The 265,032-nt window shown below is 43.8% G+C and overlaps 1 protein-coding gene across 6 annotated transcripts; it reads right to left on the bottom strand.

The window, feature by feature from the left end:
* Nucleotides 1-58,929: 58,929 nt before the first annotated feature.
* Nucleotides 58,930-240,201, bottom strand: NBDY (negative regulator of P-body association). Of its 6 annotated transcripts, XR_010406138.1 has the most exons (5): nt 239,872-240,196; nt 238,008-238,126; nt 230,203-230,380; nt 222,356-222,541; nt 171,653-220,746 (listed from the first exon to the last, which is right to left on the bottom strand). XR_010406138.1 is itself a non-coding variant. In XM_064574129.1 (4 exons), exon 1 carries the CDS (start codon nt 240,105-240,107, stop codon nt 239,901-239,903), a length of 207 nt encoding a protein of 68 aa, XP_064430199.1. In that variant the 5' UTR covers nt 240,108-240,201; the 3' UTR covers nt 220,756-222,541; nt 230,203-230,380; nt 238,008-238,126; nt 239,872-239,900. The 6 variants fall into 6 exon arrangements, 2 of the variants coding, with proteins under 2 accessions (XP_045734750.1, XP_064430199.1); XR_008506338.1 differs by lacking the exon at nt 171,653-220,746 and having other exon boundaries at nt 220,756-222,541; nt 227,843-230,380; XR_008506340.1 differs by lacking the exon at nt 171,653-220,746 and having other exon boundaries at nt 220,756-222,541; nt 230,217-230,380.
* Between the last annotated feature and the right edge of the window lie 24,831 nt (nt 240,202-265,032).

Genomic DNA, 265,032 nt, shown 5'->3' with positions numbered 1-265,032 from the left:
ATAAGACAGGGAAGTCCACTCTCACCATTACTATTTCACAGACTACTAGAAGTTTTAGTCTCAGCAATCAGTCAACAAAAAGAAATAAAAGGCATCCAAATAAGGAAGGAAAATGTCAAACTTTCACTATTTGCAGACAACATGATGATCTATTTAGGAAACCCGAAACACTCCACCAAAAAATTGCTATAACTAATACATGAATTTGGCAAAGTTGCAGGATATACAATGAATGTACAGAAATCTTTTGCATTTTTATACACTAATAATGAAGCAACAGAAAGAGAAATCAAGGACTCCACCCCATTTACAGTTGCACCAAAAACAATTAGATACTTAGGAATAAACCTAACCAAAGATATAAAAAATCTGCACTCCAAAAACTATAGAACTCTTATGAAAGAAATTGAACAAGACATAAAGAAATGGAAAAACTTTCCATGCCCATGGATTAGAAGAACATTGTTAAAATGCCTATATTACCCAAAGCAATCTACACTTTTAATGCAATCCCTATAAAAAGAGCAACAGCATTATTCACAGAGCTAGCACAAACAATCCCAAAATTTTTATGGAACCACAAAAGACACCGAATAGCCAAAGCAATCCTGAAAAAGAAAAGCAAAGCTAGAGGCATCACGATTCTGGACTGTAAGATATACTACAAAGCTACAGTCATCAAGACAGTATGGCACTGGCACAAAAACAGAAACATAGATCAATGGAACAGAATAGAAAGCCCAGAAATGGACCCATAATTATAGGGCCAACTAATCTTTAACAAAGCAGGAAAGAATATCCAATGGATAAAAGATAGTCTTTCAACAAATGGTGTTAGGAAAACTAGACAGAAACATGCAGAAGAATGAAACTGGACCACTTTCTTACACAATATACAAAAATAAATTCAAAATAGATGAAAGACCTAAATGTGAGATAGGAAACCATCAAAATCTGAGAGGAGAACACAGGCAGCAACCTCTTAGACCTTGGCTGTCACAACTTCCTAGTAGACATGTCTCTGGAGGCAAAGGAAACAAAAGCAAAAATGAGCTATTGGGACTTCATAATATAAAAAGCTTCTGCACAGCAAAGGAAACAATCAACAAAACTAAAAGGCAGTCTATGGGATGGAGAAAATATTTGCAAATGGCATATCTGATAAAGGGTTAGTATCCAAAATCTATAAAGGACTTATCAAATGCAACATCCAAAACACAAGGCAGTTATGAAATGGGCAGAAGATATGAATAGACATTTTTCCAAAGAAGACATAGAGTTGACTATGAGGCAAATGAAAAGATGCTCAGCTTCACTTATTATTTAGGGAAATACAAATCAAAACTACAGTGAGATACCACCTCACACCTGTCAGAATGGCTAAAATGAAAAACACAGGAAACAATAGATGTTGGCAAGGATATTGAGAAAGGTGAATCCTCTTACACTCTTGGTGGGAATGCAAACTTGTGAAGCCACCCTGGAAGATAGTATGGAGGCTCCTCAAAAAGTTAAAAATAGAACTATTCTCTGATCCAGCAATTGCACTACTAGGTATTTATCCAAAGGATACAAAAATACTGATTTGAAGGGGTACATATACCCTGATGTTCAGAGCAGCATTAACAATAGCTTAACTGTGGAAAGAGCCCAAATGTCCCTCGACTGGTGAATGGATAAAGACATGGTGTATATATACACAGTGGATATTATTCAGCCGTCAAAGACAATGAAATCTTGACATTTGCAATGACATGGATAGAGCTACACTGTATTATGCTAAGCGAAATAATTCAGTCAGAGAAAGACAAACCATCCGATTTCACTCACATATGGAATTTAAGAAACAAAACAGATGAACATATGAGATTGGAAAAAATGAGAGAGGGAAGCAAACCATAAGAGAACTTTAAAGATAGAAAACAAACTGAGGGCTGATGGAGGGAGGTAGGTGGGGCATGGGCTAATGGGTGATGGATGATGGGTATTAAGGAAGGCACTTGTTATGATGAGCACTGCATGTTATATGTAAGTGATGACTCCTTAAATTCCCCTGAAACTGGTATTATGCTATATGTTAACTAACAAGAATTTAAATAAAAATTTGAAAAAAATAAAATAAAATAATGGGCAGAAAACATGAACGGACACCTCTCTGAAGAAGACATACGAATGGTTAACAGACACATGAAAAAAATGTTCAACATCATTAGCCATCAGGGAAATTAAAATCAAAACCACATTGAAATACCACCTTACACCAGTTAGAATAGCAAGAATTAACAAAACAGGAAACAACAAATGTTGGCGAGGATGTGGAGAAAGGGAAACCTTCTTACACTCTTGGTGGGAATGCAGGTTGGTACAGCCACTTTGGAAAACAATATGGAGATTCTTCAAAAATTTAAAAATAGAGCTACACTATGACCCAGCAATTGCACTACTGGGTATTTACCCCAAAGATACAGATGTGGTGAAAAGAAGGGGCACATGCACCCCAATGTTCATAGCAGCAATTTCCACAATAGCCAAATGGTGGAAGGAGCTGAGATGCCCTTTAACAGAAGAATGGATAAAGAAGATGTGGTCCATATATACAATGGAATATTACTCAGCCATCAGAAAGGATGAATACCCACCATTTGCATGGACATGGATGGAACTGGAGGGGATTATCCTAAGTGAAATAAGTCAAGAAGAGAAAAACAATTATCATATGGTTTCACATATTTGTGGATCATAAGGAATAGCATGAAGGACATTAGGAGAAGGAAGGGGAAAATGAAGGGAAGGAAATCGGAGAGGGAGACAAACCATGAGAGACTATGTACTCCAGGAATCAAACTGAGGGTTTCAGAGGGGAGAGGGGTGGGGGGGTGGGTTAGCCCCGTGATGGGTATTAAGGAAGGCATGTATTGCAATGAGCCCTGGGTGTAATACACAAACAATGAATCATGGAACACTACATCAAAAACTAATGAAGTACTGTATGGTGACTAACATAACATAAGAAAGAAAGAAAGAAAGAAAGAAAGAAAGAAAGAAAGAAAGAAAGAAAGAAAGAAAATTGGAAAAAATAAAATAAAATATTAAAAAAAAAAAGCCAACTGTGGAAAGCAGCACAGCAACAATGCTGATTCCCTAACATGCTTACACTGGCCATGTACCCCCCCCAACACACACCACTTTGATCTGGCAGGATCTTCCTTCTAAGTGAAGTTTGCCTCACTCCAAGCACAGTGGGGTCCTCTCCCAATCCAGCACAAACCCCTGACCAAACCACATCTTCCAACCAGAGAGTTCTACAGGATCTCAGTTCTGGTGAAAGTGGTGTCAGGACTCACAAGCAGGTTTCACAAGGAGAGCAGAGGACAGCTAGTTAAAACTGACCACATTCAGTCAGAGACCAAACAATGCCCAAAGCAGGCAAAAAGAGCCTATGGAGATGACTGGCCTGAAGGATAGAGTAGCCGAAAAAGAACAGCAGAGTGTGAGCAACACACACTGGAGACACTCCTGGAAGCACCACAATCTGGGCACTACATTACCTCTTCTTCATAAGGCCATTACTTTCAGAACAGGAGACATAACTGCATTTTTTAACACAGAGAAGAAGGCAGAGACTTAGACAAAATGAAAAGATAAAAAAAAAATGGTCCAGATGAAAGAACAAGGTAAGTTAATGGCAAGAGATGAAAGTGAAACAAATATAAGTAACATTCCTGACAGGGAATGTAAAGCAACAATCATGAAGATATGCCCTGGGCTTGAGAAAAGAATAGATAAAATCAGTGAGAACCTTACCAGAGATATACAAGATTTAAAAAAGAATAAATCATAGATGAAGAGGACAATAAACAAGATCCGAAACAAACTTGATGCAAAGAACAGTTAATCTGCAAATGGGCATAAAAATAAAGCTAAAGTAGCAATAAATATATCAGAAAAATTAACCTATAAAACAATGCCTGTAATAAGAGATAAAGAAGCGCACTATAAAATCATAAAGGGGACAATCCAACAAAAAGATCTAAGAATTGTAAATATTTATGGACTAAACGTGGACCAAATAAATGGCATAAAAATAAAGCTAAAGTAGCAATAAATATATCAGAAAAATTAACCTATAAAACAATGCCTGTAATAAGAGATAAAGAAGTGCACTATAAAATCATAAAGGGGACAATCCAACAAAAAGATCTAAGAATTGTAAATATTTATGGACTAAACATGGACCAAAAAATGGCATAAAAATAAAGCTAAAGTAGCAATAAATATATCAGAAAAATTAACCTATAAAACAATGCCTGTAATAAGAGATAAAGAAGTGCACTATAAAATCATAAAGGGGACAATCCAACAAAAAGATCTAAGAATTGTAAATATTTATGGACTAAACATGGACCAAATATTTATGGACTAAACAGCACCCAAATATATGAAACAATTAATAACAAACATAAAGGAACTCATTGTTAATAAAACAAAAATAGTAGGGGAAGTTAACACCACACTTACATCAATGGACAGATCATCTAAACAGAAATGAACAAGGAAACAATGGCTTTGAATGACACACTGGACCAGATGGACGTCACATATGTATACATAATATTCCATCCTAAAGCAGAAGAAAAAACATTATTTTTAAGTGCACATGGGACATTCTCCAGAATAGATCACACACTAGGTCAAAAATCAGGCCTCAACAAGTACAGAATGATTGAGATCATATCATACATATTTTATGACCACAATGTTATGAAACTTGAAGTAAACCACAATAAAAAAAATCTTGGAAAAACCGAAAATACATGGAGGTTAAACAGCATGTTACTAAACAGTGAATGTGTCAACCAGGAAATCAAAGAAGAAATAATTTTAAAAACCACATGGAAACAAATGATAATAAAAACACAATTGTCCAAAATTTTGGGATGCAGCAAAGAGTTCTTAAGAAAGTATATAGCAAAAAAGGTTAACCTCAAGAAGGAAGAAAATCTCAAAGAAAAAACCTAATCTTACACCTAAAGGAGCTAGAAAAGAAAAACAAATGAAGCCTAAAGCTGGCAGAAAGAAGGAAATAATAAAGATTAGAGCATAAATAAACGATGCAGAAACTAAGAAAACCATACAACAGATCAACAAAACCAGGAACTACTTCTTTGAAAAAATAAATAAAATTGAAAACCTACTAGTGAGATATACCAAAAAGATAAATAACCCAAATTAATAAAATCACAAATAAGAGAGAGGTCATATCAACCAACACCACAGAAATAAAAACAAATGTAATAGAGTATGCTAAAAAAAACTATATGCATACAAATTGGACAACCTGGAAGAAATGTATGAATTCCAAGAAACATAAAAATTACCAAAAATGAAACAGGAAAAAATAGAAAACTTGAAGAGACCAATAACCACCAAAGACATTCAATCAGTAATCAAAAATCTCCCAAAAACAGAAGATCAGGGCCAGATGGCTTCACAGGTGAATTCTCCAAAATACTTAAACTACAGTTAACTCCTATAATTGTCAAACTAGTCCCAAAAAATACAAAAGGAAGGAAAAGTACAAATGCATTCTATGAGGACAGCATTACCCTGATACTAAAACCAGATAAAGAATTCAGTAAGAAAGAAAACTACATGCCAATACCCTTGATGAACATGGATTCAAAAATTCTTGACTAAATACTGACAAACCAAATCGAACATTACATTAATCATTCAACACAATTAAATGGGTTTATTCCTGGGATGCCAGAGTGGTTCAATATTGGCAAACTGAAAATCATGATATACCACACCTATGAAAGATAGGATAGGAACCATATGATCATTTCAATAGATGCAAAAAAAAGCAATTGACAAAAACAAACATCCATTTATGATAAAAATCCTCCAAAAAATTAGAGATAAAGAGAACATACATAAACATAATAAAGGACATATATGAAAAACCCACAGTTAAGACATCCTCAAAGGGGAAAAACTGAGAGCTTTTCCTCTATGTTCAAGAAGACAGGGATGTCCACTGCCAAAACTCTTATTAAACATAGTGTTGGAAGTACTAGCCATAGCAATCACACAACACAAAGAAATAAATGGCATCCAAATCAACAAGAAAGAATTCTACCTTTCATGTTTGCAGATGACAGGATACTCTATATAGAAAACCCTAAAAACTCCACCAAAAAAAATCTAAATGAATTCAGTAATGTTTCATGATAAGAATATCAATGTACAGATGGGAGAGCAAGATGGCAGAGGAGTAGGAGAACTAAATTTCCTCTGGTCCCATGAATTCAGCTAGATAGGGATCAAAACATTCTGAACACCTATGTTCTCAATAGGAGATCAAAGAAAAGAATAGCAGCAACTCTCTGAACATAAAAGCGACCACTTTCTGGAAGGTAGGACGTATGGAGAAGTGAATCCAAGGTAATATTCAGGAAGATAGACGGCAGGGGAGGGGGCCTCCGTCAGCAGCTACCGGCAAGTGATAGAGCAGTGGAACACAAAATTGGAACATTTAGAAGTCTGCTCCACTGAGGGACATTGCTCCAGTGACTAAGCGGGGGGTGAAACCCTCACTGGGACAGTGTGGTCTCAGGACTCTTGGGGTCACAGAAAGACGGGGTGTGCCTGAGTGCGGCAGAGCTCCCAGGTATCAGAGCATGGAAGCTGGCTGGAGAGACAGAGACGAGGAGTGGGCTCTCAGCTCGGGGTTGCCTTAAACTGTGATCCACGGCACAGTTGGGACACTGCTCTTCCAACAGGGACCCAACAAGTGGCAGATCCAGGGAGACTGCCCTTCCTCCCCCAGGAGGAGCAGTGCGTGCTGACTCTGCTTGGTTTGGAGACTCCAAATGGGGTTGTGTACCAGAGATAGAAACACTCGGTAACAGGCCAGGTGAGCACAGAGTGCGGCCAGAGACCAGGGAGACAGGAGTGATTGACTGCTTTTCTCTGGGGGCTCACTGAGGAGTACGGCCCCGAGTTCTCGGCTCCTTTGGGGCAGAGATTGGGAGGCTGCCATTTTCACTCTCCTCCTCCAAAGCTGTACGGAAAGCTTACAGGGAACAAAAGCTCCCTAGAGCAAACCCGAACAAATTCATTAGCCCAGCGCAGGCAAGGGTGGGGCAATTTCGCCTCCAGCAAAGACATTTGAGAATCACTGCAACAAGCCCCTCCCCCAGAAGATCAGCAAGAACAGCCAGCCAAGACCAAGTTTACCAATCAATGAGAACGGCAGAACTCCAGCACTAAGGGAATACTGCACATAGAATTTGTGGCTTTTTTCCCATGATCCTTTAGTCTTTCAATGTTCATTTTTTAACTTTCTTTTTCTTTTTTCCTTTTTCAGCCAACCTTTTTTAAAAAATCTTTTTTATTTTTCTTTTATAGAGTCATATGCTATCCCTTCATAGTAGTTAATCTTATTTTTGATATATATATATATACATTGCTCTCTCTTTAAAACTTTGGGACACAGTTTCTTCTAACAGACCAAAATATACCCTAAATCTCTAGTGTATGGCTTTGTCCTAGTCTCCTCCCAGATCACATTCTCTCCCCTTTTTTTTTAAATCCTCTTTTTCTTTTTTCAACCAACTACTTATCTTATCAATTTCTTTTATAAAATCTTTTATAATTTTCATCTTTACAATCATATTCCATCCCTTCATCATATTTATTCTTAATTTGTACATATATAAGTTTTACTTTCTTTAAAATTTTGGGAGGCACTTTGTTCTAACAAACCAAAATACGCCCAAAATCTAGTGTGTGGCACTGATCTATGCACCAGCCTGATCATATTTGATCATATTCTGGTTTGTTTGTTTGTTTTTATCTTTTTCTTTTTCTTTTTTCTCTCTTTCCTTTTCTTTTCCCCCGGTTTCAGGTCTCTTCTGATTTGTTTAGTGTATAATTTTCTGGGGTCATTGTTACTCAGCATTTTGTGCTGTCATTCATCTATTTTCCTCTGGACAAAATGACAAGATGGAAAAAATCACCTCAAAAAAAAAAAAAAGAAAAGAACAAGAGGCAGTACCGACTGCCAGGGATCTAATCAATATGGACATTAGTAAGATGTCGGAACTAGGGTTCAGAATGATGATTTTAAAGATACTAGCTGGGCTTGAAAAAAGCATGGAAGATATTAGAGAAACATTTTCTGGAGATATAAAAGAACTAAAATTGTCAAATCAAACAGGCTATTAATGAGGTGCAATAAAAAATGGAAGCTATAACTGCTAGGATAAATGAGGCAGAAGAGGGAATTAGCGATATATAAGACCAAATGATGGAAAATAAAGAAGCTGAGAAAAAGAGAGATAAACAACTACTGGAACACGAGGTCAGAATTTGAGAGATAAGTTATATCATAAGATGAAACAATATTAGAATAATTGGGATCCCAGAAGAAGGAGAGAGAGGGGCAGAAGGTATATTGGAGCAAATTATAGCGAGAACTTCCCTAATTTGGGGAAGGAAACAGGCAACAAAATCCAGGAGGCACAGAAACCCTGTCAACATCAATAAAAATAGGTCAACACCCTAACATCTACTAGTAAAACTTACAAGTCTCAGAGACAAAGAGTAAATCCTGAAAGAAGCTCGGGAGAAGAGATCTGTAACCTACAATGGTAGAAACATTAGATTGGCAACAGACCTATCCACAGAGACCTGGCAGGCCAGAAAGGACTGGCATGATATATTCTGAGCACTAAATGAGAAAAATATGCAGTCAAGAATACTATATCCAGCTAGGCTGTCATTGAAAATTGAAGGAGAGATAAAAACCTCCCAGGACAAACAAGAACTAAAGGAATTTGCAAACACAAAACCAGCCCGAAAAGAAATACTGAAAGGGGTCCCTTAAGCAAAGAGAGAGCCTAAAAGTAACATAGACCAGAAAGGAACACAAACAATATACAGTAACAGTCACCTTACAGGCAATACAATGACACTAAATTCCTATCTTTCAATAGTTACCCTGAATGTAAATGGGCTAAATGCCCCAATCAAAAGACACAGGCTATCAGATTGGATAAAAAACAAGACCCATCCATATGCTGTCTACAAGAGACTTATTTTAGAACCAAAGACACCCCCAGTTTGAAAGTGAGGAGGTAGAAAACCATTTACCATGCTATTGGAAACCAAAAAAAAAGCTGGAGTGGCAATCCTTATATCAGACAAATTAGATTTTAAACCACAGACTATAATAAGAGATGAGGAAGGACACCATATCCTCCTTAAAGGGTCGATCTAACAGTTGTAAATATCTATGCCCCTAACACGGGAGCAGCCAATCATATAAGCCAATTAATAACAAAAGCAAAGAAACACACTGACAAGAATACAATAATAGTGGGGGATTTTAACAACCCCTCACTGAAATGGACAGATCATCTAAGCAAAAGATCAACAAGTAAATAAAGACTTCAAATGGACTTCACAGATCTATTCAGAACATTCCTTCCCAAAGCAACAGAATACACATTCTTCTCTACTGCCCATGGAACATTCTCCAGAATAGATCACATCCTAGGTCACAAATCAGGTCTCAACCAGTACCAAAAGATTGGGATCATTCCCAGCATATTTTCAGACCACAATGCTTTGAAACTACAACTCAATCACAAGAGGAAAGTTATTAAGAACCCAAATACATGGAGGCTAAAAAGCATCCTACTAAAGAATGAATGGGTCAACCAGGAAATTAAAGAAGAATTTTAAAAATTCATGGAAAGAAATGAAAATGAAAACACAACTATTCAAAATCTTTGGGATGCAGCAAAGGCAGTCCTAAGAGGAAAAGATATAGCAATACAAGTCTTTTGCAAGAAACAAGAAAGGTCTCAAATACACAACCTAACCCTACACCTAAAGGAGCTGGAGAAAGAACAGCAAATAAAGCCTAAACCCAGCAGGAGAAGAGAAATAATAAAGACCAGAGAAGAAATCAATGAAATAGAAACCAAAAGAACAGTAGAACAGATCAACGAAACTAGGAGCTGGTTCTTTGAAAGAATTAACAAGACTGATAAACCCCTGGCCAGACTTATCAAAAGGAAAAGAGAAAGGACCCAAATAAATAAAATCATGAATGAAAGAGGAGAGATCACAACCAACACCAAAGAAATACAAACAAATATAAGAACGTATTATGAGCAACTCTATGCCAGCAAATTAGATAATCTGGAAGAAATGGATGTGTTCCTAGAGATATATCAACCACCAAAACTGAACCAGGAAGAAATAGAAAACCTGAACAGACCTATAACCACTAAAGAAATTGAAGCAGTCATCAAAAATCTCCCAACAAACAAAAGCCCAGGGCCAGATGGCTTCCCACCGGAATTCTACCAAACATTTCAAGAAGAATTAATACCTATTCTTCTGAAACTGTTCCAAAAAATAGAAATGGACTATGAGGCCACCATTACCTTGATCCCCAAACCAGAGAAAGACCCCATCAAAGGATGGGACCAATATCCTTGATGAACATGGATGCAAAAATTCTCACCAAAATACTAGCCAATAGGATCCAACGGTACATTAAAAAGATTATTCACCACGACCAAGTGGGATTTATCCCTGGGCTGCAAGGTTGGTTCACCATCCGCAAATCAATCAATGTGATACAATACATTGATAGAAGAAAGAACAAGAAACATATGATCCTCTCAATAGATGCAGAAAAAGCATTTAACAAAGTCCACCATCCCTTCCTGATCAAAACTCTTCAGAGTATAGGCATAGAAGTTACATACCTCAATATCATAAAAGCCATCTATGAAAAACCCATAGCGAATATCATTCTCAATGGGGAAAAACTGAGAGCTTTCCCCCTAAGGTCAGGAACACAGCAGGGATGTCCACTATCACCACTGCTATTCAACATAGTATTAGAAGTCCTAGCCACAGCAATCAGACAACAAAAAGAAATAAAAGGCATCTGAATTGGCAAAGAAGATGTCAAACTCTCACTGTTTGCAGATGATATGATATGAGGAAAACCCAACAACAAAACTACTAGAACAACTCCACAACAAAACTACTAGAACTCATACAGGAATTCAGTAAAGTGGCAGGATATAAAATCAATGCACAGAAATCAGTGGCATTCCTATACAGCAACAACAAGACAGAAGAAAGAGAAATTAAGGAGTCAACACCATTAAAATTGCACCCAAAACCATAGGATACCTAGGAATAAATCTAACCAAAGAGGCAAAGGATCTGTACTCAGAGAAACTATAAAACACTCATGAAAGAAATTGAGGAAGACACAGAGAAATGGAAAAATGTTCCATGCTCATGGATTGGAAGAACAAATATTGTGAAGATGTCAATGCTACCTAGAGCAATCTACACATTCGATGCAATCCCTATCAAAATACCATCCACTTTTTTCAAAGAAATGGAACAAATAATCCTAAAATTTTATGGAACCAGAAAAGACGTCGAATAGCCAGAGGAATGTTGAAAACAAAAAGCAAACCTGGTGTCATCACAATTCTGGATTCAAGCCCTATTACAAAGCTGTCATCATCAAAACAGTATGGTACTGGCACAAAAACAGACAGATAGACCAATGGAACAGAACAGAGAGCCCAGAAATGGACCCTCAACTCTATGGTCAACTCAACATCGACAAAGCAGGAAAGAATGTCCAATGGAAAAAAGACAGTCTCTTCAACAAATGGTGTTGGGGAAATTGGACAGCTACCTTCAGAAGAATGATACTGGACCATTTCCTTACACCACACACAAAAATAGGCTCAAAATGGTTGAAAGACCTCAATGTGAGACAGGAGTCCATCAACATCCTAAAGGAGAACACAAGCAACAACCTCTTCGACCTCAGCTGCAGCAACTTCTTCCTAGAAACATCGCCAAAGGCAAGGGAAGGAAGGGCAAAAATGAACTATTGGGACCTCATCAAGATAAAAACCTTTTGCATAGCAAAAGGAACAGTCAACAAAACCAAAAGACAACTGACAGAATGGGAGAAGACATTTCCAAATGACATATCAGATAAAACGCTACTATCCAAAATCTATAAAGAGCTTATTAAACATAATACCCAAAGAACAAATGATCCAATCAAGAAATGGGCAGAAGACATGAACAGACATTTTTCCAAAGAAGACATCCAAATGGCCAACAGACACATGAAAAAGTGCTCAACATCACTCATCATCAGGGAAATCCAAATCAAAACCTCAATGAGATACCACCTCACACCAGTCAGAATGGCTAAAATTAACAAGTCAGGAGATGACAGATGTTGGCGGGGATGCAGAGAACGGGGAGCCTTCCTACACTGTTGGTGGGAATGCAAGCTGGTGCAGCCACTCTGGAAATGAGTATGGAGGTTCCTCAAAAAGTTGAAACTAGAGCTACTATATGACCCAGCAATTACAGTACTGGGTATTTACCCCAAAGATACAAATGTAGGGATCCAAAGCAGTACGTGTACCCTGATGTTTATAGGAGCAATGTCCACAATAGCCAAACTATGGAAAGAGCCAAGATGTCCATCAACAGATGAATGGATAAAGAAGATGTGGTATATATACACAATGGAATATTATGCTGCCATCAAAAGGAATGAAACCTTGCCATTTGCAAAGATGTGGATGGAACTGGAGGGTATTATCCTGAGCGAAATAAGTCAATCAGAGAAAGACATGTATCATATGATCTCACTGATATGAGAAATTCTTAAGCTCAGGAAACAAACTGAGGGTTGCTGGAGTGGTGGGGGTTGGGAGGGATGGGTTAGCTGGGTGATAGACATTGGGGAGGGTATGTGCTAGGTGAGTAATGTGAATTGTGTAAGACTGTTGAATCATATACCTGTACCTCTGAAACTAGTACATTATATGTTAAAAAAAGAAGAAGAAGATAGCAGGAAGGGAAAATTGAAGGGGTGGAAATGGCTGGGGGAGATGAACCATGAGAGACTATGGACTCTGTGAAACAAACAGGGTTTTAGAGGGGAGGGGGAGGGGGGATTGGTTAGCCCCGTGATGGGTATTAAGGATGGCACATACTGCATGGAGCACTGGGTGTTATATGAAAACAATGGATCATGGATCACCACATCAAAAACTAATGATGTATTGTATGGTGAGTAACATAACATAATAAAATAAAAAAAAATAGAAAACTCAGAAATGAACCAACAACTAATCTGCAAAAAAAACATTAAAAATATCCAAGGGGAAAATGAGTCTCCTCAACAAATGGTTTAGGTAAAAGTGGAGAGACATGCAAAACAATAAAACCAATCCACTTTCTTACACCCCTAAAGAATAAATTCAAAATGGATTAAAGACCTATATGTGAGACCTGAAAGCATAAGTCTGAGAAGCGAACACAGACAGTAACATCTTTAACATCAGCCATAGCAACTTATTTCTAAATATGTCTCCTGAGGCAAGGGGAAAAAAGCAAAAATAAACTATTAGGACATCATCAAAATATAAATCTTCTGCACAGTGAAGGAAAAAATCAACAAAACTACAATGCAACCTATGGAATAGAAGAAGATATTTGCAAATGACGTATCCTGATAAAGGGTTAGTATCCAAAATATATAAAGAACTTATAAAACTCAACACCCAAAAAAATAAACCAGTTAAAAAATGGGCAGAGGACATGAATATACATTTTTCCAAAGACATTCAGATGGCTAACAGACACATGAAAAGATGCTCAACAGCACTCATCATCTGGAAAATACAAATCAAAACTGCAATGAGATATCATCTCATACCAGTCAGAATGGCTAAAATCAGCAAAACAAGAAAAAACAGGTTAAAAAAATAAAAAGGAACAACAAGTGTTGGCAAACAAGTGGAGAAGGGGGAAACCTGCAGTGTTGGTGGGAATGCAAACAGATGCAGTCATTCTGGAAAGAGTGTGGAGATTCCTCAGAAAGTTAAAAATAGAACTACCATGCAAGCTAGCAATTCCACTCCTAGGTAATTACACAAAGAATACAACAATATTAATTTGCAGGGATACATGCACTCCAATGTTAATATCATAATTATCTACAATACCCAAATTATGGAAAGAGCCCAAATGTCTATTGACTGATGAATGGATAAAAAGATGCAGTATATATACACAATGAAATATTACTCAGCCATAAAAAAGAATAAAATCTTGCCATTTGCAATGACATGGATAGACTTAGTACTATGTTAAGTGAAGTAAGTCAGTCAGAGAAAGACAAATACCATATTATTTCACTCATGTGGAATTTAAGAAATAAAACATAAGATCATAGGGCTAAAAAAGAGATAGGCAAAAAAAGAAACAGCCTCCTAAGTATAGAGAACAAACACATGGTTCCCAGAGGGGAGATGGATGAACAGATGGGTTAAATAATTGATGGGCATTACAGAGTGCACTAGTTTTGATGAGCATCAGGTCTTTTTTTTTTGTCAAAGATTTTATTTATTTATTTGACAGAGAGAGAGATAGCGAGAGCAGGAACACAAGCAGGGGGCGTGGGAGAGGGAGAAGCAGGCTTCCCGCCGAGCAGGGAGCCCGATATGGGACTTGATCCCAGGACCCTGGGATCATGACCTGAGCTGAAGGCAGACACTTAACGACTGAGCCACCCAGGCGCCCAAGCATCAGGTGTTTTATGTAAGTGTTGAATCACTAAATTGTACAACTGAAACTAATATTACATTCTATGTTAACTAAGTGAAATTTAAATAAAATTAAAAATAAGGGAAACAAAAGCAAAAATGAATTATCGGGACTTGAACAAGTTTAAAATCTTCTTTGTAAGACTCTTATAGCAAACCTTGTCCAAAGCATCAGAAGCCTTACTAATCAACTCCTAAAGGAAAATCTTGTTGGAATAGAAAGTATTTATAACAAGGGACATGAGTTCGAAATTTTTGCCTGGAAGGCAAGTCTCCACCTCCTCCAGTTCATGGTGCACTTCCTTGGACATCTTAAAAGAGAAGAGATGAAGCATTACAGACCACAGTGGGCATGGACTGTTTCCAGTTCAAACTCCCCAACAAGGCTGCATGGGGGTGACTCAAGCTGTATGTCTTCTTTGAAAAAATGTCTATTCCTGTCTCTGACTACTTTTTAATTGGACTGTTTTTAGGGTATTGACTTTTATGTTCTTTATATTTTTTGATGCTAACACTTTATTGAATATGTCACTTGCAAATATATTCTCCAGTAGGTTGCCTTCTAGTTTTGTTGATTTTTTTCCTTCACTGTGCAGAAGTTTTTTATTTTGATATAGTGACAAAAGTTTATTTTTGCTTTTGTTTCCCTTGCCTCAGGAGACATATCTAGTAAGAAGTTACTATGGCTCATGTCAAAGATGTTACTGCCTGTGTTCTTTTCTAGGATTTTTATGCTTTCAGGTCTCACATTTAAGTGTTTGATCCATTTTGAATTTATTTTAGTGTTTGGTGTAAGAAAGTGGTCCAGTTTCATTCTTTTGCATAAGTGCTGTCCAGTTTCCCCAACATTTGTTAAAGAGACTGTCTTATTTTTCCACTGGATATTCTTTCCTGCTTTGTCAAACATTAGTTGACCGTAGAGTTGTGGGTTCATTTCTGGGTATTCGATTCTGTTGCATTGATCTATGTGCTATTATTGTGCCAGTACCATACTGTTTTGATTACAATAGCTTTGTAATATAACTTGATCTTCAGAAGTGTAATGCCTCTAGCTTTTCTTTCCTTTGTCATGATTGCTTTGGCTTTTCAGGGTCTCTTGTGGTTCCATACAAATTTTAGAATTGTTTGTTCTAGCTCTGTGAAAAGTGCTGTTGGTATTTTCTTAGGGATTGCATTAAATGTGTAGGTTGCTGTGGGTAGTATTGACATTATAACAATATTTTTTCTCCCAATCCATGAGCATGGAATGTCTTCTCATTTATTTGTTTCAGCTCAACTCCTTTCATCAGTGTTTTCTAGTTTTCAGAGTACAGGTCCTTCACCCCTTTGGTTATGTTTATTCCTAGATATCTTATGCATTTTGGTGCAATTACAAATGACTGACTTCTTTTTCTGCTGCTTGTGTATGTAAATGCAACATAGTGGGGCGCTTGGGTGTCTCAGTCGTTAAGCATCTGCCTTTGGCTCAGATCATGATCGCAGGGTCTTGGGATTGAGCCTTGCATCAGGCTCCCTGTTCAGCGGGGAGCCTGCTTCTCCCTCTCCCACTCTCCCTGCTTGTGTTCCTTCTCTCGCTGTGTCGCTCTCTGTCAAATAAATAAAATATTTAAAAAAATAAATAAAATAAATGCAACAGATCTTTGTATGTCGATTTTGAAACTTGTGACTTAACTGAATTTGTTTATCAGTTCTAGCAGATGTTTTGTATTCTTTCAGGTCTTGCATATATAGTATCATATCATCTGCAAATAGTGAAAGTTTTACTTCTTTATCAATTCAGGTGCCTTTTATTGCTTTGTGTTGGCTGATTGCTGTGGCTAGCACTTCCAGTACTATGATAAATAACACTGGTGAGAGTGCCCCTCCCTGTCTTGTTCCTGACTGTAGGGACATTAAAGATTATGTAAGCTGTGGGCTTTTCATAGATGGCCTTTATGATGTCGAGGTATATTCCCTCTAAACTTACTCTGTCGAGGGTTTTACCATGGATGGAAGTTGTATTTTGTCAAATGCTTTTTCTACATCTATTGAAATGATCATATAGTTCTTATGCTTTATTTTATTAATGTGATGTATCACATTGACAGAATTGTGAATATTTAACCACATTTTCAACCCAGGAATAAATCCCACTTGCTCATGATGAATGATTTATTTAAGTGTACTTTTGAGTTCATTTTGCTAGTATTTGTTGAGGATCTTTACATCTATATTTATCAGAGATATTGTCTTGTAATTCTCTTATTTTGTGGTCTCTTTATCTGGTTTTGGAATCAGGATAATGCTGTACTCTTGGAATGAAATTGTAAATTTTCTTTCCTATTGTATTTTCTGGAATAATTTGAGAAGAATAGGTAATAAATCACCTTAAATGTTAGGTAGAATTAGCCTGTGAAGCCACCAGGTCCTGGACTTTCATTTGTTGTTTGGAGTTTTTTGTTTTTTTTTTTTTTTATTACAAATTCAAGTTCCTTGCTGGTTATTGGCCTACTCAAGTTTTCTATTTCATCCTGTTTCAGTTCTGGTAGTTTATGTTTCTAGGAATGTATCCATTTCTTCCAGGTTTTCCAATTTGTTGGCATATAATTTTCATAATATTCTCATACACGTCGTATTTCTGTGGTGTTGTTATTTCTCCTCTTTCATTTGTGATTTTACTTATTTGGGTTCTTTCTCTTTTCTTTCTGATAAGTCTGCATAGAAGGTTATCAAATTTATCAATTTTTTCAAAGAACCAGCTCCTGGTTTAATACATCTGTTCTATTGTTTTTTGTTTGTTTGTTTCTGCTCTAACCTTTTTTGTTTCCTTCTTTCTTCAGGCTTTAGACATGGTTTGTTTTTCTTTTATTGTTCATTTGGGTGTAAGGCTAGGTTCTTTATTTGAGGTTTTTCATGCTTCTTATGATAGGTCTGTATGCTACATACTTCCCTCGTAAAAATGATGTTGCTAGTGGGGCAGGGTGGTTCAGTCAGTTAAGTGTCCTATTCTTCATTTCAGCTCCGGTCATGATGTCTGAGTCGTGAGATCAAGCTCTGAGTCGTGCTCCCCACTCAGCAGGGAGTCTGCTTGAGATTCTGTCCCTGTTCCCTTCTCCCCAATCACACTCTCTCCCACTTGCACTCTCTCTCTCTAAAATATATAAGTAAATATTTTAAAGATTTTTCTGCATCCCATAGATTGTGGACCATTGGTATTCATTTCAACTTGTTTCCATGTGTTCTTAAACTTCTTTTGTTATTATTTTTTAAATTTTAAAATATTATTTTATTACACAGCTTTATTCCTTAGATACTTTCTGAGTACTTAACATTTCAAAAAGGCAAACCACTGTTAGGGCCATTTCTCCAAGAAAAACTGCAAATACGGGAAAAAAAATTTTAAAGAGGTGTGGTGGATTTAACCTATCATTATAAAAAACATCACCTGGGGATCAAGAGAATAAGAGTTTATCGACAACCAAACCCCACCTGGATTTACCAACAAATCAATACTCCAGGTTCTGGAAGGAAACCTATTTTTTTTAATGTTCAATTAGCCAACACATAGTTCATCATTACTTTTAATGTAGTGTTCAATGTTTCGTTAGTTGTGTATAACACCAGTGCTATTCACAACACATGCACTCCTTAATAGCCATCACCCGGTTACCCCATCCCCACACCCTCTTCCCTCTGTAACCCTCAGTTTGGTTCAAGGACTTCAGAGTCACTCATGGTTTGTCTCCCTCTCTGACTTCTTCCCATTCTGTTTTCCCTCCCTTCCCTTATTGTCCTCTGTGCTATTCATTATATTCCACATGTGAGTAAAACCATATGATAATTGTTTTTATCAGATTGACTTCACTTAGCATCATCCCCTCCAGTTCCATCCATGTCGATGCAAATGGTAGGTATTAGTCCATTCTGATGGCTGAGTAATATTCCATTGTGTATATGAACTACATCTTCTTTATCCATTCATCTGTTGAAGGGCATCTAAGCTCCTTCCACAGTTTGACTATTGTGGACATGGCTGCTATGAACATTGGGGTGCATACGGCCCTTCTTTTTACTACATCTGTATCATTGGGGTAAATACTTAATACTGCCATTTCTGGGTCATAGGGTAGCTCTATTTTTAACATCAAGGAACCTCCATAATGTTTTCCAGAGTGGCTGTATCAACTTGAATTCCCACCAAAAGTGGAAGAGGGTTCCCCTTGTCTGACATCTGTGCCAACATTCGTGGTTTCCTGTCTTGTTAATTTGTGCCATTCTAACTGGTGTAAGGTGGTATCTCATTGTGGTTTTGATTTGTATTTCCCTGATGGCTAGTGATGTTGAACATTTTTTCAAGCATCTGTTGGCCATTTGTAGGCATCTTTGGAGAAGTGACTCTTCATGTCTTCTGACCATTTCTTGACTGGATTATTTGTTTTTTGGGTGTTGAATTTGAGTTCTTTATACATCTTGGATATGAGCCCTTCACCTGTAATTTCATTTGAAAATATCTTCTCCCATTCCGTGAGTTTCCTCTTAGTTTAGTTGACTGTTTCCTTTGCTGTAAATAAGATTTTTATCTTGATGAAGCCCAAAAGTTCACTTCACTTTTGTTTACCTTGCCTTTGGAGATGGGTCTTGAAAGAAACTGCTCTGGCCAATGTAGAAAAGGCTACTGCTTATGTTCTTCTCTAGGATTTTGATGGATTCCTGTCTCATATTGAGGTCTTTCATCCATTTTGAGTTTATCTTTGTGTATGGTGTAAGAGAATGTTTGAGTTTCATTCTTCTGCATATAGCTGTCAAAATTTCCCAGCACCATTTATTGAAGAGAATGTATTTTTCCATTGGATATTCTTTCTGACTTTGTCAAAGATTAGTTGGCCATAGAGTAAAGGGTCCATTTCTGGGCCCTCTATTCTATTCGACTGATCTATGTGACTGTTTTTGTACCAGTACCATGCTGTTTGCCCAACACAGCTTTGTAATGTAGCTTGAAGTCAGCCATCATGATGCTCACAGCTTTGGTTTTCATTTTCAACATTCCTATTGTGATTAGGGGTCTTTTCTGGTTCCATACAAATTTTAGAATTGTTTGTTCCAGTTCTGTAAAAAATGTCTATGGTATTTTGAAAGGGATGGCATTGAATGTATAGATTGCTCTGGGCAACATAGACATTTTAACAATGTTTATTCTTCCAGTCCTTGAGCATGGAATATTTTTCCATCTCTTTGTTTCTTTCTCAGTTTCTTTCATAAGTGTTCTGTAGTTTTTCGAGTTTAGATCCCTTACTTCTTTGCTTAGGTGTTTTTCTAAGTATCTTAATGGTTGTTGATGCTATTGTAAATGGAATCAATTGCTTAATATCACATTCTCCAGTCAAATTGTTAATGCATAGGAATGCAACTGATTTCTGTGAATTGATTTAATATCCTGCCAGGTTGCTGAATTGCCATATAAGTTCTAGTAATTTGGGGGTGGAGTCTTTTGTGTTTTCCACATAAAGCATCATGTCATCTTCGAAGAGAGAGAGTTTACTTAATTTTTTGGCATACAGTTCCTGGTAATAATTTCAAATAATTGTTTCTATTTCCAAAGTGTTAATCATGATCTGTCACCTTCCATTCATGATTTTATTACTTTGAGTCCTTTTCCCGGCCCCCCTCTTTTTTTTTTTTAATAAGCCTGGCCAGTGGTTTTCCACATAAAGTATCATGTCATTGATGAAGACAGAGTGTCAATCTGAATGTCTTTTAATTCTTTTTCGTTTTTATTACTGAGCCTAGGACTTCTAGTACTATGTTAAACAATAACACTGAGGATCCAGAAAAAGATGGTGCAGAAGTAGGGGAACCTATTCCAACCGGTTCCCTGAATTGATCTGGATATCCACCAGACCACTCTGAACACCCATGAAATCAGCCTGAGATGTAAGAAGATAAATCTGGATCTCTACAAACAGAATATCGCCAGCAGTTGGTTTCAAGGTATGAAGCAGGGAGCCCTGATTCCACAGGCAGATATCTGAAGATAAACAGAACAGGAAGGGAGCCTTCAGGATCCTGCACTGCCTGAGCACAATGGCCTCCCATGCTGGGGACCAGGCACAGATGCACAGACCAGTAGCAGTGGGGAAAGGAATTTAGGGCAGCCACCCAGACTGAAACATGGAGTGGCAAGGCCTCTTGGGACCTGGGGGTCTCTGGTGGTTTTATAAGCACAAAGGGCAGAGACATGCCTAACCCTGGAAGTGAGGGCTGGGAGTGCAGCTGAGAGGCAACACAACCCAGGACGATGCAGTTTTAGCAACACAGACAGAAAAGGAGATGTATGGCCTGGAGAGCTCACTAAAGAACAGACTTCAATCTTTCTGTTCTGAGGCAGAAGGTTGGAAAAGGTCTCTTCTGTTCTGACTCTCAGAAGAGACATGGAAAGCCTCCAGGGAAAGCTGCCAGAGAAAAAAAGTTCCCAAAAACCGGTTCTCATGGAACCCATTGCCCCCACAGGGGGCAGGGCAAATCTACCCAAACTGGGTTCCTGAGTAACAGCAGGGGAGGCCACTCAGCCTGAAGACAGGCTGGGTGAACAAGAGACCAGTAACCACAAGGTCCCTAAAAAACAGGTGCATCTTGCTTGGGTTGTGGTCAAAAATTTGGACTCTGTACATTGCCTCAACCACCCCTCGACAGAATGACTAAGATGAGGAAACCCCAAAATAGGAAAGAATCAGAGACTGTGACTTCTGCCACAGATTTACAAATGGATACAGATATAACCAAGATGTTGGAAATGGAATTCAAGGTAACAGTTATGAAGATGATAGATAGAATGGAGAAATTGATTAATGGAAACATAGAGTCTCTAAAGACAGAAATGAAAGCTGAAATGGCAGAACTAAAAAATGCTATCAATGAGAACCACCCTAATCTAGATAGTATAGCAGCTAGGGTAAAGGAAGCAGAAGAAAGAATTAGCGATCTAGAAGATAAATTGATAGAAAAAAAGAAAAAAGAGGAGACCTGGAACAAACAGCTTAAAATCCATGAAAACAGAATGAGAGAAATAAGAGATGCAATGAAAAGTTCCAATGTCACAATTATTCGGATCCCTGAGTAGGTAGAGAGGGAAAGAGAGGAATAGAAGATATGTTTGAGAAAATCATAGCTGAGAACTTCCGTAATCTGGGGAATGAAACAAACATTCGTGTCCTAGAGGCAGAGAGGACACTTCCCAAGATCAAGGAGAACAGACAAATGCCCTGGCATGTAATAGTAAAACTCAAAAATCTTAGAACCAATGAAACCATCTTAAGGGCAGTTAGGGGGAAGACATTCCTTATGTTCTCCCAGCCTGTCTTCTTGGCGAGTGGCCTGCCCTGCTGTAACTCGGGGAACATCAGAGGAATATCAGAATAACGTCAGACCTATCCACAACACCTAGCAAGCCAGAAAGGCCTGGCAAGACATATTCAGGGTACTAAATGAGAAGAATATGCAGCCAAGAATACTTTATCTGGAAAGGGGGTCATTTAGAATGGATGGAGAGATACAGAGCTTCCAGGACCAGCAGAAACTGAAAGAATATGTGACCACTAAGCCAGCCCTGCAAGAAACTTAAGGTGGGTTCTATGAAAGGAGAAAGACCCCAAGAGTGATATTGAACAGAAATTTACATAGACAATCTACAAAAGCAAGGAATTCGCAGGCAATATAATGACAATAAATTCGTATTTTTCAAAAATCACTCTCAACATAAATGGCCTAAATGCTCCCACAAAACAGCACAGGGTTGCAGATTTGATAAAAAGAAAGAACGCATCCATATGCTGTCTACAAGAGACGCATTTTGAAAATAAAGATAGATCCGGACTGAAAATGAAGGGATGCAGAACCATCTTTCATGTCAAAGGACTTCAAATAAAGCTGAGATAGCAATTCTCATATCAGACAAATTAGATTTTAAGCAAAAGACTGTATGTAGAGACACAGAAGGACACTATGTCATTCTGAAATTGTCAATCCAAACAGAAGATCTAACAATTGTAAATATCTACACCCCCAACATGAAAGCAGCCAACTACAAAAGCCAACTGTTCACCAAAATAAAGAGTTATATTGATACTAATACGTTAATTGTAGGAGACCTCAATACTCCACTCTGACCAATAGACACATCATCTAGGCAGAAAATCAACAAAGAAACAAGAGCATTGAATGATACACTGGACCAGATGGACCTCATAGATATGTATAGAACATTCCACCCTAAAACAACAGAATACTCATTCTTCTCGAGCGCACATGGAACTTTCTCCAGAATAGACCACATACTGGTCACAAATCAGGTCTCAACCGATACCAAAAGATTGAGATTATTCCCTACATATTCTCAGACCATAATGCTTTGAAACTGGAACTCAATTAAAAGAAAAAACTTGGAAGAAACTGAAAAACTTCAAAGCTAAAGAACAGTCTACATAAGAATGTGTGGGTCAAAAAGGAAATTGAAAAAAAAATGAAACAATTCATGGAAATCAATGAGAAGAAAAATATATCAGTCCCAAACGTATGGGATACATAAAACGTGGTCCTAAGGGGGAAATACAACCCATTCAAACATCAGAAAAAAAAAATAGAAAAATCACGAATACACCAACTAACTCTACACCATAAAGAACTGGAGAAAAAGCAACAAAAGATGTCTAAGCCATGCATTAGAAGAGAAATAATTAAGATTAGAGCAGAGATCAATGAATTAGAAACCAGAAATACAGTAGATCACATCAACGAAACTAGAAGCTGCTTCTTTGAAAGAATTAATAAGATCGATAAACCACTGGCCAAGCTTATCCAAAACAAAAGAGCAAGGACCAAAATTAATAAAATGATGCATGAAAGGGGAGAAATCACGACTAACACTAAGGAAAAGGAAACAATTATTAGAAATTATTATCAACAACTCCAAGCCAATAAATTAAGCAACCTAGAAGAAATGGATACCTTCGTGGAAACCTATAAACTCCTAAGATTGAAACAGGAAGAAATTGACAACCTAAATAGGCCAATAACCAGTAAGGAGATTGAAGCAGGGATCTAAAACCTCCCAAAAAACGAGATTCTCTGGAAGCTGTTTCAAAAAATAGAAGCAGGAGGAATCCTTACATACTCATTCTATGAGGTCTGCATTACCTTGGTCCCCAAACCAGGCAAAGAAGCCATCGAAAAGGAGAATTTCAGACCAACATCCTTGATGAATATGGATTCCAAAACTCTCACCAAAATCCTAGCTAATAGGATCCCACAATACATTAAAAGGATCATCCACAAAGACCAAGTGGGATTTATCCCAGGGATGCAAGGGTCGCTCAACATTCACAAATCAATCAATGTGATAGAACACATTATTAAGAGGAGATAGAAGAACCATATGATCCTTTCAATATATGCAGAAAAAGCATTTGACAAAATACAGCATTCTTTCCTCATTAAAACTCTTCAGAGTATACGGAAAGAAAGAACATTCCTCAAGTTCATAAAATCCATCCATGAACAGCCCACAGAGAATATCATTCTGAATGGGGAAAAGGTGAGAGCCTTTACCTTAAGATCAGGAACACGACAAGGATGACCATTCTCACAACTATTGTTCAACATAGTACTGAAAGTCCTAGCAACAGCAACTAGACAAAAAAAAGACATAAATGGTAATCATATTGGCAAAGAAAAGGTCAAACTCTCTCTCTTCACAGATGACATGATCCTTTAAGTGGAAAACACAAAAGACTCCATCCCCAAATTACTAGAACTCATCCAGCAATTCAGTAATGTGGCAGAATACAAAATCAATGCACAGAAATCAGTTGCTTTCTTATACACTAACAACGCACCTGTAAAAAGAGAAATTAGAGAAACGATTCCATTTACAATAGCACCAAAAACCATAAGATACCTCAGAATAAACCTAACCAAAGAGGTAAAGGATCTATGTTCTAGGAACTACAGAACACTCATGAAAGAAACTGAAGAAGACACAAAAAGATGGAAAAATATTCCATGCTCATGGGTCAGAAGAATAAACATTGTAAAAATGTCTATGCTGCCTAGAGCAATCTATACCTTCAATGCCATCTGGATCAAAATACCATTGGCATTTTTCAACGTGTTGGAACAAATAATCCTAAAATTCGTATGGAATCAGAAAAGAACCTGAATCACCAAGGAAATGTTGAAAAAGAAAAACAAAGGTGGATGGACTTGAAAAAAGCATGGAAGTTATTAGAGAAACCCGCTCTGGAGAAATAAAAGAACTAAAATCTAACCAAGTTGAAATAAAAAAGGCTATTAATTAGGTGCAATAAAAAATGGGGGCTCTAGGCTGGGGGAAAGATGGCGGAGGACTAGCAGACCCTATTTCAGCTGGTCCCCGGAATTGAGCTGGATATCTACAAGACACTCTGAGCACCCACAAAACCAGCCTAAGATGTAAGAAGATCTGGATCTCTACAAACAGAATATCGCAGGCAGTTAGTTTTGAGGTACGAAGCTGGGAGTCATGATACTGCGGGCAGATATCGGAGGACAAATGGCAGTGAGAGGGTGCCTGGCCAAGGGGATCCTACACCGCTGGTGAGTGACACCCTCCTGCGCTGCAAATGGCCAAAGACTCGCAAACCGGTAGAGTCCGGGAAAGGACTCTAGGGCAGACCCCGGGGTGGAAACCCAGAGCGGCGAGGTCGTGCACACACGTGAACTGGGAGCGGGCAGCGCTTTGAGAAGCACAAAGGGCAGAGACGTACCCCCGACCTGGAAGCAGGACTGGGAGCTCTGCGGAGGGGCACACAACCCAGGACACTGCAGTTTATAGCAGGAGGGACAGAAAGGGAGACAGTGTGGCCTGGAGGGCTCACTGAAGAGCAGACTGTGATCTCTCTGAGGCAGAGGGTTGGAAATGGTCTCTTCTGCTCTGACACACAGAAGAGAAGCAGAAAGCCACCAGGGAAATGTGCCAGAGAACAAAAGCAACAAAAACTGATTCCCACTGAGCCCATCCCCCACCACAGGGACGCAGGGCAACTCCGCCCAAACAGGGTTCCGTTAGTAACAGCGTGGCAGGCTCCTCCCCAGAAGACAGGCTGGGAAAACAAGACGCCAGCAACCCTAAGGTCCCAAGAAAACAGGTGCATCTTGCTTGGGTTCTGGTCAATAATTTGGACTCTATACATTCCCTCAAACACCCATCCACAGAATGACTAGGAGGAGGAGCCCCCAAAACAGAAAAGACTCAGAGATTAGGACTTATGCTGCAGATTTACAAATGGATGCAGATATAAACAAGATGTCAGAGATGGAATTCAGACTAGCAATTGTGAAGACAATGGCTAGAATGGAGAAATCAATTAATGGCAGCATAGACTATCTAAGTGCAGAAATAAAAGGTGAATTGCCAGAACTTAAAAACACTATCAATGAGATCCCATCCAAACTAGATAATCTAACAACTTGGGTAACTGAGACAGAACAGAGAATAAGCGACCTGGAAGACAATATAATAGATAAAAAGGGAAAAGAGGAGGTCCGGGAAAAACAATTCAGAATCCACAAAGATAGAATCAGAGAAATAAGTGACACCATGAAGCATTCCAATGTCAGAATAATTGGAATCCCTGAGGGAGTGGAGAGAGAGAGGGGACTAGAAGATGTAGTTGAGCAAATCGTAGGTGAGAATTTCCCTAATCTGGGGAATGAAACAAACATTCGAGTCCTAGAGGCAGAGAGGACCCCTCCTAAGATCAAGGAAAACAGGCCAACAACCCAGCATGTAATAGTAAAACTTGCAAATCTTAGAACCAAGGAAACCATCTTAAGGGCAGTTAGGGGGAAAAGATTCCTTACATACAGAGGGAAGAATATCAGAATAAGGTCAGACCTATCCACAGAGACCTGGCAAACCAGAAAGGCCTGGCAAGACATATTCAGGGAACTAAAAGAGAAGAACATGCAGCCAAGAATACTTTATCTGGCAAGGGTTTCACTTAGAATGGAAGGAGAGTGCAGAGCTTCCACGACCAGCAGAAGTTGAAAGAATATGAGACCACTAAGGCAGGCCGGCAAGAAATATTAAGAGGGGTTATATAAAAGGAGAAAGACCCCAAGAGTGATCTACAACAGAAATTTACAGGGACAATCTATAAAAACAACATCTTCACAGGCAACATGATGACAATTAATTCATATCCTTCAATAATCACTCTCAACGTGAATGGCCTAAATGCACCCATAAAACGGCACAGGGTTGCATATTGGATAAAAAGACAGAACCCTTCCATATGCTGTCTAAAAGAGACTCATTTTGAACCTAAAGATACATCCAGACTGAAAATGGACAGATGGAGATCCATCTCCCATGCCAGCGGACCTCAAAAGAAAGCTAGGGTAGCAATTCTTATGTAAGACAAATTAGATTTTGAACTAAAGTCTATACTAGGAGACACAGAAGGATACTAGATCACTCTTAAAAGGTCTATCCAACAAGAAGATCTAACAATTCTAAAAATCTATGCCCCCAACATGGGAGCAGCCATCTTTATAAGCCAACTGTTAACCAAAATAAAGACTCATATTGATAACAACACATTAATTGTACGAGACCTCAATACTCTGCTCTCAGCAATGGACAGATCATCTAAACAGAAAATCAACAAGGAAACAAGAGCTTTGAATGATACATTGGACCAGATGGACCTCATAGATATTAACAGAACTTACCACCCTAAAAAAACAGAATACTCATTCTTCTCGAGCGCACATGGAACTTTCTCCAGAATAGACCATATACTGGGTCACAAATCAGGTCTCAACTGATACCAAAAGATTGAGATTATTCCCTGCATATTCTCAGACCACAATGCTCTAAAACTGGAACTCAATCACAAGAAAAAATTGGGCAGAAATTCAAACACTTGGAAGCTAAAGACCACTCGCTCAAGAATCTTTGTGTCAACCAGGAAATCAAAGAAGAACTTAAACAATTCATGCAAATCAATGAGAATGAAAACAAACCGGTCCAAAACCTATGGGATACTGCAAAGGTGGTCCTAAGGGGGATATACATGGCCATCCAAGCCTCACTCAAAAAAACAGAAAAATCCCGAATTCACCAACTAACTCTACACCTTAAAGAACTAGAGAAAAATCAACAAACGACGCCTAAGCCATGCATTAGAAGAGAGATTATTAAGATTAGAGCAGATATCAATGAATTAGAAACCAGAAACACAGTAGATCAGATCAACGAAACTAGAAATTGGTTCTTTGAAAGAATTAATAAGATTGATAAACCACTGGCCAGACTTATCCAAAAGAAGAGAGAAAGGACCCAAATTAATAAAACAATGAATGAAAGGGGAGAGATCACGACTAACACCAAGGAAATATAAACAATTATTACAAATTATTATCAACAACTATATGCCAATAAACTGAGCAATCTGGATGAAATGGAGGCCTTCCTGGAAACCTATAAGCTGCCAAGACTGAAACAGGAAGAAATGGACAACCTGAATAGGCCAATAAGCAGTAATGAGATTGAAGCACTGATCCAAAACCTCCCAAAAAACAAGAGTCCAGGGCCTGATGGATTCCCTGGGGAATACTACCAAACATTCAAAGAAGAAATAATACCTATTCTACCGAAGCTGTTTCAAAAAATAGAAACAGAGGGAAAACTTCCAAACTCATTCTATGAGGCCAACATTACCTTAATCCCTAAACCAGGCAAAGACCCCATCAAAAAGGAGAATTTCAGACCGATATCCCTGATGAGTATGGATTCCAAAATCCTAAACAAAATCCTAGCTAATGGGATCCAACAATACATTCAAAGGATCATCCACCACGACCAAGTGGGATTTATCCCCGGGATTCAAAGGTGGTTCAACATTTGCAAATCAATCAATGTGATAGACCACATTAATAAGAGGAGGGAGAAGAACCATATGGTCCTCTCAGTTGATGCAGAAAAAGCATTTGACAAAATACAACATCCTTTCCGGATTCAAACTCTCCAGAGTATAGGGATAGAGGGAACATTCGTCAACCTCATAAAATCCATCTATGAAAAACCGACACTGAATATCATCCTCAATGGGGAAAAGCTGAGAGCCTTTCCCTTAAGATCAGGAACACGTCAAAGGTGCCCACTCTCACCGCTGTTGTTCAACATAGTACTAGAAGTCCTAGCAACAGCAATGAGACAACGAAAAGAAATAAAAGGTATTCAAATTGGCAAAGAAGAAGTCAAACTCTCTCTTTTCGCAGACGACATGATACTTTATGTGGAAAACACAAAAGACTCCAACCCCAAATTACTAGAACTCATCCAGCAATTCAGTAATGTGGCAGAATACAAAATCAATGCACAGAAATCAGTTGCTTTCTTATACACTAACAACGCAACTCTAGAAAGAGAAATTAAAGAAACTATTCCATTTACAATAGCACCAAAAACCATAAGATACCTCGGAATAAACCTAACCAAAGAGGTAAAGGATCTATACTCTAGGAACTACAGAACACTCATGAAAGAAATGGAAGAAGACACAAAAAGATGGAACAATATTCCATGCTCATGGACCGGAAGAATAAACTTTGTTAAAATGTCTATGCTACCCAGATCAATCTATACCTTCAATGCCATCCTGATCAAAATTCCAATGACATTTTTCAAAGTGCTGGAACCAACGATCCTAAAATTTGTATGGAATCAGAAAAGACCCAGCATCACCAAGGAGATGTTGAAAAAGAAAAACAAGGCTGGGGGCATCACGTTGCCTGATTTCAAGCTATATTACAAAGCAGTGATCACCAAGACAGCATGGTACTGGCACAAAAACAGACCTACAGACCAATGGAACAGAATAGAGAACCCAGATATGGACCCTCAACTCTATGGTCAAATAATCTTTGACAATGCGGGATAAACCATGCAATGGAAAAAAGAAAGTCTCTTCAATAAATGGTGCTGGGGAAATTGGACAGCCACATGCAGAAGAATGCAACTCGACCATTCTCTAACACCATTCACAAAGATAAACTCAAAATGGATGAAAGACCTCAATGTGAGACAGGAATCCATCCAAATCCTAGAGGAGAACATAGGCACTAACCTCTTTGACATCGGCCACAGCAACTTCTTTCAAGATACATCTCCAAAAGCTAGTGAAACAAAAGCAAAAATGAACTTTTGGGACTTCATCCAAATCAAAAGCTTCTGCACAGCAAAGGAAACAGTCAACAAAACAAAGAGGCAACCCACAGAATGGGAGAAGATATTTGCAAATGACACTACAGATAAAGGGCTGGTATCCAAGATCTATAAAGAACTTCTGAATTCGAACACCCAAAAAACAAATAATCAAGTCAAAGAGTGGGCAGAAGAGATGAACAGACACTTCTCTGAAGAAGACATACAAATGCTAACAGACAAATGAAAAAATGTTCATCATCATTAGCCATCAGGGAAATCCAAATCAAAACCACACTGAGATACGACCTTACACCAGTTAGAATGGCAAAAATGGACAGGGAAAGAAACAACAAATGTTGGAGAGGTTGTGGAGGAAGGGGAACCCTCTTACACTCTTGGTGGGAATGCAAGTTGGTACAGCCTCTTTGGAAAACAGTGTGGAGGTTCCTCAAAAATTTAAAAATCGAGCTATCCTATGACCCAGCAATTGCACTACTGTGTATTTAACACCAAAGATACAAATGTAGGGATCCGAAGGAGTACGTGCACCCCAATGTTTATAGCAGCAATGTCCACTATAGCCAAACTGTGGAAAGAGCCAAGATGTCCATCGACAGATGAATGGATAAAGAAGATGTGGTATGTATACACAATGGAATATTATGCAGCCATCAAAATGAATGAAATCTTGCCATTTGCAACGATGTGGATGGTAACTGGAGGGTATTATGCTGAGTGAAATAAGTCAATCAGAGAAAGACATGTATCAAATGACCTCATTGATATGAGGAATTCTTAATGTCAGGAAACAAACTGAGGGTTGCTGGAGTGGTGGGGGGTGGGAGGGATGGGGTGGCTCAGTGATAGACATTGGGCAGGGTATGTGCTATGGTGAGCGCTGTGAAGTGTGCAAGACTGTTGAATCACATATCTGTACCTCTGAAGCAAATAATACATTATATGTTAAAAAAAAAAAAAGAAGAAGAAGAAGATAACAGAAGGGGAAGAATGAAGGGGGGAAAATCGGAGGGGGAGATGAACCATGAGAGACTATGGACTCTGAAAAACAAACTGAGGGTTCTAGAGGGGAGGGGTGTGGGGCAATGGGTTAGCCCGATGATGGGTATTAAAGAGGGCATGTTCTGCATGGAGCACTGGGTGTTATATGCAAATAATAAATCTTGGAACACTACATCAAAAGCTAATGATGTAATGTATGGTGATTAACATAACATAAAAAAAAAAGCTAGGGGCATCACGTTGTCCGATTTCATGCTATATTACAAAGCCGTGATCACCAAGATAACATGGTACTACCACAGAAGCAGACATATAGACCAATGGAACAGAATAGAAAACCCAGATATGGACCCTCAACTCTATGGTCAAATAATCTTCGACAAAGCAGGAAAAAATATGCCATGGAAAAAAGACAGTCTCTTCAATAAATGGTGTGGGAAAATTGGACAGCCACATGCAGAAGAATGAAACTCGACCATTCTCTAACACCATACACAAAGATAAACTCAAAATGGACGAACGACCTCAATGTGAGACAGGAATCCATCCAAATCCTAGAGGAGATCATAGGCAGTAACCTCTTGGACATCAGCCACAGCAACTTCTTTCAAAAAACGTCTCCAAAAGCTAGTGAAACAAAAGCAAAAATGAACTTTTGGGACTTCATCATGACCAAAAGCTTCTGCACAGCAAAGGAAGCAGTCACCAAAACTAAGAGGCAACACACGGAATGGGAGAAGATATTTGCAAATGACACTACAGATAAAGGGCTGATATCCAAGATCTATAAAGAACTTCTCAAACTCAACACCCAAAAAACATATCATCAAGTCAAAAAATGGGTAGAAAACATGAACAGACACTTCTCTGAAGAAGACATACAAATGGCTAACAGACACATGAAAAATGTTCATTATCATTAGCCATCAGGGAAATTCAAATCAAAACCACATTGAGATACCACCTTACATCAATTAGAATGGCAAAAATGGACAAGGAAATAAACAGCAAATGTTGGAGAGGTTGTGGAGAAAGGGGAACCCTCTTACACTGTTGGTGAGAATGCAAGTTGGTACAGCCACTTTGGAAAACAGTGTGGAGGTGCTTCAAAAAAAATTAAAAATAGAGCTACCCTATGACCCAGCAATCACATTCCTGGATATTTACCCCTAAGACACAGATGTAGTGAAAAGAAGGGCCATATGCACCCCAATGTTCATAGCAGCAATGTCCACAATAGCCAAACTGCTGAGCTGCCCTTCAACAGACAAATGGATAAAGAAGATGTGGTCCATATATACAATGGAATATTACTCAGCCATCAGAAAGGATGAATACCCGACTTTTACATCAACATGGATGGGCCTATAGGAGATTATGCTAAATGAAATAAGTCAAGCAGAGAAAATCAATTATCATATGGTTTCACCTATTTGTGGAGCATAAGGAATAGCATGGAGGACATTAGGAGAAGGAAGGGAAAAATGAAGGGGGGGGGGAATCGGAGGGGGAGATGAGCCATGAGAGACTATGAACTCTGAGAAATTGTGGGTTTTAGGGGGGAGGGAGGTGGGTGGATGGGTTAGCCTGCTGATGGGTATTAAGGAGGGCATGTATTGTATGGAGCACTGGTTGTTATACACAATGAATCATAGATCACTACATCAAAAACTAATGATGTAGTGTATGGTGACTAACATAACATAATAAAAAAATAAAAAGAAATAAAAAAGAAAAAGAAAACAATCCAACAAACACAGAAATACCCTAAATTCTAATTCAAAAAAAGGAAAAAACAATACAGCCTGGTCCTATTTCTAACTGATTTGAAGGGACACTTTGAAGCACTGTATGATCATTCGATTTGATGTATGGGGAGTGCTGCCTGTACTGCTCTTCTAGGGGAGAGGTCTGCTGCACTGGCTGAGAGTCAATCCCTTCCCAGTAAAAATGTACTTGCCAAGCACAGGGGTGCGGGGTTTGATGTAACTGGCTCCCACCTCTACTGGGGCCTGCTGTGTTGCTCACTGAAATTGTCTGTTTGTGGTGAGGGTAAAATGGCAACACCCCACTCTCTCATCCCTGGAGAGTGTATCTCACACTACCCGCTGTTCAGGAAGCCCTCACAGAGAACAACGGCCATGAGTATGCCCAGTGCCACAACTTTCCTGCATTTTATCTTTGGTGTGGGTGGCTTGGATTCAAACCTCCAAATCTTAAAGGCAGGGGCACTGTGCAGATCTGCTCCCTTCTTTGTATTTGAGCCTTGCTGTGCTCTTACTAGTGCCTTTGTCCCAAAAAACAGTCCCATGCATGCACAGTGCATGGCATCTATGGTGTGCCACCTGGAAAAGCAACGACCAGGTTATCCACCCTCTGCTGATGCCTCTGCTCCCTGCTGATGAAAGGTCATTTTCTAGTACCTGCAGGGTCTTTTGTCTTTGGAGAGTCAATATACCCTCTAACATGTACTCCATGGAAACAATCTCTCCCTTTGTGACCCAGGAGATCCCTACACCACTTTGTGTGCTCTCCTTCTCCCCAGGAGTGCACGCCGTAGTTCCACTCTGGCAAAAGTTGTGCACTTCCAAAACTTCAGAGATTGAGCTCCACATGCTTTTTGCAAAAAACTGCTACACTCAGTTCCTCTGGCTCTCCAGTCTGTGGTCTGGAGAGGTTTTCTTCTAGTGCAAACCTGACGCTTCATTTTCTTAACCCCTCTCTCTTTCTCTCCCTTTCCTACTCCACTGGAAAGAGTTCCCTCCCTCCATGGCATGCCAGTTTCTTTTCTTGTAGTCTGTACTACCTAACCATCTCTGAATGTCTCAGCTTTGCCAGTCTCTGGGTGGGAAGAAACTAAAACTGGTTCTTGCAATGGCCAGAAAAACTGGGGAAGCTGTTACTCATTCCATTCTCCCTTTTCCCATTAGAAGAATTCCTTTTACCTGGTATGTTCTTTCTTGGTGATGAGCAATGCTGACTTGTGAAATAGGATGTCCAGGAAAACTGAAGGTGTTCCTCCTTTTTTTATGGTCATTCTCAAGTTTTTTAATCCCACTCTGTTGATGAATTTTCTTAAGTGGAATCTAGTGCTCTCTGGAGGTAGTTTTCTTCATAAATAGCTGTTTAATTACTGATCTTCACAAGCAGATAAAGGCAAAGGTCTCTTAAATGGCCATCACAGTGACATCCTGGGCGTAGTACAATTATGAATGTTTATGCACAGACACAAATATGTTTAGCTTCTCTATATTATATAAAACATGATGAAATAAGTATAAAAACTTATCTTTAGTTCAGTAATTAGTGTTTCAGTAGTTTATCTGACGTAGAAATAATCCAACACTGAATGAATATGATTTCCTTAACGTAGCATAACTAAGGTTGGAAATGAGCAAAAAGATTTTGGAAATAATATGTATTTATTTATTTGTTTGTTTGTTTCATTGTCTTTTTAAGATTTTATTTATTTTTTAAATTTTATTATGTTATGTTAGTCAATATACAATACATCATTAGTTTTTGATGTGGTGATTCATGATCCATTGTTTTCATATCACACACAGTGCTCCATGCAGTAGGTACCCTCCTTAATAACCATCACTGGGCTAACCAATCCACACCCGCCTCCCCTCTAAAACCCTGTTTGTTTCTCAGAGTCCATGGTCCCTCATGGTTCATCTCTCCCTCTGGATTCCCCCCCCCTTCATTTTTCCCTTCCTTCTCCTAATGTCCTCCATGCTATTCCTTATGTTCCACAAATAAGTGAAACCATATGATAATTGACTTTCTCTACTTGACTTATTTCACTTAGCATAATCTCCTATAGGCCCATCCATGTTGAGGTAAAACTTGGGTATTCATCCTTTCTGATGGATGAATATATATGGACTACATCTTCTTTATCTTTATCTTCTTTATCCATTCGTCTGTTGAAGGGTAGTTCGGCTCTTTCCAAAGTTTGGCTATTCCAGAGACTTCTGCTATGAACATTGGGGTGCATATGGCCCTTCTTTTCACTACATCTGTGTCTTAGGGGTAAATAGCCAGAAGTACAATTGCTAGGTCATAGGACAACTCCATTTTCAAATTTTTGACGAAACTCCACACTGTTTTCCAAAGTGGCTGTACCAACTTGCATTCTCACCAACAGTGTAAGAGGGTTCCCCTTTCTCCAAAACCTCTCCGACATTTGTTGTTTCTTGCCCTGTCCATTTTTGCCATTCTAAGTGATGTAAGGTGGTATCTCAATGTGGTTTTAATTTGAACTTCCCTGATAGCTAATGATGATGAACATTTTTTCATGTGTCTGTTAGCCATTTGTATGTCTTCTTCAGAGAAGTGTCTTTTCATATCTTCTGCCCACTTTTTGACTTGATTATTTGTTTTTTGGGTGTTGGGTTTGAGAAGTTCTTTATAGATCTTGGATACCAGCCCTTTATCTGTAGTGTCATTTGCAAATATCTTCTCCCATTCTGTCGGTTGCCTCTATGTTTTGTTTTATCAAAAAGCTCCCCCAAAACAAGAGTCCTGGGTATGATGGATTCCCTGGGGAATTCTGGGGAGGTTTTTGATCACAAAGGAAAGGAAAGGAAACAGTCAACAAAACATAGAGGCAACCCACAGGAAAAAGCAGAAACTTTTTATATTGATGAAGTCTGAAAAGTTCATTTTTGCTTTTGTTTCACTAGCTTTTGGAGATGTATCTTGAAAGAAGTTGCTGTGGGCTATGTCAAAGAGGTTACTGCCTATGTTCTCCTCTGGGACTTTGATGGATTCCTGTCTCACATTGAGGTCTTTCATCTACTCTGAGTTTATCTTTGTGAATGGTGTTAGAGAATGGTCGAGTTTTATTCTTCTGCATGTGGCTGTCCAGTTTGCCCAGCACCATTTATTGAAGAGACTTTTTTCCATTGCATATTTTTGTCAAAGATTATTTGACCATTGAGTTAAGGGTCCATATATGGGTTCTCTATTCTGTTCCATTGTCTGTTTTTGTGCCAGTACCGTGCTGTCCTGCTGATCACAGCTTTGTAATATAGCTTGAAATCAGGCAACGTGATGCCTCCAGCTTTGTTTTTCTTTTTCCATTTCCTAGGCAATTCGGGGTCTTTTCTGATTCTATACAAATTTTAGGATTGTTTGTTCCAGCACTTTGAAAAATGTCATTAGAATTTTGATTGGGATGGCATTGAAGGTATAGATTGCTCTGGGTAGCATAGACATTTTAACAAAGTTTATTCTTCCGATCCATGAGCATGGAATATTGTTCCATCTTTTTGTGTCTTCTTCCATTTATTTCATGACTGTTCTCCAGTTCCTAGAGTATAGATCCTTTACCTCTTTGGTTAAGTTTATTCCGAGGTATCTTATGGTTTTTGGTGCTATTGTAAATGGAATCGTTTCTCTAATTTCTCTTTCTACAGTTGCGTTGTTAGTGTATAAGAAACAAATGATATCTGTTCATTGATTTTGTATCCTGCCACATTACCGAATTGTTGTATGAGTTCTAGTAATTTGGGGGTAGAGTCTTTTGGGTTTTGCACATAAAGTGTCATGTCTTTTGCAGACAAAGAGAGACTTTGATTTCTTCTTTTCCAATTTGAATACATTTATTTCTTTTTGTTGTCTGATTGCTGCTGCTAGAACTTTTAGTACTATGTTGAACAATAGTGGAGAGAGTGGGGGTCCTTGACGTGTTCTTGATCTTAAGGGAAAGGCTCTCAGCTTTTCCCCATTGAAGATGATACTTGCTGTGGGTTTTTCATAGATGGCTTTTATGAACTTGAGGAATGTTCCCTCAATCCCTATACTCTGAAGAGTTTTAATCAGGAAAGGATGCTGTATTTTGTCAAATGCTTTTTCTGCATCAATTGAGAGGACCATATGATTCTTCTCTCTCCTCTTATTAATGTGTTCTATCACATTGATTGATTTGCAAATGTTGAACCACCCTTGCATCCTGGGGTTAAATCCCACTTGGTCACGGTGGATGATCCTTTGAATGTATAGTTGGAACCTATTAGCTATGATTTTGTTGAGAATTTTGGAATCCATATCATCAGAGATACTGGTCTCAAATTCTCCTTTTTGATGAGGTCTTTGCCTGGTTTGGGGATTAAGGTAATGCTAGACTCATAGAATGAGTCTGGAAGCTTTCCTTCTGTTTCTCATTTTGAAACAGCTTCAGGAAAATAGGTATTATTTCTTCCTTGAATGTTTGGTAGAATTCCCCAGGGAATCCATCAGACCCAGGACTCTTGTTTTGGGGGAGGTTTTTGGTCACTTCTTCAATCTTGTTACTGGTTATTGGCCTATTCAGGTTGTCAATTTCTTCCTGTTTCAGTCTTGGCAGCTTATAGGTTTCCAAGAAGGCCTCAATTTCATTCAGATTACTCAATTTCTTGCCATATCATTGTTGATAATAATTTCTATATTTGTTTCTATTCCTTTGTGTTAGTCGTAATCTCTCCCGTTTCATTCATAATTTTATTAATTTGGGTCCTTTCACTTTCCTTTCAGATAAGTCTGGCCAGTGGTTTATCGATATTATTAATTCTATCAAAGAACCAACTTCTAGTTTTGTTGATCTGATCTACTGTTTCTGGTTTCTAATTCATTGATTTCTGCTCTAATTTTAATTATTTCTCTTCTAATGCATGGCTTAGGCAACGTTTGTTGCTTTTAATCTAGTTCTTTAAGGCGTAGAGTTAGTCGGTGAATTCGGAATTTTTCTATTTTTTTGAGTGAGGCTTGGATGGCTATGTATTTCCCCCTAATACCGCCTTTGCAGTATCCCATAGGTTTTGGACCGATGTGTTTTCTTCTCATTGATTTCCATGAATTGTTTAAGTTCTATTTGATATCCTGTTTGACCCAAACATTCTTGAGCAGAGTGGTCTTTAGCTTCCAAGTGTTTGAATTTCTGCCATTTTTTTCTTGTGATTGAGTTCTAGGTTTAAAGCATTGTGTTCTGAGAATATGAAGGAAATAATCTCATTCTTTTGGTATCGGATGACACTTGATTTGTGACCCAGTATGTGGTCTATTCTGGAAAAAGTTCCGTGTGCACTCAAGAAGAATAAGTATTCTGTTGTTTTAGGGTGGAATGTTCTGTATATATCTGTGATGTTCATATGGTCTAGTGTATCATTCAAATCTCTTGTTTCCTTGTTGATTTTCTGCTTAGATGATCTGTCCATTACTGAAAGTGGAGTATTGAGGTCTCCTACAATTAACGTATTGTTATCAATATGACTCTTTATTTTGGTTAACAGTTGGCTTATGTAGATGGCTGCTCCCATGTTGGGGGCATACATATTTACAGTTGTTAGATCTTCTTGTTGGATAGACCTTTAAGAATGATATAGTGTTCTTCTGTGTCTCTAATTACAGACTTTAGTTTAAAATCTAATTTGTCTGATATAAGAACTGCTAACCCAGTTTTCTTTTGAGGTCTGCTGGCATGGAGGATGGATCTCCATCCCTTCACTTTCAGTATGGATATATCTTTAGATTCAAAGTGAGTCTCTTGTAGGAAGCATATAGATGGGTCCTCTCTTTTTATCCAATCTGCAACCCTGTGCCATTTTATGGGAGTGTTTAGGCCATTCACGTTGAGAGTGATTATTGAAAGATATGAATTAATAGTCATCATGTTGCCTGTGAAGATGTTGTTTTTATAGATTATCCCTGTAAATTTCTGTTGTATATCACTCTTGGGGTCTTTCTCCTTTTATAGAACCCCCCTCAATATTTCTTGCAGGGCCGGCTTAGTGGTCACATATTCTTTCAGTATCTGCCAGTCATAGAAGCTCTGTATCTCTCCATCCATTCTAAATGACAGCCTTGCTGGATAAAGTATTCTTGGCTGCATGTTCTTCTCATTTAGTACCCTGAATATGTCTTGCCAGGCCTTTCTGGCTTGCCAGGTCTCTGTGGATAGGTCTGACGTGATTCTGATGTTCCTCCCTCTGTACATAAGGAATCTCTTCCCCCTAACTGCCCTTAAGATGGTTTCCTTGGTTCTAAGATTTGCCAGTTTTACTATTACATGCCGGGGTGTTGGCCTATTTTCCGTTATCTTGGGAGGGTCCTCTCTGCCTCTAGGACTCGAATGTTTGTTTCATTCCCCAGATTAGGGAAGTTCTCAGCTATGATTTGCTCAACTACATCTTCTAGTCCTCTCTCTCTTTCCACTCCCTCTGGGATTCCAATTATTCTGACATTGGAAAGCTTCATGGTGTCACTTGTTTCTCTGATTCTATTTTCATGGATTCTGAGTTGTTTTTCCCTGGCCTCCTCTTTTCCCTTTTATCTATTATATTGTCTTCCAGGTCGCTTATTCTCTCTTCTGCCTCACTTACCCTAGCTCCGCGTTTCTGCCCCGGGGGCTGCCCTAAAGTCCTTTCCCCGCCACTACTGGTCTGTGAGTCTGTGCCCCATCCCCAGCGTGGGAGGCTGTTGCTCACCGGTGGTGTAGGATCCCCATGGACAGGCTCCCTCCCGCTGCCATTTATCTCTGATATCTGCAGGCAGAATCACAGCTCCCTGCTTAGTACCTTGAAACCAACCGTCTGCGATATTCTGTTTGTAGAGATCCAGATCTTCTTAAGTCTCAGGCTGATTTTGTGGGTGCTCAGAGTGGTCTGGTAGATATCCAGCTCAATTACAGAGACCAGTTGAAATAGGGTCCCCTACTTCTCCGCCATCTTTCCTTCCCCCAGAAACAATATTTAGACAGACGTATTATAATACCAATCAGCTAGCCCATCATCTCATTATGTTTTCTATTTTATTTTATTTTATTTATTTATTTTCTCAGAGAAAGAAAGCAGAAGCAGAGGGAGTGTTAAGTAGAGGAAGAAGGTGGATCCCTGCTAAGCAAGGATCCCGATGTGGGACTTGATCCCAGGATACTGGGATCATGACCTGAGCCGAAGGCAGATGCTTAACTGACTGAAACACCCAGGCATGCCTCTGTTTTCTATTTTAAACCTGATGTTGCTGGGAAACTGGGGTAGAACAAAAATGTATGCTGACATTATAGGTAATGCTCATAATTCAGAGGACAGGTTGTTTTTATTAAAGGAACAATATTAAACGAATATTATTTACCAACAATTTCACAACTCATGTTCACTTGAAAAGCATTTGTGTATTTCCTATATTTTTTAGTGTTTTAAGAATATTTAATTTATTTGAGTTTACATTTACCTCTAAATCAATTTATATGTTTATGGATTAATTTCATTGAATTTTCTTTTAATTTATTTTAAATTTCATTTTATTTTATTGTTATGATAGTCACCATACAATACATCATTAGTTTTTTATGTAGTGATCCATGATTCATTGTTTTCGTATAACACCCAATGCTCCATGCAGTATGTGCCCTCCTCAGTACCCATCACTGGGCTAACCCCTCCCCCCACATCCCTCCCCTCTAAAACCCTGTTTGTTTCTCAAAGTCCATAGTCTCTCATGATTCATCTCTCCCTCTGATTTCCCCCCTTCATTTTTCCCTTCCTTCTCCTAATGTCCCCCATGCTATTCCTTATGTTCCACAAATAAGTGAAACCATATAATAATTGACTAACCCTGCTTGACTTATTTCACTTAGCATAATATCATCCAGTCCCATCCATGTTGATGTAAAACTTGGGTATTCATCCTTTCTGATGGCTGAGTAATATATGGACCACATAAACATTGTATATATGGACCACATCTTCATTAACCATTCATCTGTTGAAGGGCATCTTGGCTCTTTCCACAATTAGGCTATTGTGGACATTGCTGCTATGAACATTGGGGTGCATATGGCCGTTCTTTTCACTACATCTGTGTATTTGGGGTAAATGCCCGGTGGTACAATTCCTGGGTCATTGGGTAGCTCTATTTTTAATTTTTTGGATTAACAGTGGATAACAGGAACCTCCACACTGTTTTCAAAAGTGGTTGTACCAACTTGCACTCCCATCAACAGTGTAAGACGGTTCCCCTTTCTCCAAAACCTCTCTAACATTTACTCTTTCTTCCTTTGTCCATTTTTGCCATTGTAACTGGTGTAAGATGGTATCTCAGTGTGGTTTGGATTTGAATTTCCCTGATGGTTAATGATGATGAACATTTTTTCATGTGTCTGTTGGCCATTCCTATGTCTTCTTTGGTGAAGTGTCTGTTCATGACTTCTGCCCATTTTTTGATGAATTATTTGTTTTTTGGGTGTAGAGTTTTAGAAATTTTTTATAGATCTTGTATATCAGCCCTTTATCTGTAGTGCCATTTCCAAATATCTTCTCCCATTCCATGGGTTGCCTCCTTCTTTTGCTGACTGTTTCCTTTGCTCTGCAGAAGCTTTTTATCTTGATGAAATTCCAAAAGTTCATTTTTGGTTTTGTTTCACTAGCTTTTGGACACATATCTTGAAAGAAGTTGCTGTGGCCAATGTCAAAGAAGGTACTGCCTACGTTCTCCTCTAGGATTTTGATGGACTCCTTTCTCACATTGAGATCTTTGCTCCATTTTGAGTTTCTCTTTGTGTATGGCATTAGAGAATGGTCGAGTTTCATTCTTCTGCATTTAGCAGTCCAATATTCACAGCACCATTTATTGAACAGACTGACTTTTTTCCATGGTATATTTTTTCCTGCTTTGTTGAAGATTATTTGACCATAGAGTTCAGGGTCCATATCTGGGCTCTCTATTCTGTTCCATTGGTCTGTATGTCTGTTTTTGTGCCATTACCATGCTGTCTTGGTGATCACAGCTTTGTAATGTAGCTTGGAATCGGGAAACGTGATGCCCCCAGCTTTGTTTATCATTTCAACATTTCCTTGGCGATTCGGAGTCTTTCTGATTCCATACAAATTTTAGGATTGTTTCTTCCAGCACTTTGAAAAATGTCATTGGAATTTTGATCGGGATGGCATTGAAGGTATAGATTGCTCTGGGTAGCATAGACATTTTAACAATGTTTATTCTTCTGATCCAGGAGCATGGAATATTTTTCCATCTTTTTGTGTCTTCTTCAATTTCTTTCATGAGTGTTCTATAGTTCACAGAGTATAGATCCTTTACCTCTTAGGTTACGTTTATTCCAAGGTATCTTATCATTTTTGGTGCTATTGTAAATGGAATTGTTTCTCTAATTTCTCTTTCTACAGTTGCATTGTTAGTGTATAAGAAAGCAACTGATTTCTGTGCATTGATTTTGTATCCTGCCACATTACTGAATTGCTGTATGACTTCTAGTAATTTGGGGGTGGAGTCTTTTGGGTTTTCCACATAAAGTATCACGTCGTCCGCAAAAAGACAGTGTTTGACTTCTTCTTTGCCAATTTGATTACTTTTTTTCTTTTTGTTGGCTGATTGCCTTTGGTAGAACTTCTAGTATTATGTTGAACAATAGTGGCAAGAGTGGGCATCCTTGACGTGTTCCTGATCCCTGTAAGGAAAACGCTCTCAGCTTTTCCCGATTGAGGATGATATTTACTGTGGGTTTTCCATAGATATATTTTATGAACTTGAAGAATGTTCCCTCTATCCCTATACTTAGAAGAGTTTTAATAAGGAAAGGATGCTGTATTTTGCCAAATGCTTTTTCTGCATCAATTGAGAGAACCATATGATTCTTCTCTCTCCTATTATTAATGTGTTCTATCACATTGATTGATTTGCAAATGTTGAACCACCCTTGCATCCCAGGGATAAATCCCACTTGGTTGTGATGGATGACCTTTTCAATGTATGGCTGGATCCTATTAGCTATGATTTTGTTGAGAATTTTGGAATCCATATTCATCAGGGATATCGGTCTGAAATTCTCCTTTTTGCTTGGTTTGGGGATTAAGGTAATGCTGGCCTCATAGAATGAGTTTGGAAGTTTTCCTTCTGTTTCTATTTTTTGAAACAGCTTCAGTAGAATATTTCCTCTTTGAAAGTTTGGTAGAATTCCCCAGGGAATCCATTAGGCCCTGGACTCTTGTTTTGGGGGAGGTTTTTGATCACTGCTTCAATTTCATTACTGGTTATTAGCCTATTCAGGTTGTCAATTTCTTCCTGTTTCAGTTTTGGGACTTTATAGGTTTCCAGGAAGGCCTCCATTTCATCCAGATTGCTCAGTTTCTTAGCATATTGTTGCTGATAATAATTTCTAATATTTGTTTCTATTTCCTTGGTGTTAGTTGTGATCTCTCCCCTTTCATTCATAATTTTATTCATTTGCATCCTTTCTCTTTTCTTTTGGAGAAGTCTGGCCAGTGGTTTATTGATCTTATTAATTCTTTCAAAGGACCAACTTCTAGTTTCATTGATCTGATCTACTGTGTTTCTGGTTTCTAATTCATTGATCTCTGCTTTAATCTTAATTATTTCTCTTCTAATGCATACCTTAGGCACCATTTATTGCTTTTTCTCTAGTTCTTTAAAATGTGGAGTTAGTTGGTGAATTTGGGAATTTTCTGGGTTTTTTGAGTGAGGCTTGGATGGTGATATATTTCCCCCTTAGGACTGCCTTTGCAGTATCCCATAGGTTTTGGACCAATGTGTTTTCCTTCTCATTGGTTTCCATGAATTGTTTAAGTTTTATTTCATTTCCTGGTTGACCCAAACTTTCTTGAGCAGAGTCGTCTTTATTTTCCAAGTGTTTGAATTTCTTCCAAATTTTTTCTTGTGATTGAGTTCCAGTTTTAAAGCATTGTGGTCTGAGAATATGCAGGAAATAATCTCAATATTTTCATGTCAGTTGAGCCCTGATTTATGACCCAGTATGTGGTCTCTTCTGGAGAAAGTTCGAGGAGAATGGGTATTCTGTTGTTTTAGGGTGAAATGTCCTGTATATATCTATGAGGTCCATCTGGTCCAGTGTGTCATTCAAAGCTCTTGTTTCTTTGTTGATTTTCTGCTTAGGTGATCTGTCTATTGCTGAGAGTGGAGTATTGAGGTCTCCTACAATTAACGTATTGTTATCAATATGACTCTTATTTTGGTGAACAGTTGGCTTATGTAGATGGCTGCTCCCATGAGGGGGCAGAGATATTTACAATTTTTAGATCTTCTTGTTGGATAGACCCTTTAAGAATGATATAGTGTCCTTCTGTGTCTCTACAGTCTTTAGTTTAAAATCTAATTTGTCTGATATAAGAATTCCTTCCCTAGCTTTCTTTTGAGTTCTGCTGACATGGAAGATGGACCTCCATCCCTTCACTTTCAGTCTGGATGTATCTTTAGGTTCAAAATGAGTCTCTTGTAGACAGCATATGGATGGGTCCTGTCTTTTTATGCAATCTGCAACCCTGTGCCATTTTATGGGAGCGTTTAGGCCATTCACATTGAGAGTGATTATTGAAAGATATGAATTAATTGTCATCATGTTGTCTGTGAAGACCTTGCTTTTATAGTTTGTCTATGTAAATTTATTTTCTATTTCACTCTTGGTGTCTTTCTCCTTTTATAGAATCCCCCTTAATATTTCTTGCAAGGCCAGCTTAGTGGTCACATATTCTTTCAGTTTCTGCTGTTCTTGGAAGCTTTGCATTTCTCCATCCATTCTAAATGACAGCCTTGCCAGATAAAGTATCCTTGGCGGCATGTTCTTCTCGTTTAGTACCCTCAATATGTATCGCCAGCCCTTTCTGGCTTGCCAGGTCTCTGTGGATAGGTCTGGCTTTACTCTGATGTTCCTCCCTCTGTACATAAGGAATCTCTTCCAGTTGACTGCCCTTAAGAAGGTTTCCTTGGTTCTAAGATTTGCGAGTTTTACTATTATATGCTGCGGCATTGGCATGTTTTTCTTGATCGTGGGAAGGGTCCTCTCTGCCTCTAGGATATGAATGTTTGTTTCATTCCCCAGATTATGGACGTTCTCAACTATGATTTGCTCAAATATATCTTCTAGTCCTCTCTCTCCAACCCCTCAGGGATCCCAATAATTCTGACGTTGGAACGTTTAATTGCATCACTCATGTCTCTGATTCTGTTTTCATTGATTTTGAGTTGTTTCTCCCTGGCCCCAATTTTTTCTTTCTTTCTATCAGTTCGTCTTCTAGATCACGAATCTGTTCTTCCGCCTCTCTTACCCTAGCTGTTAGGTTATCTGGAATAGATTGGATCTCATTAATCGCATTTTTAAATTCTTACACTTCAGCTCTCATTTCTACCCTTAGAGACTCTATGTTGCCATTAATCGATTTCTCCATTCTAGCTATTGTCTTCACAATTGCTAGCTTGAATTCCATTTCCAACATCTTGGTTATATCTGTATCCATTTGTAAATCTGTGGCAGAAGTCACAGTCTCTGAGTCTTTCTTATTTTGGGGGTTCCTCCTAGTCATTCTGTTCAGGGGTGATTGAGGGAATGTACAGAGTCCAAATTATTGACCACAACCCAAGCAGGATGCACCTGCTTTATAGGGGCCTTAGGTTGCTGGCTTCTTGTTCTCCCAGCCTGTCTTCTGGAGTAGGGGCTTACCGTGCTATTACTCAGGCAACCCTCTTTGGGCAGAGTTGCCCTGCCCACTGTTTGGGAGAGGGAATGTGTTCAGTGAATCCTGGTTTTGGGGGGCCTTTGTTCTCTGGCGGCTTTCCCTGGTGGCTTTCTGTCTCTTCTGAGAGTCAGAGCAGAAGAGATCATTTCTAACCCTCTGCCTCAGAGCAGAGAGATCACAGTCTGTTCTTCAGTGAGTTCTCCAGTCCACACTATCTACATTTCTGTCTGTGCTGCTATAAACTGCAATGTCCTGGGTTGTGCACCCCTTTGCTTTGTTCCCAACCCTTGCCTCCAGGTCAGAGCACATCTCTGCCCTTTGTGCTTCTAAAACCACCGGCTGCCCCCAGTTTGCTCACGTGGCCCCACTGCTCTGGTTTCTGTCAGGGGGCTGCCCTAAAGTCCTTTCCCCATCTCTATCTGTCTGTGAGTCTGTTCCCAGTCACCAGCATGGGATGGTTTTGTGCTCCTGTCTTATTTAACCTTCTCAGCACCAGCCCTTATGGAAGCCCCCTCCCCCTTCTCCTTATCTTCAGATACGTGCCCGAAGAATCATAGCTCCCTGCTTCATACCTCAAAACCAACCGCCTGCTATATTCTGTTTGTAGAGATCCAGATCTATCTTCTTACATCTCAGGCTGATTTCATAGGTGTTCAGAGTGGTATGGTCGATATCCAGCTCAATTCCAGGGACAAGTTGGAGTTGGGTCCCCTACTCCTCTGCCATCTTTTTCTGAAAAACTATTTTTTTTACTTTAACTTCAATTAGCCAGGAGTACCTGGGTGGCTCAGTCAGTTAGGTGTCTGCCTTCGGCTCAGGTCATGATCCTGGGGTCCTGTGATCAAGCCCTGAACTAGGCTCCCTGCACCGTAGGGAGTCTGCTTCTCCCTATTCCTCTGCCCTTCCCCCTCTGCTCATGCTCTGTCTCTCACTCTCTCTTTTGAATAAATAAATAAAATCTTTCAAAAATAAATTCAATTAGCCAACATATCATTAGTTTCAAATGTAGAGTTCAAAAATCCTTCAGTTGCATATAGCACCCAGTGCTCAAGCCTCTACACAGCAAAGGAAACAGTCAACAAAGCTAAAAGGCAACCTACGGAATGGGAGAAAATATTTGCAAATGACACATCAGATAAAAAGCTAGTACCCAAGATCTGTAAAGAACTTAACAAACTCAACACCCAATAAAACAAAGAATCCAGTCAATAAATGTGCAGAAGACATGAACAGACATTTCTCCAAAGAATACATATACATGGCCAACAGACACATGAAAAAATGCTCATCACTTGCCATCAGGGAAATATAAATCAAAACCATAATGAGATACCAGTCAGAATGGCTAAACATAAGAAGACAGGAAACAACAAATATTGGTGCGTATGTAGAGAAAGTGGAGTCCTCTTCCACTGTTGGTGGGAATACAAGCTAGTTAAGCCACTCTGGAAAATGGTATGGAGGTTCCTCAAGAAGTTAAAAATAGAGCGACCTTATGACCCAGCAATTGTACTACTAGGTATTTACCCTAAAGATACAAATTTAGTGATCCAAAGGGGCAGTTTTACCCCAATATTTATAGAAGCAATGTCCACAATATCCAAAGTGTGGAAAAAGCTGAGATGTCCATCCGCAGATGAATGGATTAAGATGATGTGGTATATATATATATATACAGTGGAATATTACTCAGCCATCAGAAAGGATGAAGAAGGGCACGTATTACATGGAGCACTGGGTGTTATACGCAAACAATGAATCATGGAACACTACATCAAAAACTAATGATGTAACATAACATAAAATATTATAAAAAATATTCAGTCTGTTTCTAATTAGCCCTTGCATTTTCTTTTTTAGTCACAAGTAGTCGCTTTTGATGAACACTTGGTTCCTTGAGGGGCACCCATAGGTTATGGAGCCTAAAGTTTAAGTGACTGTAGGGACCAGAGGCGCTGGAGTGGGAAGGGAAAAGTCTGGCAGGGACATCCAGAGAGGGTAGGAATTTGAAGAGGGAACATAGCAAAGGATTAAAGGGGTTGATAGGAAGATTAAAGGTGGTAAAGAGAGAGAGGAGTGGAAGCAATGGAAAAGTAGAGATTTTTAGAGGATTCAGTTTGGGGAGATTGCATGGTTTCCAAAGAGGCTACAAAGTTGAAAATTATCATCAGCAAATGTATACAAACAAGAAGTGGGTAGGCAGTATTGGTAAAACATATAATGAGCAGGGGTTCGTGAAAGGGGCTTCAATCAACTTAGAAGTTCCCAATGGAAAATCAGGACCAGATAAAGAGTAAAAATGCTTTCACAGAGAGCCAGAAAACATTCCACACCAGGAGTGAGGTGGTGAACTCCGCTAAAAACAAGGACCTAGGAGAAAAACCTTCCAGCTCAGGAATAAGGTAATAAACACCAATCAAAATGAAGAGCCAAAAGAAAAACTTCAGCCTCCAGAGTCAAGGACTAATCCCCAGTCAAGACCAAGAGCCAGGAAGAATGACTTCCACCCCCAGATTTCTATAAGTAATCACAAAGGAACTCATAAAAAGGGGACATAAAATACATTATATACCTAAAATGAGGAGATGAGAGGAGAAAAAATGGGTTCAAAGTTGAACAACCATTAACTTCATATAGAGTGCTATATGCAGAAGAGATTATACACAAACCTAATGATTACCATATATCAAAACCAACTAATAAACATGCAAAGAATAAAAAGAAAGTAATCCAAATATATCACTAAAGAAAATCAGCAAAACATGAGAGACAGACAAGAAAGGATCAGACAAAATCTCCAAAAACGACCACAAAACAAGTGGTAAAATGGCAATAAATACATATCTATCAATAAGTACTTTGAAAAAAATTACTTTGAATGTAAATGAACTGCATGCTCCAATCAAAACACATATGGTGATGAAATGGATTTAAAAAAAGGCCCATTTATTTGCTGCCTCAGTTTAGACCTAAAGTCACCTGTAGATTGATAGTGATGAGATGGACAAACATAACATGTAAATGGAATTCAAAAGAAAGTCAGAAAAGAAATATTTATATTGGGCAAAACTTAAAACAAAAACTGTAAGAGACAAATGAGGACACTATATAACAATAAAGGGGACAATCCAACAAAAAGATATAACAACTGCAAATAGTTATGCAACCGACATAGGAGTACCCAAATACATAAAACAGTTAATTATAAACATAAAGAAACTAATCAATAATTCTATAATAATAGGAGGGGATTTTAACACCCTACTTAACATCAATGGACACTTCATCTAAGCAAAACATCAACAAGGAAACAATGGCTTTGAATGACACACTGGACAAGATGGATTTAACAGATACATTCAGACCAATCCATCCTAAAACAGCAGAATACACATCCTTTTCAAGTGCACACAGAACATTCTCCAGAATAGAGGTTACACATTAACCCAAAAAACAAACATCAACAAGTTCAAGATTGAAATCATATCATGCTTATTTTCTGAACACAATGCTATGAAACTATACGTCAACCACAAGAAACAATTTGGAAAGACCACAAATACATGGAGGTTAAATAACATGCTACTAAACAATGAATGGGTCAGACAGGAAATCAAAGAAGAAATTTTAAAAGTATATGGAATACCTTTCAGAATGGCTAAAATCGACATCACAGAAACAGCAGGTGTTGGCGAGAATGTGGAGAAAAAGAAACACATGTAACCTCCTGGTGGGAATGCAAACTGGTACAACCACTGTGGAAACCAGTATGGAGGTCCCTCAAAAAGTTAAAAATAGAACTACCTTAAAATCAAGCAATTGCACTACTGGGTATTTACCCAAAGACTACAAGAACACTAATTCAAAAGGATAAATGTACCCTTATGTTTATAGCAGCATTATTTACAATAGTCAAGATACAGAAGCAGCCCAAGTGTCCATCAATTGATGAATGGATAAAGAAGATGTGAGATTTTATATATATATAATTCAGAAATAAAAATAAACAATGAAATCTTGTTGTCTGCAAGAACATGGATGGAGCTAGAGTATAATGCTAAGTGAAAGAAGTGAGCAAGAGAAAGACAAATACCATATGATTTCACTCATATGTGGAATTTAAGAAACAAAACAAGCAAACAAAGTGAAAATAATAAGAGAGAGACAAAGGAAGAAACAGACTATGCATTATAGAGAACAAACTGATGGTTACCAGAGAGGAGGTGGGTGGGGGATTCAGTCATATAGGTGATGGGGATAAAAGAGTGCACTTGTCTTAATGAGGACAAGGTGATGTACAAAGTGCTGAATTACCATATTGTACAACTGAAACCAATATTACACTGTATGTTAACTAACTGAAATTAAAATTAAAAACAACAATAACAACAAAGTAAGTGGAACCAAATGAAAATGAAAACACAATTATCAAAAACCTCTATGATGCAGCAAAAACACATCTAAGAGGGAAGTTTATAGCAATACAGGCCTAAATCAAAAAGCAAGAAAAATCTCAAAACAAACAAACAAACAAAAAAACCTACCATTAAACCTAAAGGATCTAAAAAGGGACAACAAGCAAAACCTAAAACCTGCAGAAGGAAAGAAATAATAAAGATTAGAGTAGAAATAAATGATATAGAAACCAAAAAAAAACCAAACAAAAACAGATTAAAAGAGCTCAGTGGAACCAGGAGCTGGTTCTTTAAAACACACACACACACACACACACAACAAAATTGATAAACCAACACACACTAAAATTGATAAACCTTTAGGCACACATACCAAGAAAAAAAGAGAAAGGGCTCAAATAAATAAAATCACAAATGAGAGAGGAGAAATAACAACCAACACCACAGAAATACAAATAACTATAAGAATATTATGAAAAACTGTATGCCAACAAATTGGACAACTTGGAAGAAATAGATAAATTCCTAGAAACATATAACCTACCAAAACTGAAACAGGAAGAAATAGAAAATTTGAACAGACTGATAACTAGCAAGAAAATTGAGTCAGTAATCAAAAAACTCCCAACAAATAAAAGTCCAGGACCAGATGTCTTCACAGGTGAATTTTACCAAGCATTCAAAGAAGAGTTACTACTTATTCTTCTCAAACTATTCCAAAGACTAGAAAAGGAAAGAAATCTTCCAAATTCACTCTATGAGGTCAGCATTATCCCGATACCAAAATGGAATAAAGACAGTACTAAAAAAGAAAACTACAGGCCAGTATCACTGATGAATATAGATGCAAAAGTTCTTAATAAAATAGTAGCAAACAAACTCAACAATACATTAAAAAATCATTCAACACAATCAAATGGGTTTTATTCCTGGGTTGCCAGTGTTGTTCAATATTCACAAATCAATCAACATCATACATCATATCAATAAAAGAAAGGATAAGAACCATATGATCATTTGAATACATGCCGAAAAAAAGCATTTGACAAAGTACAACATCCATTCGTGATAAAAAGCCTTCCACAAAGTAGGTTTAGAAGGAACATACCTCAAAACAATAAAGACCATATCTGAAAAACCCAAAACTCACAACATCCTCAGTGGGGAAAAACTGAGGTTTCCTCTAAGGTCAGGAAGAAGACAAGGAAGTCTACTTTCACCACTTTTATTCAACATAGTACTGGAAGTCCCAGTCATAGAAATCAGCAACAAAAAAGAAATAAAAGGCACCCAAATCAGTAAGGAAGAAGTAAAACATTACTGATTGCAAATGACATGACTCAATATATAGAAAACCCAAAAGACTCCACCAAAAAACTGCTAGATATTATAAACAAATTCAGCATAGTTGCAGGATACAAAATCAATGTACAGAAATCTGTTGCATAGACACATGAAAAAGTGCTCAACATCGCTCGGCATCAGGGAAAACCAAATCAAAACCTCAATGAGATAGCACCTCACAGCAGTCAGAATGGCTAAAATTAACAAGTCAGGAAACAACACATGTTGCCGAGGATGTGGAGAAGGGGAACCCTCCTACACTGCTGGTGGGAATGCAAGCTGGTACAGCCACTCTGGAGAACAGTGTGGAGGTTCCTCAAAAAGTTGAAAATAGAGCTACCCTACAACGCAGCAATCATACTACTGGGTATTTACCGCAAAGATACAAAGGTACGTGCACCCCGGTGTTTATAGCAGCAATGTCCACAATGGCCAGACCATGGAAAGAGCCAAGATGTCCATCAACAGATGAATGGATAAGGTAGATATGGTATATATATACAATGGAATATTATGCAGCCATCAAAAAACCCCGAAATCTTTCCATTTGCAATGACATGGATGGAGCTGGAGGGTATTATGCTAAGCAAACTAAGTCAATCAGAGAAAGACATGTATCATATGATCTCACTGATATGAGGAATTCTTAATCTCAGGAAACAAACTGAGGGTTGCTGGAGTGGTGGGGGGTGGGAGGGATGGGGTGGCTGGGTGGTAGACATTGGGCAGGGTATGTGCTATGGTGAGCGCTGTAAATTGTGTAAGACTGATGAATCACAGACCTGTACCTCTGAAACAAATAATACATTATATGTTAAAAAAAGAAGAAGAAGATAGCAGGAGGTGAAGAATGAAGGGGGGGAAATCAGAAGGGGAGACAAACCATGAGAGACTATGGACTCTGAGAAAGAAACTGAGAATTCTAGAGGGGAGGGGTGTGAGGGGATAGGTTAGCCTGGTGATGGGTATTAAAGAGGGCACATATTGAATGGAGCACTGGGTGTTATACACAATGAATCATGGAACACTACATCAAAAACTAATGATGTAATGTATGGTGATTAACATAACATAATAAAATTAATTTTAAAAATCTGTTGCATTTCTATTTATCACTAATGAAGCCATAGAAAGAGAGATTAAGGAAACAATATGGGAAATTTAAGAAACAAACTAGCAAAGGAAAATAAGAGAAAAACTAAGAAACAGACTCATAACTATAGGGAGCAAACTGATGGACACCAGAAGGGAGATGAGTGGGATAATGGGTGACAAAGGTGATGAGGATTAAAGAATACAATTATCATAATGAACCCTGAGTAATGTATAGAATTGTCCAATCACATATTGTACACCTGAAACTAATAAAACACTATGTTAACCATACCAGTATTAAAATTAAAAACTTAATAAAATACTCTTCTTTGAATATCTTATTTAAAAATTAAAAATTTTTTTGGATGGAGTAGGACCCATCTGGTAGAATGTGCCATTCAAAGCTACTGTATCTTTGTTATTTTCCTATCTGGATGATTTTTTTTTTTAATTATGTTAGTCACCATACAGTACATCATTAGTTTTTGATGCAGTGTTCCATGATTCATTGTTTGTGTATGACACTCAGAGCTCCATGCAATACGTGCACTCATAAATACCCATCACAAGGCTAACACATCCCCCCACCCCCCTCCCCTCTAAAACCTTGAGTTTGTTTCCTGGAGTCCATTGTCTCTCATGGTTCACCTCCCCCTCCAATTTCCCACCCTTCATTTTTCCCTTCCTTCTCCTAATGTCCTCCATGCTATTCCTTATGTTCCACAAATAAGTGAAACCATATGATAATTGACTCTCTGCTTGACTTATTTCACTTTGCATAATCTCCACCAGTTCCATCCATGTTGATGCAAAAGTTGGGTATTCATCCTTTCAGATGGCTGAGTAATATTCCATTGAATATATGGACCACATCTGCTTTATCCATTCATCTGTTGAAGGGCATCTTGGCTCTTTCCACACTTTGACTATTGTGGACATTGCTGCTATGAACATTGGGGTGCATATGGCCCTTCTTTTCCCTACATCTGTATCTTTGGACTAATGCCCAGTAGTGGAATTGCTGGGTCATAGAGTAGCTCTACTTTTAACTTTTTGAGGCACCTCCAAACTGTTTCCCAAAGTGGCTGTATCAACTTGCATTCCCACCAACAGTGTAAGAGGGTTCCCCTTTCTCCACAACCTCTCCAATGTTTGTGTTTCTTGCCTTGTCAATTTTTGCCATTCTAACTAGTATAAGGTGGTATCTCAATGTGAAGGGATGGAGAACCATTTTTCATGCCAATGGATTTCAAAAGAAAGCTGGGGTAGCAATTCTCATACAAGACAAATTAGATTTTAAGCTAAAGACTGTAGTTATAGATACAGAAGGACACTATACCATGCTTAAAGTGTCTATCCAACAAGAGGATCTAACAACTGTAAATATCTATGCCCCCAACATGGGATCAGCCAACTACATAAGCCAACTGTTAACCAAAATAAAGAGACATATTAATAATAATATGTTAATAGTAGGAGACTATTAACAGGAAAATCATCTAAGCAGAGAATCAACAAAGAAACAAGAGCTTTGAATGACACACTGGACCAGATGGACCTCATAGATATATACAGAACATTCCACCCTAAAACAACAGAATACTCATTCTTCTCAAGCACACATGGAACTTTCTCCAGAATAAACCACATACTGGGTAACAAATCAGGTCTCAACCAATACCAAAAGATTGAGATTATTCCCTGCATATTCTCAGACCACAGTGCTTTGAAACTGGAACACAAACACAAGAAAAAATTTGGAAGAAATTCAAACACTTGGAAGCTAAAGACCATTCTGCTTAAGAATGTTTGGGTCAACCAGGAAATCAAAGAACTTAAACAATTCATGGAAACCAAAGAGAAGGAAAACACATTGGTCCAAAACCTATGGGATGCTGTAAAGGCGGTCCTAAGGGGGAAATACATAGCCATCCAAGCCTCACTCAAAAAAAAAAAAAGAAAAATCCCCAATTCACCAACTAATTTTACACCTTAAAGAACTGGAGGAAAACAACAAATGATGCCTAAGCCATGCATTAAAAGAGAACAAATTAAGATTAGAACAGAGATCAATGAACTAGAAACCAGAAATACAGTATAGCAGATCAATGAAGCTAGAAGCTCATTCTTTGAAAGAATTAATAAGATTGATAAACCACTAGCCAGACTTATCCAAAAGAAAAGAGAAAGGATGCAAATTAATAAAATTATGAATGAAAGGGGAGAGATCACAATTAATACCAAGGAAATAGAAACAATTATTGGAAATTATTATCAACAACTATATGCCAATAAATTGAGCAACCTGGAAGAAATGGATGCCTTCCTGGATACTTATAAACTACCAAGACTGAAACAGGAAGAATTTGACAACCTGAATAGACCAATAACCAGTAACAACATTGAAGCAGTAATCAAAAACCTCCAAAAAACAAAGGTCTAGGACCTGTTGGATTCCCTGGGGAATTCTACCAAACATTCAAAGCAGAAATAATACCTATTCTACTGAAGCTGTTTCAAAAAATAGAAACAGAATGAAAACTTCCAGACTCATCCTATGAGGCAAGCATTATCTTGATCCCCAAACCAGGTAAAGACCCCATCAAAAAGGAGAATTTCAGACGATTATCCTTGAAGAAAATGGATTCCAAAATTCTCAACAAAATCCTAGCTAATAGGATCCAACAGTACATTAAACGGGTCATCCACCACAGCCAAGTGGGATTTATCCCCAGGATGCAAGGGTGTTTCAACATTCACATATCAATCAAGGGTGTTTCAACATTCACATACACATTAATAAGAGGAGAGAGAACCATAAGGTCCTCTCAATTGATGCAGAAAAAGCATTTGACAAAATACAGCATCCATTCCTCATTAAAACTCTTCAGAGTGTAGGGATAGAGGGAACATTCCTCAAGTTCATAAAAACCATCTATGAAAAGCCCACAGTGAATATCCTCCTCAATGGGGAAAAGCTGAGAGCCTTTCCCTTAAGATCAGGAACACGACAAGGATGCCCACTCTCGCCACTATTGTTCAACATAGTACTAGAAATCCTAGCAACAGCAATCAGATAACAAAAAGAAATAAAAGGTATTCAGATTGGCAAAGAAGAAGTCAAACTCTCTCTCTTCACAGATGACATGATACTTTATGTGGAAAACCCAAATGACTCTATCTCTAAATTACTAGAACTCATCCAGCAATTCAGTAATGTGGCAGGATACAAAATCGATGCACAGAAACCAGTTGCTTTCCTATACACTAATAATGTAATTGTAGAAAGAGAAATTAGGGAATTGATTCCATTTAGAATAGCACCAAAAACCATAAGACATCTTGGAATAAACCTAACCAAAGAGATGAAGTATATATTTTCGTATCTGGATGATCTATCCATTGATATGTTTGGTGTCTTCATCTGTTTCTATTGGTGTCAAAGTTCCATACTCTTCCTGTATTACTATAGATGTTTTTTTTTCCTTTTTATGTTAATAGTTGCTTTATGTATTTGGGTGCTCCCATGTCGGGTACATAAATATCTTCTTGTTTGACTATTGTGATTATCATTATGTAGTGTCTTTCTTTGTTTCTTGTTACAGTATTTGTTTTAAAGTCTATTTTTTCCAGTATTGCTATCCTTTCACTTCCATTTGCATGATAAATGATTTTCTTATTATCATTTTGATTTCAGCCATCATGTGTCCATCATGAATCAGTTGAAGCCAGGATATAGATGGGTCTTGGTTTATTATCCATTCAATCACCATATGTGTTTTAATTGAAGCATTTCATCCATATACATTCAAAGTAATTATTGATAGGGATGCACTTACTGCCATTTTGTTTCTTGTTTTATGGCTTTTTTTTTTTTTTTTTAGTTCTCTGTTCTTTCCTTCCCTTTTCATGTGGTTTTATGGTTTTTATAGTGATATGCTTGACTTCCATCTCCTTTATTTTTTGACAAGTTTTTGATTTGTAGTTACCATTAGGCTTATATATAGCATTCTATGCATATAGTAATCTATATTAAATTGATGGCCACTTAAGTTTGAACTATTTTAAATGTACTAATTTTTTAACACTGTCCCCTACATTTTATGCATGTTTTCTTTTTAACATCTTTATACTGTGAATGCCTTAACAGATTTTTATAGATATAATTTTACCAATGTTGTGCCTTTTTTTTTTTTTTAACTTCTACTTAACAATTTTCCTTTCCACTCAGAATCTTCTTTAACATTTGGTAAGGCTGGTTTAGTGGTGATGAGTTCCTTTTACTTTGTCTAGGAATTTTTTTTTTTTCTTTCTCCTTCTGTTCTGAATGATAGCCTTGCTGGATAGAGTACTCTGGTTGCCATTTTTGTTTTTGTTTTTTCTTTCAGCACTTTTACTATATCATGCCACTTTCTTCTGGCCTGCAAAGTTTCTGCTGAACAATCCACTGATACCCCTATGGGGTTTCCCTTGTACTTAACTGTTTTCTTTTGCTCCTTTTAAAATTCTCTCTTTATTACTACTTTTTGCCATTTTAAATATTGTCTTGGCGTGGACATCCTTGAGCAATTTTGTTGGGGGGGTCTCAGTTCTTCTTGGATTTGGATGTTTGTTTTCTTCAAATAAATTTTATGCCCCCTTTTCTCTCTTCTGGGATTGCTATAATGTGAATGTTACACTTTATTATGTCACCAAGTCCCCTTAATCTATTTTCTTTTTTATTTTTTTCTTTCTCTTGTTCAGCTTGTTTTTCATTACTCTGTTCTCCAAGCCACTCACCTGTTCTTCTGCTTCCTCTTGTCTACTATTTATTCCTTCTGGTATAAATTTTGGTTATTGAGATCTTAATTTCTGGTTGGTTCTTTTTTATGTTTTCTACCTCTTTGTTGAGTGTCTCACTGAGGTCCTCTATTCTTTTCTCAAGTCCAGTGAATATCTTTGTGACCATTACTTTAAATTCTCTGTCAGGCATATTACTTATTTCAGGGTTTTTGGGGTTCTTTTTGTTGTTGTTTGTTTGTTTTAGCTCTCCTGCTTTGATTTTATCTTGTTTTCCATTTGGGACATATTCCTCTATCTCCTCATTTTGTCTCTCTTCATCTGTTTCTCTATGGCAGAATTTCAGCTATGTCTCCTGCTCTTGATAGTAATGGCCTTATCAAGAAGAGGTCCTGTAGTGTTCTGCAGTGCAATGTCCCCTGTTCATGAGAACCTGGTACTTCAGGGGTGTCTCTCTTGTGCATTGTGTGTGCCCTACTATTGTAGCTAAGCCTCATTTGCCTTCAGTCCAGCCATCTGCAATGCCGTTCTTGGCCTATCATAGGCAGGGTTTTTTTCTGTGTTGTTAGTGGGCCAGTCTAAGGCAGCTTTGGGCTTGTTAGGTTAGACGTGGTGTTTGCCAGAGCTGTAGTGGCACCCAACTACAGATGCTCTCCTTGTGTTGTCTTTTGAGAAGGTTTCATTGGTGGGTGGGGCCTGGAGTCAGAACATATGTTTGCCCTATCCTAATGGTTGGGGATGCAGTCAAACCATTGTGTGGGGTTTCCTTCCCCACTCCTTGGGTCAGGAGTCACTTTAGGGTGGTTCTTGCCCTGTTGGGGCTCCTTGCACATGCCATGTTTGTGGTGCCACTTTGATGGTCTCTTGTCAAGAGTATGTTGGATAAGTTGGGTCTTCAAGAGAATATTGGGCAGGGCGCATGGTGCCATTAAGGTCCATGCAGGTCCACTGTAGGTGGAAACTTGCAGCCACCCTGGAAAATACCTTCTGGGGCTGGGCTGGAGGGGACAGATCTGCAGAAGAGCATGGGGGCATGGTACACTCTTAGCAAGCTAGGTGAAGAGTGTCTGCTCTGCCCTGGTCTGTGTATCTAGGCTGGAGGATGAGGAAGAGAAATGGTGCTCGCCAGCTCTTTTGTTCTTAGATGTCTAAGATCCCTACTCTTCCAGCATACACTCTGAGATTAGTAAACAAATCTCCCTCTCATATACCCCAGGTATTTTTGAAATTGCTGCTTCTATGCTGTATCTCAGCAGAAATGTTGTGCTGTCCCATTAAGGGCAGCAACTCAGTTTCCTATCACTTCCTGGCTCTACAAGAGCCAAGCTGGCTGATTTTTAAAGTTCCAGGTATTCCGTCCCACTGATAGTAAGAACTTGTGAGGTTATGTCACTCTGGTTTTCAAAGCCAAATGTTATAAGGATTCGTCTTCCTAGTGATGGTTCTTCATGCCTTGTGTGGGGTCTGCTCCTCTCCCCTCTCCACGCTTGAATCCTCCCTCCCTCCTTCAGACAGTCCCATGGGCCAATTTGTCTCCCAACTACATCTCCATCCTTACTCCATTTTTCGATGTGACCTCATTACATTAAGCTGTGGAGAGTCTGTTCTTCCAGTGTTTGGGTCATTTTCTGCATTATTTATACTGATGTGGATGTTTTCTAGCTGTATCCATGGGATGGGGTAAGCCTATGATCCTCCTACTCCACCATCTTCCCTGGAAGTTCTAACTTTCATAAATGCTTTCAACTGAGACACCCTATTTTTTAATATAGAGCATTTTAGAAGTAAAGTGGAATATTACAAAAAGCAAGGACATCAATCATTTTGACCAGGAAAACAGTTAATATGTAGAAGAATAAGAAGTACCATAGAATAGATAGATAGAATAGAAATAGTAAAGTGAGGAAAATGTACTGGGAATTTAATTCTTTTTCAGATTTTACCCTTTATATCCCCCACACACTTCCCTGATATTTTCACACTACAAAAAATGAGTAGATGGTCATCTGTAGGGGGAAAAAAGTCATATTTTGACAACAATTTTAGTAATATTTTATATTTGGTGTTATTACAAAACATTTACTAAAAACTCACAATTTACTAAATAGTAGTCATATAGAACTAACAGAGCAATGAGAGACAAAATTTATTGGGACCTTAATGGATTTATAGGAATTCAAATTTACACAGCAAGGACTGAGTGTCACAAAAGATAGCATTGATTGGCTGCTGCAGCACCATCTCACAGGGGTCATTTGCCTTGGTGAGTTCACTAGAATCCAGGCCATGGCCTTCAATCTTAGATGTCTACAGCCTGATCTTGGTTATGTCCCAGAATTCATCCAAATTCAGAAGGTGAAATTATGCTGATTATATCATAAGACTGAAAGATATAAACACAGAAGGAGAATTTATTAATTTATATTGAGAAATGCAAGTATCATACAGGTCAGATATGACTGTTGAGAAGATAACACACTTTCCCTTCTAGGTGGATTACAAGAAAAACAGAATTATTAGAGCATTTCTTCACAAACATAAAATGTAAGTCATAGGATGCTGGTAACTGGCATCTTGCTTTATATCTGATGAGTCTGACTGCACAGTGAAGATTCATCTGTCACATAGACCAGATCTTTCCATCACCCTAGGAGTTTTTCCTTAAGAAAAGTGCTGGAATGTCTTTCTCTGTGTTTCTCATTTTTATAGGCTTCCTTAACTGATCAGCTGGCCCCATGTTGACCCTCTTAGCCTTCAACATATTCTTCTGTTCCTTAGAAGATCTGTATTTATTTTTTTAAGATTTTATTCATTTATTTGTCAGAGAGAGAGGGCACAAGCAGGAGGAGTGGGAGAGGGAGAAGCAGGCTCCCTGCCAAGCAAGGAGCCCAATGCGGGACCCAATTCCAGGACCCTGGGATCATGACCTGAGCCAAAGGTAGACGCTTAACCAACTGAGACACCCAGGCATCCCATATTTACTTACACAAGTGATACATGAATATAATGGAACTGTATATAATCCAAACACCATACACAAAACTTTTGCCAACAAACTTCTGCCTTTCTTCAGTCTATCTCCAGAAGACAACACAAGTACAAGTTCTTCCTAGACTTTTCTTTATGCATTTAAATGTACACAGCAATAGTATTTACAGTAATATAAAGCTTTAGATAAGAGGTTTTGAATATAAGTTAAATCATACCATACTTACTATTCCGCTAATTGTTTTGATCCACTTAATGTCACAATGATTTTCTATATCAAAATATAACTTTCCCAATATTTCAACTGCCTCACGATATTACATTGCATAACAGAATAATTTATTTAGCATTCCTCTCTTAAAAAGCAATTAGTATACATACAACTTTTCTTTATTGCAAACAACGAAGTGTATTTATTCATACGTAGGAATGTTTTCATAGTTTCCATAAATAAAATATGTATTAAAGAGCATACACATTAAAGTTTTGATATTGTATTGTATTAAAAATTACACTCTCATAGACAGTGTATATTTCACCACATTCTTCTTAAAACTGAAGATTATGAAGACTTTGATTATTGGAAGTATGACTAGCTAAAAGTGGTATCTCATATTGAATGATATTTCCATGATAGTCACGAAATCAATTTATTATTGGACATTCATATTTTGAACTTCTAAGAACTCTCTATTTTTCTATTATTTGTGTTTTTGTATTACTATATTAGTGTTTTGTACATTTTGGAAACTAATGTATCCATAATATGTCTTTGAAGTGTTATTACATTGTATACAAATTTTTTTCTAAGTTTGTTTATGATGTCTTTGATCATAAAGGCTGAGTGTTTTATATAAAAATATTTTATTTTCAAGGTAATAGATATTCAAACAAGGGAAACAATATGAAATGTATAAAGATATTAATAATATCTCCCAACAAACTCCCTTCCCAATTTCCAAGGTTAACAGATGTTGAAAGTCTGAGGTGGTAGTGACATCAGCAAGTTGACAGTATAGAAGTTTCCAATGCTCCTCCCCTCACAGAAACATCAATTTGAGTGGCAATCCATACAAAAACACACCTTTCCAGGAGCTGAAGGTTCCAGGTGAGGGATTAAAGCACGAGGGTGGAGTACAGACATAGGAAAAGATGCACTAAAAAGGGTAGCAAAGACTCTCAAATTACCCCGAAATGATGGCAGCCTAGCACAGACAGAGACACTGTTCCCATGGGGGAAAGAGAGTTACATGAATACCTGACTTCACTACAGACCCAATCATAAGGCCTAAATCAGTGCCAGGCCAGCCCCCATGGCCCCAGGCACCAGGTAGGTTTCCAAGGACCCAGGTACCTAGCCCACTCAGTGCCAAGGTGGCCCACAAAGACACAGGACCCAGACAAGCTCCTAGAGACCCAGTCTCCTGGTCCACCACAGCACCTTGTCAACCCTTGTGGGCACACCCTCCAGACCACCTCCCAGAGACACAGCCTCTAGACCATCTCCTGCTGCACAAGGCACCAAGCTTCTCTTAGCATCAGATAGTGTTTCATGGACCTAGAACCTGACCCTCCACTGTGCCAGGCTGGTCCCCAGAAACCTAATGTCAAAACCCACCCCATGATATGGTAGCCCCCATGGACCCAGACTTTTGACTGGCTCCTCTTGCTCCCAACCCACAAACTGCCCTAGCACTGGGCAAGCCCCATCAGAATCAGCTACCAAACAACCTCTTGTAGAATCTGGGTCCCAACCACACCCAGCACCAGGCCATCCCCTGCAGATCAAATCACTAAGCCATCACCTGCAGTCCTAGACTCCTGGCTAATGCCATGGCTCTGGGTTAACCACAGCCCCAGGCTTGCCCCCAGAAGATCTAGGCTCTAGGCCAGCTCCCAGGCTGACGGTCAGCCCCAGTGCTAAGCCAAATATCAAAGACACAGACTCTAGTGTGGTTCCTATTAACCTAGAATCCTGACGCCCTTTACAGTGGACCCCGACAACAGACCCACCCATCATACACAAACACCAGTCCATTCCCAGGGACACAGGTTCCAGGTCAATCCCTCTAGATCCAAGCACTAGGCCTGGAGAATCAGACCTGTCTGCTGGAGGACTCCACCTGCAAGACTACCCAAGACTCCACTAAAAGGGCCAACCAGAATCTCTGAACAGGTTGACTGGTAAAGAGATTTTCTTGCAAAAGGAAGTATGTAAAAAATAGAAGAGATGCTTACTTCTTCAAATGCACAGGCACCAATACAAGGCCACAAGAATCACAAATCATTAAAGAAACATGATAGCAACAAAGGAAACTAATATAGTGCCTCTAAAGAAATGGAAATCTCTGAATTATCAGACCAAGAATTCAGAAGAATCCTCTTAAAGAAATTTACAGAACTATAAGACAACACAATAGACAACTAAATAAAATTAGGAAAACAATTCATGAAAAAAAGTGAAAAGTTGAACAAAGACATAGAAAACTTAAAAAAAAAAAAAAAAACAGGAACCAGAGCTAAGATGTCAGCATAGTAAGGAGGACCCTAGGGTAGCCTCATCCCTCAAACACAGCTAGATAACTATAAAATCATTCTGAATTCCCAAGAAATTGACCTGTGGACTGGCAGAGCAAACTGCACAACCAGAGGTAGAGAGAGGCCACATAGAGGAAGGTGGAGACAAGGATTTGGGGAGAAACAGATCACTGGAGCTGTGTTGGGGAGAAAGGCCTAGTCTAAGAGAAAGGCAAAAGAGAGTGGAGCACACAGGGATATGCACAAGAAGAACACTTCCCCAAAGCCATTGGCTGGGAAAACGAGGGAGGCTGACTTTCATAAGTTTTTGTAACCAGTAGGGCTCAAAGACTGGAGTTTTAAAGGTCTGTGGGCTTGGCTGGGATTGAGACTTGAGGGCACTGCTCTATTCCTGGGAAAGAAGGCAGGCAAGCAACCCCGGAGCACAGGGTACAATCTGAGGATTGACTAAGGTGCACAGGGAGAGACTGTTCACTCTTCTTGGAGCACATCTGTGAGAGGAGGCATTGCCTCTCTGGAACAAAGGAACTGGCAGGTACCATTTCATACCACTGCCTCTAAGCATAGGCACAGAGATACCTGCTGAGGGCAACTAACCTGGACACTGGCAATTTAGCCTGTATTGCTCCAAATCCCACACCCCTGCCCTTGGGTGTGACTGCCCTTCTGGGTCAAAACTGCATCAGTCCCAGTATGGTAAGACACTCCTCCAGAAGACCAGCATAGGTCCCCATGATATCAGGTCCCTAAAGTCTGGAGTTTTAAGTCAGCAGGCTTGGCTATTATAGAATCCAAAGGGCACTATGCTGCTGAAGGCAGGCAAGCAACCAGGAGACAGACAGTGTGAAAACAGTGATCTGAAAAATACCAAGGACGCATGAGGTGAAATAATTCATTCTTCTGGGAGAGATTACCTGAGATCAGTGAGAATGGATTCCCATCTCTGAGGACAAAGGAGTGGAATGGTGCCATTTCCCTCCCCCACCCATCAACATAAATAAACTTCAGTAAACACCACAGCATCGACACTGGCTGCCTAACCTATTTATACCAACTCCCACCACCCTGAACTCTGCTGGTACTGTTTTTTTCAGGCAAGTGTGCCTAATGAACAAAGCAGTGGGCACCTTCAACAGAAGACCAGCACACACCACCACATGCACCATGTCTACTGACCGTAGAGTTCTGCAAATCTTCAGTTCTAGCGGAAATAGAATCAGGTCTACTTTAAAAAGCAGAACAGAGCACACTCTAGTTAAAACTCCCAACACTCTGGCCAAGGTCTAAACAATGCCCACTGCAGGGAAGGAGAACCTCTGCTGAGGACTGACCTGAATGATAGGACAACCAAAACAGCAGCAGAGGACACACAGCACACACCAAAGACACTTCATGAAGAGCCAGGCCCTGGATATTATATGACTGCTTTTTCATAAAACCATTACCTTCAGGAGCAAGAAACACACATGATATTCTAACAAAGAGAAGACGGAAACATAGACAAAATGCCAAGAAGGAGAAATTCATCCCAAGAGAAAGAACAAGAAAAGGTCACAGACAGAGATCTAATCAAAACATAAGTAAGGAGAAAGAGGGTTGGGAAGATGGCAGAGGAGTAGGGGACCCTAATTTTGCCTGGTCCCTGGAAATCAGCTACATCGTTATCAAATCATTTTGAACACCTGCAAAACCAACTGGAGATCTGAGAAAAGAATTGTTATAATTCTACAAATAGAAAAGCAAACACTTTTTGCAAGGGAGTAGGTGCAGAGACGTGAATCTGAGGCAATATATCAGAAAATAAACCGTGGGGAGAGGGAGCCTCCTAAGCCAGGTACCCAAAATTGTTAAAAGAAGCAGAGTGCAAAATTGGAACTTTTAGAAGTTTGCCTGAAAGGCACTCAGGAGGTGGAGCAGGGCAGAATCCCAGGTGGGACAGCATGGACTCAGGATCCCTGGGGTCACAAAAATAACAGGGGTGCCTGAGTGTGGCAGAGTTCCCAGGTATGGGAGCTGGGAAGCTGGTTGCAAACAGCGAGCCTAGGTACCAGCTTTCTGCTCCATGTTGCCATAAACTGTGAACTACTGTGCAGTTCTGTGACCACACTTGGAGCAGGGGCCCAGCAAGAGGCAGAACCATGGGGAGACCCCCCTCCCACCCCCAGGAAGAACTGCATGGGTGCTTGCCACAGGGGTCCATAAAGTTTGGATACTCGCAATGGGGTCATGTGCCTGAGATAAAAACGCTCGATCACAGGCTGGGTGAACACAGAGTTCAGACAGAAACCAAGGAGACAGGAGCAATTGACTGCTTTTATGTTAGAGCTCACTGAAGAGTAAAAGGCGTGAACTATCAGCTCCAAGGCTAGAGATAAGGGTGGCGACATTTTTATCTCCAACACCAACTCTGGAGTGGCTTACACTGAGTCTGGCCCCCTGGCAAGAGGGGGGGTGCAATTCCACCCGAACAAATACTCCTGAGAATCAGTTCAACAGGGCCTTCCCCCAGAAAACCAGCAGAAACTTCCAGCTAATACGAAGTTTACCAATCACACAGAACTGTAGAACTCCAGCTCTTGGGGAAAGAAGTATATATCATTCGTGTTTTTTTCTTATTTTTAGTCCTTCAGTTTTATATTTTATATTCCTTTTCAGCTATTTTCTTATTTTATCAGCTACTTTTAAAGTCTTTTTTTAATTTTCATTTTTACACTTATGGTAAATAAATAAACGAAGTAAATATTTCATTTTTGGCTTCCTTTCATTGTATTCAACTTCATTTATATATGAGTTTTTCATTCCTTAATATTTTGGGATCTAGATTCTTATAACAAACAGACCAAAATATACCCAGGATCTATTTTATTCTTCTGTTCTGTTCAAGTTCCTGTATGATTTTATTCTCATTATTTCCTTTTATTTCTCTTTGTTTTCTGTTCTCTTCTGATTTGTGTAATGTATATTTCTCTGGTGTCATTATCATTCTTTTGTCTTTCAATTACTTTTTTATATGATGTTATTAATAAAAATATATCTTTTTTTTAAATTTTATTATGTTAGGTTAGTCACCATACAATACATCATTAGTTTTTGATGTAGTGATCCACAATCCATTGTTTTTGTATAACACCCAGAGCGCCATGCAGTACGTGCCCTCCTTAATACCCATCACCAGGCTAACCAATTCCCCCTCTCCGCTCCCCTCTAAAACTATGTTTGTTTCTCAGGTCCATATTCTCTCATGGTTCACCTCCCCCTCCAATTCCCCCCACCCATTTTTCCCTTCCTTCTCATAATGTCCTCCATGTTATTCCTTATGTTCCACAAATAAGTGAACCCATATGATAATTGACTTTCTCTGCTTGACTTATTTCACTTAGCATAATCTCCTCCGGTCCCATTCATGTTGATGTAAAAGTTGGATATTCATCTTTTCTGATGGCTGAGTAATATTCCATTGTATATATGGACCACATCTTCTTTATCCATTCATCTGTTGAAGGGCATCTCGGCTCTTTCCACAGTTTGGTTTTTGCGGACATTGCTGCTATGAACATTGGGGTGCATGTGGCACTTCTTATCACTACATCTGTGTCTTGGGGTAAATACACAGTAGTGCAATTGCTGGGTCATAGGGAAGCTCTATTTTTATTTTATTTTATGTTTATTTATTTTTTTTTATTCTTATGTTAATCCCCATACATTACACCATTAGTTTTAGATGAAGTGTTCCATGATTCATTGTTTGAGCAAAACACCCAGTACTCCATGCAGAATGTACCCTCCTCAATACCCACCACCAGGCTAACCCATCCTCCCACCCCCCTCCCCTCTAGAACCCTCAGTTTGTTTTTCAGAGTCCATCATCTCTAATGGTTCGTCTACCCCTCCGATTTCCCCCGCTTCATTCTTCCCCTCCCGCTACCTTCTTCTTCTTTTTTTTTTTCTTAACATATATTGCATTCTTTGTTTCAGAGGTACAGATCTGAGATTCAACAGTCTTGCACAATTCACAGCGCTTACCAGAGCACATACCCTCCCCAGTGCCTATCACGCAATCACCCCATCCCTCCCACCCCACCTCCCACTCCAGCAACCCTCAGTTTGTTTCCTGCAATTAAGAATAGCTCATATCAGTGAGATCATATGATACATGTCTTTCTCTGTTTGACTTATTTCACTCAACATAATACCCTCCAGTTCCATCCACGTCGTTGCAAATGGCAAGATCTCATTCTTTTTGATGGCTGCATAATATTCCATTGTATATATATACCACATCTTCTTTATCCATTCATCGGTCGACGGACATCTTGGCTCTTTCCACAGTTTAGCTATTGTGGACATTGCTGCTATAAACATCGGGGTGCACATACCCCTTCGGATCCCTACTTTTGTATCTTTGGGGTAAATACCCAGTAATGCAATTGCTGGATCATATGGTAGCTCTATTTTCAACTTTTTGAGGAACCTCCATACAGTTTTCCAGAGTGGCTGCACCAGCTTGCATTCCCACCAACAGTGTAGGAGGGTTCCCCTTTCTCCGCATCCCTGCCAACATCTGTCGTTTCCTGACTTGTTAATTTTAGCCATTCGGACTGGTGTGAGGTGGTATCTCATTGAGGTTTTGATTTGGATTTCCCTGATGCCGAGCGATATTGAGCACTTTTTCATGTGTCTGTTGGCCATTTGGATGTCTTCTTTGGAAAAATGTCTGTTCGTGTCTTCAGCCCATTTCTTGATTGGATTCTTTGTTCTTTGGGTGTTGAGTTTGATGAGTTCTTTATAGATTTTGGATACTAGCCCTTTATCTGATATGTCATTTGCAAATATCTTCTCCCATTCTGTCGGTTGTCTTTAGGTTTTGTTGACTGTTTCCTTTGCTGTGCAAAAGCTTTTTATCTTGATGAAGTCCCAATAGTTCATTTTGGCCCTTGCTTCCCTTGCCTTTGACGATGTTTCTAAGAAGAAGTTGCTGCGGGTCAGGTCAAAGAGGTTGCTGCCTGTGTTCTCCTTTAGGATTTTGATGGACTCCTGTCTCACATTCAGGTCTTTCAACCATTTGGAGTCTATTTTTGTGTGTGGTGTAAGGAAATGGTCCAGTTTCATACTTCTGCATGTGGCTATCCAATTTTCCGAACACCATTTGTTGAAGAGACTATCTTTATTCCATTGGACATTCTTTCCTGCTTTGTCAAAGATGAGTTGACCATAGAGTTGAGGGTCCATTTCTGGGCTCTCTATTCTGTTCCATTGATCTATGTGTCTGTTTTTGTGCCAGTACCATGCTGTCTTGATGATGACAGCTTTGTAATAGAGCTGGAAGTCCGGAATTGTGATGCCGCCGGCTTTGCTTTTCTTTTTCAACATTCCTCTGGCTATTTGGGGTCTTTTCTGATTCCATACTAATTTTAGGATTATTTGTTCCATTTCTTTGAAAAAAGTGGATGGTATTTTGATGGGGATTGCATTGAATGTGTAGATTGCTCTAAGTAGCATTGACATCTTCACAATATTTGTTCTTCCAATCCATGAGCATGGAACGTTTTTCCATTTCCTTGTGTCTTCCTCAATTTCTTTCATGAGTATTTTATAGTTTTCTGAGTACAGATCCTTTGCCTCTTTGGTTAGATTTATTCCTAGGTATCTTATGGTTCTGGATGCAATTGTAAATGGGATCGACTCCTTAATTTCTCTTTCTTCTGTCTTGTTGTTGGTGTATAGGAATGCCACTGACTTCTGTGCATTGATTTTATATCCTGCCACTTTACTGAATTCCTGTATGAGTTCTAGCAGTTTTGGGGTGGAGTCTTTGGGGTTTTCCACATAAAGTATCATATCATCTGCAAAGAGTGAGAGTTTGACTTCTTCTTTGCCAATTTGGATGCCTTTGATTTCTTTTTGTTGTCTGATTGCTGTGGCTAGGACTTCCAATACTATGTTGAATAGCAGTGGTGATAGTGGACATCCCTGCCACGTTCCTGACCTTAGGGGGAAAGCTCTCAGTTTTCCCCATTGAGAATAATATTTGCCGTAGGTTTTTCATAGATGGCTTTTATGATATTGAGGTATGTACCCTCTATCCCTATACTCTGAAGAGTTTTGATCAAGAAAGGATGCTGTACTTTGTCAAAAGCTTTTTCTGCATCTATTGAGAGGATCATATGATTCTTGTTCTTTCTTTTGTTAATGTATTGTATCACATTGATTGATTTGCGGATATTGAACCAAACTTGCAGCCCAGGGATAAATCCCACTTGGTCGTGGTGAATAATCCTTTTAATGTACTGTTGGATCCTACTGGCTAGTATTTTGGTGAGAATTTTTGCATCCATGTTCATCAAGGATATTGGTCTGTAATTCTCCTTTTTGATGGGGTCTTTGTCTGGTTTGGGGATCAAGGTAATGCTGGCCTCATAAAATGAGTTTGGCAGTTTTCCTTCCATTTCTATTTTTTGGAACAGTTTCAGAAGAATCGGTATTAATTCTTCTTGAAATGTTTGGTAGAATTCCCCTGGGAAGCCATCTGGCCTTGGGCTTTTGTTTGTTGGGAGATTTTTGATGACTGCTTCAATTTCCTTAGTGGTTATAGGTCTGTTCAGGTTTTCTATTTCTTCCGGGTTCAGTTTTGGTAGTTGATACATCTCTAGGAATGCATCCATTTCTTCCAGGTTATCTAATTTGCTGGCATAGAGTTGCTCATAATATGTTCTTATAATTGTTTGTATTTCTTTGGTGTTGGTTGTGATCTCTCCTCTTTCATTCATGATTTTGTTGATTTGGGTCATTTCTCTTCTCTTTTTGATAAGTCTGGCCAGGGGTTTATCAATCTTGTTAATTCTTTCAAAGAACCAGCTCCTAGTTTCGTTGATCTGTTCTACTGTTCTTTTAGTTTCTATTTCATTGATTTCTGCTCTGATCTTTATTATTTCTCTTCTCCTGCTAGGTTTAGGCTTTATTTGCTGTTCTTTCTCCAGCTCCTTTAGGTGTAGGGTTAGGTTGTGTACTTGAGACCTTTCTTGTTTCTTGAGAAAGGCTTGTATTGCTATATACTTTCCTCTTAGGACTGCCTTTGCTGCATCCCAAAGATTTTGAACAGTTGTGTTTTCATTTTCATTGGTTTCCATGTATTTTTTTAATTCTTCTTTAATTTCCTGGTTGACCCATTCATTCTTCAGTAGGATGCTCTTTAGCCTCCATGTATTTGAGTTCTTTCCGACTTTCCTCTTGTGATTGAGTTCTAGTTTCAAAGCATTGTGGTCTGAAAATAGGCAGGGAATGATCCCAATCTTTTGGTACCGGTTGAGACCTGATTTATGACCTAGGATGTGATCTATTCTGGAGAATGTTCCATGGGCACTAGAGAAGAATGAGTATTCCGTTGCTTTGGGGTGGAATGTTCTGAATATGTCTGTGAAGTCCATTTGGTCCAGTGTGTCATTTAAAGTCTTTATTTCCTTGTTGATCTTTTGCTTAGACGATCTGTCCATTTCAGTGAGGGGGATGTTAAAGTCCCCCACTATTATTGTATTGTTGTCGGTGTGTTTCTTTGCTTTTGTTATTAATTGCCTTATATAATTGGCTGCTCCCATGTTAGGGGCATAGATATTTACAATTGTTAGATCTTCTTGTTGGATAAATCCTTTAAGTAGGATATAGTGTACTTCCTCATCTCTTATTACAGTCTTTGGTTTAAAATCTAATTTGCCTGATATAAGGATTGCCACCCCAGCTTTCTTTTGGTGTCCATTAGCATGGTAAATGGTTTTCCACCCCCTCACTTTCAATCTGGGGGTGTCTTTGGTTCTAAAATGAGTCTCTTGCAGACAGCATATCGATGGGTCTTGTTTTTTAATCCAGTCTGTTAGCCTGTGTCTTTTGATTGGGGCATTTAGCCCATTTACATTCAGGGTAACTATTGAAAGATAGGAATTTAGTGCCATTGTATTGCCTGTAAGGTGACTGTTACCATATATTGTCTGTGTTCCTTTATGGTCTATGTTGCTTTTAGGCTCTCTCTTTGCTTAGAGGACCCCTTTCAAGATTTCCTGTAGGGCTGGTTTTGTGTTTGCAAATTCCTTTAGTTTTTGTTTGTCCTGGAAGCTTTTTATCTCTCCTTCAATTTTCAATGACAGTCTAGCTGGATAGAGTATTCTTGGCTGCATATTTTTCTCATTTAGTGCTCTGAATATATCCTGCCAGTCCTTTCTGGCCTGCCAGGTCTCTGTGGATAGGTCTGTTGCCAATCTAATGTTTTTACCCTTGTAGGTTACATATCTCTTCTCCCGAGCTGCTTTCAGGATTTTCTCTTTGTCTATGAGACTCGTAAGTTTTACTATTAGATGTCGGGGAGTTGACCTATTTTTATTGATTTTGAGAGGGGTTCTCTGTGCTTCCTGGATTTTCATGCCTGTTTCCTTCCCCAAATTAGGGAAGTTCTCTGCTATAATTTGCTCCATTATACCTTCTGCCCCCCTCTCTCTTTCTTCTTCTTCTGGGATCCCAATTATTCTAATGTTGTTTCGTCTTATGGTATCGCTTATCTCTCGAATTCTGCCCTCGTGATCCAGTAGTTGTTTATCACTCTTTTTCTCAGCTTCTTTATTTTCCATCATTTCATCTTCTATATTACTGATTCTCTCTTCTGCCTCATTTATTCTAGCAGTTAGCGCCCCCATTTTTGATTGCACCTCATTAATAGCCTTTTTGATTTCTACTTGGTTGGATTTTAGTTCTTTTAATTCTCCAGAAAGGGTTTCTCTAATAACTTCCATATTTTTTTCAAGCCCAGCTAGTATCTTTAAAGTGATGATTCTGACCTCTAGATCTGACATCGTACTAATGTCTGTATTCAGTAGGTCCCTGGCAGTCGGTACTACCTCTTGTTATTTTCTTGAGGTGATTTTTTTTGTCTTGTCATTTTGTGTAGAGGAGAATAGATTAATGAGAGAAGAAAATGCTAGCAGAGTAACAATGTCCCCAGAAAATATACTCTAAACAAATCAGAAAAGACCTGAAGCAGTGGAACAAGAAACGGAGAGAGAAAAAAGAAAAAGAAAAAAAAAAAAGAAAAAGATAAAGATAAAAACAAAAACAAAACAAAACAGCAACAACAACAAAAAACCAGAATGTGATCAAATATGATCAGGCTGGTATATAGATCAGTGCCACACACTAGATTTGGGGTGTATTTTGGTCTTTTAGAAGAAAGTGCCTCCCAAAATTTAAAGAAAGAAAAACTTATATATGTACAAAAATAAGGGTTGATATGATGAAGGGATGGAATATGAGTGTAAAGATGGAAATTTTAAAAAATTTTATAAAAGTAATTGATAAGAAGTTGTTTGAAAAAAGAAAGAAGAGGATTTAAAAAAAAGAAAAAAAAAGGGAGAGAATGTGATCAGGCAGGGGAATACAAAACAACATATACTAGAGATTTAGGGTATATTTTAATATGTTAGAAGAAACTATCTCAAAATTTTAAAGAGAGAACAACTTATATATATAAGCCAAAAATACGGGTAACTACTATGAAGGGATAGAATATGACTCTAAAAATGAAAAATAATTTTTTTTTTTAAAAAAGGGATTGATAAGATGTTGGTTGAAAAATGGAAAAAGAAAAATTCAAAAAAAAGAGAAAAAGACAGTTAAAAAAATTAACTTTGAAAGACTAAAGAATCATGGTAAAAAAGCCATGAATTCTATGTGCAGTATTCCCCTAGCACTGGAGTTCTGCTGTTCTCATTGATCGGTAAACTTGGTCTTGGCTGGCTGTTCTCGCTGATCTTCTGGGGAGGGGCCTGTTGCCGTGGTTTTCAAATGTCTCTGCCGGAGGTGGAATTGCCCTGCCCTTGCCCCCTCCCGGCTAAGTAATCTGCTCGGGTTTGCTCTCCAGGCTTTTGTTCCCTGCGAGCTTTCCGTACAGCGTTGGAGGCGGAGAGTGAAAATGGCAGCCTCCCAATCTCTGCCCCAGAGGAGCCGAGAACTCGGTGCTCCACTTCTCAGTGAGCGCCCAGAGAAAAGCCGTCAGTCACTCCCATCTCCCCGGTCTCCAGCCGCACTCCGTGCTCACCCGGCCTGTGACCGCGCGTTTCTATCTCTGGCACCCGACCCCGGGTGGAGTCTCCAAACCCAGCAGATCCCTGCGGTGCACTCCCGCGCGGCTCTTCCCGGGGATGGAAGGTGAGTCTCCCCGGATCAGCCGCTTGTTGGGTCCCTGCTGGAGGAGCAGTGGCCCGACTGTGCCACGGATCACGGTTTATGACAACCCCGAGCTGAGAGCCCTCGCCTGGGCTCCGCCTCTGCAGCCGGCTTCCCCGCTCCGATACCTGGGAGCTCTGCCAAACTCAGGCACCCCGGGTCTTTCTGTGACCCCAAGGGTCCTGAGACCACACTGTCCCGCGAGGGTTCCACCCCCCAATTAGCCACCAGAGTGACGTCCCTCAGCGGAGCAGACTTTTAAAGGTTCCGATTTTGTGCTCCATGGTTCTATCACTTGCCAGAAGCGGCCGACGGAGGCCCCTCCCCCGCCGTCTATCCTCCCGAGTATCGCCTCGGATAAACTTCTCCGCACATCCTACGTTCCAGAAAGTGGTCGCTTTTCCGATGAGAGAGTTGTTGCTCTTCTTTTCTTCGATCTCCTGTTGAGTTTGTAGGTGTTCAGAATGCTTTGATCCCTATCCAGCTGAATTCCTCAGAGGAGACGAAATCCACGTCTCCTACTCCTCCGCCATCTTGCTCTGCCCCCCCGGGAAGCTCTATTTTTAAATTTTTGAGGAAACTCCACACTGTTTTCCAAAGTGGCTATACCAACTTGCATTCTCACCAACAGTGTAAGAGGGTTCCCCTTCCTCCACAACCTCTCCAACATTTGTTGTTTCTTGCCCTGTCCATTTTTGCCATTCTAACTGGTATAAGGTGGCATCACAGTGTGGTTTTGATTTGGATCTCCCTGATGGCTAATGATGATGAACATTTTTTCATGTGTCTGTTAGCCATTTGTATGTCTTCTTCAGAGAAGTGTCTTTTCATAACTTCTGACCACTTTTTGACTTGATTATTTGTTTTTTGGGTGTTGAGTTTGGAAGGTCTTTATATATCCTGGACACCAGCCCTTTATCTGTAGTCTCATTTGCAAATATCTTCTCCCATTCTGTGGGTTGCCTCTTTGTTTTGTTGACTGTTTCCTTTGCTGTGCAGAAGCTTTTGATCTGGATGAAGTCCCAAAAGTTCATTTTTGCTTTTGTTTCACTAGCTTTTGGAGATGTATCTTGAAAGAAGTTGCTGTGGCCGATGTCAAAGAGGTTAGTGCCTATGTTCTCCTCTAGGATTTGGATGGATTCCTGTCTCACATTGAGGTCTCTCATCCACTTTGAGTTGATCTTTGTGAATGGTGTTAGAGAATAGTCGAGTTTCATTCTTCTGCATGTGGCTGTCCAATTTTCCCACCACCATTTATTGAAGAGACTGTCTTTTTTCCATTACATGTTTCTTCCTGCTTTGTCAAAGATTATTTGACCATAGAGTTGAGGGTCCATATCTGGGTTCTCTATTCTGTTCCATTGGTCTGTATGTCTGTTTTTGTGCCAGTACCATGCTGTCTTGGTGATCACTGCTTTGTAATATAGCTTGAAATCAGGCAATGTGATGCCCCCAGCTTTGTTTTTCTTTTTCAACATCTCCTTGGCGATTCAGGGTCTTTTCTGATTCCATACAAATTTTAGGATTGTTTGTTCCAGCAATTTGAAAAATGTCATTGGAATTTTGATTGGGATGGCATTGAAGGTATAGATTGTTCTGGGTAGCATAGACATTTTAACAATGTTTATTCTTCTGATCCATGAGCATGGAATATTTTTCCATCTTTTTGTGTCTTCTTCAATTTCTTTCATGAGTGTTCTGTAGTTCCTAAAGTATAGATCCTTTACCTCTTTGGTTAAGTTTATTCCGAGGTATCTTATGGTTTTTGGTGCTATTGTAAATGGAATAGGTTCTTTAATTTCTCTTTCAACAGTTGTGTTGTTAGTGTATAAGAAAGCAACTGATTTCTGTGCATTGATTTTGTATCCTGCCACATTACTGAATTGCTGGATGAGTTCTAGTAATTTGGGGGTGGAGTCTCTTGGGTTTTCCACATAAAGTATCATGTCGTCTTCAAAAAGAGAGAGTTTGACTTCTTTGCCAGTTTGAATACCTTTTATTTCTTTTTGTTGTCTAATTGCTGTTGCTAGGACTTCTAGTACTCTGTTGAACAATAGCGGTGAGAGTGGGCACCCTTGACATGTTCCTGATCTTAAGGGAAAGGCTCTCAGCTTTTCCCCATTGAGGATGATATTCGCTGTGAGTTTTTCATAGATGGATTTTATGAGCTTGAGGAATGTTCCTTCTATCCCTATACTCTGGAGAGTTTTAATCAGGAAAGTATGTTGTATTTTGTCAAATGCTTTTTCTACATCAATTAAGAGGACCATATGGTTCTTCTCCCTCCTCTTATTAATGTGTTCTATCACATTGATTGATTTGCGAATGTTGAAGCACCCTTGCATCCCGGGGATAAATACCACTTGGTTGTGGTGGATGATCCTTTGAATGTATTGTTGGATCCTATTAGCTCGGATTTTGTTGAGGATTTTGGAATCCATACTCATCAGGGATATCGATCTGAAATTTTCCTTTTTGATGGGGTCTTTGCCTAGTTGGGGGATTAAGGTAATGCTGGCCTCATAGAATGAGTCTGGAAGCTTTCCTTCTGTTTCTATTTTTTGAAACAGCTTCAGTAGAATAGCTATTATTTCTTCTTTGAAAGTTTGGTAGAATTCCCCAGGGAATCCATCAAGCCCTGGACTCTTGTTTTCTGGGAGGTTTTGGATCACTGCTTCAGTCTCATTACTGGTTATTGGCCTATTCAGGTTGTCAGTTTCTTCCTGTTTCAGTCTTGGCAGCTTATAGGTTTCCAGGAAGGCCTCCATTTCATCCAGATTGCTCAGTTTATTAGCATATAGCTGTTGATAATAATTTCTAATAATTGTTTCTATTTCCTTGGTGTTAGTCGTGATCGCTCCCCGTTAATTCATCATTTTATTAATTTGGGTCCTTTCTCTCTTCTCTTGGATAAGTCTGGCCAGTGGTTTATCAATCTTATTAATTCTTTCAAAGAACCAACTTCTAGTTTCGTTGATCTGATCTACTGTGTTTCTCGTTTCTAATTCATTGATTTCTGCTCTTATTTTAATTATTTCTCTTCTATTGTGTGGTATAGGCATCATTTGTTGCTTTTTCTCTAGTTCTTTAAGGTGTAGAGTTAGCTGGTGAATTCGGGGTTTTCTATTTTTTTTGAGTGAGGCTTGCATGGCTATGTATTTCCCCCTTAGGACCGCCTTTGCAGTATCCCATAGGTTTTGGACTGATGTGTTTTCGTTCTCATTGATTTCCATGAATTGTTTAAGTTCTTCTTTGCTTTCCTGGTTGACCCAAACATTCTTGAGCAGAGTGGTCTTTAGCCTCCAAGTGTTTGAATTTCTGCCCAGTTTTTTCTTGTGATTGAGTTCCAGTTTTAGAGCATTGTGGTCTGAGAATATGCAGGGAATAATCTCACTCTTTTGGTATCGGTTGAGACCTGATTTGTGACCCAGTATATGGTCTATTCTGGAGAAAGTTCCATGTGCGCTCAAGAAGAATGAGTATTCTGTTGTTTTAAGGTGGAATGTTCTGTAAATATCTATGAGGTCCATCTGGTCCAATGTATCATTCAAAGCTCTTGTTTCCTTGTTGATTTTCTGCTTAGATGATCTGTCCATTGCTGAGAGTGGAGTATTGAGGTCTCCTACAATTAACGTATTGTTATCAACATGACTCTTTATTTTGGTTAACAGTTGGCTTATGTAGATGGCTGCTCCCATATTGGGGGCATAAGTATTTACAACTGTTAGATCTTCTTTTTGGATAGACCCTTTAAGAATGATATAGTGTCCTTCTGTGTCTCTTATTACAGACTTTAGTTTAAATTCTAATTTGTCTGATATAAGAATGGCTATCCCAGCTTCCTTTTGAGGTCCGCTGCCATGGAAGATAGATCTCCATCCCTTCACTTTCAGTCTGGATGTATCTTTAGGTTCAAAATGAGTCTCTTGTAGACAGCATATGGATGGGTCCTGTCTTTTTATCCAATCTGCAACTCTGTGCCATTTTATGGGAGCGTTTAGGCCATTCACGTTGAGAGTGATTATTGAAAGATATGAATTAATGGTCATTATGTTGCCTGTGAAGATGTTGTTTTTATAGATTGTCCCTGTACATTTCTGTTGTAGATCACTCTTGGGGTCTTTCTCCTTTTAGAGAACCCCCCTTAATATTTCTTGCAGGGCCGGCTTAGTGGTCCCCTCTTCTTTCAACTTCTGCTGGTCGTGGAAGCTCTGCATCTCTCCATATATTCTAAATGAAAGCCTTGCCGGATAAAGTATTCTTGGCTGCATGTTCTTCTCATTTAGTACCCTGAATATGTCTTGCCAGGCCTTTCTGGCTTTCCAGGTCTCTGTGGATAGGTCTGACATTATTCTGATGTTCCTCCCTCTGTATGTAAGGAATCTCTTCCCCCTAACTGCCCTTAAGATGGTTGCCTTGGTTCTAAGATTTGCGAGTTTTACTATTACATGCCGGGGTATTGGTGCGCATTTTCCTTGATCTTAGGAGGGGTCCTCTCTGCCTCTAGGACTCGAATGTTTGTTTCATTCCCCAGATTAGGGAAGTTCTCAGCTATGATTTGCTCAAATACATCTTATTGCCCTCTCTCTCTCTCTACTCCCTCCGGGATTCCAATTATTCTGACATTGGAACGCCTCATGGTGTCACTTATTTCTCTGATTCTATTTTCATGGATTCTGAGTTGTTTTTCCCGGGCCTCCTCTTTTCCCTTTTTATCTATTATACTGTCTTCCAGGTCGCTTATTCTCTTTTCTATCTCAATTACTCTAGCTGTTAGATTATCTACATTGGACTGGATCTTAATGATAGCATTTTAAGTTCTGCCAATTCACCTTTTATTTCTGCCCTTAGTGGCTCTATGTTGCCATTGATTGATTTCTCCATTCTAGCCATTGTCTTCACAATTGCTAGCCTGAATTCCATCTCTGACATCTTGGTTATATCTGCATCCATTTGTAAATCTGCAGCATAAGTCATAATCTCTGAGTCTTTTCTGTTTTGGGGGCTCTTCCTCCTAGTCATTCTGTGGATGGGTGTTTGAGGGAATGTATAGAGTCCAAATTATTGACCAGAACCCAAGCAAGATGCACCTGTTTTCTTGGGACCTTAGGGTTGCTGGCCTCTGGTTTTCCCAGCCTGTCTTTTGGGGGAGAGGCCTGCCGCACTGTTACTCAGGCGACCCTGTTTGGGCGGAATTGCCCTGCGCCCCTGTGGCGGGGGATGGGCTCAGTGGGAATCAGTCTTTGGGACTTTTGTTCTCTGGCACCTTTCCCTGGTGGCTTTCCCCGTCTCTTCCGCGAGTCAGAGCAGAAGAGACCATTTCCAACCCTCTGCCTCAGAGCAGAGAGACCTCAGTGTTCTTCAGTGAGCTCTCCAGGCCACAGTGTCTCTGTTTCTGTCCATGCTGCTATAAAGTGCAGCATCCTGGGTTGTGCGCCCCTCTGCAGTGCTCCCAGTCCTGCCTCCAGGTTGGGGCGTGTCACTGACCTTTGTGCTTCTAACACCGCCAGCCGCTCCCAGTTCGCATGCGTGCGCAACTCCACCGCTTGGGGTTCTGTCCCGGGATGGCAGTTCACGTGCACGCGACTCCACTGCTCAGGGTTTCCACCCCGGGGGTTGCAGTTCACTGGCGGGACCCCGGCGCACCGGGTTTCCTTCTCGGAGGCTGCAGTTCGCGTGCGCATGACCGTGGCTTCGGGTTTCTGTCTGGGGGGCTGTGGTTCCCGAGCATGTGATCCCGTTGGTCTGGTTTTCCACCCTGGAAGCTGCCCTAAAGTCCTTTCCCGACGCTACCGGTCTGTGAGTCTGTGCCCCGTCTGCAGCGCGCGAGGCTGTCTCTCACCGGCAGTGTAGGATCCCCACATCCAAGCACCCTCCCGCTGCCGTTTATCCTCCGATATCTGCCTGCAGAATCACAGCTCTCCACTTCATACCTCAAAACCAACTGCCTGCGATATTCTGTTTGTAGAGATCCAGAACTTCTTACATCTCAGGCTGGTTTTGTGGGTGCTCCGTGTGGTCTGGTAGATATCCAGCTGAATTCCAGGGACCAGTTGAAATAGGGTCCCCTACTCCTCCACCATCTTTCCCCCTAGTCCTTCAATTTCTTATTTTATTTTCCCTTTCATCTATTTTTTTATTTTGTTAATTATTTTTAAGCCTTCTTTAATTTTCATATTTATACCTATGTTTTATTTTTTTTTTTCATTTTTGGCCTACTTTCATTGTATCCAATTTCATTTTTGCATGTGTGTATTTTTTTTTCCTCCCTTTCCTATTTTGGGATCTAGTTTCTTCTAACAAACACACCAAAATACACCCAGGATCTAGTTTATTGTTCTCATGTGTTAAACTTCTTTGTTTAATTTTATTTTCATTTTCTTTCTTTTCTTTCTTTTTAGTTTCTGTTCTCTTCTGATTTGTGTAGTTATATTTTTCTGGTGTTGTTGATATTTGTCTGTTTTCCCTCTCTTTCATTTATTCTTTTCTGCACATAATGACAAGACCAAAGAACTAACCCCAAAAAAGAGAACAAGAGGCAGTACTCATTGCCAGGGGTTTAATAACTATGGATACAAGATGTTGGAACTAGAATTCAAATAACAATTATAAAGATATTAGCTAGGCTTGAAAATAGCATAGCAGACACTAGAGAATCCCTTACTGGAGAAATAAAAGACTAAAATATAATCAGGTCAAAATAAAAAAGGCTATTACTGAGATTCAATAAAAAATGGAGGCTCTAACTGTTAGGATAAACAAGGCAGAAGAGAGAGTCAGTGATATAGAAGACAGTGATGGAGAATAAGGAAGCTGAGACAAAGAGAGATAAACAACTACTGGATCATGAGGGTAGGATTTGACACATCAGCAATACCACAAACCAAAATAATATTAGAATAGTTAGGGCCCCAGAGGAAGAGGACAGAGAGAGGGAATTTAAACAAATTATACTGAAAACTTCCCTAATCTGGGGAAGGAAACGAGCATTCAACTCCATAAGGCACAGAGAACAGGTCAAAATCAATAAAAACAGGTCAACACCTCAACATATAATAGTGAAGCTTGCAAATTTCAGAGGTAAAGAGAAAATCCTGAAAGTAGCTCAGGAAAAAAGGTCCTTAATATACAAGGATAGAAACATAAGGCTGGCGGCAGACCTGTCCACAGAGACCTGGCAGGCCAGAAAGGACTAACACGATATATTCAAGGTGCTAAATGAGAAAAATATGCAGCCAAGAATACTTTATCCAGCAAGGTTCTCATTCAGAATAGAAGGAGAAATAAAGAGCTTCAAGGGCAAACAGAAACTAAAAGAATTTGTGATCCCTAAACCAGGCCTACAGGAAATACTAAAGGAAATACTTTAAGCAAAGAGAGAACCCAAAAGTCACAAAGATCAGAAAGGAACAGAGACAATATACAGAAAGAGTGACTTTATAGGTAATACAATAGCACTAAATTCACATCTTTCAATAATTACTATGAGTAAATGAGCTAAATGCACCAATGAAAAGACACAGGGTATCTGATTGGATAAAAAAGCAATACCCATCAACATACTGTCTACAAGAGACTCATTTGAGACCCAAAGACACTGGCAGATTGAAAATGAGGGGAGAAACATTTATCATACATTATCATACTAATGGATATCGAAAGAAAGTTGGAGTAGCAATCCTTATATCACAGAAATTAGATTTTAAACCAAAGACTACAATAAGAGATGAAAAGGGACACTATATCATAATTAAAGGGTCTCTCCAACAAGAACATTTAACAATTTAAAATATTTATGCCCCCAGTGTGGGAGCAGCCAATTATATAAACCAATAAATAACAAAATTAAAGAAACACATTGATAAAAATATATCAATAGTATGGGACTTCCAACACCCCACTCACAGCAATGGACAGATCATCTAAGCAGAAAATCAATAAGGAAACAAAGGCTTTGAATGACACACTGGACCAGATGGACTTCACATATATACTCAGGGCATTTCATCCTAAAGCAAAAAAAAATACACATTCTTTTCGAGTGCACATGGAACATTCTCCAGAATAGATCACATACTGGCTCATAAATCAGGTCTGAACTAGTACAAAAAAACTGAGATTATACCACGCATATTTTCAGACCACAATGCTTGCTATAAAACATGAACTCAATCACAAGAGAAAATTTGGAAGGAAGACAAATACATGGAGGTTAAAAAGCATCCTACTAAAGAATGAATGGGTCAACCAGGAAATTAAAGAAGAACTTTAAAAACTCATGGAAACAAATGAAAATTAAAACACAGCTATTCAAAAACTTTGGGATGCAGCAAAAGAGGCCCTAAGAGGGAAGTATATAGCAATACAAGCCTTTCTCAAGAAACAAGAAAAGTCTGAAATATATAGCCTAACCTTACACCTCAAGGAGTTGGATAAAGAGCAGCAAATAAAGCCTAAATCCAACAGGAAAAGAAAAATAATAAATATTAGAGCAAAAAGTAATGAAATAAAAATCAAAAGAAGAGTAGAACAGAACAATGAAACTAGGAGCTGTTTCTTTGAAAAAATTAATAAGATCGATAAACCCCTAGCCAGACTTACCAAAAAGAAAAGACAAAGGACACAAATAAATAAGATCATGAATAAAAGAGGAGAGATCACAACAAACACTGAAGAAATACAAACAATTATAAGAATATATTAGGAGCAAATAGCTGACAAATTAGGCAATCTGAAAGAAATGGATGCATTCCTAGAAACATAAAAACTACCAAAACTTAAACAGGAAGTAATAGAAAACCTAAACAGACCAAAACCAGCAAATAATTTGAATACAAACAAGAGTCCAGGACTGAATGGCTTCCCAGGGTAATTCTACAAACAAAATTAAAGAAGATTTAACACCTTTTCTTCTTCCTCCTCTTTCCTCCTTCCTCCTTCTTCCTCCTTCCTCCTCCTCCTCCTCCTTCTTCTTCTTCCTTTTCTTTTCTTTTCTTTTCTTTCTTTCTTTCTTTTTCTTTTTCTTTCTCTTTCTTTCTTTCTTCTTTCTTTTTCTTTCTTTCTTCTTCTCCTCCTCTTTTTCCTCTTCTTCTTCTTCTTCTTCTTGTTTTTTAGAATTTATTTATCTGAGAGACAGAGAGACAGAGAGAAAACGAGAGAGAGCACAAGCAGGGAGGAGAGGGAGAAGCAGGTTCCCTGTGAACAGGGAGTCTGATGTGGGGCTCGACCCCAGGCCCCTGAGATCATGACCTGAGCCCAAGGCAGACGCTTAATCGACTGAGCTACCCAGGCACCCTAACACTTATTCTTCTGAAACTATTTCAAAAAATAGAAATGGAAGGAAAACTTCCAAACTCTATCTATGAGGCCAGCATTACCTTGATCCTAAAACCAGACAAAGACCCCACCAAAAAGGAGAATTACAGACCAATATCCCTGATGAACATGGATGCCAAAATTCTCGCCAAGATATTAGCCAATAGGATCCAACTGTATAGTAAAAGGATTATTCACCATGACCAAGTGGGATTTATTCCTGGGCTGCAAGGATGGTTCAACATCTGCAAATCAATCAATATGGATACACCACATTAATAAAAGAAAAGACAAGAACCATATGATCCCCCTCAATGGATACAGAAAAAAAAATTGACAAAATACAGCATCCTTTCTTGATTAAAACTCTCCACAGTGTAGGGATAGAGGGAACATACCTCAGCATCATAAAATCCATATACCAAAAGCCCAAAGAGAATATCATTCTCAATGGGGAAAAACTGAGAGCTTTTGCCCTAAGGTCAGGAACACAACAGGGATGTCTACTCTCACCACTGCTGTTCAACATAATACTGGAAGTCCTAGCGTCAGCAATCAGACAACAAAAAGAAGCAGAGGAATGAATCAATGATAGAGAAGACAAAATAAGGGAAAATAATGAAGCTGAAGCAATGTCCACAATAGCCAAACTGTGGAAGGAGCCGAGATGCCCTTCAACAGATGAATGGATAAAGATGTGGTTCATATATACAATGGAATATTACCTCAGCCATCAGAAAGGATGAATACCCACCATTTGCATTGACATGGATGGAACTGGAGGGGATTATGCTAAGTGAAGTAAGTCAAGCAAAGAAAGACAATTATGGTTTCACTCATATGGGAACATAAGGAATAGCACAGAGGATCACAAGGGAAGGGAGGGAAAACTGAACAGGAAAAAATCAGAGAAAGATACAAACCATAAGAGACTCTGGACTCCGAGAAACAAACTGAGGGTTACAGAGGGGAGTGGGGTGGGGGGATGGAGTAACTAGGTGATGGGTATTAAGGAGGGCATGTGTTGTGATGAGCACTGGGTGTTATATGCAACTAATGAATCGTTGAACACTACATCAAAACTGATGATATACTATATGCTGGCTAACAATATAATAAACAAAGAGAAAAGAATGAAGCTGAGAAAAGACAGAAAGAAGAACAATGGATCATATGAATAGACCCAGGGAACTCATGACTTCATAAAGTGTAATAACATTCATATCATAGAAGTCCCCAAAGAATAAGAGAGAAAAGGGGGAGGATGGTTTGTTGGAGGAAATTACAGCTGAAAACATCCCTAAACTGGGGAAGTAAACAGACACATATATCCAGGAGGCACAGAGAACTTCCATCAAAACCAACAAAAGCAAATCAACACCATGACACATCATAGTTAAATTTTCAATATATAGAAATAAAGAGGAGGGAAGGAGTTAAGACGGCAGAGCAGTAGGGGGATCCTAGACTTGCCTTGTTCCTCGAACACAGCTAGATACATGTCAAATCATTCCAAACACCCAAGAAACCAATCTGAATGTAGAGAAAAAAACTACAGAACTATAGGGAGAAAAGAAGCTGCATTATAAAAGATAGGAGGTGCAGAGTCACGATTCTGTGGAGAACAGAATCATGGGTGCTATGGAGGGGAAGGGGACCTTAATCATGGAGAGAGGACAGAGAGGGATAGAGAGAAAACAGAGAGAAAGTGGCCTGCAGGGGTTTGAACAAGAGAAACACTTCCCCAAAACCACTGAGTGGGAAAACTAGAGCAGTTGATTATCACAAGTTTTACAAGCAGCAGAGCCCAATGTTTGAAGCTTTAGAAGTCTTCCCCACCACTAGGTAGAGACTGGCAGGCATAGTTGTGCTTCTGTGGGGAAGGAGGGCAAAGGCCCGGGAGTACACATTCTGGATTAAGGATCCCTGGGGTTGCACTGGGAGAGACAGTTCATCTTAAAGTGCATTTGGGAGAGGTGGATTGGCCTCTTGGGGGACAAAAGAGCTGGTGGGCACCAATGTGCTGCCCTGTACATTAGCATAAAGACAGACACCTGGTAAAGGCAGCAAAACTGGGTGCTGGCTATTTGCTGAGCTTTATCATAAACTCCCAGCCCCTGCATGAATGTATGACTGGTTTTGTGGGACAAACCAGAACCAGCCACAGCATGGGAAGACCCTCCTCCAGAAGATCAATGTGGATCTGGACTGCACCAGGACCATAAAATTTGGAGGTGTGAAAAACAGCCATGAACCTGAGATAAAACAGGAGTACTGTGCTGTCTGGCAGGTAGACAACTCAGACACAGACAGAGTGAAGGCAGGGATCTGAGGGAAGATGGGGACACAAGAAGGGAGACAGGTATAAGTTCCCCACTCTGGAGACCACAGATTAGGGCAACTACATACCCCCACCCCGCTCATCAGCACTGACAGAATTCAGTGAGAAACACAGCGCACCCAGGGGAGACTGGAGCCACTTACATCAAGCCTCGCCCCCATGAGACCTGCAGGTGCGTGTTCACTAGGGCAGGTCAGCCTGAGAAACAGCACAGCAGGCCCCTCCACTGAAAGACGAGCACAAAACCCTCACACATAGAAAGTCTGCTGATACAGATTTTTGCAAAGCTTTACCTTTAAGGGAAATAGGATCTAGCTTCCTTTAACAAGCAGACCAAAGCACACCCATTTAAAACTTGACACAATTTGGATGAGGTCCCAAAAAATCCCCACAGCAGGCAAGGAGAAACTCTGCGAGGACTGCCACGAGGTAAAGAGCAACCAAAAGATAACAACAGAGTGCATACTATGAAACACTTCCTGAAGTGCCAGACCCTGGACACTACAGGACCTCTTCTAAATATAGCCATTACACTCAGGAACAGGAAAAATAACAAACTTTCCTAACACACAAAAAATAGTGGCCTACACAAAATGACAAGATGGAGGAATTTACCACAAAAGAAAGAACAGAGGAGGTCATGGCCAGGGATCTAATCAAAACAGATATAAGTAATATGCCTGAACCAAAATTTAAAACAACAATCATGAATCACCAGGGGATTGTTGAAAAAGAAAACCAAAGCTGGGGGCATCACAATGCCTGACTTCAAGCTATGTTACAAAGCTGTCATCATCAAGACAGCATGGTACTGGCACAAAAACAGACACATAGATCAATGGAACAGAATAGAGAACCTAGAAATGGACCCTCAACTCTATGGTCAACTAATCTTTGACAAATCAGCAAAAAAAATATCCAATGGAAAAAAGACAATCTCTTTAAAAAATGGTGCTGAGAAAATTGGACAGCCACATGCAGAAGAATGAAGCTGGACCATTCTCTTACACCAGACACAAAGATAAAGTCAAAATGGATGGAACACCTAAATGTGAGACAGGAATCCATCAAAACCTAGAGAACATAGTAACCTCTTTGAGATTGGCAACAGTGACTTTTTTCGACTTGTCTCTAAAGGCAAGGGAAACAAAAGCGAAAATGAACTCTTGGGACTTCATCAAGATCAAAAGCTTCTGCACAGTAAAGGAAACAATCAACAAAACTAAGAGGCAACCCACGGAATGGGAGAAGATATTTGCAAATGACATTGTGGATAAAGGACTAGTATCCAAGATCTATAAAGAACTTCTCAAACTCAACACCCAAAAAACAAATAATCCAGTCAAGAAATGGTCAGAAGACATGAACAGACACTTCTCCAAAGAAGACGTACAAATGGTCAACAGACACATGAAAAAATGCTCCACATCACTAGCCATCAGGGAAATAGAAATCAAAACCACAATGCGATACCATTTTTCACCAGCTAGAGTGGCTAAAATTAACAAGACAGGAAGCAACAAGTGCTGGCGAGGATGTGGAGAAAAGAGAACCCTCTTACACTGTTGGTGGGAATGCAAGCTGGTACAGCCATTCTGGAAAACAATATGGAGGTTCCTCAAGATGTTAAAAATAGAGCTACCCTATGACCCAGCAATTACACTACTAGGTATTTACCACAAAGATACAGACCTAGTGAAAAGAAGGGGCACATGCACCCCAATATTCATAGCAGCAATGTCCACAATAGCCAAACTGTGGAAGGACCTGAGATGCCCTTCAACAGATGAATGGGTAAAGAAGATGTGGTTCATATATACAATGGAATATTACTCAGCCTTCAGAAAGGATGAATACCCAACTTTTACATCAACATGGATGGGACTGGAGGGGATTATGCTAAGTGAAACAAGTCAAGCAGAGAAAGACAATTACCATACGGTTTCACTCATATGGGAACATAAGGAATAGTGCAGAGGACCACAGGGGAAGGGATGGAAAACTGAATGGGAAGAAATCAGAGAGGGAGACAAACCATGAGAGACTCTGGACTCCTGGAAACAAACTGAGGGTTAGAGAAGGGAGGGGGGTGGGGGGAGGGAGTGACCGGGTGATGGGTATTAAGGAGATCACGTGTTGGGATGAGCACTGGGTGTTATACACAACTAATAAATCATTGAACACTACAACAAAAACTTATGAAACTATATGTTGGCTACCTAAACATAATGAAAAATAAAAATAAATAAATATAAGAAAAAAATAATTACAACTTTTTGTTTTCACGAGGACTTTTAAGATCTCATATAGCAACTTTCAAATATGTAGTAAAGTATTATTAACTCTCATTGCCATGCTGTACATTACATCTCCATGACATCTGAAATATGGAAGTTTGTACCTTTGGAATCCCTTCACCCATTTTGCCCACCAGCTGGCCACACCTCTAGTAACCACCAATCTGTTCTCTGTATTTACAAGCTTCCCCCCACCTCAGAGGTTAGATTCTACATATAAGTGAAATCATATGGTATTTGTCTTTCTCTGCCTAACGTATTTCATTTAGCATAATGCCCACAAGGTCCATCCATGGTGTCTCAAATGGCATGATTTCATTTTTTTTTAATGACTGAGTAGTGTGGGTGTGTGGGTGGGTGTGGGTGTGATATCTGCTTTATCCATTCATCTATCAATGGACACTTAGGTCGTTTCCATATCTGAACTATTGTAAATAATGTTGTAATGAACATAGTGGTGCAGATATCATTTTGAATTACTTTTTGTTTTCAGCTAAAACCTAGAAATGAAGTACTGGATCATATGCTAATTATATTTTAAGTAAGCTCTACACCCAACATGGGGCTTGAACTCATGACCCTGAGAACAAGAATTGCATGTTCTACCAACTGAGCCAGCCAGGCACCCCTCTATTTTTAATTTTTAAGGAACCTCCATACTGTTTTCCATGGTGGCAGCACTAATTTACATTCCCATCTATAGTGCATAATTGCCTTTTTTGGACATCTTTGCAAACATTTATTTCTTGTCTTTCTGATAATAGACATTCTAACAGGTGTAAGTTGATATCTCACTGTGATTTTGATTTGTATTTCCCTGACGATTAGTCATGTTGAGCATTTTTTCTACCTGATAGCCATCTGTATGTCTTCTTTGGGAAAATATCTATTCATTTCCTAGGACTATTTTTTTTTTCATCAGATTGTTTTTTAACTAATGAGTTGTATGAAATTTTTACATATTTTGGATACTAACCCTTTATCAAATATGACATACAAATATTTTCTCCCATTCAGTAGGTTGCCTTTTCTTTCTTTTTTTTTTTTTTTTTAAAGATTTTATTTCTTTATTTGACAGAGAGAGAGAGCACAAGCAGGGTGAGTGGCAGGCAGAGGCAGAGAGAGATGCAGGTTCCCCACAGAGCAAAGGAAGCCTGATGTGGGACTCGATCCCAGGACCCCAGGATCATGACCTGAGCCGAAGGCAGTCGCTTAACCAACTGAGCCACCCAGGCGCCCCAGTAGGTTGCCTTTTCATTTGTTGATGGTTCCTGTCAATGTACAGAAGCTTTTTAGTTTGATATAGTCCCAGTTGTTTATTGTTTTCTTTTGTTGCCTTTGCTATTGGGAGTCGGTTCCAAAAAATCATCACCAAGACCTAGGAGCCTACCTACTAGGTTTTCTTCTAGGGAGTTTTATGGGTTTAGGTCTATATCCAAGTCTTTAATCTACTTTGAGATAATTTTCTTGTAAGGTATGAGATAGTGGTCCAGTTTCATTCCTTTCCATGTGGTTGTCCTATTTGCCTAGCACCATTTATTGAAGAGACAGACTTTTCCCCACTGTTTATTTGTGGCTCCTTTGTAGTAAATTAATTGGCCATATATGCATGGGCTTATTTCCAGGCTCTCGATTATGTTCCATTGATCTATGTGTCTATTTTTATAGCAGTGCCATATTGTTTTGATAACTATACATTTGTATATACTTTGAAATCAGGAAGTGTGTTGTATCCAACTTTGTCCTTCTTAAGATTGCTTTAACAATTTAGGGTCTTTAATGATTCCATACAGATTTTAGGATTCTTTCTACTATTTCTGTAGAAAATGTCATTGGAGATGTTTATAGCAGCATTATCAATAATAGCCAAACTGTGGAAAGATCCCAGATGTCCATCGACTGATGAATGGATAAAAAAGATGTGAGATATATATACACTGATATGTATATTTATATACTGTTATATATATCACATAATGTACTATTACTCAGCTATTAAAATGAATGAAATCTTGCCATTGCAGCAACATGGATGGAGCTAGAGTGTATTATGCTAAGTGAAATAATTCAGTCAGAGAAAGACAAATACCAAATGATTTTACTCATATGTGGATTTTTGAAACAAAACAGATGAACACATGGGATGGAAAAAAAGAGAGACTCTTAATGATAGAGAACAAACTGAGAGTTGATGGAGGGAGGTGGGTGAGGGAGGAGCTAAATGGGTGATGAGTATTAAGGAGGGTACTGGGTGTTACATGTAAGTGATGAACCACTAAATTCTACTCCTGATACCAGTATTACACTATATGTTATTTTTTTTAAGATTTTTTATTTATTTATTTGTCAGAGAGCGAGAACAAGCAGGGGGAGTGGCAGGCAGAGGGAGAAGCAGACTCCCCGCTGAACAAGGAGCCCGATGCGGGACTCGATCCCAGGAACCTGGGATCATGACCTGAGCCGAAGGCAGCCGCTTAACTGACTGAGCCACCCAGGCGTCCCTACACTATATGTTAACTAACTAGAATTTAGATAAAATTTTGAAACAAACAAAAAATGAAATAAATGTCATTGAAATTGTGAAAGAGATTGGATAGAATCTGTAGATAACTTTGGGTAATATGTACATTTTAACAATATTAGTTCCTCCAATTCATGAGTATGGAATACATTCCATTTATTTGTTGTTGTTGTTGTTGTTGTTTTCCAATGTCTTACATCAATGTCTTAAAGTTTTCAGTGTACAGGTCTTTCAAATCCTTGGTTAAACTAATTTCTAGGTATTTTACTAGTTTTGATGCAATTATAAAATGGATTGATTTCTTAATTTCTTTTTCTGGTTGTTCACAATTAGCATATGAAAACAAAACAGATTTTTTTTTGCCATATTAATTATGTATCCTGAAAATTTACCGAGTTTGTTTTTAAGTTATAACAGTTATTTTGGTGGAATATTTAGGATTTTCTATATAAAATACCATTTGATCTGAAGATAGTGACAGTTTTACTTCTTACTTTCCAATTGGGGTGTCCTTTTTTTTCTTCTCTTCTCATCTCTTCTCTTTTCTTTTCTCCTTTTTATTTTCTTTTTTCTTTCTTTTTTTTTTTGTTTTGTTTTGTTTTGTTTTGTTTTAACTGCTGTAGCTAGTACTGGCACTTTTATTTTATGTTGAATCAAAGTGGAGAGCATAAATCCTTATCTTGTTCCTTATCTTAGAGAAAAAGCTTTTAATGTTTCACCTTTAAGGGTTTGACATAAATGGCCTTTATTATGTTGAGGTACATTTCATCTATGCCAACTTTGTTGAGAGTGTTTATCATATAAGGATGATGAAATTTGTCAAATGATTTTTCTGCATATATTGAGATAATCATTTAATTTATATCCTTTTTTGTTTATATGGTGCATCATAGGATTGATTTGTGAATGTTGACCTATCCTTGCATCCCAAGAATAAATCCTACTTGATAATGGTGTATGATCCTTTTAATGTATCTTTTAATTTTGTTTGCTTATATTTTGTTAAAGGCTTTTACATCTATATTCATCAGGTATATTGGCATGTGATTTTCTTTTCTTGTGCTTGCCTTATCTGCTTTTGGTATCATGGTAATGTTTGCCTTGAAAAATGAGTTTAGAAGTGTTCTTTTTTCAATTTTTTCAAAGTGTTTGAGAAGGATTTCTATTAATTCTTTTTTTTCAGTATTTGGTAGAATTCAACAATCTAGGCATCTGAAACTGGACCTTTGTCAGGAGCTTTTTGATTACAGTTTCTGTCTTTTAACTAGTAATCACTCTATACAGATCTTTTATTTCTTCATTATTCAGTCTTGGTAGGCTATATATGTATTTAGGAATTCATTTATTCATACCTTTGTCATAATTTTTTGTGTTTTTGTAGTATCCCTTTTAATGTATCCTCTTATTTCAGATTTTATTTATTTGTCTTCTCTATTTTTTTCTTGGAGAGCCTAGCTGAAGGTACTTTTCTTCTATTTTCTTTATTTCCAAAGAATCAGCTCCCAGAGAGAGAAAAGATGGTGGAGGAGTAGGGGACCCCATTTCAAACGGTCCCCTGAACTTAGCTGGATATCTACCAAACCATTCTGAACACCCATGAAATTAGCCTGAGATGTAAAAATATGTATCTGGATCTCTACAAGCAGAAAAGTGACTACTTTTTGCAAGGTAGGATGTGCAGAGTGGTGAATCTGCGGGGAGATATCAGAAGATAAACAGAAGGGGGAGGGAGCCTCCATAAGCTGGCTCCTGGAAAGTGATATAACACCAGAGCACAAAATCAGACCCCTTAGAAATCTGCTCTAGGGAGCGACATCCCTCTCTGAAAGGGGCTCTGGAAATGAAAAGGCAGAATTCTAGGTAAAGCATTGTGGTCACAGGATACAAGAAGCCTCAGAGCCAAAGGGACTTCCAGGACTGGCAGAAGGCCCGAGCATTGGAGCCAGGAAGCAGGTTATGATCAGTGAGCCCAGGAAGGGACTCTCAGCTCAGATTGTCATAACCAGCAAGCTGGGCAGTTGAGAATTGCTCTTCTCCTAGGCAACCTGAAAAAAACAGGAACCTGATCCAGGAGCTTCTGGCTCACGTGCACAGGCTTACAGCCAGTCTCAACTTTAGAAGCATAAAGGGCAGTAACATGCCCGGGCCCCTGGGACTAACTCTGAGAGAGTTACTGTGGGCAAGCACCATGGGAGGCTGCCGTTTTTGGCGGAGCATACAGAAACGGAGACTATTTGTCCTGGAGGATTTAGTGAAGAGAGCAGACTGCAATTTCTCTGCTCTGGTTCAGAGGTTTGGGTGCGGCCATTTTTGCTCTGACCCTCAGAAGAGGCACAGAAATTCACCAAGGAACAAAAGCACAGAGGACTGGTTTCCACTGAGCCCATCCCCCTCACAGGGGGCAAGGCAACTCTGCCCAAGCAGGGTTACCTGAGAAACAGCATGGCAGGCCCTTGCCCCAGAAGACAGGCTGACAGAACAAGTGGAGAACAACTCTATGGATCCCATAAGATTGTAAAATCCCAATGCCAGAGGAAAACTGTATATTGAGCTCTAGCCATTGCCTCATGTCTTGTTCATTTTTCAGATAAAACTCTCCTTTTCTTTTTTGTTCGTTTTCTTATGCCTTTTCTCTGTTTTTTTTCTTTTTGTGTTTTTCTCATTTCAACTAGATGTTTATTATATCAACTTATATGTCATAGTACCTTTTTAACTTGTATTTTTTCACACCTATATTTGTTATAGATATATGCTTATTTAAGTCCTTTTTTCACTATTCAATTTTACCTTTATTTATATAGACAAGTTTAACTATCCTTGTAATTTGGGGAAATAGTGTCCTCTAACACACAGACCAAAATACACCCAGGAAAAACTGAAACAACCTGCTTTGTCCACACTAAGATATTAGAGCCCCCCTTCCCCTCACCACCTTTTTAAAAATTTTTTGATTTTATAAATTTTATTCTTGTGTTTCATTTTGGCTTTGTTTTTTCAGTGTTGACTTCTGAACAATCCAGATTTAGCTAGGGTGCATCTTGCTTAAGTTGTGGTTGATATTTTGGACTCTGCTCATTCACCCAACCATCCCTCCACAAAATGACTAGGAGGAGGAACTCCCAACAAAGACAACAGAGACAATATCCTCTACCACAGAACTAATGAATATGGATATAAGCAAGATGTCAAATAGAATTCAGAATAGCAATCATGAAATCAACAGGAAGGCTTGGAAAAAGCATAAGTGACAATATAGGAACTCTAAGAGCAGAAATGACATCTAATCAGGCTGAACTAAAAATTGCTATGAATGAGATGCAGTCTAAATTGGATACACTAACCGCCAGGGTAAATGAGGCAGAAGAGAGAATTAGTGATCTACAAGATAAGCTGATGGAAAAGAAGGCAGTGGAGGAAAACAGAGATAGGCTGCTAGTACCACATGAAAAAAGGATTGCAGAGATTAATGATGCCATGAAACATTCCAATTTCAGAAATATTGGAATTCCCAAGGGGTGGAGAGAGAGGGATAGAAGGTATATTTGAGCAAATCATAGCTGAGAACCTCCCTAATCTGGGGAAGGAAACAAGCATTCGTGTCCAAGAGGCAGAGAGGACCCCTCCCAAAATCAACAAAAATAGACCAACACCCTGGCATATAATAGTGAAGATTGCAAATCTTAGAGCCAAGGAGGCTATCCTAAGAGCAGCTAGGGGTAAGAGATTTCTTACACAAGGAGGTAGGAATATCAGAATAACATCAGACCTAGCCACAGAGGCCTAGCAAGCCAGAAAGGTCTGGCAAGACATATCTTCAGCGTACTAAATGAGAAGAATATACAGCCAAGAATACTTTATCCATTGAGGGAAAGATGGTGGAGGAGTAGGGGACCCTATTTCAACTGGTCCCCGGAATTGAGCTGGATATCTACCAGACCACTCTGAGCAACCACGAAACCAGCCTGAGATGTAAGAAGATCTGGATCTCTACAAACAGAATATCGCAGGTGGTTGGTTTTGAGGTATGAAGCGGGGAGCCGTGATTCCACGGGCAGATATCGGAGGATAAATGGCAGCGGGAGGGTGCCTAAACGTGGGGATCCTACACCGCCAGTGAGTGACAGCCTCGCGTGCTGGGGATGGGGCAAAGATTTGCAGACCCATAGCAGCGGAAAAAGGACTCTAGGGCAGCCCCCGGGGTGGAAACCCTGAGCTGCCGGGTGGCCCGTGTGAACTGGGAGCAGCTGGCGGTTTTAGAAGCACAAAGGGCATAGACGTGCTCTGACATGGAGGCAGTACTGGGAGCGCTGCGAAGGGCTGCACAGCCCAGGATGCTGCAGTTTACAGCAGCGCAGACAGAAATGGAGATGGTGTGGGCTGGAAAGCTAAATGAAGAACAGACTGCGGTCTCTCTGTTCTGAGGCAGAGGGTTGGAAACGGTCTCTTCTGCTCTGACTCGCGGAATAGATGCGGAAAGTTACCAGGGAAAGCTGCCAGAGAACAAAAGCACCAAAACTGATTCCGGCGGACCCATCCCCCACCACAGAGGGGCAGGGCAATTCCGCCCAAACAGGGTTGCCTGAGTAACAGCACAGCAGGCCCTCCCCCAGAAGACAGGCTGGGAAAACAAGAGGCCAGCAACCCTAAGGTCCCAAGAAAACAGGTGCATCTTGCTTGGGTTCTGGTCAATAATTTGGACTCTATACATTCCCTCAAACACCCATCCACAGAATGACTAGGAGGAGGAGGCCCAAAAGAGAAAAGACTCATAGATTATGACTTATGCTGCAGATTTACAAATGGATACAGATATAACCAAGATGTCAGAGTTGGAATTCAGGCTAGCAATTGTGAAGACAATGGCTAGAATGGAGAAATCAATTAAGGGCAACATAGAGTCTCTAAGGGCAGAAATAAAAGGTGAATTGTCAGAAATTAAAAATGCTATCAATGAGATCCAATTGAATCTAGATAATCTAAAGGCTAGGGTAAGTGAGGCATGAGAACGAATAAGCGACCTGGAAAACAATATAATAGAAAAAAAGGGAAAAGAGGAGGCCAGGGAAAAACAACTCAATCCATGAAAATAGATTCAGAGAAATAAGTGACACCATGAAGGATTCCAATGTCAGAATAATTGGAATCCCGGAGGAGTGGAGAAAGAGAGGACTAGAAGATGTATTTCAGCAAATCATAGCTGAGAACATCCCTAAACTGGGGAATGAAACAAACATTCGAGTCCTAGAGGCAGAGAGGACCCCTCCTAAGATCAAGGAAAACAGGCCAACACCCCGGCATGTAATAGTAAAACTCGCAAATCTTAGATCCAAGGAAACCATCTTAAGGGGAGTTAGGGGGAAGAGATTCCTTACGTACAGAGGGAGGAACATCAGAATCACGTAAGACCTATCCACAGAGACCTGGCAAGCCAGAAAGGCCTGGCAAGACATATTCAGGGTACTAAATGAGAAGAACATGCAGCCAAGAATACTTTACCTGGCAAGGCTGTCATTTAGAATGGATGGAGAGATGCAGAGCTTCCACGACCGGCAAAAACTGAAAGAATATGTGACCACAAAGCGGGCCCTGCAAGAAATATTAAGGGGGTTCTCTAAAAGGAGAAAGACCCCAAGAGTGATCTACAACAGAAATTTACAGGGACAATCTGTAAAAACAACATCTTCACAGGCAACATGATGACAATTAATTCATATCTTTCAATAATCACTCTCAACGTGAATGGCCTAAACGCTCCCATAAAACGGCACAGGGTTGCAGATTGGATAAAAAGACAGGACCCATCCATATGCTGTCTACAAGAGACTCATTTTGAACCTAAAGATACATCCAGACTGAAAGTGAAGGGATGGAGATCCATCTTCCATGCCAGCGGACCTCAAAAGAAAGCTGGGGTGGCAATTCTTATATCAGACAAATTAGAATTTAAACTAAAGTCTGTAATAAGAGACACAAAAGGACACTATATCATCCTTAAAGAGTCTATCCAACAAGAAGATCTAACAATTTTAAATATCTATGCCTCCAACATGGGAGCAGCCATCTATATAAGCCAACTGTTAACCAAAATAAAGAGTCATATTGATAACAATACGTTAATTGTAGGAGACCTCAATACTCCACTCTCAGCAATGGACAGATCATCTAAGCAGAAAATCAACAAGGAAACAAGAGCTTTGAATGATACACTGGACCAGATGGACCTCATAGATATATACAGAACATTCCACCCTAAAACAACAGAATACTCATTCTTCTTTTTTTTTTTTTTTTAAGATTTTATTTATTTATTTGACAGAGAGAGAAGTAGTGAGAGAGGGAACACAAGCAGGGGGAGTGGGAGAGGGAGAAGCAGGCTTCCCACCGAGAAGGGAGCCCGATGCGGGGCTTGATCCCAGGACCCTGGGATCATGACCTGAGCCGAAGGCAGACACTTAATGACTGAGCCACCCATGCGCCCCGGAATACTCATTCTTCTTGAGCGCACATGGAACTTTCTCCAGAATAGACCATATACTGGGTCACAAATCAGGTCTCAACTGATACCAAAAGATTGAGATTATTCCCTGCATATTCTCAGACCACAATGCTCTAAAACTCGAACTCAATCATGAGAAAAAAATTGGCAGAAATTCGAACACTTGGAAGCTAAAGACCACTCTGCTCAAGAATGTTTTGGTCAACCAGGAAATCAAAGAAGAACTTAAACAATTCATGGAAATCAATGAGAACGAAAACACATCAGTCCAAAACCTATGGGATACTGCAAAGGCTGTCCTAAGGGGGAAATACATAGCCATCCAAGACTCACTCAAAAAAATAGAAAAATCCCAAATGCACCAACTAACTCTACACCTTAAATAACTAGAGAAAAAGCAACAAACGATGCCTAAGCCATGCAGTAGAAGAGAAATAATTAAAATTAGAGCAGAAATCAATGAATTAGAAACCAGAAACACAGTAGATCAGATCAAAGAAAATAGAAGTTGGTTCACTGAAAGAATTAATAAGATTGATAAACTACTGGCCAGACATATCCAAAAGAAGAGAGAAAAGACCGAATTTAATAAAATGATGAATGAAAGGGGAGAGATCATGACTAACACCAAGGAAATAGAAACAATTATTAGAAATTATTATCAACAACTGTAAGCCAATAAACTGAGCAATCTGGTTGAAATGGAAGCGTTCCTGGAAACCTATAAGCTGCCAAGACTGAAACAGGAAGAAACTGACAACCTGAATAGGCCAATAACCAGTAACGAGGTTGAAGCAGTGATCCAAAACCTCCCAAAAAACAAGAGTCCAGGGCCTGATGGATTCTACCAAACATTCAAAGAAGAAATAATACCTATTCTACCGAAGCTGTTTCAAAAAATAGAAACAGAAGGAAACCTACCAGACTCATTTTATGAAGCCAGCATCACCTTAATCCCCAAACCAGGCAAAGACACCATCAAAAAGGAGAATTTCAGACCAATATCCCTGATGAATATGGATTCCAAAATCCTCAACAAAATCCTAGCTAATAGGATCCAACAATACATTAAAAGGATCATCCACCACGACCAAGTGGGATTTATCCCCGGGATGCAAAGGTGGTTCAACATTCGCAAATCAATCAATGTGATGGAGCACATTAATAAGAGGAGGGAGAAGAACCATATGGTCCTCTCAGTTGATGCAGAAAAAGCATTTGACAAAATACAGCAACCTTTCCGGATTAAAACTCATCAGAGTATAGGGATAGAGGGAACATTCCTCAAGTTCATAAAATCCATCTATGAAAAACCCACAGCAAATACCATCCTGAATGGGGAAAAGCTAAGAGCCTTTTCCTTACGATCAGGAACACATCAAGGATGCACACTCCTGCCACTATTGTTCAACAGAGTACTAGAAGTCCTAGCAACAGCAATTAGACAACAAAAAGAAATAAAAGGTATTCAGATTGGCAAAGAAGAAGTCAAACTCTCTCTTTTCATAGACGACATAATACTTTATGTGGAAAATCCAAAAGACTGCACCCCCAAATTACTAGAACTCATCCAGCAATTCAGTAATGTGGCAGGATACAATATCAATGCACAGAAATCAGTTGCTTTCTTATACACTAACAACGCAACTGTAGAAAGGGAAATTAAAGAAACGATTCCATTTACAATAGCACCAAAAACCATAAGATACCTCGGAATAAACCTAACCAAAGAGGTAAAGGATCTATACTTTAGGAACTACAGAACACTCATGAAAGAAATGGAAGAAGACACAAAAAAGATGGAAAAATATTCCATGCTCATGGATCAGAAGAATAAACATTGTTAAAATGTCTATGCTACCCAAAGCAATCTATACCTTCAACGCCATCCTGATCAAAATTCCAATGACATTTTCAAAGTGTTGGAACAAACAATCCTAAAATTTGTATGGAATCAGAAAAGACCCAGAATCGCCAAGGAAATGTTGAAAAAGAAAAACAAAGCTGGGGGCATCACGTTGCCCGATTTCAAGCTATATTACAAAGCTGTGATCACTAAGACAGCATGGTACTGGCACAAAAACAGACATACAGACCAATGGAACAGAAGAGAGAACCCAGGTATGGACCCTCAACTCTATGGTCAAATAATCTTTGACAAAGCAGGAAAAAACATGCAATGGAAAAAAGACAGTCTCTTCAATAAATGGTGCTGGGGAAATTGGACAGCCACATGCAGAAGAATGCAACTCGACCATTCTCTAACACCATTCACAAAGATAAACTCAAAATGGATGAAAGACCTCAATGTGAGACAGGAATCCATCCAAATCCTAGAGGAGAACATAGGCAGTAACCTCTTTGACATCGGCCACAGCAACTTCTTTCAAGATACATCTCCAAAAGCTAGTGAAACAAAAGCAAAAATGAACTTTTGGGACTTCATCAAGATCAAAAGCTTCTGCACAGCAAAGGAAACAGTCAACAAAACAAAGAGGCAACCCACAGAATGGGAGAAGATATTGGCAAATGACACTACAGATAAAGGGCTGGTATCCAAGATCTATAAAGAACTTCTCAAACTCAACACCCAAAAAACAAATAATCAAGTCAAAAAGTGGGCAGAAGATATGAAAAGACACTTCTCTGAAGAAGACATACAAATGGCTAACAGACACATGAAAAAATGTTCATCATCATTAGCTATCAGGGAAGTTCAAATTAAAACCACATTGAGATACCACCTTACATCACTTAGAATGGCAAAAATGGACAGGGCAAGAAACAACAAATGTTGGAGAGGTTTTGGAGAAAGGGGAACCCTCTTACACTCTTGGTGAGAATGCAGGTTGGTACAGCCACTTTGGAAAACTGTGGAGTTTTGTCAAAAATTTGAAAATAGAGTTATCCTATGACCTAGCATATGCACTCCTGGCTATTTACCCCTAAGACACAGATGTAGTGAAAAGAAGGGACATATGCACCCCAATGTTCATAGCAGAAATGTCTGGAATAGCCAAACTTTGGAAAGAGCCAAACTACTCTTCAACAGATGAATGGATAAAGAAGATGTGGTCCATATATGCAATGGAATATTACTCAGCCATCAGAAAGGATGAATACCCAACTTTTACATCAACATGGATGGGCCTATAGGTTTTTATGCTAAATGAAATAAGTCAAGCAGAGAAAGTCAATAATCATATGGTTTCACTTATTTGTGGAACATAAGGAATAACACGGAGGACATTAGGAGAAGGAAGGGAAAAATGTGGAGGGGGAATTGGAGGGAAAGATGAACCATGAGAGACTATGGACCTGAGAAACAAACAGGGTTTTAGCGGGGAGGGGTGAGGGGGGATTGTTTAGCCCGGTGATGGGTATTAAGGAGGGCACGTACTGCATGGAGCACTGGGTGTTATATGAAAACAATGGATCATGGATCACTACATCAAAAAGTAATGATGTATTGTATAGTGACTAACATAACATAATAAAAAATTTTTTAAAAAGACACAGGGTTTCAGATTGGATAAAAAGCAGGACCCATTCATACGCTGTCTACAAGAGACTCATTTTGAACCCAAAGACACCTCCAGATTGAAAGTGAGGGTATGGAGGACCATTTATCATGCCAACGGACCTCAAAAGAAAGCTGGAGTAGCAATTCTCTTATCAGACAAATTAGATTTTACACCAAGGGCTGTAGTAAGAGATAGAGGGACACTATATCATACTTAAAGGGTTTATCCAATAAGAATATCTAACAATTGTAAATATCTATGCCCCCAACATGGGAGCAGCCAACTACATAAACCAACTAATAACCAAAATAATTATATAGATAATAATACATTAAGAGTAGGAGACTTCAACACTCCACTCACAGCAATGGAGAGATCATCTAAGCAGAATATCATCAAAGTTGCAAGAGCTTTGAAGGACGCATTGGACCAAATGGACTTTGTAGATATATACACAACACTGCATCCTAAAACAACAGAATACTCATTCTTCTCAAGTTCACATGGAAGTTTCTCCAGAATAGATTACATACTGGGTCACAAATCAAGTCTCAACTGCTTCCAAAAGATTGAGATTCCCTGATATTTTCAGAGCACAATTCATTGAAACTGGAAGTCAACCAGAAGGAAAAATTTGGAAGGAACACAAACACTTGGAGGTTAAAGATCATCCTGCTAAAGAATGAATGGGGCAACCAGGAAATTAAAGAGGACCTTAAACAGTTCATGCAAACCAATGAAAATGAAAACACATTGGTTCAGAACCTGTGGGGTACTGCAAAGGCAGTCCTTAGAGTGAAGTACATAGCCAACCAAGCCTCTCTCAAAAAATTAGAAAAATTTCCCATGCACAATCTAACCTTACACCTAAAGGATCTGGAGAAAGAACAGCCAATAAAGCCTAAACCAAGCAGGAGAAGAGAAATAATAAAGATTAGAGCAGAAATTAATGAAATACAAACCAGAAGAACAGTAGAACAGATCAACAAAACTAGAAGCTGGTTCTTTGAAAGAATTAATAAAATCGATAACCCTCTAGCCAGACTTATCTGAAAGAAAAAAGAAAGGACCCAAATTAATAAAATCATGAATGAAAGAGGAGAGATAATGACTAACACCAATAAAATAGAAACAATTATCAGAAATTATTATCAACAACTATATGCCAATAAATTACACAACCTGGAAGAAATGGATGGCTTCCTGGAAACCTATAAATGACCAAGACTGAAACAGGAAGAAATAGACAATCCGAGTAGACCAGTAACTAGTAACGGAATTGAAGCAGTGATCAAAAACCTCCCAAAAAACAAGAGTCCAGGGCCAGATGGCTTCCCAGGGGAATTCTACCAAACATTTAAAGAAGAAATCATACCTATTCTACTGAAGCTGTTCCAAAAATAGAAATGGAAGGAAAGCTTCCAAACTTGTTCTATGAGGCCAGCTGATCCCAAAACCAGACAAAGACCCCATCAAAAAGGAGAATTACAGACCAATATCCCTGATGAACATTGATGCCAAAATACTCAACAGGATCCTGACCAATAGGATGGAACAGTGCTTTTTTTTAAAAAAGATTTTATTTATTTATTTGAGAGAGAGAGAATGAGAGAGAGAACACATGAGAGGGGATAGGGTCAGAGGACGAAGCAGACTCCCTGCCGAGCAGGGAGCCCGATGCGGGACTCTATCCCGGGACTCCAGGATCATGACCTGAGCCGAAGGCAGTCACCCAACCAACTGAGCCACCCAGGCGCCCCGCTTTTTTTTTTTTAATTGATTTTCTGTATGGATGATCTATCTACTGATGTAGGTTTGGGATTAAATTATCCTACTATTACTGTATTGTCATCTATTTCTCCCTTTAGGTCTATTAATATTTGCTTTATAAATTTAGATGCTATGTTGAGTGCCTCAATATTTACAAATGTTATATCTTGTTGGATTGACCCCTTTATCATTCTGTAATGCCCTTTTTGTCTCTTATTGCAGTCTTTGTTTAAAGTCTATTTTGAGGTGCCTGGGTGGCTTAGTTGGTTAGGCATCTGACTCCTGCTTTCTGCTGAGGTCATGATTTTCAGGGTTGTGAGATCCAGCCCCATATTGGGCTCCGTGCTCAGTGGTATGGAGTCTGCCAGGGATTCTCTCCCTCTCTCCCTCCCCCTCTGTCCCTTCCCTCCCCCACTCACGTGCACTCTCTCTCTCCCCCTGTCTCTCAAATAAACAAATAAAATCTTTAAAAAATAAAGTCTATTTTGTCTTATATATGGAGTTATTCTAGCTTTCTTTTGGATTCTGTTTTCATGGAATATCTTTTTCCATCCCTTCACCATCATTCTTTGTGTGCTCACATCTGAAGTGAAATGGCACCCATAAAATTCACCAAGGCAGGAGAATATGGAAATGGTGCTCACCAACCTTCATTCCAGAGTGTCCCAGTATGCCCCTGCCCATCCAGCTGATGCTTTAAGATTAGCAAATACATCAGTTTTACATAAAATCTGGGTGCTATTCAAATGGTTGCTTATCCATAGGGCCCTGGGGTGAGTCCACACATGAGCCCTTTAACAACCATTTCTTAATTTGCTATAGCCCTTTATGTCCTGTGAACATGAGCCCTGATGGTTTTCAAAGCCAGATGTTTTGGGGGCTCACCTCTCAGGTGCAGGTCTTAAAAGTTGGGAGGGGACTAATGTGGGGTATGAAACCTTTGATCCTCAGAGAGAAACCACAGGTTTGTGAGTTCCCTTCTGTTTGTGGGTTGCTGTGTTGGGGTGCAGTTTATGACAAGATTATGTCTCTGCCTCTCCTACACACTTCAATATGACTTTCTTCTTCTTTGCCCAATATGAAGGAGTCAGTCAGCTAGTTTTCAGGGTTTTTCAGAAGAAACTGTCCTATATGTAGCTGTTGACTGCTGTGTCGATGAGAAATGAGTTCAGAATCTTCCTATGTTGACCTTTTGAACCACTTCATCTGGTGTCACAATTTACAACTTTTATACTGTGTATTATAAGAAAATATTGTAGCTTTATAAGTTGAAGAACTCCCTCTATCATTTCCTGTAAGGCAGGGGGAGTGGTAATGAAGTCCCTCAGCTTTGCTTATCTGTTAAAGTGTTTATACATTTTTGATGGGTGATTTTGATGAATATAATATTCTTGGTTGGTAATTTTTTCAGCACTTTGGATATATCTTCCCACACCCTCCTGGCCTACAGAGTTTCTGCTGAGAAATCAGCTCATAGCTTTATCAGGGTTACATTGTACTTAATGAGTCATTTCTGTTGTTGTTTTCAAGATTCTGTCTTTAATCTTTGAGAGTTGGATTATAATGTATCTCAGAAAATATCTCTATGGGATGAATCTGTTTGAAGAACTTTGTATTTCATATACTTGGATGTCCATAACACTCCCTAAATTTGGGAAGTTTTCAGTCACTATTAAATAAGCTTCCTGCACCTTCCATTCTCTCCTTACCTTCTGGGATTCCCATTCTTCTCTTTCTCCCCTCTTACTGAATAATTTCAAGAGATCTGTCTTCAAACTCACGGATGCTATCTTTTGCTTTACCAAGGCTACTATTAAAACTCATTATCAATTTCTCATTTCATTCATTGTATTATTCAGATCCAACATTTATGTTTAGGTTTTTTTTTTACAATTTCTATATCTATTTTGAACTTCGCATTCTCTTTATGCAGTGTTTTCCTGAGTTCATTAGGTTTAGTATATGTACTCTTTTAAATCATGCTGAATTTACTTACAATAATCATTTTTTAAATCATGCTGAATTTACTCATAATAATCATTTTTTATTTCTTTTTCAGGTAATTTTCACATCTCTTTTTCTTTGGGTTCAGTTACTGAAAGATTATAGTGATTTTTGGTGGTGTCATATTTTCTTTTTTGTTTGTGTGTTGCAGGTACCTACACATTGATGTCTCCACATTTCAGAGGGCAGTCACCTCTTCTGTCCTCTTCAAACTACCTTCACTGGGGAAACTTTTCACCTGAAGGTGGCTGCAGGGTGCGAGTCGAGTAGGATGCAGCATCTCTGATTCTGAAAAGGGTGCAGAAATGTATTCTACAAGCAGTTCTGTCAGCTGAGGTCAACATAGAAAATACTATATGGATCTTATTGGCCAAGTTTCCAGGTCTCCTGCACATGTTTGTGGTGGCAGTGGTGGTTAGGGCTGTTGGGTTCTCTGGCAGCAAAAGCTATTAAGGTTATTTGGTTGTTCTGCACGTATGGAGGAAGTTCTACCCAAGTGGGTCTAACTTGGAGCCAGGTCTTGCATGCTGACACTCAGCATGACAACAGAGCTGGGCTTTAGGCTCAGAAGCATGTGGAACTACTATGACATCTGAACCCTGGGGCATGGGAGCACTTGCATTACCAGAGTGCTGGTATCACATTTGAGGGCATGTGCACAACATTTACTGAACTAGGTCTGAGTCACTGGGACTCATTATGTGACTAAGGCCTTAGCAGAAAGGTAGGCAGGATGTAGCAGAATCAAGAGCTTAGGGATGACATAGTATAACAGTGGAATGGGCCTAGGGAAAGTGTTGCAGTGGCAGCATGCCCTAATGGTCAAAGTGTGTTCTCAGAAACCAGAGGAGAGTGTGCAGAAAGCAAGATACGAGTCTTGGCGATGGAAGTCAAAGTCCTAACTTATGACCCGGGGGGAGGTGCATAAGAGCAACAGCATGGTCCTAGTGCTGGTGAATCATATTTGCTACTTAGGGTATGAGAAATGAGAAGTAGCACAGCAGCAGCTGCTGATGGCAGATCAAACAAGTAACTCAGGACCTAGGGTGAGGGGCAAAAACCAGCAGTAGTATGAATGGTGAGAGAGGCTCAAAACCACAACTTAGGAACTGTGGAAATAGCTCAAAGTACTAGCTGATCATTCCCTGCGAAGATGGATCTAAGATGTGTCTTAGGACCCAAGGTGTGAGACAAAAAGCAGCCCAAGATGACAAGTCAAAGGCAAGACTTAAAACATAGGAGATAAAGGAAAACACGGCAAAATATAAACTTAAATATAATGAAGTATGCAGTATGCTGATTTTGAAGAGCACCAAGCAGCAGTGACACAGGCTCCTGGGGACAAGACATGCAACAGAGAAAAAAACAGCACCTGGGAGGTAAAAAACAGATGAAAACCCAAGAAGGCACCTCAGGTAAGATCAGCATTGGTTAAGGTTGCTGGGTCCAAGGTAGCAAATACTAAAGAATGGAAGAGTGATGACTAGCATTCCAAGGTCATATTATTTTCAATTTTCCTAAAGAGTGAAAATTTTCTCAAGGAATCTCTCTGGGGGAAAAAAAAGCATTGAATGAAAGATAAAATGGCACACGGATAATTATGCCAATGTTTTACAATAAGAACATAATAGTGCTAAGATCTAAGCATTGCATATACAGTGCTCTTTGGAGACCAAAAACAATTTAGCTGGATTGTATATTACAAATATTAATTATGTTGTTTCCTGGAAAAAGTACAAATGAAAAAAAAAAAAAAAAACCATTTTCTTAAAGTCCTTTCCCAGACCACCAGATTGGAAACAAAATATTTTAACTCTACAAAGGCAACTTATAAAACAAACCAAAAAAATAGCCAATAAAACCAATAAATTTTTTTACAACCTCACAAATAAACAAAAGATGAAAATTGGCCAAAAAAAATAAATAAAATATAATAACAGATTAATGATATAAAATTTTGATTGCGGATGAGAAATAAAAAGCCAGACCCTCATATAAGAAACGAAAAAAAAATAAAACAAAAATTTAAAATGACACTATAATATTTACATTCAGGAAAATGGAAAAAAAACTCACAGAACAAAAATTCAACAGACAAAACAAGCAAAAAACAAAATGAGCTCACTATCAAAAAATTGTCTCTGCAAAGCCCAGGCAACAGCAACCTGCCTTCTGCCAGGCACAGGGGTCAGCAAGGATGCGCTGGCTTGTCTGGGCTCTGCCCAAGCCAGGGTTTCCCCCATCGGGGCTCAGAGGCCTAGGGGGAAGTGTGCCTGACGGTGGGACCCAGCAGGAGCTCTAGGGGCCCTGGGGACACAACAGGCAGCCCCAAGCCCAAACACCCCAGGGGGGGCGGTGCTTCCCTGTCAGCCATTTTGGGCTGGGCCCAGGGGAGGCAACTCACCACTGTCTGCAGGGACCCCAGGGGGGCGGCGCTTCCCTGTCAGCCATTTGGGGCTGGGCCCAGGGCAAGCAACTCACCACTGTCTGCAGGGACCCAGGGGGACATTTCCTGTAGTGTCCTTTCTGGGGAATAGCGGGGTGCCCTGCCTGGGGCCACGCGGGGGTTCAGGAGGCCCCTTTCCTCACTGGGAGCGGAGGCGTTTAGAGGTTCTGGGGCCCGGGCCATTGGCGCTTGGCGGTCCCAGGAAACTCCTGCGGTCAGCCATCTCAGGCTGCCCCTCGGGTTTCTGAGTGACTTCCTCAGCTCCAATCTGGGACCCAGCACACAGGTGACGAGAGGGCCGGGAGCCAGGTGTCCAGGTGCACGCGCGGGACCCACAGCTTCCCTCTTTCCCCCACCGCCAGCGCCCCCCCCCCCGCCCCCCCACTCCCCCAAGCCTTCTCCTTCCTGCTCCTGGGCACACCTCAGCTGGCGAGCCCAGGCAGCTCCCTCGGACAGAAACAATTTCCGCTTGATGGCAGTATGGCTCCACGAATGCCAACTGAATCCATACCCTGCCCCCTCAGCCTTCACCCCCACCGCCTCAGATCTTGGGCCTCAGCACCTTCTAAGGTAAAAACAAACAAACAAAATCAACCACAACCGCAACCAACCCCCACACACCCCCCACAACCCCGCCCCCCCCCACAAAAGCCAAAAGTGGAAAGCAAAAAGAAAAAGTAAAACCAAAACAAACACCCAGCACCACCCACCTGCCCACCCCCACTACCATCCCCCCCGAAACGAAAAACGCGCGCGCGCGCTCACACAAACACACACACACACACACACACACACACACACACACACCACCCTCTGTCAGGTGTCAAGAAACACCACCACCACCACCAGACACCATAAACCTGGAATGAAGAACAAGAGAAAGAGAAACAAACGAGCCAGGGGGACCCAAGTTGAGCACCAAATTAAATACACAGGGCCAAATGACCACCTACCAGGAGGCCAGACACCCTGCGGGCCTTTCCCCTTCCTTTTGTCCTACCCCATTTTTCTGGGCTCCTGCTCTTGGGAGAAATAAGGGGCAACGGACACATGAAGCCGCCTCTGTGACTCTGCCTGAGGGTTTACATGAATAGGACCTCTCCTGGACAAGCTGGCGGCCACCATGCTGGCTTGCAAGTCACTTGTGTGTTTCCTCCCAAGGCCTGGAGCTACAGGCTGAGGTCACCACCACCTTGGGCTGACCCGACCAAGCAGCCAGAAATGGCTGGCCCGACCTGCAGCCACAGGGCTACAACCAGGAGGCTCCCCGGAAAGGGGAACCAAGCACTCACACAAGCACCCACTCTGGGCGGGCAGGCAGCCCTTGCTCTCACACAGGGGCCTTGGCAAGGCCACCACACATCTCCGAGTCACGAGTCACGGGGCCCCACTCAGGGCCACCTCCTGTGGAGGACGGACGGCCACTGACTCTCCTCCAGTGTGGGAGTCCCCATCTATCTGGGTCAACAGGCCAGGCTGCCCAGGTTCACAGCCCTTGCTGGAGCAGGTCTGTTCACACAGGACCAAGTCACGCAACCCGGCACGGCGGGCTGCGTGTCCCTCTTTGAGAGCCCACCTGGGAGCGTGTGTGTCCGCGTCCCCGTGTGAGTGAGCGTGTGGCGTGTGTGAGTAGGCTCAGTGTGTGCACGGTGCGTGCCTGTGTGGGTGTGCGCGCGCGGCCGTGTGTAGCCGGGCGAGAGGCGGGTGCGGGTGCTCGCGCACGGGCTGTTGCTCTCGACCCGCCCCTGGCACGTGGAAAAGGAGGACACAGCTCGCAGGCACACCCTGAAACCTGCATCGGTCCGGGTCACACGACTGGGCTGAGAACAAGGGGAAGGAGGGCACAACTGGAAGAGGTTCCAACAGGTTCAAGGACTGACTTTAAGAGCTTCGACACGGAGAAGAAGTGCAAGGAATGGGAAGCCACGAGGTACTTTGCCGAGTCCTGAGTTCCTGATGCGGTCTCATTGCAAAGTCACTTCTGGATGGCCGTTTTCAAGGATGAGCGTGACTACCACCGCCGGTCCACAAAGGGAAACGGCTGCACCTCACTCCTGCCTTCTGCTACAACCCGTGTCTCCCCCATAACCCAAGATCAGGGGTGGGAAGGGGATCCATGGACCACTGTCCCCCCCACCCCCGTCCCCGCCCCGCGCCCGCCCCCACCTTCCCGCACACCTCCCCTCTGCCCCTAGCTCACCCATGCCCACCCAAGCCCCCCACCAAGCCCCCCCATCCCCACCCCTCAACCCCCACCCACCCCCGCCACTAGGCCTAGTATAGAGAGTGAAAGGAAAAGAGGCAGGCAGAATGTCACCACCGTCCACCCTGCCCCGGCCAGTGCCGTCGTGGATGCGGTCCAGGCGCGCCTCACTGTGGGGGTAACAGACACAAGCTACGACAAGGAGACACAAGCTACAGGTGGCCTCGCCAGGAAAGGGCCCAACCGCCCGGCCAGGCAGCCTCTTGTCAAAGGAATCCTCCTGACTGCCATCAAGGGTCCTGACCCAGAGGTCGGCCTGTAGGGCATAAGGAGGGCAAAAGGAGAGGCTGAGCCACACCTTAAACGTGTCATGGGCCCACTCCATAGGGCCGAGAGAGCCAAAGAGTCCGGGGTATGCACGCAGGGCAAAGAGAGGGTAGGAGGACACCCCGCGAACCACCGTAGGCTTAAAAAGCGGGAGGTAGGGGACACGAGAAGAGAGGGATGAGTTACTACTCTGCCGGGGTAATAAAGGGATGGTGGTAAGGGGATGCCCCTTGCTCCCCCAACCCACGCGGACCATTTTCACTTCCACAGGACACGTAAAGGTTAATCTGGGCACATCCACAGAGGAAGAACTGCCAATAAAGAAGTCAAGGTAAGGGGCCGAAAGTGAGGAGAGCCAAGTGCAAGCAGAGAAGGCGCCCGGGTGGAGGAGGAGAATGAATGCGACCGCAAAAGGCACCGCGGCCCAGGTGGACCCCTGGAACCAGCAGTGGCCTCCTAGGGGAAGAGCCATCAGCCAAGGCCGAGTCTCAGCCACTTAGGTGAGGGGCTGCACCCTGTCCAGAGACAGGCCTGTTTTGCCACGCTCTAGGACCCAAATGAGGAGTGGGAGGCCAAACACAAAGGGGCAAGGAGGAAGAAAAGGGAACAAGGAAGGGCGTCAAGTCGGGCCCACTGAGCCTCCCTGCGCAGACATTCGCCGTGTGCGAGTGTGGGTGCCTGCCCAGACGGGTCTACCTGAATGAAGCCGTGTACGCATGGATGCCCGTGTGCGCGCGTGCGTGCGTGTGTGTGTGTGTACGCACACACAACCCACGCGGTGTGTATGCACCTGCGTGCCTGCCTCTGTATGTGTTGGGTGGTGGTGGTGTGAGTGTGGGGGCGGGGGGGGGGGGGCGCGGTTGTCTGTGTGGATGATGGGGTCTAGGTATGTGCCCGGGGTCGTGAAGGTAAGCATAGGCAGGACTACAGGGAAACGTGTGGAGGGTTGCGTCCAGATGGGAGAAAACAGTGATGACCCCAGACGCTGCAGAGTGGGGATTCCAGCACTTGTTGGTCCTGATCCCGGCCCTTCTTTCTCCCTGCCTTTCTCCCAATAAGTTGTGCTGTGGTTGCGCCCTGCCCTTTAATATCTGGGAAAGATCCACCTTAGGACCTCCTTGGCAGGACGGTGGGGCCTTTTAAACGTGTTTGTGGGTTGTTTTCGGTGTGTTTCCTTTTTCTCACCAGTTTCAAATGTTCGCCTGTATTCCTGGAGTGCTTGGCGTGGAAGAGTGTCCCCAACCGTGACTCCTCCATTCTCAGAGTCCTTAAGATACTACCCAGTGTTGGAGTGTTGGAATTCCCTGCCGGGCGGGTGTGGATTTTCCCTCCTCTGGAGCTCCCATGAGCCTGGAGCTCCCATGAGAAGGCTTTTCCAAAAGGCCAGGAAGGGAGCCACTTGGGAAACTGTAAAAAGCCTCACGATCACGTTGTCCCGGCACTGGGTGGCATGGCTATGAGGGTAGGACCTTAAACAATCACACCCAGGTGACCACTGCTTTGCTTTGCCTCCCAACCTGCTCTTGTATTAAAGGCCCTTATCCGTGGTTTGGGGGCATCTGCCTGGAAACGCGGCACTGCATTAAGGCGTTCAGTGGTTCCTCGGAAGCGCGGGGCGTCGGTAGGTAGAGGGACCCGCAAACCCCCCACAGCTCCTTCCTTCTGCCCCCGCCCCCCGCCCCCCACCCCCGGGCTCCCGGCCCCCGGCCCCCGGCCCCCGGCCCCCGGCCCCCGGCCCCGCAGCTCATTCCTTTTCCAGGGGGATTAGTTGGCCTGGCAAGCATCAGTCACGGGTTGGGTTGAAAATCAGAGACAGCTACATACCAAACCAAGTCCCCAACCCTCCTTCTGCCACAGGCCCCTCCAAACCCCAACGCCCCCTCCCCCCCGGCACCCCCACCTCCACCTTCACCGGCCTCCTAACCTCCAGCCCCTGCCCAAGGGTAAACATTCCCAGGGGCCCTGGACGAAAACTGAGCAAGTCTTATGGAAGAGCTCCCTGTGCAGAACTGATGCCAGGGAAGCCTGGCCACCAACGCCAGGGGGCCAGAAAGACCACGACGCGACCTTGTGAACAGAGGCATGGTAGGAAGGATACACCGAGCCCCACAGGAGATGCCAAGTGGCCTTCCGGGAGCCCCACCTCCGTAACCCATCCCACTTCTGAAAAGGCCCACCCCTGGGCACAAACCGGTGCCCGGGGTTCCGTGGAGGGCGGTAGCCCGTGGCCCTCGGAGCCTGGTGACACTTGGCAGGACCCCGTGCTGCAGGACGGGTCAACGGGCTCTGGACCCCTGTGGGACCTGGCTGCCCTCTGGTCCAATCCTTGGCCCACTGAACCATGAGGCTTCGCGAGAAGGGAGTTGGCTGCCAAGGGACAGGCGCGGTGCAGACAAACAAGAGGCCAGAGGGAGTCTGAAGAGTCAAAGTCAAAGAAAAATCCGCAAGCCCACCTGTGGGATCTCTTGAGGGTCGTCTGTGTTCACAGGGAACCGAAGAGGATGGACAGAGTCAAGAAAAGCCCAGCGAAGAATCGGTAGCACAAGAAACAACAGGTGTTGGCGAGGATGTGGAGGGAAAGGAACACTCCCGCGCTGTTGGTGGGAACGCAAACTGGGAACGCAGCCACAGTGGGAAACAGTATGGAGCTTCCTCGGAAAGGTCAAAATAGAAGTACCCCTTGCTCCAGCAATCGCACTACTGGATATTTGCCCGAAGAATACAAGAACACCAATTCAAAGGGATACTTGCACCCCCATGATTACAGCAGTATTATAAGAATAGCCAAGATAGGGGAGCAGCCCAAGTGTCCATCGGATTGACACGTGGACAAAGAAGATGGGGTACATACGTGTGCGCGCCCGCGCGCACACACACACAAACCCACAGAGGAATGTTATTCGGCCATGAAAAGGGAATGAAATCTTGCCATTCGCAAGGACAGGGATAGAGCCAGGGAGTCTATCGCTAGGCCAAATGAGTCAGTCCGAGAAAGACAAATGGCATATGATTTCACTCATATGTGGAATTCAAGAAAACAAAAGAGAGGAACAGAGAGAGAGAGAGAGAGCTCAACAAAGAGAGGCTCAATCAGAGAGAACTGAGGGTCACCAGAGGGCTGGAGGTGGGGGGTGGGGGTGGGGGCGTTGGATGAAAGAGGTGATGGGGATGAGGGAGTCCACTTGTCCTGATGAGCACCAGGTGACCAAGCAAGTGTTGAATCACTATACTGGACACCCGAAAGTAATATAACACCGCATGTTAACTAACCGGAATTAAACGAAAACCTTGGAGCAAGAGCAAGAGCAAAAGCAAAAGCAGAAGCAAGAGCAAGAGCAAGAGCAAGAGCAAGAGCAAAAGCAAAAGCAAAAGCAAAAGCAAAGCCTAGTTACTCTTCTTGCAGCTTTGCCCCGAAGTGGTCAAGTTGGCCAGGAGCCCAGCCGGAGTTGAGATGGCTGCTCTGTGGCTTGGAGGAGCAGGGGGAGGACGGCGAGGGGGAGGAGAGGAGGAGGCAGAGGCTGGAGGAGGAGGAGGATGGCTGATTTTTGCTGTTGTTGTTGCTGTTCCCCAGTCTGGGCCTGGCAGCAAATGCAGGGAGAGGAAGGCTCAGTGGGGGCAGGGAAAGGGGTGACTGCCATTTCTGGAGCCACAGTGCCATCCAGCGGAAACTGTCTCTGCAAAGCCCAGGCAACAGCAACCTGCCTTCTGCCAGGCACAGGGGTCAGCAAGGATGCGCTGGCTTGTCTGGGCTCTGCCCAAGCCAGGGTTTCCCCCATCGGGGCTCAGAGGCCTAGGGGGAAGTGTGCCTGACGGTGGGACCCAGCAGGAGCTCTAGGGGCCCTGGGGACACAACAGGCAGCCCCAAGCCCAAACACCCCAGGGGGGGCGGTGCTTCCCTGTCAGCCATTTTGGGCTGGGCCCAGGGGAGGCAACTCACCACTGTCTGCAGGGACCCCAGGGGGGCGGCGCTTCCCTGTCAGCCATTTGGGGCTGGGCCCAGGGCAAGCAACTCACCACTGTCTGCAGGGACCCAGGGGGACATTTCCTGTAGTGTCCTTTCTGGGGAATAGCGGGGTGCCCTGCCTGGGGCCACGCGGGGGTTCAGGAGGCCCCTTTCCTCACTGGGAGCGGAGGCGTTTAGAGGTTCTGGGGCCCGGGCCATTGGCGCTTGGCGGTCCCAGGAAACTCCTGCGGTCAGCCATCTCAGGCTGCCCCTCGGGTTTCTGAGTGACTTCCTCAGCTCCAATCTGGGACCCAGCACACAGGTGACGAGAGGGCCGGGAGCCAGGTGTCCAGGTGCACGCGCGGGACCCACAGCTTCCCTCTTTCCCCCACCGCCAGCGCCCCCCCCCCCGCCCCCCCACTCCCCCAAGCCTTCTCCTTCCTGCTCCTGGGCACACCTCAGCTGGCGAGCCCAGGCAGCTCCCTCGGACAGAAACAATTTCCGCTTGATGGCAGTATGGCTCCACGAATGCCAACTGAATCCATACCCTGCCCCCTCAGCCTTCACCCCCACCGCCTCGGATCTTGGGCCTCAGCACCTTCTAAGGTAAAAACAAACAAACAAAATCAACCACAACCGCAACCAACCCCCACACACCCCCCACAACCCCGCCCCCCCCCACAAAAGCCAAAAGTGGAAAGCAAAAAGAAAAAGTAAAACCAAAACAAACACCCAGCACCACCCACCTGCCCACCCCCACTACCATCCCCCCCGAAACGAAAAACGCGCGCGCGCGCTCACACAAACACACACACACACACACACACACACACACACACCACCCTCTGTCAGGTGTCAAGAAACACCACCACCACCACCAGACACCATAAACCTGGAATGAAGAACAAGAGAAAGAGAAACAAACGAGCCAGGGGGACCCAAGTTGAGCACCAAATTAAATACACAGGGCCAAATGACCACCTACCAGGAGGCCAGACACCCTGCGGGCCTTTCCCCTTCCTTTTGTCCTACCCCATTTTTCTGGGCTCCTGCTCTTGGGAGAAATAAGGGGCAACGGACACATGAAGCCGCCTCTGTGACTCTGCCTGAGGGTTTACATGAATAGGACCTCTCCTGGACAAGCTGGCGGCCACCATGCTGGCTTGCAAGTCACTTGTGTGTTTCCTCCCAAGGCCTGGAGCTACAGGCTGAGGTCACCACCACCTTGGGCTGACCCGACCAAGCAGCCAGAAATGGCTGGCCCGACCTGCAGCCACAGGGCTACAACCAGGAGGCTCCCCGGAAAGGGGAACCAAGCACTCACACAAGCACCCACTCTGGGCGGGCAGGCAGCCCTTGCTCTCACACAGGGGCCTTGGCAAGGCCACCACACATCTCCGAGTCACGAGTCACGGGGCCCCACTCAGGGCCACCTCCTGTGGAGGACGGACGGCCACTGACTCTCCTCCAGTGTGGGAGTCCCCATCTATCTGGGTCAACAGGCCAGGCTGCCCAGGTTCACAGCCCTTGCTGGAGCAGGTCTGTTCACACAGGACCAAGTCACGCAACCCGGCACGGCGGGCTGCGTGTCCCTCTTTGAGAGCCCACCTGGGAGCGTGTGTGTCCGCGTCCCCGTGTGAGTGAGCGTGTGGCGTGTGTGAGTAGGCTCAGTGTGTGCACGGTGCGTGCCTGTGTGGGTGTGCGCGCGCGGCCGTGTGTAGCCGGGCGAGAGGCGGGTGCGGGTGCTCGCGCACGGGCTGTTGCTCTCGACCCGCCCCTGGCACGTGGAAAAGGAGGACACAGCTCGCAGGCACACCCTGAAACCTGCATCGGTCCGGGTCACACGACTGGGCTGAGAACAAGGGGAAGGAGGGCACAACTGGAAGAGGTTCCAACAGGTTCAAGGACTGACTTTAAGAGCTTCGACACGGAGAAGAAGTGCAAGGAATGGGAAGCCACGAGGTACTTTGCCGAGTCCTGAGTTCCTGATGCGGTCTCATTGCAAAGTCACTTCTGGATGGCCGTTTTCAAGGATGAGCGTGACTACCACCGCCGGTCCACAAAGGGAAACGGCTGCACCTCACTCCTGCCTTCTGCTACAACCCGTGTCTCCCCCATAACCCAAGATCAGGGGTGGGAAGGGGATCCATGGACCACTGTCCCCCCCACCCCCGTCCCCGCCCCGCGCCCGCCCCCACCTTCCCGCACACCTCCCCTCTGCCCCTAGCTCACCCATGCCCACCCAAGCCCCCCACCAAGCCCCCCCATCCCCACCCCTCAACCCCCACCCACCCCCGCCACTAGGCCTAGTATACAGAGTGAAAGGAAAAGAGGCAGGCAGAATGTCACCACCGTCCACCCTGCCCCGGCCAGTGCCGTCGTGGATGCGGTCCAGGCGCGCCTCACTGTGGGGGTAACAGACACAAGCTACGACAAGGAGACACAAGCTACAGGTGGCCTCGCCAGGAAAGGGCCCAACCGCCCGGCCAGGCAGCCTCTTGTCAAAGGAATCCTCCTGACTGCCATCAAGGGTCCTGACCCAGAGGTCGGCCTGTAGGGCATAAGGAGGGCAAAAGGAGAGGCTGAGCCACACCTTAAACGTGTCATGGGCCCACTCCATAGGGCCGAGAGAGCCAAAGAGTCCGGGGTATGCACGCAGGGCAAAGAGAGGGTAGGAGGACACCCCGCGAACCACCGTAGGCTTAAAAAGCGGGAGGTAGGGGACACGAGAAGAGAGGGATGAGTTACTACTCTGCCGGGGTAATAAAGGGATGGTGGTAAGGGGATGCCCCTTGCTCCCCCAACCCACGCGGACCATTTTCACTTCCACAGGACACGTAAAGGTTAATCTGGGCACATCCACAGAGGAAGAACTGCCAATAAAGAAGTCAAGGTAAGGGGCCGAAAGTGAGGAGAGCCAAGTGCAAGCAGAGAAGGCGCCCGGGTGGAGGAGGAGAATGAATGCGACCGCAAAAGGCACCGCGGCCCAGGTGGACCCCTGGAACCAGCAGTGGCCTCCTAGGGGAAGAGCCATCAGCCAAGGCCGAGTCTCAGCCACTTAGGTGAGGGGCTGCACCCTGTCCAGAGACAGGCCTGTTTTGCCACGCTCTAGGACCCAAATGAGGAGTGGGAGGCCAAACACAAAGGGGCAAGGAGGAAGAAAAGGGAACAAGGAAGGGCGTCAAGTCGGGCCCACTGAGCCTCCCTGCGCAGACATTCGCCGTGTGCGAGTGTGGGTGCCTGCCCAGACGGGTCTACCTGAATGAAGCCGTGTACGCATGGATGCCCGTGTGCGCGCGTGCGTGCGTGTGTGTGTGTGTACGCACACACAACCCACGCGGTGTGTATGCACCTGCGTGCCTGCCTCTGTATGTGTTGGGTGGTGGTGGTGTGAGTGTGGGGGCGGGGGGGGGGGGGCGCGGTTGTCTGTGTGGATGATGGGGTCTAGGTATGTGCCCGGGGTCGTGAAGGTAAGCATAGGCAGGACTACAGGGAAACGTGTGGAGGGTTGCGTCCAGATGGGAGAAAACAGTGATGACCCCAGACGCTGCAGAGTGGGGATTCCAGCACTTGTTGGTCCTGATCCCGGCCCTTCTTTCTCCCTGCCTTTCTCCCAATAAGTTGTGCTGTGGTTGCGCCCTGCCCTTTAATATCTGGGAAAGATCCACCTTAGGACCTCCTTGGCAGGACGGTGGGGCCTTTTAAACGTGTTTGTGGGTTGTTTTCGGTGTGTTTCCTTTTTCTCACCAGTTTCAAATGTTCGCCTGTATTCCTGGAGTGCTTGGCGTGGAAGAGTGTCCCCAACCGTGACTCCTCCATTCTCAGAGTCCTTAAGATACTACCCAGTGTTGGAGTGTTGGAATTCCCTGCCGGGCGGGTGTGGATTTTCCCTCCTCTGGAGCTCCCATGAGCCTGGAGCTCCCATGAGAAGGCTTTTCCAAAAGGCCAGGAAGGGAGCCACTTGGGAAACTGTAAAAAGCCTCACGATCACGTTGTCCCGGCACTGGGTGGCATGGCTATGAGGGTAGGACCTTAAACAATCACACCCAGGTGACCACTGCTTTGCTTTGCCTCCCAACCTGCTCTTGTATTAAAGGCCCTTATCCGTGGTTTGGGGGCATCTGCCTGGAAACGCGGCACTGCATTAAGGCGTTCAGTGGTTCCTCGGAAGCGCGGGGCGTCGGTAGGTAGAGGGACCCGCAAACCCCCCACAGCTCCTTCCTTCTGCCCCCGCCCCCCGCCCCCCACCCCCGGGCTCCCGGCCCCCGGCCCCCGGCCCCCGGCCCCCGGCCCCCGGCCCCGCAGCTCATTCCTTTTCCAGGGGGATTAGTTGGCCTGGCAAGCATCAGTCACGGGTTGGGTTGAAAATCAGAGACAGCTACATACCAAACCAAGTCCCCAACCCTCCTTCTGCCACAGGCCCCTCCAAACCCCAACGCCCCCTCCCCCCCGGCACCCCCACCTCCACCTTCACCGGCCTCCTAACCTCCAGCCCCTGCCCAAGGGTAAACATTCCCAGGGGCCCTGGACGAAAACTGAGCAAGTCTTATGGAAGAGCTCCCTGTGCAGAACTGATGCCAGGGAAGCCTGGCCACCAACGCCAGGGGGCCAGAAAGACCACGACGCGACCTTGTGAACAGAGGCATGGTAGGAAGGATACACCGAGCCCCACAGGAGATGCCAAGTGGCCTTCCGGGAGCCCCACCTCCGTAACCCATCCCACTTCTGAAAAGGCCCACCCCTGGGCACAAACCGGTGCCCGGGGTTCCGTGGAGGGCGGTAGCCCGTGGCCCTCGGAGCCTGGTGACACTTGGCAGGACCCCGTGCTGCAGGACGGGTCAACGGGCTCTGGACCCCTGTGGGACCTGGCTGCCCTCTGGTCCAATCCTTGGCCCACTGAACCATGAGGCTTCGCGAGAAGGGAGTTGGCTGCCAAGGGACAGGCGCGGTGCAGACAAACAAGAGGCCAGAGGGAGTCTGAAGAGTCAAAGTCAAAGAAAAATCCGCAAGCCCACCTGTGGGATCTCTTGAGGGTCGTCTGTGTTCACAGGGAACCGAAGAGGATGGACAGAGTCAAGAAAAGCCCAGCGAAGAATCGGTAGCACAAGAAACAACAGGTGTTGGCGAGGATGTGGAGGGAAAGGAACACTCCCGCGCTGTTGGTGGGAACGCAAACTGGGAACGCAGCCACAGTGGGAAACAGTATGGAGCTTCCTCGGAAAGGTCAAAATAGAAGTACCCCTTGCTCCAGCAATCGCACTACTGGATATTTGCCCGAAGAATACAAGAACACCAATTCAAAGGGATACTTGCACCCCCATGATTACAGCAGTATTATAAGAATAGCCAAGATAGGGGAGCAGCCCAAGTGTCCATCGGATTGACACGTGGACAAAGAAGATGGGGTACATACGTGTGCGCGCCCGCGCGCACACACACACAAACCCACAGAGGAATGTTATTCGGCCATGAAAAGGGAATGAAATCTTGCCATTCGCAAGGACAGGGATAGAGCCAGGGAGTCTATCGCTAGGCCAAATGAGTCAGTCCGAGAAAGACAAATGGCATATGATTTCACTCATATGTGGAATTCAAGAAAACAAAAGAGAGGAACAGAGAGAGAGAGAGAGCTCAACAAAGAGAGGCTCAATCAGAGAGAACTGAGGGTCACCAGAGGGCTGGAGGTGGGGGGTGGGGGTGGGGGCGTTGGATGAAAGAGGTGATGGGGATGAGGGAGTCCACTTGTCCTGATGAGCACCAGGTGACCAAGCAAGTGTTGAATCACTATACTGGACACCCGAAAGTAATATAACACCGCATGTTAACTAACCGGAATTAAACGAAAACCTTGGAGCAAGAGCAAGAGCAAAAGCAAAAGCAGAAGCAAGAGCAAGAGCAAGAGCAAGAGCAAGAGCAAAAGCAAAAGCAAAAGCAAAAGCAAAGCCTAGTTACTCTTCTTGCAGCTTTGCCCCGAAGTGGTCAAGTTGGCCAGGAGCCCAGCCGGAGTTGAGATGGCTGCTCTGTGGCTTGGAGGAGCAGGGGGAGGACGGCGAGGGGGAGGAGAGGAGGAGGCAGAGGCTGGAGGAGGAGGAGGATGGCTGATTTTTGCTGTTGTTGTTGCTGTTCCCCAGTCTGGGCCTGGCAGCAAATGCAGGGAGAGGAAGGCTCAGTGGGGGCAGGGAAAGGGGTGACTGCCATTTCTGGAGCCACAGTGCCATCCAGCGGAAACTGTCTCTGCAAAGCCCAGGCAACAGCAACCTGCCTTCTGCCAGGCACAGGGGTCAGCAAGGATGCGCTGGCTTGTCTGGGCTCTGCCCAAGCCAGGGTTTCCCCCATCGGGGCTCAGAGGCCTAGGGGGAAGTGTGCCTGACGGTGGGACCCAGCAGGAGCTCTAGGGGCCCTGGGGACACAACAGGCAGCCCCAAGCCCAAACACCCCAGGGGGGGCGGTGCTTCCCTGTCAGCCATTTTGGGCTGGGCCCAGGGGAGGCAACTCACCACTGTCTGCAGGGACCCCAGGGGGGCGGCGCTTCCCTGTCAGCCATTTGGGGCTGGGCCCAGGGCAAGCAACTCACCACTGTCTGCAGGGACCCAGGGGGACATTTCCTGTAGTGTCCTTTCTGGGGAATAGCGGGGTGCCCTGCCTGGGGCCACGCGGGGGTTCAGGAGGCCCCTTTCCTCACTGGGAGCGGAGGCGTTTAGAGGTTCTGGGGCCCGGGCCATTGGCGCTTGGCGGTCCCAGGAAACTCCTGCGGTCAGCCATCTCAGGCTGCCCCTCGGGTTTCTGAGTGACTTCCTCAGCTCCAATCTGGGACCCAGCACACAGGTGACGAGAGGGCCGGGAGCCAGGTGTCCAGGTGCACGCGCGGGACCCACAGCTTCCCTCTTTCCCCCACCGCCAGCGCCCCCCCCCCCGCCCCCCCACTCCCCCAAGCCTTCTCCTTCCTGCTCCTGGGCACACCTCAGCTGGCGAGCCCAGGCAGCTCCCTCGGACAGAAACAATTTCCGCTTGATGGCAGTATGGCTCCACGAATGCCAACTGAATCCATACCCTGCCCCCTCAGCCTTCACCCCCACCGCCTCAGATCTTGGGCCTCAGCACCTTCTAAGGTAAAAACAAACAAACAAAATCAACCACAACCGCAACCAACCCCCACACACCCCCCACAACCCCGCCCCCCCCCACAAAAGCCAAAAGTGGAAAGCAAAAAGAAAAAGTAAAACCAAAACAAACACCCAGCACCACCCACCTGCCCACCCCCACTACCATCCCCCCCGAAACGAAAAACGCGCGCGCGCGCTCACACAAACACACACACACACACACACACACACACACACACACACACCACCCTCTGTCAGGTGTCAAGAAACACCACCACCACCACCAGACACCATAAACCTGGAATGAAGAACAAGAGAAAGAGAAACAAACGAGCCAGGGGGACCCAAGTTGAGCACCAAATTAAATACACAGGGCCAAATGACCACCTACCAGGAGGCCAGACACCCTGCGGGCCTTTCCCCTTCCTTTTGTCCTACCCCATTTTTCTGGGCTCCTGCTCTTGGGAGAAATAAGGGGCAACGGACACATGAAGCCGCCTCTGTGACTCTGCCTGAGGGTTTACATGAATAGGACCTCTCCTGGACAAGCTGGCGGCCACCATGCTGGCTTGCAAGTCACTTGTGTGTTTCCTCCCAAGGCCTGGAGCTACAGGCTGAGGTCACCACCACCTTGGGCTGACCCGACCAAGCAGCCAGAAATGGCTGGCCCGACCTGCAGCCACAGGGCTACAACCAGGAGGCTCCCCGGAAAGGGGAACCAAGCACTCACACAAGCACCCACTCTGGGCGGGCAGGCAGCCCTTGCTCTCACACAGGGGCCTTGGCAAGGCCACCACACATCTCCGAGTCACGAGTCACGGGGCCCCACTCAGGGCCACCTCCTGTGGAGGACGGACGGCCACTGACTCTCCTCCAGTGTGGGAGTCCCCATCTATCTGGGTCAACAGGCCAGGCTGCCCAGGTTCACAGCCCTTGCTGGAGCAGGTCTGTTCACACAGGACCAAGTCACGCAACCCGGCACGGCGGGCTGCGTGTCCCTCTTTGAGAGCCCACCTGGGAGCGTGTGTGTCCGCGTCCCCGTGTGAGTGAGCGTGTGGCGTGTGTGAGTAGGCTCAGTGTGTGCACGGTGCGTGCCTGTGTGGGTGTGCGCGCGCGGCCGTGTGTAGCCGGGCGAGAGGCGGGTGCGGGTGCTCGCGCACGGGCTGTTGCTCTCGACCCGCCCCTGGCACGTGGAAAAGGAGGACACAGCTCGCAGGCACACCCTGAAACCTGCATCGGTCCGGGTCACACGACTGGGCTGAGAACAAGGGGAAGGAGGGCACAACTGGAAGAGGTTCCAACAGGTTCAAGGACTGACTTTAAGAGCTTCGACACGGAGAAGAAGTGCAAGGAATGGGAAGCCACGAGGTACTTTGCCGAGTCCTGAGTTCCTGATGCGGTCTCATTGCAAAGTCACTTCTGGATGGCCGTTTTCAAGGATGAGCGTGACTACCACCGCCGGTCCACAAAGGGAAACGGCTGCACCTCACTCCTGCCTTCTGCTACAACCCGTGTCTCCCCCATAACCCAAGATCAGGGGTGGGAAGGGGATCCATGGACCACTGTCCCCCCCACCCCCGTCCCCGCCCCGCGCCCGCCCCCACCTTCCCGCACACCTCCCCTCTGCCCCTAGCTCACCCATGCCCACCCAAGCCCCCCACCAAGCCCCCCCATCCCCACCCCTCAACCCCCACCCACCCCCGCCACTAGGCCTAGTATACAGAGTGAAAGGAAAAGAGGCAGGCAGAATGTCACCACCGTCCACCCTGCCCCGGCCAGTGCCGTCGTGGATGCGGTCCAGGCGCGCCTCACTGTGGGGGTAACAGACACAAGCTACGACAAGGAGACACAAGCTACAGGTGGCCTCGCCAGGAAAGGGCCCAACCGCCCGGCCAGGCAGCCTCTTGTCAAAGGAATCCTCCTGACTGCCATCAAGGGTCCTGACCCAGAGGTCGGCCTGTAGGGCATAAGGAGGGCAAAAGGAGAGGCTGAGCCACACCTTAAACGTGTCATGGGCCCACTCCATAGGGCCGAGAGAGCCAAAGAGTCCGGGGTATGCACGCAGGGCAAAGAGAGGGTAGGAGGACACCCCGCGAACCACCGTAGGCTTAAAAAGCGGGAGGTAGGGGACACGAGAAGAGAGGGATGAGTTACTACTCTGCCGGGGTAATAAAGGGATGGTGGTAAGGGGATGCCCCTTGCTCCCCCAACCCACGCGGACCATTTTCACTTCCACAGGACACGTAAAGGTTAATCTGGGCACATCCACAGAGGAAGAACTGCCAATAAAGAAGTCAAGGTAAGGGGCCGAAAGTGAGGAGAGCCAAGTGCAAGCAGAGAAGGCGCCCGGGTGGAGGAGGAGAATGAATGCGACCGCAAAAGGCACCGCGGCCCAGGTGGACCCCTGGAACCAGCAGTGGCCTCCTAGGGGAAGAGCCATCAGCCAAGGCCGAGTCTCAGCCACTTAGGTGAGGGGCTGCACCCTGTCCAGAGACAGGCCTGTTTTGCCACGCTCTAGGACCCAAATGAGGAGTGGGAGGCCAAACACAAAGGGGCAAGGAGGAAGAAAAGGGAACAAGGAAGGGCGTCAAGTCGGGCCCACTGAGCCTCCCTGCGCAGACATTCGCCGTGTGCGAGTGTGGGTGCCTGCCCAGACGGGTCTACCTGAATGAAGCCGTGTACGCATGGATGCCCGTGTGCGCGCGTGCGTGCGTGTGTGTGTGTGTACGCACACACAACCCACGCGGTGTGTATGCACCTGCGTGCCTGCCTCTGTATGTGTTGGGTGGTGGTGGTGTGAGTGTGGGGGCGGGGGGGGGGGGGCGCGGTTGTCTGTGTGGATGATGGGGTCTAGGTATGTGCCCGGGGTCGTGAAGGTAAGCATAGGCAGGACTACAGGGAAACGTGTGGAGGGTTGCGTCCAGATGGGAGAAAACAGTGATGACCCCAGACGCTGCAGAGTGGGGATTCCAGCACTTGTTGGTCCTGATCCCGGCCCTTCTTTCTCCCTGCCTTTCTCCCAATAAGTTGTGCTGTGGTTGCGCCCTGCCCTTTAATATCTGGGAAAGATCCACCTTAGGACCTCCTTGGCAGGACGGTGGGGCCTTTTAAACGTGTTTGTGGGTTGTTTTCGGTGTGTTTCCTTTTTCTCACCAGTTTCAAATGTTCGCCTGTATTCCTGGAGTGCTTGGCGTGGAAGAGTGTCCCCAACCGTGACTCCTCCATTCTCAGAGTCCTTAAGATACTACCCAGTGTTGGAGTGTTGGAATTCCCTGCCGGGCGGGTGTGGATTTTCCCTCCTCTGGAGCTCCCATGAGCCTGGAGCTCCCATGAGAAGGCTTTTCCAAAAGGCCAGGAAGGGAGCCACTTGGGAAACTGTAAAAAGCCTCACGATCACGTTGTCCCGGCACTGGGTGGCATGGCTATGAGGGTAGGACCTTAAACAATCACACCCAGGTGACCACTGCTTTGCTTTGCCTCCCAACCTGCTCTTGTATTAAAGGCCCTTATCCGTGGTTTGGGGGCATCTGCCTGGAAACGCGGCACTGCATTAAGGCGTTCAGTGGTTCCTCGGAAGCGCGGGGCGTCGGTAGGTAGAGGGACCCGCAAACCCCCCACAGCTCCTTCCTTCTGCCCCCGCCCCCCGCCCCCCACCCCCGGGCTCCCGGCCCCCGGCCCCCGGCCCCCGGCCCCCGGCCCCCGGCCCCGCAGCTCATTCCTTTTCCAGGGGGATTAGTTGGCCTGGCAAGCATCAGTCACGGGTTGGGTTGAAAATCAGAGACAGCTACATACCAAACCAAGTCCCCAACCCTCCTTCTGCCACAGGCCCCTCCAAACCCCAACGCCCCCTCCCCCCCGGCACCCCCACCTCCACCTTCACCGGCCTCCTAACCTCCAGCCCCTGCCCAAGGGTAAACATTCCCAGGGGCCCTGGACGAAAACTGAGCAAGTCTTATGGAAGAGCTCCCTGTGCAGAACTGATGCCAGGGAAGCCTGGCCACCAACGCCAGGGGGCCAGAAAGACCACGACGCGACCTTGTGAACAGAGGCATGGTAGGAAGGATACACCGAGCCCCACAGGAGATGCCAAGTGGCCTTCCGGGAGCCCCACCTCCGTAACCCATCCCACTTCTGAAAAGGCCCACCCCTGGGCACAAACCGGTGCCCGGGGTTCCGTGGAGGGCGGTAGCCCGTGGCCCTCGGAGCCTGGTGACACTTGGCAGGACCCCGTGCTGCAGGACGGGTCAACGGGCTCTGGACCCCTGTGGGACCTGGCTGCCCTCTGGTCCAATCCTTGGCCCACTGAACCATGAGGCTTCGCGAGAAGGGAGTTGGCTGCCAAGGGACAGGCGCGGTGCAGACAAACAAGAGGCCAGAGGGAGTCTGAAGAGTCAAAGTCAAAGAAAAATCCGCAAGCCCACCTGTGGGATCTCTTGAGGGTCGTCTGTGTTCACAGGGAACCGAAGAGGATGGACAGAGTCAAGAAAAGCCCAGCGAAGAATCGGTAGCACAAGAAACAACAGGTGTTGGCGAGGATGTGGAGGGAAAGGAACACTCCCGCGCTGTTGGTGGGAACGCAAACTGGGAACGCAGCCACAGTGGGAAACAGTATGGAGCTTCCTCGGAAAGGTCAAAATAGAAGTACCCCTTGCTCCAGCAATCGCACTACTGGATATTTGCCCGAAGAATACAAGAACACCAATTCAAAGGGATACTTGCACCCCCATGATTACAGCAGTATTATAAGAATAGCCAAGATAGGGGAGCAGCCCAAGTGTCCATCGGATTGACACGTGGACAAAGAAGATGGGGTACATACGTGTGCGCGCCCGCGCGCACACACACACAAACCCACAGAGGAATGTTATTCGGCCATGAAAAGGGAATGAAATCTTGCCATTCGCAAGGACAGGGATAGAGCCAGGGAGTCTATCGCTAGGCCAAATGAGTCAGTCCGAGAAAGACAAATGGCATATGATTTCACTCATATGTGGAATTCAAGAAAACAAAAGAGAGGAACAGAGAGAGAGAGAGAGCTCAACAAAGAGAGGCTCAATCAGAGAGAACTGAGGGTCACCAGAGGGCTGGAGGTGGGGGGTGGGGGTGGGGGCGTTGGATGAAAGAGGTGATGGGGATGAGGGAGTCCACTTGTCCTGATGAGCACCAGGTGACCAAGCAAGTGTTGAATCACTATACTGGACACCCGAAAGTAATATAACACCGCATGTTAACTAACCGGAATTAAACGAAAACCTTGGAGCAAGAGCAAGAGCAAAAGCAAAAGCAGAAGCAAGAGCAAGAGCAAGAGCAAGAGCAAGAGCAAAAGCAAAAGCAAAAGCAAAAGCAAAGCCTAGTTACTCTTCTTGCAGCTTTGCCCCGAAGTGGTCAAGTTGGCCAGGAGCCCAGCCGGAGTTGAGATGGCTGCTCTGTGGCTTGGAGGAGCAGGGGGAGGACGGCGAGGGGGAGGAGAGGAGGAGGCAGAGGCTGGAGGAGGAGGAGGATGGCTGATTTTTGCTGTTGTTGTTGCTGTTCCCCAGTCTGGGCCTGGCAGCAAATGCAGGGAGAGGAAGGCTCAGTGGGGGCAGGGAAAGGGGTGACTGCCATTTCTGGAGCCACAGTGCCATCCAGCGGAAACTGTCTCTGCAAAGCCCAGGCAACAGCAACCTGCCTTCTGCCAGGCACAGGGGTCAGCAAGGATGCGCTGGCTTGTCTGGGCTCTGCCCAAGCCAGGGTTTCCCCCATCGGGGCTCAGAGGCCTAGGGGGAAGTGTGCCTGACGGTGGGACCCAGCAGGAGCTCTAGGGGCCCTGGGGACACAACAGGCAGCCCCAAGCCCAAACACCCCAGGGGGGGCGGTGCTTCCCTGTCAGCCATTTTGGGCTGGGCCCAGGGGAGGCAACTCACCACTGTCTGCAGGGACCCCAGGGGGGCGGCGCTTCCCTGTCAGCCATTTGGGGCTGGGCCCAGGGCAAGCAACTCACCACTGTCTGCAGGGACCCAGGGGGACATTTCCTGTAGTGTCCTTTCTGGGGAATAGCGGGGTGCCCTGCCTGGGGCCACGCGGGGGTTCAGGAGGCCCCTTTCCTCACTGGGAGCGGAGGCGTTTAGAGGTTCTGGGGCCCGGGCCATTGGCGCTTGGCGGTCCCAGGAAACTCCTGCGGTCAGCCATCTCAGGCTGCCCCTCGGGTTTCTGAGTGACTTCCTCAGCTCCAATCTGGGACCCAGCACACAGGTGACGAGAGGGCCGGGAGCCAGGTGTCCAGGTGCACGCGCGGGACCCACAGCTTCCCTCTTTCCCCCACCGCCAGCGCCCCCCCCCCCGCCCCCCCACTCCCCCAAGCCTTCTCCTTCCTGCTCCTGGGCACACCTCAGCTGGCGAGCCCAGGCAGCTCCCTCGGACAGAAACAATTTCCGCTTGATGGCAGTATGGCTCCACGAATGCCAACTGAATCCATACCCTGCCCCCTCAGCCTTCACCCCCACCGCCTCAGATCTTGGGCCTCAGCACCTTCTAAGGTAAAAACAAACAAACAAAATCAACCACAACCGCAACCAACCCCCACACACCCCCCACAACCCCGCCCCCCCCCACAAAAGCCAAAAGTGGAAAGCAAAAAGAAAAAGTAAAACCAAAACAAACACCCAGCACCACCCACCTGCCCACCCCCACTACCATCCCCCCCGAAACGAAAAACGCGCGCGCGCGCTCACACAAACACACACACACACACACACACACACACACACACACACCACCCTCTGTCAGGTGTCAAGAAACACCACCACCACCACCAGACACCATAAACCTGGAATGAAGAACAAGAGAAAGAGAAACAAACGAGCCAGGGGGACCCAAGTTGAGCACCAAATTAAATACACAGGGCCAAATGACCACCTACCAGGAGGCCAGACACCCTGCGGGCCTTTCCCCTTCCTTTTGTCCTACCCCATTTTTCTGGGCTCCTGCTCTTGGGAGAAATAAGGGGCAACGGACACATGAAGCCGCCTCTGTGACTCTGCCTGAGGGTTTACATGAATAGGACCTCTCCTGGACAAGCTGGCGGCCACCATGCTGGCTTGCAAGTCACTTGTGTGTTTCCTCCCAAGGCCTGGAGCTACAGGCTGAGGTCACCACCACCTTGGGCTGACCCGACCAAGCAGCCAGAAATGGCTGGCCCGACCTGCAGCCACAGGGCTACAACCAGGAGGCTCCCCGGAAAGGGGAACCAAGCACTCACACAAGCACCCACTCTGGGCGGGCAGGCAGCCCTTGCTCTCACACAGGGGCCTTGGCAAGGCCACCACACATCTCCGAGTCACGAGTCACGGGGCCCCACTCAGGGCCACCTCCTGTGGAGGACGGACGGCCACTGACTCTCCTCCAGTGTGGGAGTCCCCATCTATCTGGGTCAACAGGCCAGGCTGCCCAGGTTCACAGCCCTTGCTGGAGCAGGTCTGTTCACACAGGACCAAGTCACGCAACCCGGCACGGCGGGCTGCGTGTCCCTCTTTGAGAGCCCACCTGGGAGCGTGTGTGTCCGCGTCCCCGTGTGAGTGAGCGTGTGGCGTGTGTGAGTAGGCTCAGTGTGTGCACGGTGCGTGCCTGTGTGGGTGTGCGCGCGCGGCCGTGTGTAGCCGGGCGAGAGGCGGGTGCGGGTGCTCGCGCACGGGCTGTTGCTCTCGACCCGCCCCTGGCACGTGGAAAAGGAGGACACAGCTCGCAGGCACACCCTGAAACCTGCATCGGTCCGGGTCACACGACTGGGCTGAGAACAAGGGGAAGGAGGGCACAACTGGAAGAGGTTCCAACAGGTTCAAGGACTGACTTTAAGAGCTTCGACACGGAGAAGAAGTGCAAGGAATGGGAAGCCACGAGGTACTTTGCCGAGTCCTGAGTTCCTGATGCGGTCTCATTGCAAAGTCACTTCTGGATGGCCGTTTTCAAGGATGAGCGTGACTACCACCGCCGGTCCACAAAGGGAAACGGCTGCACCTCACTCCTGCCTTCTGCTACAACCCGTGTCTCCCCCATAACCCAAGATCAGGGGTGGGAAGGGGATCCATGGACCACTGTCCCCCCCACCCCCGTCCCCGCCCCGCGCCCGCCCCCACCTTCCCGCACACCTCCCCTCTGCCCCTAGCTCACCCATGCCCACCCAAGCCCCCCACCAAGCCCCCCCATCCCCACCCCTCAACCCCCACCCACCCCCGCCACTAGGCCTAGTATACAGAGTGAAAGGAAAAGAGGCAGGCAGAATGTCACCACCGTCCACCCTGCCCCGGCCAGTGCCGTCGTGGATGCGGTCCAGGCGCGCCTCACTGTGGGGGTAACAGACACAAGCTACGACAAGGAGACACAAGCTACAGGTGGCCTCGCCAGGAAAGGGCCCAACCGCCCGGCCAGGCAGCCTCTTGTCAAAGGAATCCTCCTGACTGCCATCAAGGGTCCTGACCCAGAGGTCGGCCTGTAGGGCATAAGGAGGGCAAAAGGAGAGGCTGAGCCACACCTTAAACGTGTCATGGGCCCACTCCATAGGGCCGAGAGAGCCAAAGAGTCCGGGGTATGCACGCAGGGCAAAGAGAGGGTAGGAGGACACCCCGCGAACCACCGTAGGCTTAAAAAGCGGGAGGTAGGGGACACGAGAAGAGAGGGATGAGTTACTACTCTGCCGGGGTAATAAAGGGATGGTGGTAAGGGGATGCCCCTTGCTCCCCCAACCCACGCGGACCATTTTCACTTCCACAGGACACGTAAAGGTTAATCTGGGCACATCCACAGAGGAAGAACTGCCAATAAAGAAGTCAAGGTAAGGGGCCGAAAGTGAGGAGAGCCAAGTGCAAGCAGAGAAGGCGCCCGGGTGGAGGAGGAGAATGAATGCGACCGCAAAAGGCACCGCGGCCCAGGTGGACCCCTGGAACCAGCAGTGGCCTCCTAGGGGAAGAGCCATCAGCCAAGGCCGAGTCTCAGCCACTTAGGTGAGGGGCTGCACCCTGTCCAGAGACAGGCCTGTTTTGCCACGCTCTAGGACCCAAATGAGGAGTGGGAGGCCAAACACAAAGGGGCAAGGAGGAAGAAAAGGGAACAAGGAAGGGCGTCAAGTCGGGCCCACTGAGCCTCCCTGCGCAGACATTCGCCGTGTGCGAGTGTGGGTGCCTGCCCAGACGGGTCTACCTGAATGAAGCCGTGTACGCATGGATGCCCGTGTGCGCGCGTGCGTGCGTGTGTGTGTGTGTACGCACACACAACCCACGCGGTGTGTATGCACCTGCGTGCCTGCCTCTGTATGTGTTGGGTGGTGGTGGTGTGAGTGTGGGGGCGGGGGGGGGGGGGCGCGGTTGTCTGTGTGGATGATGGGGTCTAGGTATGTGCCCGGGGTCGTGAAGGTAAGCATAGGCAGGACTACAGGGAAACGTGTGGAGGGTTGCGTCCAGATGGGAGAAAACAGTGATGACCCCAGACGCTGCAGAGTGGGGATTCCAGCACTTGTTGGTCCTGATCCCGGCCCTTCTTTCTCCCTGCCTTTCTCCCAATAAGTTGTGCTGTGGTTGCGCCCTGCCCTTTAATATCTGGGAAAGATCCACCTTAGGACCTCCTTGGCAGGACGGTGGGGCCTTTTAAACGTGTTTGTGGGTTGTTTTCGGTGTGTTTCCTTTTTCTCACCAGTTTCAAATGTTCGCCTGTATTCCTGGAGTGCTTGGCGTGGAAGAGTGTCCCCAACCGTGACTCCTCCATTCTCAGAGTCCTTAAGATACTACCCAGTGTTGGAGTGTTGGAATTCCCTGCCGGGCGGGTGTGGATTTTCCCTCCTCTGGAGCTCCCATGAGCCTGGAGCTCCCATGAGAAGGCTTTTCCAAAAGGCCAGGAAGGGAGCCACTTGGGAAACTGTAAAAAGCCTCACGATCACGTTGTCCCGGCACTGGGTGGCATGGCTATGAGGGTAGGACCTTAAACAATCACACCCAGGTGACCACTGCTTTGCTTTGCCTCCCAACCTGCTCTTGTATTAAAGGCCCTTATCCGTGGTTTGGGGGCATCTGCCTGGAAACGCGGCACTGCATTAAGGCGTTCAGTGGTTCCTCGGAAGCGCGGGGCGTCGGTAGGTAGAGGGACCCGCAAACCCCCCACAGCTCCTTCCTTCTGCCCCCGCCCCCCGCCCCCCACCCCCGGGCTCCCGGCCCCCGGCCCCCGGCCCCCGGCCCCCGGCCCCCGGCCCCGCAGCTCATTCCTTTTCCAGGGGGATTAGTTGGCCTGGCAAGCATCAGTCACGGGTTGGGTTGAAAATCAGAGACAGCTACATACCAAACCAAGTCCCCAACCCTCCTTCTGCCACAGGCCCCTCCAAACCCCAACGCCCCCTCCCCCCCGGCACCCCCACCTCCACCTTCACCGGCCTCCTAACCTCCAGCCCCTGCCCAAGGGTAAACATTCCCAGGGGCCCTGGACGAAAACTGAGCAAGTCTTATGGAAGAGCTCCCTGTGCAGAACTGATGCCAGGGAAGCCTGGCCACCAACGCCAGGGGGCCAGAAAGACCACGACGCGACCTTGTGAACAGAGGCATGGTAGGAAGGATACACCGAGCCCCACAGGAGATGCCAAGTGGCCTTCCGGGAGCCCCACCTCCGTAACCCATCCCACTTCTGAAAAGGCCCACCCCTGGGCACAAACCGGTGCCCGGGGTTCCGTGGAGGGCGGTAGCCCGTGGCCCTCGGAGCCTGGTGACACTTGGCAGGACCCCGTGCTGCAGGACGGGTCAACGGGCTCTGGACCCCTGTGGGACCTGGCTGCCCTCTGGTCCAATCCTTGGCCCACTGAACCATGAGGCTTCGCGAGAAGGGAGTTGGCTGCCAAGGGACAGGCGCGGTGCAGACAAACAAGAGGCCAGAGGGAGTCTGAAGAGTCAAAGTCAAAGAAAAATCCGCAAGCCCACCTGTGGGATCTCTTGAGGGTCGTCTGTGTTCACAGGGAACCGAAGAGGATGGACAGAGTCAAGAAAAGCCCAGCGAAGAATCGGTAGCACAAGAAACAACAGGTGTTGGCGAGGATGTGGAGGGAAAGGAACACTCCCGCGCTGTTGGTGGGAACGCAAACTGGGAACGCAGCCACAGTGGGAAACAGTATGGAGCTTCCTCGGAAAGGTCAAAATAGAAGTACCCCTTGCTCCAGCAATCGCACTACTGGATATTTGCCCGAAGAATACAAGAACACCAATTCAAAGGGATACTTGCACCCCCATGATTACAGCAGTATTATAAGAATAGCCAAGATAGGGGAGCAGCCCAAGTGTCCATCGGATTGACACGTGGACAAAGAAGATGGGGTACATACGTGTGCGCGCCCGCGCGCACACACACACAAACCCACAGAGGAATGTTATTCGGCCATGAAAAGGGAATGAAATCTTGCCATTCGCAAGGACAGGGATAGAGCCAGGGAGTCTATCGCTAGGCCAAATGAGTCAGTCCGAGAAAGACAAATGGCATATGATTTCACTCATATGTGGAATTCAAGAAAACAAAAGAGAGGAACAGAGAGAGAGAGAGAGCTCAACAAAGAGAGGCTCAATCAGAGAGAACTGAGGGTCACCAGAGGGCTGGAGGTGGGGGGTGGGGGTGGGGGCGTTGGATGAAAGAGGTGATGGGGATGAGGGAGTCCACTTGTCCTGATGAGCACCAGGTGACCAAGCAAGTGTTGAATCACTATACTGGACACCCGAAAGTAATATAACACCGCATGTTAACTAACCGGAATTAAACGAAAACCTTGGAGCAAGAGCAAGAGCAAAAGCAAAAGCAGAAGCAAGAGCAAGAGCAAGAGCAAGAGCAAGAGCAAAAGCAAAAGCAAAAGCAAAAGCAAAGCCTAGTTACTCTTCTTGCAGCTTTGCCCCGAAGTGGTCAAGTTGGCCAGGAGCCCAGCCGGAGTTGAGATGGCTGCTCTGTGGCTTGGAGGAGCAGGGGGAGGACGGCGAGGGGGAGGAGAGGAGGAGGCAGAGGCTGGAGGAGGAGGAGGATGGCTGATTTTTGCTGTTGTTGTTGCTGTTCCCCAGTCTGGGCCTGGCAGCAAATGCAGGGAGAGGAAGGCTCAGTGGGGGCAGGGAAAGGGGTGACTGCCATTTCTGGAGCCACAGTGCCATCCAGCGGAAACTGTCTCTGCAAAGCCCAGGCAACAGCAACCTGCCTTCTGCCAGGCACAGGGGTCAGCAAGGATGCGCTGGCTTGTCTGGGCTCTGCCCAAGCCAGGGTTTCCCCCATCGGGGCTCAGAGGCCTAGGGGGAAGTGTGCCTGACGGTGGGACCCAGCAGGAGCTCTAGGGGCCCTGGGGACACAACAGGCAGCCCCAAGCCCAAACACCCCAGGGGGGGCGGTGCTTCCCTGTCAGCCATTTTGGGCTGGGCCCAGGGGAGGCAACTCACCACTGTCTGCAGGGACCCCAGGGGGGCGGCGCTTCCCTGTCAGCCATTTGGGGCTGGGCCCAGGGCAAGCAACTCACCACTGTCTGCAGGGACCCAGGGGGACATTTCCTGTAGTGTCCTTTCTGGGGAATAGCGGGGTGCCCTGCCTGGGGCCACGCGGGGGTTCAGGAGGCCCCTTTCCTCACTGGGAGCGGAGGCGTTTAGAGGTTCTGGGGCCCGGGCCATTGGCGCTTGGCGGTCCCAGGAAACTCCTGCGGTCAGCCATCTCAGGCTGCCCCTCGGGTTTCTGAGTGACTTCCTCAGCTCCAATCTGGGACCCAGCACACAGGTGACGAGAGGGCCGGGAGCCAGGTGTCCAGGTGCACGCGCGGGACCCACAGCTTCCCTCTTTCCCCCACCGCCAGCGCCCCCCCCCCCGCCCCCCCACTCCCCCAAGCCTTCTCCTTCCTGCTCCTGGGCACTCCTCAGCTGGCGAGCCCAGGCAGCTCCCTCGGACAGAAACAATTTCCGCTTGATGGCAGTATGGCTCCACGAATGCCAACTGAATCCATACCCTGCCCCCTCAGCCTTCACCCCCACCGCCTCAGATCTTGGGCCTCAGCACCTTCTAAGGTAAAAACAAACAAACAAAATCAACCACAACCGCAACCAACCCCCACACACCCCCCACAACCCCGCCCCCCCCCACAAAAGCCAAAAGTGGAAAGCAAAAAGAAAAAGTAAAACCAAAACAAACACCCAGCACCACCCACCTGCCCACCCCCACTACCATCCCCCCCGAAACGAAAAACGCGCGCGCGCGCTCACACAAACACACACACACACACACACACACACACACACACACCACCCTCTGTCAGGTGTCAAGAAACACCACCACCACCACCAGACACCATAAACCTGGAATGAAGAACAAGAGAAAGAGAAACAAACGAGCCAGGGGGACCCAAGTTGAGCACCAAATTAAATACACAGGGCCAAATGACCACCTACCAGGAGGCCAGACACCCTGCGGGCCTTTCCCCTTCCTTTTGTCCTACCCCATTTTTCTGGGCTCCTGCTCTTGGGAGAAATAAGGGGCAACGGACACATGAAGCCGCCTCTGTGACTCTGCCTGAGGGTTTACATGAATAGGACCTCTCCTGGACAAGCTGGCGGCCACCATGCTGGCTTGCAAGTCACTTGTGTGTTTCCTCCCAAGGCCTGGAGCTACAGGCTGAGGTCACCACCACCTTGGGCTGACCCGACCAAGCAGCCAGAAATGGCTGGCCCGACCTGCAGCCACAGGGCTACAACCAGGAGGCTCCCCGGAAAGGGGAACCAAGCACTCACACAAGCACCCACTCTGGGCGGGCAGGCAGCCCTTGCTCTCACACAGGGGCCTTGGCAAGGCCACCACACATCTCCGAGTCACGAGTCACGGGGCCCCACTCAGGGCCACCTCCTGTGGAGGACGGACGGCCACTGACTCTCCTCCAGTGTGGGAGTCCCCATCTATCTGGGTCAACAGGCCAGGCTGCCCAGGTTCACAGCCCTTGCTGGAGCAGGTCTGTTCACACAGGACCAAGTCACGCAACCCGGCACGGCGGGCTGCGTGTCCCTCTTTGAGAGCCCACCTGGGAGCGTGTGTGTCCGCGTCCCCGTGTGAGTGAGCGTGTGGCGTGTGTGAGTAGGCTCAGTGTGTGCACGGTGCGTGCCTGTGTGGGTGTGCGCGCGCGGCCGTGTGTAGCCGGGCGAGAGGCGGGTGCGGGTGCTCGCGCACGGGCTGTTGCTCTCGACCCGCCCCTGGCACGTGGAAAAGGAGGACACAGCTCGCAGGCACACCCTGAAACCTGCATCGGTCCGGGTCACACGACTGGGCTGAGAACAAGGGGAAGGAGGGCACAACTGGAAGAGGTTCCAACAGGTTCAAGGACTGACTTTAAGAGCTTCGACACGGAGAAGAAGTGCAAGGAATGGGAAGCCACGAGGTACTTTGCCGAGTCCTGAGTTCCTGATGCGGTCTCATTGCAAAGTCACTTCTGGATGGCCGTTTTCAAGGATGAGCGTGACTACCACCGCCGGTCCACAAAGGGAAACGGCTGCACCTCACTCCTGCCTTCTGCTACAACCCGTGTCTCCCCCATAACCCAAGATCAGGGGTGGGAAGGGGATCCATGGACCACTGTCCCCCCCACCCCCGTCCCCGCCCCGCGCCCGCCCCCACCTTCCCGCACACCTCCCCTCTGCCCCTAGCTCACCCATGCCCACCCAAGCCCCCCACCAAGCCCCCCCATCCCCACCCCTCAACCCCCACCCACCCCCGCCACTAGGCCTAGTATACAGAGTGAAAGGAAAAGAGGCAGGCAGAATGTCACCACCGTCCACCCTGCCCCGGCCAGTGCCGTCGTGGATGCGGTCCAGGCGCGCCTCACTGTGGGGGTAACAGACACAAGCTACGACAAGGAGACACAAGCTACAGGTGGCCTCGCCAGGAAAGGGCCCAACCGCCCGGCCAGGCAGCCTCTTGTCAAAGGAATCCTCCTGACTGCCATCAAGGGTCCTGACCCAGAGGTCGGCCTGTAGGGCATAAGGAGGGCAAAAGGAGAGGCTGAGCCACACCTTAAACGTGTCATGGGCCCACTCCATAGGGCCGAGAGAGCCAAAGAGTCCGGGGTATGCACGCAGGGCAAAGAGAGGGTAGGAGGACACCCCGCGAACCACCGTAGGCTTAAAAAGCGGGAGGTAGGGGACACGAGAAGAGAGGGATGAGTTACTACTCTGCCGGGGTAATAAAGGGATGGTGGTAAGGGGATGCCCCTTGCTCCCCCAACCCACGCGGACCATTTTCACTTCCACAGGACACGTAAAGGTTAATCTGGGCACATCCACAGAGGAAGAACTGCCAATAAAGAAGTCAAGGTAAGGGGCCGAAAGTGAGGAGAGCCAAGTGCAAGCAGAGAAGGCGCCCGGGTGGAGGAGGAGAATGAATGCGACCGCAAAAGGCACCGCGGCCCAGGTGGACCCCTGGAACCAGCAGTGGCCTCCTAGGGGAAGAGCCATCAGCCAAGGCCGAGTCTCAGCCACTTAGGTGAGGGGCTGCACCCTGTCCAGAGACAGGCCTGTTTTGCCACGCTCTAGGACCCAAATGAGGAGTGGGAGGCCAAACACAAAGGGGCAAGGAGGAAGAAAAGGGAACAAGGAAGGGCGTCAAGTCGGGCCCACTGAGCCTCCCTGCGCAGACATTCGCCGTGTGCGAGTGTGGGTGCCTGCCCAGACGGGTCTACCTGAATGAAGCCGTGTACGCATGGATGCCCGTGTGCGCGCGTGCGTGCGTGTGTGTGTGTGTACGCACACACAACCCACGCGGTGTGTATGCACCTGCGTGCCTGCCTCTGTATGTGTTGGGTGGTGGTGGTGTGAGTGTGGGGGCGGGGGGGGGGGGCGCGGTTGTCTGTGTGGATGATGGGGTCTAGGTATGTGCCCGGGGTCGTGAAGGTAAGCATAGGCAGGACTACAGGGAAACGTGTGGAGGGTTGCGTCCAGATGGGAGAAAACAGTGATGACCCCAGACGCTGCAGAGTGGGGATTCCAGCACTTGTTGGTCCTGATCCCGGCCCTTCTTTCTCCCTGCCTTTCTCCCAATAAGTTGTGCTGTGGTTGCGCCCTGCCCTTTAATATCTGGGAAAGATCCACCTTAGGACCTCCTTGGCAGGACGGTGGGGCCTTTTAAACGTGTTTGTGGGTTGTTTTCGGTGTGTTTCCTTTTTCTCACCAGTTTCAAATGTTCGCCTGTATTCCTGGAGTGCTTGGCGTGGAAGAGTGTCCCCAACCGTGACTCCTCCATTCTCAGAGTCCTTAAGATACTACCCAGTGTTGGAGTGTTGGAATTCCCTGCCGGGCGGGTGTGGATTTTCCCTCCTCTGGAGCTCCCATGAGCCTGGAGCTCCCATGAGAAGGCTTTTCCAAAAGGCCAGGAAGGGAGCCACTTGGGAAACTGTAAAAAGCCTCACGATCACGTTGTCCCGGCACTGGGTGGCATGGCTATGAGGGTAGGACCTTAAACAATCACACCCAGGTGACCACTGCTTTGCTTTGCCTCCCAACCTGCTCTTGTATTAAAGGCCCTTATCCGTGGCTTGGGGGCATCTGCCTGGAAACGCGGCACTGCATTAAGGCGTTCAGTGGTTCCTCGGAAGCGCGGGGCGTCGGTAGGTAGAGGGACCCGCAAACCCCCCACAGCTCCTTCCTTCTGCCCCCGCCCCCCGCCCCCCACCCCCGGGCTCCCGGCCCCCGGCCCCCGGCCCCCGGCCCCCGGCCCCCGGCCCCGCAGCTCATTCCTTTTCCAGGGGGATTAGTTGGCCTGGCAAGCATCAGTCACGGGTTGGGTTGAAAATCACAGACAGCTACATACCAAACCAAGTCCCCAACCCTCCTTCTGCCACAGGCCCCTCCAAACCCCAACGCCCCCTCCCCCCCGGCACCCCCACCTCCACCTTCACCGGCCTCCTAACCTCCAGCCCCTGCCCAAGGGTAAACATTCCCAGGGGCCCTGGACGAAAACTGAGCAAGTCTTATGGAAGAGCTCCCTGTGCAGAACTGATGCCAGGGAAGCCTGGCCACCAACGCCAGGGGGCCAGAAAGACCACGACGCGACCTTGTGAACAGAGGCATGGTAGGAAGGATACACCGAGCCCCACAGGAGATGCCAAGTGGCCTTCCGGGAGCCCCACCTCCGTAACCCATCCCACTTCTGAAAAGGCCCACCCCTGGGCACAAACCGGTGCCCGGGGTTCCGTGGAGGGCGGTAGCCCGTGGCCCTCGGAGCCTGGTGACACTTGGCAGGACCCCGTGCTGCAGGACGGGTCAACGGGCTCTGGACCCCTGTGGGACCTGGCTGCCCTCTGGTCCAATCCTTGGCCCACTGAACCATGAGGCTTCGCGAGAAGGGAGTTGGCTGCCAAGGGACAGGCGCGGTGCAGACAAACAAGAGGCCAGAGGGAGTCTGAAGAGTCAAAGTCAAAGAAAAATCCGCAAGCCCACCTGTGGGATCTCTTGAGGGTCGTCTGTGTTCACAGGGAACCGAAGAGGATGGACAGAGTCAAGAAAAGCCCAGCGAAGAATCGGTAGCACAAGAAACAACAGGTGTTGGCGAGGATGTGGAGGGAAAGGAACACTCCCGCGCTGTTGGTGGGAACGCAAACTGGGAACGCAGCCACAGTGGGAAACAGTATGGAGCTTCCTCGGAAAGGTCAAAATAGAAGTACCCCTTGCTCCAGCAATCGCACTACTGGATATTTGCCCGAAGAATACAAGAACACCAATTCAAAGGGATACTTGCACCCCCATGATTACAGCAGTATTATAAGAATAGCCAAGATAGGGGAGCAGCCCAAGTGTCCATCGGATTGACACGTGGACAAAGAAGATGGGGTACATACGTGTGCGCGCCCGCGCGCACACACACACAAACCCACAGAGGAATGTTATTCGGCCATGAAAAGGGAATGAAATCTTGCCATTCGCAAGGACAGGGATAGAGCCAGGGAGTCTATCGCTAGGCCAAATGAGTCAGTCCGAGAAAGACAAATGGCATATGATTTCACTCATATGTGGAATTCAAGAAAACAAAAGAGAGGAACAGAGAGAGAGAGAGAGCTCAACAAAGAGAGGCTCAATCAGAGAGAACTGAGGGTCACCAGAGGGCTGGAGGTGGGGGGTGGGGGTGGGGGCGTTGGATGAAAGAGGTGATGGGGATGAGGGAGTCCACTTGTCCTGATGAGCACCAGGTGACCAAGCAAGTGTTGAATCACTATACTGGACACCCGAAAGTAATATAACACCGCATGTTAACTAACCGGAATTAAACGAAAACCTTGGAGCAAGAGCAAGAGCAAAAGCAAAAGCAGAAGCAAGAGCAAGAGCAAGAGCAAGAGCAAGAGCAAAAGCAAAAGCAAAAGCAAAAGCAAAGCCTAGTTACTCTTCTTGCAGCTTTGCCCCGAAGTGGTCAAGTTGGCCAGGAGCCCAGCCGGAGTTGAGATGGCTGCTCTGTGGCTTGGAGGAGCAGGGGGAGGACGGCGAGGGGGAGGAGAGGAGGAGGCAGAGGCTGGAGGAGGAGGAGGATGGCTGATTTTTGCTGTTGTTGTTGCTGTTCCCCAGTCTGGGCCTGGCAGCAAATGCAGGGAGAGGAAGGCTCAGTGGGGGCAGGGAAAGGGGTGACTGCCATTTCTGGAGCCACAGTGCCATCCAGCGGAAACTGTCTCTGCAAAGCCCAGGCAACAGCAACCTGCCTTCTGCCAGGCACAGGGGTCAGCAAGGATGCGCTGGCTTGTCTGGGCTCTGCCCAAGCCAGGGTTTCCCCCATCGGGGCTCAGAGGCCTAGGGGGAAGTGTGCCTGACGGTGGGACCCAGCAGGAGCTCTAGGGGCCCTGGGGACACAACAGGCAGCCCCAAGCCCAAACACCCCAGGGGGGGCGGTGCTTCCCTGTCAGCCATTTTGGGCTGGGCCCAGGGGAGGCAACTCACCACTGTCTGCAGGGACCCCAGGGGGGCGGCGCTTCCCTGTCAGCCATTTGGGGCTGGGCCCAGGGCAAGCAACTCACCACTGTCTGCAGGGACCCAGGGGGACATTTCCTGTAGTGTCCTTTCTGGGGAATAGCGGGGTGCCCTGCCTGGGGCCACGCGGGGGTTCAGGAGGCCCCTTTCCTCACTGGGAGCGGAGGCGTTTAGAGGTTCTGGGGCCCGGGCCATTGGCGCTTGGCGGTCCCAGGAAACTCCTGCGGTCAGCCATCTCAGGCTGCCCCTCGGGTTTCTGAGTGACTTCCTCAGCTCCAATCTGGGACCCAGCACACAGGTGACGAGAGGGCCGGGAGCCAGGTGTCCAGGTGCACGCGCGGGACCCACAGCTTCCCTCTTTCCCCCACCGCCAGCGCCCCCCCCCCCGCCCCCCCACTCCCCCAAGCCTTCTCCTTCCTGCTCCTGGGCACACCTCAGCTGGCGAGCCCAGGCAGCTCCCTCGGACAGAAACAATTTCCGCTTGATGGCAGTATGGCTCCACGAATGCCAACTGAATCCATACCCTGCCCCCTCAGCCTTCACCCCCACCGCCTCAGATCTTGGGCCTCAGCACCTTCTAAGGTAAAAACAAACAAACAAAATCAACCACAACCGCAACCAACCCCCACACACCCCCCACAACCCCGCCCCCCCCCACAAAAGCCAAAAGTGGAAAGCAAAAAGAAAAAGTAAAACCAAAACAAACACCCAGCACCACCCACCTGCCCACCCCCACTACCATCCCCCCCGAAACGAAAAACGCGCGCGCGCGCTCACACAACACACACACACACACACACACACACACACACACACACCACCCTCTGTCAGGTGTCAAGAAACACCACCACCACCACCAGACACCATAAACCTGGAATGAAGAACAAGAGAAAGAGAAACAAACGAGCCAGGGGGACCCAAGTTGAGCACCAAATTAAATACACAGGGCCAAATGACCACCTACCAGGAGGCCAGACACCCTGCGGGCCTTTCCCCTTCCTTTTGTCCTACCCCATTTTTCTGGGCTCCTGCTCTTGGGAGAAATAAGGGGCAACGGACACATGAAGCCGCCTCTGTGACTCTGCCTGAGGGTTTACATGAATAGGACCTCTCCTGGACAAGCTGGCGGCCACCATGCTGGCTTGCAAGTCACTTGTGTGTTTCCTCCCAAGGCCTGGAGCTACAGGCTGAGGTCACCACCACCTTGGGCTGACCCGACCAAGCAGCCAGAAATGGCTGGCCCGACCTGCAGCCACAGGGCTACAACCAGGAGGCTCCCCGGAAAGGGGAACCAAGCACTCACACAAGCACCCACTCTGGGCGGGCAGGCAGCCCTTGCTCTCACACAGGGGCCTTGGCAAGGCCACCACACATCTCCGAGTCACGAGTCACGGGGCCCCACTCAGGGCCACCTCCTGTGGAGGACGGACGGCCACTGACTCTCCTCCAGTGTGGGAGTCCCCATCTATCTGGGTCAACAGGCCAGGCTGCCCAGGTTCACAGCCCTTGCTGGAGCAGGTCTGTTCACACAGGACCAAGTCACGCAACCCGGCACGGCGGGCTGCGTGTCCCTCTTTGAGAGCCCACCTGGGAGCGTGTGTGTCCGCGTCCCCGTGTGAGTGAGCGTGTGGCGTGTGTGAGTAGGCTCAGTGTGTGCACGGTGCGTGCCTGTGTGGGTGTGCGCGCGCGGCCGTGTGTAGCCGGGCGAGAGGCGGGTGCGGGTGCTCGCGCACGGGCTGTTGCTCTCGACCCGCCCCTGGCACGTGGAAAAGGAGGACACAGCTCGCAGGCACACCCTGAAACCTGCATCGGTCCGGGTCACACGACTGGGCTGAGAACAAGGGGAAGGAGGGCACAACTGGAAGAGGTTCCAACAGGTTCAAGGACTGACTTTAAGAGCTTCGACACGGAGAAGAAGTGCAAGGAATGGGAAGCCACGAGGTACTTTGCCGAGTCCTGAGTTCCTGATGCGGTCTCATTGCAAAGTCACTTCTGGATGGCCGTTTTCAAGGATGAGCGTGACTACCACCGCCGGTCCACAAAGGGAAACGGCTGCACCTCACTCCTGCCTTCTGCTACAACCCGTGTCTCCCCCATAACCCAAGATCAGGGGTGGGAAGGGGATCCATGGACCACTGTCCCCCCCACCCCCGTCCCCGCCCCGCGCCCGCCCCCACCTTCCCGCACACCTCCCCTCTGCCCCTAGCTCACCCATGCCCACCCAAGCCCCCCACCAAGCCCCCCCATCCCCACCCCTCAACCCCCACCCACCCCCGCCACTAGGCCTAGTATACAGAGTGAAAGGAAAAGAGGCAGGCAGAATGTCACCACCGTCCACCCTGCCCCGGCCAGTGCCGTCGTGGATGCGGTCCAGGCGCGCCTCACTGTGGGGGTAACAGACACAAGCTACGACAAGGAGACACAAGCTACAGGTGGCCTCGCCAGGAAAGGGCCCAACCGCCCGGCCAGGCAGCCTCTTGTCAAAGGAATCCTCCTGACTGCCATCAAGGGTCCTGACCCAGAGGTCGGCCTGTAGGGCATAAGGAGGGCAAAAGGAGAGGCTGAGCCACACCTTAAACGTGTCATGGGCCCACTCCATAGGGCCGAGAGAGCCAAAGAGTCCGGGGTATGCACGCAGGGCAAAGAGAGGGTAGGAGGACACCCCGCGAACCACCGTAGGCTTAAAAAGCGGGAGGTAGGGGACACGAGAAGAGAGGGATGAGTTACTACTCTGCCGGGGTAATAAAGGGATGGTGGTAAGGGGATGCCCCTTGCTCCCCCAACCCACGCGGACCATTTTCACTTCCACAGGACACGTAAAGGTTAATCTGGGCACATCCACAGAGGAAGAACTGCCAATAAAGAAGTCGTCAAGGTAAGGGGCCGAAAGTGAGGAGAGCCAAGTGCAAGCAGAGAAGGCGCCCGGGTGGAGGAGGAGAATGAATGCGACCGCAAAAGGCACCGCGGCCCAGGTGGACCCCTGGAACCAGCAGTGGCCTCCTAGGGGAAGAGCCATCAGCCAAGGCCGAGTCTCAGCCACTTAGGTGAGGGGCTGCACCCTGTCCAGAGACAGGCCTGTTTTGCCACGCTCTAGGACCCAAATGAGGAGTGGGAGGCCAAACACAAAGGGGCAAGGAGGAAGAAAAGGGAACAAGGAAGGGCGTCAAGTCGGGCCCACTGAGCCTCCCTGCGCAGACATTCGCCGTGTGCGAGTGTGGGTGCCTGCCCAGACGGGTCTACCTGAATGAAGCCGTGTACGCATGGATGCCCGTGTGCGCGCGTGCGTGCGTGTGTGTGTGTGTACGCACACACAACCCACGCGGTGTGTATGCACCTGCGTGCCTGCCTCTGTATGTGTTGGGTGGTGGTGGTGTGAGTGTGGGGGCGGGGGGGGGGGGCGCGGTTGTCTGTGTGGATGATGGGGTCTAGGTATGTGCCCGGGGTCGTGAAGGTAAGCATAGGCAGGACTACAGGGAAACGTGTGGAGGGTTGCGTCCAGATGGGAGAAAACAGTGATGACCCCAGACGCTGCAGAGTGGGGATTCCAGCACTTGTTGGTCCTGATCCCGGCCCTTCTTTCTCCCTGCCTTTCTCCCAATAAGTTGTGCTGTGGTTGCGCCCTGCCCTTTAATATCTGGGAAAGATCCACCTTAGGACCTCCTTGGCAGGACGGTGGGGCCTTTTAAACGTGTTTGTGGGTTGTTTTCGGTGTGTTTCCTTTTTCTCACCAGTTTCAAATGTTCGCCTGTATTCCTGGAGTGCTTGGCGTGGAAGAGTGTCCCCAACCGTGACTCCTCCATTCTCAGAGTCCTTAAGATACTACCCAGTGTTGGAGTGTTGGAATTCCCTGCCGGGCGGGTGTGGATTTTCCCTCCTCTGGAGCTCCCATGAGCCTGGAGCTCCCATGAGAAGGCTTTTCCAAAAGGCCAGGAAGGGAGCCACTTGGGAAACTGTAAAAAGCCTCACGATCACGTTGTCCCGGCACTGGGTGGCATGGCTATGAGGGTAGGACCTTAAACAATCACACCCAGGTGACCACTGCTTTGCTTTGCCTCCCAACCTGCTCTTGTATTAAAGGCCCTTATCCGTGGTTTGGGGGCATCTGCCTGGAAACGCGGCACTGCATTAAGGCGTTCAGTGGTTCCTCGGAAGCGCGGGGCGTCGGTAGGTAGAGGGACCCGCAAACCCCCCACAGCTCCTTCCTTCTGCCCCCGCCCCCCGCCCCCCACCCCCGGGCTCCCGGCCCCCGGCCCCCGGCCCCCGGCCCCCGGCCCCCGGCCCCGCAGCTCATTCCTTTTCCAGGGGGATTAGTTGGCCTGGCAAGCATCAGTCACGGGTTGGGTTGAAAATCAGAGACAGCTACATACCAAACCAAGTCCCCAACCCTCCTTCTGCCACAGGCCCCTCCAAACCCCAACGCCCCCTCCCCCCCGGCACCCCCACCTCCACCTTCACCGGCCTCCTAACCTCCAGCCCCTGCCCAAGGGTAAACATTCCCAGGGGCCCTGGACGAAAACTGAGCAAGTCTTATGGAAGAGCTCCCTGTGCAGAACTGATGCCAGGGAAGCCTGGCCACCAACGCCAGGGGGCCAGAAAGACCACGACGCGACCTTGTGAACAGAGGCATGGTAGGAAGGATACACCGAGCCCCACAGGAGATGCCAAGTGGCCTTCCGGGAGCCCCACCTCCGTAACCCATCCCACTTCTGAAAAGGCCCACCCCTGGGCACAAACCGGTGCCCGGGGTTCCGTGGAGGGCGGTAGCCCGTGGCCCTCGGAGCCTGGTGACACTTGGCAGGACCCCGTGCTGCAGGACGGGTCAACGGGCTCTGGACCCCTGTGGGACCTGGCTGCCCTCTGGTCCAATCCTTGGCCCACTGAACCATGAGGCTTCGCGAGAAGGGAGTTGGCTGCCAAGGGACAGGCGCGGTGCAGACAAACAAGAGGCCAGAGGGAGTCTGAAGAGTCAAAGTCAAAGAAAAATCCGCAAGCCCACCTGTGGGATCTCTTGAGGGTCGTCTGTGTTCACAGGGAACCGAAGAGGATGGACAGAGTCAAGAAAAGCCCAGCGAAGAATCGGTAGCACAAGAAACAACAGGTGTTGGCGAGGATGTGGAGGGAAAGGAACACTCCCGCGCTGTTGGTGGGAACGCAAACTGGGAACGCAGCCACAGTGGGAAACAGTATGGAGCTTCCTCGGAAAGGTCAAAATAGAAGTACCCCTTGCTCCAGCAATCGCACTACTGGATATTTGCCCGAAGAATACAAGAACACCAATTCAAAGGGATACTTGCACCCCCATGATTACAGCAGTATTATAAGAATAGCCAAGATAGGGGAGCAGCCCAAGTGTCCATCGGATTGACACGTGGACAAAGAAGATGGGGTACATACGTGTGCGCGCCCGCGCGCACACACACACAAACCCACAGAGGAATGTTATTCGGCCATGAAAAGGGAATGAAATCTTGCCATTCGCAAGGACAGGGATAGAGCCAGGGAGTCTATCGCTAGGCCAAATGAGTCAGTCCGAGAAAGACAAATGGCATATGATTTCACTCATATGTGGAATTCAAGAAAACAAAAGAGAGGAACAGAGAGAGAGAGAGAGCTCAACAAAGAGAGGCTCAATCAGAGAGAACTGAGGGTCACCAGAGGGCTGGAGGTGGGGGGTGGGGGTGGGGGCGTTGGATGAAAGAGGTGATGGGGATGAGGGAGTCCACTTGTCCTGATGAGCACCAGGTGACCAAGCAAGTGTTGAATCACTATACTGGACACCCGAAAGTAATATAACACCGCATGTTAACTAACCGGAATTAAACGAAAACCTTGGAGCAAGAGCAAGAGCAAAAGCAAAAGCAGAAGCAAGAGCAAGAGCAAGAGCAAGAGCAAGAGCAAAAGCAAAAGCAAAAGCAAAAGCAAAGCCTAGTTACTCTTCTTGCAGCTTTGCCCCGAAGTGGTCAAGTTGGCCAGGAGCCCAGCCGGAGTTGAGATGGCTGCTCTGTGGCTTGGAGGAGCAGGGGGAGGACGGCGAGGGGGAGGAGAGGAGGAGGCAGAGGCTGGAGGAGGAGGAGGATGGCTGATTTTTGCTGTTGTTGTTGCTGTTCCCCAGTCTGGGCCTGGCAGCAAATGCAGGGAGAGGAAGGCTCAGTGGGGGCAGGGAAAGGGGTGACTGCCATTTCTGGAGCCACAGTGCCATCCAGCGGAAACTGTCTCTGCAAAGCCCAGGCAACAGCAACCTGCCTTCTGCCAGGCACAGGGGTCAGCAAGGATGCGCTGGCTTGTCTGGGCTCTGCCCAAGCCAGGGTTTCCCCCATCGGGGCTCAGAGGCCTAGGGGGAAGTGTGCCTGACGGTGGGACCCAGCAGGAGCTCTAGGGGCCCTGGGGACACAACAGGCAGCCCCAAGCCCAAACACCCCAGGGGGGGCGGTGCTTCCCTGTCAGCCATTTTGGGCTGGGCCCAGGGGAGGCAACTCACCACTGTCTGCAGGGACCCCAGGGGGGCGGCGCTTCCCTGTCAGCCATTTGGGGCTGGGCCCAGGGCAAGCAACTCACCACTGTCTGCAGGGACCCAGGGGGACATTTCCTGTAGTGTCCTTTCTGGGGAATAGCGGGGTGCCCTGCCTGGGGCCACGCGGGGGTTCAGGAGGCCCCTTTCCTCACTGGGAGCGGAGGCGTTTAGAGGTTCTGGGGCCCGGGCCATTGGCGCTTGGCGGTCCCAGGAAACTCCTGCGGTCAGCCATCTCAGGCTGCCCCTCGGGTTTCTGAGTGACTTCCTCAGCTCCAATCTGGGACCCAGCACACAGGTGACGAGAGGGCCGGGAGCCAGGTGTCCAGGTGCACGCGCGGGACCCACAGCTTCCCTCTTTCCCCCACCGCCAGCGCCCCCCCCCCGCCCCCCCACTCCCCCAAGCCTTCTCCTTCCTGCTCCTGGGCACACCTCAGCTGGCGAGCCCAGGCAGCTCCCTCGGACAGAAACAATTTCCGCTTGATGGCAGTATGGCTCCACGAATGCCAACTGAATCCATACCCTGCCCCCTCAGCCTTCACCCCCACCGCCTCAGATCTTGGGCCTCAGCACCTTCTAAGGTAAAAACAAACAAACAAAATCAACCACAACCGCAACCAACCCCCACACACCCCCCACAACCCCGCCCCCCCCACAAAAGCCAAAAGTGGAAAGCAAAAAGAAAAAGTAAAACCAAAACAAACACCCAGCACCACCCACCTGCCCACCCCCACTACCATCCCCCCCGAAACGAAAAACGCGCGCGCGCACGCACACACACACACACACACACACACACCACCCTCTGTCAGGTGTCAAGAAACACCACCACCACCACCAGACACCATAAACCTGGAATGAAGAACAAGAGAAAGAGAAACAAACGAGCCAGGGGGACCCAAGTTGAGCACCAAATTAAATACACAGGGCCAAATGACCACCTACCAGGAGGCCAGACACCCTGCGGGCCTTTCCCCTTCCTTTTGTCCTACCCCATTTTTCTGGGCTCCTGCTCTTGGGAGAAATAAGGGGCAACGGACACATGAAGCCGCCTCTGTGACTCTGCCTGAGGGTTTACATGAATAGGACCTCTCCTGGACAAGCTGGCGGCCACCATGCTGGCTTGCAAGTCACTTGTGTGTTTCCTCCCAAGGCCTGGAGCTACAGGCTGAGGTCACCACCACCTTGGGCTGACCCGACCAAGCAGCCAGAAATGGCTGGCCCGACCTGCAGCCACAGGGCTACAACCAGGAGGCTCCCCGGAAAGGGGAACCAAGCACTCACACAAGCACCCACTCTGGGCGGGCAGGCAGCCCTTGCTCTCACACAGGGGCCTTGGCAAGGCCACCACACATCTCCGAGTCACGAGTCACGGGGCCCCACTCAGGGCCACCTCCTGTGGAGGACGGACGGCCACTGACTCTCCTCCAGTGTGGGAGTCCCCATCTATCTGGGTCAACAGGCCAGGCTGCCCAGGTTCACAGCCCTTGCTGGAGCAGGTCTGTTCACACAGGACCAAGTCACGCAACCCGGCACGGCGGGCTGCGTGTCCCTCTTTGAGAGCCCACCTGGGAGCGTGTGTGTCCGCGTCCCCGTGTGAGTGAGCGTGTGGCGTGTGTGAGTAGGCTCAGTGTGTGCACGGTGCGTGCCTGTGTGGGTGTGCGCGCGCGGCCGTGTGTAGCCGGGCGAGAGGCGGGTGCGGGTGCTCGCGCACGGGCTGTTGCTCTCGACCCGCCCCTGGCACGTGGAAAAGGAGGACACAGCTCGCAGGCACACCCTGAAACCTGCATCGGTCCGGGTCACACGACTGGGCTGAGAACAAGGGGAAGGAGGGCACAACTGGAAGAGGTTCCAACAGGTTCAAGGACTGACTTTAAGAGCTTCGACACGGAGAAGAAGTGCAAGGAATGGGAAGCCACGAGGTACTTTGCCGAGTCCTGAGTTCCTGATGCGGTCTCATTGCAAAGTCACTTCTGGATGGCCGTTTTCAAGGATGAGCGTGACTACCACCGCCGGTCCACAAAGGGAAACGGCTGCACCTCACTCCTGCCTTCTGCTACAACCCGTGTCTCCCCCATAACCCAAGATCAGGGGTGGGAAGGGGATCCATGGACCACTGTCCCCCCCACCCCCGTCCCCGCCCCGCGCCCGCCCCCACCTTCCCGCACACCTCCCCTCTGCCCCTAGCTCACCCATGCCCACCCAAGCCCCCCACCAAGCCCCCCCATCCCCACCCCTCAACCCCCACCCACCCCCGCCACTAGGCCTAGTATACAGAGTGAAAGGAAAAGAGGCAGGCAGAATGTCACCACCGTCCACCCTGCCCCGGCCAGTGCCGTCGTGGATGCGGTCCAGGCGCGCCTCACTGTGGGGGTAACAGACACAAGCTACGACAAGGAGACACAAGCTACAGGTGGCCTCGCCAGGAAAGGGCCCAACCGCCCGGCCAGGCAGCCTCTTGTCAAAGGAATCCTCCTGACTGCCATCAAGGGTCCTGACCCAGAGGTCGGCCTGTAGGGCATAAGGAGGGCAAAAGGAGAGGCTGAGCCACACCTTAAACGTGTCATGGGCCCACTCCATAGGGCCGAGAGAGCCAAAGAGTCCGGGGTATGCACGCAGGGCAAAGAGAGGGTAGGAGGACACCCCGCGAACCACCGTAGGCTTAAAAAGCGGGAGGTAGGGGACACGAGAAGAGAGGGATGAGTTACTACTCTGCCGGGGTAATAAAGGGATGGTGGTAAGGGGATGCCCCTTGCTCCCCCAACCCACGCGGACCATTTTCACTTCCACAGGACACGTAAAGGTTAATCTGGGCACATCCACAGAGGAAGAACTGCCAATAAAGAAGTCAAGGTAAGGGGCCGAAAGTGAGGAGAGCCAAGTGCAAGCAGAGAAGGCGCCCGGGTGGAGGAGGAGAATGAATGCGACCGCAAAAGGCACCGCGGCCCAGGTGGACCCCTGGAACCAGCAGTGGCCTCCTAGGGGAAGAGCCATCAGCCAAGGCCGAGTCTCAGCCACTTAGGTGAGGGGCTGCACCCTGTCCAGAGACAGGCCTGTTTTGCCACGCTCTAGGACCCAAATGAGGAGTGGGAGGCCAAACACAAAGGGGCAAGGAGGAAGAAAAGGGAACAAGGAAGGGCGTCAAGTCGGGCCCACTGAGCCTCCCTGCGCAGACATTCGCCGTGTGCGAGTGTGGGTGCCTGCCCAGACGGGTCTACCTGAATGAAGCCGTGTACGCATGGATGCCCGTGTGCGCGCGTGCGTGCGTGTGTGTGTGTGTACGCACACACAACCCACGCGGTGTGTATGCACCTGCGTGCCTGCCTCTGTATGTGTTGGGTGGTGGTGGTGTGAGTGTGGGGGCGGGGGGGGGGGGCGCGGTTGTCTGTGTGGATGATGGGGTCTAGGTATGTGCCCGGGGTCGTGAAGGTAAGCATAGGCAGGACTACAGGGAAACGTGTGGAGGGTTGCGTCCAGATGGGAGAAAACAGTGATGACCCCAGACGCTGCAGAGTGGGGATTCCAGCACTTGTTGGTCCTGATCCCGGCCCTTCTTTCTCCCTGCCTTTCTCCCAATAAGTTGTGCTGTGGTTGCGCCCTGCCCTTTAATATCTGGGAAAGATCCACCTTAGGACCTCCTTGGCAGGACGGTGGGGCCTTTTAAACGTGTTTGTGGGTTGTTTTCGGTGTGTTTCCTTTTTCTCACCAGTTTCAAATGTTCGCCTGTATTCCTGGAGTGCTTGGCGTGGAAGAGTGTCCCCAACCGTGACTCCTCCATTCTCAGAGTCCTTAAGATACTACCCAGTGTTGGAGTGTTGGAATTCCCTGCCGGGCGGGTGTGGATTTTCCCTCCTCTGGAGCTCCCATGAGCCTGGAGCTCCCATGAGAAGGCTTTTCCAAAAGGCCAGGAAGGGAGCCACTTGGGAAACTGTAAAAAGCCTCACGATCACGTTGTCCCGGCACTGGGTGGCATGGCTATGAGGGTAGGACCTTAAACAATCACACCCAGGTGACCACTGCTTTGCTTTGCCTCCCAACCTGCTCTTGTATTAAAGGCCCTTATCCGTGGTTTGGGGGCATCTGCCTGGAAACGCGGCACTGCATTAAGGCGTTCAGTGGTTCCTCGGAAGCGCGGGGCGTCGGTAGGTAGAGGGACCCGCAAACCCCCCACAGCTCCTTCCTTCTGCCCCCGCCCCCCGCCCCCCACCCCCGGGCTCCCGGCCCCCGGCCCCCGGCCCCCGGCCCCCGGCCCCCGGCCCCGCAGCTCATTCCTTTTCCAGGGGGATTAGTTGGCCTGGCAAGCATCAGTCACGGGTTGGGTTGAAAATCAGAGACAGCTACATACCAAACCAAGTCCCCAACCCTCCTTCTGCCACAGGCCCCTCCAAACCCCAACGCCCCCTCCCCCCCGGCACCCCCACCTCCACCTTCACCGGCCTCCTAACCTCCAGCCCCTGCCCAAGGGTAAACATTCCCAGGGGCCCTGGACGAAAACTGAGCAAGTCTTATGGAAGAGCTCCCTGTGCAGAACTGATGCCAGGGAAGCCTGGCCACCAACGCCAGGGGGCCAGAAAGACCACGACGCGACCTTGTGAACAGAGGCATGGTAGGAAGGATACACCGAGCCCCACAGGAGATGCCAAGTGGCCTTCCGGGAGCCCCACCTCCGTAACCCATCCCACTTCTGAAAAGGCCCACCCCTGGGCACAAACCGGTGCCCGGGGTTCCGTGGAGGGCGGTAGCCCGTGGCCCTCGGAGCCTGGTGACACTTGGCAGGACCCCGTGCTGCAGGACGGGTCAACGGGCTCTGGACCCCTGTGGGACCTGGCTGCCCTCTGGTCCAATCCTTGGCCCACTGAACCATGAGGCTTCGCGAGAAGGGAGTTGGCTGCCAAGGGACAGGCGCGGTGCAGACAAACAAGAGGCCAGAGGGAGTCTGAAGAGTCAAAGTCAAAGAAAAATCCGCAAGCCCACCTGTGGGATCTCTTGAGGGTCGTCTGTGTTCACAGGGAACCGAAGAGGATGGACAGAGTCAAGAAAAGCCCAGCGAAGAATCGGTAGCACAAGAAACAACAGGTGTTGGCGAGGATGTGGAGGGAAAGGAACACTCCCGCGCTGTTGGTGGGAACGCAAACTGGGAACGCAGCCACAGTGGGAAACAGTATGGAGCTTCCTCGGAAAGGTCAAAATAGAAGTACCCCTTGCTCCAGCAATCGCACTACTGGATATTTGCCCGAAGAATACAAGAACACCAATTCAAAGGGATACTTGCACCCCCATGATTACAGCAGTATTATAAGAATAGCCAAGATAGGGGAGCAGCCCAAGTGTCCATCGGATTGACACGTGGACAAAGAAGATGGGGTACATACGTGTGCGCGCCCGCGCGCACACACACACAAACCCACAGAGGAATGTTATTCGGCCATGAAAAGGGAATGAAATCTTGCCATTCGCAAGGACAGGGATAGAGCCAGGGAGTCTATCGCTAGGCCAAATGAGTCAGTCCGAGAAAGACAAATGGCATATGATTTCACTCATATGTGGAATTCAAGAAAACAAAAGAGAGGAACAGAGAGAGAGAGAGAGCTCAACAAAGAGAGGCTCAATCAGAGAGAACTGAGGGTCACCAGAGGGCTGGAGGTGGGGGGTGGGGGTGGGGGCGTTGGATGAAAGAGGTGATGGGGATGAGGGAGTCCACTTGTCCTGATGAGCACCAGGTGACCAAGCAAGTGTTGAATCACTATACTGGACACCCGAAAGTAATATAACACCGCATGTTAACTAACCGGAATTAAACGAAAACCTTGGAGCAAGAGCAAGAGCAAAAGCAAAAGCAGAAGCAAGAGCAAGAGCAAGAGCAAGAGCAAGAGCAAAAGCAAAAGCAAAAGCAAAAGCAAAGCCTAGTTACTCTTCTTGCAGCTTTGCCCCGAAGTGGTCAAGTTGGCCAGGAGCCCAGCCGGAGTTGAGATGGCTGCTCTGTGGCTTGGAGGAGCAGGGGGAGGACGGCGAGGGGGAGGAGAGGAGGAGGCAGAGGCTGGAGGAGGAGGAGGATGGCTGATTTTTGCTGTTGTTGTTGCTGTTCCCCAGTCTGGGCCTGGCAGCAAATGCAGGGAGAGGAAGGCTCAGTGGGGGCAGGGAAAGGGGTGACTGCCATTTCTGGAGCCACAGTGCCATCCAGCGGAAACTGTCTCTGCAAAGCCCAGGCAACAGCAACCTGCCTTCTGCCAGGCACAGGGGTCAGCAAGGATGCGCTGGCTTGTCTGGGCTCTGCCCAAGCCAGGGTTTCCCCCATCGGGGCTCAGAGGCCTAGGGGGAAGTGTGCCTGACGGTGGGACCCAGCAGGAGCTCTAGGGGCCCTGGGGACACAACAGGCAGCCCCAAGCCCAAACACCCCAGGGGGGGCGGTGCTTCCCTGTCAGCCATTTTGGGCTGGGCCCAGGGGAGGCAACTCACCACTGTCTGCAGGGACCCCAGGGGGGCGGCGCTTCCCTGTCAGCCATTTGGGGCTGGGCCCAGGGCAAGCAACTCACCACTGTCTGCAGGGACCCAGGGGGACATTTCCTGTAGTGTCCTTTCTGGGGAATAGCGGGGTGCCCTGCCTGGGGCCACGCGGGGGTTCAGGAGGCCCCTTTCCTCACTGGGAGCGGAGGCGTTTAGAGGTTCTGGGGCCCGGGCCATTGGCGCTTGGCGGTCCCAGGAAACTCCTGCGGTCAGCCATCTCAGGCTGCCCCTCGGGTTTCTGAGTGACTTCCTCAGCTCCAATCTGGGACCCAGCACACAGGTGACGAGAGGGCCGGGAGCCAGGTGTCCAGGTGCACGCGCGGGACCCACAGCTTCCCTCTTTCCCCCACCGCCAGCGCCCCCCCCCGCCCCCCCACTCCCACAAGCCTTCTCCTTCCTGCTCCTGGGCACACCTCAGCTGGCGAGCCCAGGCAGCTCCCTCGGACAGAAACAATTTCCGCTTGATGGCAGTATGGCTCCACGAATGCCAACTGAATCCATACCCTGCCCCCTCAGCCTTCACCCCCACCGCCTCAGATCTTGGGCCTCAGCACCTTCTAAGGTAAAAACAAACAAACAAAATCAACCACAACCGCAACCAACCCCCACACACCCCCCACAACCCCGCCCCCCCCACAAAAGCCAAAAGTGGAAAGCAAAAAGAAAAAGTAAAACCAAAACAAACACCCAGCACCACCCACCTGCCCACCCCCACTACCATCCCCCCCGAAACGAAAAACGCGCGCGCGCACGCACACACACACACACACACACACACACCACCCTCTGTCAGGTGTCAAGAAACACCACCACCACCACCAGACACCATAAACCTGGAATGAAGAACAAGAGAAAGAGAAACAAACGAGCCAGGGGGACCCAAGTTGAGCACCAAATTAAATACACAGGGCCAAATGACCACCTACCAGGAGGCCAGACACCCTGCGGGCCTTTCCCCTTCCTTTTGTCCTACCCCATTTTTCTGGGCTCCTGCTCTTGGGAGAAATAAGGGGCAACGGACACATGAAGCCGCCTCTGTGACTCTGCCTGAGGGTTTACATGAATAGGACCTCTCCTGGACAAGCTGGCGGCCACCATGCTGGCTTGCAAGTCACTTGTGTGTTTCCTCCCAAGGCCTGGAGCTACAGGCTGAGGTCACCACCACCTTGGGCTGACCCGACCAAGCAGCCAGAAATGGCTGGCCCGACCTGCAGCCACAGGGCTACAACCAGGAGGCTCCCCGGAAAGGGGAACCAAGCACTCACACAAGCACCCACTCTGGGCGGGCAGGCAGCCCTTGCTCTCACACAGGGGCCTTGGCAAGGCCACCACACATCTCCGAGTCACGAGTCACGGGGCCCCACTCAGGGCCACCTCCTGTGGAGGACGGACGGCCACTGACTCTCCTCCAGTGTGGGAGTCCCCATCTATCTGGGTCAACAGGCCAGGCTGCCCAGGTTCACAGCCCTTGCTGGAGCAGGTCTGTTCACACAGGACCAAGTCACGCAACCCGGCACGGCGGGCTGCGTGTCCCTCTTTGAGAGCCCACCTGGGAGCGTGTGTGTCCGCGTCCCCGTGTGAGTGAGCGTGTGGCGTGTGTGAGTAGGCTCAGTGTGTGCACGGTGCGTGCCTGTGTGGGTGTGCGCGCGCGGCCGTGTGTAGCCGGGCGAGAGGCGGGTGCGGGTGCTCGCGCACGGGCTGTTGCTCTCGACCCGCCCCTGGCACGTGGAAAAGGAGGACACAGCTCGCAGGCACACCCTGAAACCTGCATCGGTCCGGGTCACACGACTGGGCTGAGAACAAGGGGAAGGAGGGCACAACTGGAAGAGGTTCCAACAGGTTCAAGGACTGACTTTAAGAGCTTCGACACGGAGAAGAAGTGCAAGGAATGGGAAGCCACGAGGTACTTTGCCGAGTCCTGAGTTCCTGATGCGGTCTCATTGCAAAGTCACTTCTGGATGGCCGTTTTCAAGGATGAGCGTGACTACCACCGCCGGTCCACAAAGGGAAACGGCTGCACCTCACTCCTGCCTTCTGCTACAACCCGTGTCTCCCCCATAACCCAAGATCAGGGGTGGGAAGGGGATCCATGGACCACTGTCCCCCCCACCCCCGTCCCCGCCCCGCGCCCGCCCCCACCTTCCCGCACACCTCCCCTCTGCCCCTAGCTCACCCATGCCCACCCAAGCCCCCCACCAAGCCCCCCCATCCCCACCCCTCAACCCCCACCCACCCCCGCCACTAGGCCTAGTATACAGAGTGAAAGGAAAAGAGGCAGGCAGAATGTCACCACCGTCCACCCTGCCCCGGCCAGTGCCGTCGTGGATGCGGTCCAGGCGCGCCTCACTGTGGGGGTAACAGACACAAGCTACGACAAGGAGACACAAGCTACAGGTGGCCTCGCCAGGAAAGGGCCCAACCGCCCGGCCAGGCAGCCTCTTGTCAAAGGAATCCTCCTGACTGCCATCAAGGGTCCTGACCCAGAGGTCGGCCTGTAGGGCATAAGGAGGGCAAAAGGAGAGGCTGAGCCACACCTTAAACGTGTCATGGGCCCACTCCATAGGGCCGAGAGAGCCAAAGAGTCCGGGGTATGCACGCAGGGCAAAGAGAGGGTAGGAGGACACCCCGCGAACCACCGTAGGCTTAAAAAGCGGGAGGTAGGGGACACGAGAAGAGAGGGATGAGTTACTACTCTGCCGGGGTAATAAAGGGATGGTGGTAAGGGGATGCCCCTTGCTCCCCCAACCCACGCGGACCATTTTCACTTCCACAGGACACGTAAAGGTTAATCTGGGCACATCCACAGAGGAAGAACTGCCAATAAAGAAGTCAAGGTAAGGGGCCGAAAGTGAGGAGAGCCAAGTGCAAGCAGAGAAGGCGCCCGGGTGGAGGAGGAGAATGAATGCGACCGCAAAAGGCACCGCGGCCCAGGTGGACCCCTGGAACCAGCAGTGGCCTCCTAGGGGAAGAGCCATCAGCCAAGGCCGAGTCTCAGCCACTTAGGTGAGGGGCTGCACCCTGTCCAGAGACAGGCCTGTTTTGCCACGCTCTAGGACCCAAATGAGGAGTGGGAGGCCAAACACAAAGGGGCAAGGAGGAAGAAAAGGGAACAAGGAAGGGCGTCAAGTCGGGCCCACTGAGCCTCCCTGCGCAGACATTCGCCGTGTGCGAGTGTGGGTGCCTGCCCAGACGGGTCTACCTGAATGAAGCCGTGTACGCATGGATGCCCGTGTGCGCGCGTGCGTGCGTGCGTGTGTGTGTACGCACACACAACCCACGCGGTGTGTATGCACCTGCGTGCCTGCCTCTGTATGTGTTGGGTGGTGGTGGTGTGAGTGTGGGGGCGGGGGGGGGGGGGCGCGGTTGTCTGTGTGGATGATGGGGTCTAGGTATGTGCCCGGGGTCGTGAAGGTAAGCATAGGCAGGACTACAGGGAAACGTGTGGAGGGTTGCGTCCAGATGGGAGAAAACAGTGATGACCCCAGACGCTGCAGAGTGGGGATTCCAGCACTTGTTGGTCCTGATCCCGGCCCTTCTTTCTCCCTGCCTTTCTCCCAATAAGTTGTGCTGTGGTTGCGCCCTGCCCTTTAATATCTGGGAAAGATCCACCTTAGGACCTCCTTGGCAGGACGGTGGGGCCTTTTAAACGTGTTTGTGGGTTGTTTTCGGTGTGTTTCCTTTTTCTCACCAGTTTCAAATGTTCGCCTGTATTCCTGGAGTGCTTGGCGTGGAAGAGTGTCCCCAACCGTGACTCCTCCATTCTCAGAGTCCTTAAGATACTACCCAGTGTTGGAGTGTTGGAATTCCCTGCCGGGCGGGTGTGGATTTTCCCTCCTCTGGAGCTCCCATGAGCCTGGAGCTCCCATGAGAAGGCTTTTCCAAAAGGCCAGGAAGGGAGCCACTTGGGAAACTGTAAAAAGCCTCACGATCACGTTGTCCCGGCACTGGGTGGCATGGCTATGAGGGTAGGACCTTAAACAATCACACCCAGGTGACCACTGCTTTGCTTTGCCTCCCAACCTGCTCTTGTATTAAAGGCCCTTATCCGTGGTTTGGGGGCATCTGCCTGGAAACGCGGCACTGCATTAAGGCGTTCAGTGGTTCCTCGGAAGCGCGGGGCGTCGGTAGGTAGAGGGACCCGCAAACCCCCCACAGCTCCTTCCTTCTGCCCCCGCCCCCCGCCCCCCACCCCCGGGCTCCCGGCCCCCGGCCCCCGGCCCCCGGCCCCCGGCCCCCGGCCCCGCAGCTCATTCCTTTTCCAGGGGGATTAGTTGGCCTGGCAAGCATCAGTCACGGGTTGGGTTGAAAATCAGAGACAGCTACATACCAAACCAAGTCCCCAACCCTCCTTCTGCCACAGGCCCCTCCAAACCCCAACGCCCCCTCCCCCCCGGCACCCCCACCTCCACCTTCACCGGCCTCCTAACCTCCAGCCCCTGCCCAAGGGTAAACATTCCCAGGGGCCCTGGACGAAAACTGAGCAAGTCTTATGGAAGAGCTCCCTGTGCAGAACTGATGCCAGGGAAGCCTGGCCACCAACGCCAGGGGGCCAGAAAGACCACGACGCGACCTTGTGAACAGAGGCATGGTAGGAAGGATACACCGAGCCCCACAGGAGATGCCAAGTGGCCTTCCGGGAGCCCCACCTCCGTAACCCATCCCACTTCTGAAAAGGCCCACCCCTGGGCACAAACCGGTGCCCGGGGTTCCGTGGAGGGCGGTAGCCCGTGGCCCTCGGAGCCTGGTGACACTTGGCAGGACCCCGTGCTGCAGGACGGGTCAACGGGCTCTGGACCCCTGTGGGACCTGGCTGCCCTCTGGTCCAATCCTTGGCCCACTGAACCATGAGGCTTCGCGAGAAGGGAGTTGGCTGCCAAGGGACAGGCGCGGTGCAGACAAACAAGAGGCCAGAGGGAGTCTGAAGAGTCAAAGTCAAAGAAAAATCCGCAAGCCCACCTGTGGGATCTCTTGAGGGTCGTCTGTGTTCACAGGGAACCGAAGAGGATGGACAGAGTCAAGAAAAGCCCAGCGAAGAATCGGTAGCACAAGAAACAACAGGTGTTGGCGAGGATGTGGAGGGAAAGGAACACTCCCGCGCTGTTGGTGGGAACGCAAACTGGGAACGCAGCCACAGTGGGAAACAGTATGGAGCTTCCTCGGAAAGGTCAAAATAGAAGTACCCCTTGCTCCAGCAATCGCACTACTGGATATTTGCCCGAAGAATACAAGAACACCAATTCAAAGGGATACTTGCACCCCCATGATTACAGCAGTATTATAAGAATAGCCAAGATAGGGGAGCAGCCCAAGTGTCCATCGGATTGACACGTGGACAAAGAAGATGGGGTACATACGTGTGCGCGCCCGCGCGCACACACACACAAACCCACAGAGGAATGTTATTCGGCCATGAAAAGGGAATGAAATCTTGCCATTCGCAAGGACAGGGATAGAGCCAGGGAGTCTATCGCTAGGCCAAATGAGTCAGTCCGAGAAAGACAAATGGCATATGATTTCACTCATATGTGGAATTCAAGAAAACAAAAGAGAGGAACAGAGAGAGAGAGAGAGCTCAACAAAGAGAGGCTCAATCAGAGAGAACTGAGGGTCACCAGAGGGCTGGAGGTGGGGGGTGGGGGTGGGGGCGTTGGATGAAAGAGGTGATGGGGATGAGGGAGTCCACTTGTCCTGATGAGCACCAGGTGACCAAGCAAGTGTTGAATCACTATACTGGACACCCGAAAGTAATATAACACCGCATGTTAACTAACCGGAATTAAACGAAAACCTTGGAGCAAGAGCAAGAGCAAAAGCAAAAGCAGAAGCAAGAGCAAGAGCAAGAGCAAGAGCAAGAGCAAAAGCAAAAGCAAAAGCAAAAGCAAAGCCTAGTTACTCTTCTTGCAGCTTTGCCCCGAAGTGGTCAAGTTGGCCAGGAGCCCAGCCGGAGTTGAGATGGCTGCTCTGTGGCTTGGAGGAGCAGGGGGAGGACGGCGAGGGGGAGGAGAGGAGGAGGCAGAGGCTGGAGGAGGAGGAGGATGGCTGATTTTTGCTGTTGTTGTTGCTGTTCCCCAGTCTGGGCCTGGCAGCAAATGCAGGGAGAGGAAGGCTCAGTGGGGGCAGGGAAAGGGGTGACTGCCATTTCTGGAGCCACAGTGCCATCCAGCGGAAACTGTCTCTGCAAAGCCCAGGCAACAGCAACCTGCCTTCTGCCAGGCACAGGGGTCAGCAAGGATGCGCTGGCTTGTCTGGGCTCTGCCCAAGCCAGGGTTTCCCCCATCGGGGCTCAGAGGCCTAGGGGGAAGTGTGCCTGACGGTGGGACCCAGCAGGAGCTCTAGGGGCCCTGGGGACACAACAGGCAGCCCCAAGCCCAAACACCCCAGGGGGGGCGGTGCTTCCCTGTCAGCCATTTTGGGCTGGGCCCAGGGGAGGCAACTCACCACTGTCTGCAGGGACCCCAGGGGGGCGGCGCTTCCCTGTCAGCCATTTGGGGCTGGGCCCAGGGCAAGCAACTCACCACTGTCTGCAGGGACCCAGGGGGACATTTCCTGTAGTGTCCTTTCTGGGGAATAGCGGGGTGCCCTGCCTGGGGCCACGCGGGGGTTCAGGAGGCCCCTTTCCTCACTGGGAGCGGAGGCGTTTAGAGGTTCTGGGGCCCGGGCCATTGGCGCTTGGCGGTCCCAGGAAACTCCTGCGGTCAGCCATCTCAGGCTGCCCCTCGGGTTTCTGAGTGACTTCCTCAGCTCCAATCTGGGACCCAGCACACAGGTGACGAGAGGGCCGGGAGCCAGGTGTCCAGGTGCACGCGCGGGACCCACAGCTTCCCTCTTTCCCCCACCGCCAGCGCCCCCCCCCCCGCCCCCCCACTCCCCCAAGCCTTCTCCTTCCTGCTCCTGGGCACACCTCAGCTGGCGAGCCCAGGCAGCTCCCTCGGACAGAAACAATTTCCGCTTGATGGCAGTATGGCTCCACGAATGCCAACTGAATCCATACCCTGCCCCCTCAGCCTTCACCCCCACCGCCTCAGATCTTGGGCCTCAGCACCTTCTAAGGTAAAAACAAACAAACAAAATCAACCACAACCGCAACCAACCCCCACACACCCCCCACAACCCCGCCCCCCCCCACAAAAGCCAAAAGTGGAAAGCAAAAAGAAAAAGTAAAACCAAAACAAACACCCAGCACCACCCACCTGCCCACCCCCACTACCATCCCCCCCGAAACGAAAAACGCGCGCGCGCGCTCACACAAACACACACACACACACACACACACACACACACACACACACCACCCTCTGTCAGGTGTCAAGAAACACCACCACCACCACCAGACACCATAAACCTGGAATGAAGAACAAGAGAAAGAGAAACAAACGAGCCAGGGGGACCCAAGTTGAGCACCAAATTAAATACACAGGGCCAAATGACCACCTACCAGGAGGCCAGACACCCTGCGGGCCTTTCCCCTTCCTTTTGTCCTACCCCATTTTTCTGGGCTCCTGCTCTTGGGAGAAATAAGGGGCAACGGACACATGAAGCCGCCTCTGTGACTCTGCCTGAGGGTTTACATGAATAGGACCTCTCCTGGACAAGCTGGCGGCCACCATGCTGGCTTGCAAGTCACTTGTGTGTTTCCTCCCAAGGCCTGGAGCTACAGGCTGAGGTCACCACCACCTTGGGCTGACCCGACCAAGCAGCCAGAAATGGCTGGCCCGACCTGCAGCCACAGGGCTACAACCAGGAGGCTCCCCGGAAAGGGGAACCAAGCACTCACACAAGCACCCACTCTGGGCGGGCAGGCAGCCCTTGCTCTCACACAGGGGCCTTGGCAAGGCCACCACACATCTCCGAGTCACGAGTCACGGGGCCCCACTCAGGGCCACCTCCTGTGGAGGACGGACGGCCACTGACTCTCCTCCAGTGTGGGAGTCCCCATCTATCTGGGTCAACAGGCCAGGCTGCCCAGGTTCACAGCCCTTGCTGGAGCAGGTCTGTTCACACAGGACCAAGTCACGCAACCCGGCACGGCGGGCTGCGTGTCCCTCTTTGAGAGCCCACCTGGGAGCGTGTGTGTCCGCGTCCCCGTGTGAGTGAGCGTGTGGCGTGTGTGAGTAGGCTCAGTGTGTGCACGGTGCGTGCCTGTGTGGGTGTGCGCGCGCGGCCGTGTGTAGCCGGGCGAGAGGCGGGTGCGGGTGCTCGCGCACGGGCTGTTGCTCTCGACCCGCCCCTGGCACGTGGAAAAGGAGGACACAGCTCGCAGGCACACCCTGAAACCTGCATCGGTCCGGGTCACACGACTGGGCTGAGAACAAGGGGAAGGAGGGCACAACTGGAAGAGGTTCCAACAGGTTCAAGGACTGACTTTAAGAGCTTCGACACGGAGAAGAAGTGCAAGGAATGGGAAGCCACGAGGTACTTTGCCGAGTCCTGAGTTCCTGATGCGGTCTCATTGCAAAGTCACTTCTGGATGGCCGTTTTCAAGGATGAGCGTGACTACCACCGCCGGTCCACAAAGGGAAACGGCTGCACCTCACTCCTGCCTTCTGCTACAACCCGTGTCTCCCCCATAACCCAAGATCAGGGGTGGGAAGGGGATCCATGGACCACTGTCCCCCCCACCCCCGTCCCCGCCCCGCGCCCGCCCCCACCTTCCCGCACACCTCCCCTCTGCCCCTAGCTCACCCATGCCCACCCAAGCCCCCCACCAAGCCCCCCCATCCCCACCCCTCAACCCCCACCCACCCCCGCCACTAGGCCTAGTATACAGAGTGAAAGGAAAAGAGGCAGGCAGAATGTCACCACCGTCCACCCTGCCCCGGCCAGTGCCGTCGTGGATGCGGTCCAGGCGCGCCTCACTGTGGGGGTAACAGACACAAGCTACGACAAGGAGACACAAGCTACAGGTGGCCTCGCCAGGAAAGGGCCCAACCGCCCGGCCAGGCAGCCTCTTGTCAAAGGAATCCTCCTGACTGCCATCAAGGGTCCTGACCCAGAGGTCGGCCTGTAGGGCATAAGGAGGGCAAAAGGAGAGGCTGAGCCACACCTTAAACGTGTCATGGGCCCACTCCATAGGGCCGAGAGAGCCAAAGAGTCCGGGGTATGCACGCAGGGCAAAGAGAGGGTAGGAGGACACCCCGCGAACCACCGTAGGCTTAAAAAGCGGGAGGTAGGGGACACGAGAAGAGAGGGATGAGTTACTACTCTGCCGGGGTAATAAAGGGATGGTGGTAAGGGGATGCCCCTTGCTCCCCCAACCCACGCGGACCATTTTCACTTCCACAGGACACGTAAAGGTTAATCTGGGCACATCCACAGAGGAAGAACTGCCAATAAAGAAGTCAAGGTAAGGGGCCGAAAGTGAGGAGAGCCAAGTGCAAGCAGAGAAGGCGCCCGGGTGGAGGAGGAGAATGAATGCGACCGCAAAAGGCACCGCGGCCCAGGTGGACCCCTGGAACCAGCAGTGGCCTCCTAGGGGAAGAGCCATCAGCCAAGGCCGAGTCTCAGCCACTTAGGTGAGGGGCTGCACCCTGTCCAGAGACAGGCCTGTTTTGCCACGCTCTAGGACCCAAATGAGGAGTGGGAGGCCAAACACAAAGGGGCAAGGAGGAAGAAAAGGGAACAAGGAAGGGCGTCAAGTCGGGCCCACTGAGCCTCCCTGCGCAGACATTCGCCGTGTGCGAGTGTGGGTGCCTGCCCAGACGGGTCTACCTGAATGAAGCCGTGTACGCATGGATGCCCGTGTGCGCGCGTGCGTGCGTGTGTGTGTGTGTACGCACACACAACCCACGCGGTGTGTATGCACCTGCGTGCCTGCCTCTGTATGTGTTGGGTGGTGGTGGTGTGAGTGTGGGGGCGGGGGGGGGGGGGCGCGGTTGTCTGTGTGGATGATGGGGTCTAGGTATGTGCCCGGGGTCGTGAAGGTAAGCATAGGCAGGACTACAGGGAAACGTGTGGAGGGTTGCGTCCAGATGGGAGAAAACAGTGATGACCCCAGACGCTGCAGAGTGGGGATTCCAGCACTTGTTGGTCCTGATCCCGGCCCTTCTTTCTCCCTGCCTTTCTCCCAATAAGTTGTGCTGTGGTTGCGCCCTGCCCTTTAATATCTGGGAAAGATCCACCTTAGGACCTCCTTGGCAGGACGGTGGGGCCTTTTAAACGTGTTTGTGGGTTGTTTTCGGTGTGTTTCCTTTTTCTCACCAGTTTCAAATGTTCGCCTGTATTCCTGGAGTGCTTGGCGTGGAAGAGTGTCCCCAACCGTGACTCCTCCATTCTCAGAGTCCTTAAGATACTACCCAGTGTTGGAGTGTTGGAATTCCCTGCCGGGCGGGTGTGGATTTTCCCTCCTCTGGAGCTCCCATGAGCCTGGAGCTCCCATGAGAAGGCTTTTCCAAAAGGCCAGGAAGGGAGCCACTTGGGAAACTGTAAAAAGCCTCACGATCACGTTGTCCCGGCACTGGGTGGCATGGCTATGAGGGTAGGACCTTAAACAATCACACCCAGGTGACCACTGCTTTGCTTTGCCTCCCAACCTGCTCTTGTATTAAAGGCCCTTATCCGTGGTTTGGGGGCATCTGCCTGGAAACGCGGCACTGCATTAAGGCGTTCAGTGGTTCCTCGGAAGCGCGGGGCGTCGGTAGGTAGAGGGACCCGCAAACCCCCCACAGCTCCTTCCTTCTGCCCCCGCCCCCCGCCCCCCACCCCCGGGCTCCCGGCCCCCGGCCCCCGGCCCCCGGCCCCCGGCCCCCGGCCCCGCAGCTCATTCCTTTTCCAGGGGGATTAGTTGGCCTGGCAAGCATCAGTCACGGGTTGGGTTGAAAATCAGAGACAGCTACATACCAAACCAAGTCCCCAACCCTCCTTCTGCCACAGGCCCCTCCAAACCCCAACGCCCCCTCCCCCCCGGCACCCCCACCTCCACCTTCACCGGCCTCCTAACCTCCAGCCCCTGCCCAAGGGTAAACATTCCCAGGGGCCCTGGACGAAAACTGAGCAAGTCTTATGGAAGAGCTCCCTGTGCAGAACTGATGCCAGGGAAGCCTGGCCACCAACGCCAGGGGGCCAGAAAGACCACGACGCGACCTTGTGAACAGAGGCATGGTAGGAAGGATACACCGAGCCCCACAGGAGATGCCAAGTGGCCTTCCGGGAGCCCCACCTCCGTAACCCATCCCACTTCTGAAAAGGCCCACCCCTGGGCACAAACCGGTGCCCGGGGTTCCGTGGAGGGCGGTAGCCCGTGGCCCTCGGAGCCTGGTGACACTTGGCAGGACCCCGTGCTGCAGGACGGGTCAACGGGCTCTGGACCCCTGTGGGACCTGGCTGCCCTCTGGTCCAATCCTTGGCCCACTGAACCATGAGGCTTCGCGAGAAGGGAGTTGGCTGCCAAGGGACAGGCGCGGTGCAGACAAACAAGAGGCCAGAGGGAGTCTGAAGAGTCAAAGTCAAAGAAAAATCCGCAAGCCCACCTGTGGGATCTCTTGAGGGTCGTCTGTGTTCACAGGGAACCGAAGAGGATGGACAGAGTCAAGAAAAGCCCAGCGAAGAATCGGTAGCACAAGAAACAACAGGTGTTGGCGAGGATGTGGAGGGAAAGGAACACTCCCGCGCTGTTGGTGGGAACGCAAACTGGGAACGCAGCCACAGTGGGAAACAGTATGGAGCTTCCTCGGAAAGGTCAAAATAGAAGTACCCCTTGCTCCAGCAATCGCACTACTGGATATTTGCCCGAAGAATACAAGAACACCAATTCAAAGGGATACTTGCACCCCCATGATTACAGCAGTATTATAAGAATAGCCAAGATAGGGGAGCAGCCCAAGTGTCCATCGGATTGACACGTGGACAAAGAAGATGGGGTACATACGTGTGCGCGCCCGCGCGCACACACACACAAACCCACAGAGGAATGTTATTCGGCCATGAAAAGGGAATGAAATCTTGCCATTCGCAAGGACAGGGATAGAGCCAGGGAGTCTATCGCTAGGCCAAATGAGTCAGTCCGAGAAAGACAAATGGCATATGATTTCACTCATATGTGGAATTCAAGAAAACAAAAGAGAGGAACAGAGAGAGAGAGAGAGCTCAACAAAGAGAGGCTCAATCAGAGAGAACTGAGGGTCACCAGAGGGCTGGAGGTGGGGGGTGGGGGTGGGGGCGTTGGATGAAAGAGGTGATGGGGATGAGGGAGTCCACTTGTCCTGATGAGCACCAGGTGACCAAGCAAGTGTTGAATCACTATACTGGACACCCGAAAGTAATATAACACCGCATGTTAACTAACCGGAATTAAACGAAAACCTTGGAGCAAGAGCAAGAGCAAAAGCAAAAGCAGAAGCAAGAGCAAGAGCAAGAGCAAGAGCAAGAGCAAAAGCAAAAGCAAAAGCAAAAGCAAAGCCTAGTTACTCTTCTTGCAGCTTTGCCCCGAAGTGGTCAAGTTGGCCAGGAGCCCAGCCGGAGTTGAGATGGCTGCTCTGTGGCTTGGAGGAGCAGGGGGAGGACGGCGAGGGGGAGGAGAGGAGGAGGCAGAGGCTGGAGGAGGAGGAGGATGGCTGATTTTTGCTGTTGTTGTTGCTGTTCCCCAGTCTGGGCCTGGCAGCAAATGCAGGGAGAGGAAGGCTCAGTGGGGGCAGGGAAAGGGGTGACTGCCATTTCTGGAGCCACAGTGCCATCCAGCGGAAACTGTCTCTGCAAAGCCCAGGCAACAGCAACCTGCCTTCTGCCAGGCACAGGGGTCAGCAAGGATGCGCTGGCTTGTCTGGGCTCTGCCCAAGCCAGGGTTTCCCCCATCGGGGCTCAGAGGCCTAGGGGGAAGTGTGCCTGACGGTGGGACCCAGCAGGAGCTCTAGGGGCCCTGGGGACACAACAGGCAGCCCCAAGCCCAAACACCCCAGGGGGGGCGGTGCTTCCCTGTCAGCCATTTTGGGCTGGGCCCAGGGGAGGCAACTCACCACTGTCTGCAGGGACCCCAGGGGGGCGGCGCTTCCCTGTCAGCCATTTGGGGCTGGGCCCAGGGCAAGCAACTCACCACTGTCTGCAGGGACCCAGGGGGACATTTCCTGTAGTGTCCTTTCTGGGGAATAGCGGGGTGCCCTGCCTGGGGCCACGCGGGGGTTCAGGAGGCCCCTTTCCTCACTGGGAGCGGAGGCGTTTAGAGGTTCTGGGGCCCGGGCCATTGGCGCTTGGCGGTCCCAGGAAACTCCTGCGGTCAGCCATCTCAGGCTGCCCCTCGGGTTTCTGAGTGACTTCCTCAGCTCCAATCTGGGACCCAGCACACAGGTGACGAGAGGGCCGGGAGCCAGGTGTCCAGGTGCACGCGCGGGACCCACAGCTTCCCTCTTTCCCCCACCGCCAGCGCCCCCCCCCCGCCCCCCCACTCCCACAAGCCTTCTCCTTCCTGCTCCTGGGCACACCTCAGCTGGCGAGCCCAGGCAGCTCCCTCGGACAGAAACAATTTCCGCTTGATGGCAGTATGGCTCCACGAATGCCAACTGAATCCATACCCTGCCCCCTCAGCCTTCACCCCCACCGCCTCAGATCTTGGGCCTCAGCACCTTCTAAGGTAAAAACAAACAAACAAAATCAACCACAACCGCAACCAACCCCCACACACCCCCCACAACCCCGCCCCCCCCACAAAAGCCAAAAGTGGAAAGCAAAAAGAAAAAGTAAAACCAAAACAAACACCCAGCACCACCCACCTGCCCACCCCCACTACCATCCCCCCCGAAACGAAAAACGCGCGCGCGCACGCACACACACACACACACACACACACACCACCCTCTGTCAGGTGTCAAGAAACACCACCACCACCACCAGACACCATAAACCTGGAATGAAGAACAAGAGAAAGAGAAACAAACGAGCCAGGGGGACCCAAGTTGAGCACCAAATTAAATACACAGGGCCAAATGACCACCTACCAGGAGGCCAGACACCCTGCGGGCCTTTCCCCTTCCTTTTGTCCTACCCCATTTTTCTGGGCTCCTGCTCTTGGGAGAAATAAGGGGCAACGGACACATGAAGCCGCCTCTGTGACTCTGCCTGAGGGTTTACATGAATAGGACCTCTCCTGGACAAGCTGGCGGCCACCATGCTGGCTTGCAAGTCACTTGTGTGTTTCCTCCCAAGGCCTGGAGCTACAGGCTGAGGTCACCACCACCTTGGGCTGACCCGACCAAGCAGCCAGAAATGGCTGGCCCGACCTGCAGCCACAGGGCTACAACCAGGAGGCTCCCCGGAAAGGGGAACCAAGCACTCACACAAGCACCCACTCTGGGCGGGCAGGCAGCCCTTGCTCTCACACAGGGGCCTTGGCAAGGCCACCACACATCTCCGAGTCACGAGTCACGGGGCCCCACTCAGGGCCACCTCCTGTGGAGGACGGACGGCCACTGACTCTCCTCCAGTGTGGGAGTCCCCATCTATCTGGGTCAACAGGCCAGGCTGCCCAGGTTCACAGCCCTTGCTGGAGCAGGTCTGTTCACACAGGACCAAGTCACGCAACCCGGCACGGCGGGCTGCGTGTCCCTCTTTGAGAGCCCACCTGGGAGCGTGTGTGTCCGCGTCCCCGTGTGAGTGAGCGTGTGGCGTGTGTGAGTAGGCTCAGTGTGTGCACGGTGCGTGCCTGTGTGGGTGTGCGCGCGCGGCCGTGTGTAGCCGGGCGAGAGGCGGGTGCGGGTGCTCGCGCACGGGCTGTTGCTCTCGACCCGCCCCTGGCACGTGGAAAAGGAGGACACAGCTCGCAGGCACACCCTGAAACCTGCATCGGTCCGGGTCACACGACTGGGCTGAGAACAAGGGGAAGGAGGGCACAACTGGAAGAGGTTCCAACAGGTTCAAGGACTGACTTTAAGAGCTTCGACACGGAGAAGAAGTGCAAGGAATGGGAAGCCACGAGGTACTTTGCCGAGTCCTGAGTTCCTGATGCGGTCTCATTGCAAAGTCACTTCTGGATGGCCGTTTTCAAGGATGAGCGTGACTACCACCGCCGGTCCACAAAGGGAAACGGCTGCACCTCACTCCTGCCTTCTGCTACAACCCGTGTCTCCCCCATAACCCAAGATCAGGGGTGGGAAGGGGATCCATGGACCACTGTCCCCCCCACCCCCGTCCCCGCCCCGCGCCCGCCCCCACCTTCCCGCACACCTCCCCTCTGCCCCTAGCTCACCCATGCCCACCCAAGCCCCCCACCAAGCCCCCCCATCCCCACCCCTCAACCCCCACCCACCCCCGCCACTAGGCCTAGTATACAGAGTGAAAGGAAAAGAGGCAGGCAGAATGTCACCACCGTCCACCCTGCCCCGGCCAGTGCCGTCGTGGATGCGGTCCAGGCGCGCCTCACTGTGGGGGTAACAGACACAAGCTACGACAAGGAGACACAAGCTACAGGTGGCCTCGCCAGGAAAGGGCCCAACCGCCCGGCCAGGCAGCCTCTTGTCAAAGGAATCCTCCTGACTGCCATCAAGGGTCCTGACCCAGAGGTCGGCCTGTAGGGCATAAGGAGGGCAAAAGGAGAGGCTGAGCCACACCTTAAACGTGTCATGGGCCCACTCCATAGGGCCGAGAGAGCCAAAGAGTCCGGGGTATGCACGCAGGGCAAAGAGAGGGTAGGAGGACACCCCGCGAACCACCGTAGGCTTAAAAAGCGGGAGGTAGGGGACACGAGAAGAGAGGGATGAGTTACTACTCTGCCGGGGTAATAAAGGGATGGTGGTAAGGGGATGCCCCTTGCTCCCCCAACCCACGCGGACCATTTTCACTTCCACAGGACACGTAAAGGTTAATCTGGGCACATCCACAGAGGAAGAACTGCCAATAAAGAAGTCAAGGTAAGGGGCCGAAAGTGAGGAGAGCCAAGTGCAAGCAGAGAAGGCGCCCGGGTGGAGGAGGAGAATGAATGCGACCGCAAAAGGCACCGCGGCCCAGGTGGACCCCTGGAACCAGCAGTGGCCTCCTAGGGGAAGAGCCATCAGCCAAGGCCGAGTCTCAGCCACTTAGGTGAGGGGCTGCACCCTGTCCAGAGACAGGCCTGTTTTGCCACGCTCTAGGACCCAAATGAGGAGTGGGAGGCCAAACACAAAGGGGCAAGGAGGAAGAAAAGGGAACAAGGAAGGGCGTCAAGTCGGGCCCACTGAGCCTCCCTGCGCAGACATTCGCCGTGTGCGAGTGTGGGTGCCTGCCCAGACGGGTCTACCTGAATGAAGCCGTGTACGCATGGATGCCCGTGTGCGCGCGTGCGTGCGTGCGTGTGTGTGTACGCACACACAACCCACGCGGTGTGTATGCACCTGCGTGCCTGCCTCTGTATGTGTTGGGTGGTGGTGGTGTGAGTGTGGGGGCGGGGGGGGGGGGCGCGGTTGTCTGTGTGGATGATGGGGTCTAGGTATGTGCCCGGGGTCGTGAAGGTAAGCATAGGCAGGACTACAGGGAAACGTGTGGAGGGTTGCGTCCAGATGGGAGAAAACAGTGATGACCCCAGACGCTGCAGAGTGGGGATTCCAGCACTTGTTGGTCCTGATCCCGGCCCTTCTTTCTCCCTGCCTTTCTCCCAATAAGTTGTGCTGTGGTTGCGCCCTGCCCTTTAATATCTGGGAAAGATCCACCTTAGGACCTCCTTGGCAGGACGGTGGGGCCTTTTAAACGTGTTTGTGGGTTGTTTTCGGTGTGTTTCCTTTTTCTCACCAGTTTCAAATGTTCGCCTGTATTCCTGGAGTGCTTGGCGTGGAAGAGTGTCCCCAACCGTGACTCCTCCATTCTCAGAGTCCTTAAGATACTACCCAGTGTTGGAGTGTTGGAATTCCCTGCCGGGCGGGTGTGGATTTTCCCTCCTCTGGAGCTCCCATGAGCCTGGAGCTCCCATGAGAAGGCTTTTCCAAAAGGCCAGGAAGGGAGCCACTTGGGAAACTGTAAAAAGCCTCACGATCACGTTGTCCCGGCACTGGGTGGCATGGCTATGAGGGTAGGACCTTAAACAATCACACCCAGGTGACCACTGCTTTGCTTTGCCTCCCAACCTGCTCTTGTATTAAAGGCCCTTATCCGTGGTTTGGGGGCATCTGCCTGGAAACGCGGCACTGCATTAAGGCGTTCAGTGGTTCCTCGGAAGCGCGGGGCGTCGGTAGGTAGAGGGACCCGCAAACCCCCCACAGCTCCTTCCTTCTGCCCCCGCCCCCCGCCCCCCACCCCCGGGCTCCCGGCCCCCGGCCCCCGGCCCCGCAGCTCATTCCTTTTCCAGGGGGATTAGTTGGCCTGGCAAGCATCAGTCACGGGTTGGGTTGAAAATCAGAGACAGCTACATACCAAACCAAGTCCCCAACCCTCCTTCTGCCACAGGCCCCTCCAAACCCCAACGCCCCCTCCCCCCCGGCACCCCCACCTCCACCTTCACCGGCCTCCTAACCTCCAGCCCCTGCCCAAGGGTAAACATTCCCAGGGGCCCTGGACGAAAACTGAGCAAGTCTTATGGAAGAGCTCCCTGTGCAGAACTGATGCCAGGGAAGCCTGGCCACCAACGCCAGGGGGCCAGAAAGACCACGACGCGACCTTGTGAACAGAGGCATGGTAGGAAGGATACACCGAGCCCCACAGGAGATGCCAAGTGGCCTTCCGGGAGCCCCACCTCCGTAACCCATCCCACTTCTGAAAAGGCCCACCCCTGGGCACAAACCGGTGCCCGGGGTTCCGTGGAGGGCGGTAGCCCGTGGCCCTCGGAGCCTGGTGACACTTGGCAGGACCCCGTGCTGCAGGACGGGTCAACGGGCTCTGGACCCCTGTGGGACCTGGCTGCCCTCTGGTCCAATCCTTGGCCCACTGAACCATGAGGCTTCGCGAGAAGGGAGTTGGCTGCCAAGGGACAGGCGCGGTGCAGACAAACAAGAGGCCAGAGGGAGTCTGAAGAGTCAAAGTCAAAGAAAAATCCGCAAGCCCACCTGTGGGATCTCTTGAGGGTCGTCTGTGTTCACAGGGAACCGAAGAGGATGGACAGAGTCAAGAAAAGCCCAGCGAAGAATCGGTAGCACAAGAAACAACAGGTGTTGGCGAGGATGTGGAGGGAAAGGAACACTCCCGCGCTGTTGGTGGGAACGCAAACTGGGAACGCAGCCACAGTGGGAAACAGTATGGAGCTTCCTCGGAAAGGTCAAAATAGAAGTACCCCTTGCTCCAGCAATCGCACTACTGGATATTTGCCCGAAGAATACAAGAACACCAATTCAAAGGGATACTTGCACCCCCATGATTACAGCAGTATTATAAGAATAGCCAAGATAGGGGAGCAGCCCAAGTGTCCATCGGATTGACACGTGGACAAAGAAGATGGGGTACATACGTGTGCGCGCCCGCGCGCACACACACACAAACCCACAGAGGAATGTTATTCGGCCATGAAAAGGGAATGAAATCTTGCCATTCGCAAGGACAGGGATAGAGCCAGGGAGTCTATCGCTAGGCCAAATGAGTCAGTCCGAGAAAGACAAATGGCATATGATTTCACTCATATGTGGAATTCAAGAAAACAAAAGAGAGGAACAGAGAGAGAGAGAGAGCTCAACAAAGAGAGGCTCAATCAGAGAGAACTGAGGGTCACCAGAGGGCTGGAGGTGGGGGGTGGGGGTGGGGGCGTTGGATGAAAGAGGTGATGGGGATGAGGGAGTCCACTTGTCCTGATGAGCACCAGGTGACCAAGCAAGTGTTGAATCACTATACTGGACACCCGAAAGTAATATAACACCGCATGTTAACTAACCGGAATTAAACGAAAACCTTGGAGCAAGAGCAAGAGCAAAAGCAAAAGCAGAAGCAAGAGCAAGAGCAAGAGCAAGAGCAAGAGCAAAAGCAAAAGCAAAAGCAAAAGCAAAGCCTAGTTACTCTTCTTGCAGCTTTGCCCCGAAGTGGTCAAGTTGGCCAGGAGCCCAGCCGGAGTTGAGATGGCTGCTCTGTGGCTTGGAGGAGCAGGGGGAGGACGGCGAGGGGGAGGAGAGGAGGAGGCAGAGGCTGGAGGAGGAGGAGGATGGCTGATTTTTGCTGTTGTTGTTGCTGTTCCCCAGTCTGGGCCTGGCAGCAAATGCAGGGAGAGGAAGGCTCAGTGGGGGCAGGGAAAGGGGTGACTGCCATTTCTGGAGCCACAGTGCCATCCAGCGGAAACTGTCTCTGCAAAGCCCAGGCAACAGCAACCTACCTTCTGCCAGGCACAGGGGTCAGCAAGGATGCGCTGGCTTGTCTGGGCTCTGCCCAAGCCAGGGTTTCCCCCATCGGGGCTCAGAGGCCTAGGGGGAAGTGTGCCTGACGGTGGGACCCAGCAGGAGCTCTAGGGGCCCTGGGGACACAACAGGCAGCCCCAAGCCCAAACACCCCAGGGGGGGCGGTGCTTCCCTGTCAGCCATTTTGGGCTGGGCCCAGGGGAGGCAACTCACCACTGTCTGCAGGGACCCCAGGGGGGCGGCGCTTCCCTGTCAGCCATTTGGGGCTGGGCCCAGGGCAAGCAACTCACCACTGTCTGCAGGGACCCAGGGGGACATTTCCTGTAGTGTCCTTTCTGGGGAATAGCGGGGTGCCCTGCCTGGGGCCACGCGGGGGTTCAGGAGGCCCCTTTCCTCACTGGGAGCGGAGGCGTTTAGAGGTTCTGGGGCCCGGGCCATTGGCGCTTGGCGGTCCCAGGAAACTCCTGCGGTCAGCCATCTCAGGCTGCCCCTCGGGTTTCTGAGTGACTTCCTCAGCTCCAATCTGGGACCCAGCACACAGGTGACGAGAGGGCCGGGAGCCAGGTGTCCAGGTGCACGCGCGGGACCCACAGCTTCCCTCTTTCCCCCACCGCCAGCGCCCCCCCCCGCCCCCCCACTCCCACAAGCCTTCTCCTTCCTGCTCCTGGGCACACCTCAGCTGGCGAGCCCAGGCAGCTCCCTCGGACAGAAACAATTTCCGCTTGATGGCAGTATGGCTCCACGAATGCCAACTGAATCCATACCCTGCCCCCTCAGCCTTCACCCCCACCGCCTCAGATCTTGGGCCTCAGCACCTTCTAAGGTAAAAACAAACAAACAAAATCAACCACAACCGCAACCAACCCCCACACACCCCCCACAACCCCGCCCCCCCCACAAAAGCCAAAAGTGGAAAGCAAAAAGAAAAAGTAAAACCAAAACAAACACCCAGCACCACCCACCTGCCCACCCCCACTACCATCCCCCCCGAAACGAAAAACGCGCGCGCGCGCTCACACAAACACACACACACACACACACACACACACACACACACCACCCTCTGTCAGGTGTCAAGAAACACCACCACCACCACCAGACACCATAAACCTGGAATGAAGAACAAGAGAAAGAGAAACAAACGAGCCAGGGGGACCCAAGTTGAGCACCAAATTAAATACACAGGGCCAAATGACCACCTACCAGGAGGCCAGACACCCTGCGGGCCTTTCCCCTTCCTTTTGTCCTACCCCATTTTTCTGGGCTCCTGCTCTTGGGAGAAATAAGGGGCAACGGACACATGAAGCCGCCTCTGTGACTCTGCCTGAGGGTTTACATGAATAGGACCTCTCCTGGACAAGCTGGCGGCCACCATGCTGGCTTGCAAGTCACTTGTGTGTTTCCTCCCAAGGCCTGGAGCTACAGGCTGAGGTCACCACCACCTTGGGCTGACCCGACCAAGCAGCCAGAAATGGCTGGCCCGACCTGCAGCCACAGGGCTACAACCAGGAGGCTCCCCGGAAAGGGGAACCAAGCACTCACACAAGCACCCACTCTGGGCGGGCAGGCAGCCCTTGCTCTCACACAGGGGCCTTGGCAAGGCCACCACACATCTCCGAGTCACGAGTCACGGGGCCCCACTCAGGGCCACCTCCTGTGGAGGACGGACGGCCACTGACTCTCCTCCAGTGTGGGAGTCCCCATCTATCTGGGTCAACAGGCCAGGCTCCAGGTTCACAGCCCTTGCTGGAGCAGGTCTTTTCAGAGATGTGTTTTGTATGCTATACATAAGTATCATTTGTTTTTGCTTTATTTCTGACTTAGAAGATATATTTATATATTTTACTTTCGTTGCTGAATCATTTATAGTAGACATAGTATGTTTGCAGTTCTGTAGTTTTAATGACTTTTTTTTTTAAAGATTTTATTTTTTTATTTGATAGAGAGACAGCAAGAGAGGGAACACAAGTAGGGGGAGTGGGTGAGGGAGAAGCAGGCCTCCCGCCGAGTAGGGAGCCCGATGTGGGACTCGATCCCAGGACCGTGGGATCATGACCTGAGCCAAAGGCAAAAGCTTAACGACTGAGCCACCCAGGCGCCCTTAATGACTTTTTGAATAGAGTTTTTGAGTTTGGTTTGTATATGTTATAATTCGATTTTTCTGTTTATGTTCTAATTGGGTATAGAGATCTTGTGTTTATTTGTTCAATGAGCATGTATATGTGGTTGACCATGGTTTGTTTTGAAAACATTTTGTTTTCTTCTCTAGTAAGCATTTGATTTATAGTAATCCTAAATCAGGTAACTTTTTTCCTCTTTTTTATCCCATCTTATGTCTTGTTTTCTGTAGATAGATTCAAAAGAAAAATGATAAATTATCATGGATATTCCTTCTAACATTAAAATAGCGCTAGTGTGTTAGGTAGAAATCTGAGTACGTATCAAATATAAATGATACCTGTGTCTCAAAGATGTATGTGTTTTCTCAATTTCTTTGTTTTATTTTTCATAGTAGCCCAATTTTGCAAAGAACCCACATGTCAATGGATAGAATGAAAAATTATGTTATATGTATTTAAGAGAATATTATGCAACTTATTGAAAAATAGTGTGAGTTTCAATAAGACGATGAATTTGGCGTATAAAATTTTTATTGAAATATGACACACAGTGAAAGGCAAATACTGCACAATTTCATTTATAATTTCAACAAGTCATACAGCAGAGCATGGAATGGTGATTGCTAGATTCTTGCAGTTTCGGAAATGGCAAGATGTTCACTGGCTCCAAGTTTTTAAATAAGTTCTGTAAGGTCTAGAGGTCTAATAGGGTGTACTCTGACTCTAGTTACTAATAGTGAAATAGTTACTTGAAAACTTACATAAGTAACATATTTTAGAATTTTCTAAAACTGTTTATATAATTGTCAGTAAATGAACAAGGAAAAAATGTTACTATGTGAAGTGATGATTTTGTTAATTAGCATGTTTGTAATAATCATTTCACAATGTTTACAAATGTCACTTGTACACTTTAAATATATGTAATTTTGTCCAAATAATGAAAAAATTTGGAAAAATAAAAATGAATGCAACATGAAATATAATGTATTTTATGTGGACACGCAAGAGTAATGTCAAGAATTTTTAGCAAATTCCATCCAATATTTCATCATCATTATTTTCTCATACTACCCATGTGTGAGAAAGCCATTCCTAAGAAAAATTGGTATCATTTACATTTAAAGTAATAGTCAATTTAATAAGGGTCACTGAGAAAATGTCTATTAAGTTTTACTTCCCTAGCACTTGTTCTTGTCTAAAGGCATTCCAGATCCTTTTTAAAATTGAATATTTATATTTTCTCTTTTCTAGTAATCTGTTGTTTTCCTTCATGAAGCCTGTTAATGTGTTGTTGGTTTCCATATCACTGAGGTTATTTTTGACATATTTTAACACTTAAAAAAATACAACAGAAATTTGTTTCTCATAGTATGTAGGCTGGCTAGAAGTCCAACATGAAGGTGTTGGCAGGTTTGAGTTCTTCTGAGACCTTAATCCTTGGCATGCAGATTCGTGATGGGTGATTTCCTAAGTCCTCCGATGGCCTTTTCTCTGTGTATACACACCTGTGTTGTCTCTTTGTGTTTACAAATTTCACTTTTTAAAAATTTTCCTTTATTTTTTATTTTTTAAAAAGATTTTATTCATTTATTTGACAGAGAGAGCACAAGTAGGCAGAGTGGTAGGCAGAGGGAGAGGGAGAAGCAGGCTCTCCGCTGAGCAAAGAGCTGGATGCAGAGCTCGAGCCTATGACCCTGTGAGCATGACCTGAGCCAAAGGTAGAAGCTTAACTGACTAAGCCACCCAGGCGCCTCTATTTTCCTTTATGAAAATATAGCTGACATACATTATATTAGTTTCAAGTGCACAACATATTCAACAGTTGTATACATTACATAATGCTAACCATGATAAGTGTAGTTACCATCTGTCAACAAGTAATGTTATTACAATATTGATAACTATAGTTACTATGCTGTACTTTTTTTATCCCTGTAACTTATTTATAACTGCAAGTCTGTAACTTTTAATGCCCTACAGCTGTTGTGTTCATCCACCAATCCCCTTCCATCAGTTCTATGTATTTATGTGTATCTGCTTTTGTTTGTCCATTTGTTTTTGTTTTTTACATTCTACACAGAAGTGAAATCATATGGCGTTTGTCTGTCTTAATTACTGTACTACCCTATAGGTCCATCCATGTTTTTGTAAATGGCAAGATGCCATTCATTTTATGGCTAAGTCATATTCCATTGTATATATGTACACCCCACTCTTTATAGTTCATGTATTGGTGGTGTAGCCCAGGTTGCTGACATAAGTTGGCTATCATACGTTGCACTGTGATAACGTAGGAATGCATATATGTTTTCAAATTAGTGTTATTGTTTTATTTGAACCAACAGCCAGCACTGAAATTACTGGATCATATGGTGTTTCAATTTTTAATTTTTTAAGCATCTTCCATACTGTTTTCCACAGTGGTTCGTTCGGTCAATTTACATTCCAACAGTGCATGAGGGTCCCCTTTCTCCACATCCTTACCAACAGTTATTTCTTTTTTTTTTATTCTATTTTTTCTAATGGGTGAGAGTTAATCTCTTATCTTGGCTTTGATTTGCAAGTCCCTGATGGTTTGTGATGTTGAGCAACTTTTCATGTGACTGTTGGCCATCTGTATGTCTTCTTTAAAAGACTATGTCTATTTAATCCTTTGCCCATTAAAAAAAATCTGGTTATTTTTTAGTGATTTTGGATATTATTCCCTTATCAGATAATATCATTTGAAAATATCTTCTCCCATTCAATAGGTTCACTTTTTGTTTTGTTCATAACTTTCTTTACTGTGCAAAAGCTTCTTATTTTGGTGTAGTCCCAATAGTTTATATTTGTTTTTGTTTCCCTTGCCAGAGGAGACACATCCATAAATATTTTGCCAAGGCTGATGTCAAACAGATTACTGCCTCTGTTTTCTTTGAAGATATTTATGATTTCAACTCCCACATGTTGGTCTTTAATCCATTTTGTTTAATTTTGTATATGGTATAATAAGGTGATCCAGTTTCATTACTATGCATGCAGCTGTCCAGTTTTCCAATAGCATTTGTTGTAGAGACTATTTCCCCATTGTATATTCATGCCTCTATTAAAATAGGTTAATTTAATGCATGAGTGATTTTATTTCTGGATTCCATATCCTTTTATTTTCTTAAGGATTTTATTTATTTGAGAGAGAGAGAGAGCACAAATAGGAGGGAGGGGCAGAGGGAGAGGGAGAAGCAGACTCCTCACTGAGCAGGGAGCCTGATACAGGGCTCCATCCCAGGACCCTGAGATCATGACCTGAGCTGAAGGCAGACGCTTAACCAACTGAGCCACCCAGGTGCCCCTTCCTGTCCTTTTCAATTGATCTATATGTCTATTCTTATGCCGGTACCATAGTATTTTGATTACAATAGCTTTTTAGTGTATCTTGGAATCTGGGATTGTCATACCTCAACCTTTTTTCTTCTTCAAGATTGCTTTGGTTAAAACTGTGGAAAGAGCCGAGATGCCCTTTAACAGAATGGATAAAGAAGATGTGATCTATATATACAATGGAATATTACTCAGCCATCAGAAAAGATGAATACCCAACTTTTGCATCAACATGGATGGGACTGGAGGAGATTATGCTAAGTGAAATAAGTCAAGCAGAGAAAGTCAATTATCATATGGGTTCACTTATTTGTGGAACGTAAGGAATAGCATGGAGGCCATTAAGAGAAGGAAGGGAAAAACGAGGGGGGGGAAATCAGGGGGAGACGAACCATGAGAGACTATGGACTCCAGGAAACAAACTGAGAGTTTTAGAGGGGATGGGGGTGGGGGGGATGGGTGAGCCCAGTGATGGGTATTAAGGAGGGCACGTATTGCATGGAGCACTGGGTGTTCTACGAAAACAATGAATCATGGAACACTACATCAAAAACTAATGATGTACTTTATGGTGACTAACATAACATAATAAAAAAATAAGAAAAAAAAAAGATTGTTTTGGCTATTCAAAGTCTTTTGTGGTTCCATGCAAATTTTAGTATTATTTGTTCTAGTTCTGTGAAAAATGCCATTGTTATATTTCACTGAAACTCTAGACTGCTTTGAGTAGTATAAACATTTTAATACCTTTAATTCTTCCAATCCATGAACATTGGATAGCTTTTCATTTATTTATGTTGTCCTCAATTGTTTTCATCAGTATCTTAGTTTTTATAATATATGTTTTTTACCTCCATGGTTAAATTTATTCCTAGGAATATTACTCTTCTTGGTGCAACTGTAAATGGGATTGTTTTAATTTGTCTTTCTGCTAGTTCTGCATTATTAATGTCTAAAAACACAATAGGGGCGCCTGGGTGGCTCAGTCAGTTAAGCATCTGACTCTTGATTTCACCTCAGGTCATGTTCTCAGGGTCATGGGATTGAGCCCCACGTTGGGATCCACCCTCAGGAGGGAGTCGGCATGAGGATTCTCTCCCTCTCCCCCATCCATGCCCCACAAAAAAACTAAATCTTTAAAAATACAATAGATTACAGTATATCAATTTTATATTCTGAAAATTCACTGAACTTTTTTATCGGTTTTAATCCTTTTTTTGTGAAGTCTTTAGGGTTTTCATTATATAGTATCAAGTCTTCTGCAAATAGTGACAGTTTGACTTCTTACTTAGCAAACTGGATGACTTTAATTTCTTATTTTTGTCACTTTTTTTTATCATTGTAAGTGTACTCTTTAATACCCATATTTCACCCATCCTCCCACACAACATATCACACTTTTTGTTTTGTTTCAAATTTTTATTTAAATTCCAGTTAGTTAACAGAGTTTAATATTAGTTTCAGGTTTAGAATTTAGTGATTCATCACTTAAAACACCTGGTGCTCATCACAAGTGTCCTTCTTAATACCCATCATCCATTTAACCCATTCCCTGTTGAACTCCTCTTCAGCAACCCTTACTTTGTTCTCTTAAGTGCCTGTTTTATGGTCTGTCTCTCTCTTTTACTCCCCCTATGTTCATTTGTTTCTTAAATTCCACATATGAGTGAAATCATATGGTATTTGTCTTTCCCTGACTGACTCATTTGGCTTAACATTATATTGTCTAGCTCTATCCATGTCCTTACAAATGGAAAATTTCATTCTTATGGCTGTATAATATTTCATCATATATATACACCATTTCTTCTTTATCCATTCATAAATTGATGGACACCTGAGCAGCTTCCATATATTGGCTATTGGAAATAATGCTACTCTAAACACAGAGGTGCATGTATCCCTTTGAATTAGTAGATGTGTATTAATTGTATAAATCCCCAGTAGTTAGATTGCTGGCTCATAAGTAGTTCTATTTTTGACTTTTTGAGAACACTATTTTCCAAACTCTCTATACCACCACCAATGCACAAGTGTTCCCTTTCCTCTACATCCTTGCTAAAATCTGTTGTTTCTTGTTTTTAGCTATTCTGACAGGTGTGAGGTGATATCTCATTGTGCTTTTAATTTTATTAACCTGATGATAAGTGATGATGAGCATCTTTTCATGTGTCTGTTAGCCACCTAGATGTTTTCTTTGTGAAGAAATGTCTGTTGATGTCTTCTGCCCATTTGTAATTGGACTATTTTGGGGGAGGTTGGTGTTGAACAGTATCATCTCTTTATATATTTTGGATATTGCCCCTTTATCAGATATTTCATTTGCAAATATTTTACCCCATTCAACAGGCTGACTTTTAGTTTTGTTGGTTGATTCCTTAGCTGTGTTTTTTATTTTGAGGTAGTCCCAATAGTTTATTTCCTTTTTTTCCCCTTCCCCTCAGAAGACAAAGAGAAGGATGCTGCTGTGACTAATGTCAGAGAAACTACTGTGTCCTCTTTTAGGACTGTTATGGTTTCAGGTCTCATATTTAAGTCCTCAATACATTTTAAGTTGATTTTGGTTTATGGTGTAAGAGAATGGCTCAGTTTCATTATTTTGCATGCACCTATCCAGTATTCCCAACACCATTTGTTAAAGAGACTATCTTCTTCCTATTGCATATTCTTGCCTCCTTTATTGAAATTTAATCAACCAGGGTGCCTGGGTGGCTGAGTCGGTTAAGTGTCTGTCTTTGGCTTAGGTCATGATCTTGGGATCCTGGGATCGAGCCCCATGTCAGGCTCCCTGCTCAGCAGGGAGTCTGCTTCTCCCTCTCCTTTGCCCCTCCCTCCCACTCCTGTGTTCTCTCTCTCTAATAAATAAATAAAATATTTTTAATAATTAAAAAATAAATATGAAATTTAATCACCATGTAATTGTCAGTTTATTTCTGGGCTTTCTATTCTTTTCTATTGATCTATGTCTCTATTTTTGTGCCACTACCATACTGCTTTGATTTTACAGCTTTGTAATATAACTTGAAATGTGGAATTGTGATACCTCTAGTGTTTTTTCGTTTTCAAGATTGCTTTGGCTATTCCAGTTATTTTGTGTTTCCATACAAATTTTAGGATTGTCTGTTATTTTTCTGTGAAAAACATTGCTGGTATTTTGATAAGGAGTACATTAAATGTGTAGACTGCTTTGGGTAGTATAGACATTTTAACAGTATTTGTTCTTCCAATCCATAAGCACGGAATGTCTTTCCATTTCTTTGTGTCATAGTCAATTTCTTTCATTAGAGTTTCATAGTTTTCAGTGTACAGGTCTTTCACCTCTTTGGTTAATTATATTCTTAGGTATTTTATTATTTTTGGTGCAATTATAAATGAGATTGTTTTGTTAATTTCTCTATCTGCTGCTTTATTATTAGTGTCTAGAAATGTAATAGGTTTCTGCACAATGATTTTGTATCCTGCAACTTTACTGAATTCATTTATCAATTCTAATAGTTTTGTGGTGGAGTCCTTGGGTTTTTTTTATATAGAGTATTGTATCATCTGCAAATAGTGAAAGTGTTACTATTCCCTTACCGATTTGGATGCCTTTTCTTTCCTTTTGTTTTCTGATTGCTGTGGTAAGACTGGACATCCTTGTCTTGTTCCTGACCTTAAAGGAAAAGCTCTCGGTTTTTCCCAATTGACTATGATGTTAGCTCTGTGTTTTTCATATATATCCCTGATTATGTTGAGGTATGTTCCCTCTAAACCTACTTTGTTGAGGTACTCGTCATGAATGGATCTTGTACTTTCTCTAATGCTTTTTCTGCATCTCTTGAAATGACTCATTTTTATCCTTGTTCTTACTGATAGGATGCATAACGTTGATTGATTTGCAAATATTGAACCACCCTCCCAGAAATACATCCCACTTGATCATCTTGAATGATTTTATTTCTAATGAATTGTTGGATTTGGTTTGCTAGTATTTTATTGAGAATTTATTGAGAATTTTTGTATTTATGTTCCTCAGGGATATTGGCCAGTCATTCTCTTTTTTTGTGGTGCCTTCATCTGGTTTTGTTATCAGGGTAATTCTAGCCTCATAGAATGAATTTGGAAGTCTTCATTCCACTTCTAATTTTTGGAAAAGTTTTATAGGAATAGGTATCAACTCTTCCTTAAATGTTTGTTTGAATTTCGCTGTGAAGCTGTCTGGTTGTGGACTTTTTTGATTACTGATTCAATTTCTTTACTGGTAATTGGTCTGTTTGTTTCTGCTTCAGTTTTGGTTGGTTATATCTTTCTAGGATTTATGCATTTTTTCCAGGCTGTCCAATTTGTTGGCATATACTTTTCATAATATTCTCTTACAATCATTGGTATTTCTGTGATGTCAGTTGTTTTTCTCCTATTTAACTGATGATTTTATTTGAATCCCCTCTATTTTGATGAGTCTGGCTAAAGGTTTATCGATTTTGTTGATCTTTTCAAGAACCAGCTCCTGAGAATATGGAGGTTCCTCAAAAAGTTGAAAATAGAGCTACCCTACGACCCAGCAATTGTACTACTGGGTATTTACTCCAAAGATACAAATGTAGTGATCCGAAGAGGTACATGCACCCCAATGTTTATAGCAGCAATGTTCACAATAGCCAAACTATGGAAAGAGCCAAGATGTCCATCAACAGATGAATGAATAAAGAAGATGTGGTATTTATATACAATGGAATATTATGCAGCCATCAAAAAAACCCTGAAATCTTGTCATTTGCAACGACATGGATGGAACTACAGGTTATTATGCTAAGCAAAATAAGTCAATCAGAGAAAGACAAGTATCATATGATCTCACAGATATGAGGAATTCTTAATCTCAGGAAACAAACTGAGGGTTGCTGGAGTGGTGGGGGTAGGGAGGGATGGGGTGGCTGGGTCATGGACATTGGGGAGGGTACGTGCTATGGTGAGCACTGTGAATTGTGTAAGACTGATGAATCACAGACCTGTACCTCTGAAAGAAATAATACATTATATGTTAAAAAAAAAAAAGACAGTAGGAAGGGAAAAATGAAGGGGGGGAATCGGAGGGGGAGATGAACCATGAGAGACTATGGACTCTGAGAAACAAACTTAGGGTTTTAGAGGGAAGGAGCATGGGGGGATGGGTTAGACTGGTGATGGGTATTAAGGAGGGCACGTATTGAATGGAGCACTGGGTGTTCTACACAAACAATGAAACATGGAACACTACATCAAAAACTAATGATGTAATGTATGGTGACTAATATAATAAAATAAAATTAAAAGAAAAAAGAACCAGCTCCTGATTTTATTAATCTTTTAAAATTATTATTTTTTACTTTCTATATCATTTATCTCTGCTCCAATCTTATTATTTTCATCCTTCTCCTAGTTTGGGGTTTTGTTTGTTGTTCCTTTTGTAGCTCCTTTAGGAGGTTAAGTTGTTTAAATACCTCCCTGCTTCTTGAGGTTGACCTATATTTGCTATAAATCTACCCCTTAGAACTGCTTTTCCTGCCTCCTAAAGGCATTGGATCACTGTATTTTCATTTTCAATTCACTCCATGTAATTTTTAATCTCATCTTTGATTTCTTGGTTTTCCCATTCATTGTTTAGTAGCATGTTATTTAACCTCCATGTATTTGCGTTCTTTCTAGTGTTTTCCTCATGGTTGTTTCCTAACTTCATAGCATTGTGGTCTGAAAAGATGCATGGTATGCAAGACTTTAATCTTTTTGAATTTGTTGAAACTTTCTTTGTGGTCTAATATGTGATCTAGTCTGAAGAATGTTCCAAGTGCTCTTGAAAAGAATGTGTATTCCACTGTTTTAGGACAGAATGTTCTGAATACATTTAAGTTCATCTGGTCCAATGTGTCATTCAAAGCAAATGTTTCCTTGTTGATTTTCTGTTGGGATAATGAGTTTATGTAAATGAAGTGTTAAAGTCCCCTACTATGACTGTATTACTATGAATTAGTGCCTTTATGATTGCTATTAGCCATTTTATGTATTTTGCTTCTCCCATGTTTGCTGCATAAATCTTTACAATTGTTATATGGTGGTCTCTTTGGATTGTCCCCTTTATTACTATATAGTGTACTTCTTTGTCGATTCATAAAATCTTTCTTTTAAAGTCTATTTTGTCCAATATAAGTATTGATACCCTGGCTTTCTTTTCACATCCATTTGCATGATAAATGGTTCTCCGTCTCCTCACTTTCAATCTGAGGGTGCATTTATGACTAAAATGAGTCTCTTGTAGGTAGCATAGAGATGGGTCTTGTTTTTTATCCATTCTGATACCCTATGTCTTTTTATTGGAGTGTTTAGTCCACTTACTTTCAGAGTGATTATTGAAAGATATGAATTTAGTGCCATTGTGTTGCCTGTAAAATTGGTGTTTCTGGAGATTTTCTGTTCCTTTCTAATTTGTTGCTTTTGGTCTTTTTTCCCCAAAGAATGCCCTTTAATATTTCCTGCAGGGCTGGTTTAGTGGTCACGAACTCTTTTGGTTTTTGTTTGTCTGGGAAACTCTAGTTCTCCTTCTACGATGAATGACAGCCTTGCTGTATAACGTATTCTTGGTTGCACATTTTTCCCATTTAGCATGTTGAATATATCCTGCCACTCTCTTCTGGCCTGTCATGTTTCTGTGGACAGATCTGCTGCAAACTTAATCTGTCTTCCTTTGTAGCTTAAAGACTTTTTCCCCCTTTCTGCTTTCAAGAATCTTTTCTTGTCTGTGTTTGTTTTCTCATTCCTCAGATTGATTTCCTAGGTGTTAAGAATGATATTTATCTAGCTGTATTCAAGGGATGAGGGAAGCATAATGTCCTTCTACTACTCCACCATTTTACCCTAGATTCGGCAGTTTATATGTTTTTAGGAATTTATACATTTCTTCCATGTTGCCCAATTTGTTGGCATATAGTTTTTCATAATCTCTTATAACTATTTCTGTGGTGTTGGTTGTTATTTCTCCTCTCTCATTTGTGATTTTATTTCGTTGGATCCTTTCTCTTCCCTTTGATGCTTCTGGCTAGAGTTTATCAATTTTACTGAGTTTTTCAAAGAACCATCTCCTGGTATCTTTGATCTACTCTGTTCTTTTGTTTGTTTGGTTTTTGTTTTTTTTTTTAGTTTCTATATCACTTATGTCTGCTCTCATCTTTATTATTTCCTTCTTCCTGGCTTTAGGTTTCATTTGTTGTTCTTTTTTGGCTCCTTTATGTGTAAATTTAGGCTGTTTGAGACTTTTCTTGCTTCTTAAGAGAAGGTGTATCGCTACATACTTCCCTTTTAAAACCACTTCTCCTGCATCCAAAAGTTTTTGGACCATTGTCCAATGTTGTCATTTTTATTTCTTTCCGTTTATTTTCTTATTTCCTTTTTGATTTCCTGGATGATTTGTTTCATTGTTTAGTAGCATGTTTTTTAACATCCACATACTTGTGGTCTTTTCAAATTTTTGCTTGTGGTTGACTTCAAGTTTCATAACATTATGGTGAGAAAATATTCATGGTATGATCTCCATCTATTTATACCTGTTGACGCCTGATTTGTGACCCCCTTTGTGATCTATCCTGGAGAATACCCCATGTGCACTCAAAAAGAATGTGTATTCTGCTGCTTTAGGATGAAATGTTCTGAATTTATCTGTTATGTGGTCCGCTGTGTCATTCAGAGCCATTGTTTCCTTGTTGATTTCCTGCTTCTATCACCTGTTCATTGCTGTAAGTGGGGTGTTAAAGTCCCTTACTATTTTTGTATTATTATTATTTCCTTTATGTGTGTTGTTAATTTATTTATATATTTGGGTAGCCCCAAGTTGGTGGCTTAAGTATTTACAATTGTTAGATCTTCTTGTTGGATGGACCCCTTTATTATGATAAGAGTGCCCTTCTTCATCTCTTGTTACAGTCTTTGATTCAAATCTAGTCTGTCTGATGTAAGTATGGGTACTCTGGCTTTCTTTTGACATCCATTATCAAGACAAATGTTTGTCCATCCCCTCACTTTCAATCTGTAGGGTTCTTTACATCTAAAACGAGTCTTTTCTAGGCAGCTTATAGATGGGTGTTGGGTTTTCTATCCATATTGTCACCATAAGTGTTTTGATTGGAGTATTTAGTCCATTTACATTCGAAGTAATTATTGATAGATAATTATTGCCACAGTGGTACTTTTGTTGTTTTTATAGTTTTCTCATCCTTTCTTTAATAGCTTTCATGGTTTGTTGCCTTTCTTTAGTGATATACTTGGGAATACATTCTCTTTATTATTTTATATCTATTACTGTTTTTTTTTTATTTCTGGTTACCAATAGGTTTGTACATAACATCTGAATATACTAGCCTATATTAGGTTAATGGTCATTTATGTTTGAACCCATTCTTTACTCCTCTTCCCTCCATGTTTTGGGTATATGGTGTCACATTTTACATCCTTATATTTTGTGAATCTTTTGATTGATTTTTACAGATATACTTATTGCTGGTTTTGTGGTTACTACTTTTTATACTTTTACTTATGGTCTTTCCACTCAAAGAGTCCCCTTTAATATTTCTTGTGGGGCTGGTTTAGGGGTCAGAAACTTCTTTACCTTTGTCTGTCTGAGAAACTATCTCTCCTCCTATTCTGAATGATGCCCTTGGTTGATAGAATATTCATGGCTGAAGATTTTCCCTTTACATCACTTTGAATATATCATGCTTCTTCCATCTGGCCTGCAGTTTCTGCTGTAAAATCAAATGATATCCTTATGTGGTTTCCCCAGTATGTAACAATCTACTTTTTTTTCACTGTTTTTGAAATTCTCTCATTTTCACTACTTTTTGCCATTTTTATTACTATGTGTCTTGACATGTACCTTCTTGGGTTGAATTTCTTGGGGGGTTTCTGTGCCTCCTAAATCTGGATCTCTGTTTCTTTCCCCATATTCAGGTTGTTTTCAGCTATTATTTAAGTATATTTTTTGCCCCTCCATTTCTCTCTTCTCTTTTGGGAACCCTATAATAAGAACGTTATTGCTCTTGGGCGCCTGGGTGGCTCAGTCGTTAAGCGTCTGCCTTCGGCTCAGGTCATGATCCCAGGGTCCTGGGATCGAGTCCCCACATCGGGCTCCCTGCTCGGCGGGAAGCCTGCTTCTCCCTCTCCCACTCCCCCTGCTTGTGTTCCTGCTCTCGCTGTCTCTCTCTCTGTCAAAAAAATAAATAAAATCTTAAAAAAAAAAAAAAGAACGTTATTGCTCTTGATGCAGTCATTGAGTTTTCTAAGTCTATTCTCATTATGCAGTATTTGTTTGTCTTTCACCTGTTTACCTTGATTACTTACCATTATTCTATCCTTCAGGTCACATATAAGTTCCTCTCCTTCCTATTGTCCACTATTTATTCCATCTATTGTATTTTATATGGAGTTCTTCATCTCTGATATGTTATTTTTTGGAGTTCTTCATCTCTAATATGTTATTTTTTAATCTCTTTATCAAGAGTCTCTGGGGCACCTGGGTGGCTCAGTTGGTTAAGCGGCTGCCTTCGGCTAGGTCATGATCCAAGGGTCCTGGGATCAAGCCCTATGTCAGGCTCCATGCTCAGCAGGAAGCCTGCTTCTCTCTCTCCCACTCCCCTTGCTTGTGTTCCCTCTCTCACTGTCTCTCTGTCAAATAAATAAATAAAATCTTTCAAATAAAAAAAAAGTAGTCTCACTGATGTTCTCCACCCTTTTCTGAAGTCCAGTGAGTATCTTTATGATCATTACTTTAAATCCTCTATAAGGCATATTATTTATATCTGTTTCACTTAGGTCTCTTGCTGTGGTTCTGTCCTGTTCTTTAATTTGGGACATATTCCTCTATCTCATTTTGTCTTACTCTCTGTGTTTCTGTGTGTTAGGAAGTCAGATATGTCTCCTGTTCTTGAGGGTAATGGCTGTATGAAGAAGAGTACTTATATTGCCCTGCAGTGCATATGCTCTGTTCCCCAGAACATGACACTTCATGGGCTGGCTCCTATGTGTGTTGCATGTGCCCTGCAGTTGTGTCCTGTCCACTTTCTCCTTTAGTCCAGTCATATACAGAGGCTCTCTTTGCCTGTCGTGGTTTGGTCCCAGGGCAGGGTGGGGCATGCCATTTTAACAAGGTGCACTCTGATCTGCTTGTGAAATGAGATCTGCTGTCACCCCCAGAACTTTGGCCACCCTGGATTCACCCAGAAAGTGTGCAAAGCTGGCACAGCACACAATTTTATCTAGGTGCACCTCAAGCTTCTACATGGCCTGCCACTGCTGCTGCTGCCACTGCCACAAGGACCAAGGCCCCATAAAACATGTGGTTGGGAGACATGGTGTTGACAAGGTCTGCACTAGTCTGGTTAAAGGACTTCTAGCAACATGACTGAAGGAAAGGTGACTGGGAAGAGCAGGGCCACCACAGGGAAAGGTACAGGGTTAGATATAAGCAAGTTAGGTAGTAATGGTGACAGGCTGGTTCCTGCTAGTGGCAGTGTATTTATGTTGGGGAGTGGGGGAAGGAGATGGCACCTGTTAGCTCCTTTTTTCCTGCAGAAGTCCACCAGCAGTCCCTGTCTCTCTGGGACAGAGTCTAAGTTCAGTAAGTAACTCTCCCTCCTGTATTCCCCAGGTGTTTTTCAAACAGCTGCTTCTAGGTTGGACCTCTAGGGTCTGTTTGTTGTGCTCTGTAAGGGTAGAGACACAACTTCCTCTTTCCTGCCTGCTCTCCCAGAGCCAATCCCACTGATTTTTAAAACTCTAGGCTTTTGAGTCCTGCTGGTTTTAAGAACTCATGAAATTTGGTCCTTCACGATTTCAAAGCCGTGGGAATTTTTCTTCCCAGTGTGGACTCCACAATGTGATAATCTATATCTCTCCCCTCTTGAATCCCAAGGCTCCCTCCATCTGCAGATGGCCAAGGGCCATTTTGCAGCCAAACCATGTCTCCAAGTTCCCTACCTTCCTTGATGTTGCCTCTTTACCCTTCACTGCAGTGTTTATTCTGCCAGTCTTCAGGTTGTTTTCTGGGTTATTTACACTTGAGTGTTATCTAGTTGTATCCATGGGACAAGGTGAGCTTAGGGTCCCACTACTCTGTCATCTTCTCAGGCTCCACCTCTATAGTAGTCTATTATTAGGTTGATGGTCACTTAAGTTCAAACACATTCTAAAAGTACTGCATTTCTACTCCTCTCTCCAGTTTTTATGTATATATTTTATATATATTTTTTAAATTTTTTGACTCCCTGAAGTATTTGTTTATATAATTAATTTTACTGCTTTTGTTTTTTTAACCTTCACACTAGTTTTATAAGTGACTAATCTAATATTCTCATTGTATGTTTGCTTTTACTCATGATTTTTAAATTTTTTTCTTTTAATTATGATGTTTCCCTTTTCCCACTTAATGAAGTGCCTTTAAAAATAAATAAATAATGAGTTGTTGTTTTTTTTTTTTTTCTAAAACAGGTTCAGTGGGGATAAACTTCATTAGCTTTTGTTTGTCTGGGAAATTATCTCTCCTTCAGGTCTGAATGTAACTTTGCTGGGTAGGGTATTACTAGTTGCAGGTTTTTCTTCTTGCACGTTGAATATATCATGTCATTGCCTTCTCAAGTGCAAAGCTGCTGCTGTATAAATCACCTGATAGCCTTCTGGTGTTTTCCTTTTATGTAACTAGTTGATTTTTCCCTTGCTACTTTTTCCCTTGCTCTCTTTATCTTTAATATTTGACATTTTAATTATTATGTATCTTGGTGTGGACCTCCTTCCATTCACCATATTTAGAGATATACATGCTTCCTGGACCCGGATATCATGTTTCTTTCTCCAGACTATGGAAGTTTTCAGCCATTATTTCTTCAAATAAGCTTTCTGCCCCTTTCTCTCTCACTTCTCCTTCTGGAACTTGTATAATTAGAATATTAATACACTTGATGCTGTCTCAGAAGGAAACTTTCCTCATTTTTAATTTTTTTTTTTTTTGCATTTTTGCTGTTCAGTTTGGTCACTTTCCAGAGCTCTCTCTTACAGATTCCTAGTCTGTACTTCTATATCTTCTAATCTATCAATTCCATGTAGTGGATTTTTTTTCATTTCAGATATGGTATTCTTCAACTGATTGGTTCTTTTTAATACTTTCTATCGCTTTTTTGAAGTTCTTACTGAGTTCATCCACTCCTCTCTCCAATCCAATGACCATTTTTATGACCATTACTTTGAACTCTTTATTAGAGAGATCGTTTAACTCCATTTCATTTAGTTATTTTCTAAAATTTTGTCTCTTTCTTTCCTTTGGAGCATATTCCTATGTCTCATTTTATTTGACTTTGTTTGTTTCTATTAATTACATGGACCAGTTATTTCTCCTAGTCTTGAATGACTGGCCGTGTGTAGATAGTGTTGGTTTAGCAGCTTTTGTTGCCTGGCTGGAACTGTAGAAGGCACAAGTGAGATGACCCAGGAAAGTCCACACAGAGGCTGCCTGGTGGGATGGCTAGAGGTGAACTGGGTGCAGGGTGGAAGGTCCCAGGGCACTCCATAAAAAGGGCTTCTTGATAGGACAGGTGAAGCTAAAAGGGCTGCTGCCAGGGAGTCTCTTGGCATTCTGTGCAGGTTTGCTCTGGCAGAGCAGCTGCAGCTGCAGCAGGTATAGGCTGGGGGTTCCTAGTGCATTCAGTGCAGGGAGCCCTTGGGCAGGACATCTGGATCCAAAGTGGGTATGGACCTGGGTTGTCCTGGGGTGATTTGCTCCTGTGTTGCCTTGATGAGATGGCTGGAGCTGTAGTGGGCACTGTCCAGGAATGTCCTCATGCACAGAATGCTGGGGCGACCTGGGTGGGATAGCTGGGGATTGGGTAGGTGGTGGGGGCTGTCTTGGGTGGGATGACTGTGGCTACTGTGAGCTAGGAGTCCAGGGCTCACCAGGGCAGCCAGCTGGTTAGGTTGCCTGTAAGTACCCTGCTCCTGTCTGCATTATCAAGGTGGAGGGGATGCATAAACAATGGCACTCACCAGCCCCTCCAATAGTGCGATGTCCCCACAGTACTTCTAGGGTTGTTTCCTTTATATTTTAGTTGTTCTTTTAAATCAATTGTTTTGTTTGTTTGTTTGTTTGTTTTTCCTGCGCTCCAAGGTGGTGAAAGCTGGTTTGGGCACGGAATCTGGGGAATCATTAAAACATTAGGCCAGTGAGGGTGCCCAGATTCTGCTTTTATCTTTGTTATCAAGGTGGAGGGGGAGCATAAACAATAGTGCTCACCAGCCACTCTGATTCCAGATGGCATTCCAAAGGTCCCCCAGCATTTTGCAGATACTGAAGGGCTGCATCTTTTAAATTCTACTTGCCCTTTTAAACCACAGTTTGTTTGTTTGTTTGTTTGTTTGTTTGTTTGTTTTCCCCTGTAACCTAGGGTAGAGAATCTGCTCTATGTCTGTCAATGCTATACCTCCAAGGTGCAGTTCACCGAACTGGGCATAGGGTTCTCATAGTTTCCTTGTGTCTGTCTCTCCTGCCATCATCTATGTAGTCCCTCTATCCTTTGTTGTGGAGAAGCTGTTAAGTCAGACCACAGTTCTTCTGGAGGAGTTGCTCTATATGTAGGTGATTTGGTCTATCTGTGGAGATGAGTTCAAGGTCTTCCTATGTTGCATTCTTGGATCCTGCCCCAAATTTTCTCTTCTTATAAAGACTAACATATTTTAACATTTCTTTTATTTTTTTTTATTTTTTTTAAAGATTTTATTTATTTATTCATGAGAGACAGAGAGAGGCAGAGGGAGAAGCAGGCTCCCAAGGAGCAGGAAGCCCGATGCGGGACTCGATCCCAGGACCCTGAGATCATGACCTGAGCCGAAGGCAGATGCTTAACAATCTGAGCCACCCAGGTGCCCTTTAACACTTCTTTTAAAGTTTTTATTTAAATTCCAGTTAGTTAACTAACAGTATTAGTTTCAGGTACACAATACAGTGATTCAACACTTCCATACAACACCCGGTGCTCATCACAAGTACACTCCTTAATCCCCAACACCTATTTAACCCTTCCCCTCTGGAAACCATCAGTTTGTAATCCATAGTCTGTTTCTTGATTTGCCTATCTCTTTTTTCCCTTTGTTTCTTTTGTTTCTTAAATTCCACATATGAGTGAAACCATATGGTATTTGTCTTTATCTGACTCACTTATTTCACTTATGATAATACTCTGGGTCTCCATGATATCATTGCAAATGGCAAGATTTCATTCATTTTTATGGCTGAGTAATATTCCACTCTATATACATATATACCAATTCTTTATCCATCCATAAGTCACTGGACACTTGAGATATTTCCATAATTTGACTATTGTAGATAATGCTGCTGTAAACATCATGGTACATGTATACATCTGAATTAGTATTTTTGTGTTCTTTGGGTAAATACCTAGTAGTGTCATTGCTGGCATATAGCGTATTGATGTTTTTAACTTTTTGATGCAATTCCATACTATTTTCCACAGTGGCTGCACCAGTTTGCATTCTGAACAAGAGTGCAAGACAGTTCCCCTTTCTCCACATACTTTCCAAGACTGGTTGTTTCTAGTGTTGCTAATTTTAGCCATTCTGACTGGTGTGAAAGGATATCTCATTGTAGTTTTTATTTTTATTTCCGTGATGATGAGTGATGTTGAGCATTTTTTCATGTGTCTGTTGGTTATCTCTATGTCTTCTTGGAAAAAATACTGATGTCTTCTGCCAATATTTTAATATGGATTATTCATTTTTTGGATGTTGAGTTTACTTCTTTATGTATTTTGGATACTAATGCTTTATCAGATATGTCATTTGCAAATATCTTCTCCCATTCTGAAGGTTGCCTTTTAGTTTTGTTGATTGTCTACTTCACTGTACAGAAGTTTCTATTTTGAAGAAATCCCTATAGTTTATTTTTGCTTTTGTTTCCCTTACCTCAGGACACTATCTAGGAAGAAGCTTCTCCAGCTAATGACAAAGAGCTTACTGCCTGTGTTCTCCTGTAGGATTTTAAGGGTTTCTTGTCTCACACTTAGGTATTTCATCCAGTTTGAATTTATGTTTGTGTATAGTGTAACAATGTGGTCCACTTTCATTATTTTACATGTTGCTGTCCAGTTTCCCCAAAACCATTTTTTGAGGAGACTGTCTTTTGCCCATTGGATATTCTTTCCTGCTTTGTCAGATTAAATACCATATAGTTATAGGTTCATTTCTTGGACTTCTATTCTGTTCCATGTGTGTCTATTTTTGTGCCAGTACCATACTGTTTTGATCACTATACCTTTGTAAGAGAACTTGAAGTCTGGAACTGTGATGCCGCCAGGTTTGCTTTTTGTTTCCTCCTTCTTCTTTTTCAACGTTGCTTTGGCTATTCAGGATTTTTTTGTGGTTCCATACAAATTTTATGATTGTTTTTCTAGTTCTGTGAAAAATTCTGTTGGTATTTTGATAGAGATTGCATTAAATATGTAGACTGCTTTGTGTAGACGTTTTTAACAATGTTTATTTTTCTAATCCATGAGCATGGAATGACTTTCCTTTTCTTTGTGTCATTTTCAATTTTTTTCATCAGTGTTTTACAGTTTTCAGAATAAAGGTCTTTCACCTCTTTGGTTAGGTTTATGCCTAGGTGTCTCATTGTTTTTGGTGATTTATAAGTGGGACTGATCCTTGATTTCTTTTTCTGCTGCTTCATTAGTGGTGTATAAAAATGCAAAAGATTTCTGCATGTTGATTTTGTGTCCTACAACTTTACTAAATTCATTTATCATTTCTAGCAGTTTTTTTTTGGTAGAGTGACGGGTCTTCTATATAGAGTATCATGTCATCTACAAATAGTGGAAGTTTTACTTCTTCCTTACCAATTTGGATTTTTTTTTTTTGGTCTGATTATTGTGGCTAGGACTTCTGATGCTATGTTAAATAACAATGCTGAGAGTGGCCATCCTTGTCTTGTTTCTGGCCAAAAAGGAAAAGCTCTCAGTTTTTCCCCATTGAGGATGATATTAGCTATGGGTCTCTTGTATACGGCTTTTATGATGTTGAGCTATGTTCCCTCTGTCCCTATTTTGTTGACAGTTTTTATCATGAATGGATGTTGTACTTTGTGAATGGTATTTCTGCATCTATTGGAAGGATCATATGTTTTTTCTTCCTTTCTTTTATTAATATGGTGTATCACAATGATTGATTTTTGAACAGTGAACCACCCTTGCAGCCCAGGAATAAATGCCACTAGATCATGGTGATGATTCTTTTAATGTACTGTTGGATTCAATTCACTATTAATTTATTGAGAATTTTTGCATCCATGTTCATCAAGGGTATTGGCCTATATAGTTCTCTTTTTCTGTTGAGTCTGGCTGGTTTTGTTATAAGGATAATGCTGGCCTCACAGAATGAAATTGGAAGTTATACTTCCATTTCTATTTTTTCCAATATTTGGAGAAGCACAGATATTAACTCCTCTTTTAATGTTTTCTTGAATTCACCGGTGAAGTCATCTAGCCCTGGACTTTGTTTCTAGGAGATTTTTGATTGTTGATTCAATTTCTTTGCTGGTTATCAGTCTGTTCAAGTTTTCTGTTTCCTCCTGTTTTAATTTTAGTAGTTTATATGTTTCTAGGAATTTATCCATTTCTTCCACATTGCCCAATTTGTTGGCATATAGTTTTTCATCATATTCTCTTATAATTGTACGTATTTCTGTAGTGTTGCTTGTTATTTCTCCTCTCTCATTTATGATTTTATTTACTTGGGTCCTTTATCTTTTCTTTTTGGTAAGTCTGGCTGGGGTTTATCAATTTTATTATTTTTTTCAAAGGATCACCTTTTGATTCCATTGATCTGTTCTGTTGGTTTTTTGTTTTTGATTTTTTTTTTTGTTTCTACATCATTTTTTTCTTTTCTAATCTTTATTATTTCTATTCTTCTGCTGGCTTTAGGCTTCATTTGATGTTCTTTTTCTAGCTCCTTTAGGTATAAGGTTAGGTAGTTTGAGATTTTTCTTGCTTCTTGAAGTAGGCTTGTATTACAATATACTTTCAGCAGCTTTAGCTGCATTCCAAATGTTTTGGACCATTGTGTTTTCATTTTCATTTAGTTCCTTGTATTTATTTCTTCTTTGATTTCCTTGTTGACCCATTCACTGTTTTGTAGAATGTTGTTTAACCTCCATGCATTTCTGGTATTTCTAAATTTTTTCTTGTGGTTGACTTCAAGTTTCATAGCATTATGGTCAGAAAATATGCATGGTTTGATCTCAGTCTTTTTGTACTTTTTTAGGTGTGATCTGTGACCTAATATGAGATCTATTTTGGAGCACATCCCATGTGCACTTGACAAGAATGCAGCTTTGGGATGGAATGATCTGAATATATCTGTTAAGTCCTTCTGGTCCAGTGCGTCATTTAAAGCCATTGTTTCCTTGTTGATTTTCTGCTTAGATGATCTGTCCATTGAGGAATGTGGGCTGTTATTGTTGCTTAGAATTATTATATTATTATTAATGAGTTCCATTATGTTCATTATTAACTATATTATATATTTGGTTGCTTCCATGTTGGGTACATAAATATTTACAATTGTTATATCCTGTTAGATAGTTCCCTTTATTATGATATAGTAGTCTTCTTCATGTCTTATTACAGTGTTTGATTTAAAATCTAGTTAGCCTGATAGAAGTACTGCTACCTCCACTTTCTTTTGAGGTCCATGATAAATGTTTCTCCATCTCCTCACTTTCAATCTGCAGGTAAGTCTGCTATTTCTTTATTGATCTGTCTACATATTCTACCCATTACTGAAAGTGGAGTATTTATGTCCTCCACTATTATTGTCTATTTCTCCCTTCAGTTTTCTCCTCTCCTAAGGCATATTCTTCCATCTCTGCACTTGATCTCACCTCCCTCAAACCATTAATTATACCCACTTTTTCCTGTCCCTTCTGCTTCTCCCTATTTGACATTCCCATGAATATTTAATATTCTCAAGTCTTTTCCTTCAAAACAAAGTTTCATTTAACTTTATGTTCCCCTTATTATAAATATCTCTCCTTCTTCCTATGTATCATATCTCAATTTCTTGAAAGCACTGTCTGCATTCTCTTTGACCACTTCCCCACTCTTCCTCTATGCACTCCTCAAACCACTACAATCTTTTTTTTATTTCTTACATGCCAAATCAAGGACCTCCTTTGATAGAGTCAATGATTGTTCTCTCCCTTCCATTCCCAACACCAATGGACACTTTAAAGTCTTTTACAAAAACATGTTGACACTGTTGATTACCTCCTCTTTCTTGAGATACTCTTTTCCCTTAGGTTATAGGACACTTCATTATTATTATTTTTTTTTTTAGGACACTTCATGTTCTGTTCTCCTTCCTTCTTTGGCTATGCAGTTTCATTTGCAGGATCCTCTTCCTCTCCATAGTCTTTTCAACATTGGTGTTCTTCAGAATTCCATTTTCACTGTCTTGTCTCACAGTATACATTCCTCATGACTTCAGCTCCCATTCAAGTACTCATAATTCCCATCTATATGCTGATAGTATCCAAATCTGCATCCCTTGTCTATAATTCTGATATTCTAAAGACCATCTACACCCCAATGTCCCACAGGTATCTCAAATTAATCATGGCTGAAAATGAAATACACCTCGTCAACTTTCTTCATTTGAGTGTCTCCCACTGATAATGTATATTTAATTCAAATCTCCCTTAGAAGATGATTCTGTCTCCAGCACTAGACTGTGTAGTCTTCAAGGGCAGGTACAGTTTAGTACTCTCTGTGCCTGACACACAGAAGTTCTCAGTAAGTGCTGACTGAATAGAACTGAATTAGTTCCAAATTAACATCTCTTCTTTTCTAGAAAATTTTGAGGATCTCTTCCTCTATAGTTTCTTCAAAATTCTTGAGATTTCATTTTTCCTTGTTCTTGTTAATATATATCTGCTACAATATTTTATTTTAGTGAGGGCACCCATTCAAATGTTCATAGACTTTCTGATCTTTGTAATTCAGGAGTTGTTGAAGCCTTGCCTCATTCTTGGAACATCCTCTCATAGGCTTTCAGAATCTCTTTCCTCATAGACAACATTAGAGTGCACCAAAGTTCTAAGGTTTTTATAAAAACCTGTCTGAGCAAAGAACACGTAGTCTGTGACTCCATGTATATAAAGTTGAAGCACAGGCAAAACTAATAGATGGTGATAGAAGTCAGAATAGTGGTTACTTCTTGAGGGTACTGACTTGGAAGGAGTACAAATGAACCTTCTGGGTTACTGAAAATGTTCTATATTTTGCTCTAGGTGGTGATTACATGAATATTTAATATGGGTACAAAATCATCAGAGCTATATACTTAAGATTTATGTGCTTTACTATGAGTTATATATCAATTAATAAGCAATACAAAAGAAACAAACCTATGAACTTCTATTGTGTATTTTATCTTTTACATTCCTAATCAACAAGATGGAAAGATGCTATATTGAGATTTCAATATGTATCAATGTGCATCTACCAAGCCTGTATATGATATGTACAATAATAGATAAATATCAGGCAGAGAAGTAGCAAAGAGGAAGTAATCCCTTCTAGAGACAAAGAACAGGAAATAAAAGAAAATTTTCTTAAGGCTAAGACAACTGAGCAGGACTTTGAAGAATGAAGTTCATGAGGTAAAAGATATGAAGATATTAGAGAAAAACAAATATACAATTAAATGGGAGTCAAACATAGGTTCAAGGAAACCCTGGTGAAACATAAAATATAAGAAAAGGATTATATAAGTTTGGGGTGGAGTGTAGGGATTAGCAGAAGACCAGTTTAAGTAAGAGACATGCCATAGAGAATCTTTTAGGCCACACTAAGACTATCATCGGAAATAGAAAGTCATTGAAGGATTTTAAGTAGAGAAACAATGTGGTTAGATATTTATTCTAGAGACTGTACCAAAGTCATCAGGCAGTAGTGGAGGCAGTAGATTCAGTTATGAAATTATTATTGTCATCAGGAGAAATGGTAAGGGTCTAAACTAGGGTACTGGAATGGAGTTTAGGAAATGGAATAGAAGACAAATTCATGAGATATTCTGAAGGAATGATCATTATGATTTTGCATCAGATTAAAAAGTGGAGGTAAAAAAAGAGAAATATGACATGATGTCCTAGTTGTTTTTCCTTGGGAATATTAGTACCAACAAGAATAAGAAAGAGGTTTATGGTGCTGCTGGTGGAGTAATGAAGAGTTCAGTTTTGGCTATGTTCAGTTTTGAGGTGCTGGAAAGGCATCCACATAGAAAAAGTTAGCAGGCAGTTCGCTTTATGAGTCTGAAGCTTGGCATAAAGGCTTGTGCTGGTGGTACAGATTTGGGAAACATCTGCATATGTATGTTTAATTAGACCCAAGGCATGGGTGAGATTGCCAAGGAGAATTGAGAATTCAAACAGGGAGATTTAGGAATCACCAAATCTAAAGATCCAGGCAGAGGAGTACTCAGAAAAAGAGTGAGAAACAAAGGCCAGATATGTAAGAGAAGAACTGAAGAAGGATGTCATAAAAAGGAAAAGAGGAGAGAATTTTAAATATTACAGAGAGTCACGATAAAAGCTAAAAGCTATTCACTAAATCTGGCAATTAGAGCTATGGTAACCTCTACCACAAAGCATAATGCACAGCCCTTCTAACAAGTTCCTGCATCTCTACATGAAATTTTTCAACATTTTCACCCATTCTTATCTTCTTTCCTCTAAATTAGCGTTTCTCAAGTCTATCTGGCCCTGTTTCTTAAATATTTTAATGCCTATTTTATGATATGGAAATAAAATATACATGATACCAAAAATATGGTATCTATAATATGAAAGAGAAATACAAAGAAAGTAGTTTATGAGGAAACAAAATGTATTTCAATATGGAAATGCTGGGGCATGACAACACTAAAAGACATATGCAGACAAGTATACAGAGAATGCCTGTAAATGTAATAGCTATAAATGCTGACTGATACAGCTCTGTTATTACTATTATTTCAAATATCCAAGAGCAGTATTTTGTAGGTGAAATGATTTTCCAAAATGATGAACGTTCTTGGTAACATTCTGAACAAAACAAAGTAAGATCTTATGTTGGTTTACATGGTAGATGCATTCTTGGAAAAGTCAGTGTGTATTAAAACTTTCTTCTTTGTATATAAAATGAAGTTTGAGTCAAGGCCCGGATCAATACAGATTTTTTATCTATACAAACAACCAATGGGATAATCAAAAGTTGTAGGATATATATATATATATATATACACACACATATATGTATATAATTTTTTTTCTATATCTCTTACAACTTTGATATTTTATATATGTATACTTGGCTAGACTAGATACCCCAGTTATTCAATCAAGCACTGATCTAGCTGTTGCTGTAAAGCCATTTTGTAGATGTAATTAATGTCTGTGATCTCATTTAGGTAAAGGAGATTATCCCATAAATTGTGGGTGGACCTAATTCAATCAGCTGATAGGTCTTAAGAGCAGAATGAGGCTTCCCTGAAGAAACCTCACCTCTGAACGCTAGCTTCAGCCCATGCCAGAAAGTTTCATTCTGCATTCCTGAGGGACTGCTCTATGGATTTCAGACTCATCTAGTCAGTCCCTGCAATCACATAAGCCAATTCCTTGAATACATTTTTAATATATATCTCTTACTGGTTCTGTTTCTCTGGTTGATCCCTGATTGATTATACCAACTAATCAGTAATATTTCATCAACCTTTCTGAAATCCATTCCTCTATGACTGACTGACTTCAGGCTTTCACCATTACTTGTCAGGATTATTACAAAAACATTTTAAATGGTCTTCTTACCCCAATCTCTTTCTACACCATTTTCCATAGGCTCACTAGTATGATCTATATAAAACATGAATGTGAATATAGTACCCTCCTTAAAAAATCTTCAACGACTTCCCATTTCCTAGCTTTATTTTAAGCTTACCTAGCATGTCACACAAGGTTAAAAGCTCCAGCTTGCTGATCTAGCTTCATTCTCTCTGATCTAAGAAAATCATATGATGTGTAGCTCTTCCCACCATCTATCTTCATCCTCCAACAAGAACAGGCTGTCTCAGGTAAGCAGAATGATGACTACCCAAAAATGTCCACACCTTAATTCCCAGAACCTACAACTACTACGTTACCTTACATGGAAAGAACTTTGATGATGTGATTAAGTTAAAGGCCTTGAGATGGGGGAGATTATTCTGTATTACCTGGGTGCACGCACACTAATTGCATAATTCCTTAAAAGCAGAGGATTTTTCCCCAGCTGAGCCAGAGAGAGATGTAAAGACAAAAAAGAAAAAGAAAAAGAAAAAGAAAATGGAGACTTATAGGTACATAAGGTAATGAAAACAGAATATTGAAGAGACAGTTGCACTCCAGTGTTCATTGCAGCACTATTCATAATAGCCAAGATATGGAAATAACTTAAGTGTCAATCAGTAGCCAGAAGGATAAAGAAGACATGATACACACACACAAATAAATACACACACACACACATACATATAAATATTTAGCTATGAGAAAGAAGGAAACGTTGCCATTTGTGACAACATGGATGGACCTTGAGGGCATTATGCTAAGTGAAATAAGCCAGACAGAGAAAGACAAATACTGCATGGTATCATTTATATATGGAATTTAAAAAAAAGTCAAACTCCTAGAAACAAAGAATATAAAAGTAGTTGCCAGGGGTTGGGGAGTGGGGGAAATAGGAAGACGTTGGTCAAAGGATACAACCTTTCAACTATAAGATGAACAAGGTCTGAGGATTTAATGTAAAACATGATGATTATAGTTGATACCAATGTATTGTATAATTGAAATTTGCTAAGAGAGTAGAATTTAAATGTTCTCACCAAAAAAACCCAATAAATATGTGAGGTGATGGGTGTCTTAATTAACAAGATGGTGGAAATCTTTTCACAATGTATATATATATCAAGTCACCATGATGTACACTTTAAATATCTTACAATTTTATTTGCCAATTAAACATCAATAAAGATGAAAAAAATTGTGAGATGAGGATTAAAAACCCCATCAATACCCATCCTTATTAGAGGGTGTGGGGTATATACATTCCATATGCAGAAAAATCTCTGCATCTATTATCCATGAGGACACTATTTATTTACTTATTTATTTATTTTCATGAGGACAATTTTATATACTCTGTAGTTGAGGGTAATAGAAAAATTGTTTTCTTTCACCTTTTTGCAGATCAAATGTGGTGGTGTCATGGCTGACTTTGGTAGCTTAGAGGAGATGATGCACTGATTTGGGAGCTCTGCCAAAACTAAAATTGCATACAATTTTTTTTTAATTTACTTATGTCACTTAATATTTATAGCCTATAAATAAACTGTGACAGGTATTCATTATCCTCATTTATAGAAGTGAAAATTGGACTCAAAAGTTCAATGACTTGCTTCAAGTGATATAATCAGAAAATAAAGAAATCATATTTGAACACAGGTTCTGTGATTTCAGAAAAAAATGTCTTATAACAACATAAAAATGCTTTTGTTCCACATTTTTTTCCTCAAAAGTGAGTCATATAACCATTCTTTTTAGAAGAAAAATAATCTTACTTTCCTTTGGTGTCACTATATATCTTTTTTAGTGCAACATTTTCAAACATATACATACATCCTAGGTGATGTAAATTCCCAAAATATCTCTCAGGAATAAAAAAGAAAGAAAGTGTAGAAATTCTATGGTAGGAGGGACACAATCTATTGTTGGCTTTGAAGATGGAAAAAGGACACAACAAGCCAAATAATGAAGGTGAACTCTTGAAACTGAGAACAGCCCTCAGTTGACAGCTAGCAAGGAAACAGAGATTCTAGACTTACAGTCATGAGAAATTGAGTTCTGCCAACAACCAAATGAGTAAGACATGAATTTTCCCCTAGACCCTCCAGAAAGGAATGCAGCTTGCCAATAACTTGATTTTCATCCAATGAGACCTGTACCAGATTTCTGACCTACACAATGGTAAAATAGTAAATGTATTGTTTTAAGCCCCTACATTTGTGATAAATTTGTTATGGCAATAGTAGAAAACTTATATGAAATCAATGCAAGAAAAGTTGGTGCACTTCCAAGAAAAACAAAACACTGCGATGAAATGATAACACGTCAGGAAGGAAGATTACCAAGAAAAGAACTTGACCATATCATATTTTCCTTTTAAAAATGATCAATCTAAAGTAGTATAGGAAGGAGTTCTGGGGAGGATGGCAGAGTAGGAGGATCCTAAGCTCACCTCACCCCACAGATCCAGCTATATAACACCATCAGTGTAAATAACTCAGAACACAACCTGAAGACTGCCAGAACAGACTCTCCAAAGCTAACTGTAGAGAAGAGGCCACATCAAAAACAGCAGGAAGGGCACAGAACTGGTTGTGAAACAAAGTGACCTGTGAGACTGACCAGGGGAAGGAGGGATACTGCAAGTACAGAAAAGGAAAAGGAGAAGACCCCACACAAGGCACCCCAGGCTGAAAGACAAATCAGTATAACATTCGGCTTTGAAAACCAGAGTGGCTTAACTTCGAGAGAGTTTTTATAATCAGTGAGGCTTAACACCAGGAATTTTAAAGAAATTTAAAAAAATCAGTAGGGTCAGCTCTGGGAGAACATGAGAACAATAGGAAACTGAGTCCCCACCCTTAAAGAAATAGCATAACAAACAATCCCACTAAGATAAAGTATAGGAGCATCAGCATAGTATACGGGAAAGAGATTTGTTTACTAATCTCAGAACATGTATAGGAAAGGGAGGAGTCTTTAGGAAACTTCTCCAAAATGAAAAGCACTGGTGGGAACCATTTCTCTCCGTCAACCCCCAGCCTAGATGCACAGACAGCTGTAGGAACCAGAGCAAACACTCTCCAACTTGCTTGCTAGCAATATGCTGTGCCTCCATGTTCTCATACAGACCTGCTTCATCCAACCTGCTCTCCACAGGAGTTCTCCAAAACAGCATCAGGTCATCACCCACAAGCAGACCAGAGCAAACCTTCCTAAGAGTGCAACACACCCCAGCACCCTCCTGTGCATATGCCTCACTCAACCCACTCCACTCAGCACAATAAATTTAGGGTTTATCCAAAGCCATGCCACAAGTGTGGCATTCTGCAACCAGCCTGAAAGGTGCCCGGCAACACTCTAAGGTGACTAAGGGCAGAAGCCCCAGCAGCTGACTGGGCGCAGTCATTTGAATTGACTGCAGTCCTCACCCATCAATGAAAGCCTCTCAGGGAACAACAGAGGAAGAGCACCCTGCAGTTTGCTACAACCACAACTCTGGCAAACATCTGGCTGGAACCAATGTAAGCCCAAGGAGTCCCCAGGCTGGCCCCATACAGTATACCAGGGAATAAATCTGGTCCACAGCAGGCAAACGGAGCCACTGCGGAGCATGGGTCTGAAGGCAAACAGAGCTAATCCACAAAAGTAGGGGGCAGCAACACACATAGGAGACAGTCCTAAATCACCAGGTCCTAACGAACAGTGGATATTGCACTGTAGGGTACTACAGGACTTCTTCTTCATAAAGCCACTACTTTGAAGAGCAGGGGACATAAGGGTGTTAGAAGACTCTCCTAAAACATAGAAGCAGACACAGAAAGTTACATGAAAACAGGAGACAGAGGACTGTGTCCCTAATGAACAAACAAGAAAAAAAAAAAAACACACCAAGAGAACTAAATGAAATAGAGATAAGCAATATGCTTGATAGAAAATTTGAAGTAATGGTCACAAAGATACTGACTGGACTTAAGAAGAGTGGAGGATCTCAGTGAGACCCTCAAAAAGAGATAGAAAAGATAAAAAAGAACCAATCAGAAATGAAGAACTCAATAACTAAAATTAAAAATATACTACAGTAGGCTTGGAGAGAAAGATGGTGGCAGAGTAGGAGGATCCTAGGCTCACCTTGTCCCATGAACACAATGAGATAGCTATCAAATCATTCTAAATACTCCATAAATTGGCCTAAAGACTGACAGAACAAACTCCAAAACTAAAGGAAGAAAATATGCCACATCAAAAAAGGTAGGAAGTGTGGAGATATGGTTTAAGGGAGAAACAGATCATGGGTGATGTAGAAGGGAAGCCATGGTTGCAGAGAAGGGTGAGAGAGAGAGGGGGGCACACAGGGCAACTCATAAGGAGAATGTTAACCTAAAGCCATTGGCTTGGAAATGAGAGGGGCTGAATTTGGTGAATTCTTGCAACCAGAGGGGCCTAAAGCCTCAAGCTTTAAAGGGCAGTGGGCTTGGCTGGGATAAAACCCAGAGGGCAGTGGGCTGCACTTGAAGAAGAGAAGGCAAGCAAACAACACAGGGGCAGAGAGCATGGAGACAGCAATCTGAAGAGCACCTGGGGCACACAGTGGGAACATTATTTCTTCTTCTTGGAGCATGTCTGTGAGAGGCAGTGTTCACAAGGACACCTCTTCAGGAATATAGGAGCTGACCAGCACCATTTCCTAACCCCACCCCTCAGCATAAACACAGAGCCACTTGGGGAAAGCAGAGCAATGCCCAAACTGGCTGCACAGCTTGCATACACCAGGCTCCACTCTGGTGAGACGGCCCTTCTCAGTCAAATTTGCCTCAGTCCCAGCATGGTGGGCCCATTCCCCCAGAAGACCAGCATACTCCCCGCCCACACCATGTCTCCCAAACAGAGAGTTCTGCAGGGCCTCAGCTACAGTGGAGGTGATGTCAGAACTCATTTAACAAGCAGAACACAGCACACCTAGTTAAAACACACCACATTCAGGCCAGAGTCCAAACACTGCCCACAGCAGACACAGAGAGCCTCTGCCGATTGCCCTGAAGGATAAAGCAGCCAAAACACAAGAGCAATGCACACGCAGCACACACCAGAGACACTCCCTGAAACACCAGGCCTTGGGCACTACATGACCTCTTACTCACAAGGCCCTACTTTCAGAAGCAGGAAACATATCTGGCTTAACATAGCTCAGAGAAAAATACAGAGATTTCGACAAAATGCAAAGAAGGAAATATTTATCCAAAATGAAAAAAACAAGACCACAGCCAGAGATATAAGTAAAACAGATGAAAGTAACATACCTGATGGAGAATTTTTTTTCCTTCAAGTTTTTATTTAAATTCCAGTTAGTTAACATACAGTGTAATATTAGTTTTACGTATAGAATTTAGTGGTTCATCACTTACATAAAACAACCAGTGCTAATCACAAGAGTCCTCCTTAATAATCATCACCTATTTAACACATCCCCCACCAACATCCTTTCTAGTAATCCTGTTTGTTTTCTATAGTTAAGCATCTGTTTCATAGTTTGCTTCTCTTTTACCCAACTATATTCAACTCTTTTGTTTCTGAAATTCCACATATAAGTGAAGTCATGGTATTTATCTTTCTCTGACTTATTTCACTTAGCATAATACTCTCTAGATCCATCCACGATGTTGGAAGTGGCAAGGATTCATTCTTTTTTAAGGCTGAGTAATATTCCAATGTATATACTATACACATACGTGTGAATATAGACACATATACATGTACACACACATATATGTATATCACATCATCTATCAATTCATCAGTCAATGCGCATTTGGGCTCTTTCCATAATTTGGCTGTTGTTGATAATGCTGATATAAACAACTGATGGAGAATTTAAAATAACAATCATAAAGATACTCAGTGGGCTTGAGAAAAGAATAGAAGGCATCAGTTAGACCCTTAACACAGAGAGAAAATAGATAAAAGAATCAATTAGAGATGAAGAGTTCAATAAACAAGATTTGTAACAGGCTTCATGCAATGTACACCAGGCTGGAAGAAGCAAATGAATGAATTCGTGACCTAGAAGACAAAAAAAGGAAAGTAATGACACTGAAGAGAAAAGAGAGAAGAATTATGCAACATGAGAATAGACATAGGGAACTCACTGACCATCAAACGTAATAACATTTGTATAATAAGAGTCCCAGGAGAAGAGAAAGAAAAAGGGCAGAGAATTTATTTGAAGAAATAATAGCTGAAAATTTCCCTGATCTGGAGAGGGAAACAAACACTTAGATCTGGGAGGCACAGACAACTCCTATCAAAATCAACAAAAGCAGGCCAACACCAAGACATATTGCAATTAAATTTGAAAATTTAGTGATAAAGAACAAATCTTAAAAGCAGCAAGGCATAGAAGCCCTTAACTTACAAGGGAAAACCCATAAGGTTAGCTGGAGATTTCCCAAAGAAACTTTCCAAGTAAGAGTGAAGTAGAGTATATTCAAAGTTCTGAATGGGAAAGATCTGCAGCCAAGAATACTCTATCCAGCCAGGCTGTCATTCAGAATAGAAGGAGAGATAAACAGTTTCCCAGACAAACAAAATCTAAATCTAAACGAAATCATGACCATTAAACCAGCCCTGCAAGAAATATTAAAGGGGACACTTTGAGTGCAAAGTTGACAATCTGTCACCAAAGTGACAAAGACAAGATCAGAGAAAATCTCCAGAAGTGAGAAATCAAGTAATAAAATGGCAATAAATATACATCCATCAATAATTACATTGAATGAGGAGGGAAGCAAGTTGGCAGAGTAAAGGACCTGGTTTCATCTAGTCCCTCGAATTTAGCTGGATAACTATCAAACCATTCTGAACACCCATGAATTCAGCCTGAGACATAAGAAAATTTATCTGGAACTCTACAAGCAGAAAAATGACTGCTTTTTGCAAGGTAGGTGGTGTGGAGTCGTGAATCTGCAGGGAAATATCAGAAGATAAACAGAGAGGGGAAGGAGGCTCTATAAGCTGGTTACCAAAAAGTGATGTAACACCAGAGTGCAAAATCAGAACCCTTAGAAATCTGCTCCAGTGAGAAACATCCCTTTCTGAAAGGGGCTCAGGGGATGAAAAGGGCAGAAATCTAGGTGGGACATTGTGGTGTCAGGATCCTGAGAGACACAGAAAGAATGGGGGTGCCTGAACCAATACAGTGTCCAAGCAGTGGAGAGGGGAAACTGATTATGGTCAGTGAGACTAGGAGGGGCTCTCAGCTCAGGTTGCCATAAACCACAACCGTAGGGAGACCGCTGTTTGCCTGAGCACCTGGAAAAGGACTGGAAGGTGCGGGCTATTTACCATCCCCTGGGAAGGACAAAATGGCTGCACCCATGACTAGGCAACAGATCTCAGAGCAGTGGTGGCCCCGGAAAGGACTGTAGGGAAGCACCCAGCCGTGACGTGGGAGCAGCAGAGCAGGGTGAGTGCATGAGCCCACAACCACTCAAAGTTGCAAAGACACAAAGCACAGTGATGCTCGTGGGTCCCAGGGACACCCCCCAGGAGGATTTCAGTGGGCGCAAACTGCAAGAGTCTGCAGAGTTTGTGACACACAGAAGTGGAGATTCTTTTACCTGTAGGGTTTATTGAAGAGGGGGGACTGCGATCTTGTGGCTCTGGGCTGGGGGTCTGGGCCTGGCCATTTTTGCTTTGACCCTCTGAAGAGGTGTGGAAAGCCTCCAGGGAAAAAAAAGCCTTACAAACGACCAGCTTACATTGACAGCATCCCTCTGACAACGGGTGGGACAACTCCACCCAGGCAAAGATATCTGAGAACCAGCACGGTAGTCTCCACCCCCAGAAAACTGACTAGAAGAACAGGTGAATGACAAGCTTATGGATGCCACATACTGTAAAACTCCAGCACCACGGGAAAATAATATACTGAGCTCTAGGTGTTTCTCATGAATCATTTATCCTTAGGCTAAAATTTTCCATTTCCTTCTTTCTTTCATTTTTTAACCTTTTCCTGGATTCAACTACATTCTTAAATTTACCAACTTACGTTTTTGTTTGTTTTTGGTATCCACAACACAGGGGGTTTATTCTTTGAGGTGGAGAAATGATAAGTGCCTTCTGTTTTTTCTTCGTTTTTTTTTTGTTGTTGTTGAAAACAAGCTTTATTTTTTTTAATTGTTTTTAATTTTATTATGTTATGTTAGTCACCATACAATACATCATTAGTTTTTGATGTAGTGATCCACGATCCATTGTTTTCGTATAACAACCAGTGCTCCATGCAGTACATGCCCTCCTTAATACCCATCACCGGGCTAACCAATCTCCCCTCCCCCCTCCCCTCTAAAACCCCGTTTTCTTTTTTTTTTAATTATGTTCAGTTAGCCAACAGATAGTACATCATTAGTTTTTGATAGTGTTCAATGATTCATAAGTTGCCTATAACACCCAGTGCTCATCACGACACAAGCCCTCCTCAATAGTCATCACCCAGTTACCCATCAACCTGCCCCCTCCCTTCTGTAGCCCTCACTTTGGTTCCCAGAGTCCAGAGTCTCTCATGGTTTGTCAGCCTCTCTAATATCTTCTCATTCAGTTTTTCCTCCCTTCCCCTGTGGTCCTCCACGCTATTCCTCATGTTCCACATGTGAGTGAAACCAAATGATAATGGTCTTTCTCTGCTTGACTTATTTCATTTAGCATAATGCCCTCCAGTTCCATTCATGTCGATGCACATGGTGGGTCTTCATCCTTTCTAATGGCTGAGTAATATTCCAAATTAACTACATATTCTTAATCCATTCATCTGTTGAAGGGCATCTAGGCTCCTTCCACAGTTTGGCTATCATGGACATTGCTGCTATGAACACTGGGGTAAAAGTGCCCCTTATTTTCACTACATCTGTATCTTTGGATTAAATACCTAGTAGTGCAAATGCTGGGTCATAGGGTAGCTCTATTTTTAAAATCTTGAGGAACCTCCATATTGTTTTCAAAGAGGCTGTACCAGCATACATTCCCACCAACAGTGTAAGAGGGTTCCCCTTTCTCCATAACCTCATCAACATTTGTTGTTATGTGTCTTGTTAATTTTAGCCATTCTAACTGGTGCACGGTGGTATCTCACTGTGGTTTTGATTTGTATTTCCTTGATAACTAGTGATGTTGAACATTTTTTCATGTGCCTGTTAGCCATTTCTATGTTTTCTTGAAGAAATGTCTGTTCATGTCTTCTGCCCATTTCTTGACTGGATTATTTGTTTTTTTGGGGGTGTTGAGTTTGAGAAAATTATAGATTTTAAATACCAGCCCTTTATCTGGAATGTCATATGTAGATATTCTCCCATTCCGTGGGTTGCCACTTAGTTTTGTTGTTTCCATTGCTGTGCAGAAGCTTTTTATCTTGATGAAGTCCCAAAACTTCATTTTTGCTTTTGTTTCCCTTGCCTAGAGACATGTCTTGAAAGAAGTTCTGTGGCCAATGTCAAAGAGGTTAGTGCCTATGTTCTCCTCTAGGATTCTGATGGATTCCTGTCTTACATTGAGGTCTTTCATCCATTTTGAGTTTATCTTTGTGTATGGTGTAAGAAAATGGTCCAGTTTCATTTTTATGCATGTGGCTGTACAGTATTCCCAGCACCATTTATTGAAGAGATTGTCTTTTATCCACTGGATGTTCATTCTTGATTTGTCGAAGATTAGTTGACCACAGAGTTGAGGGTCCCTATCTGGGGTCTCTATTCCGTTCCAATGATATATGAGTCTGTTATTTTTTTGCCAATACCATGCTGTGTTAATGATCACAGCTTTGTAATATAGCTTGAAGTCAGGCATCATAATGTCCTCAGCTTTGGTTTTCTTTCTCAACATGCTCCTGGTGATTCAGGGTCTTTTCTGGTTCCATACAAATTTTAGGATTGTTTGTTCCAGCTCTTTGAAAAATGTCGATGGTATTTTGATAAGGATTGCACTGAACGTGTAGATTGCTCTGAGTAACATAGACATTTTAACAAAGCTTATTCTTCCTGTCCATGAACATGGAATGTTTTTCTATCTCTTTGTGTCTTCCTCAATTTCTTTCATATGCATTCTGCAGTTTCTAGAGTATAGGTCCTTAAACTCTTTGGTTAGGTTTATTCCTAGGTACCTCATGGTTTTCAGTGCTATTGTAAATGGAATTGATTCCTTAATTTCTCTTTCCTCAATTACATTATTAGTGTATAGAAATGCCACTGATTTCTGTGCATTGATCTTGTATCCTGCCACATTGCTGAATTGTTGTATGAGTTCTAGTAATTTGGGGGTGGGGTCTTTTGAGTTTTCCACATAAAATATCATGTCATCTGTGAAGAGTCTGACTTCTTTAACAATCTGAATGCCTTTGATTTATTTGTGTTGTCTGATTGCTGACGCTAGGACTTCTAGTACTATGTTAAACAATAATGGTGAGAGTGGGTATCCCTGTCATGTTCCTAACCTTAAGGGAAAAGCTCTCAGTTTTACCCCATTGAGAATGAATTTGCTGTGGGTTTTTCATAGATGGCTTTTATGATATTGAGGTATGTTCCCTCTATCCCTACACTCTACAGAATTTTAATAAGGAAAGGATGATGTATTTTGTCAAATGCTTTTTCTGCATCAATTGAGAGGATCACATAGTTCTTGTCTTTTCTTTCATTAATGTGTTCTATCACGTTGATGGATTTGTGAATGTTGAACCATCACCTTTGCATCCCAGAAATAAATCCCACCTGGTTGTGGTGAATAATCCTTTCAGGGCACTGTTGGATCCTCTTGGCTAGGATCCTGTTGAGTATTTTGGCATCAGAGTTCTCAGGAAGATTGGTCCATAATTCTCCTTTTTGATGGGGTTTTTGTCTGGTTTTGATATCAGGGTAATGTTGACCTCATATAAGGAGTTCAGAAGTTTTCCTTCCATTTCTATTTTTTGAAACAGCTGCAGTAGACTAGGTATAAATTATTCTTTAAATGTTTGGTAGAATTCCTCTGGGAAGCCATCTGGCCCTGCACTCTTGTGTTTTGGGAGGTTTCTGATTACTGCTTCAATTTCCTTCCTGGTTATGAGTCTGATTAGATTGTCTATTTCTTCCTGTTTCAGTCTTGGTGGTTTATAAGTTTCCAGGAATGTGTCCATTTCTTCTAGATAGCTTAATTTCACTCAGGTCATGATCTCAGCATCCTGGGATCAAGTCCCGTATTGGGCTCACTCCTATGGGGAAAGTATATAGCAATACAAGCCTTCTTCAAGAACCAAGAAAACTCTCAAATAAACACCCTAAGCCCACACCTAAAGAAGCTGGAGACAGAACATCAAAAGTAGCCTACCAAAGGAGGGAAATAATAAGATCAGAGTAGAAATAAATGATATACAAACTAAAAAAAAATTAGAACAGGTCAATGGAATCAGGAGATGGTTCTCCGAAAAAATTAATGAAACTGATAATCGCCTAGCCAGACTACTCAAAAAGAAAAGAGAAAGGACCCAAATAAATAAAATCACAAATAAGAGAAAAGAAATAACAATCAACATCAGAGAAATAAAATTATAAGAATATTATGAAAAACAATATGCGTACACATTGGACAACCTGGAAGACATGAATTAATTCCTAGAAAGATATAAACTACCAAAACTGAAACAGGAAGAAACAGAAAACTTAAACAGCAGGATAACCAGCAAGGAAATTGAATTAGTAATCAACAATCTAATGAGACACAAAAGTCCAGGGCCAGATGGCTTCACAAGTAAATTCTAGCAAACATTTAAAGAAGCGTTAATGCCTATGCTTCTCAAATTATTCCAATAAAATAGAAAAGGAAAACCTCCAAATTCTTTCTATGAAGCCAGCAATACCCTCATATCAAGACCAGATAAAGACTCCACTAAAATACAGAACTAAGGGCCAATATTCCTAATGAACAGATATGCAAAAATTCTCAATAAAATACTAGCAAACTGAATCCAACAATTCATTATAAAAATTAATCACCATGATCAAGGGGGATTTATTCCTTGGTTGTAAGGGTGGTTCAATATTCATAAATCAATCAACATATTACAACACATTAATAAAAGAAACAAGAACCATATGATCCTCTCAATAGATGCAGAAAAATCATTTGATAAACTACAGAATCTATTTATGATTAAAAACCATCAACAAAGTAGGAGTAGAGGGAACATACCTCAACATCATAAAGACCATATATGAAAGACCCACAGCTAGTATCATCCTCAGTGGGGAAAAACTGAGTGTGTTTCCTCTATGGTCAGGAAGAAGACAGGGATGCCCACTCTCACCATTACTGTCTAACATAGTATTAGAAGTCTTAGCCTTGGCAATCAGAGAAAAAAAGAAATAAAAGGCATTCAAATTGGCAAGGAAGCTAGAAAATCACAGAGCTAGAACAAACAATCCTAATATTTGTATGAACCACAAAAGACCCCAAATAGCCAATGCAATCTTGAAAAAGAAAATGAAAGCTGGAAGCATGACAACTCTGGACTTCAAGGCATATTACAATTGCTCTAGTGATCAAAACAGTATGGTAGTGGCAAAAAATTGACACATAAATCAATGGAACAGAATAGAATACCCAGAAATAAACCCACAATTATATGGTCAATTAATCTTCATCAAAGCAAAAAAGAATAACCAGTGGGAAAAAGACAGTCTCTTCAACAAACAGTGTTGGGAAAACTGGACAGCAACATGCAAAAGAATGTAACTGGACTACTTTCTTACACCAAATACAGACATAAATTCAAAATGGATTAAAGACCTAAATGTGAGACATAAAACCATAAATATGCTAGAGGAGATCCCAGCATTCATCTCTTTGACATCAAATATATTCCATACATTCTTTCTATATATGCCTTCTGGGGCAAGGGAAACAAAAGCCAAGATAAACTATTGGGACTTCATCAAAATAAAAAGCTTCTGCACAGTGAAGGAAACAATCACAAAAATAAAGTCACATATTATAATATCAGTACCCAAAAAAGAAATAATCCAAATAAAACATGGGCAGAAGAAATGAAAAGACATTTTTGCAAAGAAGATATATTGATAGTCAAGAGAGAAATGGAAAGATGCTCAACATCCCTCATCATCAGGGAAATGCAAATCAAAACCACTATGATACATTACACCTGTCAGAATGTCTAAAACAAAAACACAAGAAAAACTGCTGGCAAGTATGTGCAGAAAATAGAACACTAATTCCACTGTGGAAACAGTACAGAGGTTTCTCCAAAAATTAAAAATAGCATTATCATATGATCCAGTAATTTCTCCATTGGTATTTACTGATAGAATATGAAAACACTATTTTGACAAAGATATATGCACCCCTATGTTTACTGCAACATACCCAAGTGTGTATCAACCGATGAATGGATAAAGAACGTGTGCTTTATTATTTTATTCTTTTTTAAATTTAAATTCAATTAGCCCACACATAGTACATCATTAGTTTCAGATGTAGTGTTCAATGATTCATCAGTTGCGTATAACACCCAGCACTCATCACATCAGGTGCCCTCCTTAGTGCCCATCACCCCATTACCCCATTGCCCCACCCACCTCCCCCTTCCACAACCCTCAGTTTCTTTCCCAGAGTCAAGAGTCCCTCATGGTTTGTTGCCCTCTCTTATTTAAGAAGATGTGGTTGATATAAACATTGTATTATTTAGCCACAAAGGTGAATGAAATCTTGCCATTTCCAACAACACACATGGAGCTGGAGAATATAATGCTAAGCAAAATAAGTCAGTCAGAGAAAGATAAGTAACATATGATTTCACTCATATGTATAATTTAAGAAACAAAAGAAACAAGGAAAAAGAGACAAACCAAAAACCAGATTAACTATATCTTTTAACAAACATGGTTGTTTATATATATATATATAAACTATATATATTAACAAACATGGTTGACAGAGGGTAGATAGATGGGGAATGGGTCAAACAGGTAAAGGGGATTAAGAGCATACTCATCCTGATGATCACTGAATAATGTATGGAATTGTTTAATCACTATATTGCACACCTGGAACTATGATAACACTGTATGTTAATTATACTGGAATTTAAAAAAAATAATAAAATAAGGAATATTATGAATTGGCTTCACAGAATAAAGTATTTGAAATAATTATAAAATAAGAAAGTAGTATAGGAAGGAGCTTATGTAATGGTATGGAAAAAAACTGGCTAACCTTACATAAAAATGTGCCTAAGGACACTGTGCATGTGAAGCTGCTGAAAAACCCTTCTGAGAGAGAGAAACAGACCAATAGGCAGACTAATAAATACTCCAAGGCAAGAAAATATGATGGTAGAATAGATGCGACAACTCCATTTAATGATGAGCACTTCTATAAACAGGTAAGGTAAAGTACACACAAAATATGCTGCCTGTTAGGTAAACCTAATTCCATCATAATGACGTGTCCATAAAAACATGACTGTTTCCTGGGCCCCTGGGTGGCTCAGGTGGTATAGCATCCGACTCTTGATTTCAGCTCAGGTCATGAACTCATGGTCATGAGATTAAGCTACATGTCAGGCTCGTGATCAGTGTAGAGTCTGCTTGAGATTCTCTCTCTCCCTCTCCCTCTGCCCCTCCTCCCACTCACATGATCTAAATAAATAAATAAATGAAATCTTAAAAAAAAACTTTAAGAAAAAGTTACTGCTGGGAGGGGGGAAAGATGGCGGAGGAGCAGGGGACCCTATTTCAACTGGTCCCCGGAATTGAGCTGGATATCCACCCGACCACTCTGAGCACCCATGAAACCAGCCTGAGATGTAAGAAGATCTGGATCTCTACAAACAGAATATCACAGGCAGTTGGTTTTGAGGTACAAAGTGGGGAGCCGTGATTCTGCGGGCAGATATCGGAGGATAAACAGCAGCGGGAGGGTGCCTGGCTGTGGGGATCCTACACTGCCGGTAAGTAACAGCCTCGTGCGCTGGGGACGGGCACAGACTCGCAGACCGGTAGCGTCGGGAAAGGACTTTAGGGGAGCCCCCGGGGTGGAAAACCAGACCGGCGGGGTCGCGCGCACGCGAACCACAGCCGCCCAGATAGAAACCGGAGCGACGGTCGCGCGCACGTGAACTGCAGCCTCCGAGACGGAAACCAGGTGTGCCAGGGTCCCACCGGTGAACTGCAACCTCTGTGGTGGAAACCCCAAGCGGTGGAGTCACGTGCACCCGAACTGGGAGCGGCTGGCGGTTTTAGAAGCACAAAGGGCAGAGACGTGCCCCGACCTGGAGGCAGGACTGGGAGCGCTGCGGAGGGGCGCACAACCCAGGATGTTGCAGTTTATAGCAGCACGGACAGAAACAGAGATGGTGTGGCCTGGAGAGCTCACTAAAGAACAGACTGCTGTCTCTCTGCTCGGAGGCAGAGGGTTGGAAATGGTCTCTTCTGCTCTGACTCGCGGAAGAGATGCGGAAAGCCACCAGGGAAAGGCGCCAGAGAACAAAAGCCCCGAAGACTGATTCCCACTGAGCCCATCCCCCGCCACAGGGGTGCAGGGCAACTCCGCCCAAACAGGGTCGCCTGAGTAACAGCACGGCAGGCCCCTCCCACAGAAGACAGGCTGGGAAAACAAGAGGCCAACAACCCTAAGGTCCCAAGAAAACAGGTGCATCTTGCTTGGGTTCTGGTCAATAATTTGGACTCTATACATTCCCTCAAACACCCATCAACAAAATGACTAGGAAGAGGTGCCCCCAAAACAGAAAAGACTCAGAGATTATGACTTATGCTGCAGATTTACAAATGGATGCAGATATAACCAAGATGTCGGAGATGGAATTCAGGCTAGCAATTGTGAAGACAATGGCTAGAATGGAGAAATCAATTAATGGCAACATAGAGTCTCTAAGGGCAGAAATGAAAGCTGAATTGACAGAACTTAAAAATGCTATCAATGAGATCCAATCCAATCTAGATAATCTAACAGCTAGGGTAACTGAGGCAGAAGAGCGAATAAGAGACCTGGAAGACAATATAATAGATAAAAAGGGAAAAGAGGAGGCCAGGGAAAAACTGAGAATCCATGAAAATAGAATCAAAGAAATAAGTGACACCATGAGGCGTTCCAATGTCAGAATAATTGGAATCCTGGAGGGAGTGGAGAGAGAGAGAGGACTAGAAGATGTATTTGAGCAAATTGTAGCTGAGAACTTCCATAATCTGGGGAATGAAACAAACATTCGAGTCCTAGAGGCAGAGAGGACCCCTCCTAAGATCAAGGAAAAAAGGCCAACACCCCGGCATGTAATAGTAAAACTTGCAAATCTTAAAACCAAGGAAACCATCTTAAGGGCAGTTAGGGCGAAGAGATTGCTTACGTACAGAGGGAAGAACATCAGAATAACGTCAGACCTATCCACAGAGACCTGGTAAGCCAGAATGGCCTGGCAAGACATATTCAGGGTACTAAATGAGAAGAACATGCAGCAAAGAATACTTTATCTGGCAAGGATTTCATTTAGAATGGATGGAGAGATGCAGAGCTTCCACGACTGGCAGAAGTTGAAAGAATATGTGACCACTAACCAGGCCCTGCAAGAAATATTAAGGGGGGTTCTATAAAAGGAGAAAGACCCCAAGAGTGATCTACAACAGAAATTTACAGGGACAATCTATAAAAACAACATCTTCACAGGCAACATGATGACAATTAATTCATATCTTTCACTAATCACTCTCAACGTGAATGGCCTAACTGCTCCCATAAAACGGCACAGGGTTGCAGATTGGATAAAAAGACAGGACCCATCCATATGCTGTCTACAAGAGACTCATTTTGAACCTAAAGATACATCCAGACTGAAAGTGAAGGGATGGAGATTTATCTCCCATGTCAGCGAACCTCAAAATAAAGCTGGGGTAGCGATTCCTGTATCAGACAAATTAGATTTTAAACTAAATTCTGTAATAAGAGACACAGAAGGACACTATATCATTCTTAAAGGGTCTATCCAACAAGAAGATCTAACAATTGTAAATATCTATGCCCCCAACATGGGAGCAGGCATCTACATAAGCCAACTGTTAACGAAAATAATCAGGGCCCCTGGGTGGCTCAGTCGTTAAGCGTCTGCCTTCGGCTCAGGTCATGATCCCAGGGTCCTGGGATCGAGGCCCACATCGGGCTCCCTGCTCTGCGGGAAGCCTGCTTCTCCCTCTCCCACTCCTCCTGCTTGTGTTCCTGCGCTCGCTACGTCTCTCTCTGTCAAAAAAATAAATAAAATCTTAAAAAAAAAAAAAAAAGAAAAGAAAGAGTCATATTGATAACAAGACGTTAATTGTAGGAGACCTCAATACTCCACTCTCAGCAATGGACAGATCCTCTAAGCAGAAAATCAACAAGGAAACAAGAGCTTTGAATGATATACTGGACCAGATGGACTTCATAGATATCTACAGAACATTCCACCCTAAAACAACAGAATACTCATTCTTCTCGAGTGCACATGGAACTTTCTCCAGAATAGACCATATACTGGGTCACAAATCAGGTCTCAACCGATACCAAAAGATTGAGATTATTGCCTGCATATTCTTAGACCACAATACTCTAAAACTGGAACTCAACCACAAGAAAAAATTTGGCAGAAATTCAAACACTTGGAAGCTAAAGACCACTCTGCTCAAGAATGTTTGGGTCAACCAAGAAATCAAGGAAGAACTTAAACAATTCATGGAAATCAAAGAGAACGAAAACACATCAGTCCAACACCTATGGGATACTGCAAAGGCAGTCCTAAGGGGGAAATACATAGCCATCCAAGCCTCACTCAAAAAAATAGAAAAATCCCGAATTCACCAACTAACTCTACACCTTGAAGAACTGGAGAAAAAGCAACAAATGACCCCTAAGCCACGCATTAGAAGAGAAATAATTAAAATTAGAGCAGAAATCAATGAATTAGAAACCAGAAACACAGTAGATCAGATCAATGAAACTAGAAGTTGGTTCTTTGAAAGAATTAATGAGATTGATAAACCACTGGCCAGACTTATCCAAAAGAAAAAAGAAAGGACACAAATTAATAAAATGATGAATGAAAGGGGAGAGATCACAACTAACACCAAGGAAATAGAAACAATTATTAGAAATTAATATCAACAACTATATGCCAATAAATTGAGCAATCTGGATGAAATGGAGGCCTTCCTGGAAACCTATAAGGTGCCAAGACTGAAACAGGAAGAAATTGACAACCTGAATAGACCAATAACCAGTAACGCGGTTGAAGCAGTGATCCAAAACCTCCCAAAAAACAAGAGTCCAGGGCCTGATGGATTCCCTGGGGAATTCTACAAAACATTCAAAGAAGAAATAATACCTATTCTACTGAAGCTGTTTCAAAAAATAGAAACAGAAGGAAAACTTCCAAACTCATTCTATGAGGCCAGCATTACCTTAATCCCCAAACCAGGCAAAGACCCCATCAAAAAGGAGAATTTCAGACCAATATCCCTGATGAATATGGATTCCAAATTCCTCCACAAAATCCTAGCTAATAGGATCCAACAATACATTCAAAGGATCATCCACCACGACCAAGTGGGATTTATCCCCGGGATGCAAAGGTGGTTCAACTTTCGCAAATCAATCAATGTGATAGAACACATTAATAAGAGGAGAGAGAAGCACCATATGGTCCTCTCAATTGATGCAGAAAAAGCATGTGACAAAATAGAACATCCTTTCCTGATTAAAACTCTCCAGAGTATAGCGATAGAGGGAACTTCTTCAAGCTCATAAAATCCATCTATGAAAAAACCACAGCGAATATCATCCTCAATGGGGAAAAGCTGAGAGCCTTTCCCTTCAGGTCAGGAACATGTCAAGGGTGCCCACTCTCACCACTGTTGTTCAACATAGGCCTAGCAACAGCAATCAGACAACAAAAAGAAATAAAAGGTATTCAAATTGGCAAAGAAGAAGTCAAACTCTCTCTTTTTGCAGACAACATGATACTTTATGTGGAAAACCCAAAAGACTCCACCCCCAAATTACTAGAACTCATCCAGCAATTCAGTAATGTGGCAGGATACAAAATCAATGCACAGAAATTAGTTGCTTTCTTATACACTAACAATGCAACTGTAGAAAGAGAAATTAAAGAAACGATTCCATTTACAATAGCACCAAAAACCATAAGATACCTCGGAATAAACCTAACCAAAGAGGTAAAGGATCTATACTCTAGGAACTACAAAACACTCATGAAAGAATTGGAAGAAGACACAAAAAGATGGAAAAATATTCCATGTGCATGGATCGGAAGAATAAACATTGTTAAAATGTCTATGCTACCCAAAGCAATCTATACCTTCAATGCCATCCCGATCAAAATTCCAATGACATTTTTCAAAGTCCTGGAACAAACAATCCTAAAATTTGTATGGAATCAGAAAAGACCCCGAATCGCCAAGGAGATGTTGAAAAAGAAAAACAAAGCTGGGGGCATCACATTGCCTGATTTCAAGCTATATTACAAAGCTGTGATCACCAAGAGAGCATGGTACTGGCACAAAAACAGACATACAGACAAATGGAACAGAATAGAGAACCCAGATATGGACCCTCAACTCTATGGTCAAATAATCTTTGACAAAGCAGGAAAGAACATGCAATGGAAAAGACAGTCTCTTCGATAAATGGTGCTGGGAAAATTGGACAGCCACATGCAGAAGAATGAAACTCGACCATTCTCTAACAGCATTCACAAAGATAAACTCAAAGTGGATGAAAGACCTCAATGTGAGACAGGAATCCATCCAAATCCTAGAGGAGAACATAGGCAGTAACCTCTTTGACATCGGCCACAGCAACGTCTTTCAAGATACATCTCCAAAAGCTAGTGAAACAAAAGCAAAAATGAACTTTTGGGACTTCATCCAGATCAAAAGCTTCTGCACAGCAAAGGAAACAGTCAACAAAACAAAGAGGCAACCCACAGAATGGGAGAAGATATTTGCAAATGACACTACAGATAAAGGGCTGGTATCCAAGATCTATAAAGAACTTCTCAAACTCAACACCCAAAAAACAAATAATCAAGTCAAAAAGTGGGCAGAAGATATGAAAAGACACTTCTCTGAAGAAGACATACAAATGGCTAACAGACACATGAAAAAATGTTCATCATCATTAGCCATCAGGGAAATCCAAATCAAAACCACACTGAGATACCACCTTACACCAGTTAGAATGGCCAAAATGGACAGGGAAAGAAACAACAAATGTTGGAGAGGTTGTGGAGAAAGGGGAACCCTCTTACACTCTTGGTGGGAATGCAAGTTGGTACAGCCAGTTTAGAATACAGTGTGGAGGTGCCTCAAAAAATTAAAAATAGAGCTACCCTATGACCCAGCAATTGCACTCCTGGGTATTTACCCCAAAGACACAGATGTAGTGAAAAGAAGGGCCATATGCACCCCAATGTTCATAGCAGCCATGTCCGCATAGCCAAACTGTGGAAAGAGCCGAGATGCCCTTCAACAGACGAATGGAGAAAGAAGATGTGGTCCATATATACAATGGAATATTACTCAGCCATCAGAAAAGATGAATACCCAAATTTACATCAACATGGATGGGACTGGAGGAGATTATGCTAAGTGAAATAAGTCAAGCAGAGAAAGTCAATTATCATATGGTTTCACTTATTTGTGGAACATAAGGAATAACATGGAGGACATTAGGAGAAGGAAGGGAAAAATGGGCGGGGGGAATTGGAGGGAGAGATGAACCATGAGAGACAATGGACCTGAGAAACAAACAGGGTTTTAGAGGGGAGGGGGGAGGGGGGATTGGTTAGCCCAGTGATGGGTATTAAGGAGGGCACGTACTGCATGGAGCACTGGGTGTTATACGAAAACAATGGATTGTGGATCACTACATCAAAAACTAATGATGTATTGTATGGTGACTAACATAACATAATAAAATTAAAAAAAAAAAAGAGAAAGAAAGAAAAAGTTACTGCTTCCTAAGGGAAAAGAGAAAAGTACCTGCCTAGCTATCTATGACATCAGCATAGGGCAAAGCCTTACATTCTTCAATCTCCTGAACAAAACTCAGTAACAAAAAATTAAAAGTTAAAGTTATAGAACAAAATGACACCATGTGCCTCCTGACACAATACACTGAGAACCAAACATCATTTCAGTGATATTCCTTGACAAAACGCATAATCTGAATATAATCATGAAGAAACATCACAAAAACTGAAATTCCAGGACATTCTATAAAATGACTGTTATCATCTTCAAAACTATTTTTTTACACAAAGTCTAAGAAACTACTGCAATTGAAGCAAACTAAACAAACATAATAGCTCAAGACAACATGATTAGGGATTGGATCCTGGACCAAATTCTTTTATTTTTTTTAATAAATCGCACTTAATGGTATAATTGGTGAAAAAAGAATATGGTTTTAGGAAACACATACTGAATTACATAGGATTCATGAGGCAACTTATTGTCCAATGGTTTAAAAAAATGTATGTACACATATATGCATATAAGTATATTAAGTATAAATATAAAAAATAAAAATACAAGCAATGGTATTTCCTGATATTTATCCAAAGGAGTTGAAAACATGTCTACACAAAAATTTGCAGGTAGATGTGTATAGAACTTTATTCATAATTGCCAAATCTTAGATGCAACCAAGTGTCCTTCAGTAGGTGAATGGATAAATAAACTGCTACATTCAAACAATGGAATGTTATTCTGAAATGAAATGAGGTATCAAACCATGAAAAGACATGGAGAAACCTTAAATGCATATTACTAATGGACATAAGCCAATCTGAAAGGCCATATACCTTACGATTCCAATTATTCATGTTCTGGTAAAGGTAAAACTATGAACACAGTAAAATGATCAGTGGTTGCCAGAGGCATGGAGGAAGGGGTGAATAGGAAGAACACAGAAGCCTTCTGAGGCAGTGAAAATACTCTATATGACACTATAATGAGATTACATGTCATTATTCATTTTTCCAAGCCCAAAGAATGTTTAACACCAAGAGTGAAATAATGTAACTATGGACTTTGGGTGATTATTGTATGTCAGTATAGGTTCATTAATTGTGACAAATGTACCACTCTGGTAGGGAATGTTCATTAACAGGGAAGGCTATGCATGTGTAGGTGTAAGGGATATATAAGAAATCTCTATGTGTTCTTCTCAAATTTGCTGTGAATGTAAAACTGCTCTTAAAAAAATCTTTAAAAAGGGTGAAACAAACTTAGCATTATCAATAATGAATGGGATAAACCAGTCTGTGCTTCCTGATGTGATGCAAGGACACAGCATCACCTATGTAGTCTTTTTGCTAAAAATGCTTAAATTAATCATGGAGAAACAGACAAGCTCAAATTGTGGCACATATGCAGGACAACTGCCTGGACTCATGAGAACTGCCAATATTTTGAAAAAATTTTAAGAAGGGATGAGGTGATGCTATTCTAGATTTAAAAAGTTTAAAGGGGCATTACAACTAAATACAGTGCATGATCCTTGACTGGATCCTGTAACAAAACAAATAAAAAACTTTGAAAGATACTGTCAAGACAATTTTGAAACTTTGGGACAGTATGTTAGATAACAGAATTGTATCAGTGTTAAATTTCTCTGAATGTGATGGAAGTAATGCCCTTGTTCTTGAGAAATAATGAAGTGAAGTGTTCAAGGCTGAAGTGTCATAATATCTGCAGGTTACTTCCAAATGGTTCAGCAATACATACATATTATTATAATTATATATAATAACATATAATATTAATACATAACATAAAAACATGTATACATTTATAAAGAAAGAAATTATATGTAGCAAAATAAAAAATGGATGGATCTAAATGAAGGATGTCTTTTGACTTTTCTGTAGAGTTGAAATTTTATAAAATAAAAAAAACCCGAAGAAAAATAATGTTTTCATATATAAAGCTTATCCTCACTGCTAATTATAAATTCTGCTGGTAAATTCACAAATAAATCAATGCATTCACTGTATTTTTTTTTTTTGCAGAACATATTCTGAAAAATAAAAGAAAAAAAGAGTAATTAAAAGAACTGAAAAAGAAATACCATCCAAAGAAAAGTATATTAAATAAAAAAGACTTTAAATGTAAAAAGTAAAATGGGTCACTCAAATGATAATAGATGCATGTATTTTAGACTTGTATGGACATAATAACAAAGTGTCAAATATACAAAGCAAAAATTATAGAACTATAATAATTTGACAAATCCACCATCAAAGAGGGGGATTTTAAATTTACCTCTTTCAGCAACTGATAGATCTAGGAAATAAACAAAATTAATAGGGATATAGAAGACAGATAAACAATACAATGAATTTAATGGAACTTATAGAACTCCACATTCAACAGGTAGAATATACAAAATCTTTTCAGGCACATATGAAACACTTATAAATTGATCATGTTTTCTAGAACATAAGGCAAATCTCAAATATTAAATAAACAGTATCATATAAACCATGTTATCTGTACTAAGTAAAATTAAACGAGAAGAATAACAAAATGTGAAACTAAAAAATATCCATGTACCCATGTCTTGGTTTCTAAATAGTGCACCCCACTTAAAGGAATCACAGCTCCACATAGAAAGAGTCAATAAGGCAGGGAATAAAAGATAAGCCTGAAAGTAAGGAACTAAGAAAATGTTGATGTCAAAGTATCAGAATGATGGGAGCAGATCAAATGGACAGAGAAGCCAGCTTGAATGGATTGCCATTGGTTAAATCTGAGATAATTTGAGCATTAAAATAAATAATGATAGCAATAAGGTATGCATGAAATAAAGGAAAAATGAACAAGTCCAAAATAATGTAAAAAGTAGACAGAAGTAGAAGTAGAATACAAATTTATATCTGTAGCAAAAATGATGGAATTTCAAAATTACCATATTGCAGCCATCATACTAATAACTGTTTCAGTCAAGATTTACCAATGGATATTAAAACCAGTGGATTTTGGAGGGAGGAGTTAAGATGGTGGAGCAGTAGGGGGACTCTAAGGTTGTGCCCTCCCTCAAATACAGCTAGATACTTATCAAATCATTATGAACACCCACAACATCAATCTGATGAAACAAAAATTGCAAGTCTATGAGTAGAAAAGTGACTACATTTGGAAGATTAAGAGTTGCAGAGAGTGGACTTGGGGGAGATACAGCTGTGGATACCATGGCAGGGAGGGAGCCCTGTTTACAGAGGCCACGGCAAAGTACTATAAGGAGCACAGTGCAAAATCTGAACCTCTAAAGTCCGCTACCATGGGGGAATGACCCTAGCTTAAAGGTGCTCAGGTGGGAAAGTAGGTCAGAACCCCAGGAGAGACAATGTGGTCTAAGGATCCCCTGGGTCATAAGAAGACCAGGTGGCACCAACGTGCTGCACTGTTCCCAGACATAGGAGAGGGGAATCCTGCTTAGCCGGTCTTTGTACAGGCTTTCTGCTCTGTTTTGCTATAAACTACGAACCGCAGAGTGGTCGTGAGACTATGTTCCTGGATTGGCCAGCAAACAGCAAAAGTGCAGCAAGACCCTCCACCAGAGCAACAAGACAGGTCCACAACACAGGAGTCCCTAAAATTTGCAGTTTTGGAACTCAGTCGTGTACCTGACATGAAAAAACTTGGACACAGGTGGGGTGAACACAGGGTTCTGACGGAAACTGGAGACATCAGAAGAGTGGTTGACTGTTCTTCTTTGAAGGTTCACTGAAGAGTGGGGGGCTTGAACATTCAGCTCCAAGGCTAGACATCAGGGCGCCACCATTTTCATCCTGCCCATCAGTGCTGTAAGCCTTCATGAAGAAAAGCAACACCACATAGTGGAGGCTGGAATCGCCTGCACCAAGCCCCAACCCCCAGCACCCTCGAAGCAGATCCACCTGAATACCAGCACAACAGGCACCTCCCCCAAAAGATAAACACAAACACCTCCCTCTCACCAAATCTACTGATCACTGAGTACTGCAAAGTTTAGCTCTAAGGGAAATAGGATCTTGCTTCCTTTTTAGTTTTATTCTTTATTATTTCTTCATTTATTTTCTTATTTTCTTCAATACCTTCTCTAACTCATTATTATTTTTTTAATTTTTATTTGTGTATTATATAAATATGTTTCGTTATTTTTTGTTTACTTTCATTTTATTTCATTATTTTCGGGGGTGTCTAGATTCTTTTAACAATGAGACCAACACACCCAGGATCTAGTCTTTTTGTTTTTTGCTTTTTCTTTCTTCTTTTCTTTTCTGAACAAAATGATGAGACAGAGAAATTCACCAAAGAAAGAACAGGAAGTAGAACTCACGGCCAGGGATTTAATCAATAGAGATATAAGTAAGAGGTCTGAACTAGAATTTTAAACAGAGATTATAAGGATACTAACTGGGCTTGATAAGAAGATAGAAGACAATAAAGTATCCCTTACAGCAGAGATAAAAGAACTATAATCTAGTCACCCCCCAAATTAAAATGCCTTAACAGAGATTGAAACCAGAATGGATGCCATAAAAGCAAAGATGGATGAAGTGGGGGAAGGAGTCAGTGATACAGAAGATAAAATTATGGAAAATAATGAAGCTGAAAAGAAGAGGAAAAGAAAGTAATGGACCACGAAGGTAGGCCGACGAAGGTAGACTTAGGGAACTCAGTGACTTATTAAAAGGTAGTAACATTCGTATCATAGGAGGCCCAGAAGATGAAGAAAGAGAAAAACGGGCAGAAGGATTATTCGACCAAATTGTAGCTGAAAGCCTAATCTGGGAAAGGATGCAGACATCAAAATCCAAAATGGACAGAGAACTCCCATTAAATTAAAAAAATGCTGAATGGGGCGCCTGGGTGGCTCAGTCGTTAAGCGTCTGCCTTCAGCTCAGGTCATGATCCCAGGGTCCTGGGATTGAGCCCTGCATCGGGCTCCCTGCTCGGCGGGAAGCCTGCTTCTCCTTCTCCCACTCCCCCTGCTTGTGTTCCCTCTCTTGCTGGGATCAATAAAATCTTTAAAAAAAAAATGCTGAACATTACCAAGGCATATAATAGTCACATTCACAAAATACATAGACAGTGAAAGAATCCTGAAAGCAGCAAGGGAAAGAAAGTCCTTAACCTACAAGAAAAAACAGATCAGGTTCACAGCAGATCTGTCCAGAGAAACATGGAAGACCAGAAGGCAGTGGCAGGAAACATTCAACGTGCTAAATGTGAAAAATATGCAGCCAGGAATTCTCTACCCAGCAAGGCTGTCAATCAGAACAGGAGAGATAGTTTCCCAGACAGAGAAAAACTAGAGTTAGTGACCACTAAGCCAGCAGTGCAAGAAATTTTAAGGTGCACTGTTTCAGTGTAGAAAAAAAAACCAAAAGCAACAAAGACTAGAAAGGACCAGAGAACATCACCAGAAATACCAACAGTACAGATAACACAAAGCACTAAATTCACATCTTTCAATAATCACTCTGAATGTAAATGGACTAAAGGCTCCAATAAAAAGATACAGGGTAACAGAATGGATTAAAAAAAAAAAAAAAAGACCCATCTATATACTACTTACAAGAGACTCATTTTAAACTTAATGACACCTGCAGGTTTAAAGTGAGGAGATGGAGAACCCTCTATCATGCTAATGGACATCAAAACAAAACTGGAGTAACCATATTTACATCAGACAAACTAGACTTTAAACCAAAGACTTTAACAAGAGATGAAGAAGGACACCATCTAAAAATTAGGAGGTCTATCCAACAAGAAGATTTAACATCTATAAATATTTATGCCCCCAACTTGGGAGCACCCAAATATATACATCAATTAATAATAAAAAGAAACTCATTGATAATAATACAATAGTAGTAAGGGGTTTTAACACCACACTAACAGCAACAGACATATCATGTAAGCAGATAATCAACAAGGAAAGAATAGCTTCAAATGACACACTGAAGTGGATGCACTTAACAGATATATTCAAACCCTTTCAACCTAATTCAGCAGAAAACAGAAGCTTTTCAAGTGCACATGGAACATTCTCCAGAATAGATCACGTATCTATAGGTCACAAATCAGGCCTCAACAAGTACAAAAAGATCAATATCATATCATACATATTGTCAGGCAACAACTTTATTTTTTTTGAAGATTTTATTTATTTGACAAAGAAAGACACACAGAGAGAGGGAACACAAGCAGGGGGAGTGGGAGAGGGAAAAGCAGGTGTCCCGTTGAGCAGGGAGCCTGATGAGGGACTCGATCCCAGGACTCTGGGATCATGATCTAAGCCTAAGGCAGACAGTTAACAACTGAGCCACCCAGGCGTCCCCAGGCAACAACTTTATAAAAGCTGAAGTCAACCACAAGAAAAACTATAAAAAGGCCTTCGATACATAGAGGTTAAAGAACATCTTACTAAAGAATGAATTAATCAACCAGGAAATTAAAGAAGACATTAAAGAAGTACATGGAAGCAAATGAGAATGAAAACACGACAGTCCAAAACCTTGGGATGTACCAAAGGCAGTCCTAAGAGGGAAGTATACTGCAATACAGGCCTATCTCAAGAAGCAAGAAACATCTCAAATACACTACCTAAACTTACATCTAAAGGAGCTAGAAAAAGAACAGCAAGTAAAGCCTAAAGCCAGGAGAATAAGAGAAATAACAATGATTAGAGCAGAAATAAATCATATAGAAACAAACAAACAAGAAAGAACCCAAGTAGAACAGATGAAAGAAAGAGATGGTTCTTTGAAAAAAAAAATAATAAAATTGATAAGTGCCTAGCCAGACTTATCAAAAAGGAAAGATAAAGGACCCAAATAGAAAAAAAATCATGAAAGAAAGAGGAGAGATAGTATCCAACACCACAAAAATACAAATAATCATAGATTATATTATGAAAAATTGTATGCCAACAAAATGGGCAATCTGGAAGAAATGGACAAATTGCTAGAAACATAAAAACTACTGAAACTGAAACAGAAGAAATAGAAAATTTGAAAAGACCCATAACCAGGAAAGAAATTGAAAGAATATTGAAAATTTTGAAAGTAATTAAAAATCTCCCAACAAACAAGACCAGGGAGAGATGGCTTCCCAGAGGAATTCCACCATACATTTAAGGAAGAGATAATACCTATAATTCTCAAATTGTTCCAAAAAATAGAAATGAAAGGAAAACTTCCACATTCCTTCTACAAGGCTAGCATTACCTTGATTCCAAAACCAGAAAAAGACTCCAGTAAAAAGGAGAATTACAGGCCAATATCCCTGGTGAATATGGATGCAAAAATTCTCAAGAAGGTACTAGCAAATCAAATCCAACAGTACATTAAAAGGACTATTTACCACGATCAACTGGAATTTATTCTTGGGTTGCAGGGGTGGTTCAATATTCAAAAATCAATCAATGTGATACAACACATTAATAAACGAAAGGATAAGAATCAGATAATCCTGTCAATAGAGGCAGAAAAAGCATGACAAAATACAGCTGCAATTCTTTTTTTTTTTTTTTTTTTTTTTTTTTTTTTTTAGATTTTATTTATTTATTTGACAGAGAGAGAGACAGCGAGAGAGGGAACACAAGCAGGGGGAGTGGGAGAGGGAGAAGCAAGCTCCCCGCCGAGCAGGGAGCCCGATGCGGGACCCGATCCCAGGACCCTGGGATCATGACCTGAGCCGAAGGCAGTCGCCCAACCAACTGAGCCACCCAGGCGCCCCTACAGCTGCAATTCTTAATAAAAACACTCAACAAAGTAGGGATAGAAGAAATATACCTCAACATCATAAAGGCCATATACGAAAGACCCACAGTTAACATCATCCTCAAAGGGGAAAAACTGAGAGCGTTTCCTCTATGGTCAGGAACAAGATACAGATTTCCACTCTCACCATATTTAACATAGTACTGGAAGACATAGCTTCAGCAGTCAGACAAGAAAAAGAAATAAAAGGGCATCCAAATGGGTAAGGAAGAAGTCAAACTTTCAGTATTTGCAGACAACATGATACTCTATGTGAAAGACTCCACCAAAAAATTGCTAGAACTAATATATGAATTCAGCAAAATCATAGGATAGGAAATCAACATACAGAAATCTGTTGCATTTCTATACAGCAATAATGAAGAAAGAGAAAAAGAAATCAAGGAATCAATCACATTACAATTGCACCAAAAACCATGTGATACGTAGGATGAAACTTAACCAAAGAGTTCAAGGATTTATACTCTGAGAACTACAGAACACTTATGAAAAAAATTGGAGAGTACACAAAGAAATGGAAAAGCATTCCACATTCAGGGACTGGAAGAACATTGTTAAAGTGTCTATACTAGGGCTCCTGGGTGGCTCAGTTGGTTAAGAGTCTGCCTTTGGTTGCGATCATGATCCCAGGGTCCTGGGATCAAGCCCTGCTTCGGGCTCCCTGCTCAGCGAGGCATCTGCTTCTCCCTTCTCCCTCTGTCCCTCCCCCTGCTTGTGCTCTTTCTCTCTCTCTTCCTCTGTCTCTCTCTCTCTGATAAATAAATAAAGTCTATAGTACCCACAGCAATGTACACATTCAATGCAATCCTTATCAAAATACCCTCAACATTTTTCACAGAGCTGAAACAAACAATCATAAAATTTGTATGGAACCACAAAAGACCCAGGATAGTCAAAGGAATGTTGAAAAAGAAAGCCAAAGTGAGAGGCATCAGAATTTTAGACTTCAAGCTGTATTACACAGCTGTAGCCATCAAGACAGTGTGGTACTGGCACAAAAACAGACACATCGATCAACTGAACAGAACAGAAAACCCAGAAATGGACCCTCAACTCTATGGTCAATTAATCTTCGACAAAGAAGGAAAGAATATCCAATTGAAAAAAGACTATCTCGGGCGCCTGGGTGGCTCAGTTGGTTAAGCGACTGCCTTCGGCTCAGGTCATGATCCTGGAGTCCCGGGATCGAGTCCTGCATCAGGCTCCCTGCTCGGCAGGGAGTCTGCTTTGCCCTCTGACCCTATCCCCTCTCATGTGTTCTCTCTCATTCTCTCTCTCTCAAATAAATAAATAAAATCTTTAAAAAAAAAAAAAAGAAAAGAAAAGAAAAGAAAAGGGCACCTGAGTGGCTCAGTCGTTAAGCGTCTGCCTTCGGCTTGGGTCATGATCCCAGGGTCCTGGGATCGAGTCCCACATCGGGCTCCCTGCTCGGCGGGAAGCCTGCTTCTCCCTCTCCCACTCCCCCTGCTTGTGTTCCTGCTCTCGCTATGTCTCTCTCTGTCAAAAAAATAAATAAAATCTTAAAAAAAAAAAGAAAAAGAAAAAAGACTATCTCTTCAAAAAATGGTGTTACAAAAATTGGACAGCCACATGCAGAGGAATGAAACTGGACCACTGTCTTATACAACACATAAAAATAAATCAAAATGGATGAAATACCTAAATGTGAGAAAGGAACCTATCAAAATCTTAGAGAACACAGGCAGCACCTTCTGACCCCGGGCATAGCAAATTCTTACTAGACACGTCACCAGAAGCAAGGGAAATAAAAGTAAAAATGAACTAATGGGACTTCAAGATAAAAAGCTTCTGCATAGCGAAGGAAAAAATCAAGAAAACTAAACGGCAGCCTACAGAATGGGAGAATATATTTGCAAATGACAGACAATAAAGGGTTAGTATTCAAAATCTATAAAAAACTTATCAAACTCAATACCCACAAAACAATTAATCCAGTTAAGAAATGGGCAAAAGACATATATAGACACTTTTCCAATGAAGACATCCAGATGGCCAAAAGACACATTAAAAATGCTCAGCATCGGGCGCCTGGGTGGCTCAGTCGGTTAAGCGACTGCCTTTGGCTCAGGTCATGATCCTGGAGTCCCGAGATCGAGTCCCGCATCGGGCTCCCTGCTCAGCGGGGAGTCTGCTTCTCCCTCTGACCCTCCTCCCTCTCGTGCTCTCTGTCTCTCATTCTCTCTCTCGCAAATAAATAAATAAAAAAATCTTAAAAAAAAAATGCTCAGCATCACTCAACATCAGGGAAACACAAATCAAAATCACTATGAGATATCACCTCTCACCTGTCAGAATGGCTAAAATTAACAACACAAAAAACAACAGGTGTTGGTAAGGCTGTGAAGAAAGGGGAACACTCTTGTACTATTGGTGGGAATATAAAGTTGTGCAGACACTCAGGAGAACAGTATGGAGGTTCCTCAAAAGTTTGAAAATAGAACTCCCCTATGATCCAGCTATTGCACTACTAGGTATTTAACCAAAGGATAGAAAAATACAGATTCAAAGGGACACATGCTCCCTGATGTTGATAGCAGCATTATCAACAATAGCCAAACTATGGAATGAGTCCAAATGTCCACTGACTGATGAACGGATAATGAAGACGTGGTGTGTGTGTGTGTTTATGTGTACATATATATACACATATACACACACAATGGAATATTATTTACCCTTCAAAAAGAATGAAATCTTGCCATTTCCAATGACGTGAATGGAGGTAGAGTATATTATGCTAAACGAAATAAGTCAGAGAAAAACCAGTAACATATGATTTTGCTCAGATGTGGAATTTAAGAAACAAAACAGTTGAACATATGGGAGGGGCAATAAAAAATAAAAAGAAAGAGGGAAACAAACTATAAGAGACTCTTAAAGATAGAGAACAAACTGAAGGCTGAGGGAGGAGGTGGTGGGGTATGGGCACTTGTTATGATGAGCACTGGGTGTTGTATGTAAGTAATGAGTCACTGAATTGTATTCCTGAAACCAATACTGTACTATATGTTGACTAACTAGAATTTAAATAAAAATCTGAAAAGAAACAAAATTAAGTATTATCATATGATTCAGCAAGTCCCCTTTAGGTATATATATGAAGGAAATAAAATCACTAATCTTGAAGAGACACATGCACCCCCAGTTCACTGCATCATTATTTACAATAAGCAAGACATGGAAACAACCTAGGTCTCCACTGACAGATGAAAAGATAAAGAAAATACAATGTAAATATAAAAATGATATATTACTCAGCCATAAGAAATCCTGCCATTTCCAACCCAATGGATAAAACTTGAGGGCATTATACTAAGTGAATTATGTTAGATAGAGAAAAACACTACATGATCTTACTTATACATGGAATCTTACTAAAAAGAAAACAAACTCATAAATACAGAGAGTACATTGGTAGTTTCCAGAGATTGGAGGGTGGGAGAAATTGGTGAAAGTGGTCAAAGGGTATAAACTTTCAGTTGTAACATGAGTAAGTTCTGGATATCTAATACATATATAGCATGATATACATTATACTATAGTTAATAATATAGTTATAGTATACATATTTATTACAATTATAGTTATAGTATAGTTAACATTATAGTTTAATGACTATAATTAACAATACTATATTGTATACTTAAAAGTTGCTGAGAGTAGATATTAATAGTTCTCACCACACAGTGGTCACCTGGTTGGCTCAGTCGGTTAAGCGTCCCAACTCTTGAGTTCGGCTGAGGTCATGATCTCAGGGTCAGGAGATTGAGCCCTGCACTGGGCTCTGTGTTGAGCATGGAGCCTGCTTAAAATTCTCTCCCTTTCTCTCTGCCCCTCCCGCTCGCGTGCTCTCTCTCTCTAAAAAAATAATTAAAAAAAAAAAAGTTCTCACCACAGAGGAAAAAAAATGATAACTGTGTGAGATGACTGTGAAAACTTATTGTGGTAATTATTTTGTAATATATAGATAGAGCAAATCACCTTACTGTATACCTTAAACTTGCAACAATGTTAGATGCCAAATATATTTCAATAAAGCTAGACAAAAAAGAACTATTTATATAGCTTGCATTGTCCATTTGAAATATATGTTCTTCCAAACACATCCCTTTTTCATTGATTATAATTGGATAATCTTGAAAATAAAGGTTTATGAAACAAAAACTGGAACAATGTCAAATTTCTATTTTGACACATGTACTGAGTTTATTTAAGAGAAAGTCATCCTTCTGAAGAAATATGCACTGAAGTATTTCCCAGTAAACGAGCATGATATCTGCTAGGAACTCTTAAATAGCTCAGAGAGAGGAAGAGGGGGAAGGGCAGAGGAAGAGGGGAAGGTAGAGGAGAGGAGATGGGTGGGGGAGGAGTAAAGGAAAAAAGAGCAGGGAGAGGGAGAAGGGTATGACAGGGAGAAAAAGAAATAGAGAATAAAAAAAGCAAACATAGATAAATGTTAACTGGTGGATCTGGGTAAAGAGTATATGGGAGTTCTTTGTAATATTCTTTTTTTTTCTAACAATTTTTTTGAATTGTAAAATTAGATCAAAATAAAAAGTTTAGAGAAGGATGAGTTAAGATGGTGGAGTAGTTGGGGGACCCTATGCTTGCCTTGTCCCTTGAACACAGATAAATATAAAATCATTCTGAACACCCAAGAAATTGCTCTGAGGACTGAGAACAAACTGCACATGTAGAGGGAGAAAAGCAGCCACACCATGGAAGGTAGGAGCTGCAGACAGTTGATTTGGGGGAGAAGAGAATTGCAGGTGCTTCGGAAGGGAGGGAGGCCTTATCACAGAGCGAGGATCAAGAGAGAAAGAGAGAGAGAGAAACCAACATGCAGGGGATTACACAAGAAACACACTTCCCCAAAACCACTGACTGTGAAAAGGAGAGGGGCTGATTATTTTTTGTTTTTACAAGCAGTGGAGCTCAAAGTCTGAAGTTTCAGAAGTCTGTGCCATCGCTGGGGTTGTGCCAGGCGGGCACAGTAGTGTTCGTCTAGGGAAGAGGGTAGAGGCCCAGAAGTGGACAGCATGGTCTGAGGATACCCTCGTTTGCACCGGGAGAGACAGTTCCCCTCTTTGGGAGAGGTGGCATAACCTGAAAGGGGATGAAACAGACAATGGGCACCATTGAGCAGCACTGTTAATTAGCAAACTAGCAGAGGAACCTGCTGAAGGCAGCTAACCTGGATGCCGGCTTTTGGCTGAGGTCTACCATAAATGCCAAACCCCTGCACAGTCATGCAGCTGCTTTTCTGGGACAAACTGACCTGAGCCACAGTGTGGCGAGACCTTCCCCAGAGAATCAATGTGGGTTTGCACCTTCCCAGGTTCCTAAAATTTGTTGGAGTTTTGAAACCCAGCTGCACCCCTGAAATAAAACACAGGAATACTGTGCCACCAGACAGGTGGAATGCACAGACACAGACAGGGTTCTGATGGAATCTTGGGACATACAGGGGGAGATAGTTCGCTCTTCTGTGTTGGCTTCCTGAACAGGAGCAGGCATGAACTCCCCTCTTTGGGGACATGAGAGTGGGGTGAGGCCATTTCCCTCCCATCCATCAGCACAGACAGACTTCAGTGAACAAACAACACAGCACCCCCAGAGGAAGCTGCAGTTGCTTATAACAATCCCCACCCCACTGTACCTTGCAGATGCATCTCCACTAGGCCAAGTCCACCTGAGAACCAGCACAGCAGGCCCCTCCCCCAGAAGACCAGCACAAACCCCCTGCACAAAGTCTACTGATCATAGAGTACTGGAAAACTTCAGCTTTGCGGGAAATAGGATCTAGCCATTTTTAACAAGCACATCAAAACACACCTAGTTAAAACCCACCACTCAATGTCCAACGTCCAAACACTCCCCACTGCAGGCAAGGAGAAACTCTGCAGAGGACTGACCTAAGTGAAGGAGCAGCCAAAACAGAGCAGCAGAGTACACACAAAATACACCAAAAAAACCTTCCTGAAGTGCCAAGCTCTGGACAGTATATAATCTTTCTTAATTTAGCCATTACTCTCAGGAGCAGGAAATGTAACAGTTCTTTCTGAACACACAGAAGATAGAGATCTAAGCAAAATGTCAAGACAGAGGAATCTATCCCACAAGAAAGACCAAGAGGTAATGGCCACTGATCTAATCAAAACAGTTATAAGTAATATGCCTGAACAACAATCTTAAGGATGCTAGCTAGACTTGAGAAAAAGCATAGAATACACTAGGGAATACTTTACAGCAGAGATAAAAGATCTACAAACTAGTCAGGCAAAAATAAAAAAAGCTATAACCAAGATGCACAACCAACTGGATGTAATGACCACAAGGATGGAAGAAGCTGAGAAATGAAATCAGTCATATAGAAGATAAAATTATGGAAAATAATGAAGTTGAAAAGAAGAAGGAAAGAAAAATACTGGATCATGAATGTAGACTTAGGGACTCAGTGACTCCATAAAGTGTAATAACATTTGTATCATAGCAGTCCCAGAAGAAGAGAAGGGAAAAGGGGCAGAAAGTTTATTTGAGAGAATTATAGCTGAAAACTTCCTAATCTGGAGAAGGACACAGACATCAAAATCCAGGAGGCACAAAGAACTACCATCAAAATCAACAAAAGCAAGCCAACACCAAGATACAGCATGGTGAAATTTACAAAACACACAGATAAGGAAAGAATCTTGTAAGCAGCAAGGGAAAAAAATTCCTTAACCTAGAAGAGAAAACAAATCAGCTTTGGATCAGATGGATCCACAGAACCTTAACAGGCCAGAAGAGAGTGGCATGATATACTCAATGTGCTGAATGGGAAAAATATGCAGCCAAGAATTCTTTATCCATTAAGGCTGTCATTCAGAATAGAAGAAGAGATAGAGTTTCCGAGACAAACAAAAACTAAAGGAGTTCATGGCCACTAAGCCAGCTGTGAAAGAAATTTTAAGGGGGACTGTGTGAGTGGAGAAAAAAAGACGAAAAGCAACAAAGACTAGAAAGTAACAGAGAAAATATCCAGAAACACCAACTTTACAGTTAATACAATGGCACTAAATTCATATCTATCAATAATCAATCTGAATGGAAATGGACTATATTCTCCAATCAAAAGACAAAAGGTATCAGAATGGATAAAAAAAAAAAACAAAACCTATCTATATGCTGCTTAAAGAAGACTCATTTTATAACTAAAGACACCTGCAGATTCAAAGTGAGGGGATGGAGAGCCTTTCATCATGCTAATGGATGTCAAAAGAAAGCCAGAGTGGCAATACTTATACCAGAAAACTAGATTTTAAACCAAAGACTGTGAGAAGAGATGAAGAAGGGCACCATATCATAATTAAGGGATCTATCCAACAAGAATTTCTAACAATTGTAAATATTTATCCCCAATTTGGGACCCAAATATGTAAATCAAACAAACATAAACAAACTCACTGACAATAATACAATAATACTAGAGGACTTTAGTGCTCCCATTTAGAACAATGGACAGATCATCAGGCAGAAAATCAAAAATGAAACAATGGCTTTGAATGACACACTGGACCAGATGGACTTAACAGATATATTCATAACATTTCATCCTAAAGTAGCAGAATACACATTCTTTTCAAGTGCAGATAGAACATTCTCCAGAATAGATCACATACTGGGTCACAAATTAGGCCTCAACAAGTACAAAAAAGACTGAGATCATACCGTGCATAACAGACCACAATGCTATGAAATTTAGCGTCAAACCAGAAAAAATTTGGAAAGACCACAAATTCATGGAGGTGAAAGAACATCCTAATAAGAATGAATGGGTTAACCAGGAAATTAAAGAGAAAATAAAAAAGTACAAAGAAGCAAATGAAAATGAAAACACATAGCAGAGGCAGTCCTAAGAGGGAAGTATATTGTAATACATGCCTACCTCACCAAACAAGAAAAGTCTCAAATATACAACCTAACCTTACATCTAAAGGAGCTACAAAAGGAGCAAGAAATAAAGCCGAAAGCCAACAGAAGAGAAATAATAAAGATTAGAGCAGAAATAAACGATATAGAAACAAAAAAAAAACACAGAACAGATCAAAGAATTAAGAAAATTGATAAACCCCTAGCCAGACTTATCAAAAAAAGAGAAAGGAACAAAGAAAGAAAATCACAAATGAAAGAGGAGAGATCACAAGCAAAACCACAGAAATATAATTATAAGAGAATATTATGAAAAGTTATATGCCAATAAATGGGCAATCTGGAAGAAATGGAAAAATTCCTAGAAACATACAAACTACCAAAATTGAAACAGAAGAATTAGAAAATTTGAACAGACCCATAATCAGCAAGGAAATCAGTAATCAAAAATGTACCAACATCAAGGCATCAATCCCATTTGCAACTGCACCAAAAACCATAAGATCCCTAGGACTAAACCTAACCAAAGAGACAAATGTTCTGTACTCTGAAAACTATAGAACACTTATGAAAGAAATTGAAGAGGACACAAAGAAATGGAAAAACATTCCATGTTCATAGAGTGAAAGAACAAACATGGTTAAAATGTCTATACTACCCAAAACAACCTACACTTTTAATGCAATCCCTATCAAAATACCACAAGCATTTTTCACAGAGCCAGAACGATTATGGAACCACAAAAGACCTGGAATGGCCAAAACATCCCGGAAAAAGAAAAGCAAAGATGGAGACATCACAATTCTGGGCTTCAAGCTGTATTTTGAAGCTGTGATCACCAAGACAGTATGGTATTGGCACAAAAACAGACACATAGATCAATGGAATGGAATAGAGACTCCAGAAATGGACCCTCAACTCTATGGTCCACTAATCTTCAAAAAACCAGGAAAGAATATCCAATGGAAAAAAGACAGTCTCTTCAATAAATGGTGCTGGGGAAATTGGACAGCCATATGCAGAAGAATGAAACTGGACCATTCTCTTACACCATACACAAAGATAAACTCAAAATGGATGAAAGACCTCAATGTGAGACAGGAATCCATCAAAATCCTAGAGAAGAACAGAGGCAGCAACCTCCATGACCTTGGCTACAGCAACTTCTTGCTGGATACGTCTCCAAAGGCAAGGGAAACAAGCAAAAATGAACTACTGGGACTTCATCAAGATAAAAATTTCTGCACAGTAAAGGGAACACTCAGTAAAACTAAAAGGCAATGTACAGTATGGGAGAAGATTTTTGCAAAGGACATATCAGATAAAGCACTATTATCCAAAATCTAGAAAGAACTTATCAAACTCAACACCTAAAAAATAAATAATCCAGTTAAAAAATGGGCAAAAGACATGAACAGATATTTCTCCAAAGAAGACATACAGGTGGCTAATAGACACATGAAAAGATGCTCAGTATTACTCATCATCAGGGAAATACAAACCACAACCACGATGATATGCCACCTCACAACTGTCAGAATGGCTAAAATTAACAACACAGGAAACAACAGGTGTTGGCGAGGATGTGGAGCAAGGGGAACCCTCCTACGCTGTAGGTGGGAATGCAAAGTGGTGCATTCACCCTGGAAAACAGTATGGAGGTTCCTCAAAAAGTCAAAAATAGAACTCCCCTATGATCCAGCAATTGCACTACTAGGTATTTAACCAAAGGATACAAAAATACAGATTCAAAGAGGCACATGATCCTCGATGTTTATAGCAGCATTATCAACAAGAGCCAAACTATAGAAAGAGCCCAAAGCCCATCTACTGATGAATGGATAAAGATGTGGTGTGTGTGTATACACACACACACACACACACACAATGGAATATTACTCAGCTATCAAAAAGAATGAAATCTTGCCATTTGCAATGATGTAGATGGTGCTACAGCATATTATGCTAAGCGAAATAAGTCAGAGAAAGACAAATACCATTTGATTTCACTCATATGTGGAATTTAAGAAAGAAAACAGATGAACACAGAGGAAGGGAGAAAAAAAAAGAGAGAGGGAAGCAAACCGTAAGAGACTCTTACCTATAGAGAATAATCTGAGGGTTGATGGAGGGAGGTGGGTGGGGTATGGGCTAAATGGTTGATGGGTATTAAGGAGGGCACTTGTGATGAGCACTGGGTATTATATGTAAGTGATGAATCACTAAATTCTTCTTCTGAAACTAATGTTTTACTATATGTTAAGTAACAGGAATTTAAATAAAAACTTGAGAGTAAAAAAAAAACAATAACAACAAAAAACCCCACATAAATAGTTTAAGAACTCAAATATAAATATCAGGAATAATTCCATCATTCAAAAACATGCACAAAGATTTCTATGTAGTTAAAGAAATGTTTTACATGGCCAAAATCTTTTGGAATGAGAAGCTCATATATAATTTTGCTTTTTCTTATCAGAAAGATAAAAAAAAACATTTTAAAGCAAAAAATAAGATGAAGTTTAACGGTAATTGGACTAATGATTTCACAATCTGATTTTTACAAAAGAGCCCCATGTGTTTGTAAATTAAAAAAATTCATGAGTCAGAAAAGAAATCATAAGAGAAATTACAATTGAATGACAATAAAATACTACATATAAAAATCTGTGAAATTCTTTTAACATCATATGTAGTAGAAGATTTATAGTCATAAATTCTTATTTTAGAAAAGGAGCTTGACAGTCACTGGGCTAAAAGTCCAGAAGAAAAATTAGAAAAAGAGCAAACATAAAGCAAGTAAAGAAAATAATAAAGATTAAAACAAAAATTTTAAAAACAACATACTCAATGGTGAGGGTGATGAAACCAAAATCAGAAAATACATTAGAAATTGATTACTGTAATTTATCACATGGTCACACTCTCAAATTAATGGAGAAAAACTCCATATTCCTTCATAATTAAAATGTCTCAGCATACTAAGACTAGAAATGAATTTCCTTATCCTGAAGAAGCAAATCTAAAAATGGTGAAACATTTGTAGAATTCCCTTGTAAATTCAAAAGCAAGAGAAGAAAATCCTCTATCACTGTTACTGTTTCTCATTGTAGTGAAGATCCTAGCTGGCACAGTAAGACAAGCTAAAAAAAGAAATAGTGACAAGAAACTGCCATTATTCACAATATAATTAATATATAATCCCAGAAAATCTATAAATTATCAGAACAAACAGAATTCAGAAAGACTGTAGCATATAAAATCAGTATGTAAAAATATCAATCATGTTCCCATTTACCAGCAAAAAATCAGAAAATGGGTTTTAAACACATTTACACATTTCCCAGTAACAACAAAATCTATAAGGTAATTAGGAGTGAATCTAACAAAGCAGCTTATAAATTAATTATTATTATATGGTATATGTGGTTTCATATAATGTAGAAAATAAATTTCAATTTTACCATTTGGTGCTAGCTTTGTTTTTTGTTTGGCTATTTCTTTTTACAACTCTTATTCCTCTTCCTCCCTTAATAAGTGTTTTGGTAAATAAATTACCTTAAAACACAATTACCTGGTGCAGGACATCAGAAAAAGCAGGGCAGCGGTGTCAATAATCTTCATTGTCTTCACTAGATGAACCATTTTATGAATGCACCAAGGAAATGGAGTCATTCTGCAATCCCTCAAAGACTGAAAAATAATAAAATAAGGTAAAATGATTTCCTCTGTTATTGTCCATCTCTCTTCCCTGGCCTCCTAAGTCCTTATGATCTACCATGCTCCCGTTTCTATTATATATTCCTGTAAAACAGTTAAATGGATAGTATTAAAAGAGGTCTACTGCAAATTAAGAGCATAGATTCTGGAAGCACTTTAGAACAGGGTCTAGCACATAAAAAATGTTTAGTAAATATGTGCTATTATTACAATTTTCAATGATTTTAATCACTAGAGGAAATTATGTAGCTCTTGAACTTTTTGCCTTGCACAATCTCCTTTGTTTTCTATCTGAGCACCGCTATCCCTATGCCCTACCCCCTACCACCATTACCCTTTTGGACATTGAAATAAAGTTGAGGCAAATCAGAGTGTAAAGGAATGACTGGATGATGCTTTCAAGCAAAACCAGAGCTCATTCTTTTTCTATGCACTATCTCTAAGTCCCAAGTCCAGAGCCTACTTAGTTTCCACTGTTATCCTAGCATTTATTGACTTATTTATTCAAATATGTTTCACTCCTACTATGTACCAGGCACCATGCCTTGTCATCCATTCCCTACAGCTCCCAGCACAATGCCTAGTCCTTTGCAAGGGCTCCATAATGGTTTATTGCATGAATGAAGAAAGGATGCCCTGTTTCCTTGGATTACAAGAATCTGTGATGCTTGGGTCAGATTTGGTTTTCTTTTTTGCATTCTAGAAGGTCATCTAAATAGAAGGTTGTTCCTCTGATAGGAAAAACTGGACTCCTAAAATACATCACTTGATAGAAAATCTACCAATGGTTACCACCACCTTTGGATTAAACTACATACTCCTTAGCATAACGTTCAAGGCCCTGAAACACTCTATCGCACCTCCAAGTCTTTCTCCAAGATTCAGTTACACGCGAGCTTTTCACAGAAGAAGCCTGCTTTGGGGCTTTTGTCCTGGAAACACCAGGCCTGAAAAGCATTCTCTCCTTTCCACAAGACAGATGTCACTCACCCTTTAAGGCCCACCCAAAGTTCCCCTTTCCTTTTTGATGGGTCATGATTACAACCAGGAAAAAGGACTTTGTACATCTTGAGTGATCCCTGCATACCCTGAACAAGCACTTGGGTTTACACTTACCACAATGTAACTTTTTTCTTTCTTTCTTTCTTTCTTTTTTTTTTACTTACGAAATTTTCCTGCCACACACAGAGAAATACATTCCTGACGACTAACTTTAGAATACCCTCTGTCAGCACAGGAATTAGGCCTGTTAGCATAGGAATGAGGCCTTCCATATGTTATTGATCTTGAATCAATGACTCTTTTTAAATGGAAAAGTTTCAAATATACACAAAAGTGAGAACAGTATAATGAATCTCCACGTATACATTACCCAGTTATGATCAACTCATAAACATTTTGTTTGTAACCCCCACTTCGGCCCCACTGAATTACTTTTAAGCATATCAAAAGATTTAAATCTATTTCTTAAAAAATATAACCACAATTATCACAGCTAATATATTAAAAATAATTAACTAATGTCTATAAATATCCATAATTTCACCCAAACGTATTTTGTGAAAGAGCTATTTAATGCCCCCTTTTTTGTTTGTTTATTTTGTTTTTCAATTTTGAAATCGTGGAAAGAATAGAGAAAAGAGGAATGAGATCTGGGAAATTGCATAATTAAGTTGCAGAGAGCCTGGATGTTCAAGATGAGAAAGAAAGAATCTGACCTGGTTTGGGGTGGGATAAGTATATTCTACTACTTCTCCGGAGGAGGAGGGTGCGATTTCAGGCCCGGTGATGCAGGAGAAGGTGCGGAGGGAAGAGGGTTACTACCTCCGTTGGGGGTTCCTTCTGGATAATCCCACCGTGGAGCTAGGAGGCAGCGCTTTTTTGGAGGCCTGGTTTCCCGGGTATTTCCAGGTGGGAGCGTGGATCTCCCGGAGGCACAAGGTTGGTCGCCCATAAGGATTATAGGACTGGGCGTCAGCTTTCTCTAGTGGGCCCGACGAGGCCGAGACCTGAGATGGCGGCGGGTCCCTTCCAGGCACAGAGCTTCCTCCGGGTTTCGCGCTTACCGTATTTCCTGTATCCTGAAACGCATATCCCCTCTCCGTCTCCACCCTCCCCTCCTACTCCACCCTATTTTAATGTTTCTACAGAGGAGAGTCTTAAGAAGACGAAGCGTATATTTAATATTTAATGTTTTTTCTCTGCCCGTCCCCCCAAATGTAACTAAATCTATGTTCTGTCTTACACAATCTATGCAATTTTAAGATTAGAAGAAATTTAGGTTTACTCCTAAATGATAAACTCTGCATAGATTGTGGAAAAGCTCGGAGGGGCGGAGGGGAGGGGGAGGGAGGGAGGTGCGCAGGTGTGGGGGAGGGGGAGAACAAAGAAATTATTAAAAAGCTAAGGGGTTAACTATATAGAGTTGCCAATGAGCAACACAGAGCCAGGAGACTACCTAGGACCATTTAAAAAACAATATGCAAACGTATTAGTTGACTAAAGTGCGGAATACCACACTAGCATTGACCATGGTAATTGAATGTGGAAAATAGTCAGCGTATGTCATAGAATGTAATGTCACTTATTTGTTCGTATTTTAACAAATTAGAAATCTCTAAAGGCTTAATTTTTTAAATGTCTAATTTTTTAAATGTTTCAATATCATTCAAATTTCAGTTGATGAATCTCAATCTCAATTAATGGAATGTCATACTTTAATTGGCAATGTTTTTGTTCTCTTTTCCAGAGTTATGGAAAATAATAATTCATCTTACAATCTGGTGTATTATATTCTATGATATATGGTAAGTAACCAGAAGAGGGTGCAATGTGGCTTAGAAGAAAAGGCTACTGAACTTCTTAGACCTTCATCATTTATGTCTATCCCCCTGTGGCTATGTACAGACTAGACCATTTTACACCACTGTCCTCAGTGTTTTTTAATAGAGAGAGTTCAATCCTTAATGTCAAAATAGAACTGACTTTTAAAATACTCTGTTATTGGGCGCCTGGGTGGCTCAGTTGGTTAAGCGACTGCCTTCGGCTCAGGTCATGATCCTGGAGTCCCTGGATTGAGTCCCGCATCGGGCTCCCTGCTCGGCAGGGAGCCTGCTTCTCCCTCTGACCCTCCCCCCTCTCATGTGCTCTCTCTCTCTCTCTCTCTCATTCTCTCTGTCTCAAATAAATAAATAAAATCTTTAAAAAAAAAAAAAAAACCTCTGTTATTTATAAGCTCTGTGATATTTAAGTAGTCAATTAAACAGTTAAAGGTATAGTTTCCAGGAGATAATAATTTCTTCCTTTTAAAACTATTGCCATAATCAGGGATCATGTATTTAAAGTACTTATTAACCATGATTGCCTCTCATCTTCACCATCACTACCTTCCTCTAAGTACCAGTGCTGCCCTTTACACAAACTAGATACTAAATAAATGTTTAGGAAATAAATGACCCTGTGGTTTTCTACCAAATGCTACTAAAAAAGAAAAATATTGTAGCAGTGGGTTAATGAAAACATGTGAGGGGAAATCAAGAGAAGCAATGCTTTAGATTTAGAAAAGCAGTTGGGACTAGACATAACATATGGGAATCACCAACATAGATCTGGTAGTTGAAGTCATGAAGATGGATGTATCCTCAAGAGAAAATATAGAGAAAAGGGAAGTGGGCTAAAGACAGAATATTGAGTAGTTAGAGACAGAAGAAGAGTAGTCTACTGCAAAGCCTGAGAAAGAGTAGCCAAAGTCAGAGGAGAGGACTCTAACCTAGTGTTTCTCACTCTTGGCACTACTGACATTTGAGGCCAGACTCCTCTTTGTGGTAGGGGCCTGCCCTGTGCATTGTAGAATGTTTAGCAGTATCCCAACATAGGGCAGTAGCACTTCCTCACCAGCTGTAAAACCAAAAATGTCTCCAGACACTGCCAAATGTCCCCTGGGAGGCAAAATCATCCCCACTGAGAACCATCGGTCTATCCCTAATCCTACAAGCTTGCTCCTTTCCTAGTCTTCTTTATTTCAGTGAATGTCATCCCTTCTACCCAGTTGTACAAGTCAAACCTTATTACAATTTTTTATACCACAGAATATTTCATTATTTTCCAAAGTAAATGAAGTAACATTTTTGCAGTCTTTTCAGATGAGTCTCTCAATCTGTGAAACTAAAGACTTTAAAAGTTGAAATTAAGTTGTTTTATAGCCACTGTTTTAGTAAATTAAGATAAATATTGCCTATTTTAGTAAAATAACAGGAATTAAAAATTATATCAAATCCAGATATGTTATATTTATGGTAAACATCTGACTTGTGAAAACAGTCCCAACTTAAAGCTGCTGCCATCAACCTGGACTATTTATATCTCAACTGGATTTATTTATTTTTATTTTTAATTGTGGTAAAATACACATAAAATTTTCCATCTTAATCATTTTTAAGTGTACAGTTTAGTAGTTGAGTATATTCACAGTGTTGTACTACCAATCTCCAGAATTTTTTCATACTCATTTAACAATGCCTTCCATTTTCCCCCCTCTCTCAGTCCTTGGTAACCACCATTATACTCCCAACTGGATTTTGTTTGTTTATTTTTGTTATACTAAAATGGAAAACTAAAGCCTTTTACAGCTAGGGCTCAAAATGATTTTCCCCATCACCTTTTCCAAGTTAAACTTTTTTTTTTTTTTAACATTGATGAAATACATGAACATGAATCAGTAAACCAGAAGAGGGCACTGTTAGGCTGAAGAGCTATCAAACCAGATTTTGTAAATTTTATTTTTTTATGTTATGTTAGTCACCATACAGTACATCATTAGTTTTCGATGTAGTGTTCCATGATTCGTTGTTTTTGTGTAACATCCAGTGCTCCATGCAGTACGTGCCCTCCTTAATACCCATCACCGGGCTAACCCATCCCCCCACCCCTCTCCCCTCTAAAACCCTCAGTTTGTTTCCTGAAGTCCATAGTCTCTCATGGTTCATCTCCCCCTCCGATTCCCCCCTTCATTTTTCCCTTCCTTCTCCTAATGTCCTCCATGCTATTCCTTATGTTCCACAAACAAGTGAAACCACATGATAATTGACTTTCTCTGCTTGGCTTATTTCACTTAGCATAATCTCTTCGGTTCCATCCATGTTGATGTAAAATTTGGGTATTCATCTTTTCTGATGGCTGAGTAATATTCCATTGTATATATGAACCACATCTTCTTTATCCATTCATCTGTTGAAGGGCATCTTGGCTCTTTCCACAGTTCGGCTATTGTGGACATGGCTGCTATGAACATTGGGGTGTATATGGCCCTTCTTTTCACTACATCTGTGTCTTTGGGGTAAATACCCAGTAGTGCAATTGCTGGGTCATAGGGTAGCTCTATTTTTAATTTTTTGAGGCACCTCCACACTGTTTTCCAAAGTGGATGTACCAACTTGCATTCCCACTAACAGTGTAAGAGGGTTCCCCTTTCTCCACAACCTCTCCAACATTTGTTGTTTCTTTCCCTGTCCATTTTTGCCATTCTAACTGGTGTAAGGTGGTATCTCAATGTGGTTTTGATTTGCATTTCCCTGATGGCTAATGATGATGAACATTTTTTCATGTGTCTGTTAGCCATTTGTATGTCTTCTTTGGTGAAGTGTCTGTTCATGTCTTGTGCCCATTTTATGACTTGATTATTTGTTTTTTGGGTGTTGAGTTTCAGAAGTTCTTTATAGATCTTGGATATCAGCCAAAGCTTTGTCTGTAATGTCATTTGCAAAAATCTTCTTCCATTCCGTGTGTTGCCTCTCAAACCAGATTTGAGAAGTGTTATAGATCTGAATTTCTTTCATAATTTAAAGTGCTCAAAAGTTGACAACAGAGGGGAAATGACAGTCTCTTCTATAAATGGTGTTGGGAAAACTGGATAGCTATGTGAAAAATAATGAAACTGGATCACTGTTTTACACCATACACAAAAATTTACTCAAAACAGATTAAAGACTGGAATGTAAGACCATAAACCATAAAACTCATAGAAGAAAACATAGGCAGTAAGCTCCTTGACATCAGTCTTGGCGATATGTTTGTTGTTGTTGTTGTTTTTTTAATCTGGCTCCAAAGGCAATGGCAACAAAAGCAAAAACAAACAAATGGGACTACAAACTAAGAAGCTTCTGCATAATGAAGGAAACCATCAACAAAATAAAAAGGTAATGTACTCAGTGGAAGAAAATATTTGCAAATTGTGTATCTGATAAGGGGCCAATATCCATAATATATAAAGAACTTATACAACTCAATAGAAAAAAAAATCTGATTAAAAAATAGGCAGAGGATCCTAATAGACATTTTCTCCAAGAGGATATGCACATGGCCAATAGTTTCATGAAAAGATTATCAACATCACTCATTATCAGGGAAATGTAAATCAAAACCACAATGAGATATCCCCTCACACCTGTTAGAATAGCTATTATCAAAAAGACAAGAAATAAGTGTTGGTGAGAATGTGGAGAAAAGATAACCCTTGTGCACTGTTGGTGGGAATGTAAATTGGTGCAACCACTATGGAAAACGGTATGGAAGTTCCTGAAAAAATTAAAAATAGAACTACCATATGATCCAGCAATTCCACTTATGGATATTTATCCAAAGGAAAAAAAAATAACTCAAAAAGATATATGCATCCCCATGTTAATTGATAGATGCATGTATAAAGAAGATGTGGTATACACACACACACACACAAACACATATGCACACAATGCAATACGACTCAACCATGAGAAACCATGAAGTATTGCTATTTGTGACAATATGGATGGACCTATAGTGTATTATGTTAAATGAAGTAAGACAGAGAAAAACAAATACCATATGATTTCACTTACATGTGGAGTCAAAAAAACAAAGCAAATGAAGAAGCAAAGCAAAACAAAACTCATAGATACAGAGAATAGATTGGTGGTTGCCAAAAGGGAGAAGGTTTGGGAGGTGGGTAAAATGGGCAAAGGGGATCAAGAGGTACAAATGTTCAGTTATAAAATAAATATGTCATAGGGATATAATATAGAGCATGGTGACTATACTCAATAATATTGTATTGCAAATTTGAAAGATGCTAAGAAAGTAAATCTTAAAGTTTCCTATTACATAAAAATTATTTTTGTAATTTTATGTGGTGATAGATGGTAACTAGACTCATTGTGGTGATCATTTCCCAATGCATACAAATGTCAAAATAGTATGTTGTACAGCTGAAACTAATATAATGCATGTCATTTATACTTCAATGAAAAAAATGACAACAGAGAACAAAATTGAACCCACCTCTGCATGATATTAATCTGTTTTAATTTGGGGTTATTTATTTATTTTTACTTATTTTATTTGAATTCAATTAGTTAACATATAGTGTATCATTAATTTCAGATATAGAGTTCAGTAATTTATCAGTTGCATATAACACCCAGTGCTCATTACATCACATGCCCTCCTTAATGCCCATCACCCAGTTACCCCATTCCCCCCTCCCCTCCAGCAACCCTCAGTTTGTTTCCTATAGTTAAGAGTCTCTTATGGTTTGTCTCCCTCTCTGACTTCATCTTATAGGGGAAGGGAGGGAAAATTTTTGAATTTTTTAAGTTAGGAAGTTGGTTGATTAATTCTGATTTTTTTTTTTGGAAATTAACTTTTATCTCAAGGCCAAGAATTTTTCTCTTACATGTACAAATGTAAAGGATTTCTTTGTTAATTGTTTTTAAGTACCAATCTAAGGACAAAAACCATGGAGTTTGTGTAGGATTTTCATAAAACGGAAACTAAGAATGATTTGGAGTGAGACTAGACATATTATTTATTTTGTTTTAATTTAGGTTTTTAATGTAATGTTTCACTATGATTTTTTTAAAGAATTCTATAAAATAAAAATAAGGAAGCAAAAATATCTATTAGCTCTTTGCCTAGATAACCTCTTTAAACATCCAACAGCTTAAATAAGTGTAAAAGACAAATAATATAAGGTTAGAAAAAGTGAATAGTCAGGAAAGATACCAAATGAAAAGTAAAAATTTCCAAAGTTGACCATTATAATCAGTTTTCAATAATTGCTTGGGGGAGAGGAGCAGAAGGTGAATTTGTGTATCTGTTTACATACACAGGTACATGTGTGTGAGATGCATGTACCTGCATGTTTTTTATTTCACAAAGTTGACCATATAGTCACAGTTTTTGTACTTAGCTTTTTGGTATTTTTAACTTCACCATATAGCTTAGTGATTTTTCCATATAATCTTTCTTCTCATTGTTAATTTTTTTAATGGCTGCACACAATCCCATTATATGGACTTACATTGATTTTTTATTTTCTCTCTCTATGGGTTTGTCTATATTGGACAATTCATAGGAATGGAATCATACAATATATGATCTTATGCATCTGGATTCTTTCACTAAGCATATTTTTCAGGTTCATGATGTTGTACAATGTATCAGTGCTTCATTCTTAATATTTTAAAAATTTTATTATGTTATGTTAATCACCATACATTACATCATTAGTTTTTGATGTAGTGTTCCATGATTCATTGTTTGCGTATAACAGCCAGTGCTCCATTCAATAAAATTTTTATTGTGGTAACATACACATAACAAAGTTTACTATTTTTTTATTTTGAAAAATCTTAATCATCTTAATCATTTTGAAGTGTACAGCTCAGAAGTGTTGGGTGTTATGCAACAATCTCCAGAAGTCTTCATCTTGCTAAATTGAAATGCTATAACCATTAAACAACAACTCCTCATTCACCACTGCCCCCAGTCCCTAGCAACCACCATTCTACTTTCTGTCTTTATTAGTTTGATTACTCTAGTACCTCATTAAAATAGAATCATACAATATTAGTCTTTTTGTGAATGACTTATTTTGCTTAGTATAATGTCCTCAAGTTTCATTCATGTTGTAGCATGTGTCAGAATTTTCTTCCCTTTAAAAGGTGAATATGTGCCAGGATTTCCTTCCTTTGAAAAGCTGAATAATATTCCATTGTATGTATATACTACAATTTATTCATCCATTCACCTGTTATTGTACATTAAGGGTTGCTTCCACGTTTGAACTATTGTGAGTAATGCCTCCAAGAACATGGGCATACAAATATCTCTCAAAGGTCCTGCTTTCAAGTTTTATGGATATGACCCAGAAGTGGAATTAATGGATCACATAGTATTTCAATGTGTAATTTTTTTGAGGAAACACCAAAATGTTTTCCATAGTGGCTGCACCATTTGACATTTTAACCAAGAGTGCCCAAGGGTTTCAATATCACCACATCCTTGCCAACACTAGTTATTATTTTTTGATATGCATTTTTTTTTTTTTTTGCTGTTTCTTCAGAGTCATTTTCAGAACTGAGGTGTGATTGGGGCGCCTGGGTGGCTCAGTTGGTTAAACATCTGCCTTCATCCCCAGTCATGATCCCAGGGTCCTGGGATCAAGTGCCGCATCGGGCTCCTTGCTCAGTGGGGAGCATGCTTCTCCCTCTCCCTCTGCTTGCTTCTCCCTCTGCCTGCCGCTCCCCCTGCTTGTGCGTGCACTCTCTCTGTCAAATAAATAAATAAATAAATAATCTTTAAAAATTAAAAAAAATTATCACCATAGATACTGAATTAATTTTCTTGTCATGAGAAATTTTGAGATTTACTCCATTAGCAATGCTCAAATTGGCACTACAGTATTAACTATAGTCGACCAGTTATACATTATGTACCCATGACTGACTGACTGACTGACTTTAGTTAGTGAGTTAGTTAGTTTCAAGGTTTTAAAAATTTATTTAGGTTGTTTTTTTATTTAAAATCAATTAATTAAAATTCAGTGTATTATTAGCTTCAGAGGTAAAGTTAAGTGATTCACCAGTTGCATGTAATGCCCAGTGTTCATTGCATCAAGTGCATTCCGTAATGCCCATCACCCATGTACCCCATTTCCCCACCCACCTTCCCTCCAGAAACCCTCAGTTTGTTTCCTATAGTTAAGAGTCTCTTATGGTTTGTATCTTCCTCCAATTTCATCTATATTTTATTTTTCCTTCCCTTCCCCTATGTTCATCTGTTTTGTTTCTTAAATTCCTCATATATCTGAAATCACATGGCATTTCTTTCTCTGACTTATTTCACTTAGCATAATACCCTCTAGTTCCATCCACGTCATTGCAGATGGTAAGATTTCATTTTCTTGATAGCTGAGTAATATTCCATTACTTCTTTATCTTCTTTATCCATTCATCTGTCTATGGACATCTGGGCTCTTTCCATATTTTGGCTATTGTGTACATTGTTGCTATAAACATTGGGGTGCATGTGTACCTTCGAATCACTATGATGTATCCTTTGGATAAATAGCTAGCAGTACAATTGTTGGGTTGTATGGTAGCTCTATTTTTAACTTTTTGAGGAAACTTCATACTGTTTTCCAGAGTGGTGGTAGCAGTTTGCATTCCCACCACAGTGTAAAATGGTTCCTCTGTCTCCACATCCTCACCAACATCTGTTGTTTCCTGACTTGTTAATTTTAGACATTCTGACAGGTGTAGAGCTGATATCTCATTGTGGTTTTGATTTGTATTTCCCTGATGCCAAGGTATGTGGAACATTTTTTTCATTTGTCTGTTGGCCATTTCCATGTCTGTATTGGAAAAATGTCTGTTCGTGTCTTCTGCCCATTTCTTGACTCATTTATTTGTTTTTGGGGTGTTGAGTTTGATAAGTTTTTTATAGATGTTGGATACTAGCCCTTTATCTGATAAGACATTTGTAAATATCTGCTCCCAGTTTGTAGGTAGTCTTTAAGTCTTGTTGACTGTTTCCTTTGCTGTGCAAAAGCTTTTTATCTTGATAAAGTTCCAATGATTCACTTTTGCTTTTGTTTCCATTGCCTTGAGACCTCTGTCTAGCAAGAATTCGCTGCAGCCCAGGTCAGAGAGGTTGCTGCCTATGTTCTCCTCTACGATTTTGATGGATTCCTGTCTCACATTTAGGTCTTTCATCCATTTTGAGTTTACTTTTCTGTATGGTGTAAGAAAAATAGTTCAGTTTCATTCTTATGCATGTGGCTGTCCAATTTTCCCAACACCATTTGTTGAAGAGACTGTCTTTTTTCCATTGGATATTCTTTCCTGCTTTACCAAAGATTAGTTGACCATAGAGTTGAGGGTCCTTTTCTGAGTTTCTTGCTGTGTTCCATTGATCTATGTGTCTGTTTTTGTGCCAGTACCATACTGTCTTGATCACTACAGTTTGTAATGTAGCTTGAAGTCCAGAATTGTGATGCTTCCAGGTTTTTTTTCTTTTTCAACATTCTTTTGGCTATTTGGGGTCTTTTCTGGTTCCATACAAATTTTAAGATTATTTGTTTAAGCACTGTGAAAATGTTGATGGTATTTTGATAGAGATTGCATTGAATGTGTAGATTGCTTTGGGAAGCACAGGGATTTTAACAATATTTGTTCTTCCAGTCCATGAATATAGAATGTTTTTCCATTTCTTTGTGTCTTCATCCATTTCTTTTTTAAAAAAAAAGATTTTATTTATTTATCTGAGAGAGAGAGAAGGAGAGGGGGGAGGGGTAGAGGGAGAAGCAGGCTCCCCACTGAGCAGAGAGCCCAATGTGGGACTCGATCCCAGGACCCTGGGATCATGACCTGAGCCAAAGGCAGACACTTAATGACTGAGCCATCCAGGCACCCCTCTTCCTTTATTTCTTTCATAAGTGTTCTATAGTTTTCAGAGTACAGATCCTTTACCTCTTTGGTTAGGTTTATTTGTAGGCATGGTAAGGTTTTTGGTGCAGTTATAAATGGGATCGATTCCTTCATTTCTTTCTTCTGCCTCATTGTTGGTGTATAGAAATGCAACTGACTTCTGTGCATTAATTTCATATCCTGCCACTTTGCAGAATTCCTGTATGAATTCTAACAGTTTTGGGGTGGATTCTTTTGGGTTTTCAACACAGAGTATCATGTCCTCTGCGACAAGCGAAAATTTGACTTCTTCTTTGCTGATTTGGATGCCTTTTATTTCTTTTTGTTGCCTGATTGCTGAGGCTAGGACTTCCAGTAGTATGTTGAACAATAGTGGTAAGAGTGGACATCACTGTTGTGTTCCTGACCTTAGGGGAAAAGCTCTGATTTATTTTGTTGAGGATGATATTCTCTGTGGGTTTTGTCTATGGCTTTTATGATATTGAGCTATGTTCTCTCGATCCCTACACTGCAGAGAGTTTTAATCAAGAAAGGATGCTGTAATTTGTCAAGTGCATTTTCTGCATCAATTGAGAGGATCATATGGTTCGTATCCTTTCTTAATGTGGTGTATTACATTGATTGATTTGCAGATATTGAACCACCTTGCAGCCCAGGAATAAATCCCACTTGGTCCCCATGAATAATCCTTTTAATGTACTGTTGGATCCTATTAGCTAGTATCTTGGTGAGAATTTTGGTAACCATGCTCATCAGGGATATTGGTCTGTAATTCTTCCTTTTGGTGGGGTCTTTTTCTGTTTTTGAGATCAAGGTATTGCTAACCTCATTTTGCTGATGGCAAGTGATGTGGAGCATTTTTTTCATGTGTCTGTTAGCCATTTGTATGTCTTTTTTGCAGAAGTGTCTGTTCATGTTTTCTGCCCATTTTTTGAATGGATTATTTGTTTTTTGAGTGTTGAGTTTGAGAAGTTCTTTTTAGATCTTGGATACCAGCCCTTTATCTGTAATGTCATTTGCAAATATCTTCTCCCATTCCGTGTGTTGCCTCTTCGTTTTGTGGTTGCATTGATTCTAAGGTGGACTTGTCCTAGTGGAAAAAAGCCTCCAGTGAGCTGAGGGACAGGGCTTGGTGTACTCATCTTCAGACTCCACTGTGTGGTGCTGTTTTGCTCCCTGTGGTTTTTCAGAATTCATGAGGTAGATGAATATGGCTGTGCCAGGCTCTCTAGCTAGGAATTGAAAATGTGCCTTGTACTCTTCAGTGAGCCCTCAGAGAAAAGCAATCAATCACTCTGTCTCCCGGGTTTCTGTCAGAACTCTGTGTTCACCCTGTCTGTGACCGAGCGTTTTTATCTCAGGCGTATGACTGAGTTTCAAAACTCCAAATTTAGGGACTTCCAAGGTGCAAACCTTCACTGTTCCTCCCAGGGGAGGGGGCTCTTGCCACACTTCTGCCTTTTGCTGAACCCCTCCCAGGAAAGTAGTCTCATGACCATGCAGCAGTTCACAGTTTATGGCAACACAGAGCAGAAAACTGGCACGTAGACTCACTGTTCTCAGCTGCCTTCCCTAATCCTTGCCAGGGAACTCTGCCACACTTCAGGAACCACCTATTCTTCTTGTGATGCTGGGTATCCTGAGACCACTCTGTCACACCTGCGATTTCTCCCTGCTTCACTACCTGAGCACTTTTAAGCCAGGCACATCCCCCACTGTAGCACACTTTTAAAAGTTCTGGTTTTCCACTCTGATGCTTATAATACCTGTGGTTGCCACCTTAAACAGGGTCCCTCCCCTCCGCCATTTCCTCAGCTGTATCACCTCAGTTTCAAGTCTCTGCACCCCCTACCTTCCAAACCAGGGTCGTTTTTCTACTGGTCAACTTGTAGCATTTGTTTTCTCAGATCTCTGTTTAATTTCTTTGGCTTTCACTAAGATTTGGTAACTATCTAGTTGTATTTGAGGGACAGGACAAACTTGTAGGGTCCCCCTACTCCTCTGCTATCCTAACTCCTCCCACAGGAGACTTTTTTTTTTTTACTTTATTTTATTTACATTTATTTAATACTAATACCATCCTATGGTGGTTGGCACCCTTAACTTTGAAAAGAGCAACCATACGTCATCACGGTTGATCTTTCATAAGACTCGCCCAAGCCTCAGTTGTTTGGATACCACTTTCATAATTATACCATATTTATAGGTTACCTCTATTATGGATTTGCCTAATATTTTTTTTATTCTTATGTTAATCCCCATACATTACATCATTAGTTTTAGATGAAGTGTTCCATGATTCATTGTTTGTGCATAACACCCAGTGCTCCATGCAGAATGTGCCCTCCTCAATACCCACCACCAGGCTAACCCATCCTCCCACCCCCCCTCCCCTCTAGAACCCTCAGTTTGTTTTTCAGAGTCACAGGAGACTTTTGATTACTGATTTAATTTCTTGCTGGTTATTGATCTGTTCAAGTTTTCTATTTCTTCCTGTTTCAGTTTTGGTAGTTTATATGTTTCTAGGAATTTATTTCTTCTAGATTGCCTAATTTGTCAGCATGTAATTTTTCATAATATTCTCTTATAATTGTATTTTTGTGGTGTTGGTTGTGATCTTTCCTCTCTCATTCATGATTTTATTTCTTTGGGTCCTTTCTATTTTGTTTTTGATAAGTCTGGCTAGGGGTTTATCAATTTTATTAATTCTTTCAAAGAACCAGCTCCTGGTTTCATTGATCTGTTCTGTTGTTTGTTTGTTTTTCTGTATCATTTGTTTCTGCTCTAATCTTTATTTCCCTTCTTCTGCTGGCTTTAGGCTTCATTTCTTGTTCTTTTTCTAGCCTCTTTAGCTGTGTGTTTAGGTTGTGTTTTTTAGAGTTTTCTTGCTTCTTGAGGTAGGTCTGTTATGCTATATGCTTCCCTCTAATGACCACTTTTGTTGCAGCCCAAAGGTTTTGGACCATTGTGTTTTCTTCTTTGTTTCCATGATGCTTGTCTTCTGGGGGATGGGCCCACTGATGTGGTTCTTGGTCACACTTGACTAAGAAAAGCAGCACCTGCAGAGGTCAGGGGGGCAGGGCTAGGTGTAAGCGTTTTAGGCTGATAATGTTGGTGCTGTGCTGCTTAGTTAGTTTTTTTTTTTAAGATTTTATTTATTTGAGAGAGAGAATGAGATAGAGAGAGAGCATGAGAGGGGGGAGGGTCAGAAGGAGAAGCAGAGGCGGGGAACCCGATCTAAGTTAGTTTATGCCAAGGGGCTGGGGAGAGAAATGGCACCAGCCCCCTCCCTTGTCCCTGGAGAAGGTGTTCATAGTAGCTTTTCCCAGGAAATCCCTCCCAGAAGTGTGAATAATCTCCAATCATGTGTCCAAAACGTCCCTCAGATCCCTGCCTTGGCCCTGTCTGTGTTTGGGCTGTCTCCCCACCTGGCAGCACAGTGCACCTGTGTTCTATCCCAGGCAGGCCAGCGCAGTTTTAAAACTCCAATCTTTAGGGACCTGGCATTGCCCAGACCCACACTGGTCCTCTGGGGGAGGTTGTTACTGTGCTGGAATTCATGCAGATTTGTCTCAGGAGGGCAGTCACATCAAAGTGTAGGGGTGTGGGATTTGGAGTAAATCACTGCAAAGAGCCATTGTGCAGGTTAGCTGCTCTCAGTAGGTATCTCTGTGCTTTTGCTGAGGGGCAGGTGAGGGAAATGTCACCTGCAGTCTCCTTTGTCCCTCAGAGAGGCAATGCCACTTCTCTCAGATTTGCTCCAAGAAGGGGGAAACTTCTCTACCGCTGTGTCTCAGGCAATCCTCAGATTGTGCCCTCTGCCCCCGGTTTACCTGCCTGCCTTCTCTACAGAAGCTCTGCAGTGCCCTCAGGGCTCTTATACCAGCCACACCACAGACCTCTAAAACTTTGAGTCCTGCTGGTTGTAGAAAGTCACAAAAATCAGTCCCTCTCGTTTTCCCCATTGATGTCTTTAGGGAAGTGTTTTCCTTGTGCGATCTCTCCCTCTCTCACCTCTCTCTGTGACCAGGGTTCCCTCCTTTCTGCAGCACCCTTGTTCCCTTTCTTCCCCAAATTATATCTCTGCACCTCCTACCTATATCAAAGTGGCCTCTTCTCTCCCTCTAGTTGTGCAGTTTAGTCTGTCAGTCCTCAGATCAATGTCTTGGGTATTCAGAATGATTTGATATTTATCTAGCTGTGTTCAAGGGACAATACAATGTTAAAGTCTTCCTACTATTCCACCATCTTAGCTCCTCCTACCCCATCACTTATGTATTTTATAACTGGAAGTTTGTATCTTTTCACTCCCTTTATCCATTTGGTCCACCCCTTTCACCTGCCTCTGGGAACTACCAATCTGTTGTCTATATCTATGAGCTTGGTAAGGTTTATGTTTGTCTGTTTTTTAATTCCACATATATGTGAGATCACATGGTATCTGTCTTTCTCCTGTCTGACTTATTTGACTTAGCATTATACTCTCTAGGTCCATCAGTGTTGTTAAAGATAGCAAGATTTAATGCTTTTTTATTGCTGAGTAGTATTCCATTGTGTGTGTGTGTGTGTGTATATCTACACCACTTATTTATCCATTCATCCATTGATGCACCCTTGGGTTGTTTCCATATCTTGGCTATTATAAATAATTGTGCAGTGAACATGGGGTGCATATATCTTTTCAAGTTAGTGTTTTTGTTTTCTTTGGATAAATACCCACAAGTGAAATTGTTGGGTCATATGGTAGCTCTATTTTTAACTTTTTGAGGAATCTCCACAGTACTCATCTTAATGTGTGTTAGGGGTCATCTCGTTGTGGTTTACATTTGCATCTCCCTAATGACTAGTGATATTAAGCATGTTTTCATGTGCTTATTGGATACTGTGTATCTTCTTTGGAGAAATGTCTTTTCAAATCTTTGACCATTTTAAAATTGAGTTATTTATCTTTTTTATTATTGAGTTATAAGTTTTCTTTTATAGTCTGGATACCAGACTCTTACAATTGTATGATTTGCAACAATTTCTCCTATTCTGTAGGTTTTGTTTTCACTTTTATGATAGTGTTCTTTCTTCCACAAATTTTTAAAATTTAGATGAAGTCTAATTAACCTTTTTGTTTTTGTTTGTGCTTTGAGTATCATATCTCTGGATCCATTACCAAATCCAATGTGATAAAGATGTGCCCCTGTTTTGTTTTTCTAAGTGTGTTGTAGATTTAGATCTTACATTTTGGTTTATGATCTATTTTGAGTTAATTCTGACAAATGGTGTAAGGTAGAGATCTAACTTTATGGGGTTTTTTTTTTATATGGAAAAATTTTTTTCATTCAGTTGGTTCCAGCATTAGTTTCTGGAGATATTATTTCCTCCCCACTGAATGGTTTTGGCACCCTTGTTAATAATCAGTTGACCACAAATACATGGGTTTATATCTGTACTCTTGATTTTGGTATGTTTAGTGGTGTCCCACATATATCTGAACTTCTGTTCATTTTTACATTTTTTTCCTTTTATGTGTCTCAGAATGAGTAATCCCCATATACCAACTTTATTAATTTTTTCTTCTGACTGCTCAAATATTCTGTTGAGCCCCTCTAGTGATTTTTTTTTTTTTAATTTCAGTTACTGCACTTTTCAACCTCTTAATTTCTATTTGGCTCTTTTTAAAAATTTCTACCTCTTTATTGATATTCTCTACTTTATGAGATACCAATCTCATACTGTTTTCCCAATTTTTCATTTAAATTCCAGTTAGTTAACATACAGTGTGATATTAGTTTCAGGTGTAGAATTCAGTGATTCATCACTTACATACAAAACCCAATACTCATCACAAGTGTCCTCCTTAATCCCTATCACCTATTTAACCCATCCCCCTGCCCACCTCCCCTCCAGTAACCCTCAGGTTTTTCTCTATAGTTAAGAGTCTGTTTCCTGGTCTGCATCTCCCCAACCCCGTGTTCATCTGTTTTGTTTCTGAATTTCCACATATGAGTGAAATTCTATGGTATTTGTCTTTCTCTAACTTATTTCACATAGCATAATACTCTATGTCTCCATCCATGTCATTGCAAATGGCAAGATTTCATTTTTTTTTAAGATTTTTTTATATTTTTTTACTTATTTGTCAGAGAGAGAGAACACAAGCAGGGGGAGAGGCAGGCAGAGGGAGAAGCAGGCTCCCCGCCGAGCAAGGAGCCCAATGTGGGACTCGATCCCAGGACCCTGGGATCATGACCTGAGCCAAAGGCAGCAGCTTAACCGACTGAGCCACCCAGGCGTATCTCATTTTTTTTTTTTAATGGCTGAGTAATATCCCATTGTATGTGTGTGTGTGTGTATATATATATCTATATATATGTATCTCACATCTTCTTTATCCACTCATCAGTTGATGGACATTTTCTTTAGTTCTTTAGAAATGGTTGTCTTCTTTCTGTGTGTATAGTTTAGTATTTTCTGTGTAAGGAACATATGTTCCTTATTTATTTGCATGCCTTATAATTTTTGTTGAAAACAGTACATTTTAAATAATATGATCTGAAAAATTCTGCAGATCAAATTTTCTGTCCCTAGAATTTATTTATTTATTTTTGTTACTTCTGGTAGCATTGTAGCTTGTTTGTTGAGTTACTTTTTGAAACTAATTCTGTATACTCTGTATTTTTGTCATGTGTGTGGTCACTGAAGTCTCTGTTCCATTGGTTTAATGGTCAGGTAATTATTGCAAAAATATTTCCTTACATGTCTGTAATCAATAGGTCTCCCAGGAGTTCTGTGTACATGTTTGTGCATGCCTTCAACATTCAAACAGAAGTCGACAATTCTGCTTTAATCTTCACTTCCTGCTTGCACAGAACCTCAAAGTTAGCCAGAGGTAAGGACTTGGCTTCTTTGGTTGGTATCCATACAATCCTGGGCATTTGCACATGCATATTCATATGTGTGGTCTTCTAAATTACCAGGAATATGTTAAACCTTTTCTTTTTTTTTTTTTTAAGATTTATTTATGTATTTGAGAGAGTGAAAAAGAGAGGGGGGAAAGGGAAAGAGAAACTTAAGCAGACTCTGCGCTGAGCAGGGAATCAGATACATGACCCTGAGTTCAAGACCTGAGCTGAAACCAAGAGTCAAACACTAAACCTACTGCACCACCGAGGCACCCCTATTAGAACTTTTCAAATCCCCAATGGAAATGTCATTTCTGAGCTTTTCCTTCTAACATTTTTGATTATCCTATTGTTTGCAACATTGTTTTTCAATGAAGTTTTTATTTATTTATTTGAGAATGAAAGGGAGAGAGAGAGCACGAGTGGCAGAGCAGGGTAGGGGCAGAGGAAGAAGCAGAATCCCTGCTGAGCAGGGAGCCTGACCCGACCTGGGACTCTATCCCAGGACCCTGGAATCATGACCTGAGCCAAAGGCAGATGCTCAAGTGATTGAGCCACTCAGTCACCCCTGCAACATTGTTTAATTAGTGACATTGAATGCCTTTCTGTGTGCTTATTGGTCATTTATATAGCTTCTTTGGAGAATAGTGTATTCAAGTCCTCTGACCATTTTTCAATTGGGTTACTTATGATTTGTTGACTTTGTAGGAGTTTTTGATATATTTTGGGTACTAACCCCTTACCAATAATGCATATATTTTCTCTCATTGTGTAGGTTGCCTTTCACTTGATTGTGTCCTTTGGTGCACAAAATTATAAAATTTCAATGTAGTGCAATTTATCTATTGTTATTTTTGTTACCTATGTTTTTTGGGTCATATTAATGAAATTATTCCTCTATTCCCCACTCCCTCATATACCCAATGATTTCTGCTAAGAATTTTATAATTTTAGCTTTTATGTTTAGGTCTTTGATTCATTGAAATTTACATTTTATATGTGGTATAAGGTAAGGGTCCAACTTAATTATTTTGCCTTTGGATATCCAGTATTCCAACACAATTTGTTGAAAACACTGTCCTTTCTCCACTGTATGGTGTTAGCACCCTTGTTGAAAATTATTTGAGAATATATGCAATAGTTTATTTCTTAGCTTTCTTTTCTACTGCATTGGTCTATGCAAATGTCTTTAAGTCAGTATCATACACTTTGGTTAATGTAGCTTTGTAATGTTTTGAAATCAGGAAACATGAGATCACTGACTACATTCTTTTATAAGACTATTTTGGATATTTGGGATCTGTTGATATCCTTGATATTGAATTTTAGAATGAATTTTTCTATTTCTGTAAAAAACACCACTGGGATTTTGATAAAGGTTGCATTGAATCTGTAGATTGCTTTGTATAATATTTACATTTTTTTCAAATTTTTATTGAGATATAATTGATACACAGCTCTGTATATATATTAAGGTATAGAACATAATGACTTCACATTCATATATTGAAAACCCATTACCAAAGTAAGTTTAGTTAACATCATCAAATATAGATTTAAAAAAAATTTTAAAAATTTCCCTTGTGATGAGAGCTCTTGGGATTTCCTTCTTATCAAATTTATCATAACGTTAAATATAGTCATGGTGTACATTACATCCTCAATATTTATTTACGTTAAAGCATGGAACTTTGTACTTTTTGATACCTTCTTTACATGTCACCACTTACCACCCCCTGACACCGTAATCACAAATCTGAACTATTTTCATATATTTTGATTTTGTTTTCCAGGTCCCACATATAAATAAAATCATATACTTTTTGTCTTTCTTTGTCTGACAAATTTCACCTAGTGTAATGCCCTGAGGTCTATTCTTATTGTCACAAATATGATTTCCTTCTTACTTATGCCCTAGATAATCCATGTATATATACCACAACTTCCTTATCCATTCATCCATTGATGGACATTTATAATTTTTTCCTTTCAAGATTTCATTTAAATTTTAGTTAGTTAACATATAGTGTACTGGAGGAGCAAGATGTCCACGTGGAGGAGTAGGAGACCTAAATTTCGTCTGGCCCCAGGAATTCAGCTAGATAGTTATAAAACCACTCTGAATACCTACAAACTCAACAGGAGATCAAAGGAAAGAATAGCAGCAATCCTATGAAGAGAAAAGCGACCACTTTCTGGAAGGTAGGACGCCTGGAGAAGTGAATCCAAGGTGATAATTTGGGAAGACAGACCACGGGGGAGGGAGCGTGCATCAGCTGGCTACTCTAAGTGATAGAGCAGCAGAGCACAAAATTGGAAATTTCAGAAGTCTGCTCAGCTAAGGGACGTCGTTCCAGTGGTTAAGTGGGGGGTGGTACCATTCTTCTTTGGAGAATAGTGTATTTTTGATTTTTGCCTTTAGATGTCCAGTATTCCAACACAATTTGTTTAAACACTGTCTTTTCTCCACTGTATGGTGGTAGCACCCTTGTTGAAAATTATTTGAGAATATATGCAATAGTTTATTTCTTAGCTTTCTTTTCTACTGCATTGGTCTATACAAATGTCTTTAAGTCAGTATCATACACCTTTGGTTAATGTAGCTTTGTAATGTTTTGAAATCAGGAAACATGAGATCACTGACCACATTCTTTTATAAGACTATTTTGGATATTTGGGATCTGTTGATATCCTTGATACTGAATTTTAGAATGGATTTTTCTATTTCTGTAAAAAACACCACTGGGATTTTGATAAAGGTTGCATTGAATCTATAGATTGCTTTGTATAATATTTACATTTTTTTCAAATTTTTATTGAGATATAATTGATATACAGAGGGTCTCAGGACCCTCGGGTCACAAAATCACCAGGGGTGCCTGAGTGTGGCAGAGCTCCCAGGTATCAGAGTGGGAAAGCCAGTTGAAAAGATGGAGTTGAGGAGTGGGCTCTCAGCTTGGAATTGCCATAAACCATGATCCATGGCACAGTTGGGCCACTACTTTGTGAGCAGGGACCCAACAAGTGGCAGATCTGGGGAGAATCCCCTACCTCCCCTGGGAGGATTGGCACAGGAGGGCACTGCAGGAATCAGCTGGGTTTGGAGACTCCAAACGGGGTCATGTGCCAGAGATAGAAATGCTTGGGCACAGGCCAGGTGAGCACTGAGTGTGGCTTGAGACCAGGGAGACAGGAGTCATTTACTGCTTTTCTCTGAGGACTCACTGAGGAGTGGGGCCCCGAGGTCTTGGCTCCTCCTGGGCCAGAGATTGGGAGGCCACCATTTTCACTCTCCTCCTCCAAAGCTGTACGGAAAGCTTTCAGGGAATAAAAACTACTGGAGAGCAAACCCGAGCAGATTACTTAGCATGGCACCTGGCAAGGCGGTGCAATTCCACCTCGGGCAAAGACATTTGAGAATCTCTGCAACAGGCACCTCCCCCAGAAGACCAGCAAGAACATCTAGCCAAGACCAAGTTTACCCATCAATGAGAAATGCAAAACTCCTGTGCTAGGGGAATACAGCACATAGAATTCCTGGTTTTTTTCTCCATGATTCTTTAGTCTTTCAAAGTTAATTTTTAAAATTTTCTTTATTTTTTTCTTTTTCTATTTTATTGAATTTTTCTTCTTTCCTATTTCAATCTATATCTTATTTTATCAATTCCTTTTTTAAAATCTTTTTTTTTACTTTGCACTTTTATAGTCATATTCTATCCCTTCATTGTATTTAACCTTATTTATTGTATATATATATATATATATATGTCTTTCTTTCTTTAAAATTTGGGACACAGTTTCTTCTAACAGACTAAAATATACCCTAAATCTAGTGTATGGCTTTGTTCTAGTCTCCCGCCTGATCACATTCTCTCTCTCTCTCTTTTTTTTAACTTTTCTTCTTTCTTTTTCAACCAACTTCTTATCAAATCCTTTTTAAATTTTTTTAAAATTTTCATCTTTACAGTCATATTTCATCCCTTCATTGTATTTACCCTTACTTTTGTATATATATAAATTTTCCTTTCTTTAAAATTTTGGGAGGCAGTTTCTCCTAACAGACAAAATACACCCAAAATCTAGTGTATGGCTCTGTTCAATTCACCAGCCTGACCATATTCTTTTTTTTTTTTCCTTTCTTTCCTCCCCAGTTTCAGGTCTCTTCTGATTTGTTTAGTGTATATTTCTCTGAAGTCATTGTTACCCTTTTAGCATTTTGTTCTCTCATTCATCTATTCTTCTCTGGACAAAATGACAAAACGGAAAAACTCACCTCAAAAAAAAAGAACAAGAGGCAGTACCAAGTGCCAGAGACCTAATCAATAAGGACATTAGTAAGATGTGAGAACCAGAGTTCAGAATGACGATTGTAAAGATACTAGCTGGGCTTGAAAAAAGCATAGATTATTAGAGAATCCCTTTCTGGTGAAATAAAAGAACTAAAATCTAACCAAGTCAAAAGCAAAAAGCTATTAATGAGGAACAATCAAAAATGGAGGCTCTAACTGCTAGGATAAATGAGGCAGAAGAGGCAATTAGTGATATAAAAGATCAAATGATGGGAGGACTAGGGAAAAGATGGTAGAGGAGTACGGGACCCTATTCCAATTGGTCCCCTGAATTGAACTGGACATCCACCAGACCACTCTGAACAACCATGAAATCAGCCTGAGGTGTAAGGAGATATGTCTGGATCTCTACAAACAGAATATCACAGGCGGTTGGTTTCAAGGTACAACACAGGGAGCCGTGATTCTACAGGCACTTATTGGAAGATAAATGGAAGGGGGAGAAAGCTGAGATGTCAGGACCCTACACTGCCAGTGAGCAATAGCCTCCAGCACTGGGATTGGGGCACAGACTCACAGACTGGTAGCAGCAGCAAAAGGACTTTAGGGCAGGACCCTGTGTGTGAACTGGGGGCAGCTGGCGGTTTTAGAAGCACAAAAGGCAGAGACCTGCCCCATGCCCCAACCTGGAGGCAAGGACTGGGAGCCCTGCTGAGGGGTCCACAACCCAGGACTCTGCAGTTTTTAGCGGCACAGACAGAAACGGAGATAGTGTGGCCTGGAGAGCTCACTGAAGGACAGACTGCAATGTCTCTGTTTTGAGGCAGAGGATTGGAAACGGCTTCTTCTGTTCTGACTCTTGGAAGAGATGTGGAAAGCAGCCAGGGAAAGCCACCAGAGAACAAAGCCCCCCCAAACCAGTTTTCACTGAGCCCATCCCTGCCACAGGGGGCAGGGCAACTCTGCCCAAACAGGGTTGCCTGAGTAACGTGCAGCAGGCCCCTCCCCCAGAAGATGGGCTGGAAGAACAAGAGGGTGACAACCCTAAGATTCCTATAAAACAGGTGCATCATGCTTGGGTTGTGGTCAATAATTTGGACTTCGTACATTCCCTCAACCACCCCTCAACAGAATGGGAGGAACCCCCAAAGTAGGAAAGACTCAGAGACTGTGACTTCTGACACAGATTTACAAATGGATACAGATATAACCAAGATGTCAGAAATGGACTTCAGGGTAACAGTTATGAAGACCATAGCTAGAATGGAGAAATCGATTAATGGTAACATAGAGTCTCTAAGGGCAGAAATGAAAGCTGAAATGGCAGAATTTAAAAATGCTATCAATGAGATCCAATCTAATCTAGATAATCTAACAGCTTGGGTAAGCAAGGCAGAAGAAAGAATTAGTGATCTAGAAGACCAATTAATAGACATGAAAGGAAAAGAGGAGGCCAGGGAAAAACAACTCAGATTCCATGAAAATAGAATCAGAGAAATAAGTGACAACATGAAACGTTCCAATGTCAGAATTATTGGGATCCCTGAGGGGCTGGAGAGAAAGAGAGAACTAGAATGGATATTTGAGCAAATCGTAGCTGAGAACTTCCCTAATCTGGGGAATGAAAAAAAAATTCGTGTCCTAGAGGCAGAGAGGACCCCTCCCAAGATCAAGGAAAACAGGCCAACACCCTGGTATGTAATAGTAAAATTTGCAAATCTTAGAACCAAGGATACTATCTTAAGGGCAGTTAGGGGAAACAGATTCCTAATGTACAGAGGGAGGAACATCAGAATAATGTCAGACCTATCCACAGAGACCTGGCAAGCCAGAAAGGGCTGGCAAGACATATTCCAGGGTACTAAACGAGAAGAACATGCAGCCAAGAATGGTTTATGTGGCAAGGGTGTCATTGAGAATCGATGGAGAGATGCAGAGCTTCCAAGACCGGCAGAAACTGAAAGAATATGACCACATTGGGACACCTGGGTGGCTCAGTCGGTTAAGCGGCTGCCTTCAGCTCGGGTCATGATCCCGGGGTCCTGGGATTGAACCCCGCATTGGGCTCCCTGCTCGGCGGAGAGGCTGCTTCTCCCTCTCCCTCTGTCTGCCACTCTGCCTACTTACGCTCTCTCTCTATCTCTGTCAAATAAATAAATAAATAAATAAATAAATAAATAAATAAAATCTTTAAAAAAATAAAAAAGAATATGTGACCACTAAGCTGGGCTTGCCAGAAATATTAACGGGGGGTCTATAAAAGGAGAAAGACCCCAAGAGTGATATAGAACAGAAATTTACAAAGACAATCTATAGAAACAAGGACCTCACAGGTAACATGATGACAATAAATTCATATCTTTCAATAATCACTCTCAATGTGAATGGACTAAATTCTCCCCCAAATTGGCACAGTCTTACAGATTGCATAAAAAGACAGGACCCATCCATTAGCTCTCTACAAGAGACTCATTTTGAACCTAAACATGCATCCACACTGAAAGTGAATGGATAGAGATCCATCCTCCATGCCAACGGACCTCAGAAGAAAGCTAGGGTAGCAATTCTTATATCAGACAAATTAGATTTTAAGGTAAAGACTGTATTTAGAGACACAAAAAGACACTATATCATGCTTAAAGTGTCTATCCAGCAAGAAGACCTAAGAATTGTAAATATCTATGCCCCCAACATGGGAGCAGCCGTCTACATAAGGTGTTAACCAAAATAAAGCATCATATTGATAACAATACGTTAATTGTAGGAGAACGCAATACTCCACTCTCAGCAATAGACAGAACATCTAAGCAGAAAATCAACAAAGAAACAAGAGCTTTGAATGACACACTGGACCAGATGGACCTCATAGATATATATAGAACATTCCACCCTAAAACAACAGACTATTCTTCTCCAGCACACATGGACTTTCTCCATGTAGTGGGTCACAGATCAGGTCTGAACGGATACCAAAAGATTAAGATTATTCCCTGCATATTCTCAGACCATAATACTTTAAAACTGGAACTCAATCCCAAGAAAAAATTTGGCAGAAATTCAAACACTTGGAAGCTAAAGACCACTCTGCTCAAGAATGTTTGGGTCAACCAGGAAATCAAAGAAGAACTTAATTCATGGAAACCAATGAGAATGAAAACACATCAGTTCAAAACCTATGGGATACTGCAAAGGCGGTTCTAAGGGGGAAATACGTTCCCATCCAAGTCTCACTCATAAAATAGAAAAATCCCAAATTCACCAACTAACTTTACACCTTAAAGAACGGGAGAAAAGGCAACAAACTGATGCCTAGCCATTCATTAGAAGAGCAATAATTAAGATTAGAGCACAGATCAATGAATTAGAAACCAGAAACACAGCAGATCAGATCAACAAAACTAGAAGCTGGTTCTTCAAAAGAATTAATAAGATTGATAAACCACTGGCCAGACCTATCCAAAAGAAAAGAGAAAGGACCCAAATTAATAAAATTATGAATGAAAGGGGGAGATCACAACTACCACCAAGGAAATAGAAACAATTATTAGAAATTAATATCAACAACTCTATGCCAATAAATTAAGTAACCTGGATGAAATGGATGCCTTCCTGGAAACCTATAAACTGCCAAGACTGAAACAGGAAGAAATTGAAAACCTGAATAGGCCAATAACCAGTAACGAGATTGAAGCAGTGATCAAAAACCTCCCAAAAAACAAGAGTCCAGGGCCTGATGGATTCCCTGGGGAATTCTACCAAACATTCAAAGATGAAATAATACCTATTCTCTCAAAGCTGTTTCAGAAAATAGAAACAGAAGGATAGCTTCCAGACTCATTCTATGAGGCCAGTATGACCTTAATCCCCAAACCAGGAAAAGACCCCATCAAAAAGGAGAATTTCAGACCAATATCCCTGATGAATATGGATTCCAAAATCCTCAACAAAATCCT

Source organism: Mirounga angustirostris, unplaced genomic scaffold, assembly GCF_029215605.1.
Source record: "Mirounga angustirostris isolate CCGP_5_RB_7025 unplaced genomic scaffold, mMirAng1.0.hap1 SCAF_11, whole genome shotgun sequence".
NCBI classification, from domain to species: domain Eukaryota; kingdom Metazoa; phylum Chordata; class Mammalia; order Carnivora; family Phocidae; genus Mirounga; species Mirounga angustirostris.
The sequence above is the reverse complement of the archived record's forward strand: the minus strand, read 5'-3'. Positions and strand labels throughout refer to the sequence as shown.

Coding starts and splice junctions, on each gene's coding strand:
- NBDY (XM_045878794.3), bottom strand. CDS start 240,107: ATGGGCGACCAACCTTGTGCCTCCGGGAGATCCACGCTCCCACCTGGA.